This window comes from Cynocephalus volans, chromosome 6 (genome assembly GCF_027409185.1).
Source record: "Cynocephalus volans isolate mCynVol1 chromosome 6, mCynVol1.pri, whole genome shotgun sequence".
Classification (NCBI taxonomy): Eukaryota; Metazoa; Chordata; class Mammalia; order Dermoptera; family Cynocephalidae; genus Cynocephalus; species Cynocephalus volans.
The window spans coordinates 118,926,909-119,215,266 of record NC_084465.1 but is presented as its reverse complement, the minus strand read 5'-3'; the positions used below and the strand labels follow the sequence as shown (position 1 = coordinate 119,215,266).

The window sequence follows — 288,358 nt, the reverse complement described above, 5'->3', positions numbered from 1 at the left end:
TGTCAGGAGCCAACATGTGGTCTCTGGAAAGCTGGCTTTAATTAGATCAAAGGGCCTCTGGCATTCAGATGTCCAGGTTATCTTATCTGGTTTTTTCAGAGTCGGTAAGTCAGTGTCTGAAACATGTCTTGCCGCCACCTCCTTACCCACGTCCCCACCGTCTTGATCGAGGTCATCCTTACCACTCTGACGGCCCCTGACTGGTCTCTATGCTCTGCTCTCATGGGTCCCCACCACAGCTGAGGCCCCCCTCCCACCCATTTCTCCACACAGCAGCCAGAGTGATATTGGAAAAAATGCAGATCAGATTATAGTAAAACTTTTTAATGGCTTTCCATCAATGTTAGAATAAAATCCAAACCTCTTATGGCAGGTGGTCTATGAGGCCCCATGTCATCTGTCCCTTACCCACCTCTCCCACCTCATCATAGGGCCTGGCCCACTGGTACCAGCCACACAGGTTTCCTTCACACTTTTCAAATACACTGAAAGCCTTCCTACCTCAGGACTTCATACATGCTGTTCCCTCTGGGACAAGGCTTGCATGAGTTTCCTCTTGCTGCTGTGCCAAATTACAGTGGTCCCCCTTATCCATGGTCTTGCTTTCTGCAGTTTCAGTTGTGGTCAACCACGGCTTGAAAATAGGTTAGCACAGTACATTTACAATAAGATATTTGAGAGAGAGAGAGAGAGAGAGAGAGAGAGAGAGAGAGCGCACATTCATGTAACTTTTATTACAGTTATTGTTATAATCATTCTATTTTATTTTCATTGTTGTTAATCTCTTGCAGTCCCTAATTTATAAATTAAACTTTATTATAAGTATGTGTGTATAGGAAAAAACATAGTATATATAGGGATTGGTGCTATCTGCGGTTCCAGAAATCCACTGGGGGTCTTGGAATGTATCCCCTGTGGATAAGGGGGGACCACTGTACCACAGACTTAGTGATTTAAACAATACAGATTTTTCTTTTCCATTCTAGAAGTCAGAAGTCCAAGATGGGTCAAACTGGGCTAAACTCAATGGGGCGTTCCTTCTGGAGGTATAGGGGAGGATCCATCCCCTTGCCTTTTCCAGAAGTAGAGCCACCTGTGCGCCTTGGCTTGTGGCTTTGTCACCCCAGCCTCTGCCTTGATTGTCACATCTCCTCTGCCCCTCCTGCCTCCCTTTTTCCTTTATTGAGGAAACTTGTAACTACAGTGCAGCAACCTGAATACTCCAGGGAAATCACTCCCCCACCCCATGATCCTTAACCACATCTGCAAAGTCCCTTCTGCCATGTGAGGTGACACATTCACAGGTTCTGGGGATTAGAATGTAGACTTCTTTGAAGGGTCAGTATTCTGCCCACCATGCTGCTCTTTCTGAAGTGGCAATTTCTTTCCATCTTCTGGCCTAGATTTAAATGTACCTCCTCAGAGAGAGCTTTCTACCAACCCCATTTACACAGGCTTCCTCTGATTTTCTCTTTCACAGCACCCTGCTGCTTTTCTTTATGGCAAATTACTTGATGAATATGCCCGTACTATTTAAGCCTCTTTAATTGGGTAGCCTGTCCCCTAATGTTGAAGGCATCCCTGTTGCATAGACCTTAACAGCTTGCATGTCATCCCTCTAAGATCCTCTAGCCAGATGGGCCTCCAGCTCCCCACCGTAAGCCTGGTCCTGCCCTGCCCTGGCTCAGGGATATCTTGAGAAGGAGCAGGTTGGGATGATCTTGGCTTAGCCCCAAGTCAGTCTTGCCACCAGGCTCCCATGTCCAGTTTGGTTGGAATGCCAGCAGCACAGACTTCTGGCCCCTTCCCAGTGGGACACTGGGTCTTGGGGGTGAAGCTTCAGGCATAGAAGGGTGTAGCTTGTAGGCATGCACCTTCCCCACCAGTTATAGTTACTTGCAGGACCTTCTCCTTGTTTGAACCAGCAAATAATCTGTCTGGTTGGAGTGCTTGCATGCACTAAAATTTATGATATTAATCACAGCTCAGCAAGAACTTTTTACAGCAGAAGGCTCTTTCTTTTAGATTGTGCTCCCCAGAAACAGACCCTGATATGAGGACTTGTGCAAAAAGGATTTATTAGGAGGGGTTCTCAGAAACACTGGTAGGGGAGTGGGGAAGTGGATGGAGAATGGAAGAAGCCACATGTGGGATCAAGCAAGGTCCCGTGGAGGGTCAGTGTGGCTCAGTCCTGCAGGGGAGCTCTGGGGGCAGTGTGGGTTGCTCCTCACAGTTGCCCCTCAAGATAAGAGAGCTGGCATAATTATAAGCCTGCACCTGTCATTCATTGGTTAAGGGCTGCCCTCCAAGTGGAATGTAAATTCCCAAGCACTTCAGTCTCTTGGCACACACAGGCAAAGCGAGAGCAGTCCTCTTGATGTTGGAGGTAGGGTCCGGGGGGCCAGACAGCCAGCCTCAACCCACCCAGTCTTCTTACCAGGTTCTTGACTCTTCCACAGGAAAGAATTCAAGGCAGAATCACAGTAGAAAGTGAGAACAAGTTTAATAAAACAGACAAGAAATACAGGTTCTACAGAGAGAGTGTGGCATGCTCGAGACTGAGCAGGGCCCACACCAAGTTTAACACAAAAGTAAGTTCCGTACAGGCATCAAGTCTAACACAAAAGCCAGAAAAACAAACTTAAAGTTCAGTACAAAATGCAGGCTGGCTCAAGAGAATGAGCACCTGCTTGCTGAAATTAAGTTAGATACAAAGTAAATTATACACTCCTCAGCCAGCAGGTGCAGGTTGCCACCAGGAAAGTGAACAGCAATGACCCTGCCTTTGCCTGGGATTCGGCTTTTATAGTTTTTCTATTTAGCGAATATTCAATTAAGGGGGTGGTTCCCAGTCGTATACACCAAAATGTTCTGTGCTCTCTAACGAGCGTGCCCAGCCACTGGATTGCATAAGCAAGCCCCACCGTGGTCTCATTTTCCCAGTGTTGGTGCTAAGAATAGGTCTAACTAGCAACAATAGCTTTCCTCCAGGAGAGAGCTCAGAAGAGGGGGCCTGAGACCACAGGGAGTGGCTGGAAACCCCAAGGCCTGTCCTGAAACCCGAGCCCAGGGAGACTGGGCACATCCTGTATCATTCGCCCTTCAGAGATTCCATTCCCTTAATATTAAGGGAGTCTGAAGGACAAAGGTCCGTCTTCGGTAGCTGCTTCAGGCTGACTGGGACTGTAAGCCCTGCCTATCTGGGAATAGAAATCTCTGAATTCCTGATCTAGGGGCCTCAGCTCAGTTTCAGGCAGTTGGGTCGGTGCAGGGTAGAATCTGTGTTTACATGAAATTGTTGAAGTCTAGAAAAGACAAATTTAACAAGAAGGTTAAAGATACAGGGACCAAAAATCAAAAGCAAAGGAAAGATGGCTAGTGGTCAAGAGAAAAATCAAGAGAAAAATCAAGTGACTGAGGGTAGGTAATTCTTCACAGGTGCACAAATGCTTTGAGAGTTTGGATTATAGAACTCGTGTAACCAGGTGGCTTGTTCATATGTCCTTTTTACGTCTTCTATTTGGCTCAAAATGTTTATGCATGTGCAACAAGTCTTATTTATCACAGCACATACTCCCCCTTGCTCAGCTAGAAGATAATCTAGGGCTAAGCAGTTGTCCAGGACAATACCAGCTGAAGAGTCCAGGAATGCCTGTAGGTTTTGTATGGCATCCCCAGTCATCTGAGCCAAATCTGCTACTGTGTTAGTTAGATTCTTTAGAGTGGCTTCATGATAAGCAAATCCTGCCCAGGGAGGGGCTAATCCAATAACTGCCCCAATACCTGCCAATATTAGGCCTATGGCCCATTTCTGTCTGTGGGGGTCATGATGGATCTTGTTATAGATAATACACCATCTGGGGCCACTGTGCATTGTCCTGTGAACACTACATTATCTATACATGGGTGAGCCCTTGCTTTAAGGTGTGAAGAAAACCTTCCTTCTGGGTATATGGCATTGGGGGCCAATTTGCTGGTGGTCTGTTCAAGGGGTTAGCACACAAGAAGACATATCCCAATGGAGCACAAGCTCTTTGGGGGGAAGCAGTGCTTAATTCTTTTGTTATTTGTAATACCCAGTTAGGGGAGTTGGAAATGTTACAGTTTAGGGAACGTAGCCCTCCTGATTGGGGAATTGTGTTCTTGACCCTCTTATTCCATGTGGCATCATTAAATGCTGCCTTGGGAATGGCGAAACTGACTTTCCATAAACCTAATGGCAAGTCATATCTTTCCCAAAGACTACATACACTTTTGGTACTGGGGTCTCCATTGTCATTGGTGCTTTTAACAGGGCACCAATGAATGTTGTTTGGAGTACAAGGACCTGAGAAGGACATTGGATATATCTCTGAGGCGGTCTAGGTCACGGGTCTTCCACAAAGGAGGCAGGCAGCACCAAGAGTGGTGCAAGTTAGTCTTAGTTTTACCTTTATAGATGTAATATTGTGGAGGGGTGACAGGTTTATGCATGTCATAAGTTTGCTATTTGTAAGGACAGCAGAAAAAGTTTAGTCAGGATCACTCGCCTCACACCTTTACAAATGGGCAAGATTCAGCACATTCAGAAGAAACAAGTTATAAAAGTAGTGTAACTGTGCATGTATGCCCATTTACTGATTTGGCATGATTCTTGTAATTATGTAATGCTTTGCTTTTGGCTGCTATTGTGTACTAAGAATATATAAAGGTAACTGCTCTGAACCGTTGGTCGGCAGAGCATGGAGGGTCAGTGGAGTAGAGGGAGAGCTCATGTCTGAGGATAAAAGCATGTCTGTGAAGCTCATATCTGAAGAATAAAATATGTCTACCTTGCATAAAGCTGCCAGAATCTTCTTTCAGTTACCTGAGTCATGATCTGCATAGGAAGGGGCAGAGAGATCTGAGATTCCTGCCTGACAGTATTATCCAGAGGTACCTCAATAGTTGGCAGGGCAGGTTCCCAATTCGGAAATGTGATATTAAGATCCCCCCATGAGGGAATGCTCTTATTGTGTTTGATTGGTCATGTGGATTGTAGTGACATACCCAGCAATCAGAAAGAGTTTCCCCTTTAGCTATAATGAAAGACATGTTGATGATGGCATTATTTTCCCATTCTGTATGAACCATTGTGAGTGACAGACAGAGGACAGCTATGGGACTGATGTTCATTTTCATTAATATGGCTAAAATCTTTAGACCCATCATGGACAAAATAAATCTTTATCAAGAGGTGGGGTCTGGCAAAATAGCAAAATGAAAATACAATGGTTAGTACCACTAGGAAAATCACTAATCCTAGGATTATCCACCATCACTTACCTGGTTGTGAGTTGTTTTCTTAGGATATTTTCCCTTCCGAATAGACATTTGAGATCTTCCACAGGTTCCACACAATTGGGTAAAGCTGTCATCAGCGCCTCCTGGGGGTTTTGAGAGCAAGAGGAGAGTGGTAAGAGATGAGCCCATGGCTTGCTGAGTGATGCTTCTTTCCTGCTTGCTGCCTGACTTCTTTCTGATCCTGTTTAATGTCTTTCAGACCCAGATCTGTGAGCCATTCTACATGATGTTCCCTGGTCGCAAAGGAGAAATGGGAACACAGAGAGGATGTTAGGTGGGAGAGTCTATTTTCAACTGTTCATCTTTTCCCCACTGAAGCTTATAGCTGAAATTAATACATAAATTTACAGCTGCAAGTCAGTTGTGATAAATAATCCCAGAAGTGTTCCGATTATTTACATTTTTATGGAATCTTGCCCGAGCAAACCCAGAGAGCTCACTAGGCACTTGAAGAATTATGTCTTGTTCAAAACCAATTTAATAGCAATGGAAAATAAAGCCATCTGTGGGAACTTGTAGAGCAGAGTAGTAATTCTCTGCCAGATGAGCGAAATACAAAAAAGTACCACATCTACCCAAGCACACCAAGCACTCACACAGTTCAAGGCAAGGTAACAACCGCAGCTTCAATGAACCGTCTGAGGCTATCAGGTCGTGGAGTGTCTTTTGCTTACACGTCAGGCAGATGAAGATTCTGGTCACGTAGTGATGTGAGAAGTCCCGTGTGATCGTCCTGTGCACAGTGGGGCTGACTGGTGATAAGTTGTGTGAAGGGAAGAAAGATTGCTTAGTGGAGGGGTCAAGCGCATGGGTTTGGGTGTTTGCATGTGTTCTGCCACTTAGTAGCCATGTGACATTGGCCATGTCATTGTTTCTTATTTTCCTAATGTGTAAAGAGGGATAATACATGTTTTTATTTTTTTCTCCCCCAGCCTGGCATCCTTCCCTGCACCTCACAGCATCCAGATTTTCTCTTCTTTGTCGTGGCTTATCATTTATTTTTTTAACATCCTTATTGAGGTATGATTTATGCACATCAAAATTCACCCATTTTAGATGCACAGTTCAATGAGTTTTAGAAAATTCATGTAATTGTGTGATTGTCCCCACCATCCAGTTCTAGAGCACTGTCGTCACCCCAAAGTTTCCTTGTTCCCATTTACAGTCAGTCCCTGCTCCAGCCCAGCTCCAGGCAACCACCACTGTGTTTTTCATCTTGACAGTTTGTCTTTTCCAGAAATTTCATGTCAATAGAATCCTACAATATGTAGTCTTCACTTAGCATAATGTTTTTGAGATTCATCTATATTGTTTCAAGTATAAATAGTGTGCTCCTTTTTATTGCTTTATGTACATGCCACATTTTGTTTATCCATTCACCAGTTGATAAATTTGGATGCATTTGAACTTGGATTGTCCACTTTTTGGCTGTTATAGATAATGCTGCTATGAGCAATTGCATAGATGTCTCTGTGTTGATATATATTTGCATTTGTCTCGTACAGATACTTTTGAGTGGAAGTGCTGGGTAATATGGTAAATAGGAAACTGCCTAACTGTTTTCCAAAGTGGCTGTACCACATTACATCCCCATCATCAGAACAGGAGGATTACAGTTACTCTGTATCCTTACTAACACTTGTCTTTTTTTATTTAACCATTCTAATAGATGTGTAGTGGCATTTCACTGTAGCTTAAATTCCCATTTCCATAATCGCTACTGGTGTTGAACATATCTTCCTTGATGAGATGTCTATTCAAATGTTTTACTTAAAAAAAAATCTATTTAAAAAAGTTGGGTTGTTTGTTTTCTTATTATTGAGTCATAAGCATTCATTATGCTCAATACAAATTCTTAATGTGTTTTGCAAATATTTTCTTCCAGTATGTGGCTTTTCATTTTTCTTAGTGGTGTCTTTTTTTTTTTTTTTGACCAGTAAGGGGGTCACAACCCTTGGCACGGTGTTGTTAGCACCAGGCTCAGCTAGTGAGTGCACCAGCCACCCCTATATAGGATCCGAACCCGCGGCCTCGGCACTACCAGTGCCACACTCTCCTGAGTGAGCCACGGGGCGGGCCCTAGTGGTGTCTTTTAAAGAGCAAAAGTTTTAGTCTTTTTTTTCTTTTTGGTGGCTGGCCAGTAGAGGGATTGAACCCTTGACCTTGGTGTTATCAACACAATGCTCTAACCAACTGAGCTAACTGGACATCCCAAAAGTTTTAAATTTTGATGAAGTCCAACTTGTCATTTTTTTGGATTATACCTTTTAGTATAATTTCTAAGAAATGTTTGATTAGCCTAAGGTCATAAAAGTTTTCTGCCATGTTTTCTCCTAGGAGTTTTATAGTTTTAGCTCTTATATTTAGGTTTATGATCCATTTTGAGTTAATTTATGTGTGTGTTGTAAGGTAAGAGTCTAAGTTCATTTTTTAACATATGGATATCTAACTGTTCTAGCACCATTATTTGAAAGATTGTCCTTTCCTCCTTGAATTATGTTGGCCTCTTGTTGAAAGTCATTTGATTGTTTATAAGTGGGCTTATTTCTAGGATCTCTTAGTTGATGCAGGTTTATGGGACAGTAATTGGAGAACTAATCTGGGGTAATGTTATGCTTTCTATCTAGGATTTGAATCCCAAGCGCAGAGAAAGACAAAGTCATTGATAATGGATGGAGTTAGATTTAGTTAATTCATTCTCATTCCACAGAACCATAAATAATAACAGCTAACACCCACATAGCTCTTACTAAATGCCCAACACTATGGTAAACAAGTTAATTATATTAACTCATTTAGTACATCAAAACATGCAGACATATACCATTATTATCACCATTTCTCAGTTGGGAAAACCAAGGCACGCAGAGCCTAAGTAACTTGCCCAACCTCAAAGCTAGTAAGTAGCAGGGCCAGGATTTGAACCCAGGCAGCTGGTTCCAGAGCCCTTACTTTCAAACATCAGGCCATCCTATCTTGGTTATGCTTTCCCTTTCCTAGACTCTGGAGATGCCTTAGTTTCTGCCTGCTCTCAGGCCTGGCTTTAGTACAGAGCTCACCTTAGAGGGTCTGGTCCCCATTTCCTTCCAGAAAATTCCCTGTGGCTTGAGTTACCCAAAGTCAGCTCCTGTTTCTTGCAACCAAATTTCTCTGAGAAGGCCAATTCGCAAGGTCACCACGAGGACTTAAGGACAGTGATACGTGTCAACCACTAAGCACAGTACCTAAGTACCTAGAGCACAGAACATCAACAAATGTTAGAGATGATGAGGAGGAGGTGATGATGGTGATGGAGATGATGATGACTTACCCCGCCCTAAGCCTAGGGATCCAATGCCAGGGTGCAGAGAGAGGATATCTTATTTGCACGTGCCCTTATCAGAGGGTCCATTGGCTATATTAGTTATCTATTGGTGCACAACAAATTACCTGAAATTTATCAGCTTAACAAAACAAACATTTATCTCAGTGTCTGTGGGTCAGAAATCTGGGTGTAGCTCAGGTGGGTGCTTCTGGCTCAGGGTCTCAAGAGCCTGCAGTTAAGCTGGTGGCTGGGACTGTGGTCTCACCTGTGGGCTAGACTGGGAGGTAGGGGGATCCACTTTAAACTCACTTAGGCGGTTGTTGGTAAGCCTCAGTCCCATGCCACATGGGCTTCTCTGCAGAATGCCACATGACACGGCCATTGGTTTTCCCCAGGGTGAGCGATCCAAGAGAGAGTAAGAGGGAGTCCTGAGATGCAAGCCATGGTCTTTCTATAACCTGATCTCAGAAGTGACATCACATCACTCTGCCATTCTATTTGTTAGAAGTGAATTAGTAAGTCCTGCCCATAATCAAGGGAAGGGGCCTACAAAAGGGCATAAATACTGGAGGAGGGCTTTACTGGGGGATCCCTTAGAGGCTATAAACCACAGTGATAGTTTTGTGGGTGGGAACCAGAGTTACACGAGCATGTGCCACCCAAGGTAGCCAGGAGAACAAAGAGCTTGAGAGTGAATTTGAGTAGAATTCCTTAGAGATATGTCTACTCTTCTTAAGCCTGTAGAATTTCTTAGGGCCTTCCCAGAAGTTATCTTATCTGAGATGAATTAAAATCAGTTTCAGGGTTTTCCGTGGGGGACAGAATAAACTGAACTGGAACCAGTGCTCTTCCATTTACCTTGTCATTAATCATTTATTGAGCATCTGATATGTGTTAGGCACCCTGCCAGAGACCTCAAAGTAAGTAAGACGTATATTCTGACTGAAGAAGCTCAAAATTCCAATACAGGAGAGAGACACAGGATCAAATAATTGCAGTGTTAGTACTATGTGCAAGGCATGGTCATGGCACAGAGAAGGAGCTATCCAATTCTGCTGTGGAAGTTCAACGAAAGCTTCAGAGCAGGTGCTGAGGCTGCTTCTGGAAGGATGAACAGTTCACCAGAAGTGAGACGGGTAAAGGCTTGAGAGGGGGAGGGCATGAGAGGTGGAGATTATAAGTACAAAGGCCTGGCATGTTTAGGGAATGATGAAGAGTTTATTAGGGTTGAACTGGGACAGGGAGTTACTCAAGGGGCTTACATCCTGGGGTAACATCATCAGATGTACCTTTAAAAACAAATTTCGATTTCAATAGCGTGTTAGTTTGCTAAGGTTGCTGTAATAAAATACCAAAGACTGGGTAGCTTAAAGAACAGAAATTTACTTCTCACTGTTCTGGAGGCTGCAAGTTCAAGATCGATGAGCTGACAAGTCTGGTTTCCATTGAGACCTCTCTCCTTGGCTTGCAGATGGCACCTTCCTGCCGTGTCCTCACACAGCCTTTTCTCTGTGCGTGGGCACCCTGGTGTCTCTTTCTCTTTTTATAAGGACACAAGTCATTTTGAATTAGGGCCTCATCTTTATGATCTCATTTAACCTTAGTTACCCCTTTAAAGGCTCCAGGCCCTATCTCCAAATAAGTCACATTGGGGGTTATAGCTTCAACATATGAATTTGCGGGGGGCATAATTTAGTCCATAATAAATAGCTACCATTTTACAGAATATTTATTATCTCCTGGGTCCTGTGCTGAGTAATTCCCATGACGTCTTTCATTTCATCCTTATACTAGACTGTGTAACCTTGGACAACTAACAACTTCTCTGTGCCTCAGTTTTCTCATCTGCAAAATGAGGATTATAATAGTACCTGTTATTAGTATAGTGTAAATAGTGCTAATAGTATAGTGTTGTTACAAGTATTAAAAGAATTGGGCCCAGTGTGCACGGAGCAGGGGGAAGTCCAGCAGGGGAGGTGGAAGCTCCACAGAGACCACACACCACAGAGACCACACACCCTGCGGTGCCAGGGCTGCACAATCTGGCAGGTAGGCCTCACTGCTGCCACCCATCTCCATCCCCAGCCTGGCCCAGTGCACATGGAGCAGGGAGAAGTCTAGCAGGGGAGGTGGAAGCTCTGCAGAGACCACATGCTCTGTGGTGCCGCCACGTGACCCAGCAGCCCAGCCCAGTGCATGCGGAGCAGGGAGAAGTCCAGCAGGGGAGGCAGAAGCTCCACAGAGACCACACACCCTGCAGTGCCTCTGCTGCGTGATCCAGCAGGTAGGCCTCACTGCCACCACCCGTCTCCATCCCCAGCCTGGCCCAGTGTGCATGGAGCAGGGAGACGTCCAGCAGGGGAGGCGGAAGCTCTGCAGAGACCACATGCCCTGTGGTGCTGCCATGCGACCCAGCAGCCCAGCTGAGTGCATGCTGACCAGAGAGGTAGCTCCCCAGAGAGGCCCAAGACCCGAGGCAACCACACATGCAAGGCACTAGTGGACAAACTGAGCAGACACTGAGGTAGCCATACCAAATTGGCAACCCCAGCGACATCCTAGACAGACAATAGTGTCAAACCTGTGGACTGTGAAACCCCCTGCCACAATGACTAAACATCAAAGGAAAGATACCAGAAATATGAAAAACCAAGAAAGTACACTACCAAAGGGTAATAACTCTCAAGCTTTAGATCCTGTAGAAAAAGAAGCCCTTGAAATGTCTGACAAGGAATTTTGAGTGATAATTCTAAAGAAACTGAATGAGATACAAGAAAACTCAGCTAGACAACATGATGAAATGAGGAAAAGTATACAGGATCTGAAAGAAGAAATGTACAAGGAAATCAATGCCCTGAAAAAGCATGTAGCAGAGCTTGTCAAACTGAAGAATTCATTCAACAAAATAAAAAACACAACAGAGAGTTTAACTAACAGGCTTGCAGAAGTAGAAGAGAGAACTTCTAACCTTGAAGATGGGCTATTTGAGATAACAGAGGCAGACAAAAAAAAAAAAAAAAAAAAGAAAAAGAATTAAAGGCATTGAAGAAAATCTGAGAGAGATATCAGACAACCTTAAGTGCTCAAATATCCGAGTCATGGGTATTCCCGAAGGGGAGGAAAAAGGAGATTGCATTGAAAACATATTCAACAAGATAGTGGCAGAAAACTTCCCAGTTATTGGAAAAGACACAGATCTTCAGATTCAGGGAGCTCAAAGATCCCCAAACGTATTCGACCCAAAAAGGTCTTCTGCAAGACATGTACTGCAAAAGCAGTACTAAGAGGGAAATTTATTGCATTAAATGCTTACTTCAGAAGAATGGAAAGATGGCAAGTGAACAACCTTAGAGAACTTCTTCACCTTAAAGAACTAGAAAAACAAGAACAATCCAAACCCAAAGTTAGAAGATGGAAAGAAATCATTAAGATCAGAGCAGAACTTAATGAAATTGAAACCCAAAAAACAATACAAAAGATCAATGAATCAAAAAGTTGGTTTTTTGAAAAGATAAATAAAATTGACAAACCATTAGCATGGCTAACTAAAAAAAGGAGAGAGAAGATCCAAATAATAAAAATTAGAAATGAAAAAGGTGATATTACAACAGATACATCTGAAATACAAGGAATCATTTGAGACTACTATAAACAACTATATGCCAACAAATTTGAAAATCTGGAGGAAATGGATAAGTTTCTGGACACACACAAGCTACCAAAACAGAGCCAAGAAGATGTAGAAAATCTGAACAGACCAATAACAATAAAGGAGATTGAAGCTGTTATCAGAAGGCTCTCAACAAAAGCCCAGGACCAGATGGATTCACAGCAGAATTCTACCAAACATTCAAAGAGGAATTGACACCAATTCTTTACAAACTATTCCAAAAGATCGAAACAGACGCAAATCTCCCGAACTCATTCTATGAAGCAAACATCACCTTGATACCAAAACCAGGTAAAGATACACCTAAAAAAGTAAACTACTGGCCAATATCCTTGATCAATATAGACGCAAAAATCCTCAATAAAGTACTAGCTAACAGAATACAGCAACACATACATAAAATTATTCACCACGATCAAGTGGGATTCATCCCAGGGATGCAAGGTTGGTTCAACATATGCAAATCAATAAATGTGATACACCATATTAATAAAAATCAAGCACAAGGACCATACGATCATCTTTATAGATGCTGAAAAAGCATTTGATAAAATTCAACACTTGTTCATGATAAAGACTCTCTACAAGTTAGGTATAGACGGAAAGTATCTCAACATAATTAAAGCCATATATGCCAAACCCACTGCCAATATCATCCTGAATGGGGAAAAGCTGAAAGCTTTTCCTTTAAGAACAGGAACTAGACAAGGATGCCCACTCTCACCACTCCTATTCAACATAGTGTTGGAAGTACTAGCCAGAGCAATCAGAGAAGAGAAGGAAATAAAGAGCATCCAGATTGGAAAAGATGAAGTCAAACTGTCCCTGTTTGCAGATGACATAATCCTATATATCGAATAGCCTAAATCCTCTCCAAAAAAAAAAAAAAAAAAAAAAAAAAAACCTCTAGGAGTTGATAAATGATTTCAGCAAAGAAGCAGGATACAAAATCAACACACAAAAATCAGTAGCATTTCTATTCTCCAATAGTGAACAAGCAGAAAGAGAAATCAAGAAAGCTTGCCCATTTACAATAGCCACCAAAAAAATAAAATACTTAGGAATTGAGTTAACCAAGGAGGTGAAAAATCTCTATAATGAGAACTACAAACCACTGCTGAGAGAAATTAGAGAGGATACAAGAAGATGGAAAGATATCCCATGCTCTTGGATTGGAAGAATCAACATAGTGAAAATGTCCATACTACCCAAAGTGATCTACAAATTCAATGCAATCCCCATCAAAGTTCCAAAGACATTTTTCTCAGAAATGGAAAGAACTATCCCGACATTTATATGGAATAATAAAAGACCACATATAGCCAAAGCAATGCTGAGCAAAAAAAAAATAAAGCTGGAGGCATAACACTACCTGACTTTAAACTATACTACAAAGCTATAATAACCAAAACAGCATGGTACTGGTATAAAAACAGACACACAGATGAATGGAATAGAATAGAGAAACCAGAAATCAACCCACACACCTACAGCCATCTGATCTTTGACAAAGGCACCAAGCCTATACACCAGGAAAGAGACTGTCTCTTCAGCAAATGGTGCTGGGAGAACTGGATATCAATATGCAGGAGAATGAAACTAGACCCATACCTTTCACCATATACTAAAGTCAACTCAAAACGGATTAAAGAATTAAATATACACACTTAAATAATAAAACTCCTTAAAGAAAACATAGGAGAAACACTTCAGGAAGTAGGACTGGACACAGACTTCATGAATATGACCCCAAAAGCACAGGCAACAAAAGGAAAAATAAGCAAATGGGATTATATCAAACCAAAAAGCTTCTGCACAGCAAAAGAAACAATTAACAGAGTTAAAAGACAACCAACAGAGTGGGAGAAAATATTTGCAAAATATACATCTGACAAAGCATTAATATGCAGAATATACAAGGAACTGAAACAACTTTACAAGAAAAAAACAAACAACCCAATTAGAAAATGGGCAAAAGAGCTAAGTAGGCATTTCTCTAAGGAAGATATATGAATGGCCAACAGACATATGAAAAAAAGATCAACATCACTCAGCATCCGGGAAATGCAAATCAAAACTACACTGAAATACCATCTCACCCCAGTTAGGATGGCTAAAATCCAAAAGACTGTGAACAATAAATGCTGGCGAGGTTGCGGAGAAAAAGGAACTCTCATACACTGTTGGTGGGACTGCAAAATGGTGCAGCCTCTATGGAAAATTGTATGGAGGTTCCTCAAACAATTGCAGATAGATCTACCATATGACCCAGCTATCCCACTGCTGGGAATATACCCAGAGGAATGGAAATCATCAAGTCGAAGGTATACCTGTTCCCCAATGTTCATCGCAGCACTCTTTACAATAGCCAAGAGTTGGAACCAGCCCCAATGTCCATCATGAGATGAATGGATACAGAAACTGTGGTACATCTACACAATGGAATACCACTCTGCTATAAAAAAGAATGAAATACTGCCATTTGCAACAACATGGATGGACCTCGAGAGAATTATATTAAGTGAAACAAGTCAGGCACAGAAAGAGAAATACCACATGTTCTCACTTATTGGTGGGAGCTAAAAATAAATAAATAGATACACAAAAAACCCGGGGGGCGGAGGGAAGAAGACACAATTACAATTCCTTGAAGTTGATACGACAAGCAAACAGAAAGGACATTGTTGGGTGGGAGGAGGGAGAGGGAGGAGGTAGGGAGGTTTCGGTAATGGGCCACAATAATCAACCACATTGTATATTGACAAAATAAAATAAAATTTGTAAGAAAAAAAAGTATTAAATGAATTGATATGAGCAAAGCACTTAGAAGAGTATCTGGTACAGAATGTTAAATAAATGAACCTTCCAAGCCACTGCTGGAAGCCCCCTGGTCTCCCCTGTGGGAATGAGGGGGGTGCCACAGGCCTCAATCCCACCCTTCCTCCTTCTTCCTTCTTCCTTCCCATTTCCTTCCCCTTTCTGCTCTTGCTCTCCCTCCAGTTGCTTTGCAACAACATCATAGGATGTAAAACAAACAAACAAACAAACAAACAAACAAATCTTTACTACAATGTAGGTAGAATCACATCCTCAGGTGGGAAAACCAAGACCAGGAGGAGTAAGCACCTTGGCCGAGGTCAACTGGCAGGAACACTTTTGAATTCCGTGGTGTGGTAACCATAACACTATTATCCTGGATCTCCGAAATGGGCTCAGGAGCTGGTCCTAGAGTTGGGGTAGATTCTGGTGTGTGTCTCCAGGGAAGGAAAGCCTGACCAATCTTACACTTGAGGAGCAGGGCTTATCAAAAAGCAGTCACCGACAGCCTGGCAAGGCTGTCCAGCACCAGGACTCACACTCTGATCTGCCACAAGCCACTACCTTGAATGATCAGTCGGGGATTTTTCAGGTGAGGAAGTAGGAACAGAGTACAGAGGTATGTGTCGTGCATTTGGAGAAAGAGCAGGAATTCTATGGGGCTACAGCAGAGGGTGCCCGGTGAGGAAGAGAGGCAGTGGGAGGCTGGGGCCTGGGGCTGAGCTATAGTTTTACAAGTTGGGACTTGTAAGTCCTGTCTGCCCTTTGTGTTGTGGGTCACAGGGATGTACTGGAGAATTTTAAGCAGTATCACCTCATCAGTATCAAGCCACAAGAATGGATTGCGGCCAACTTAAGAACAAATCAGTTAAAATAGAAACAAAAGCCACTTACTTGCACGTTTGAAAAGGCTGCACGAAAGATCTAGGCAACGGGAACTAAATGAAAACCCTTCAAGACACCTTTACTACTTTTTCCTCTATCCAGGGTAGGAGCGTATAGGGGTCTGGGGAAGATGCACCCAGACTTGTTCCTGGGAGAGCTAATCCAATTGGCCTAGCCTGGGTCACATGACCACTCCTAGGCAGGCAGAGCCCCTTGATTGACAGTCCCCCCAAATTGTTTCTGGTGGGGAAGGGGGGGTCTCCCAGAGTAACAGTGGGTGCTGTTACCTGATGAAGAGAATTGTTTAAAACCTAAGAGGAGAAGCTGGAAGTAGACTACTGGTAACAGCCCTGAGAAGCAAACCTGGAAAGGGTGTTTTTGTTCATTTTTCACCAGCAGACTCTGCAGTTCCATGTGCAGTGCAGCTGTGCTTACAATCTGCCTCATGTGTCACTTCAGGTTGTGATTTTAGGGAATGAATACAGGTCTTTTTCAATAGTTAAAAAACATCTAGCGGCAGGAATTAGATACATTTCTGTCGATACAGAAACAGAGTGTGTCTTGTGAAGAGATCTATTTACATTACTGATTTTTTTTAGAATTCTTGAGTAATATACTGTATTCACATAGTTAAAAATCCAAAATGTGAAAGTCTCATTCTTATCCCTCCCCACTCCCAGGCCTATAGGTAAGCACTTATGAAGGGTTTTCAAAAAGTTCATGAAAAGATTTATATTATCTTTTTTTTTTTTTTTTAAGTTTTATTTTGTCGATATACATTGTGGCTGATTATTGCTCCCCATCACCAAAACCTCCCTCCCTTCTCCCTCCCCCCCGCCCCCCCAACAATGTCCTTTCTGTTTGCTTGTCGTATCAACTTCAAGTAGTTGTGGTTGTTATATCTTCTTCCCCACCCCCCGTTTTTTTTTGTGTGTGTGTGTGTGTGTGCGTGTGTGTGTGTGTGTGTGTGTGTGAGTGTGTGTGTGTGAATTTATATATTAATTTTTAGCTCCCACCAATAAGTGAGAACATGTGGTATTTCTCTTTCTGTGCTTGACTTGTTTCACTTAGTATAATTCTCTCAAGGTCTAATCCCATGTTTCCATGGTTTTTTTTGAAGTACCCTTGTATTAGTTTCTTGCATACCATTCTTTTTTTTTTTATTGTTATAAGTACACATGAATATGTATATGAAGGATTTGTCCTGAATTTCTTTTCTGGATGGTGTCAGGGACCCTGAGAAGACATGGAAGAAATTGGAGGTCTATTTTATCTGCCCAGTGCCAGTTCTGGGAGTCTGACCTTAGGTCTTTTGTGGGGGCTTGGGCCCCCCCCCCGAGTCCTCAGCCCTCTGCTTTATTTCCCAGGGTAGGTCCAAAGCTTCCAGGCCTGGGAATAAGTACTCATTTCAATGGAATACTCCAGCTCATTGAGACTGGGGGATCCAGAAGTTCAGCTTAGTTTTCAGATTCCTACTAAGTCCTCTAGGGCAGGGGTCAGCCAACTACACCCAGAGGGCTAAGTCCTGTTCACTGCTTGTTTTTTAAAATAAAGTTTTATTGGAACACAGCCACAGCCATCTGTTTACATACTGTCTGTGCGTGGCTGCTTTTGCTTTTCAGCAGCAGAGTTGAGTAATTGAGACAGAAATGGTGTGGCTTTCAAAGCCTAAAGTATTTTCTATCTGGCCCTTTACAGAAGTTTGCCAGACCCTGCTCTAGGAGCTGGAAAGGAAACGAGGAACTTGCCCTGGAAGTGTTTCCCAGTGATTAGAGAAACCTTTAGCAGCCCAAAGTGAGGAGGTCAGCACTGCAGAGTAGCTCAGTCAAGAACTCTAACACCCCTTCCACCTCCTTTCCCTCATCCTGTACCCACTCCACATTCAACTCAGCACCAGTGCCTGTTGATTTTTCCTCCAAAAGTATTAATCAGTTCTGCCCCCTTCTTTCCATCTCTGGCACATCACTGCCTCCTCTCTTGCCTGGACCATGCAGTCACCTCCTCCACTGTCTTCTTCCCGCTCTCACAGCAAAGTTGTTGCAAACCATTCTCCACTGCACAGCCAAAGGGATCTTTGCAAAGTGCAGGTCTACAAATCCTTCAGTGGCTTCCTATTGCTTTTGGAATAGTGACCTAAAGCCACGGTCTGGCCTCTGCCTGCCTCTCCGAGCCTTCTCAAGCTGTGCTTACCGCCACTTCTCTTTCCACAGCAGCCACACTGGTGTGGCTGGGCTCCCTCCAGTACGGGGCTTTTGCACATACTATTTCCTCTCTCCAAATGCTCCCCACGGTCCTGCTTTCCAGTGAACTCCTCATAACTTCAGGCATTATCTTGACCATCACTTCCTTGGGGAAATCTCTCTCGACCTCTCTCACTAGGTAAGTGCCCTCATTACAGGCTGCTGCAGCCTTGTGTCCCCACCCCCCAGCATCTTGTCTTGTCGCAGTCACAATTCTACATTTGTTAGTGGTATTTTTTTTTGTTGTCTGCTTTCTCCATAAGAGCAGGAACCCGTAGCTGGCGTTGCTGACCTTGTTGTCTCCAATGTCTAGCATTGTGGTTGGCACATAGTAGACTCTCAATAAGTATTTATCAAATAGATAAAGAATGAATCTTACTCCATTTCAGCCACCTCTGGCTGATGGGGAAGATTCTGCTCTGCAGCTTGCTGAGGTTTTAGGTGCCAGAATCTCAACTTTATCCCTCAAGAACTGTGCTTAACAGAGCGAGTTGGCAGAGCCAACCTAGGCTGGTGCTGACGAAATGCCACTTTGAGATGGCAGCTGCTGAATTCCTTCCAGTCAGTGTCTCCAGCCCCAGACAGGGTGTGCATGACATGCCTTTCTGCAGACTGTGTTGCAGAGATCAGTCACGCCAAGAGGGATGATGCTTGTCGCATGTGTTCTTCCAGCTGCTCTGTGCCTGGTCTCCCCACAACCCAGCTAGTGAAGATGCTAATGAGGACAGGCAGACAGGTGTCTTGGTGCTGCTGCCCCTCCCCCATCCGTTAAGTATTCCATGGGATCCAGACATAAAATTTTATTTGTTTTTCTGGACCTAGGTTGCCCCTTGACATAGCTGGTGATTGCTTTTTTAAAACCACGAAGGGAAACTAGGTTCTTTCATCCACTGATAAGGTGTCAGGTGACAGAGAGATCAGCATCCCAACACATAAATCTGCAACTAATCCTTGAGAATCAATATTTTTCATTAAGAACCTGTGAGAGTTGGGCCATTATGGGGAAAATCTGTTTAGGTTGACACCTTGATGAAGTTATTCAGTTCAGGGGCTTAACTCATTGCAAGGTAATAAAGAGCACAGAGCAATCTCAGGGCTGGTTAGGGGAGAAAACGATGGGAGTATTGAGCTTCAGTTCAGTGAAAAATGACCTCCTGATTTATTGGGGAAAGATAGGGTGCTGGCCTCTTGGGCAGGCTGGGCAGACACCATCAGCATGGCCACCTCTCATTCTCACTGCCTATCATCACTCTGCAGTCATCGCTATTGATAGGCTGTCTGGCAGTAAAAAAGTAGCAGGGAAATATTTTAGGGGTCTTAGGATATTTACAACATTCTCTGACTCCCCACCCTCATAATACCCTTTCACGTTGTGGACTTTCTCCTGCATGAGGGCATTGAAGTATTCTGAGCAGTTTAACAATGAGATTGAATTTACTTCTATAAAATTGCCTTTATGACCCATTAGATCTGGAAGGACACAGTCCATTATTAGTAAGCACCAGGCTTATTTGGAGCCAATCATGGATGCAGTCAAAACCCTTAGGATGGCGTCAAGTATTTCCTTGTGGGTCCCACTTGTCCGTAGAGAGTCACTTTGAATGGGCTCTCGGAAGTACATTTTCTTGGTCTCTTGCCCTCTTCTTTTTTTGAAAAAATTTTGTCCAGGGTCCTGGATCTATCTTTCTTTGGTTCCCTGTAATCAAGCCAGATGACACCCGTTTCTGATTGTGTTCTGGGAACCCCATGGTGGATTCTTACATTCTCTAGCTGGATCATCTACAAGATAAACACATCTGTATCGTATGAATATTGACCCTCTCTCATTGCATAACTCCTATGCATTTATAAGTGCCGTCAGCTTCGTTGTATGAATATTTTTCTTTGGTACCTTTTTGTAAGGTCAAAAAAGTGCCAGCATTGCAGTGTTTTAGATTTGATGAAATATGGTGTCCTTTCTGATTTAATGCAGCTGAAAGGTGTCCTCTCTGAGTGAGGTCAAGGAAGTATGAAAGAGATGAAGGGTACAGAGAACCCCGTTCTACTGAAAGGTCACACTGGCAGCTGGATGGGATGTGTCTGGGGAAGGGGAAAGAGAGGTGAGGGGTCCAGGAGAGGGTCTGAATTAAGGCAATTGCAGCAGGGATAGTAAGAAGAGGGTAGATTTAAGAAATAGTAAAGAAGTCGAAAGAAGAGGAGTTGCTGACAATTTGGATTTGGGATCCATTCTTGTGTTGGAATGCTCACTCGCTCCTCATCGCCTGGGAAGAGTGGGAGGAAGGAGAAGATAAAAAGAACCGAGAAGGGAATTCAGATGAATATTGAGAACAAAGGGACGGGTAGAGGAGACTGAGGTGCAGTCAGAGAGCAGAGGAAAACTGGAAGGGAGTGGAGTTTGGGGAGCCAAGGGTGGAGAAAGAGGGAAGGGTCAACCGTGCCAGCATCCTCAGAAGTCAAGGAAGGTCACTACTCAAAATGCCCATTCGGCTTGGCAAGTGAGGTGTCACCTATGATCATTCTCAGAATAGTTATCGGTGCAAAGCTGGGAGCCAGAGAGCAGTGGATGGAAGAGGCATGGAAGTCGACTCTTAGGGTTTCTCCCATACGGTGCTCACAGGCCCTCACAGAGTGCGATGTGCATGGTGCCCCCTGGAGGTCCTGGAGGGAAGTGCAACCTCTGAGAGTAGACTTTAGGCTTGGCTACCAAGAGGGAGGGATGGTCACTAGAGGGGAATATCCCTTTTATTACTTTAAGTTTGGGGAAACTTGAGCTATGGCTTTGGCACTGAGGGCAAGGTGGTGGTGAAGAAGCATCCGTTAATATTGAAAACAAAGAGGGCAGAAAATAAACGAAGGGGTGAGATCTAGAGAAGAGTTGGAGACCCCAGCCTTGTGCAGGAGGCACCTCTCTTCCTTTGAGGCAGGACAGAAGGAGGTAAATCTCCACCCTTCCCTAGTTCTTCAGTGGAGGCAGGTGCCTGACACAGCATGCCACTGGAATTCTGTGAGAGCCAGCCTAGGGTGGCAGTCCTGGGCTCAGTGTTTTTCTAGGTCACAGTCTGGCTTGCTTACATGAGCTGTCAGCCCAGCTTTCATCTCTTAGTCATTCATTGATTCATTCGTGTGTTCATTCAAAGCATTCATTGAGCACCTACTGTGTTTCAGATACTGTACTAGACACAGGTGCGTGCAAAGTTGAACACACCGATTCCTGTCTGCACGATTACAGCACCGTGTGACAGGAGCTTTTATATGAATAACTGCCAAGCCCCTGGCTCAGTCTTGGAGTAAGAAAGCTTCACGGAACTAAAAGGGAACATGAAGTTTCATGAAGCCAAGTATAGAAGGAAGAGTATTCTGGGAGGAGGACACTCCAGCGAAAGGCTCGAGGGGTAGAGAGAGTACAGCAAATTAGAGAAATGGAACACGGCTCAGGAGGCTGGATTGTGGAGTTAGAGGAGGCCACGGCGAGAGATGAGACTGGGGCAGAGCTTCTTAGTCTTGGGAGTTGTGATATTTGGGGCTGGATCATTCTTCATTGTGGATGGCTGACCTGCACACTGCGGGATGCTTAGCAGTGTCCCTGGCCTCTACCCACTAGATACCAGTAGTACTCACCCTCTTATTGTGACAACCAAAAGTGTCTTCAGGCATTTCCAAATGTCCCTGGGGGGACAAAATTGCCACTGGATGAGAACCCCTGGATTAGGAAAATCAAGCAGGGATCCTTTCATAAAGGATCCTGTAAATCGTGGTAAGGAGTTGGGCTTTTCCTGGAGACGGTGGGCAGCCATTAACAAGTTTTAATCATGGGGCGAGGGAGGGTTTAATCATGGGGTGACCAGAGCTGTGGTTTAGAAAGATCACCTTGGCTGCAGTGGTGCTGACGCAGAGTCGAGACTGGGGACAGGACGACCACTTTAGAGGCTGTTGCCGTGATCCTGGTGAGAGAGAACGGTGGTGTGGGCCAGCGGGACAGAGGAATCAGAGGGGAGTGATGGGGTTGGACTCTCATTCTTGTTCTGGTGGCGTGGTTGGACGTTTTGTGTGCTTCACTGATCTTATCCTGCCTTACCCCCCACCCTGGTTCTAGATGTTTCCTGAGTTTAAGACAGTGGTTCTCAGACTTTGGTGTGGAATTACCCAGAGTGCTAACTATGAGTGACCCAGGCTCATTGACACAGGAAAGGACCTGGACCTTGGCATTCTTCCCGACTTCCCCAGCTGATTCTGGTACCCACCAGAATTTGCAAACCGCTAGCTTAGGATATTCATAAGAGGTGTTCTTTTGGCCCCAGGTGCGGTTGTATATCTAAATGCAGAGGGGCTGTTGATAGGGGCACCAAAGCAACAATGACAATAAACAACAACAGCAGTGATAACAGCAGTAGTAATGACTGCCATTTACAGGGGAGGCTACAACGTGCCAGGCATCACACTAAGAGCGTCATATGCATCGTGTCATTAAATCTCCACACTAAACTGGGACGTAACTCCTAACTTTATCCACATGTTAGTGATAAAAAAATGGAGATGCACAGAGGTTAAGTAACTTGCCCGGTTTCACACAGCTAATAAAAGGTGGGGTTAGGAGCTCAGATCTGCCTGACTTGGACACAAGGTCCTAATTACCACACTGGCACAACATCCTTTTCCACTTCATCCCAGCATCTATCCCCAGTGGCCTGAGACAAAGAATTTGAGGGTTTTTGTCTAGTCCCTGGGTATATCAGTTAGGATCTTTGGGAGTGACAGAATCCCCAAATAAAAGTAGTTTATGCAAGATGAAAGTTTATTTTATTCCTTTGGAAAAGAAGTCCAGAGGTACATAGTTCAGAGCTGGTGGTCAGCCTTTCTGTCTTGCTCTGCCATTCTTGGTGGATGACTGCTACCTCATAACCCAAGACGGCAGCTCAGACTGAGTCCTCACATTCGTGGTCCAGCCAACAGAAGGGAGGAAAGGACAGAGAAGGTGCTACCTTTCCTTGAAGTCACACACGACACGTTGCTCACATCTTGTTAGCCAGATATTAGTTGCATGGTGATACCCAGTAGCAAGAGAAACAGAGAAATGTACACCACCCCCAGGTGGTCATGTGCCCAACTACAGATGAGCGTTCTGTTTCTCAGGTAGATGGGGAAGGTAAGGTTGGGGGCAACTCGTGGACTCTCCCACTGGAATACTTGTAAGGATCTGGGCTAGGTAAGTTTTTTTGGAGGGTGGCCATGAAATTTATCATCTCAAGTGGTGCATTTTGGGGAAGCAAAAGGAAGCAGTAAAAATATTGAATAGGTATGAACTGATTTAGAGCAGGCACGGGACAGTGCTGGGATGTAAGATCACACTAATTAGAGGAATCTGCCTCCTGCATCAGAAACAAGATTGGGTCAAGGTCTTTCTTATTATAAACCCAACAAAGCCCCAACTCCATCCCAGTAGAATGTACATGTCCACCCTTCTTCTGGCCTCAGCAGCATTGACTGACTTATTTATTATGTGGCATCTGTTTAACCCATTCCTCAGTTAATTTCCCCACAGCCCTCTGAGGTCTGTGAGGCAGGTATCATTAATCACCCCCACTTTACAGTGAGTCCATTGAGGCTTGGAGTGGCTAGAAAATTAATGGCAGAACCTGGATAGGTATCTGGTGAGCACTGAACACCACCCTTATGATCACTCTATTACACTTCATCTTTATCTCAGGCCATTCACTTCCCTGCCTGATCCACTATCCTGCTGCCTGTCTTTGGGTTTTCCATCTCTGGTTCCATATGCTGGGGTGCCTCATCATTTGGGCAACCCATTTGGACCTTCCAGTTGATGTCCCTTAGTTACTCAAATCTCTGCTTGGCTCCACATCTTCTCCTTTCCTATTTCACCTGCAGCTCTGCACGCCATCTTGTTGTTCATTCATTGGTAGCTCCATGGCCTTGGGCCCATCATGGACCTCACACCAACCAGACCATCTCTGTGGTTTTGCCCATCATGAGGAGGGATGAAATGAGACTCAAAAGATGGAAGATACAAATGTAGAGAAGTTTGCTGGTGCAGTGGTGGGAACTTTAAGCTCTTCCTACTGTTGGCCACAATTTTGCAGGAGGAGGATGTGAGGTCTTAGTAACTGGGCTTGGAAGTGGGCTTGGAGGAGCTGACCAGGGACACTTAAAAGGATGGCTAGCAGGATGACAGCTCTTAGAGTTGGAGGGCTCGTGTGTAGAGTTGCATTGGTCCATGGCATGGTGTAATTCCTGCCGTGTGGGCTCAGCCTCCCCTGGGATGGGAAAGGGAAGGCATGATTGATGGGAGGCTTGGTTTATATCAGCACTGTGTTATTCTGCCATATGTTATAGTTAGTAATTTACATGTTGCTTTCCCCAACTAGTCTGTTGATTGATTCTTGTATCCCCACAGTCAGACACAGAGCCTGGCACCTGGGAAGGTGCTTAACAGACATGAGAGGTGGATGAATGTTTCCCTTCAGCTCTGAACCCTGATGGTTTTATCTTTGTCCAGTGTATCTCTGTCCTTTAAATGCTGGGCATTCCTTTCATGATTCATCATCCACCCTCCTCCCCACAAATACTCACTTTAAACCATCTGTATTTATTAATAGCCATTAATTCATTTCATCATTTAAAAGTTAGTCAATCATCCAATAAAACAACCAATCACAACATGAAATAGCAATAGCATAAAAACAGCATTTGCTTCCTTCCTTAACTAGTTCATTGGGATTTTTGTCAGCTGGTGGTGGTGTTTTTGTAGCTAAACGTCCAGGTTTCATTAAGTATTTGCGATCCATTGGAATTAGCTTGTGGATTCTCTTCTCTCTTCCTGAAGATGGCAGCATGGAGCAGTGGTTAAATCCAGGGACTTTGGAATCAGATTTTCTGGGCTCAGATCCTGTCACAGCCACCTACTAGTTGAACAACCTTGGGCAAGTTACTTAACCTCGGTTTCCCCATCTATAAAATGGGGAGAATGATATATACCCATCTCATAGGGTTGTTATAGGGTCTCTCACAAAGAGCCTAGAATATAATTTGTACTTCCTAATTTTTTCCATCACCTGGGTGGGGTGGAAAACCTCTGCTCTTCACAGGGACTTGAATCCTATGCTCTGACAATGCAGTGACTTCTCCATAGGCTGCTCGAAGCTCCTGGCCACCCAACCCTCTGTGGGGAGGTGGGGGTTTTGCTTTTTAACTTTGCTTCCCCAGAGGCAGCAGCATTTCTGAGTGAAAATACATGCCTGCCCGCTGCTCGCTGGTTCTGTATGTATTGATTAGCGTCACAGGGGTGGGACTGGGGGAACTGCTCTAGAAACACTCACTTTGATTCCTCAAATAAATCCCCCCTGGGTCCTAGTAGGAAACTAATTGGGAGTTGATTCTGATGAATAAATGTGCTGCCACCGCCTGAGGAATTGACCACGCCGGCAGATGGCTGCAGCATGAGGCACACTCTGTCGTGGCCTGCTAAGGGGCCCATCAATAATAGATCAGCTCCGGCCCTGGGAGAGGGAAGCGTTTCTGCTGCAGGTATGAATTATGGATGCCGTTTAGGGTAATGCGGATCTATCTCAAAGGTTCCGCTCAGTTTATGTGCTAGTAAAAGCCGGCAATTTGCTTGTGTTCCAGCTATAATTTGCGCTACATTAAGGGACCCTCCTTTCCATAATGGATGTGCGGCTGAATGCAGGAGCAGTCGGGCCTCGAGGGCAAGGCCTGCCGGCCAGACAAAGACACTGACAGGTGTGGTCCTCTGCAGCAGACACAGGATGCAGGTGGATGCCGTGGGCTCGTTCTCAAGGTCCTGGGAAGAAACCGCAGTAAAACCCAAAGCTCTCTGTGACTCCCTCATCAGATGCAGTCGATGCACGTCCTGAGAGAAGCGCACACACACACACACAAACAACCTACGGAATGACAGTCTGGACAGAAAGACAGAGCAGCCTTGCGAGAAAAGCCCTAGATGAAGTGGTTAAAAGCATAGATTCTGGAGCCAGATTGTCTAGGTGTGAATTCTGGCTTTGCCATTTCCTAGCTGTGTGACCTTCTGCAAAAAACTCAGCCTCTCTGTGCCTCAGTTTTCTCCTCCATAAAATGGCAATAATAATATTGCCATATTATTATTAATATTGCCAATAATATTGCCAATAATAATAGTGATGTGCTGGAGCCAGAATAAGTGCGTGAAAGCCAACTGTTCATCCGAAATTTTGTGAGCTAGTTGTTAAATACAGCCTTTATTAATAATTAAATTTTATAAACTTGCAATTAAAACCAAAGGTAATAAATTCTCAAGACTCATCAATTCCTAATTATTTTACTCCATTTTACTATTGTCTCTGCTCTTGAGGCTATTTGTGTCTATTGTATCTTCGTGGTGGCAATGATATAGGACGTGCATCTTCCCAGTGATGTGTGATGCGCATGCCTTCCCAACTCCGAGATCAATGCCGTCACATCGACAGCCTGCAATTGTCCATAGTGAAAGTATTTACACCAGGGATACTGGCAAATGCTACAAATCAGGGCTTTCCTTCTGAGAGATGGTTGTTAAACTTTTAAGAGCACACCACTAGTACTGACCTAATAAAGTTGTTTGGAGAATTGAATAATTAATATGTTTATAAATTGCTCGGAACAGGGCCTGGCACATAGTAAACACCATATAAAAATTTGCTGTTATTTTAATAGATTTTTACAAATTTTTCTAGCACAGATCAAATGGTCGCTGTGTTTGAGCAGAGCCCTCTAAGGAAGCACAATCTTTCTTTCCTTCTCAGCCCTGTGATCCAACAGCCTAGAGAAAGACCTACTGAATCTCTCCTTGGGTCGAGGACAGACTAAAATTGGGGGGAAAAATTAGGTTTAGACTTGTATGTTCTCCTTAGCTTTTCAAAGTACTTTCCTTTAGGGTGGGCAAATATACAGTACTAGTAGGCTGACTTTGGTGAGAAATTGGATTCTGGCTCTACTACTAATTCAAACAAATTATTTCATCTCTTCAAGCTTTTACTTCCTCAGTTGTAAAAAGAGGGCAGTAACAGTTGCCTCATGGATTTGGGTTGTAAAGATGATATGAGAACCAGTATAAACCCTGGAATCTGATTGCCTAGGTTCAAATCCTACCTCTAGCACTTGCTGGCCCTAAGACCTTAGAAAAGACCCTTAATTTCTACAAGCCTTGTTTTCCTCATCTGCAGAATTGGGGTAATACCTCTATTTCTTGTTTGTTGTGAGATGTTGTGGGATAATGTACTTAAGAAGATTAGCACTTTACCTGGATATAGCCGGTTCTTAATAAATATTAACAGTGATCGTAGCTATTACCTGGCTGTGATGCCTCTCACCACCCCTGACAACCCGGGTGGTTTAGGCTGATCTAGACGGCTTGCTGAGGAAGGTTTACCTTCCTTCTTACCTCTTGCACGTGTCTTCCTCCTAAAACTGCGCCTGCCCCAGCTGAAGGGGCACCCATGCTGAGGATGAGTGCTCTTGGATAGAGTGCAATCTAGCAGTGCACCCCTGCTCAAACCTGCAAACAAACCACCCAGAGCTGTTGTTGTGAGGATTGAATGATAGTGTAGGTGCTGCAGGGCAATTCATTAGAAATTTAATATGGCGGGATGGCCTTTGAAGGAATGAATTGTGTCGTATTTTTTCAGCTGGAAGTTCATCAGAAAAGGATGAGATGTTCTTTTTCTTCGCTTGCCCAGGAGGATAAACGGGTCTTTGTGTCCTTAAGATTGGACTTTGTACTTGCTTGGAGGAAAGAGTGAGATTTTTCTTTAGACTGTTAGATCTCAGGAGTCAAATGTTAAAGTTGATAACTTCTTGATAACCCTGTTCTCTTGGGGGCGGGGTGGGGCTTGAACTGGATTATGTTTAGTTTAGACAAAGAAATATGATTTGACTTTCACTTTTTAATTTGAGAGCAATTCATATTTGTGACTCGTCTGATGTGCTGAGCTCATCATAGAGTCTCAATAAAGAGTGTCCCATTCATGCTTCTCTTTATACTTTGTCACATTTAACCACAAATCTGAGCCCCACAGCAGTTTAGATGTTGAGACCTACGGCTCTAGAGCCAGGTAGACCTGAGTTCAAATCCTCAGCGCACCACTTACTTGGCTGTGTGAACCTGGGGTAAACTCCTTATTCTCCACGAACCTCAGTTATATCATCTATCGAATGGGGATTAAAAATTAGTGCTGTGTGGGAAGGTGAAATGACTCTTACCCTAGTGCCTCACGCATAATAAGTACTGAGTACATGGTGGCATTCATTGTTGCACGTTCTATGAATCAAATAGGACAAAATAAATGCTGTTAAACAAAGGAAGAAACGAAGGCACAGAGAGGCCAGATGTCACCTCTGAGGTCAGGAAAGGACTCATAAACCCTGCACTTGGCCCTCTTGCTCTCTAAGTCGGGAACACTTTGTTCCTAGAGCCTCTCTGAGCCAGGATTCCACCAACCCGAATGTCCCATGTTTCCGAAAGCTTTTCAAAGCTATAAATATAGATGAAGATTTCTGAGAAATTTGCTGTATCAGGGTTTTTGCCTAAGCAGACAACTCTGTTGGTTTTGGCTCCCTTTCCTGATCGCCTTGTTCCATGAATCCTTTGTTTCAGTTCACTCTGTGGTTCCTACTTGAATCTTCCAGAACCACTTTAAGCTTAAGGAGGGTAGGATGCCAAGCCCTGGAAAACACAGACAGTAAAAAGCCCAGGTCTAATTTAGTCAGAATCACCAATGAATCTGTTGGGGCTGTTGTTTTTAAATTTTAAGTGGTATGTTTGCTTATTTAGTTATTTTTAGAGTCAGTTTTCTGATTATAAAAGCATCATGTGGCAATTACAGAAAATGTGAGAGTCAAAGATCCCATACTTTTTTTTTTTTTTTTGGATTTCAAGTAGTTTAGTAAAAAACCAATTCCCTAAATCCTATCGCATTTTGAAAACAACACCTTGCAGACTTTATAGCTTTTCCAATTAATCACTAAATCAATTAACCAGAAAAATCTTCATTGAGTGCCTTTTCTGTGCTAAGGCGGGTCCTGGGATTGTGATGAGATAAGAAAACAAAAAGCTCTAAATGTCGCACAGTCACAGAGGGGAGACCAATCAAACGGCAGTGCAATTAGTGATCAAGCATTTGGTCTTCAAGGGGCGACGGGGGTTGGGACAGGCAATAAATGTGGTATGAACAGGGACAAAAATGAGCCCCAAGGTGACAGAAAACACTTGTTGGTAAAAATCCAGTGGGGAAATGTCCTGTTTCTTAGAACACAAGTGAAGGAGAGGTGACCATATCCATCCACCCATCCACCCACCCATCTATCCATCCAGTTAAACATTTTTATAATACTTAAAAAAAGCCAGCCTTTTGAGGTATAATTGACATATAAAAAACTGTGCATAGATAAGGTGTGCAAGTTGATAAGTTTTGACCTATGTCTGCTCTGGTGAAACCATCACCACAATCAAGGTGATAGACATGTCCATCACCCTCAAAAGTTTCCTTGAGCGCATTTGCTAACTCTTCTCACCCTCCTGCCCAGACAACCACCGAACTGCCTTCTGTCAGTACATATCAGTTTACATTTCCTACAATTTCATAAAAATGGAATAATATCATATGCATTATTTTGTTTGGTCTGGTTTCCTTCGCTCAGCATAATTATTTTCAGATTTAACCACACTGCAGCAAGAATCTTTCTTTCTTACTGCTTATTTCTTATTCCGTTGTATGGATACAGCACAGTTTGTTTAATTCACTGGTTGATGGACTCTCGGGTCGTTTACAGGTTTTGGCTACAAAAAATAAAGTTGTTATGAGCACTCATGTACAAATCCTTGTGTGGACATATGTTTTCATTCGTTCTTGGGTAAATACCTAGGCATATTTAAGTATAGAGCATATATAGGTATGGTTCATATAGTAGGGATATGTTTAACTTTTTAGGAAACTGAGAAACTGTTTTTCCAAAGTGATTGCACCATTTTACGTTCCCACCAGCAGTATATGAGAGTTCTGTTTTTTCCACACAATGGCCAACAGTTGGTATGGTCAGTCATTTTATAAGTATGGTAACGATATGTGATTTTAACTTCCATTTCTCTAGAGACTAATGATTGAGTCGTTTCTTATGTGCTCACCTCCTTTCTTTATGTCCACCTTGGTGAAGTGTCTGTTCAAATATTTTGACCATTTTTTTTAATTGGCTTATTTGGTTTTTTATTATTGAGTTTTGAGAGTTCTTTATGTATTTGGCATGTAAGTCCTTTATTAGCTATACTATTTATCAGGTATGTGATTCTCTCAGTCTGTCGCTTGTCTTATATTCTCCTAACAGTGTCTCTTGAATAGCAGAAGTTTCAAAATTTGAAGAAGTCCAGTTTATCAGTTTGTTTCTTTCTGAATCGTGCTTTTGATGACGAATCTAAAAAATCTTTGCCTACCTCAAGGTTACGAAGATATTGTCCTATGTCCTAAATGTTTTACAATTTTAGGTTTTATATGTAGATCTATAATTATTTTGAGTTAATTTTTACATATGATGTGAGGTATGGATAGAAGTTCATTTTTCTTTTTGCATATGTGTATCTATAGTTTCAGTACCATTTTTTGAAGAAACTATCTTTTCTTCACTAAATTACCTTTGCATTTTTGTTAAAAATCAATTGTTTATATATGCGTGTATCTATTTATATACTCTCTATTCTGTTTCATTGATCTATTTGTCTTTATGCCACTGTCTTGATTACACTGTCTTGATTACTATAGCTTTATAATAAATAAGTCTTGAAATCAGGTACTGTTGGTATTACAACTTTGTTCTTTTTTTTTTTTTTCAAATGTGTCTTGGCTATTTTAGAATCAGTTTGTCAATTTCTACCAAAAAAAAAAAAAAAAAACCCTCATGGGAATTTCTACTTGGATTGCATTGAATCTACAGATCATGTTGGGAGAATTTACCTTATCTTAACAATACTGAGTTTTAATGAACTGAAGAACATAGTATGTCTCTTCATTTATTTAGGTCTTCTTTAACTTCTCTTGCCAGTATTTTGTAATTTTTTTTAAAAGACATATTTTTATTTTTTTTATTTTAAATTTTTTATTGTGGTAAAATATTGATAATACAAGCATGCTATTTTAAGAACTTCAAGCATACAATTTAATGGGATTATTTACATTCACAATGCTTTATGATCACCACCTCTATTTCCAAAACTTTTCCGTCATCCTAAACATAGACTTTATACCTATTAAGCAATAATTTCTCATTATTCCTTCCCCTTAGTTTCTGTAAACCTCTAAATCTACTTCTGGCTCTGAAATTATATTCATTCTGTATATATTTATGGAGTACAATGTGATATTTGGGTACATTTATACAGTGTGCAATGATTATATTAGGGTATTTAGCATATCCATCACCTCAAACATTTGTCACTTTTAAGTTTTTCACATTTTTTGTTGTCAGATTTACCTCTAAGTATTTAATATTTTAATGTTATTGTGAGTGGTATTGTTTTATTAATTTCAATTGCTGATTGTTCATTGTTGTTATATAGACATCTAATTGATTTTTATGTACTGAGACTGTATACTACAACCTTGCTAAACTCATTTATTGGTACTAGTAGCTTTTTGTTGATTCCATCAGATATTCTACATAGACCACCATGTCATCTGTGAGTGAAAAGAGTTTCACTTCTTTCTTTCCTATCTGAATGCTGCTTTTCTTGCACTATTATGAAATTTCTTTTCTTGCACTATTATGCTGGTTAGAGCCTTTAGTAGAATGTTGAATAGAAGCGGAGAGCAGACACCCTGGGCTTGCTCCTTATCCTCAGAGGGAAGCATTTATTTTTTCTTCATGATGTTCACTGTAGGTTATTTGTAGATTGCTCTTTATCAGGTTAAGGAAGTTTGCTTCTAGTCCTACGTTACTAAGAGTTTTTCTTAGGAATGAATGTTGTTGGATTTTTGCAAATGAGGTTCTTTTTTTTTCATCTATTGAGGTGACCTTATGTTTTTTCTTTTTTAGTTTGTTGATATGGTGAACTACTTGATTTATTTTTGAATGTCAAACCAACCTTGCATTCCCAGGATAAGCTCTACTGGCCGTAATGTATGAGAGTATTTCACAGTTACTGGAAAAATAGAATTGAAAGATAATACAAATTCTTCCATGAACTTTTTGAAGTACCCTCCTATTATCCTTTTTATATATTGTTGGATTCAATGTGCTGATATTTTGTTTAGCAATTTTGCATGTATAATCATGAAGGATATTGGTCTGCCGTTTTCTTGTAATATCTTTGTCTGATTTTGGTAGCAGTGGTAATGTTGGTCTTGTAGAATTAGCTGGGAAGTATCATTTCCTTTTTTTATTTACTGGGAGACTTTATACAGAATTGATATTATTTCTTCCTTACATGTTTAGCAGAATTAACCCATAAAACCATCTCTGCATCCGGTTTTTTTCAAGCAGTATAGCTCTCTAGATTCAGGAGTCTGAATGCCTTGATTTGAATCCCAGTTTTCAAACTTACCAAATGTGAGCTTGGGTAAGTCTCCAAACATCCACCTGCAAAACTGAGGAATAACAATGCAATGGGGCCTTCATCGTAAGATTGTTGTGAGGATTAAATAAGATGATGTACATATTCAATAAATTTTACTTATTTTTATTATTCTTGTGAGCCTGTGTCTCCTGGACAAGACTAGGCTAGAAAGTAGGATAGAAAAGGACCTAGAGAGGGTATAGACTGTTTTTCTTTCCAGATATGGTCTCACCCAAGCCTTCTTCTTCCTTTCCCCTAAGGTTATTAGAGACAAAAAACTGGTCCCACCACTTAATCTCTGACCAAATTAATTAACTCCTCCTAGCCTTGTTTTCCTCATCCACAAAAAAGAGATATTAATAATAGCAAATATTTGTTGGCTACTTACTGTATGCCAAACGCTGTCCTGAGCACTTCCACGTATTCGCCCACTTAATCCTTATGATATTTTGTAAGCTGGGTGTGATTTTACTGGTGGGAAACTGAAGCAGAGGGAGGTTAGTATCTTGCTCAAAGTTGCACAACTAATAAGCAGCAGCACTGGGCTAGGAACCCAGGCAGTCTGGCTCCAGAGCCCACTTTCTTACCTCCTACCCTATACGTGACTTGTACTTTTTTGTTTGGTGGTCTTGTGTGTGTGTTGAAGATTGAATGAGATAACCTGGGGCATATGGAAGATGTCAATAAGTGTCACTTTACTTTTACAAGTTCTGCAAAACTCTGGAAGGAATAACACACTGATTATTTTATTTTCTCTCAAGTCCCATCCTCAGGCCAGCTCAAATCCAGGGCTGACTAATGAGAGGAGGCTTGTTTCAGCAGCAAGGACAAGCTCAATGCCAGAAAAGCTCTGACTCTCAGAGGTAGAGGGCAATGCGAGGGTCCCCAACCCCCTTGCTACTCAAAGAGGGGTCTTTGGACCGGCAGCACCAGTTTCATCTGGGAGCTTGTTAGAAATGCACAATCTCAGGCTTCAGTATGACCTACTGAATCATAATTTGTGTTTTAATAAGACCCAGGTGATTCCTGAGCACATTAAAGTGTAAGAATCAGTGCCCTAAATCGATACTTTTTCTGCTTGATCCTTCCAAGTGGTCACTTAGTTGTTAGGTGATGGGGGTTACCAAACCACAAGTATGTCCCCTCACAGATGTGATGTTTTTGCCGAGTACACATTTGTCTTCCCTGTGCAGGAGATGCAAAATCAAATGCCTTCAGTGGACCAGCTGGGAATTCTGGTGAACTGGAGTGTACATGCTCTATTGAAAGGAGACACCACACTCCAGCCAGTTGTTAAAAGGGAACACAGTCCCAGTGTCCATATCCTCTGATATTTTAATCAAAGCTGGAAATCTGGATATTCCTCTGAAATCTCTTATTTGCTAAATGTTAACAACTAGTTCAAACTGGTAGAACAACTTCGAAGGCCAAATAAGCATGTGTGCAGGCCATGTTCCCCAGGGGATGCCAATTTGTACCCCCTGACCTAAAATGACTTTAAAATAGCGCCACTTCTCTCAAATAAATCAAATAGGTGTTGTACACGATGGTCTTTCAAACATTTCAAGGTTTTTGAAAAGCACACAAGACTCTCCATTACTTGGTTGTCTCTAATGTCAGTCACGCTGAACCACAAGTATATAAGTGCTGTTCATCATCTGTGCTTTGCCACATGTCTGTCCTCTCTGCTTTAACTATTGGCTCCCTGCCTTGTCCACTGGTTAACTTTGACTCGTCACCTCCTCTGTGAATGTTTTCTGCTTCCCCTCAATTAGAGCCGACCACTGGGCAGCTGCCCACATGTTCTCCCCTCCCCCTAGTCCTGTTCTGTTGGAGTCATTTGCTAATATCTTTGTTTCCCCTATGAATGCCCAGATGTCAGGGACTGAGTCTTATTTAGTTCTGCATTCCAGAACTAAATTGGAATTGAGAAAGTGTCAGCACAGAGAAGATGCCTGTACTAGTTAGCTATTGCAGCATAACCCCAAAACTTAGCAGCTTAACACAATGAACATTTATAATCTCATAGATTCTGTGGGTTTGGAATCTGGGCATGGCTTAGCTGGGTGTCTCTGGCTGGGTCTGGAGCTCACAGACCCCTAGTGCATTGTCCAGACTGGGTCACAAACCCTTCACACGCAGGTCTATGAGCTAGGTAACAGGAAAAAGGTCCTTGGAGCCGTGGTTGAAGAAAGAATAGTTTTTATTTCTAGACGCAAGCTCTGCTGACCAGCCATTCAGAGCCTCTGCCTCACACACACTCAAGAACACAAGAATAGCAACAAGGTAAAAATACACAGGCACGCATGTGCACTAGCTCCACCCTCACACAACTGTTTATAAAGAATATGCTGTACCACCCCCAACCAGACCTGAGGCAAGGGCGCCTGACTAAACTACTCTATTTTCCCCACACTCTGGCTCAAAGTTCCCCACAAGGTTGCAGTTGAGTATAGAGACACAGCCTTAGGTCTGTGGTCTCATGTAAAGGCTCAACTGGGGAGAATCTGCTTCTGAGCTCTCTCATGTGGTTGTTGGCAGGATTCAGTTATTTGTGAGCTCTTCTAACAGGTCTCTGTTCTTTGCTGACTGTTGACCAGAGGACTTCCTCAGTTCTTTGATACTTGGGTCTCTCCTGGAAAGCTCACAACACAGAGTGAGCAAGTGAGGGTGCTCCAGATGGAAGACACAGTCTCTTTTAACCTAATCCCAGAAGTGACATCTCATCACCTCCACTGCCTTCTGTTTGCTAGAAGCCAGGCACTAAGCACAGCCCACACTCAAGGGGAGGGAATTACTGAAGGGTGTGACTACCTGGAGGCAGGGATTATTGGGGCCATCTTAGAGGCTGCCCACCATGATGCTCTGCTTGCAGTGTGTGCCGTGGTTACGTGCTCAGCCTTGGGATTAAGACTGCCCAGGTTCAAATCCCAGTCCTGTCACTTACTCTGTGAGAGTTTATTTAACTGTAATGAGCATCAAAGAGGCATCCTGACCCATAGAATTGAGATGGGGACTGTGTTTAACCTAGGGCCTGCCAGGCTCTAAAAAGGTTAGCTATAATTAATGTTGTAAGAAATTAATATTGAATGTACCATAGGTGCATAGGTAAGAGGTTAACCATAGAAGAAACAGAATAAAAAACAGAAAGAGGGAAAATGGCTGTTGAGATGCCCACGTCCCTCTCGCTCAAGCTCCTCATTCCTAGACCTTTTTCCTTCCCTTCCCACACATTGGTGTGATCTTTCCCTAGTACGACTCCAGCAACTCTGCCGCATCCTGCACCTCTAGTGTGTATCCTTTTCCCACACCACATTGTGTTAACCCTTGCTGTTCTTCAACCCAGGATTCTCCCAGCAGTCCATTTGTTTCACCCTCAACCCCGTTGCTCAATAGTTGAATGTTGTTGGGAAGACTGGTCTGTAGGATGGCTGAGTTCATTACAAGGTCACCTCAGCCTCCTTCAACGGACCCCTTACTGCTTCCTGGTCATTTTTTAAAGCTGTGGGAAGTTGTCTATTTAAATACACATAAGCAGCTCTCTCCCTGCCTTTTTCTCCTGCTTCCTGCTCTTCCTCAGCAGATGGGCTCATTATCTATTTTATTGAAATAACAATAATACTCCAAAACTTATTGACTCTTTACTATATATTCTAAGCCCTTTAAATGGATTACCTCAATTGTCACGATAACTCCTATGAAATTGGTGCTGATATTATCCTTATTATACATACAAGGGAAGTTAGGTTCAGAGATATGAAATAATTGACAAATGTCCAACAGTGGAGCTGGGATTTGAATCCATGTTAGCGTGTCCCCCAAGTTTAAGCTCATCTTCACTTTTACTGAAAAGTAGTGTAGATTCTTTAGTTCACCTTCTCCCTGTTTCTGCTTAACCAGAGGCTGCACGATGCCTCTGCTCAACCCCAACGCTTCGCCAAACTTGTTTCTCCCAAAGACTCGGAGGCCCTGTCACTGAATACTCCTCTTACTTGACCCTTCTTTGGCTTTCCAGACTGCTGGCCTGTAATCCTCTTTGGAACTCTTCCCTGGTGTATGTGGCTCTGCTTGCGCCTGGCTCTCCCACAACTGCTCAAGCTTCTTACTGACTTGTCGTTTTCTTTCCATACCTTAAATGTCAGTGTTTTCTAAGGTTCTGTTGTAGCCGTCCTAGCAGGCACCACATTCTCCCTTGGTGAGCTCATCTTCTCTCTCTGCTCCAACCATCATTGCTCCATGAATGATCTCTGTTATTTTTTAGTCCCCACTTTTGTTTGAAGCTTCTTATCTGTATTTCCAAACACCTGGATGTTCTGGAGGTACTTCAAAATCAACTTGACTAAACTCAGTGTCATCTTTCCCAACATACTCCCTTCGAAGACTCATGTTCCTTTGTTTAGTAGTAAAACCATCTACCCAGTCTGCTAACAGCTAACAGATTCTGTTCATTTCTCCAAAATAGTACTAACAATTATTCCTCTGGAAAGAGCCCTGTCCCAGCTCAGTTTGCCGTTGCTGTTTGACTGAACCATTGAAAGATTTCACAAGGTTCTCCCTGCCTTTAATATCTCTATTGCTACCCATCTCCATGGAAGTAGACCTATTTATGTTATTTTCCAGCTTGAATTTTCCCACTGTATTCTTGATAACTACCAGAATAGCATTCCATGACCTTCTCAATTGCCCAAACTGACTTTTCTAATTTATTTATTAAAAGTAATATGTGATAATTACTATATAGAGAAAAGCTCTTGATTTTTGTAGCTGTATTTTACAACCATACAACACCTGAAATTTTTCCTTTAATTGGTTGATATAATGGATCACAGTGATACATATTGTGATGTTAAGCCATTCTTGTGTTCCTAATACAGATGAACTATTCTTTTGGTGAACTGATGAATTTAATTTTCTAATTATTCGTTTAAAATTATGTATCTGTATTCATAAGTAAATTTGCATGTTGCTTTTTTTGTGTGTTTTCTTTATCAGGCTTAAATAATAAGGTGATTCTAATTTTGTAAAAGTAATAATATCAAACATGTATGCATGTGGGCCTTAATATGTACCAGACACTGTCCTAAGCAGTTTATCTGCATAAACTTACTTAATCTTCATGACAATCTGTATGAAGTAGGTTTTAACCCATCATTTAACAAAGAAGAGAGTTAAGAAAGAGAAAATGAGTAACTTGCCCAAGGACACTTAGCTAGTGTCTCAGCCACGACTCAAGCAAAGCAGAGTGGTTCCGGGAGCTTTGTGCACAAGAGCTTTGCTAACTTTTTGAAGTCATAGTCAACTTGGAAAGCTCCCTCTTTTTCTATGGCCTAAGATCATTTAAATAATATAGGAATTATTTGGGCATTTTTAAGGTTTGATAAACTGAGATGTAAACCTATGTAAGTATGGTGATTTTGTTACCAAACTCAGGTCCAGCTGCCCACCCCCTTGAGAAGAAAGAAAAAAAAAAAAACCTCAGAAGTCAAATGGTTGGTGTTAGAAAGGCAGATGTATTCAGCTGAAGGAGATGGTAGGCTATCCCATCGCAAAGACTTAGGTGTACTGAGGGGTACTTAAAGGGGTGGTTTGAGGGAATGGAACGTGGGAGGTGAAAAGCAGGAGAGAAGGAAATGTGAGCTACGAGGGGCCTGCGTCTGTGAGTCAGGTTCAAGGTCTCACCAAGGCCTCGTCTGGTTTCTGTTCTCATCTTCGTTATCTCAGGACCCTGCAAGATTTTGATTTGTTCTGGAATAGAATCAACTCCTCTGCAAAGTCTTTTACATAGTCTCACTTTGCAGAGCTCTGGTTGACTTGGCTGGTACCCAAGGTCAGCTTCCAGTCATTTGGCCTTAATCACTTCTCAAAACTCTGTAAGTCTCAAAGAAAGAACTGTTAGATTTGCAAAGTACTGATTAGTCTCTCAGCATTGTTTTCCTATTTAGCAAGCAAGATAAGAAAGTCAGGGGATGGGAAGAAAGAGTGGAGACAAAAAAAAATGTCCTTTTAAAAATTTGCATATAGCCCATTCGGTTTTAGGTCCCAACAGGGCTTTAGTTGTGCTCACTTCAAAATGAATCTTGGCCTTTCCAATCTTTTATAGCTATTGATCTGTTCAGGTTTCATTCTTTGGTCAATTTCTTAAGTTTTTATTTTGTTAGACATTCTTCCATTTCCTTTAGATTTTTAAATTTGTTGCCAAAGACTTGCACATATTTGAAGATACTAACCCATTTTAGCTGATATTCATTGCTAACGTGAAATCTGATGACAATCGTAGTTTTATCCACTGTCCCCTCCGCCCTGTGCTAGTTTCCTATTGCTGCTGTAGCAAATTACCACACAGTTAGTGGCTTAAAACAACACAAATTTATTATCTTATATTTCTGCAGAAGTCTGAAAGGGGTCTCACTGGGCTGAAATCAAGATGTTGGTAGGGCTGTGTTCTTTCTAGGTGCTTTAAGGAGAAGCTATTTCTTTGCCTTGTACAGCCCAGAAACTGAGATTTATAGACAGGTGTCATCCTCTCCCACTTAATCTCCATTTGTTTCTGGGTCCTCAAATGATACAAACTGGGTCCTTTGTCCAGGAGCTGTGCAGTTCTTTGCTTAAATAACTATCCCATTAATCACATGACCTATTTCCAACAAACACCAGATAATTATATATATATATAATTTTATTTTTAATTTATTATTTTTTTCTTAATTTTATTTTGTCGATATACAATGTGGTTGATTATTGTGGCCCTTTGAATCTTCTCTCTTCTTTTTTTTTTAGCCATGCTAATGGTTTGTCAATTTTATTTATCTTTTCAAAAAACCAACTTTTTGATTCATTGATCTTTTGTATTGTTTTTTGGTTTTCAATTTCATTCGGTTCTGCTCTGATCTTAATGATTTCTTTCTGTCTGCTAACTTCAGGTTTGGATTGTTCTTGTTTTTCTAGTTCTTTAAGGTGAAGTGTTAGGTTGTTCACTTTCCATCTTTCCATTCTTCTGAGGTGAGCATTTAATTCAATAAATTTCCCCCTTAATACTGTTTTTGCAGTATCCCACAGGTTTTGGTATGATGTATCATTATTTTCATTAGTTTCAAGAAATTTTTTGATTTCCTGCTTGATTTCTTCTTGGACCCATATGTCATTAAGTAGAATGCTGTTTCATTTCCATGTGTTTGTATAGTTTCCAGAGTTTCATTTGTTATTAATTTCTAGTTTTAATCCATTATGGTCTGAGAAAATACATGGGATAATTCCAATTTTTTTGAATTTATTGAGACTTGATTTGTGACCTAATATGTGATCTATCCTGGAGAATGATCCATGTGCTAATGAGAAGAATGAATATTCTGAGGTTGTTGGGTGGAATGTTCTATAGATATCTGCCAATTCCAATTGGTCTAGAGTCTTGTTTAGATCTTATGTTTCTCTACTGATTCTTTGCCTAGATGATCTGTCTAATATTGACAGTGGGGTGTTCAGGTCCCCTGCTATTATGGTATTAGTGTCTATTTCCTTCTTTAGGTCTAATAGAGTTTGTTTTATAAATCTGGCTGCTCTGACATTGGGTGCGTACATATTTATGATTGTTATGTCTTCTTGATGCATCAGTCCTTTTATCATTAAGTAGTGTCCTTCATTGTCTCTTTTTATGGTTTTTAGTTTAAAGTCTATTTTGTCAGATATAAGAATAGCTACTCCAGCTCGTTTTTCTTTTCTGTTTGCATGGTAAATCTTTTTCCATCCTTTCACTCTTAGTCTGTGTGAATCTTTATGGGTGAGGTGGGTCTCTTGTAGGCAGCATATAGTTGGGTCCTGCTTTTTGATCCAGTCAGCCAATCTGTGTCATTTGATTGGGGAATTTAAGCCTTTTACATTAAGAGTTGTTATTGAAAGGTGTTGATTTATTCCTAGCATTTTATTGATTGTTGTTTGGTTGTCTTAGGTGTCTTTTGTTCCTTGCTTTCTGATTTACTGTTTGGTTTCTGTGTTTGTTGGTTCCTTATGTTGTAGATAGCCTTTTTGTTTGTTTTCTCTTCATGAGTGCCATTTTTATTATACTAGTGGGTTTTGATTTTTCTTGGGTTTTTATGGCAGTGGTAGTTATTTTTCAGGAACCAAACCCAGTACTCCCTTGAGAATTTCTTGTAAGGGTGGTCATGTGGTGGTGAACTCCCGCAGTTTTTGTTTGTCTGAGAAATACACTATTTGCCCTTCATTTTGGAAGGATAGCCTTGCAGGGTAGAGTATTCTTGGCTGACAATCTCTGTTTTTTAGTATTTTGAATATATCATCTCATTCCTTTCTGGCTTTTAGGGTTTGTGATGAAAAGTCTGATGTTAGCCTGATTGGGGCTCCCTTATAGGTGATTTGATGCTTCTCTCTTGCAGCTTTTAAGATTCTCTCTTTGTCTTTGAGTTTTGCCAATTTGACTATAACGTGTCTTGGAGAAGACCTTTTTGGGTTGAATATGTTTGGAGATCGTTGAGCTTCCTGAATCTGAAGATCTGTGATTTTTCCTATACCTGGGAAGTTTTCTGCCACTATTTTGGTGAATATGTTTTCAATGCAATCTCCTTTTTCCTCCCCTTCTGGAATACCCATGACTCGGATATTTGAGCGCTTAAGGTTGTCTGATATCTCTCTCAGATTTTCTTCAACGCCTTTGATTCTTTTTTCTTTTTTTGGTCTGCTTGTGTTATTTCAAACAGCCCATCTTCAAGTTCAGAGGTTCTCTCTTCAACTTTGACAAGCCTGCTGGTTAAACTCTCTGTTGTGTTTTTTATTTCGCTGAATAACTTCTTCAGTTCAGCAAGTTCTGCTACATTTTTTTTTTCAGGGCATTGATTTCCTTGTATATTTCCTCTTTCAGGTCCTGTATACTTTCGCTCGTTTCATCATGAAGTCTAGCTGAGTTTTCTTGTATCTCATTCAGTTTCCTTAGAATTATGACTCGAAATTCCTTGTCAGTCAATTCAAGGGCTTCTTGTTCTATAGGATCTAGAGCTTGAGATTTATTATCTTTTGGTGGGGTACTTTCTTGACTTTTCGTATTTCTGGTATCTTTTCTTTGATGTTTATTCATTGTGGCAGGGGGTTTCACAGTCCACAGGTTTGACACTATTGACTGACTAAGATGTTGCTGTGGTTGCCAATTTGGTATGGCTACCTCAGTGACTACTCAGTTGGCCACTAGTGCCTTGCGTGTGTGGTTGCCTTGGGTCTTGGGCCTCTCCATGGAGCCACCTCTCTGGTCAGCTTGGACTCTGCCGGACTGCTGGGTGACGGGGTGGTACTGCAGGATGTCGCTCCTGCCACTGCCATTTCCCCCACTGCTGCTGCTGCTGCCGCTCACACCGCTGCCGCTGGCTCTGCTGCCACTGGCTCCGCTGCCACTGCTTCCCCCACTCCCGCCACTGGTGCCGCTACCACTGGTGCCGCTTCCCCTGCTGCTGCCGCTGGCACCGCTACCGCCAGTGCCACTTACGCTGCTGCCGCTGCTGCAGCTGCCGCCGGCTCCTCCGCTGCTGCCACCCGCTCCTCCGCTGCTGCCGCTGCTGCCGGTTCCTCCGCTCCTGCCCGTATTATATCCCAGCACCACCTGATGATGGGGCAGCGGAGGAAGTGCTAGTTCAAGGGCAGGCAGGCAGTAGGAACCGCAACAGAGATCCAAGGCTTCCAGCAGGTAGCTGGGCAGGCACCAGAATGGAAGGAATGGACTTTTCCCTAGAGCTCCTGGAGGAAGTGTATCTTGCCAACACTTTGATTTCAGACTCTTGTCTTCAGAACAAGAAAGTTGTATGTAGGTTCTTTTGAAGTAGGAAGAGATGTGAAGGCAGGGAGAACAAATACGAAAGACTGCAGTCATCCAGGAACTCCATGTGGATAAGTCTAAGACTGTCCCTCACAAATGCTAATGTGCTCATGCTAAATGAGTTCACTTTGGCAATTTTGGGAGGGAGTGTTATGAACACCTCTTTTCCTTTTCCATTGGCCACCCGCTCCTCTTCTGGGTCAAAACCTAGATAATTATAAATAAAAGATTCTCCCAAATCACAGATTCTTGTTTATAATGAACATCAATCTCTTGTGCTCAGATTCAGTAAAAAGTAAAAATTTTTAAAAAATCCATAGGTATAGATTCTTGTTAGCTTTTCTTTCCTATGGTTTTAATAACTATTGTCCAAATGCCAATAATGAAGGTATAAACCCCTCCCAGTACCAAAAGACCAGTCTCTTTTGTCTCAGAATCCAGTTTCTCCCTGGTGGGATTTCTCTCTACCAAAGTCTAAAGGTAACTGTCCTTTTCTCTTTTAAATATTTCTGACTTGGGAAACTGGTAGGTAGAGTACCTGCTGGCAGCCAGCACACACGAAAGCATTTCTTTATTCTTCATGCATTTGAAACAGTAACAACCACCATAAACCATTATGAGTGCCCACTGTGTTCCCCGTGCTGGGGTTACAGAGATGACTGAACCCAGGGCTCTTGCTGTGCCTGTAATCATGCACGACCTTCTCCTCCCACTTTCTCTCTCCTACCTCCTTCCTCTTGGGTTATGCTGGCCTTCGAGTTCCACCAAGCACCCAGATCCTTTCTACTGAAGGCCTTTGCATGAAAAGGTTCTCTTTGCTTGGAAATCCCTTTCCTTTCTCCTGTCCAATCCAGGTCTCTTCCTTAAAAAAGCCTTCTCTGAGCCTGCTGTGGGTTAAGTGTGTGCCCCCAAAGTTCATGTATTAGAAACTTGACCCCCTATTGCAATAATGTTAAGAGGGTGGTAAATCCTATTATGGTGTTTGAAAGGCGGGGCCTTTAAGAGGTGATTAGATTGTGATTAGATTCACAAGGGCTGTGCTCTCGTGAATGGATTGATCCATTTATGGAGTAATGGTCGTGGTTCTGATGGTTTTATAAGGAGGGCAAGTGAGAAGGTCAGCTCTCTCTTGCTCATGTCATTCTTCACCCTGTGACACCCTGTGTTGCCACCCAGAAGAACACCCTCACCAGATGTGCCTCCTGGATCTTGAACCTCTCAGCTTCCAAAACTGTAAGAAATAAATTTCATTTCTTTATAAATTACGCAGTTTCAGGTATTCTGTTAAAAGCAACAGAAATGGACTATTGCAAGGGCCCATGCACTTTTCTCTCTTGGTACTCTGTACTTCTTCCCAGCATGTAGTGCAAATGTAATTAAGAATGTAGGTAACTATGGTTTATAGTCTGTCTCCTCCTGAACCTAAGTTCCATGTGAGCAGAGCCCATTTTGTCTTTTTTGCTATAGTATCCCCAGTGCTTGGTACAGGGTATACCATTGGTGCTCAATAAATACTTGGCAGGAAAGGAATGAGATCATGTTCCTTACTCTTGGGTGTTCACAATCCTGTGAGTTTGCTAGTCCCCATCTGAGTGTCCATGGATACTTTACCTCCCTCTCTGTGCTTTGGTTTTCTCTTCTGTGAAGTATGGAAAAATAGTACTTGTCACGGAATTGTGAGAATTCAGTGAATAATACATGTAAGGCTCTTTGAAAGTGTCTCGTGCATATAGTAAGTGCAATGCTTACTAAATCTTAGCAATGCTGATGGTTCTGGTACGTGCACAATGTTCAGTGGAAGCTTTGAGGAAAAAGCAAACTGAGTCAACTTCGAGCTGGGTCTGGAAGGATTGATTAACAAGTAAGTAATGTTGGTGGGACAACACTGAACTGGGTGGTCAAGGGAAGACCACCCTGAGGAGGAGACATGCGGGATGAGATTTGGATGGCAAGAAGAAAAGAGCCATAGGAAGATCTTGGGAAAGAGCCTTCCAGACACAGGGAACGGGAGCTGCAGAGTCTTAAGGAGGAACCAAGCCTGCTTTGCTCAAGAAATGGCAAGGAGGCCAGTGCAGCTGGTGCAGAGGGGAAGGGTGGTAGGAGAGGAAGTCATATCATGCAGGGTCCTTTAAGTCATGGCAAAGGGTTTGGATCTTATATGGAGGTGTTAAGGGTTGTAAGAAAGGACATGATAGGATCTGATTTTAAAAGTGTAACTCTGACCACGTGCATGGAGATTTTGCTGTAAGGACAGGATTGGAGCTGTGAACAGAATATGCCAGACAGAGAAGGGCATTTCATGGGGAGGAAACAGCATAGTCGAAGGCCCAGAGTTGGGAATGAACGTAGCTTGTTTTAGGGAACACAGAAATTTCAGGGTGGAAGGAATGTTAGTGTGCTTGGAGGAAGATGCATCTGCAAATGTGATTTGGTCCCAGATTTTGATAGGCCTTAAGGACATTCCAAGGTGTCTGGACTTTATCATGGAAAAAAGAGGAAGATTCTGGAAAGTTGTCTAGGAAGGGGATTGATACAGAGCATCAATTACTCAAGGTCCAAACAGAAAAACAAAAACCTTTCTAGGTATTTCAAACAGAGGTAATTTAACAGAGGGAATTAGCTACACAGGGAAAAGAACAGCTGAGACACCAACCAGGGGATGGTGAAGCAGCTCATAGATTATCAACAGCAGGAAGCCAGTACCACTCTGTGTTGGGAGGACAATGGGGGAGGAAATGGTGTTACCAGAATCCAGAAGCTGGGGCTCTCCAGTGGGAATTAGATCCATGGGGGGAGGGTGTGTGTGTTTCTGTGCAGCTAAACTCGAGCTGTGAGAGAGATGCAGTGGTTACAAGTCACTGCCTGAGGTCAAGGCTGTAGGAGAAATGCCCTGACCTCTCCCCATCTTGCCCTGCTCTCTCTCTAGTGCCTCGCACTGGCCACAGCTGGGCAGAAGGGAGCTAGCAGGAAGCCCGAGAAACACAGCTGGCCAGAGAAGCATGAGGATGGGTCTGTGAGCTGATGAGATGTGACCCGCACATTGGACCAGGTCTGTTTTCTAAGGAGACTGGAGTAGCAGCTGTGTTGGAGAAGGGTTTGCTGGTATCAGGGAGATAAATTGAGTTTACCACAGGATTCCAAAGGATCCATGATGAGAATCTGAACTCGGGCAAAGGCAGTGGAGATGGATAGGAGGGGTGGGTTCCAAAGACATGCCTGAGTCTAGGCAGCCCCCTGAACAAAGGGAGTGAGAGGGCGGAGGACAAGTGGATGGCAGGTGTTCAGTGTGGGCAGCTGTGCAGAATCCAGGCGGAGAGGGGAGGAGTGATGGTAGAAAATGCTCTTTCTTTTTTAATTTTATTAAATTTTTTCATTGTACATGTTATGGGTACAGTTTGTTGTTTCAGTACATGTATATATTGTATAATGATCAAATTAGGAGAGTTAGCCTATCTATTACCTAAACATTCATCATTTCTTTGTGGTTATAACACTTAAGATAATGTTAACATAATATTGAAAGAGGGAGGTGATGTAAAGGTGGAAATAACAGAGTATTTGAAGTCAGATAGACTTGAACTCAAATATGGTCACTTTCCTTGACATCTTGGTAACCTGGAACAAGTTAACTTTAACTCTCTGAGCCTTAGTTTATTTGTTGGTAAAGTGGGCACAAAACCCCTCACTGGGTTTTGGGAGGATTAAGCAAGGTTACCTATGTACACTGTCTAGCTTGGTGCATGATGCATAGTAGGTGGACAGTAGCGGTTAGATTTCCTTTCCTGGGGAATCTCCTGTTCCAGTGGAATAAGGGGAACATGGCATACAATTCTGGCTCACTGGGGACTTGTCTGTCCCACTCTTGACCTTCCAATTTTGACCTTGGTTCCTCATCATCCAGGGAGTTGGGACAGATCTCCACGGCTCCGGCTGTGCAAGCTCAGTAGCCCAGGATTTCATATTCCCAACTTTCCATGCTGTCAAAGGAGCCATAATGTCCACCTCCAAAGCAGGCTGAGTACTGGGGACCAGGTTGAGAACACGTGTTTTTGGGGGACAGCATTTGTCCTTTGAGGGCGTGGATTTGAAATCACAAGAGCATTCTGATTCTACTTAAGGCAAAGGAAGAAGGCTTTGGGACAGGATCAGCAATGGGAAAATGGCTGTAAGAGTTTTAAGCATCTTAGAGATGGGTGCTCTATTCATAAAATGTCATATTATTACTCTGTTAGTTTGGGCATGGATGAATGAATCAAATTGCTTTTATCTTCATTTATTTGCTCATCAAAAAAATTATTGAGTACCGATTATGCGCCATGCATAGCAAAAGGGGCTGCAGACACAGCTGCAAACAGACATCCTCCTGGATCTCATATTCTAGTTGGGGCAGCAATTAACAAGCAAACAAATAAACACATAGGGCAATTTATCTTGATGACAAGTGTTATGCAGAAAGACATAAGCAGGGAAAGTGAGCTCCAGAGAGCTGTCAAGGTGGCCTTTCTGAGAAGGTAAAATTTAAGCTGAGAACTGACGAGTGAAAAGAATTTTGCATAAAGTTAGGGGAAGAGCATTCCAGATGGAAGGAACAGCGAGTGCAAAGTCTCAAGGCAGAGTGATGGGGGTCCATCTGATGAAAGGAGAGTTCGTAGGGGCCAGATCTTGTACAGTCTCCTGAAGAGAGTTTCCCTTTTATCTCAGGTGTGTCCCTAGCCATTGGAATGCTTTAAGCATGGGAGGGACTGTCTCCGTTGAGACTTCATTTACATTTCAAAAATGACAAGAAAGCTTTAAAAGCTATTTTCCCTTCTGATTTAGGAGAATTAATTAGTTGACATCTGCATGACACTTGAAAATCTTGGTGGAACAGGATCATATTATTACTATTTCCCCATTGCGGCTTTCTAAACGGAGGTCTGAGTACCTGAGGTTCTCACCCCAAGGAGGCTGAGTGAGAAATGGTCCGCAGTCCCCGCTGAAGAAAACGTTTCTTTCTCCTGCCCTGCTGGGAAATCTCACTTCCATTTTTATAAGGCCAAAGAGGAACTTAGAAACAGGGCCAGCTCTAACTCTGTAATTAATTTCAAAGAAAGTCTTTTGCCTTCACTGCCTATAAAAAGATTAAAAAATAACTTTTGTTTAGGTAATACCTTTCTCTAGTGAGCTCACTCAACTTGACAGCAAAGAATTTGATGTTCTCACCCTGCTGCGAAGTCAGCAAGAAACCCACTACCTTTCTATTTTTACTTTCACGACATTTGAGAAATTACACCAAAGGTCTCCCAGCAACCGAGGGGAATCCAGCTGTCAGAAGCTCCACCTTCTCTCCGTCCCACTTCCTTAGCCTCGACTCCACTTCCTTCCTTTTGAGAATTTGGATTTTTGCTGATGATTTTCATCCAGTTAATCTCTCTCCCTGCTTTTTCCCAGGTAACCACTAATGTCGAGTGTGCCCTTGCCTGAAGACCACACACTTACATGCATCATCTCATTTAATTGAAAATTTGTGGAGGTAGGTCCTGATACCACTGATGTCACAGATGAGGGAACTGAGGCTCACAGGAGCCAAGTAACGTCCTGAACTCACGTTGTTTGTCAGAGGCAGGGTTGGGGCTTGAACCCAGGCAATTTGACGCCAGAGTGTACACGCTGAAACATTACCATCTACTGCCTTCTTTGAATCAAAACCCTATGAGCAACTTGGATGTCTTTGCAGATTCTTTGTGCAGTTCCACATTCAAGGCACCAAAGGCACACTCTTTATTATTTATTTGTATTTTGGGTGGCAATACCGTTTTTCTTTTTTTATGTGAAGTGGTGGAGGTGGGAGGTGGGTGGATACAAAGTGGTGAGAAATGCCTTGTATGGATCGTCTGCTAAACCTTGTGAAGTCGAAGCTATGTCTCAGTGCCAGATAACTGTGCCTGCTGACTTAATGGCTCTGAAAGATGACAAGGCTTAAAAAATCGACTGTCACTGCAGAACTTGGAACAGATTGAAATAGAGTGCTTGAGTCATCTGTTAAAGATGCCACTCTGGGCCCCTGTCAGGCAATGCCCAGTTAGCGCCAGGAATGCATTAAAGAAAAATAATGTTACTTCAATTCTGATGCCCAAGGTCCCCTGTCCCTTGTGAGGGGACTGTGGGACAGACACTGCTGCTTGGTAAATACCCCGCTTCTGGTGGCTGCTTGCCAGCTGAAGGGTATAGCTGAGTTAAAGAAAAGGCCTCCAGTTCAGCAGTTAGTAAATAGGTTCCCAGTAGAGCTCATGGCAAGGGCTAGGAGACACATACTGAATTGTCTGCAATGCCCTGTGATGCTCTGCTTCAAATAACCCTATAAACCTTGGCATGTCTTATAGCCAGGTGCCAAGAGATGTGTTTCCAGTGCATGGATGGACATCTGGACACACACCCACCCATGCTCAGTCTCCTGCCAGAATACCTCCAACCCAAACTTCACACCAAGACTTGTTTGGAACTTATTAAGAGCATGGGGTTTAGAATCAGAGCAACTCTAAATAGAAAGTCCCCACCATGCCAAATGTGTATAAGACAAATCCATGTAGACTGAAGAATGCCTGACTGCAACCAGTCAGGATGTCCATGAAGACAGTGTAGCTGACAGAATATTTGGGTTTCTTAAGAACCATCATGTAAAAAATTCCTTGAACTATTTAAGTCAAGTGAACAGATACGATGGGGGGGGGGGTAGGGGGTGGAGAGGAACGGATAAAGGGGCATGAAAATCAAGTACAATGTATTTTCAGAAGTAAAATAAAAATAAAAAATAAAAAATAAAGAACCATCATGTAAGGGGCGCAATGTGCATCTTGTTTAGCGAGATGCAGGAGGGCCTTTGGAAGGTAGAGGAGCGTTTACAGATTGATGGACGTGGGGTTGGAGGACAAGTGTACTGAGACTGATGATGGAGGGCACCAACTGTATTTGAATCCAGTTCCATTAATAACCGGCTGCATGACCTGGGACAAGTTACTTAACCTCTCTGTGCCTCAGTTTCTCTAACTTTAAGATGTCGAGATTAATATTAGTATATAACTTTGGGTTGTCATGCAGATTAGATCATTTAGAAGTGCGAGTGTCTGGCACTGTGTCAGTGCTCAGTGAATTTTAGCTAAAAAAGAAAACCAATAAAAAGGGATCCAGGATCTTATTTATTTATTTATTTTTTTGTCTTTTTCATGACCGGTACTCAGCCAGTGAGTGCACCGGCCATTCCGCTGCACTCCCCGTGCCGCACTCTCCCAAGTGCGCCACGGGCTCGGCCCTTATTTTTCAACCTGGGAAGATGGAGAGAATCAGCTCAAGCAGAGGCTGCTGGATGAAATGGAACAGGAAATCCCATGAGCTCTTGTGGCCTGGGGAGATGGGTAACTGTGTTTACACCAAGTATCACGAACCATCATGACTACCCTGATGCATTAATGTACTGATCAGGAGGAAAATCTATAATATTGAAAGAGGGAAATATATTAAGGAAAATAACGTGTATGTAAAAAGTATTTGATTTATATAGGGTTTGTAAAGGTCTGATAATTTGGTTATGACACTTCAGGAATGCTCTGCATGTTATGTGGGTAGAAATGGAAGTGTACTAAGTCAGTAGGTTCCAGAAGACAAGTCTTGATTGCAAAGATAGTTGAAGACTCATATGAGATGAAGAGGAAGCTCTGGAGAGTTTTTTCTCTGTAATCATAAGAGCAAGGTGTACCAAGAACATAGCTGGAGTGCACCCATGTGGAACAGAAGGCCCAGGTCAGATGAAATCTTGTGGCCACCACTCATGTAGGCCTGCATTACAGGGCCTCTGGTTCCCATTAATGACATTACACTGAGACATGCCATAACCAATGAAGAAAATGTTAACTAGGGGTAGAAAAAAATGTGGACTTGACTGCTCTACCTTTAGAGAGGGTCTGGTGTGAAATTTGGGGGGTGGGGTTTACATAGAAAACAGAGTGAGATCACACACTGCAGGCTAGTGCCATGAGTAGCAGGAATATTGTGAGTCTGTGCGTGGGAGAATGTCCTGGGCACAACACAGGAGCATCCTTTCTCTGGCTGTTGTGATTAAAACTGGCCTATAAAGACCTGAAGGCAGTGAAAGCACGTCTCTACTTCTATTTGCTGGTGGTCATCATTGTAAATTTGGAAAACTCTGAAGAAAGCCCGATGGGTGTCAACAGTCATGTCCAATGGGGGAAGCTCATTTTAGTCCAGATCACAATTGAGGAATGTCTCATCCTACCCAGATCTGTGAACACTGCTTCTGTATGACAAAATAGGAGTTGACCAGAGCACTTAACCTACAGACTAGGGAGTGCTGTGACAAAGCTGGTAGAGTCATTTGCAGACTAAAGGATAAAGCAGGCAGTAGCATTCTGTAGAATGTCTTGGCTTACTGGTGTCAGGTTTTGAACCCAACAGTATAATAATTAGGGGGGATATAAATGGAAAACACAAACACACACATATATATACACACAGATACTCACACATATAAGTATATAATTAGATATGTTGATAATACACTTTAGTATCAAAGTATACGGTCATGTGCTGCATGATGACATTTTGGTCAATGACAAACTGCATATATGATGGTGGTCCCATAAGATTGTATGAAAAATTCCTGTTGCCTCGTGGTGTTGTAGCTGACATAATATCGTAGCACAATTACTTTATTTTTTATAAGTTTAGTGCAGCCTCAGTGTACAGTGTTCATAAGGTCTACAGTGTGTAGAGCAATGTCCCAGGCCTTCACATTCACTCACCACTCACTCACTGACTCACCCAGAGCAACTTCCAGTCCTGCAAGCTCCATTCATGGAAAGTGCCCTATATGGGCATGCCATTTCTTATCCATTATACCATATTTTTTACTGCATCTTTTCTATGTATAGATACATTTACAAACACAGACACTTACCATGGTGTTACAATTGCCTATAGTATTCAGTACAGTAAGATGCTATACAGGTTTGTAGCCTAGGATCTAAACCATAAGCCTAAGTGTGTAGTAAGCTATACTATCTAGGTTTGTGAAAGTAGATTCTACGATGTTTGCACAATGACAAAATCGCCTAATTGATTCATTTCTCAGAATGTATCCCATCCCCATCATTAACGTGTGACTGTATGACTGTACAGATGTATGACTGTACAGATGTATGACTGTATTTACTACTTTGGTGAAGCTTCTGGAATCCTGTTGGAGAAAGGTAAAGCCTCTTTCAATACCATTAATAAAGACTTGGTACTTAATCAGATCTTTAAGCAAGCACATGGGCAGAAAATGGTAATTTGCTGCAAATAGCAATGAGGCCTGAATTAAAAACAATGGCACTCACCTTAAACAGTGAAACTGAGCATGAAGCAGTCTTGGATAGTGCAGCAAAGAGAATACAGACTGGATCTTGATAAGAACAATAGTAGATTACTGTTGAGTGCCATGCACTGTATGAACCTTTACGTGTATAAATCCATATAACTACCCAGTGACATGGGTATTGTCCCCAGCGTATCGGTGAGGGAACAGAGATGTAATACCTGACAAGCAGGAGAGCCAGAATTGAAAGTAGGCCTGGGGACTGAGTGCACCGTCTTAGCTTGTACTATTTCTTTTATGGAAACTGAAATCAGAACTGCAGGCATAAATCACTCATCCTTTGTTGTTTTTAGTTATCCATTTGGAGTGAAATGTATATAGCTCTCATTCCTTGGTGGGGACTATATAATTCTCAATAAATCTTTTTGTGGTCTTTGTAAAGTCTGGAGCTGAAAAATCCCTCCAAGTATAGTAATCGGGGGGAAAGCTTGGCAGGGTGAACTCTATTCTCCTCTCGCAGCGAAAATCCCGTTGCCCAGGCCATATATGTAAACAGTGTACTCCACAGATCCATCGAGAGGTCTCATGCATATCAGATTAATACAACCAAAGCTGGACTGACACTTTTTCTGAGTTGTCGTCTTCAGCTGGTGGCATCACCCTCCTTCTGGTCACCCAAGCTATGAACCTGAGGTCTTCCATGTCTTCCTTCTTTTTCAGCCCTCTTGCCCCATGTCCAGTTGGCCGAGTCATCAGGTGCTGTTTCTGAAACAACATTTGAGCGTGGCCGAGCCTCCCTCCCTGCTGCTATCACCCAGTAGAGCCTGCGGTCCAGGCCCTCGCAGACTCTTCCACAACTATTGCAACAGACTTTCTAACTGGTGACCCTGCTTGTCTTTTGTCATCTTTCTTGTTTTTAATGTTTCCCTTCTTTTTCTTTTTAATTTTATTTTTTTTCCTCAATAAACTGATTTCTGTTACCTTTTGAAAATATTTGGGAGGCACGCATCTTGATTTTAATTCTGTTAGTAGCCACCTTAAAGATTTTTTAAAGGAAATTCTTAAATCTATATTAAATGAACAAAATCAATTTCAGAACTGCAACTGGGGTGCTCCTTCCTGTGGAGGATGGTGAATTTCGTTTTGATACTTTTCCATTCCCCAGTCTTTGTGAATTTAACCCCATCACTTTTAGAATTAAAAAACAAACAAACAAACAAAACCTCTTAGGAGAGCAACCTCGTATCCATACTAAAACAATATTTTACAGTTATTATCTCTATTCTGTTTAGCTGGCTTCAGTATTTACACCATGTTCTTGTTAACCAGTGTCTCCTCATCCTTGAGTATTTATCTTGGGCTGTTATTTCATTTTTGTGGTGTGGGTCTTCACATGTTTTATTCAGGATGGGTCTTTGCATGTTTGAGAAAATCTTTCTGGTGACTTCTTCCCAAATGACAACTTGGCTGGATATAGAACGCTTTGGTCATGACTCTTTACTTTAGAGCTTTGTAAATGATGCTTCATGATTATTTTACCACTCGGTATTATAGAGTAGAAGTCTAAAGTCAACGTAATATTCCCCCCCTAATACTTGCAGGAATTAATTTCCCCCCCAGATTTGTATGCATGGATCTCACTTGCTTACACAAAGGTCCAGTCTTCATTTTCAAACTATCTTAATTTAGATCCAAAATCTTTCTTCTCTTATTTGATAGTGTTCGCTCATTTTGAGATTTCTATGACTCGTTTTTGTATTCGCTCATGATTTTTATTATTTTACCCTCTTCCCTGAGTTTGGTGGGAGAGAGGAGTGAGTTTTCTCAAGTCTATGTTCCGTGTCACTGATTCTATCTGTGTCTCCTGTGTGCTACCTCCAGTGTGGCTTCTAATCTGATGATTGCACTTTTCATCTTTTGATAATCCTTCCTGATCTGTGATTAATTTCTCATTATGACTACATGTTCTGGTTTCATACACTAAAAAGACTTACTGGATTTTGTTGAGATTACTGACCAGATATTTAAAAGTTGCTTTTCTCCTTCCCTTCCACCCTCTTGCCTCCATCCTTCCCTTCTTCACCATCATCATCTTCTTCTTCTTCTTCTTTCTTTTTTTTTTTTGGCAGTAAATTAATTTCCCTTGACTGTATAGAAAGGTTCCCTTCCTTTGAATTGCAGAAGATTTTTGTGCACCTCATACTGCTTCTCATATTTGCCTAGTTTTTCATGAGAGGGACCTTCAGGTCCACACTTAAGGAGAAAGGAGAAACAAAACCAGAAGGTGACCAGGCAGCTTGTGCATGTGTGCGTGTGTGTGGTGGGTGGCGGTGGAGGGGACAGAGAAGCCGGGAGAGGAGCCTTAAGGATTATGAAAGGAACAGAGTCTTTGGAGGGCATCTGTGGGGGGTTTTGTCACAGACACTAGAAGCAAAACCCAGGGTCTCTCTATGACCACCCAGGACCCAGAGATGTCATCTGTATAACACGGGGTACGAGGGAAGACAGAGATTTTTCCAACAATGTAAAAAGATGTCACTAAACATGGATCTGCAAAGGAGAGGTTTTACTCTGTCAATCACCAGTTGAGAGTTGTTTTGGCCAAGAAGCCCTGAGTTTGGGTTTTACAATCCACCATCCCATCCCTGCCTCAACTAGGGGAGATGCATTCTAAGCTAATCCTCAGCCCTCTAATCATACGTCAAAAATATGTTCGATGACACTGTTGTAAGTGCTGGGGCTGTAATGGTGAGTCATTGATCTCATAGCTATTACAACCTATAGGGTAGTAGTCAGATATTAGTCCAGTAATCGTACTAATAAATGCAAATAAAGGCAAATTGCAAACTGAGAGTGTGTAACTGGGAGTAGGCAGAGAGTTCAGGGTGTGCTTCCCAGAGGAAGTGACATTTGAGCTGTGATCTGAGGATGAGCAGGTATTAAGTGAGCTGCAGTGGGTGGGGGCGGGAGAGCGCGGCAGGCGGAGGGAGTGTGCATGCAAAGGCTTTGGTGGAGGAAGCTTGAGCTGTTTGAGGAATCTCAATACACACCACTCCTGTGGTTGAAGTACAGGTGCCAGGGCGGGGTGGTGCACATAGGGAGTAGGCTCATAGTTAAGGGCCTGGACTTCCTCTTGGGGGCAAGCGGGGGCCCTGGAAGGGTTTCTTTGAAGGGTGGAGCTGGAGGGGGTGATGACTCTTTCAGGTTCTGCCTTTTGGAAACATTAACTCTAGAAGCAGAGAATCTCCTGGCTGGGGGAGCAGGTACTGAGCCAGGTGAGACGAGGAGAAGATTAGGAAAAGTCCCCAGGACATGAGAGTGAGGCCAGCTGTGCCCACTGTTGACGGGAGTGGTGGTACTTTTTTTTTCCTTTGTGAAAACCAGCTACATATATGGGGTGGTTTGTCCGAGTGTGTGGGGGGATGGATTAGGGAACTGGTTACTTATTTGGGCTTGCTGGTCTGTCCCTTGTTCATAGGGTGTGGGAAGATGATATTCCCTGGCTGAATCCACAGCGTTGAGTCCTTGGGGTTGGTCACGGCCCAAGGAAGCCTGTCTCACAGCCTCTTCCAGTGCCTCTAGAGGCCTCCAGTAAGGGGACAGGAGCCCATCATCTCATCCTGCCCTTGTCTGGAGACCAAACCCCTCTGACCTAGGGGGCACCTCCAGGGGTGAAGGTGAGGGGTGGTTCTACCAGGTTCTCCTCATCTTGTCTCCAAAACACCACCTCTCCCAGAGGGTAGTAGCATATCAGACTTCAAACAACTCCTTTAATCTGGTTCTGTCCACGCTGCCCAGGGCAGAAATTCCTTGAAGCTCCTGACATGTCAGATGTGCTCTATCTATGTCTTCTATTAGCTACTGGTGAGTGGAGGAGCTAGAAAGCTCTGCTTACACATCAAGGATTACAAACACAAAAACCTCTCTCTTGAAACATACCTCTAAATAGTCCTTCCTGAAAGACAAGCCAGTTTACACTGCTCAGAACAACAAATAAGAGTCCCTGCTCTGTTCCTTTGCTGGTTTTTTTTGAATGACTGCTACTTTTTGGGATGAACATGCTGTATTTTGTTTCTTGGATTTGTACTTGAGTGAGCTTGCTTATGTCTGTTCTGGTCACAAAGAGTTAATTTAAAATGTCCTGGTCCCCTCTGCAGAGGAGCCCTGCCTTTGAGATATGACTAATTACCCTGGCTCTGGGAGATCTCTGAGGTCATTTCGAGGTAGATCAGAGATGACTTTTGGAAGTGTGTTCATCACTGGGTGGCTTCTGCAGGAGAAGTGAGGGAGGGGCCTGTGCTTCCTCAGGACAAATTGGATGTTGGTGTGCAGTGAGAAAAATGGCTCTCAGAATCTGTTCTGGTGTAGTTTTTATTTTTATTTTTTTGTTTTATAACCAAGACTTGGTGTCACTAGAAAATTCAATAAATTAATGGACTCTGAAAAATCAATAAAATAATTAGGAGGTCATTTCTGGGTGAAAAGAATTTTTTTAAAAATTGAAGTTAATGTGACTGACTACGGGAGTTAGGCAGGTGACAGAGTGAGGCCAGCCAGGTCAGGGGGGTGGTAGTCAGAGGTGGGGAAGAAGATGAAAATCTGGATAGTTACGTGAAACTCGTTGGCAGCTAAATTCAAAACACTATGTAGGTCAAATAAGTCACAGGTGTCATAGCCCATCAGTTGGCAGCATTGGCCTGGATGGTGAGGTGAAGAAATTATTTTATCTCAGTGTCTTACATCTACTTGAGATCCTCACCAAAAGAGGGGAAATTAAATATTGGGCCTCTCAACTTCAGGGTTTTGTTTCTCTTTCCTCATTGGGAGACCAGTATTTTCAAAACTGTGCTCCTAAAGGACTCTACGAGCAAAGCGGGGAAATATTGTCTATGTCCAGCCCATCAACCCAGCAGAGAATGCGCATCAGGGAAGCCACCGAGTGAGCCATCAAGGCCGATGGCCGGTTGTGGCCTACACACCTTCTCAGCCGCACGTGGCGTCTAGTGGAGGCTGCTATGTAAGGTTGCGCAGGTTGTGTACTATTCAACTGCAGAGGCTCTAGTTTATATTATAGACTATGTGAACAGAACCCCCTGGGGTTGTGCAGTGGAATTACACAAACCCTGTCAGAGACCAGATGTCCTATAGTCAGGAATGGACAGTGACGTGCACGTTTGGATGTGTGCCTAGTGTATCTGAAGATATTCAGACTTAACTTTTCCACTCAACTGTGAGCTTGAGAAGAGGAAATTTGCCTTATCATCCTTCTATTTCCAGTCATCAGCATGGTGTTTGCTACACCGTAGACCACAATATTTTTTTCTCTGCATGAAACATTCAGCGAGCAACTGAAAGTATGCTTTTGGAGTTAGGGAGAAAAGTTAGATTTGGAGGTAGAGATTTGGAGTCATCAGTGACGTCTTGAGGTCGCTGGAGTAACTGGGATTGCTGAGAGACAGTGGGAGACAGGAACCTGGGCTGACAGAGAAAGAGAGAAGGAATTCACAAAGGAGCTTGAGGGGGAAGGGTCCGAGGTGTAGAATCAGGAGAGATGTTGTCACAAAGGCAAGGACTTACCAGTGCATCCCCATTGTCAGCACGTGATAAACATTCCTAGTAAACACCTGCTAAATAAATAAATGAGCAAAGTAGTGTGTAGTGAGCCGTGTCAAGTTCTGCAGAGAATTCGTGGAGAATGAAGATGAAAGTGAGGTCGCTGGGTTGAAGAGAGGCAATTATAGAGCTGTTGGTGAGTCTGCAAGAGCAGTAGCAGTCTCAAGAGAGTCGTGGGGCAGAAATATGACTTGAATGGGTAAAAAGAATTAGCTTAGCTGTGTCTTTTCCAGAGAGCTGTCCATGACTGCTCCTGTCCCCCACCACTCCCGAAAGAGTTGAGGCACCTCTATGCCCTGCTGTAACACCCTGTATTCAGCATCTCAGGAAATACTTATTACTCATGTGATGTGTGCCTGCTTATCTCGTAGCCTCCATGAGTCTGTAAACTATGTGAATGTTGAGACTGTAACGTGATTACTTTCACATCGGCCCTCATGTTGCACAGTGGTTTAAGTAGTGATGTAAAGTAGGGTGTTCATAAAATTTTTTTGAATAATGGTCACTAAGGAAATAGGGTAAACTAACTGGCATACCGTGCAACAAATGTAGGATTAAAAAACACACAAATCTGTATAAATGTATAGTGGAGAGAGAAATTGATTATTCTTGGGAGGGGCATTATTAAGGTTTCAAAAGGAGATTCACAGAGAACCTCATCATTAGGCAGGGCTGAGGGAATAAGGTATCTATGTTGAACTTCTTAAAGTGCCACTTAAAAAAGAAGGTCATTTTCTTTTACCTTTTTCAGGCCTACGACCTAGGAAGAGTAGCTTTCTTGAGATAAGCAAGAACAATGAGGAAGGTTTGGTAAGTCTGACCCTCAATAAAATAAAAACGGAGGGCGGAAACCCAGCGGGGTGTCCAGTGTCCCATAGAAACATTTATTGAACATGGAAAAATGTTCAAAATATATTGCTAAATGAAAAGCAGGCTACAAAATATCATATACCATGTTTATTTCTAAGAAAAAAATATTTTTCTTTTAGTTCCTAAAAAAATATGAGTTATTCTTAGAATAAACAGATGTGTGGAAAATATAAGCTTGCAAGGGCGTCCATGGAAATGTTTACCTGGTTACGGTGACTTTTCGTGCTTTGTGCTTTTCTTTCTTTTGGGGAGTTCTGTGTTAAGAAGGATTACTTGAGGAACAAAAACCACAATAAATCTAATGCAATATGAACATTCTCAATGTGGAGTCTTTGAGTAACGTGCTTAATAACATGGAAAATGATGATGATATTTGCTAAGTGACAAAAGTAGATTGCAAAACTTGTCGTGTGTGGAGCGATGCCATGTTTATAGCAGTTTATGGGTCTGCACATCTGTGCACAGAAAAGATTGTGGTAATCTCTACTGGGTGAGCCTAGGGGTGATTTTTATATTCTTATTTTCTTTTTTTTTCTATTGTAACAACTATAGTCAATGTTGTAATAAAACTTTTTAAATTAATGAAAATTTCTGCTATAATATGTACATGTTACCGTGTAGTTAAAATGATTAATAAACATGAATGCCCATAAGTATGTCAGAAAAAGCATACAAATGAGGAAACATGTCTGCAGACATTTGGTAAGATTTTGCAACTTTAACACTTCATGTTTGTTATCTTTTTCATTTCCTGATTATTCCTGACCATTTTATGTGTTAACTATAATAAAGCTCTAGAAAATATGGAGACGAGAGCATGCTTCTTTGATCATGTCATTGCCCTGCATCAAATCCCTCCATAGCTCCCTATTGCTATTGAATGAAGTCCAAACTCTCTAAGCAGATTCACAAGGCCTTTGATGACTCAGCTTTATCTGCCTCTCTGTCACCTCCTGTCCCCTGTCCCCTTGTCCCTGTGCCACTCTGGTCATACGCCCACTCTCTCCAGCCATCCTGGACTTCTGCACATGCCGTACACTTCTGGTACGTCCTCCTTCCTCCTTCCTGCACTTGCCTCATGATCTCCTACACAAAGTTGAGGTACCCACTAAAATGTCAGTTCCTTTCAACTCTCTGCTACCCCATTTAGTCATTATTATTTACATATTCTCTCAGCATGTTGTACGTCTTCTATGAAAGTACCCAAGTCTCTGCTGTCATGTCTTGTTTAGCTGTGTATTTTACCCATTAGATTGTGTTTTTGGCATCTTGCTTGCTTGGGATTCCAAATGATTAGCACAATGTCTGCAAAGCCATAGGTGATCTGCAGAGATTTGTGGAGTGAATGAATGAGTGCATACCTTCAGGGCAGCCCACAAAGGGAGAGTGTGAGGTTCCCACTCATCAGGCAGCCTTCAAGGATGGAGTGGTTGGAGACAGTTATAAAGGTCCCAAGGGCCTGATAGAAGAAAAGCTCAGGGAACCAGCCTGGGCTGGGGATAGTGGCAGTAGGCTTAGTCGTAGAAAGGCAGATCCCCGACATGGTGATGTTTTTGTTAGGACTTGAGTGAAGAGATCACCTGGCAGAGGATCCTGCATAGGCAAAGGCCTAGAGGTTGAGAAGTGCTTGCTGTCCAGCATGACAGGGCCCAGACTGGCCAGGAGTGAAAGGAGGAGGGCGGACGGGGGAAGTGACAGAGAAAAAAGATTGTAGGTACATATTGCAAAAGTTATTTAGCCACACACTTAGGATTTTAGGCAACACAGAACCATCCAAGATTGGTTTTCTTTTGAATGGATATTTAACAAGCAGCCTAATAATTGGAAATAATGCCAATTAACTCTCTGTCATCATCTCCATGTAACATCTATAAATTCAACACAGAGACATGCCATGATCTATATCAAAGAAAACCCAAAACATGCAAACAGCTTATTTGATCTGAAATACTAAGCCCTTTTAGTCAACAAATGTTACAGGAAACAAGCTTACAAACGACATTTACAGGCAGTGTCATTTGGGAGCTAAACCATTTCTGTTTTGCTAAAGCTCTTTAAAAAATTTATAGTGAGATCAACATTATAATGCAAATAAAGGGAGTTAAAAAAAAAAACCTGAACAAATAAAGAAATGTAAGCACTAGTTGAACACAGGAAGATACAGTGAGCCTTTGCAGGAGAATTGCTTGCTGGAGTGGAAGAACCTCTTAAAAATTTTTTAATGGAAGTAATACATGTTCATTGTAAAAAAAAAAAAAAGGAAATATAGAAACAAAAAAAGACATAAAGAAAGAAAACAGACAGTGCAAAATTTTAAATTATTTCTTGTAGTAATTACCTCCATGTCTGTACGTAGTATGCAAATACTGTTATTTCTTGATTTATCAACTGTGGGCATTATATATTGGTGGCCAGCTGTGTTGGATGAGGATTTAACTGATTTCTTACTGCATCCCTTTTCTCTCCCTCATCTTCCTGCTATGATTGTCTTATTATATGTACTTATTTTTGCAATTTTCAGAACAAATTTAGGCCAGAATTTAAAATTTGAGGCTCTTTTGGAGAAGGAGGGCAGGGGGCCATAGGATGAATGAATGGCAGGTGAGGAAGGACAAAGACTTGGGGACATCCTTCATGCTTCTCTTTCTCTTACAGCCCATGTCCAAAGCACTGGAAGATTCTCTTGGCTCTGCCTTCAAATATGTCCAGAATTAGGCCTTGTTGCTTCCATTCTGGTCTGAGCCCTGTGTTTTCCTGGCTGGACTATTACAATTGCCTTCTGATGGGTCTCCCTGTTTCTGCTCTTGCCTTTCTGCAAAAGGAGACATTTAAAATGTAAGTCACAGCAGATCACGTCTCTTTTCAGGACCCTACCATATCTCCCCATTCCATTCAGAGTCAAAGACAACTCTCTGCCACCACGTCTGGACCACAGCCACCACCCAGATTTCACCTCCAGTGCTCTCCCCCTTTCCCTCTCTGTTCTACACTAACCTGGATGTTCCTTGACCAATTCAAGCACACTCCCATCTCAGGGCCTGTGTGCATCGATCTGTCTGTCTGGAATGTCCTTCCTCCAGCAGTCTGCATGGCTCATTCCCATTCCTGAGCTGGAGGAAGTGGAAGTAAACAAAGGAAATGGCAGAAGAAGACCACTGTCTCAAGAAGCTCAGCAGTGGGGGGAGGAGGAGAAATGGGCACTTAGGAAGAATCAGGACCAAAGGAGGCTTCTAACAATATGATGGTGCCAGGCATGATTTTTGGCTAAAGTAGATGAAGCTATTGGAAAGGGAGAGTCTATAAATTAAGAAAGAGAGAAAATTAATGTGGAGAAAATGCCCTTAAGTGGGGAGAGGGCAAAGATCAAAAGCATGAGTGGATGAAATGAAATTAATTAACAAGTCATGTCTAGGAGCCATAATTTTATTTATGAAAATCCAAGGGGACTGGAGCTAACTTAGGGGTGCAGAGGAGATGATCTTGTGGGCTTGAAGCAAATCAGGTGCTGAGGGGAACAAGAGAGAGAGATGACCAGGGTTTCCCTGAATATTGGGGGACCAAGCAAAGCTAGAGACCTCAAATTTGAAGTCTCCCCATGTACATCCTTGAAAGATTTATTTTTTTCCTCTTGCAATGCTCGGCAGTCCTTTTATTATAGTAATAATAATAACAATAATAATAACAACTGACATTTAGTAGAGGATTATCATTTTCCCCATTTTGCAAATGAGGAAACTGAGGTACAGAGAGATTACACAGTCAGCTAATAGTCAGTATTAGGCAAGGTTCTCCAGAAAAACAACAGAACTAAGAGGATATTCATTCATCCACTCATTTATTAATTATAATGAATTGGCTCACATAATTATGGAGGCTGACAAGTCCCAAGATCTGCTGTCAGCAACCTGGAGACCCAGAGAGCTGACAGGGTAGTTAGTCTGATACTGGCAAGCTTGGGAACCAGAAAGAGCAGATGCTTCAACGTGAGTCTAAAGACAGGAAAGAACCAATGACCCTGCTCAAAGGCTGTAAAGCAGAAGGAATTTTCTCTTACTTGTGGGAGGGTCAGCCTGTTTGTTTTATGCAGGCCTTCAACTGATTGGATGTGACCTATCCACAGTAGGGAGGGCAATCGACTTTACCCAATCTGCCTATTCAAATGCTTAACTTATCAGGAACACCCTCACAGGCCCAGTGTGTGGAGCAGCTAAGAGCCCACACAACTGTGTTTTCCCAGAAGGGAAGTACATGTGGAGTCACCCCTTACCCCCTTGGTTCTGGGCTGCTGCTGGATGTTGCCATTTGGGTTTGGAGTCAGGGATGTTCAGAGTCCCACTGACCCAGCAGCTCCACACACCCTGGAAGAGAGTGCAGTGGGGAGTGCTCTGGCTGTGTGGATACATTCCCTCCTTCCCCCGGGAGCTCAGATCCCTGTCTGACTCAACACCCTGCCCCCACCTCAGTGGACAGTAAGCAAGGTCTGCATCACTCCTTTGTGCCATGTGCCTGGATCCACACTCTCTGATCCCAGGAGCTCAGAGGCCTGTCTGATGCTGTGAGCCTGCCAATACCAGTAGAGAATATGCCAGGGGTATGTAAGCTGCCTAGATCCATGCCACCTTCCCCAAAAGCCCAGTGTCCCCTTGACACAGTGGCTCACTCTTACCAGAGGAGAAGGAGCAGGGAGCAAGCCAGCTCTTACTACCCAGAACCAAACCTAGGAAGCCCAACATGACTATCAATATAAAACACTTCTACAGGTAAGAGTCACACCCCAAGAAACATTCCAAAAATTAAAAGAAGCAACTACACCACCAAATGCCCAGACATCAATGCGGAGATACGAGAAGCATGAAAAAACAGGGAAACATGACTTCCTCAAAGAAGACTACAGTTCTCCAATACCAGACCCCAAATAAAAGGAAACTGGTGAATCACCTTAAGAGAAATCCCAAATCGCGATATTAAGGAAACTCAACATGATGGATGAAAAAACTGACAGAAATCACAATGAAGTAAAAAAAAATTTTTTTAAATGAAAGAAAAAAGAAAAGAAAAAAATCCAGGACATGTATGAGAAATTCAGCAAAGAGATAGAAACGATAAAAAAGAACTAAGCAGAAATCCTGGAACTGAAGAACTCATTCAATGAAATAAAAAAATACATTTGAGAGCATAACATTTCTGAACTAGAAGACAGATTTTTGAATTAACACAGTTGGACCAATACAAAAAGAAAAGAAAAAAAAAATTTTTTTAATGAAGAAAGCCTATGAGATCTTTCTGATAACCTTAAGCATACAAACATCCATATTATAGGTGTACAGGAAGGGGAAGAGAAAGAAAAAAGCATTAAAACCTATTTAATGAAATAGCCAAAAACTCCCCAAGTATTGAGAAAGATATGGTCTCACAGATTCAGGAAGCTCAAAGATCCCCAGACAGATTCAACCTAAAAAGGACTTCCCCAAGACACGTTATAGTCAAATTGTCAAAAGTCAAAGACAAAGAAAAACAGCAAGAGAAAAGTGTCATATCACCTGTAGTGGAATACCCATCAAGCTAACAGCAGACTTCTCAACAGAAACCCTACAGGCCAGGAGAGAGTGGAATGATATTTTCATAGTGCTAACAGAAAAATCCTGCTAACCAAGACTACTATATCCAGCAAAGCTTTCCTTCAGAAATGAAGGAGAAATAGTATCTTTCCCAGACAAACCAAAACTGTGGGACTTCACCACCACAAGACCAGTCCTTCAACAAATCCTCAAGGTACTCCTACATCTTGAATCCAAAGAGAGAGATATGTCACCATAAATACCCAAGAAAGAATAAAAACTGGTAGTAGAACAGATACACAAAAGACAAAAAGAAAATGTATCTTATCACTCCAAAAAAAGCCCCCCAAAAACAAAAAACACCAAACAGCAAAGACAAATAATAAAAGGGCAAGAAAAGAACAAAAGGAATGCAAAACAACCATAAAAAATTTAACGAAATGACAGGAACAAAGCGATACCTTTCCAAAACAACCCTGAATGCACATGGACTAAATTCCCCACTTAAAAGATATAGACTGGATGAATGGATTGAAAAACTAGACACAACTGTATGCTGCCTGCAAGAAACTCATTTAACCAATAAAAACACACATAGATTAATAGTGAAGGGATGGAAAAGACACTCCAGGCAAACGGAAACCCCAAATGAACAGGAGTTGCCATACTTATATCAGATAAAATAGACTATCAAACCAAGAACTACAAAAAGAGACAAAGAAGAACATTATATAATAATAAAAAAGATCAATGCAGAAAGAAGATGTAACAATTATGAATAAATAAATAAATAAATATATGCACCCAACGTTGGAGCTCCTAGATATATAAAGCAATGGTTATTGGATCTAAAGGAAGAGACAGAGACAGAAAGGGACTACAGCAAGGAAAGGACAGCTAAGTACAGAAGAGGACATCAGTGAGAGAATATGGGAGGGCAGTGGGAGCCTGGTGAGGACCCCATGGGGCATGAAAATGAAGCAGGGAGGTGTAGAGGAGAAAGTCACTGGCTTCAGCTGCTGCCACATCTCCCAAACCAGGATCATCCAAGAGGAATTCTCTCTTGCAGTGGAAAGAATATGCATGGCTATGAGCACTTCCCAGCAGTCACTCTCCTCCTGCTTCTGACCCGGCCCACCCCACCACCTCTACAGTTGCCTACCACTGTGTAGTCCCAGAGCTGTGGCCCTTCTCCCCACACAGGAGTTCATCCTGCACAGTGCACCCCACTGTATGGCTCATGTTTCCTGCGTGGTGCTGGGTGCCTGTGTGGTGCCAGCCTTCCAGCTGCCCATGTGACCACAACTACACGACCACCAGGGCAACCCCACCCACATGCCTGGGTCTAGCCTTCCAGCTGCCCAGGAGGTCCCACCCATTAACATGGACCCAGCTATCTAGCTGCCCCTACAGCCCCAACCTCCCAGCTGCCCATGTGGTTCCACCTACGCATGTGACCCCAACTGACTATCCAGCCATGTGGCCCCACCTGCCCACAAGGGCCCAGCCATCAAGCCACCTGCATGGTTCCAGATGCCCTAGCCACCCACGTTGCCCCAGACATTCAGTCACTCACATGATCCCAGCTGCCACAGCCACCCATTTAGCCCACTTGCACATGCAGGCCCAGCTATCCAGCCACCTGTGCAGCCCTAGCTGCCCTGTCTGCCCACACGGCCTCCACTGACCTGTGTGGGCCCAGCTGCATGCATAGCCCAGCTACAGATGTAGCTGCTATCATCCCCTGGAAATACTGAGTCTACCAAGAACTACTGAGTCTACCTAGAACAACTGAGTGTACCTGTAACTACTGAAACTACTGAGTCTGCCTGGGACCAAAACTAAAACACTCCACCCAATGGGCAATATATAACAAATCTATGGGAGGAAGTCTTTCTCCTCAAAAGCCACCCAGAGTAATAGAAGAAGCAACCACCAGATGACTAGGCATCAACATAAGGATACTAGAAATATGAAAAAACAAGAAAGTATGACACCATCAAAGGAACAATATAATTATCAAATACCAGACCCCAAACAACAGGAAACCTTGATATGTCTGAAAGGGAATTCTGAGTAACAATCTTAAAGAAACTCAGTGTGACACAAAAAGACTCAGTTAGATAACACAATGAAATGAGAAAATCAATACAGGACTTGAAGGAGGAAAATTAAAAGGAGATTAATACTGTAAAAGAGAATGTAGCAGAACTCCTGAAACTGAAAGACTTATTCAATGTTATAAAAACTGCAATTGAGAGTGTAAGTAGCAGGCTAGAGCAAGTGGAAGAAAGAATTTCTGAACTTGAAGATGGTCTGTTCTAAATAACACAAGCAGAGGGAAAAAAAAGAAAGAAAGAAAGATAAAACAATTTAAAAAATGAAAATCTAAGAGAGCTAGCAGACGACCTTAAGCACACAAACATGCAAATCATGGGTGTTCCAAAAAGGGAGGAGAAAAGAAAAAGCAATGAAAATATATTCAATGAAACAATAGTGGAAAACTTCCCAAGTATTGGTAGAGATACAAACTTTCAGATTCAAGAGGCTCAAAGATCCACAAACAGATTCAATCCAAAAAGATCCTCTCTGAGACACATTGTAGTCAGACTGTCAAAAGTCAAAGGCAAAGAGAGAATCCTAAGAACAGCAAGAGAAAAGCATCAAGTCACCTATAAGGGAGTCCCCAGCAGACTAACAGCAGACTTCTCTGCAGAAACCCTACAGGCCAGAAGAGAATGGGATGATATATTCAAAGAACTAAAAGAAAAAAACTGCCAGCCAAGAATATTATACCCGACAAGGCTGTCCTTCAGAAATGAAGGGGAAATAGTATATTTCCCACACAAACCAAAGCTATGTGAATTCATCACCATACAACCAACTCTACAAGAAATCCTTAAGGGATTCATGTGCCTAGAACCCAAAAAACGATAATCACCACCATGAATACACAAGAAAGAACAAATACCACTGGTAGAGCAGATATGCAAACAAGAAAGAGAAAGAAACTCTACCATAGCACCTCCAAAAACCAACAAACACCAAAGACAAACAATAAAAGGAAAAGAAAGGAACAAAAGATATTTTAAATCAACCATAAGAAAAGGAATTAAATGTCAGGAGTAAAACAATACCTCTCAGTAATAACCCTAAATGTAAATGGATTAAATTTCCCATTCAAAACACACAGACTGGCTGATTGAATTAAAAACTTGGACCCAACTATATGCTGTCTACAAGAGACTCACTTCACCTGTAAAGATACACACAGACTAATAATGAAGGGATGGAAAAAGATATACCATGCCAATGGAAATCAAAAACAAGCAGGAGCAGCTATTTTTCTTATATCAGATAAAACAGACTTTAAATCAAAAACCATAAAAAGAGACAAAGAAGGCCATTATATAATGATAAAGGGATTTATCCAGCAAGAAGACATAACAATCATAAATATATATGCAACCAACACTGGAACATCCAGATATATAAAGTAAACACTAGTAGACCTAAAGAAAGAGATAGACCCAAATTCATTAATGGTGGGGGACCTGAATGCCCTTCTCTCAGCATTGGGCAGGTCATCTAGGCAACAAATCAACAGAGAAACACAGGATTTAAACTATGCTTTAGACCAATTGGACTTGGCAGATATCTACAGAACATTTCATCCAACAACCACAGAATATGTGTTCTTCTCATCAGCACATGGAACATTTTCCAGGATAGACCACATGTTAGTTCACAAATAAAGTCTCAACAAATTTTAAAAACTCGAAATCATTTCAAGTATCTTTTCAGGCCATAAGATCAAAACTAGAAATCAGTAACAAGTGAAACTCTGGAAACTATACAAATATGTGGAAATTAGACAACGTGCTCCTGAATGTTCTATGGGTCCAAGAAGAAATTAAACAGGAAATCAAAAAATTGCTGGAAACTAATGAAAATAAAGACACTTCATACCAAAACATGTGGGATACAGAAAAAGCAGTACTAACAGGGAAGTTTATTGTAACATATGCTTACACCAAAAGCATAGAAAGATTTCAAATAAGCAACCTAATGCCACACCTCAAAGAACTAGAAATACAAGAATTATCCAATCCCAAAATTAGTAGACAGAAAGAAATAATTAAGATCAGAGCAGAACTAAATGAAATAGAGACTCCTAAAATGATACAAAAGATCAATGAAACAAAAAGTTTTTTTTTCTGTTTTTGTTTTCTTTTTCTTTTTTTAAAGATGATCGGTAAGGAGATCTTAACCCTTGACTTGGTGTTGTTAGCACCACGCTCTCCTAAGTGAGCTAACCGGCCATCCCTATATAGGGATCCGAACCCATGGCTGTGGTGTTATCAGCACCACACTCTCCCAAGTGAGCCATGGGCTGGCCCCAAAAGTTTGTTTTTTGAAAATATAAACAAAATAGAAAAACCATTAGGTAGACTAACTAAAAAAAGAAGAGAGGAGAATAACGAGAATCAGAAATGAAAAAGGAGAAATTACAACCAATATCACAGATTTACAAAGAATCATTAGAGATTATTATAAACAAATATATGTGAACAAATTTGAAAACCTGGAGGAAATGGACAAATTTCTGGATGCATACAAACTATCATGATTGAACCAAGAAAATATAGAAAACCTGAACAGACCAATAACAAACAATGAGATTGAAGCAGTAATCAGCAGTCTCCTAACAAAGAAAAGCCCAGGACTGGATGGCTTTACTGCTAAATTCTACCATGCCTTTAAAGAGGAATTAATACCAATTCTCTTCAAACTATTCCAAAAAATTGGAACACAGACCATCTTCCCAAATGTATTCTATGAAGCCAGCATCACCCTGATACCAAAACCAGATAAAGATGCACCAAGAAAGAAAACTACAAGCCAATAACCTTGATGAATATAGATGAAAAAGTCCTCAATAAAGTATTAACAAACAAAATACAGCAACACATCAGAAAAAATTATACACCACAATCAAGTGTGATTCATCTCAGGGAGACAAGGATGGTTCAACAAATGTAAGTCAATAAATGTGATACACCACATCAACAAAATCAAGAACAAAAACCACACGATTATCTCAATAGACACAGAAAAAGCATTTGACAAAATTCAACATCACTTCATGATAAAGGCTCTCAGCAAATTAAGTATAGAAGGAAAGTATGTCAACACAATAAAAACCATATACAACAAACTCATTGCCAATATCATCCTGAATGGGGAAAAGCTGAAAGCTTTCCCCTTTAGAATGGGAGCAAGACAAAGATGCCCACTCTCACCACTCCTATTTAATATAGTACTGGAAGTACTAGCCAGAGCAATCAGGCAAGAGAAAGAAATGAAGGGTATCCAAATTGAAAAAGATGAAGTTAATTGTTCCTGTTTGCAGATGACATGATCCTATATAGAGAGAAACCTAAAGACTCTACAAAAAAAACAAAAAAACAAATTAAAAAAACCCCTTAGATCTGAGAAACAATTTCAGCAAAGTTTCAGAATACAAAATCAACACGCAGAAATCAGTAGCATTTTTATACTCCAGCAATGAGCTAGTAGAAAAAGAAATTAAGAAAGCTATACCATTTACAATAGTCACCAAAAAATAAAATACCTGGAATCAACTTAACCAAGGAACTGAAAGATCTCTACAATGAGAACTACAAATCACTGCTGAAAGAAATTACAGAGGACACAAAAAGATGGAAAGACATTCATGCCATGCTCTTGGACTGGAAGAATTAACATTGTGAAAATGTCCATACTACCCAAATCAATCTATAGATTCAATGCAATCACCATCAAACTATCAATGGCATTCTTCACAGAAACAGAAAAAAATATCCTAACATTTATATGGAACAACAAAAGACCCCAAATAGCCAGAGCAATCTTGAGCAAATAATAATAATAATAATAATAATAATAATAATAATAATAAAGCCAGAGGCACTACACTACCTGAATTCAGATTATACTACAAACCTATAGCAATGAAAATATCCTGATACTGGCATAAAAACAGACACTCGGACCAATGGAACAAAACAGAGAACCCAGAAATCAACCCATGCACTTAAAGCCAACTGATTTTCCACAAGGGCACCAAGAACATACATTGGAGAAGGGACAGCCTCTTCAGTAAATGGTGCTGGGAAAACTGGATATCCATGTATAGAAGATTGAAACTAGACATGTACATCTCACCATATACCAAAATCAACTCAAAATGGATTAAAGATTTAAATATGAGACCTGAAACTATAAATCCCCTGGAAGAAAACATAGGGGAAACACTTCAGGATGTAGGACTTGGTGAATACTTTATGAATAAGACCTCAGGAACACAAGCAACAAAAGAAAAAATAAACAAATGTGATTATATCAAACCAAAAAGCTTCTGCACAGCAAAGGAAACAATCAACAGAGTGAAAAGACAACCTACAGAATGGGAGAATATTCGCAAACTATACATCCAACAAGGGATTAATATCCAGAATATACAAGGAACTCAAACAACTTAGTAAAAAAACCCAGAAAATCTGAATAAAAAAACAGGCAAAGGTGCTGAATAGATGTTTCTCAAAAGAAGACACAACAAGTATATAAAATAATGTTCAACATCACTGATCATCAGAGAAATGCAAATGGAAACCTCTTTGAGACATGATCTCACCCCAGTTAGACTAGCTATTATAAAAAAGACAGAGAATAACAAATGCTGGTGAGTATGTGGAGAAAGGGGAACTCTTCTACACTGTTGGTGGGACTGTAAATTAGCACAGCCACTATGGAACAGAGTATAGTGGTTTCTCAAGCAACTACAGGTAGAACTACTATACGGTCCAGTAATCCCATTGCTGGGCATATACCCAAAGAAATGGAAATCATCACATCGAAAGGATACCTGCACACCCATGTTCATTGCAGCTCTATTTACAATAGCCGAGATATGGAACCAACTTAAATGCCCATCATCAGAAGACTGGATAGGTAAAATGTGGTATTATATACACGATAGAATACCAGGCAGCCATAAAAAAGAATGAAATTCTGCCATTCACAGCAGCATGGATGAGTTTGGAGAAAACTATGGTAAGTGAAACAAGCCAGACACAGAAAGAAAAATACCACGTGTCATCACTCATATATGGGAGCTAAAAAATAAAAAGAAAGTAAGAAAGAATCACAATAATACATTGAACTTTCACCGGAGAGAACTGAATGGTGGTTACTAGAGGTGGGAAAGGGGGAGTGGGGAGTTAGCAAGAAATTGGTTAATGGACAGAAGGAATGATTACATGTTGTAATGATGAACAAGCTAATGATCCTGATTTGATCATTACACACTGTACATGGGTACTGATAGTCAACTCTGTACCCCACAGATATGTATAATCAATTATATTTCAATAAAAAAAGAGATACACCCTCACAAGACACACTCAGAATAATGTTTGAGCAAATGTTTGGGCACCCTGTGACCTAGTCAAGTTGACACATGAAATAAACCATCACATTGGTGGATCTGAATTCAAATCCAGACAATCTCTACCCATCCCGGGGTCTCTTTGGAATCCAAGTTTGAAAATTTGCTGAGTAGTGAATAATAGGCTGAGATATTGTGGAGTGGTTGAAGTGATGCCTTAAAGGAAGTGTAAGCTGGGAAATACTAGTACTGATGGTATTATTAATAATAATTATTGTTTTTAGAGATGAAGCCATGATAGAGGTTTGGGAGTGGGAGGTATTGGAAGTCTCCAGGGGGCTTATAAAACGGCTGAAACAAGAGCACCGTAAGGTGTATTAGTTAATTATTAGTCTGATAGGGTAAGCTACTGCAACAAAGGGACCAGATTATACAGAGGCTTAAACGGAATAGAAGTAGTGTATTCCTGTGCTTTTTGGGATCCACACCTGAGCTGTCCAACATAGTAGCCCCATGTGGCTACTGGACACTTGAAATGTGGCTGGTGAAACTAAGGAAGTGAATTTTGTATTTAATTTCAATTAGTTTATATTTAAATAAAAAACCCTAACTCTATTGAGTTGTTGTAAAACTTTTTTTAAGTGTGTTTGAACAACTTGGATATATTAAATATTTTTTCAAGGGTAAATTTTATGAAATCGAAATACGAAATATGAAATATGAAATATTTCTGATGAAAATTTAGCATCTTGACTGAGATGTGCTGTATGTGTAAAATACCTACTGAATTTTGAAGACTGGGAATGGAAGAAAAGAATGTAAGATATCTCATTAATAGTTTTCTATATTGGTTACATGTTGAAATGATAACCTTTTGGATATATTGAGTTAAATAAAATATTATTAAAGCTAAATTCCACCTCTTTCATTTTACTTTTAAAAAATATGGCTAGTAGGTAGTTCACGATTACATTATGTGCTCACATTATATTTCTACTGGATAGCGCTGGTCTAGACTACTGGAAAATGTATGTATGACTTACGCTCATATCCCATGGAGCAGCAATTAGTCATAAGTTGACACCTACCTGCAAAGGATGCTGGGAAATGTAAATGTAGTCTCTTGCTAAGCAGCTATGTATCTGAGAGGCAGAGATCTAGCAGTGGTGGACAGCTAGGAGCCTCTGCCTTGGAAAGACCAGAAATTGTGATCAGAAATGGCACAGGGATAACAAGGTTAAGGATGTGACGGGGTGTGAATAAAATATAATCCAGAGGAGGAGGTTAAGAAATTGTGAATAATCATCTCAGCATTATATGCAAGATACTGATCTTCTGGTTTACTCTAGCAAAAAGACACACGCACAATTCTTTTTAATAACTATATTGACACTATTGCTAAGTTGCACCTTAAATTCTGACAAGAGCATTAGCATTTTATGCGTCATCTTATGATCCTTATGAGATCCAGCACTCAGCACGATGCCTGGCTTATTGTAGGTCGTCAACAAACATTTGTTGAACAAATACATGAATAAATTTGGCTATTTAGATAAAGATAAAAGTAGAGGAGTTAGGATACATAATTCATTTATGCAACAATATTTAAGCACTTATTGTTCTAGGCATGGGGATATAGCAGACAAAAAATTCTGTCCTCTGGAGAAGCAGGGCTTAGAATAAACAAACAAGCATACAAATACATGTTATGATGTCAGTTCACAATACATACTATGAATAAAAAGAAAAGGAATGGAGAGATTTAGAGCGATGGTGTGACCACATATCAGATTGAGTGCTCAGGGAAGGCTTCTTTGAGGAGGTGTCTGTCCAGAAACCTGAGGGTAGTGAATAGGGTAGACCTGGGAATGTCTGGAAGAAGAGCGTGATGGGCAGAAGGAGCAGCGAGTGGAAAGTCCCTGAGACCAGAATGTGCTGGTGTTGCTGGAGTAACAGCGAAAAGAGTGGGTGGAAGGGACGGTAACACGAGATAAAGTCAGAACAGGGAACGACCCCTTAGATTTCATTAGATTTTGTCCTCAGTGGGAGGGAGACCACCAGAAGGCTGTCCTTCTTTGAAGTTGTTTAAAATTGTTACTGCACCTGTTGTAAATGATTTCCCGCCATGGGAGGCCAGGAGGTGTGCACCACCTTGTGAATAAGGGACCAGGTGGGGCAAAGGGCAAGCTTTCTCCGACTGTTGCTAAGGAGCTTTCAGAAACTAGTTTACTTAGCTGTGTTGAGCATTCCCTTACTTTCTCTTTGGCTGGCTGAAGAGGGAGCAAAGTGCTGTTTTGGGCTTCTTTCCAGTGTACTCTGTCCTTTATCACAAACATCCTGCTGCCCTTTGACAGCATTCCTGGGTAATGGAAGCTTTTTGTTTTGTTATATTTTAATCTGCTTAGTGCATGGGGGTTTGTCTATCTGGCCCCACAAATCACTGGTTATCATCACAGTCAATGGTCTGTGTCCAGCCAATTTCACAGACAAACACTTCTTTCCTGGTCATAGTTCCTGATGTGGGGAAGTCTGATTTACAAAGTCAATAAAAATGTATTCAGGGAATTACTGAGCCCTGCTGGCTTAATATACGAGATTAAAATCTCCAAGTTTAGGACAACAAGAAGTCATTTAACACGCGTAAGGTGGCAAGTTGGTTACAGAAATGTCAGCTGGTCAGGGTCAGACACCACCAGATGGGGATTTATTGGAAGACAAAAAGTCTACTTGATTAATTACTTTCAGTGCCTTTCCCAGTGTGACCTGGGGAATAGATATCATAGTACATTATTGATGACTTTGGAGAACAGACAATTTTTCGTAGTAGAAGATCATCTAGACTAAAAAAAGTAGGGAATTTTAAAAGGAAGTTTTTTGACTAAAAGTTTTCCTCATTGTCCAATTAATAAGTGTTCATTTTACATGATGTAGTTTGGCTTACTTGGAAAGTGGTCTCTAAGGCAGGGATTTGCATGCAATTTATTGGGGAGTGAGCTCAGAATCTCACTCATCAGGAGTAAGGAAAGTTGGACCAGCAGAGGGAGAAATTGGTCTCTGACATAGTTCCAACAAAGGCCTCAGCTGACCTTGTGGGAGCTCTGGAGCCAAGGTTAGGGAAAGGGACCAGTCACTGGATGCAGATGTTCCCAGGAAGGCTGTGTGACCCTGGGTGAGCCCACTTTCAGCTGAGGACAGTTCCTGGAACGTATCTCATCTGAGAGGTGTCAACAGCTGGTATAGTGCCTCCTTGGAGCAGGGAGCAGGGATCTGGAAGGCACACCACAGCATTCACTACAATAGACACTTTAGAAAACAGATGCAAAAGGAAGTAAATAAAAATTACCCCATGTCTCATCAACTTGAGAAAAGGATTGTTAACTTTTTGGTGTGTGTCTTCTCAATCTTTCATGTGATATGTATATAGATGAATATATAGATATCTAGATCTAGATATAGATAGATACACATAAATAGACATATGTATGTATATAAAACGCTTATTGTGTGTGTATACATATAGACTCACATATACACACATATATCCATGTGCAAAAATGAACCATATTATTTTATGTCTTTTGTCTTAATGTAGCATAAATATTTTCTCTATGTTAATATGGATTAAAATAGACACATCTAGCTCTTGACCCAGCAATTTCACAGCAAAGACTTTTTACTAAGGGAATAATCTGAGATGTATACACAAGATGCTTACTGCTGCACTACTTATAACAGCTGAAAAAATCTGGAAAAACCAAATGTCTAACAATAAGGGTCTGAGAAAATATATTGTGAGGTATCACCACCATAGCCATTGTAATTCAGAAGTCTATTTTAATGATGTGAAATCATGCCCAATATATGGTTAAATATTTTTTTTAAAAAGAGATGCAAAAAAAAATTAAATAAATAAAAAATAAAAATAAATAAAAAGAGATGCAAAACATTAGCATTTTGTGGGAAAAAAAGCATGTGTAAATTTCTTAAAAAATAGACTACCCACCAAAATGATTATATCTGGAATCAAAACTGCCTTTTCTTCTCTTTTTGAAAAAAATTGGTTTTGCATTCTCTTTTTCTCAGATGTATTATTTTATAATTAGAAAAATATTATTTAAAATATTTTTGGTTCATCCTCAAATGTTTTTAACACTACTTTAAAAGTTAAAACAGTAATTAATGCATATGGCAAAATAGTCAATAAAACAAAATGGTATACAATGAAAAGTTTTCTCTCTCCTATTCCCATTCCAGAAAATTCCCTCTTCTCCAGTTCTCTTCCTGATAGGCAACCCCTTAAGCAGTTTCTCATACATCCTTGTAGAATGTTCTACATAATATGCACACACATGAGAGCATATCCTTTACACTATCCAACATCCTCCAACTTAATATATCTTGGAGAACTTTCTAAATCACAACTTATAGATCAACTTCATTCTTTTAATGTCTATATAGTGTTTTATTATATGACCATATCATACTTATGGATAGCTTTTTATTCTTGCAGACACTGTTGTAATGACCATTATATTTTACAATCTTTTTTATTTTTTAATTTATCAATATACAATGTAGTTGATGTTCATGTCCTTTTGCCAATTCCTCCTTTTCTCCCCTCCCTCTCTCTTCCTCACACCTCCCTCAACATCATATCTGTTCACGTATCTTAACAAGTTCAAGAAATTATTGTGATTGTTGTGTCTTCTTTTCTCCCCCCTGTTTATTTCTTTGTATATATATTTATTTATTTTTATTAGCTCCCACATATAAGTGAGAACATGCGGTATTTTTCTGTGCCTGGCTTAGTGCACTTAATGTAATTTTCTCTAAGTCCATCCATGTTGTTGCGAATGGTAGTATTTCATTCTTTTTTACAGCAGAGTAGTATTCCATTGTGGAAATATACCTCATTTTCCTTATCCACTCATCTGATGATGGGCATTTAGGCTGGTTCCAACTCTTGGCTATTGTAAATAGTGCTACATTAACATGAGAATACAGGTATCCCTTTGATATGATGATTTCCACTGGATGTTTGTTGGATATGTGTCTAGAAGTAGAACTGCTGAATTAATGGTTAAGTGTATTTTAAATTTTGATAGGTATTTTCAAACTTCTCTCAAAGAGACTACATCCTCACCAGGAATGTGTGTATCTATGGCCCCACTCCCTTGAAACATCTTGTTCTATCAAAGTCTTCATTTACCCGCCAGTCTGGTGGGTAAAATGTGCAGCTCATTGATGTTTTAGATTGCATATCTTTAAAAAATATTGGTCTTGAGGGGAAGGACAATGAGGAAGTAAGGTTGGCAGAGATTTTATATTTTAACTTCCTTCTCTTTCTCCCTTCTGTTCTCCCACATCCCTCTCTTCTTTCTTTTCTTCCTTTGAATGTGAGATGAGCGTGACTATAGAGGCTAAAGGGAAAGAGGCAAGGAAGAAGTCAAGTTAGAAAATAATGAAGAGAGAAGCCCTCCAGATGGGGGCAGTGTCAGGCTGGATCACAGACCCCTCTGCCCCATCCTGTGCAGGTTGTAAGTCCGGTAGCTGAAAAAAGATTCTGGCAGCTGATAACAGGATAGACGCGCCTTATTTTGTCACGAGCTTTGCTAGCCAGTGCTTCAGAGCCACTGCCTTTTATAGTGAAAGTACACAACAATGGCGATGAGCCAAGGAGTATATGGGCACACATGTGCAGTTACAACACTCTAATATAACTTGTTTACAATGGATGTGCTGAATCATACCCAGCTGGATATGAGGTGAGGGGGCCTGTATTAGTCCATTTGTGTTGCTATAACAGAAATACATGAGACTGGGTAATTTATAAGGAACAGAGGTTTATTTAGCTTACAATTCTGGGACAGCTGCGTCTGGCGCGGGCCTCAGGCTGCTTCTACTCATGGCGGAAAGCAGCAGGCAGCCGGCGGGTACAAGCAGATCACATGGCGAGAGGAAGCAAGAGAGAGAGAGAGAGAGAGGAGGTGCCCAGGTCTTTTAAACAAGCAGTTCTCGTGGGAACCAATAGAGCGAGAACTCACTCATTAATCCCCCCACTTAGGGAGAGCATTAATCCATTCATGAGGGATCCACCCCCATCACTCGATCCGTTTCCAACACTGCCACATCAGGGATCAAAAACTCCATCAGGGCCTGACTATACTGGCTCCACTTTCCTCACAGGCAGGAGGGAATGGAATTCTCTCTTACTTCTTAAGCTAGCTCATTTATCCAGCAAATACTTCTGGCACATCTACTGTGATATTTGGGTTTATCATTTGCTCTCATCCACCTTCCTCTGTGGGAATATGGGGGTGTACTTGCCCTCCCCATTGATGTCAGGCTTGACCAAGTGACCTGTTGACACTGGAGGAGAAGGTCTGGGGAAGTTGGACAGCCAACCTCAACCCACTCCATCCTCTACCAGATTTTTGACTGCACCACAGGAAAGAATTCAAGAGCAGAGTCACAGTAGAAAGTGAAACAGGTTTAGTGTAAATAATAAGAAATACAGACTTCAAGGAAAAATGCAGCCTAGCGCTAGACACTGAGCAGTGGCTGTACCAAGTTTAATAGGAAAGTAAGAAATATGCACTTTACAAAGTGCAGGCTGGCTCCAGAGTGAACAGCAGCCTGCTAAAGGCAAGTTTAACACAAAAAACTAAAGTATACACACCTCAGAGGCAAAGTGTGGGCTGGCTCCAGAGAGAGTGAGCAGCAGCCCCACCCTCTTCCTGGATTCTACTTTATAGTTTGATTATGTATCCATATTCATGCTGTCTAATGAATATTCACCTAAGGGGTGGTTCTCAGTTATATAACCAGTTATGTAAGATAGCCTTGCACATGCTCAGTGGGTCTCTTTGGAACACGCTTATTGGTGAAATTCCACTGAATACACTTAAAATATGCTAGGTGCTCTCATAGGATAGAGTGAAGTGAAGGTCAAGTGAAGGTCCTTCATAGGATAAACTCCTTTCTACTGAGCATGCTCAGTCACTGGAATTACATAAATCTGCCTTCTGCAGTCTCAATCTCCACGTGTTGGTGCTGAAAATAGGTGCAAGAAGCAGCAGTAGCTCAGGACTCAGAGGAGTGGCTTGAGTCCTAGGGGAACGGTTTGAGACCAGGAGAGTGGCCTGAAACCCGAACCCAGGGAAACTGAGCACCTCCTACCTCATTGCCACTGGAATAGTAGCAGATTAGATGTGAGCAGAGGCTTTTTACTTGACTGTGTCACTTGACTTGATTCCATTTGACTTGTGTCCATTGATTTCCCATGAGAAGAACTTTCCCCCATGTGGCTGCTGCCCCTTTCTCCTGGACCCCAGAACAAATACAGTTGGCTAGATCTGAGCTCACTCACAGCCTAGAGCCAAGCTCAGCTGACCTGCAGCTGGAAGCAGGGCTTCCTAGGTAAGCCACAGCCTGAATTCCCATTGCCCTGCAGATTCATGAGCTTGAGGATAAATATTCCTTGAGTAAATCACTGAGTTTCAGGGTGATTGGTTACACAGCATGATGATTGTGGCAACAACTGACACACCCACTCTCTGCATGGGGTTCTTCTAGAATATTCCAGTAAACCCAAAATTTTTTAAAAAATTCTGATTTCACTGAGTTCATGTTCTAGTAGAAGGAGATAGACACTAAAAAGATGTGTCAGTGTCATGGTGATAAGTGTCTCCCCTCTCTGCATAACCTGTTCATTTTCCATGGCTTCTTGAGGCAGTCTCTCAGAGCATTGTTGGCCTGTCCCTGCTCTGGCCTCCAGGCTGGAGACATACAGCTCCTGAGTCTTCCCCCATTGTCCCCTGGGTCTCCCCTCCTTGTGCTCCCTGCTGTTCTTCTGCCAGTTTCTTCCTGGTGACATAGGACAAGGGCTGATGTAAATAATAGCTATCATCAATTGAGCATCAAGGTCTATGTGCCTGGCACTGGGATGAGCATTTTACATGTATGAACTTGCATGAACTTTATGAGGTAGGTCTATTATTATACCCATTTTACAGATGAGGATAGTGAGAACCACAGAGAAGAGAAGGAATCAGAATTTGAATCATGAGTCCTTGATATCTTAACTGGGACCCTATAAATATGTGTCAACAGATAAATAATCTTTCTTTTTAAAAGTTGGGAATCTTGGCTTTTGGCGTAAATATTCCCAGGATCACTGATTTTTCACTCATTGGCTGTTTTTGCATCCGTGAAACTGATAATCAATTGAATTATTAAGCATATGTTAGTGGAACGTACTCTGCTCCAGGAACTTTCTAGGCATTGGAAACACAAAGATCAGGATGGACCCGGTTTCCTAGCGAGTTTAGAAGCTCGCAAACAAATGACCACAATAGGCTGCAGACTGGATTATAGAAAAAATATAATAGTAATAATAACAGCACAGCAGGCAACATTTACTGAGCACTAACAACACGCTAGGCATTGTGTTAAGTACTTTATGGGCATGGCCTTGTGACATCCTCATAAGAATCACAAGAAAACTAAGGCTTAGAGAAGGACGGTCCCCTGCCCAAGCTAGTGCTGTCAGATGAAATGTAGGACACCCACGAAAATTTAAATTTCAGATAAACATGTCCCTTACTTATATGAAAAATCTATTCATTGTTTATCTGAAATTCAGATTTAACTGTGTATTCTGTATTTGTATTTTCAAAGTCTGGCAACCCAAGCCCAAGGTCACCTTTGGACCCAAATCTGTCTGACTCTCGAGATGAGGCTTGCCCTCACCACCATGTACCGTAACTGAAACACTCACAAGATCATCCAGCAGCACACTTGCAAATGCCCGTTGGAGCCAGATAACCTTCATTCAGACCTTACTGGCCTTTTAGGGCCAAGGTACCAGAACGGTAGAGGCCCTCAGAGAAGTTAGGGGGTATGTGTATGTCTCTGTGTGTGTGTGTGCATGTAGAGATGGAGACTGGAAGGAAAGGGGAATCTTTGCCCTCCAGGTGCTGAGAAGACAGCAGCTAAGCAGAGAAATGAGTGGCTCATATCTGGGCTGCTCCTTCCGGAGGGAAATCAATGATTTAGTTAAAGCCTCACATGCCCCGTGCTGCGGATTGGGGCCATCCCGGTGGAGCTGCTCTGCAGAGCCTTTTTATAAACCGGCATCAATTTACACTCCAAATGAAGTTCTAATAAACTGCTGCTGCAGCCCTGCCAGGAGAAGGCCGGGTAAACACTTGCTTTTAATAAAATGCGTGCGTGCTCGTCTCAGCAGGGCTGAAGCTGTTGTGTGAGAGCGTCCTGGCTTCTCTGCCTGGACCCAGGGGACCGGGGGAGGGGTCCCCACACAGCCCATTTGTGGAAGGGTTTGTCTGCTATTATTCATGCAGGACTGTGCTCCTGCTCTTTAGATTCCCGAGGTGGGAGGAGCCTTAGATGTCAGCCAGGACAATCCCACACTGGATGCTGGAATTTCTAGTGTTTCCCAACAATGCACCCCTGATTCTTCACTGCTGTGCACAGTGCAGCATGACTGTTAGGAACTCTGGCCTGGAGTCAGGAGTTTGGGTTCACAACCTGATACTCTCTCTTCCTAGCTGTGTGACCTTGGGTATGTTTTCTTAACATCTCTGTGCTTCATTTTATCATTTACAAAATGTGGATAATAATAGCACCTACCATTTAAAGCTGTTCACAGTATAGCATACAGTAAGTACTTAATGACAACCATTATTGTGATTTTATTAAGATGGCTTTATATGTAGTGACTGTAAAGTTCTTAGCACATAAATGCTCAGTAAATGCTATATTTATACTATATTATTATATTTAGTATGAGTATAAGAATTAATAATCTATATCAGAAAGATCTTTATAACTTTGAGACAAAGTTACATTGCTGTAAATTGTACCCATTGCCTTAACTTCATCCTCTTGAAGCTAACCAGAATACATTTAATCCCAACAGCCCTTAGATATTTGTCCCACTCCCAATCTTGCCCTGAGTTTTGTTTCTTTCAGGCAAAAGTACACCTTCAGCTATTGATCCAAAGGCATTCTGGTTCTTTTCCTATGAAGTCTTATGCTTAAAGTGAGGCATGTAACACTTATCTTCTGGGAGGGAGTGAGTGAGTGTGTATTAAGTCTCCTAGCATGTTTGCAGCATAGAGCAGGGGCTCTTCCCTGCTCTCTCCCACATGGAGCAGAGTGCCACTGCCCCACTTCCCGGGAGCAGCCTAGCTAGTAGTTATGAGTGTGGGCTCTGGAGTCAGTTTGCCTGGCTTCAAAACTGGCATCATCAAAGCTGTGTGACCTTAGGCAAGTTACTTAACCTCTCTGCTTCACTTGCTTCCCCTGTACCAGGGGAATGATAACACCTCGTGCTTGTGTTGACTGGCTGAGATGACACAGGTGTCCCACCTAGCACACAGTACCCAATCCTGGTGAGCCGCACAGAACTAAAGGCAGCACTCAGGAAGAGAGCACTGCTCCTGAGCCCTTTCTCTAGCCCAGCTTCGGCCCGCCATCCTTGGCCATCTCTTCCCTTTGGCAGCTCACTCAGAGCTTACTATCTTTTCCACGAAAGCTACCACTAAGTGTCAACACTCTCATCTTGTCCTCTACCAGCTCCTTTGGACTCAACTACAGGTCTTCGCATTAATCCATATTTAATTCCATCTTGCTAGCTTTGTGCCATGACTCTAATTGTTCAGGAATCTTTTGGATGCTCAGTCCATCGTCCAGCACTGGTCAGCACTCTAGTGTCCTGGCTCCTGGACAAAGTGGGTGTCATAAAACCTGGAGGAAGAGCCAGAGCTCGTAGTGGACTTCTGTTGCTTCTGCTTGCCCAGAATTCGTGCCTCATTTTTTGGTAACTGCACTTCAGTGTTCCTTTAGGGAACCTCATTCTGCCGTGGTGTGTGGTTTTGGTGGGGCTGTCAACCAAGTTGCTAGAGGGAGGTACAGGTCCCAAATCCGGCCAATACGATTTTTCACTCTGGGATTTAACTGTTGAGAAGAATGACAGAAGGGACTCCCCTCACCCCAAGGGGGAAAAATAGAGTGAAAAGAAAAAGTGTTAGAGCTGGTTCATTCTGAGAACAGCTACTTGTCCACTGGTTCCTATTCTGTGGATCCTTAGTGCTGCCTTTCCTGTCCTGTCTGGGGCCTGGTTCTTCACCATCACCTCTGATGTCACATAGTTATTCACTGCCACAAGAATGCTATCTAACAAAGCATCATACAGTTTAGTGACTTAAAAACTCTAAGCATTTTTTTAGCTCAAGAATCTGTGGATCACCAAGTGGGTTTTCTGGTCTCGGTTAGGTTCACTTGTGAGTCTGTGGTTAGTTGAAGGTCAGCTAAGCAACTCTATTGGCCTTGGCTGGACTCTCACATGTGTGGGGTATCAGCTAGGAATTGAGTCATCTGGGGTGACTTGGCTGTGCTTAACATGCCAGGGTCTGTTCTCAAGATAAAGGTAGAGAAATGAGAGAAAGGATGGACAGTGCCAGTGCTTTTTCAAGTCCTCACTTGAGTCCAAACTGCCAACATTCCACTGGCCAAAGCAAGTGGGGGGAGCTACACACTGATATTATGGAGACAGTGGATACAGGGAGGGGTGAAAAATTGAAGATATGGTTGGATCAGCTATCTGCCATGAGCTAGTTCAAAACCTCCTGATAAATTAATTTTACCCCAGGATTGGTTTCTGTTGCTTGCAAATGAAGAACTCTCACCAATGCAGAGCTGGAAGGTAGGATGGACTCCTATCCACATCCAAGTCTTGGACACCAAGAGAATGCTCCAAAATGGAAGCCATGGTTGGCAGGGCCAAGGTTGGCTGGAAGCGAAGGGATACAAGGACAAAGAAATGCCCCTTGGACTTATGAGCAAGTGGGCTATCTCTCACTGTCGTGAGAACTGCTTCTGTGGAGAACTGGGAGCAGAAGCCAGATTAGCATGGACGACAGGCAAGGGCGTGAAGCCTACGAGTGTGGACACTTCTCTGAAGAATCTTTAGTGACATAAAGCCTGGAGGACAAGGTGGGTTTGGGAAGGGGAGAAATGTGTGAAAGGAGCCAGTAGAGCAGAGAATCTAATTCCAAGCAACTGAACTAAGGATGGACTAGCTCAGCTGTCCTTGGAGCAGGTCCTTTCCTCTCCTCAAGTCTGGGAATTGTGCCTGTTGCTTCTGCTGTTGATCTTTGCTTTCCTGCATCAGCATCTAGCAGCTTGCATGAGACCCCAGCATGCACATAGCCTGTTTTTACCACAAATCCCCCTGGCTCTGTCTTATTGCACCATGTGGACATTTTCCCATCCACTCCCTCAGTGTTCTCCAGGACACTGGCAAGAGCCCTGGGGGGTGGGGTCTGGGATGCTAAAGGACTGCTGGTGGGGAACCCTCCTCACTTCTACTCTGGAGGGAGCTATTCAACTTTCCCAGCTTGACACCACCCCCCGTCCATCCAGTTAGGACAACAGTCAATGACACCCCAGTTACATGGAAGTCCTGGTAAATCCAGAAAATCAGAAAAGGAAAACTTATCTCTTATGTAACTAAATTACATCTGGGGAGCAGCCCCTCTGGAGCATGAAGTGGGATGGAAGCCAGTTCCAGAGAAAAGAGTTAGGGGAGGGAAGACATCTTAATTTGAGTCCTCTTCGAGGGCTGAAGTCAACTCATGGAACGAGTGCCGACTGATCCAGCTCCATCAGGTACTTGCTGTGTGACCTTTCACAGGTAAGTTCACAGAATTGTAAGGATTGACTAAAATTCCATTTGTAAAGTATTTGTAAAGCACGACGCTTGCCTAGTAAATTCCCCTCTCTTTTTTTTTTTATCCACTGTGCAGTTATTAAATGACTATCTCTCTACTCCAAACCCAACCTTCTAAATTCAGCTTTATGACGCTGGGACGGGGCTCTGTCAACCACATTCCTGCTTTGCCCACTGCTCCCTGTCATGCTCTGTCCATAGGGGCGCTAGGAGACCGTGAGGCTGGAGGAGGAAGGTGAGACATCCCCTTCCGTAAGGATCTCTTTAACGTGCTTCTTTATCCCAGATCCAATCTGTAGTTTTTCCTAAACTCAAAAAACCAGTCTCATCAGAGACTCCAACATCAGCATCAGCTGGCTGATACCCCCAGCCCCCTCCTCAGAGGTTTGGCTCCTAAACCCAAAGAACCCCTGCTCTGAGTGTCTGAGTTTCAATAATTCCAGCCTCTTCCCTTCTCACCCCAACCCTAGTGGCAGCAACTGCTTCCTGTAGGGAATACCTCTGTGATATCTTGGAATTTTATTTTTCCTCTTTCAACTACTTAGTTATCAACTTTATACCTTGTTAAAAATTTCTTATACTAAATTTCCCTTGTTCCAATAACACCTGCCTCCTGAATGGACCCCGACTGATAAGCCCCCTTTCTTTCTCACAGAACCTCATACAAAGTGCTACTATGATATCTATCCCATTTTCCTGAGTAGTTTCTACCCTCTCATTCCCGTTAATATGTTTTTTTCCCCATTGTAGTAATCACTCTATTGGGTTGTGTCAGAATCTGCTGGGACCTTTGTTAAAACATTTTGGGGTCCCCCACCTCTAGTCTAGTCTGGAATCTGAGGTGAGGATGTGGAATCTGTATTTTTTGTAAGTGCTTCAGGAGCTTTGATGGATAGTTGGGTTTGGGAAATCACTTTCCTGCAGTCAGGGACCAGGTTTCTCCATCCTTGCTCCCGGGACCCTGGCACTGTACACACCACAACGTGAAAGCTTTTGAATGAGTGGATAAATGTTATATTTGCACTATTCTGCAGCCATTTCCTCTCCATGAAAGTGAGGACCCCAGAGAGCTACAGGCGATTTTTTTTCCATTGGTGAAAGCATGTATAATTGTAGTCAGTAGAAGAGAAGGTTCACCCGTTCCTGCGTGCTTCTAAGGTAGGATATTGGACTAGAAGATCCAAGCATGAGTTTATTAAAAATAAAGCTGGCAAACAGTTTTGGAAAGTGTCCTGTAAAATAACAGGTCATTGTTTTCAGGAAGTACTGAGAACTTAAATGATGGGCTAAGCTAAACTTCTGCTGAGCTCATCGATGTGAACAAGATGGAAAAGCTGGTGGGAAAAGGCCTGTTTTTTTCCTGCTTTGGAGTTTTACTTTACCTGAGGTAGAGAAATCAGGCAAAAGTAGGTTACTAGTCCTTTTATCAGTAAAACCTTGGAGACAGCTGCTAGAAAGCTCACTGTATTGGGGTTGGGAAGGGGAAGATGGATTTCTTATTAGTCTACCTCTCACAAAAGGGAGAAAAGCCATGAGAAGTTAAGTATTAACGAGTATGTAATATTTATCCCTAAGTTAAATAGATGATGCTTATCCAACATTTTCCCAACTATATTAAATTAATCTGTAGGAAAAATGGCTGTTAGTTTATGGATCATTGGAGTGGCTCTTGACCATAGAACCCTTTACCTCCAGATGTCTCCAGGTAAAGCCCGGTCAATTCCAGAATGTAAAGCCCCAGGAATAATTATGCTAGTTATAGGTACGTAGACAATAGAGGGGCAGAAATTCTCAGTTGACATTAGCTAGAAAGTTTCTACTTAGCAACCTTGATGGGAGGGGGGACACGTATTACAGTACCTCTGTACCATTGGAGCATTGACCCAGCTAGGAAGAGTCCTGATGTAGTGTGTAAATGTAGGAGTTCAGAGCTGGACCTCCTAACATTAACTGGGATTCCTTTGGCCAGCCCCATTCTCAAATGTTTTTTTTCTTTACTGTCAAAGAAGAATCTTGGCAGGGAATTCGTTTTCTAAAATCTAGTCCTTTGCAGATAAACTTGACATATTAAGGTCTGTTTGTAAAACCTTGTCCACTGTATACATTAAGACAGAGGCTTCTTGGCCACTGGGAGGTAACATCTAGAAAGTTACAGTGTCTGGGAGGAGGTTTAGGATTAGGAGCTGTCATTGCTGCCTGAGGGACACCACAGGAGTTGGGAAAGGCTCATTCTTCTGAATTAAGCTAATCCCCCATGGCCAGCAAGGTCTTTGGGTGAGAGTGTGCTGGCTTTTTGGACTGGCTACCTTCATAAAGAGAAAGTTCAATGTGAAAACAAGGAAAAGGAATATATGGTGTGCTCGAGGCAGAAGAAATAAATGGTAAGAAACAGCCTCAGTGGCCAAGCCTTTGGCAGAGGGGAAATTTGGACGGCATCATAATGGTGAAACAAAGAAAGTAGGGAATATGATCAGTTAGGGGAAAGACAGTTGGGCAGACTACACAGGTGGATGAAGGATGGTTTAATTGGATAGCACATCATTAAGCTGTGAAGTTGGCACAAAGGCCTAAGTCCAATTGGAAATCGTTTAGCTTATGATGTAAGGACTCATGTCTGCCTCAAATGATAGTCTCGTCCCCTTTGGGAGCAGTGTGAAAAAATGTGGGTAGAGCTGGTATCTCACAGGGGCCTAATAACCCGCTCTTGTGCCCAGAAGATGAAGTTGCTGATGACTGATTTTAGTCATGCAGTTTTCCTAAACTTGATAATAAGAATGTGCTTGTATTTCGGTCTTTCTGGGAGATGCATGTTGGGAGGCAGGGGAGAGCATTTTAGTTGCAGAAGCGATTGAACTGGGCATTGCTGGGCATTTAATTAGAACAAATAAAGCGATTATGTATGATGCAAACAAAACAAAACAAAAGACTGAGCAGTGTAGGAATATGACACCAGGGGTTTCCAAACCTGTGCCTGTGTGAATTGCTTTCCCTGACTGGCTTTTGAGCAACTGTCTGCAAATTCGATCCTTCGGATCTCTCCAATGTCCTGACTACACAGATCAAACCTACACAACACGGTGTTTGTTTCTACCAGCTCACAGAATCCAGGTACCAAACTGTAGGAGTAGTTGCTATGGTACTTTATAAGGAACATAGATCAATGTAAGAAAACCAAATTACCTGGGGTAGTGAGTGATAAGAAAATAATAAGGTTGTTCTTGTAATGGGGTATTTTTACTAGCTGATGCTAGTAAAGAAAACACTCAGTCTCCTCTTAACCACCCCCTCTCGCCACTCTGTCTCCATCTGTCTATGTCCATTCACATCCACAGAAGCTCGTTTTTAAACTGGAGGAGGTGACATAAGTTTTATGGGGAAAGAAGCCAGAGAAAGCAAGAGGATGGGAGGAATAGAAGTTCCTCATTCCAAAATTAAGGGTTGGGTTTGAGATGTGACGAGCTGTGGAAATGAAATAGGTCTGGGATGGGGCCTCAGGTTCTGCATTTCCAAGTGCCCAGATGATGCCACCCTTCTGGTTCTAGCAAGGACCCAGAGCATACTTCTTTTTCTAATAAAAATTTTTTGATCATACACTGCAATAGGCGTACATTTATTTATTTCTAATTTGTGCAAATTAATACTTATGTATATTATAAAGCATACAAAAATAGGAAAAAAATAAAACAAGATAAAACTAAGTAGACATAGAAATCTAATAGAAATCTACAAATTTTCTGCCTGAATCTCAGTGGATGGTCTTGTCCCTCCCAAGGGTGTGCATACCACTTTGGGGACCATGGCTCCAGAGGGGAGGTGCACAAACCTGCTGTCGAGAGCCCCCACATTTTTTGGCTTCCGTCCTTGCCAAGGATTAGATGTCTGAAACCTCTATGTTTTCCCTGATATCCCCGTAGCTTTCCAATAATTTCCCTAGTGTGCTTTCTGTTACTTGCATCCAAAGGAACTGCAATGGGCTGAATGCTCGTGTCCCCTTCCTCCAAGTTCGTATGTTGAAATCCTAACCTCTAATGTGATGGTATTTGGAGATGAGGCCTTTGGGAAGTAATTAGATGACAGGGATTAGGTCACTGGAGCCCTCATGAGTGGGATTAGTGCCTTATAGATGAGACATGAGAACTAGCTAGCTGTCTTTCTGACATGTGAAGACACGAGAAGACGGTCACCTGCAAGTCAGGAAGAGGGCCCTCACCAGACACTGGAACTGCCGGCACCTTGATCTTGGCTTCCCAGCCTCCAGAACTGTGAGAAATAAATGTTTGTTGTTTAAAGCCACCCAGCCTGTGTTAATTTGTTATAGTAACCTGAACAAAGACAAAAAAGTTGATTAATAAATGGGCAACTGGAGTCATACAGACAGAAATAAAAATCCGAGTGACAGGCAGGGAAGAGTGCAAGAGAATGCCCAGGGTCAGGTCCGGGAAAAGAGGTGGGGCTGTACATGGGAAATTGAGCCATGGAGCAAGACGGGCTGTCGAGCATGGAGTTGGCCAGGACAGCGGGTTTAGCTCCAGGGCCCTGGATGATGCACGGATGCCAGAGGCCTGTCTTTATGCCTCGTGTAGCTTGAAACAATGAGCAGCAGCAGCAGCCAGCCAAGGAATCTGCCTCTCTTCTGCAGGAAACCAGTTAGAGATAACCCCAGGCTAGCCCGCCTCTCCTTCCCCTCACAGTCAGGGAGGAGATGTAGGAAGACCCACACTCTAATAGAATCCTCCGAAATGATGTCTGGTAAGAAGGTAAATCAATTTGGTACTAATCCCAAAAGATTAGACTGGTATAAAAGAAAATTTGAAATGTAAAAGGTGAACAAACATAAGAAGAGATGCTCAAATTCATTAATAATAAGAGAAAATTAAAATAATAATAAGATATCATTCTACACCTGTAGACTGGAAAAGTTAGAGAGCTGGATAATGCTAAATTCTGGAGGGGAAGGGTGGTTCTAGGAGCCTTCTGTCCTGCTGCAGGAAGTGGGGACGGGGGCAGCCATTCCGCGGAGCACTCTGGCAATTCCATGTCGAATAGAATATTCACACCCTCTGAACCAGCAAGCCTGCTCCCAAAGAAGGGACATGGATGAGAACGAATTGTGGTGGCAGTCTTGGTGTCTGTCTGTCCCTGGGAGGATGGGAGGTAAAGTCTGGAGGACCACACAGCAGGTGAGCTAGTTGCAAAGAAAGCTATGTGACTGGATCTTAAAAACACAGTGCTGCATCGTCTATGGTGTGGGGACGGGAGTGGGATTAAAAGGAGATCATCCAATGGAAGAAGGGAGGGGACTTACACAGATCAGTGATGATACTACAGGTTGAAAGTTTTTTTTAAAAGACAAGAAAAAAGAAATTCTGCTAGCTAGCTAAGGTTTCTTTATTGTGCTTCTTCCACAGAGTAATGGTGGGGTTCAATAATCTGACTGTCAGTTCACAGTAAACCGAGCGAGTAACATGGTGGGTGGGGGGGTCTTCCCCAAAGGGATTTCTTTGCCCCGCACTTTCACCACACACGCACACACACACACACACACACACACTCACACACACGCACACACGCACGCACGGGTCATTCCCCTCTATTTCTGGAATGCTGTTGCATCCTCATGTCCCATCTCTTTGTGATAATACACGGTGTGGACTTGTCTTCCTGGGAGAGAATATTAATTTGTTAGTCAACTAAACCAGCAGCCCACTGGATAATGTAACTATCAGTTCTCAGGGTCTATCCCAGACCTGTTCCATCAGTATCTTTCAGAGTTGAGGGCTGTGAATCCAAAATTTATCAGTCTACGTGGCAAAATTGGTATTTTAGCACCCCAGGTGATTCTGATTATCTGACAGGTCTGGAAACCAAAGGAGTAGCCAGCAGTTCTCAACATGGGCAGCAAGGTACCATCAGTTGGAGAGCTAAAACACCAACCAATCAACCTATCAACTAACCACACAACCAATCAACCAGCCAATCAATCAACCAAACTACCAACTAAACAACCAAGCAACCAACAACAAAAACTGATGCCTGGACTTTTTCCCAGACAAATAAATTAGAATCTTAATAAGTGGAGCTCCAGGTTTTAAAAACATCTTTCTAGGGAATTCCACTGTGCAGCCAGCATTGAGAACCATTGTCTCTGGGACATATTTCCAAAACCTCTCTCCTGAGGTGAACCATGTGGGGTGCTTGTTAAACACACAGCTTCCCAGGACCCTCCCCTGGAGATTCTGGTACCCATGCATCTGGTTTGAACCCAGGAATTTGTATTTTTAAGCAGTATAAGGATTGACCTTGCCTACAATAGTGGGATAAAAATAATCCTTTTTTCCCCAAAAAGGAAAGAAGTCCCCTCCATATCCCTTCCCTTTCTCCCTGTTTAGAACTCTGGGCAACATTCCTCACTTGGAAGAAACAGGCACATTTTTAGACACACTTTTTGTAGTCCATTTACCAATGTCCATCACTGAGTACTAAGATACCTTAGTCTTCTGAGATGTGTTTCTTCATGCAGCTATAGCTTTGTCCTTTGTTCCTAGTGGCTCTCCTCTATGTTTGTCTCCTACGCCAGGGCTTTCCCTGGAGCTGCTGAGGTATGGATTCTTTGTCTGTAGATCCACTAGGTGTGGAGATTAGGAAAGCAACATAACACAAAGTAACTCTGGCCATTTACAAGGGGGATCACAGGATGCTTTTTGTCTAACGCTCTTGGCTTAAGTCAAGTCTTCCCTGAGACCATCAGGTGAGGTCTTGGGATTGAATCCGTTCTCATCAAACTTATCATCATATCTAGAGGTCTCCATTTTCTCTTTGAACCAGAGACTCTATTTTAAGTTTTGTTTGGGGTCATTCTCAATAATGCTTGACTTTATCTGAATTGAGTTTTTTCAATATATGATGGTACTTCAAAAAGCTTGTGGAAAAATGGAATTAAAAGATAATACAAATCTTTCCACAAACTTTTTGAAGTACCCTCATAGATGATAGATAAAGTGTTATTCCCCTCTCCCAAATGGGAAAGGGACATCAACAGTCAAGTTACAGGAGAAAAAAATACAAGTGACCAATGAAGAAGTAATAATAATAAGTGCAAATAAAACAACAATTACATAGGGGTTTTTCACTTGGTTTGGCAAAGACTACAGAATAGTAATAGTACACATTGCTGATGAGTTTGTCATGAAACAGGCATTCCAATTGGTGGGAAATGTAAATTGGTCTAACAACTTCAGAGGAAAATCTGGCAGTAGCCATCAAAATTTAAAACATGCATGTCATTGAGAAAACAATTCCAGCTTATTAATTGACTGCATAGAGCTATTCACAAAAGTATGCAGGGGCAGATAGAAGATAGATAGATAGTTTATGGCAGCAGTTTTCATAATAGTGAAACACTGGGAAACACCTTAAATGTCCACCAATAGGGAGCAGTTAAATGATCTATGATACATCCAGATACTCTGCAACTGTTAAGAATGAGGTGAATCTGTATGCACCAACGTGGAGAGATCACCGAATCATTAACTAAAGAAGGCAAAGCTCATATTAATTAAGTAATGAGGAATGCCCAGCTTGCTTATAACCTTTTGTAAGCCTTTATTCTGAGGTGATAAAAAAAATAAAGAGAGAAAAGCAAAGTCTTGACGCTCGCTCCCATCACTTATGAGCTGTGGAATTTTGGTCAAGTGATATTAAGGTGATATAAAGAAAAGTTCGTATATAAAGGAAGAATAGATCAGTTCCTTATCAATCTTACCTATCCTCTATAACTGTGATTAGCTTTTCTAGAAATTGGCCCAGCCTTTTTCCTTGGAGTCTGTGTTTCAAGGAGGCTACAGACCAGGGCTGTGGGAATGAAAAAGTGGGGGCGAGGCGTATAGATGGACTCATTCTAAGACCCATTTAGCCCTCCTTAACCTGATTGATTGATTTTCTATCATTCTGAGCTTTCATTTGAAGCTTTTAAGACAGAGATTTATCTAAAGCTGTATTTCAAGGCCCCAAATTCAAATGTTTACTTGAGTTTGAGAGGTAACAAAAATGAGTGAAGGAGGCAGGGGATTCAATATTAAAAGTATGAATAGTCTATTTCTACAAAGAAACTTGCTCATGCCCTGCCCCCTGCTTGCCCCAGTCTAGTTTTTATTTTCCCATTTTTTTCTAGACATAGAAATAGAAAATGTTTCATTTTCCTCTTAGCTCTCAGGAAAAACAACACAAATACAATGATAAATGGCAAGTGAAGTGAAATCTCTATATCGAGGAGACTATAGGGAGTGGTGGAGACTGTGGTGAACAGGAAGCTCTGTGTTCTGGCTAAGAGCAGGCTGCTGACACTCAACTCTAGGCAGTTAATGCCATGCAGAACCATAGGCCTAGTTTCACCCGCAATTCTAACATCTCAAGAGAAGCCAGAAATTTGGTCTTTATGTGAAATATGTTGATCTTTTTAGTGATGGCAATTATTCTTACGTATATAAGAGAATATGAGGCCCAACATGACAGGCTCAAGAAGACACATCTGTTGGCCAGATGTGGCCTGAGGGACTGAGTTTGCAACCTTGATTTCAGTTTCTTCAAAGAGTATAAGAAAAGAGAGGAGAGGGAATTGATTAGTCAGGTTCCACTCAGAAAACAGATGGCACATCCAAGTTAGTATAATTTGAGAAGGATGTATTAAGAAAGAAACTGATCACAAAAGTGTGGGTAGGGTGATGGGGAACCTGAAAAATAGTCCAAGACCTGGCACTGGCGGTGGTGAAGTTGTCACCACCCACACCACAAAGGGACGGGAGGGGGAAGACTGAGTTATGTAGAGCAAGGCTTTTTGAGAAGTAGCGTGACCTTCTGTTGAGGGACATGCCACCCCAAGATTACCTCTCAGAGAGGAAACCAGAGGAATAAATGTCCTGATCTCCTTCCCTCCTGCTCCTGGTGCCTCCCATTGGCGAAACCCACCTGGAAGCAAGAGAACATGGAAACCCGTGGACATAATGCATGCAGCTCAGCCCCTGGCTCAGAGCATACGGTGGAGGGAGGTAGAGAGATCGGAGGGAAAAATGGAGACATCTGGCATAGGGAATGGAAGCAACACATGTTTGGGATTTCCAAGAGTTCTCTGGGGTCAGGTCCAAACTCTCAGAGTTGCTTCCCAAACACAGTCAACTCACCATCCCCTCCCACATTTTAATTAAGAAAGAGGAGAGCCTGGGAAGAAGGGATCATTGAGGGATCCCAGAGAACTGGCTGGGGTGGGACTGTTCAGTCTGGTAGGGAGACTTCATCCTTTGCTAAAGGGAAAGAGAAGTGGGAGTGCATGAGGCTTGTTGGAAGTTGCACAGAACAGGAATCTGAATCTGCTTTGTCCCTTATGTATCCCAAGCAAATCAAGCAGTGACTACATACAGTAGATGCTCAGTAATGAAAATAAGCATCCTAGGTGCCTCTAATGCAGTTAGTTCTCATCATATCATATTTACTTGTAGAATGAATGGGATGTTCGGGTGAAGTGTGGCAGTGTGATTATATCCTCAACGTAGAACCACCCTGCTGTGTTTCTCAGCACCTATACCACTCAGGACTGTTGAAATGTCCTGATCTTTTTAGGAACTTTTCTTGGGGAAACCCCAATATCAGAAGGGTCTCTATGGGGAAGCCACATCCCAATGTCCCTCTGGGATTTCCTGGCTCAGGGAACAAAACCCAAAGCCTCTTCCCCAGCTGCCTCCTTCTCACCAGCTGGAAATACCTCTGGGAACAAGAGGCTTGTGTCTCTGCATATTTCTCACTTGGCAAATCAACAAGCAGTTGGATTAGAGGATTAGGCATTAAATGAATGGCGAATGGCTTCTGTGAGATGTTGCACAGAGGACATGAAGCAGGTGGCGGGGCACATGCTGAGCTGCAGAGTTTACTAAGGCAGGCCTCAGGTCTTCTTCCTGGAGAAACGTCTAGAAGGAGAAGGAGACAGATTCATGCTTGCTTCTTTAAGACCCTTACCTTAACCCTTGCACTATGGATTGCTGAATTAAAACAAATCACCACAAGCTTGTTTTCATTCAGTCAACCAATATCTGTTAAACTTATAGCATGTGCCAAGCTTGTTCCAGGTGCTGAAGACAAAGCAATGACTAACACAGGCATTCTTCCTACCCTCACCTGTGCTTACAGTTGAGTGCATACATCAGAATCACATGGAACTTGTTATAATGCAGATTCTGGGGCCTCATGCTTAGGTTTTCCAATGTATTAGGTCTGGTGTGCAGACCAACAATCTGCCTTTTAAAAACAAGCATCCTGGGATTCTAATGTAGTTAGTCCCAGCCATATCTTGAGAACCAAGTGGTCTACCAGGAATCTTACACATTGAGAACGAGTTCCCAGGTCAGATAATTACTACCTGCTCCCCCAAACTGGAGTTCTGCTTTATCTTAGAGATTTAAGGAGAAAAGAAGAAACATCTCACATGGTTAAAATTACTCTTAAAAATCACTTGGGAAGGCACCATGTTGGAGGTTGTTATATCATCTTTTAACAAGACCAGCCCAGCAAGTTTTTCTCCACTAGGGGAAGAAATCTGTTTCTTTAGTTGGACACCAAATGAATGGCTGGCTTAGAGGTCCTGCTGCTTAAAAAGTTAATAAGGCTGAAAAAAAAGTACCAATCTTTAAATGCTCTACACGGCGTGGTATTCTCTTTATAAGACGCACACAGGAATAGCAGATTCAAGGCCCTATTTCAGGCTCACTCTGGGTGTGCACGTATTAAATGGAGTAGCAGGCAGAATTGCCTGTACTATTTAAGTTCTTATTTCTTTTTCTTAATTTTTCCCCTCAAAACCCAAATGGTTTGATTTGTAGAAATTAAATGTGCACGTGGTACAATGCCACAGTCCTAGACAGACCATGGAAGCTGTCTGCCTTTGCATTTTTCCCATTTGGGGAAGGCTCAGTGTGCCTCCAAGCTCACCACTCCCTTTGGAGGAATTCTTTATAATTATGTCCCTATGCTCTGCACCATGTGAGCCACAGGTTATCGTATCCAGGTCATGCGCTGCATAACCTTCGAGGGTGCTGTTCACACAGACTGTAGTGTGAATGGTGCCCTGGGAACTATGCCACATACAACCTGCACAACTTACATGATGGCGCTAATCGTACCCAAAGACAGTTAGGTGACCTTGAGAATCTGCTCCAGACCTTTGATTGGCTGGGTGGGAAGTAAACTTACTTTATTGCTTTTGAATAATACAGCAGTGAAAACCTAGACAAATGAAACACCCAAGAGAAGCTAAGTATCTGTATTTCCAATTACACTGAACATGCATTCTTCACCCACCTAAGAGCCAATTTGTATTATTCTGAGTTTCACTGAAATTGGTCCAAGCCTCTGGGGCACTTCTTGCCTAGTTTCACTTGTTACCCTGGGATAATTGGTTTAAAACTGATTACTGGGTCACTAATTATGGGGCCTATTGACAGTGTATTTCAGCTTAGGGAAGCAATTAAAAAGTTCACCCTAATTAATCAGGGGTAATTAACAGGTCTTACATTTTGTCAAGAGATTAATTATCAAGAAATCCAGAACAAATCAATGTGCATTCCAGCAGGGTGAGAGAGACTTAGTCATTGGAGCTGGAGGTTAGTTGGACTCTTCATTCATTTATTTGATAAATGTTTACTGAGCACCTACATGGTACCAAACACAGAGCCCAGGGACTCCAGTGGCTTTGCTTATGTGTCTTCCCATTGGACAGGGAGTGGCGGGGCATGTGATCAGGCATTTTTTCAAATGATTACAGAGAGGTTTTCTGAAGGCATAGAAATAATATCCCTAGCTAGTTGTTTTGAAGACTTATTATATACTATGGGCAGGACTAAGAGTTTACGTGTGTTATTCTATTAAATCTTTACAGTGACCCTATTTTGTAGATACTATTGGTTATCTCCATTAAACAGGTAAGGAAACTGGGGCCCAGATGGGTTAAGAAACTTGCCTGAGAACACACAGCTACAAAGTAGTAGGGCTGGATTTTGAATCCAAGGAGAGTGTAACTATGCCTTGTTGCACCTGTTGAGGCACCAGGGTTCTGAGCAAGGATCAGGTTAATTGAAATCTTTTCCCGAGGGTAGTTAGTAAGAAGGCAGCACAATGAAATGAAACTTAAGAGCACTGGAGCTAGACTGCCTGGGCCAGATCCTGGTACCACTGACTACCCGTATGGTCCTGGGCAAGTTTACCCTGCCTCTCTGTGACTCCACTTTCCTCTTCTGTAAAATGGGCCTGTAATAGTACCAACCTTACCACACTATTTTAAGATGATGCATATAAGCCTTTCAAATAGTTCCTGGCACATGGTAACTGCTTAGTAAGCATTAGCTATCAGCACTATTACTGTCTTCTTGCTAAACCAGGAAGTTACTGTCTTACCTCTTTTCTAGCAGCATGCATTATTCTGCCATACACATCCTAACTGGGGTTTTAGAAATGAATCTCTATTTATTTTGGAGCCCTAACCCCCAATGTGATGGTATTAGGAGATAGGGCCTCTGGGAGGAAATTAGGTATAGACGAGTTCATGAGGGTGGAACCCTCATGACGGGATTAGTGTCCTTATAAAAAGAGACATCAGAATTCTCTCTCTCTCTCTCTCTCTCTCTCTCTCTCTCTCTCTCTCTCTCTCTCTCTCTCTATCTTTTACCATGCTAGCACCCTGATCTTGGTCCTCCAGCCTCCAGAACTGTGAGAAATAAAATTTTGTGGTTTAAGCCACCCAGTCTATGGTATTTTATTACCGTAGCCTGAACTAATACACAGGATTTGCTAATTTTCCAGAACTGATTGCTTGGGGCCACTTTGGTGGTTAAGTGCCCTGTACTAAGTGTCAGTTCCATCTCGGTAGTACACAAATGCTGTTGCCTACAAGACAGCTTTGATAACAGCGAGGATGGCAGCTCCAAGGAATGATGGGCCCATAAATTCTATGGCTGCATCTTTTCTGGGGCTGAAAAGTCTTAGATCAGAAACTCAGAGGTGGAGGCAATGGACTCTGCCCAATGTAATGCTTTGGTGATCTCCAGGGACCTAGAGGGGAGAGAAATATTGATGCCAAGATAGAATCTGGGAGGAAATGTGGGCTGCAAATAGGACCCAGATGTCCCTGTGCTAATCTCAGCCACCCGCCTTTGACTATAAAAATAAGAGTGCATTTCCTTTTATGTCCAACTGACAGCCACAGGAAGCAGTATAAGGAATGGTGGTTAGGATTGTGGCAGCTGGAGTCACATGGCTTGAGTTCAACTCCCCTGACACTGACTACCTGCGTGACTTTGGGTAGATTACTTAACCTCCATGACTTAGCTGCCTCCTCTACCAAATGGAGATAACAATAGGTTGGTTGCCAAGAGGATTCAATGACGTTGAGTATGTAAAGTGAACAGCTCAGTGCCCGGCACATAATGAGCACCCCCAGATGGTCTCTATTGTTATGTAACAGTTCCAAGCACCACTTGCCAAGATGAGAAAGTCCCGTTAGTTTGTTCTTAGAGTTACTTTCCCAAAATATTCCCAAAGACTGCTCTTCTCCACCGTATGTATCGTGGAATAGTCAGAAAAATTCTTATAAACAGAGGAAGTCAATAAACTTGGACAGACTGAATTCTGTAGTTTTGAACTGTTTGCCTTTGATCTTGTAAGGGGACAATCCCACATCTTTCTCTTACTACTCTGTGTAAGTGTTTTGTATGAAAATGGTTACTATATTGAATTAAGGCATTGTTATAGGGTTGAGCTTTGTTGGAAGACAAAACTCCTCCCTTTATGTAGGAGCAGGGGTCAAGTGACAGGGTTATTTTCAGGGGCTGTGCTCCCAGGAAAGAGGTAGGTCTTGCAGGCCACAAGGAACTGGAGTTGAGCTCGAAGGATCATTCAGGGTTGGGCTCAGGCTCTCTTGTTATGCACAAGGAGGATGTCTAGCAAGGAGAAGCTAGGTGAGGGAGGGGGCCTACTGAAAGGAGAGTCTAAGTTGCACCAGCTTCGGGTCTGAAGCATTATGTCAAGACGGTGTGTGAAATGGTACAAAGTTTGAGAATCTGGAAGCCAGCCAACTGTGGCAGAATGATAAATTCTGCTTGGTTAGCCAGAGCACTTTCCGATTTTCTTTGTTTTCTCTGCGTTTGCTTCTCTTTAATTTTCTCTTAGCATTTAGTAATGTGAATATCCCAGCTAGTTTATCTCTGCTGCTGGGGTGGGATGGTTATATTCATGTTGGAGCAAAGCTTTAAAGAGGAGCATGATTATTTTGAAATTAGATGTGAAGTTCATTAATTCTTAGTTTCATCCCTCCCTCCCTCCCTCCATCCATCCCTCCACCTATTCATCCATCCAACACATGGATATCCAACACATTTATTTAGCACCTGCTGTGTGCCAGGCACTCTTCTAGGCATTGAGGATACAGCAATGAACAAGATGGTGGAGACTTGCCTTCAAGGAGCTTACTTTCTAATGGCAAAAGATAAATTATAAACAAACAAAACATATAGTACATCAGGTGGTGATAAGTGCTTTGGAAACTATAAATCAAGGAAGGGAAATAGGGAGTACCAAGGAGTGAGCAGTTAGAGAATTTGAAAGGCAAAACCAGGGCCATAGGTTCCAGCAGTACTTCCCCATCAACAGAATTTTCCCTCATTTTTTTTTTATTGTAGTGAAACATATATAACATAAGGATTGCCGTTTTAAGCATTTATTTTTTAAATTTTATATTTTCATTGTGCATATTTATAGGGCACAGTTTATTGTTTCAATAATGCATATATTGTATAATGATCTAATCAGAATAGTTAGCATATCTATCACCTAAACATTTATCATTTCTTTGTGGTTATAACTTTTGAGATCCTCTTCTCTGACTGTCTGGAAATATACAATACAATAGTGTTAGGTATTGTCACCCTAGGGCACCAGGACTTATTCTTCTTACCTAACTGTAACTTTGTAACTTTGTACCAGTCTACCAACCATTCCCCGTGCTCCTCTGGAAACCACTATTCTACTCTCTATTTCTCTCTTTTAAATTTATTTTTCTTAATTGACCCATGATAATTGTATATATTTATGGAGTACAATATGTTATTTGCGTTCATTCATGCTGTGTGCGATAGTCATATCAGGGCATTTAAAGCATTTTAAAATATACAATTGCATGGAATTAATTACATTCACGATGCTGTGCAACCAAAACTTTTTTGTCATCCTGAACATAAACTCTGTACTCATTAAGCACTAACTTCTCATTATTCCTTCCCCTTGCCCCATTTCTGGTAACCTCGATTCTACTTCTGACTCTGAAATGTTTTTCTTTTCAGTTTACTTCTTCTCAGTGGACCCGTAGGAAAATGTGGTATTACCTTAGTGATTTCCCAAGACTTACGACATTGTATAAACAGAGGCAGCTCAACTGCAGGCAAGTGTCCACTCATGGAGTCGTGCAGCGTATGCATGTGCACTCAAAGAGAGCATCTGTTATTTTTGCCTGTTCAGCATCATTTCTAATTCCTGTAACTACGCACTGCTTTTCCCTTGGGGAGCTACCCTTTTCCTTTTCTCATGTCCCTTGGTTTAGATGGGGCTGATCTCCCTTCCAAACTCCACATGAACACGTGACCCAGGCTTGGCCGATCAGTATATTCATTTTTCCTGGTCACATAGCTTGGTTCAGGCATAAGCACCTGACCATGTAAAATGAGATCATGCCCTGGGCTTTGCCGAGTGCCATTGGGGAGGAGGCTCCTTCTTTGATGGCTATAAGGTTGTTACAATGTAATGAGATATAATTTAAAAGTCTACAACACCAGTGACCACATTTGCCACCTGGGGAAGAGTCTACCTGAGAATGAAGCCAACATGGCGGGGGAGACCTGAGAGATGGGGAAAGATTAAATCCTGGGTCTAGCTGAGCCTGATCCACTCATCCCCAGATCATCAGCTTTGTGAGCTAATAATTGTTTTAAAAAAACTTAAGTCATTTTGATTTGGGATTCTCTCACATGTAACCCAAGAATCCTGATTAATAGGGTGCTCAGTGAATATTTACGGAATGAATAACATCAGAACTTTGCTGGAAGGAATCTTAAGAAATCTGAATCCCCCTTGCTTTGTTTTTCCCATTGAGAAGTTCAATGTAACCCCTAAAGTGACATTGACTTGCTCTCCGTATTTACCTTTGTAGCTTTAAAAAGGAATTTTATTTATGTTCAGAGTCATGAAGCATAGGAAGTAAGACGTGCCTTCTAAGTATGTTTAGATGTGATTCAAAAGTAATACATGCTTAATATAGTGAATACAGAAAAGCACAAAGAAAATAAAAATTATGTATCTAATCACCCAAAATAAATAACTTGGCATACCAATTTTTCTTTACATTAATGTTTTTAAAATGAAATTTGAATTATACTCAAATGATCCTTAAGTTTGTATTTATTTTCACTCAAAAAATATTTTGACTATTCCCTATACCAGCGATTATTCTTCTATAACAATGTATTTGACCACAGTCTGGAAAGAATTTAAAGTTCCAGAAAAGTACAAAGAACAACATGATAGACACCTATACTTCCACCCTGTACAGTTAACAACTATTAATATTTTGTTACATTTTCTCTTAGTCATTATTTTAAAGAAAAAATATTGCATAGGTAGCCAAATCCTCCCAACAGTGAGTCCTTACTTATTTTTCATCATTGCAAAAGGCTTTTGAAGAATATCATTACTGAACCTGTAACTTTGTATACATGCATCATTCCCTCAGGATAGAGTCTTAGAAACAGTGGAACTGCCGGATCAATGGATCAATTTATACTCCTGCCTGCAGAAAATGATAATGCCCTTGTTCCTACATCCTAGCCAACATAGGATTATTTTAATTACCATTTTAAAAAACAATTTTATTGGAGAAAGGTGTCATTTTATTATTGTCTTAATTTGTATTTCTTTGATTCTTAATGGTGTGAAATATACATTAATGTGTGCTGGGCAATTTGCAATTTTTCTTTTGTAAATTACATCATGTCTTGTATGTTTCTCTGTTGGGATATTCATTTTGACTTGAAGGAACTGTTTCTATATTACGGGTATCATCATCTAGAGCAAATACATTTGCTGTGCACCAAATGCCCTTCAATTTTATTGATGATGGTTTTTGACATAGATACATTTTTACTTTTTTTTTTTTGTATTCAAATTAGTCAAATTTATGGCTTCTGCTTTTGGTGTCATGCTTAGAAAACCTTTTTCCTTCCCAGATTCTAAAACTATTCACCCAAAATGTTTTCAAGTGACTTTGGTTTTATTTTTATATAAAATGTTAAAAATCCCCTAGAATTAACGGTGGGAGGTAGGGTTCTTACAATTTTTTCCTAAATGAGTATCATGTTGACTCCACACCATGTATTAAATAATCCCACCAACTGAAAATGCCAGTTTTATCATACACAGTTGCTCTTCGACTTACAATGGAGTTATGTCCTGATAAACCCATCATAAACTGAAAATATCCTGTTGAAAATCCATGTAAAACACCTAATCTACTGAACATCATAGCTTAGCCTAGCCTACCTTCAACATGCCCAGAACACCTACTTAGCCTACAGTTGGGCAAAATAATCCAACACGAAGCCAATTTTATCATAACATGTTGAGGATCTCATGTAATTTATTGAATATTATAAAACAGAATGGTTGTATGGGTTCTTGAAGTCAAAGCGTTGTAAATCGGGGACCGTCTGTACTACATTGGCTTTCGTATATTTATATCAATTTCTGGAAATTTTATTCTGTTCCATCACTGCACTGTTTTAATTATTGTGTCTTTATAATATAGTTTCATATCTATTCTAACGAGTCTCCCTTCTTACGAATTTTGGCTATTGTGTTTCTGTTTCTCTAAATTAGATTTTTAACCAGGAATGAACATGAGAACAACCTGTGGAGGTTTTTCACTAACCTTCCCAGGGCTCATATTCTAGGAAATTGATTCAGTGGGCCTGGTGTGGAGGCTGGGCATCTTCCAAAAATTAAATAATACATGCATACACATGTATGCATTATACATAAGGGCTCCCTAGTTCATGGGGAGCTCTCCCAGATTAAGAACCACAACTCCAGCTCCAAAAGATTTTTACAATTTCAGAAACCTATGTCAGGGGTCCCCTCTTCTACTTCTAGCCTGTTTCCAAGTGCAAGATGCTCTCTTGGGACCACCTCGGGTGCTCTTAAATAATTGGTCTGGGGGATTTAGCTCAGGCTTTAGGATGGTTGGAAACTTCCTCAGGTAATTCAAATGTGCTGTCAGTATTGGTAATCATTGGTTTAGAAACTCCTTAGTTCTGACCACAAAATCTCCACCATATTGCTCACATAGAATTCTGTGAGTTAGTAGGGATTTAAATCCTGGGTATATATTAGAATCATCTGTGGAACTTAAAAAACAGACTGAGGTGAATGTCTTTGTTAAGTATTGGCCATCAGCACTAAGAAAAGTAAGTACAATACAGGTGATTCTGATGCAGAGCTAAATACTCATTCTTCAGGTAATTGTCCTTTTTTAATGACCAATCTTTTTTTTAATGACCTCACTTTTCAAGTGAGGGCCACCTGTTTAAACACACGTCTATAGACTGAATTTTTACTGACCTGGGTATATCATCATCAGTGGTTCTCAAACATGACCATGTGTCAGACCCCATGGAGAACTTGCTGGGCCCCATCCCCCGAGTTTTTGATTCAGTTGATATGGACCTGAGAGTTTGCATTTTAACAGGTTCCTGAGTGATGGTGATACTGCTGGTCCAGGGACCACATTTTGAGAACCACTGAGCTGTCACATTTATACAAATATTAGACTTGTTCTATGATGGAGAGGCTACTCCATTGCAACGAGCTTACACATGCTCTCCAAGCTGTGAGCTGTAGACCCCTGAGAAGTGATGGCAAAGGGTACACCAAGACCTGTGTTCACCTATCATTGCTAAGAATAAATGCTAAAGCATTTTCGTAAACCCCTGTGATCTTTAGTCTGACTTTATTTAGGTAACTTCTTACATATCCTCCCACTTCCAATCTTGTCTTCATTACTGTGGGTGTGTAACTCCTGACGCATGACTGCAGTGGCTGTGGCGACAAATGTCAGATGACATTACACTCTGCATAGCATGAGTGACAAAGTGTTCACTGACAGGTAAGACCTCATGATGATTGTCTGGGGAAGAGCACATCTCTCCGAATGGGACGAGGCCCTTAGATGGCCAGAAGACCACCTCCCTCCAACTCATTGGAAGCGTCATTTTCCAGCCCACTGTCCACAGTGGAGCCAGTTGAACTTTTTAAAATGCAGCTCTGATCATGATGTTCCCTTGCATAAACTCTTCAATGGCTCCCCATGGCTCTAAAGATAAAATCCAAAATTCTTAACTTGGTGTTGCAGGTTGGGTTCTCCAGAAAGCAGATGGGGTTTACCATGAAACATGTTTATTAAGGGGTGTCCTTGTGATAAACACCTGTGGAAGTGGGGTATGAAAACATGGATGGGCAGAAAGAGTTGAGCCATGCTTTGAGCCCAATGACAGCCTCAGCTTATCCCTTGGGGAGCTCTGGAGTTAGACTGGTCCATCATAGTTGTCCTGAGCTGAGTCAAGGTGGCCAAGCCTTTATACCCCAAATTGGGTATGAGCTACCTAGTGAAGGGTGTGACACTGGGCAAGGCAGCTGGCCATAGGCGAGGCAATACTTGGCGGGCCTATCAGCTAAAGGTTGGCCACCACAACACACCTCGCATCTGGGGTAACAAGTCCTTTCCTGAAAGGGAGTCACAGTGTTCCCTACATATGACCACAACATTCTTTGCAAGCTGTTGCCTACCTAAAAAGTCTCACTTTTTTTGTTATTTTCTCCCTTTTTGTCTACTCTTCAGGCATGTTGCTTTTTCCTTCAGTCTCTCAAATTCACCATGCAACTTTCTGCCCCAGGACCTTTGCACATGCTAACACCTCCACCTGGAATGTTCTCCTCTGCATTCCTGACCACCTTACCTCCCATCCAGACATTCCCACTCATTCATCAGGTCTCTTCAGGTCTCTGCTCAAGTGTTGCTTTCTCTGGGGAAGTTTCCTGGCCCTCCACCTAGGTTAGACTGCCTGGTCTATACTTTCAAAGCTTAGGCACTCATCAGGCTTGGAGACAGGAAATGAGGGGCTCATGCAGGGCTGCCTCTTTTTCTGGGGGTTCCATGTGGAAAGAGATAAACATGATGAGCTGGCAAGATGGAGTAGAGTTGGGTTCTTTGTAGTGTGCTGATTTCCCTTAAAATTTAGCCCAGACTTTTTGAAAATTCTGCTGTTTTCCTTATATTATGTTGGAGCTGGAGCTTAAAAGGAGAAGCAGCAATCAGGAGCAAAATCAGAGCGAGGGGCCTCAGAGGGAAAGTGAAATTTAGGAAGATAAATTCAAGGGCCCTTGATCAGACATCCCTTTCCACCAGGGATCCTTCTTATATTAAATTGCAGAAATTCATTTTCATGTTATTGAATAATAACAATATAACAACAGCAGTCAAGCTACCCTTTACTGAGCATTTACTAAGTAACACTATGCTACGTGTTTTTGTTTGCCTTATCTCACTAATCCTCATATCAGCGCTCAGAGGAGGGAACTATCATCTCTCTCTGTTTAAGAGATGTGCGGAGGTTAAAGAATTTGCCCAGGATCACACTTGTACTTAGTGGCAGAGCTGGGATTGGAAGCAGAATCATCTGATGGGCAGAACTACCCGACCAACACAGCATGCACCTGGCCTCTTTGATGTTGGTGCCTACCTGAACCTTCCCAAGGGGTTGGAGCCTCGGGCCCAAGTCCCTGGTCCTCATCAGCTCCCAGAGACCCGGCCTCTGCTGCTGGTTCTGTGTCCCCAACCCCCCTCCTGGCTTTCCCCTCCTGCCACCCTGGCTGCTCAAGTCCCAGCATGCCTCAGGCAGCAGCCGGCCTGAGTTATGACATAACTTGCCTGAAAACTCCCTTGTAAAGGGAAAGGGGCCAACCCAATGTGAGTTATTCTTATTGTGAACTCCCCAAAGCCAGGGACCTTGTATGATTTATCTCGGTATAACCGACAGCACTGAGAACAGGGCCTGGCACACAGCACACAATAAATGTTTATGGAATTGACTGGAGTTTCCAGAGAGCAGAGGACCAGACACACACATATACACACACATGTATACACACACCATACCTACACATCCTTCACACACATGCACACACCCTCTTTACACACCAAGACACACTGCACACACATGCACACGCACACAACAATTTTATGTGCTCTGTGGGTGTGAGCTTGCATTTGGGATCTTTCTCTTCCTGTGACATGTTATACGTATAACCCCATCACTCATTTTAATTATATTATTGGAGGCTCTATGTGGCCTTTGGCTATTTTTGAGGCCAAATTGGAAAATTTTAAAATAACCATCTTTCTTACCCGAGAAACTTTTAACAGCAATTGCCCTGGGGTGAGGAATTGGGGTACAGGGTGAGGGTGGGGGACTTACTTTTCATGGTCTTCCCCTCTGTTCTGTTTGAATTTTTTTTTAACCATGTGCATGTATTATTTTTTCAAAAACTAAAAGGAGAAACGTTCAGGAAAGGAAAGAAAATAGCCACCTTGCTTCCAAAACAACCGCTGACTTACATAACAGCTTTTATAACTGGGTTAGTTAGCGATTAAAGTTGAAGTCTGTTCTGGATGGGTTCACAGACCCCTGGGGACACATCACCACCACGTCTAGGGGGAAGGCACACTGCTGATGGCCCTCTGGGGCCTGGGCTCAGGCCATTCTCCTGGATGAGCCCAGAGGGTTGTTTCTTCTCGCAGGAGCCCTTGTGTGCTGACCTCAGAACACTCATGTACTCACTCTCTTTGCTGGGTCAGTGACAGATCTGCAAGGATTAGGCGAGGTAAGCTCTGAAATCTACTCAGTAAGATGAAAATCTGTCCCTTCATTCTCAGGCTCAAGTGAAAGTGATTAAATCCGAGGAGTCGGGCTCAGGGGGCAGGGGCGTAGCTGGAGCCTTTGAGTTCTAAGTCCTGTTGCATCCTTTCCTGTGATTTTAGAATCATTGGCATCTGGTCCCCAGACTCTGTGGCAGCTGTTTGGGGCCTCAGAGTCAAACACAGGGAAGATTGAGGCCTCCAAGGTGGACTAGGTACTTAAACCAGCTAATGAGAGAGCTGGGGCTTTCTTCTGAGTCCAACATATTCCTGGAGGGATTAATTTTTATCAAATGACTTCTTAATGAGAGTCTGCTTACCCCCAAATTTGGAGACTTTAAAGCTCCTGAAATTTAAAACTAATCAGCAGGCTGGTCTGCTTTGAATGTGAGGAGTTCACACAATTAGAAGCTCAAAAGAGAAGAGAACAGGTTAGTAACGGCCAGCAGCTAGCAGAGTGGAAAACATTAGCTTGAAATTCAGCAAATGGCCTTGCTCTGTATCCCGGGGGTGTGGGGGCTGGATCTGGCTTGCAGATGTGTTTTGTTTAGCCAGCAAATAATTTTAAATCTTGAGAAATTTCATACTAATGTGGTTTAGGGGCTTTCCTTGTTAAATAAAAAATCCTGAAACAGGCCTGCATTCCTGCACGGGCAACCGTCTCCTTGAGCTGCCTGGCAGCTTCTCCTCTGCGGTGGGCTGTGTGTGGTTTGCCATAGTCCCCACCTTTCCCTTAACAGGAAAGCTGTTCATATTATGTTGCCTGCCTGGCCCTTTGGGTATTGGAGTCTGACTTTCCCGCCCCAAATAAACCATACTTACGCTTAGAAGAACCCACGGGATGAACCATTTTGCAAACTTGGGGCTCATTTGACAGATGGGCAAAGCCCAGACGACTCCACTGGCCTGTCTGGGGAATTCCTTCACCCAACTCACAGCTCTGTTCTGATTTGGCTTCCCTATGACTCAGCTTCAGTGGACGAATGTTTCTCGTGCCCTGTGGTGGAAAAACTCTAAGATTGTCCCAAATTATCTTTATCCCCTGGTATTCACACCCTTGAGAATGGGCAGGACCTGTGACTTACTTCTAACCCATATAACATGGCAAAGGTGGCAAGATGTCACTCTCTTGATTCTATTATGTAGGACTGTACTGTCTGTCTTCCAGCAGACTGTCTCTCTTGCTGGCTCCGATGAAGCTCATGGTCATGCTGGGGAGGCCCATGTGCAAGGATATTAGAGAGGCTGCTGGCCAACAAAAGCTGGGAACTGATGGTGGCTTCTGGCCAATAAACAGCAAGAAACTGAGGCCCTCAGTCCAACATCCCACAAGGACCTGAATCCTGCCAACAATCTCACAAGCGTGGAAGCCTGTTCTTCCCCAGGCAAGCCTTTGGAAGAGATCACAGCCCAGGCTGACATCTTGATTGCAGCCTGTGAGACACAGAAGCAGAAGACCCATGCTCGGACTCTCGACCCACAGAAATGGTGAGAGAAAGAATGTGACTTGTTTTCAGCTGCTAAGTTGGTGGCAATATTGTTACATAGCACTAGATAACTTACACATGCTCCTTTTGGGTTTGGAGTTTCGACAACTACGTTCTTTCTGTTTGATCCTATCTCTGTCTCTGGTATTTTACTCATTGTTTAGAATTGCTAATGGCTACTATTAATTCTCCGGAATCTGGATCACTTGCCAGGATAGACTTTTTGGGGGGGTGGGGAAGGGGAGAACATGGCCACACTCAGTTCACACCTCTTTTATGTCATTAACCAAATGTTTCTTAGGATAAAAAGGTAGGAGAGTAGGGACTCTGTCTTGTTCATCTTGACATCACTGGTGCTGGATATTGAGTACCTGCTCCGTGAATAGTTGTCGAATGAATGAATAAACATAGTTGAATGGTTCAAGTATGCATGGCAGCTACTATTTTCCTCCAGTTTCATTCTTAACAACTGGATCATCTTCTGTTGTTGATGGTACCATAAGTTGATTAGTATAGATGACTAGTTTCCTTATGGCATTTATCTTATTTCCAGATTTTTTACTAATATAACCAATGCTTTAATTTAGCATTCTAATAGCCAAATGTTTGTGCCTATTTATGATTATTGATGGGCCAAAACATATGCACCATATTACGGTTTGTCATATTTTTACCCTCTTAATAATGTAGGATAATAAGAATGCCAACTTTCTTGCACACTTGCCAATAGTAGATAGTATTTTTTGACGAATCTTTGCCAATTTAATAGCTGGGAGTGCTATCTTGTTTGTATTTGCTAATGAATGAAGTAGAATTTTTTTTATAAGCTTCTTGTATTTCTTTTGTTAATTTATATTTCATGTCCATTGATCAGTTTTCTATTGGGATGGTTGATCTTTAACTTATTGACTTGTAAGAGCTCTATCTATGAGCTCTTAATAATATTATTGATATTATATATTATAATATATAACATTTTATCGTTTTAAAAAATGTTTCAAAATACATTAAGAAGTTTTTATTTGATAAAATTTATAGTATTTTATTTTATATTTTCTGACTTTGTTATCACACTTAGAAAGTCCTTCTCCACCTTCGACATGATGTATTTATTCTCCAATCTTCTTCTTAAGGGAGTGGTTGATCTTCAGAGGACTTTTATTAAATCTGGAAGCTGATACACAGACTTCCTCGGTAGTAGTAATGTTTTAATCACTCATAATTGAAATCTAGTCATCTAGAATCAGACTTGGTCCTTCAGCAGATTCACACTGGTAGATTTTTAACAAACCCCATTTTCTCTACCCAAGACTTCAGCGGCTCTGCATGTCACTGCACATCTCACTTTTTGCTTCTTTGTTCTCCCTCTTCCAATGGTGAAAGCCACTTCATATCTTGAGCTAAACCCTAGGAATAGAAAGGTTCCCTGGGAGACAGACTCAGTCATGGGTATTGGGAGCCAGAATACTTCATCTGACAACAGGTGGTAGACTGGACAAGGAACCAGTGTCGAGAGTCCTATAGGAAATGGGAGTGTCCTTACAGGTGATCAGAAATAGAAAATGGGATCAGGCATTGACTGAGTTTCAACTCAGTGCTGGGTACTCTATTATAGTCTTAATATTCAGTATATAATCTAATCCTCTTAATAGCTCCATGGCATAGACATTATTATCCACATTTTGAAAGTGAGGGACCTAAGACTCAGAACCTTGATTCGGGTTTGTCTGACTTAGAAGTCTGTGCTCTGTCCATCACCCTATGCTACTGCTTCGTGTTTCTCCACATGAATACAGGTGACATTCAGGGATGCAGGCAGTGACAGGAGCAGGATGGCTAGGCTGTGGGGCTAGGTTTCTGAGCTGCCGTGTGAGTACTGATTGCCTATAGAGATGGACTTACAGATGAGAAACTTGTGTGAGCCTCATGAACTTGGCCTCTGGCAGAGATGTACAGTCAGCTCCCTGGCCTGTAACTGCCCATTGGGATACTTATTAGAGCTTTCTGACACCCCGCATTTTCTTATGTAGGGATGGGATCGTCCTGTGTTAACTTACACTTCTTATAGCAAGTTTGCTTTTACTGTCCTGCTTTATTATCTGTAGGATTTATGTAATTCGTCTCATTCTTTGGGCAAGATCCTTACAGGAACCCAATGTTCTCCTTAGTGTTGGGTGTTGGAAGTGCTCTGGCACTTTTCTGGTGCTTATGAGCAGGTATTTCACATCCCACGATCATAGAGGGTTAAGTTCACCAGATGGAATCACTCATAGCAAACGTCCCCCAAATCATATTTTATTAATTTATTCCACAAATATTTATTAAGCACTTTCTATGTGCCTGGCAACAGTCTAGATGCTTTTAATATATCAAGTGAACCAAGCTCAGAAAGAACCTGGCTTCAAGGAGCTTACATTCTGGCAGAGCAGGGGAAAAACAATAAACACAATAACTAAGCAAACTATATAGTACACCACGAGTTGACAAGCACTATTGAATTAAGAAGTGGAGCACAGTAATTGCTGGAGGTGGGCACGGTATGAAATAGGGTGGTCAATGTAGGCATCATTGAGGAGATGACTGTCGAGCAGATTCTTGAAGGAGATGTGGGAGTTAAAGAAACAGATACTTTTGGAAAAAGCATTTCAAGCAAGAATGAATGCCATGAGATTGGAGTGAGCCTGGAGTGTCTGAGAGAGGCAAGGAGGCGTGTGTCTGGAGGAAAGGGAGGGGGAAGAGCACAAGTCAGAAGAGCTGAAATTAGAGAGATTATGGGGCGGGAAGAGCACGCAGACCTGGTAGACCGTGGTAAGGACTCTGGCTTTTCCTTTGAATGAAATGAAGACCCACTGTAGGGCTATGAGTAGAGGGGTGACACGATCTGATACATCTTTTAGTAGGATCTGATGGCTGCTGTGCTGAGAATAGATTGTAGTTTAAGAAAGAAAATAGGCAGTAAAGCCAGTGAGGAATCCCATGGAAAAATCCTGAGATGATGGTGGCTCAGGGTGAGAGGAATGAAAGTGGTGAAAGCAGGTGGGCTCTGGATATATTTGGAAGGGACAGCCAATGGGACTTGCAGCAGCCAGTTTTAATTCAGTAGTACTTATCACCTCCTGATGTACTGTTTAATTTGCTTATTTATTGTGTTCGGGGTTAGCTGTGAGGTATGAAAGAATGAGAGCAGTCAAGGTGGACGTGAACAAGTCAAAGGAGAGAGTTGCCTTTCACTGAGATGGAGAGGCTGTGGAGGGAGCTGGTTTTCAGGGGAAGAGAAGCAGCTCCATTTCAGACATCTGAAGGCTCATTTTTCATGCCCGTCATAATATCCCTTAGTCAGAGAATGGGCCTTGAGGTGATGGGAGTTGAGATGATGCAAAAAGGAGCTGGGGAAATGTGCAAAGAAAGGCTCTCCCCATATGATGCTTCTCTGGAAGTCCTTTATGAGGAAGTTGTGGAGTCCCCTCTTGTGGGGGAGACACCTAGTGCCCACCCTTACCTGGTCCTCTTCTCCTGGGCACACTGGGGGAGGACGCAGCCTGACTCCACCAACTTGGGCAAGGCTATGGGGTGAGTTCTCAACAACAGGCTAGAATGGAAGTGACACGTATTACCTCTGGGGCAAAGCGTTTAATTATCATAATGACCCTATCCTTCTCTATTCCCCTGCTGTGGTGACCAAGGAGGCCTTGTGTTCCCGATGGTCCAGCAACAAGATATCAGAGCCTCCATCATCCTGGGTCCTTGTGTGACACTATGGAGCAGAGCCCCCCACTGACCTTGCTAAATGGGTCCTGTTGAGGAGGAAATAAACCTTGTTGGGTTAAGCCACTGAGATTCCAGGGTTAATGTGTTTCCACAGCATAACCTATCTTTACTAAAGCACCCTTAAAGACAGAGGCAAATGACATCTTATCTATTTCCCTTTTCATCGCTTATCCTTTTAACTACTCAGCTATAAAAACGAATGAAATACTGCCATTTGCAACAACATGGATGGACCTTGAGAGAATTATATTAAGTGAAACAAGTCAGGCACAGAAAGAGAAATACCACATGTTCTCACTTATTGGTGGGAGCTAAAAATTAATATATAAATTCATACACACACACACACACACACACACACACACACAAAAAAAAAAAAACTGGGGGGGGGGAGGAGATATATCAACCACAATTACTTGAAGTTGATACGACAAGCAAACAGAGGGGACATTGTTGGGGGGGAGGGGGGAGGGAGGAGGGAGGGAGGTTTTGGTGATGGGGAGCAATAATCAGCCACAATGTATATCGACAAAAGAAAATTAAAAAAAAAAAAAAAAAAGAAATACGAAAGCTGTTAACACTCTTCCAACGCTCCTGGTAATACATCAGTACATCAGAACTCCCACCCATCTTTAGAGACTCAGCTCTGTGAAGCCTCCTCCACCCCCACCCCGAGCAGAGTGAGAAGGTTCCTCCTTTTTGTTCCCATGACGCTCGTTCGTGTCATTCTCACCATTCCTCTATCAGAGCACTTACCACATTGTATGGAAATGATTTGTGTATGCCTGTCTCTCCCACTAGAATGTGAATGTCAGCAGCCCCCTCTATTTCCCTCTTAAGGATCAGTGGAAATACGCGAAAGGCAGGAAAAATACGGATAAAAGGCAGCTGCATCGAATGTCTCCCCCACTTTTATCTGGCAGTGTTTTGTTGAGGTTCTTTCGATTGCAGGTGACAAAAAACCTAATCTTGCTAGTTTAAGTGGGAAAAAAAGGAAATTTATTGGAAGGATATAAGGATATAGGAGTTTTTGGAAACCAAGGGGAAGGTGAACAATTAACTCAAGGAATGGCAGGAGCCAGGGCAGTCCTGCAGTTTCAGTGACAGACTTTGTCAGCCTTTACTCTGCCCTGGCCTCACACATCTCCCAACGCCCAGACTCTGGGTCCATCAGTTAAATTTTTTAAGATAGAGAATCCGATTGGCTCAGTTGGGTGGAGCGTCTGCTTCTGACCCAATCAACGATGGCCAGGGGAAGTGTCTTGTGGTAGAAATGCAGACCCATGGGTTTCAGTATATGGGCAATTCTCAGAGATAAGAGTCTGGCAGATCCTCTAATAGATGCTTGTGTCAGAAAATAACTTGTCTAGCCTTCAGGAAACACATCAACTTGCCTCACAGCTCTGTAGACTTTCTCCTGACTTGACACTTTCCTGATGAATTCCAACTGAGTGCCATTCCTGGAGCCTGCCATCATGTCCAAAATCACCCTGGACGTCTGCAGAAACTCCTGGACACACAACCTCTTTCCGATACACCCCAGAAGTCTGGGTAGTCTTATTTGCTTTTATCTGGCTAGTCTATTGCTCCCCATTGCTTTTCTTCTTGATGATTCTCAAGACACCAGGCTCTACTCACGGGCTTTATCAGCCTCATCTGAGGCCAATCACTCAGTCAAGCTTGACTCTTAGTTAGAAACTGACAATGAGTTTTCCCAATTAGGTCCGTAGAAAATGTCAATTGAACTAAACTGAAATGAATTATTAAAAGCTAGATTTTGTCTTCTTCTGGAATGGAAAACCAGTAGCAAACTGGAGACCTGCAGGGAAGAGGATGTACAGTATCAATTTTGGAAACAGATCACCCCCCAGTCCTGATCATTTGTTCCCGTGTATTCATTTACTCATTCATTCAGTAAACATTTCTGGGCATCCATTAAGCACATTCTTAGGTTTGGAGATATTAATATGAAAAAGATCTTGTTTTGCCATTAACTCGTCTAGTTGGGAGGACTCAGACATTTAGATTCTGGGTGATAAAACAGGCGATGAATTCTCATTAAATATGTGGGTTATAGAGACACCTCGATGTGAATCCTGCCTCCATCACTTTCTAGATGCATGACCTTGAACAAGTTATTTGATGTTTCTGAATTGTAGCTGCCTTATTGCAAAGGAAGGCAAGAATAATGTCAGCTTTGCAGTGTCATTGTGAGTTATAGATATAATATATAAAGTATCTGGCATATAATAGATCACCAACAAATGGTAACTATTAATATCATTATAAACTCCATTTTTTTACATAATTATGATTTTTTTTTTTTTTTTTTTTTTTTTTTTTTACTGGGTGACAAAGTGTTTAATTTGAGCTCAGGTTTCTCTGCGGCACGTTTTAAAACTCCCTCTCGCCCACCTAGCCCTCATTGCTTCGTCTCCCTTCTGGATCTGTTTTCCCTCCACTCTTCAGTTCTCCCTCATATACTTAGCTGACTTTTTCCAGTAAGGACTTCAGCGTCTGCCAAGTTGCCCCTGGAACGTGCCAGTTTCAGCCTCTCTTCTCCTCCTTTCTTTTTTTTTATTTTTTTTTATTTTTATTTTTTTAATTTTATTTTGTCGATATACATTGTAGCTGATTATTGCTCCCCATCACCAAAACCTCCCTCCCTTCTCCCTCCCCCCCTCCCCCCCAACAATGTCCTTTCTGTTTGCTTGTTGTATCAACTTCAAATAATTGTGGTTGTTATATCTTCTTCCCCCCCCCCCCCCCCGGTTTGTGTGTGTGTGTGTGAATTTATATATTAATTTTTAGCTCCCTCCAATAAGTGAGAACATGTGGAATTTCTCTTTCTGTGCCTGACTTCTTTCACTTAATATAATTCTCTCAAGGTCCATCCATGTTGTTGCAAATGGCAGTATTTCATTCGTTTTTATAGCTGAGTAGTATTCCATTGTGTAGATGTACCACATTTTCCGTATCCACTCATCTGATGATGGGCATTTGGGCTGGTTCCAACTCTTGGCTATTGTAAAGAGTGCTGCGATGAACATTGGGGAACAGGTATACCTTCGACTTGATGATTTCCATTCCTCTGGGTATATTCCCAACAGTGGGATGGCTGGGTCGTATGGTAGATCTATTTGCAATTGTTTAAGGAACCTCCATACCATTTTCCATAGAGGCTGCACCATTTTGCAGTCCCACCAACAATGTATGAGAGTTCCTTTTTCTCCGCAGCCTCGCCAGCATTTATCGTTCATAGTCTTTTGGATTTTAGCCATCCTAACTGGGGTTAGATGGTATCTCAATGTGGTTTTGATTTGCATTTCCCGGATGCTGAGTGATGTTGAGCATTTTTTCATATGTCTGTTGGCCATTTGGATATCTTCCTTAGAGAAATGCCTACTTAGCTCTTTTGTCCATTTTTTAATTGGGTTGCTTGTTTTCTTCTTGTAAAGTTGTTTGAGTTCCTTATATATTCTGGATATTAATCCTTTGTCAGATGTATATTTTGTAAATATTTTCTCCCACTCTGTTGGTTGTCTTTTAACTCTTTTAATTGTTTCTTTTGCTGTGCAGAAGCTTTTTAGTTTGATATAATCCCATTTGTTTATTTTTCCTTTGGTTGCCCGTGCTTTTGGGGTCGTATTCATGAAGTCTGTGCCCAGTCCTATTTCCTGAAGTGTTTCTCCTATGTTTTCTTTAAGAAGTTTTATTGTCTCAGGGTGTATATTTAAATCCTTAATCCATTTTGAGTTGATTTTAGTATACGGTGAGAGGTATGGATCTAGTTTCATTCTCCTGCATATCGATATCCAGTTATCCCAGCACCACTTGCTGAAGAGGCAGTCCCTTCCCCAGTGAATAGGCTTGGTGCCTTTGTCAAAGATCAGATGGAAGTAAGTCTGTGGGTTGATTTCTGGATTCTCTATTCTATTCCATTGGTCAGTGTGTCTGTTTTTATGCCAGTACCATACTGTTTTGGTTATTATAGCTTTGTAGTATAGCTTAAAGTCAGGTAGTGTTATGCCTCCAGCTTTATTTTTTTTGCTGAGCATTGCTTTGGCTATTCGTGGTCTTTTATTGTTCCATATAAATGTCTGAATAGTTTTTTCCATTTCTGAGAAAAATGTCTTTGGAATTTTGATGGGGATTGCATTGAATTTGTATATCACTTTGGGTAGTATGGACATTTTCACTATGTTGATTCTTCCAATCCAAGAGCATGGAATATCTTTCCATCTTCTTGTATCCTCTCTAATTTCTCTCAGCAGTGGTTTGTAGTTCTCATTATAGAGATTTTTCACCTCCTTGGTTAACTCAATTCCTAAGTATTTTATTTTTTTGGTGGCTATTGTAAATGGGCAAGCTTTCTTGATTTCTCCTTCTGCATGTTCACTATTGGAGAAAAGAAATGCTACTGATTTTTGTGTGTTGATTTTGTATCCTGCTACTGTGCTGAAATCATTTATCAATTCCAACAGTTTTTTTGTAGAGGTTTTAGGCTGTTCGATATATAGGATCATGTCATCTGCAAACAGGGACAGTTTGACTTCATCTTTTCCAATCTGGATGCCCTTTATTTCCTTCTCTTCTCTGATTGCTCTGGCTAGTACTTCCAACACTATGTTGAATAGGAGTGGTGAGAGTGAGCATCCTTGTCTAGTGCCTGTTCTTAAAGGAAAAGCTTTCAGCTTTTCCCCATTCAGGATGATATTGGCAGTGGGTTTGTCATATATGGCTTTAATTATGTTGAGATACTTTCCCTCTATACCTAACTTATAGAGGGTCTTTGTCATGAATGAGTGCTGAACTTTATCAAATGCTTTTTCAGCATCTATAGAGATGATCATATGGTCCTTGTGTTTGAGTTTATTAATATGGTGTATCACATTTATTGATTTGCGTATGTTGAACCAACCTTGCATCCCTGGGATGAATCCCACTTGATCGTGATGAATAATTTTTCGTATGTGTTGCTGTATTCTGTTTGCTAGTATTTTAGTGAGGATTTTTGCATCTATATTCATCAAGGATATCGGCCTGTAGTTTTCTTTTTTGGTTATATCTTTACCTGGTTTTGGTATCAGGATGATGTTTGCTTCATAGAATGAGTTTGGGAGATTTGCGTCCGTTTCAATCTTTTGGAATAGTTTGTAAAGAATCGGTGTCAATTCCTCTTTGAATGTTTGGTAAAATTCTGCTGTGAATCCATCTGGTCCTGGGCTTTTCTTTGTTGGGAGCCTTCTGATAACAGCTTCAATCTCCTTTATTGTTATTGGTCTGTTCAAATTTTCTACGTCTTCACGGTTCAGTTTTGGGAGCTTGTGTGTGTCCAGAAATTTATCCATTTCCTCCAGATTTTCAAATTTGTTGGTGTATAGTTGTTTATAGTAGTCTCGAATGATTCCTTGTATTTCAGATGAATCAGTTGTAATATCGCCTTTTTCATTTCTAATTTTTGTTATTTGAGTCTTCTCTCTTCTTTTTTTTGTTAGCCATGCTAATGGTTTGTCAATTTTATTTATCTTTTCAAAAAACCAACTTTTTGATTCGTTGATCTTTTGAATTGTTTTTTGGTTTTCAATTTCATTCAGTTCTGCTCTGATCTTAATGATTTCTTTCCGTCTGCTAACTTTAGGATTGGATTGTTCTTGTTTTTCTAGTTCTTTAAGGTGAAGTGTTAGGTTGTTCACTTGCCATCTTTCCATTCTTCTGAAGTGAGCATTTAATGCAATAAATTTTCCCCTCAATACTGCTTTTGCAGTATCCCACAGGTTTTGGTATGATGTATCATTGTTTTCATTAGTTTCAATAAACTTTTTGATTTCCTGCTTGATTTCTTCTTGGACCCATATGTCATTAAGTAGAATGCTGTTTAATTTCCATGTGTTTGTATAGTTTCCAGAGTTTTGTTTGTTATTAATTTCTAGCTTTAATCCATTGTGGTCTGAGAAGATACATGGGATAATTCCAATTTTTTTTTTTTTTTGAATTTAATTATGATTTTTGCATAATTTCCAAGATGCATAACAGTGTCTGGCAGATAGTAGGTCCTCAATAAATCAGTTTTGAATGAATGAATGAATGAATGAATGAATGATCAGTTCTTGGACACTTACCTCATGTTGGCATCCATATGAGTGTCTGTGAAATAACTTAATTTAGAGAAAGACAGCAGAGCATAGAAATTAAGTCCTTTGTCTCTGGTGTCAGAAATATTTTTGGCCTGAAGCAGAACCTCAGAAGGAGCTTCTTATGCAAGTAATCAGACTATTCTTTGGAGAAACAGTGAGGAAGGCAGGATAAAGCAAAGTGAGAAGCTAGATCAAGATGTGGTGGTTACTGGTGCCTCAGTCCGGCCTCAGTCCAATCCCATAGGGAGCTCCAGAGTGTGGATTGCACCAGAGTCACTACTGTCTTGGAGAAAGGGTGCTGGCTTTGGCATACCACATTGGTCAGCTATTGGCTGCAGGTGGCCCAGGGGAGGCAATTTGTAATCTCTCAAGTGTCTCCAGGCAGGGCGGTTCCCATTGACAGAATGCCTGGACGAAGCCATAGCTGTCAACACTGGGAACAACACCGGGAACCGGGTGTTGTAAAGGGAACCTGGGTGGGGAACCAGGAGAATCTACTATAGGCTTGCTTACAAGTACTATCATTAAAAATGACACCTCCCTACAATTTCTCACACTCACAGGAACTGAGGGATTGAGAACTTAAATAACTCATCCAAGGTTATCTAGCCCTAAGTAGAAAGTGAATCTCAACAATGACTCATGTGTTCATAAAAAATAACTACCAGTTATTGATTAATTAAATTATCACATCCTAGGTCATGAAATAAATGCTTTACATGTGCTGTCTCATTTACTGCTCATAACACACTTACAGGGTGGGTAATCTTATCTCCTAATTAAAATGTGGAAACAAATGCAAAGAGGGGTTACATAACTGGCCCCAAATCACACTCCTAGCAGGAGCCTGGCCAGGATTTGAAATCGGGTATATAGACTCCAAAACCAAAGAATCTCAATCACAACTCGAGGAAAACATTGTGACATATTCACTTTTATATCCCTTTCCACAAATGCCCTTTTCCCTTTCCCCATTTACTTCCTTTCACACAAGCGGGGAGTGGTCTCTGGGACCTTTCCTCACGGGACATCTGTAGTAGAGTAGAAATCAGAAAAGAGAGTTTCCTTTTGGGCTTTTTCCATCAAAGCTTAATCTTTTAGGGTAAAGGGATCTAAGAACACAGACAAAGTTTGTTGGCTTGAAGAAATGGGGAGATTCCATTTCTACCTCTGGGATTAAGGTCTTCTAGACTAGAGGAGGAGGGGAAGGATGAGCAGTGCAGAACAGAAGAGAGAGAAAAGGGAGAGGGAGAGAGAGAAAGATGGAGAGAGACAGAGAGACAGACAGAGACAGAGACAGAAAGAGATAGTGAGAGGGAAAGAAAAGCAAAGGCAGAGAGAGACAGACGGACACAGAGAGAGAGAGCCAGCACTTTGGATCCCTGAGCAGCAAAGACCGAACCCTCCCTTCCTAGCAGCACTGCTGAGAGAGATCACAAACCCTCAGAAAAGAAAGGCTGTGTGGTGCTTTCAGGCAGATGGGACCACAGGAAGGCTCACAAAAGATTCTCACTCTCCAAGCATTACAAAGAAACACAGAGAAGGAATGGATGAGGAGAAGCCACGCAGACAGAGACAATGGCTGCCTCTGTGGCAACCTGAGTAGATGAGTGACTGGGAACCAAACAGCCACTGTTTGGATACAAATGACATCGATGTGACATGACCCTAGGAAGAACCAAAGTAAACTTTCTCTACAGATCAGAGGGATAGAGAGCATGCACTCAAATAATTAAATCGAGACGAAAAAAAGAAAAGTAAAGAATTTTTGTTGCACACCTGATTCTGAAGTTCGAAATGTCTACCTATGACAAATGCAAAAAGGATTGGCCTTGGGAATGTGGTGATAGTGCCCTGGGAGATGGTGAGTGGAGAGAACTTTCTTGTACGACGGTCAGGGTTGCTGATCACTGGAAGGCAGACCTGGACCTATTTGGGTTGCTCTACTCTCTGTCTCTACCAAGATGACGGGAGGTATTGAACATCGGGATCTAGATAATCCCAGATAGGGCTACTGTCTCAGTGAAAGATGGACTAGAAAAAATGTCCTCATCAGTCCAGGGAAGCAAATTGGGGAATCCGTCACTAACCAAGGCTCTGGGTTGGAAAATTACAAAACAACTCATCCATGAGAAACCAAATAGCCAAGTCTGCACCACATGCTAATATTGAAAATCAAATTTATTCTATTGTTAAGTGCAGTCATATCTAAACTGATCAATTAATATTGTAAAGTTGTTATAGACTGGCAAACCCCTCAATGTTCCCTGCAGACATAAATGCAAAACCACTTGGTGATAACATTACCATAATGCTAGGCTCCATGGGACTCCCATGGCATAAACAATCCTTACTAGGATTTAACAATCATTCAAAAACTACGAATCATAAAAAGAAATTATCAGTCATGAGGAAGAGTCAGCAGACACCACAAACAGTAAAATTAGCAATCCCAGGAACATCAGGTAACAGAGCAACAATCTGAATGAGACTCCAAGATAAGCATGTTTAAAATTTTTAAAGAGAGAAAAGAAAAAAATAGAAATTATCCTGAAAGAACAGGATAATATGAAAATAATAACAAGTAGATTTGAAAGAGAAATAGAATGTCAGCCAATAAAAAAAATGTAGTCACGGAAAATAAGACCTCAATAAATGTTAGCAGATTAAACACGGCTAAAAAAAGAATTGAAGTATAAGATGGAGCTGAGAATATTGCGCAGAATAAAGGTCACAGAGAAGAAGAGGTAGACAAGATAAACAACAGATAGAAAGAGCAGAATGACAGAAAAGTCCTAGAGGGAAAGAATAGAGAGAATGAGAAATAGGCAATATTCAGTGAAAATTTCCAGAACTCAGGAAGCACACTGAGTTCTGAACAGGATAAATAAAAATAAACCCACATCTGGATACATCAAGGTAAAACAAAAATAATAAAGACACAGAAAATCTTAAATGCCACCAGAGATAAAAGACAATGAAATTACCTACAAAAGAAAGATAGATTGATAGCCACAATAGAAGCTCAGAACAATGGAGTAGTCCCTTCAAAGTCCTGAAAAAGAGTACTGCCATTCCAAAATCCTATACCCAGTTTAAATATCAGGAATAAAGGTAATAAAAAGACATCTCTAGACAGAAAAGATGGAGAGGGTTTAATAATCCCACAGATGTATTTCAGTAAAGGGATATTGAACACAGAATGAAGAAGTAGGGAGCCAGGAGCGTTATTGAGCAAACAAACTGGTGACATGTGTGGGTAACTCTCAGGAAGCATTTCTCTCAGAAAATAACTAATATTGGGGGAGGGGATAAAAGCAAGGTGGAAATAAAATAACCAGACAGCAAAAATAAATCAGATGGGAAGAAAGCGATGAGAGTTAAAACTCTCTAAGTCCATGTGTTGTTCAGGAGATGAGTAGAAATAGTGATTAACTACAGAGATGAAGTTTGCATATTAAAAACTTCAGGGAACTACTACAAGAATAGAAATGGAAATGGAATGCATTGTTTCCATAAAAGTAAGGAGAAAAGAATACCTAATTAATCCAATAAAAGTAGGAAACATAACCATGTAATATAAAATAAAAATTGCAAAAGAAGATAACCAAATAAATTCAAATATGCTAATAATCACAATAAATGTAAATGATTCATTGACATCAATTAATAAACAGGGATTCTTGAACTGGATTAAAAATCTGAATGTATCTATCTGCTATTTATTAGGAACATATCTAAAAAGTAAACTTTGAGGGCCGAGCCCGTGGCGCACTCAGGAGAGTGCAGCGCTGGGAGCGCAGTGACGCTCCTGCCGCGGGTTCGGATCCTGTATAGGAATGGCCGGTGCACTCACTGGCTGAGTACCGGTCACAGAAAGGACAAAAAAAAAAAAAAAAAAGTCAACTTTGAAAGTAATGAAATGGAAGAAGATATCCCAGGCAAATGCTAACCAAAAGAAGGCTGATGTGCTGATATCACATCAGATAGAATATTATTTAAGCCAGCAGAGCATAATTAGGGATTAAAAATGATCATTCTATAATTATTAAAGGGAAAATCCACCAGGTATGCTCAACTAACAGCACAGCCTCAAAGCATATAAAGCAGATGACAGAATTACAGGAAGAATCTGACAAATATACAGTTATAGAGAGAGATTTTAATAAATATTTCTCAGAAACTGATGAATCAAGGAAATGAAAAATAAGTAAGGATATTGAGGTTCTGAAGATCACAGTTAATAAGCTTTGTCTAATGCACATGTTGAGGTTATAAACCTCCAAATTACAATATATTATCGTCTCAAGAAATACCAAACTCGATATCGTGTAGACCACTTCCTCAGCTATGCAATAACATTTGAAAAGAAGGTCAGAAAGGCAGGCAAACCCTCTCCCCACTACATCTGGAAACGTTAACACTTTTAAACAACTAATGTGCCAAAGAAATTTAATGGAAGTTAGAAAACATTTAGACACAAACAACAACAAAAAAACTACCTATTAAAACATGTGGATGCTGATTCTCAACATTCATGTGGAAAGGTTAAGGGTCAAGTTTGGTAGACATGGGGAAATGCAAATTGAAGTAGCAATGAGATTCTTTTACACCTATCAGTATGGCAAAAATTTTGAAATTCTGACAATAACAAGCATTGGTAGGGATGTGAGAAAAGAGAAACCCCCAGCACTGCTGATGGTAGGTTAACCAGTAGAGCAGTTCTGAAGAGTAGCCTGTCAGCATCCAGAGAGACACAGCACACATGCCCTTCCAGTCAGCAAGTGACCTCTAGGCATAGACCCTGGACTGGCCACCCCTCTTTAGTGGCTGTGAAACCAGAAGGGTCCTAAGCATCATTACGAGTACAAGAAGAGGGGCATGCCAGTCAAGATGACAGAATAGATGGTCCCCAGCATCAGTCTCTCCCACAAATCAACCAATTTACAACAATTAAAAAGCAACGACAGCCAAGATGGGGCTGCAAGAGCTCACGGGAAGAGGAGGAGAGACCTGCAGAGTGCATGAAGGCAGGAGAAGCCACAATGAGAGAAAGAAAGGATCTCTCTGACCATTTCAAGCCCTGGCCTCTTCAAGGCTGGCCTGGTGAGTGTGCAGAGCAGGAGCTGGCAAAAGCTGCAGCTGTGCCTGTCCTGTGAAGTTGCTTGGAGGCTGCAGGGGAGAAAAAGATCTTGGTGGCCCTCAGGCCAGCAAGACCACTAACAGGGTTCCCATGGACCCACACAGGAGCGAGAAGCCACAGACAACAGAAAAAAGGAGCCACTCAGAGGCCGGTGAGTCATCTCGAGAGACCAACGCACAGCGCATCCCATGGGAAGTGCTTGGAGTGTGGGCGGTGGGGGAGACAGGCCACTGGGGGAACATCGGGGCACAACATGGACAGCTGATCTGCCCCCCAATCAGCACAGGCCCACTCAGTGGAGACTGGTCAGGAATACAGATCTGCAGGGGGTACAGTTTGCTGAAAAGACTCAGGCCCAGACAAGAGTTTCCACACAATCCAGGTGTACCGGACCTCATGAGACCCAGAAGTACAAACAAGGTCATAATTAAAACCTGAGCTGCACAAAAAGCCTTCCTCAGGGATTCAGCAGCAATGAAGCAATTTAGCTCAACCACAGAGCTCAAGTGCTGGTCCCCACAGGAAGTTCCCCCATTTTAGAAGTAAGCAAAGAACAACAAATTAGTTTCAGTGCAGAATTTAAGTGGTAGGAACAGCAAATAATCCAACACAGAACTGAAAGAGAAAACAAAATACCCATAGACCAGAGACAAAGTTTGATATTAACTAGTAAAGTCTCACATCACCAAAGAACACCTATAAAACCTAGAGGGACTGGGAGTCCCCTGGGCTCCCAAGCAAGGGAAGTGGGAGGGATGGGGGCATCAACCATGCCCCCCAATAACTGCAACCAGCCCAGCAATGACCACCGAGCCACCGCAGGAAGCACCCTGGGCTCCTGAGCTGGGGCAGTGGGGTGCCACAGGCCTCAACCACACCCCGCTCCTTCCTCCTTCTCCCACCCTATTTCCTTCTCCCTTTCCCTTCCCCCCTACCCCAACTGCTCCACAACATCTTAGAATGTAAAAAAATAATATAAGTAAATAAATAAACATAATTTTTAAAAAGTACAAAAAGAAAAATATCAAAGTACATTACACATGGAAAGATTAGGTATTTGTTTTGTAAAAATTGAGTGTGGGGGTTTGTGTGTGTGTGTTGGTGGTGACATAAACGTATTCTTTCTGGGGGATGTAGTTAAAAAAAAGAATTTGATAGAAACTGCCCTAAAGAAACTCTCACATGTATACCCAAACCCCAGAGGTAAGGGTATTCATTGCATTGTCGTTTGTAACAGCGAAAACTGAAAAGTCTAAATGTCTATTCACAGCATAATGGAAAAAAAGAAAAGTTGTATTTATCCACTCAGTGGAATGCTATCCCACAGTTAAAATAACCTAGATCTGCATGTATCCACTTTGAGAAATCTCAAAATCATAATGTCGAAGATATGGATAGCATGTAGCATTTCTCTAAAATTTAAAAATACTGAAACATTCATGGGTAAAAACCACATCAACTTCAGGGTTGTGTTTACATCTGAGGAGGAAGGTCAGGAGGAGACTGGGAGGGAAGGTGTGCCTGGGTGGGGGGCGAGGTGTGTGAATGTTTTGCTTTACCTGTAACATTCTATATGTAAATAAATCAGAAGCAAATATGGGAAAATGTGAACACCTGTGCAATTTGCATATTGGGTACATAGATCGCTGTTATCTTATTTACCATATATTTGAAATTGTTGATAAATAAAAAATTAAAAATTTGAATGATCACAGGAAAAATACCTTTAGAGCATCTCCTACTCAGCAGAGGCTCCTGTACCGCGTGGCCAGCTGAATAGCCGTCGGCACGTACTTGGCCGTTTGGGGATGTTTGCTGGCATTTAAGCTTGAGGCCAGGGAGAGAGAATGTAAATTTATATCACACACTCCGACGAGATCAATAGGGGCGATTTCCTGATTCAAACCCGTAGGTGTGCACAGAGCCATCTAGGTCTGCAGGGTACTATGCACAGAGCGGGGAGCTCAGGGGGCGATTAAGGGCCTGAATTATTCAGTGTCTGCCTCATGTCCCTGTCACTTTGGTCTTCAGCTGGGGCGTGGTGGAGAAGCGTGAACCTGGCTGCCGGACTGGCCTCAGCTCAGAGGCTCTGACAATAAAGACCCGTGATGAATGATAATTGCATTTTCTCTACATCCGTATATGGAAATCTGTTTATAGATTTGGATTACAAATTCTGGAAGGTTTATATGTCTAATGATTTTTCACCGACCTTAAAGGGCACTGTACTATTTCAACCATGACGTTGCCTGAATTCTAGGCATTGTTGATTTCACTCTGATTTTGCCCTGTGGGATTAAGTTTTGTGATTAAGGAAAACTTGAAATGCCACATCTTCTACCCTCAAGTGCTTCGTGTGATTCAGAAAACAGGCGGGAGAGGGAAAAGGCAGGCATTTGGGAAAGACTTCAGTGAACGATTATTTTTCTTCCCTAGGCTTATAGGAATCCAGTAATTCCAAACTTCATAACTGAAATCCCTGTCGGGTAGAGACAGTGGTCCGTTGGGTCTCATCTGTGCTTCTGCAAGAATGAAGCAACTGGCCATGAAGTTCAGTTTTAACAGGATTAAAAAACAGAGCAGCAGGCGGATGGCTACAAAATCAAAAGGTGCTGAGTGACATACACATTAGAAAAAGAAAATTGAATTAGCAATGACATTTTTGGCCTGAGGCTTTTTTTTTTTTTTTTTTTTTTGGACCTTGGTAATAAAGACAAACTTTGATCTATTCTACTGAAAACCTGACAAAACATCAAGGCCAGAATATTGCCTCTAATCTTATTAGTTATTTCCAGACTGCATCCCTTTGGCTCCTCACTTCCTTGAGGATGGGGCTGTGTATATCTCTGAATGGACATTTCATGCTTCTGTTCGGACAACCCCAGAAGCGAAGTCATGCCGGGCACTCCTAAAGGGTCCCATGGCCATCGTGGGAGGCAGCCACTTGACTGGTCGTGGGCCTGTTTGATTCAGGAGATTTAATGCTCTTTGTCAGTGTGGACAAGCCATAACCGGTGGAAGGGAATTACAAAAGAGGCAAGGGGGGCGGCAGTCCAGTGAATATAGAATTAAGAAAGACATCACAAGCAGAAATTTTCCTGTTCTTAAAGACTTCATTATTTTCTCAGGAAAAAAAAAATTAATGAAAGGGAACCTGCCATTAACACAATCTAGAAATGTCTTTTACATTTTAAAGATAAAGAAATTATGCAGCAAGCGTTCAAGCAAGAAAATAGTTATCGCCCAAAGCAAACACAGTCACAAAAGGAAAATAACATAAAAAATATATTTAAAAAAGGATCCGGTAGGCTCAGACCTTTCCACTTCAGCAACAAATGCCATAGTAGACTTGAGTGGTGCCTATACAAGGTTGAGAAGAGATTGTAACTCAGTGTACATTCAAGTTGGTATCTGTGTATGAGGAAAATAGAAAAGTCAGAGATCCTGGCAGAGGAAATGGGATGCAAAGATCCTTAAGTAAAAAGACCTTGGCATGTAGATCCTTGAAGCCTCTTACTACGAGAGTCAGGGTTTAAGCAAAGGAGTGATGTGATTCAATGGATGTTTAAAAAAATATTAATGTAGCACACTGGCTGAAGTACAAGCTAGAAGGCAAAGAGTGGGAGTGGGATATGAATGAGCAAGTTTTTGCATATACCTGATAAGACGTGATGAAGGTCTGGACAGGTGCAATGATAGAGGTGGGAAAAAGAGACATGGATTTGAGATCTCTTTTATCGGAAGATGACATAACAGGACTTGCTGATAAATTGCATTGGGGAAGGGGTAGGAAAGGGGAGGATACAAAGAAGGCTTTGGGCTTACGGTTTGAGCACTGGGAAGAAAGTTGCAATTTACTAAAAGGAGAAAGACTGGTGGAGGCACAAATAAAGGGCTGAAGATCAGTGAACTGGTTTTGAACCTGTTAAGTTTGAGAGACTGAAAGTTCCAAATGATGAGTCCCAGAAAGCAATTGGATATGCAAGTCTGGAGTCATGAAAGATGCTCTTAGCTTCGCACTTCTCTGTGCATCCACTACTGACCCCTCGTCCCGCACCATTTGCCCAAACCTTTCCATTGATGCTCTGGAACTCCTATACTGTTATCAGTAAATGCCCCTGTATCTTCAACCTTTTCCACCCCTGACCCCTCTTCCTCCTCCACCAGTCATCCTCATTCCAACAGACAGCATGTCCACACTGAACTCTTCAGCTCCAGCTCCCCCAACCCACCCATTCACTTCCTCCACAATCTTTCCCATTTCAAGTCATGGCACCTCCCCACCTTTCAACTGTTAAAGGTCAAAGCCTTGAAGTTATCACTCACTCCTCTTTTGCTCCAACACCCGACTCTCCGGGAAATCCAGCGACTTTCCATGACTCAGAGTAAAAACTAAAGATCTTGCAGTAACCCAGACCCTCTGATCTCATCTCTTGCTATCCTCTCCCTCACTCACCTGGTTCCAAACCCATTGCCCTCCTTGCTGTTCCTCAAAGACTCCAAGCATACTTCCACTTCAGGGCCTTTGCACTGGCTCTTTCTTCAGTCTGAAACACTTTCTTCCATGAATCCATGAGTCTCCTTTATTTTTTTTCATGTCCTTCAAATATCACCCCATTAGTGAGGCATGCCCTGTTTCAATATAAAGCAACATCCTTCCCCTTCTTATCACCATCTGGCACACTTTCTATATTTATTTGTTTAATTGTTTGTCTCTCCTACTAGAATGCAAGTCCCATGAGACCATCATCTTTGTGCTGTTTACCAATGGATTCCACAGTCTAGGACAGTGGCCCTCCCATGGTAGATGCCCAGTCGATATTGTTGCTGTATGTTGGTGGTGGTGACTAGGAGTAAAACAGTCTGGAATTTAGTCTCAATTATAACTTCATGTTACCTCCCTGAGATTCATCTTTCTTAGCTGTGAGGTGGTGACATTACTATCTGCCCTGCCTAGCTCATGGAGTAGCTATGAAGATAAAATGAGTTATTGCACCCTACAGCTTACCCGTCAGACAGAAGGATTTTGACATTTTCATAGGCCGTGGTCCCATGCCAAAAATGCAAAGCAGAATATGTGGAACTCAGTAAAGGGGTGTTTGATAATTTGCTATATGGGGGAAAGAAGAGGGGGGAACTAGCGTGTTCTCACAGGGAGTTCTTCGGCAAGTTTTGATCTCAAAATGATCAGTACATAAAAGATGGGACAAGGGGCACAAAACCAAAGATGAATACAGAAAAGTACTAAGCTTCAACAAGAATGGTTTCAGGGAGGCTATGACCAAAAAAAAAAAAAAGAGCTAAGTCTTGCAAAAATGTTAAGGAAGAGAAAATTGATTTGGGGGCACATTTGAAGCAAGAAGATAAATGACAGGATCGTGACAAGAGATGACAGATTAAAAGCAGAGTTTGGATTTTAGTTTGTTTCCAACAAAGAAAATGGTCTTCAGGTTTGAAAATAAGAGATCCTTAAAAATGAAATTTAAAGAGCAAGAGAGTTATGAAAAGAGATAGAATTCTGCTTCATTAAATGAGGTTGAGCCCCCAGACCCAACGTTAACTGTCATCCCAACCCCTACTTCACTTCCTGGGTCTTCTTTTTCTCCCCCAAGATTGGCACCCAGGTTACCCATCTAGTTCTGGTGTATTTCACCTAGTTTTCAGCTAAGTCTGATAAAAGAGATGATTAAGGAGCCACATCAGGTGGGATTTGTTAGAAAGAATAACTCTTCTGTAGAGAAGTCTCTCCTTACCCATTATCAGACTAGAAGGGGCATGAGTGGGTGAGCCCATGTGTGCTTGGTTGTGTGTGTGTCTCTGTGTGTGTGTGTGTGCACAATGGTATTTCTTTAAAAGGGAGGTCAAGAGGGTGTCTTCTGATAACAGTGAAGTCGGCTTTACTGTTACCAAGCGTCTCCTTCAACCGAGGTAGGAGAGTTTGGGGAGAGTAAGGACTATTGCTACCTTGCTGCTAAGTACAACATAAATATATTTTTGGATTTTCCAGTTTCCTATGAAATACTCCAGAACAGCTGATAAGACATTGCCTTCTCTTCCGGGAGCCCCACAAAACATTCCTGAGATGTAAAAAATCCTCGGAAGTTTGTTGGAGAGATACCCCAAATAACAATTGCTGATCTTATTCTCCAAAGTGAGGTCCCTGCATAACTGTGGTTGGATAGCAGTATTGATCATCTTAGATCATAGTTCTGACCTGACACAATATAGCAAATTTAGCCTTTATCAGGATGCCTAACATTATAATCCTGCATCAAGATCTCCAAATGCCCCCTTCCCCCATTCTTTAGATGGCCACTAGTGGAAAACATTTTTCAAAATTTGATTGCTGCTTGAATGTGATTCCCTGGGACTTAGGAATGGCTCACACCCATGTTAACACGCTTTAATCCACTTACAAATTCTTTCTTCTAGAACCCGCTTCTCCTTTCCCCCACTGATCTGATCTTAGCCTGCTCTTCTTAACCTCTCTTTTTCGTAGACCAAACTCATAGTTTACCCGTTGTCTCCCTGATACACTAACCTTGACTGTTGTACTTGGGACTGGCCGCTGGGTTTCCATGTGATCATCTGATTGTTGGGATCCAACTCTGTCCCCCAAGGTGAACCCATTTTCTCAGTTTATAAAAATGGGCTCCTACTCTGATTTCCATTCTTTGTTCTTATTGCAAATTATTTATGCTTCCCATCTCCCTTTGGGACTATCATCCTCTCTCCAGCCAGGGGCTGGGCACTGCCTTTCTGTCTGCTGAGGCTTCTGAGCACTGTCCCTCAGGAGTCTCTGCCCTGCCTTAAGTTGTCACCCTTCACAGCAGTCATTGTACCAAACACCACTTGCTTAAACCATGGCCACAGAGGGTTGTGGCCCTGTGAAACCATACCTTGCTGATTAACCCTGAGAGGTTCAATCAGCACGCCTTTTTCCTTCTAGAAAGAGAATCTAGTCTAGATTATGGTTTGTCTGCCCTACCTATTCAATTTTGCTGTGAATTCTCTGTCCTTCCTGACTCACCTTGAAGTATGATAGTTCTAAAATATATGAAAATGGGAATCCCAAACAACTGCCAGTAGCCATTTGACTTCTCGAGGGGAAGATACTGAGTCTCCGTCATCTTTGTAAACTGGGACAGTGAGCAGCCCCAATGCCTTTGGAAAGAAAACCCATGAATCTAGAAAAAGATGCTAATCTCTATTTCCCAAAATGGCAAACTCCAAGGAGCTAAAGAGAGTTAAGTGGTAAAACCCTAAATGAATCCTTGAATTTTTGCTTTGTGAGCACATGGGAGGCATGGACACCACGTAAGACAAATGAAATTGATCTGATTTCCTGACTCGGAGGGCATTAGTCTCAGGGATATGGCATAGAAGTTGCATATCTCAATTTTTTAAACTATACAATGTATCTTTTTATTGTGATAACATATACATAACATGGAATTTACCATTTTAACATTTCAGTGGCACTAGCTATAATAACGTTGTTGTACGACCACAGCCACCATCCGTCTCCAGAACTTTTTCATCCACCGAAACTGACACTCAACCCAGTAACTCTTCATTCTCTCCTCCCGGCCCCTGGCAAACCCCATTCTACTTTCTGCCCCTGAATTTGACTACTCTAGGAACCTCACATAAGGGGAATCATGCAATATTTTCCTTTGTGACTGGTTTATTTCACTTAGCATAATTTCCTCAAGGTTCACCCATGTTGTAGCATGTGTCTCAATTTCTTTCCTCTTTAAGGCTGAATAATAATGTATCTCAATTTTAACAAGAGAAATTCTCTCCTGCTATCTTGTGGATGAACTGTAGGAGATGGACCGAGGGATGGGATACCAAAACATCATTTGTGAAATCTGTCTCAGGAAGTTCCATAATACTGTTGTCCAGACTCTACCCTGGACAACATTTCTAAAAATGACTTAAGGACACAGGACATAGGAGGGCTGTCAAGCTAATAACTTGTGAATGACACAAAATTGGGCATAATAGCTCTTCTGTTGAATGATGAATATGGATTAAAAATATGCAGTGTACTAAAATGATGTACTGAAACCAAGGAGATGAAATTATATAGCAATAAATGTAAAATACTAAAATTAGGATAAAGTGCACACATACACACACACACAACTGCAGAATCACAGGATGAAGTAAAACTGTCTAAGAACAGCACAACCAAGAGTTGTGGGTTTTAATTGACCACAAGTTCAGTCCAAATCAACAGTGGGATGTGGTTGCCAAAAAAAAAGCAACTAATGTGATCCAGAGATGCATTAATAGAAGCACAATGTTCAGAGCAAGGCAGGAAATAGCTCCTCTGCAGGTCTCGATGGTTAGGCCACACCTGGAATGTTATGTTCGACTCGGTGCTGCAGTTTATGAGGGATATCAGAAAACAGAAGGGCATTTGGCAGAGGGTGAATGGTCCGGAAAACATGCCGTATGAGAAGCAGGAAGCAAATGGAAAAAGTTAGCAGATGGGAGAGAGGACTTTGCAGGGGCAACACAGAAGATGATTTTAAAATTTGTATGGCATTAGAAAATGGAACTATAACTCATAGATGGAAATTACAGGAAGAGTAATCTCTACTTAGCAAAATAAGCAACTTCTTATTGTTGTACCTATCAAACAATAGAAGGGGCTGCTTCAAGAGTGAGCTATTCATTGCTGGAGGCAGTTGGAATTGTTATAAGACAGTGGTTCTCAGGGCAATTTTGTCCCCCCATCCCCCCACCGGTACATCTGCCAATGTTTGCAGACAAGGGGGAGAAGAGGGTGCTACTGGTTTCTAGAGGGTGGAGGCCAGGGATGCTGCAAACATCCTACAATGCACAGGACAGACCCCAGAACAAAGAATTATCCAGCTCAAAATGTCAATAGTGCTGAGTGTGAGACACCTGCTGTAGAAGGAATTCCTATGCTAAAATGCTTTAGAGCAGAGCACCAAGTCAGCTGGATCTAGCCTGCAGAGGTTTTCCTTTTTATATCTCTTGCCAACATTAAGAATCCTGAGATTTCCTGTAAAGACAGGGACTTCCATCCTCTCTTTTAAAAAAAATCCCTGTTTGGCTATACTGAGCTCATCCACATGGCAACAATTGCCTGGATCCGAGTAGCTGATGTCCCTTTCGGATGAATCAAGAGCTATTTCATCACAGTCCTTACCTAGTACCTGTTTAACTCTGCAGGCATTTGAATTTGTGACCCCGTGTGCCTCTAATCCAATGGTTCTCAACTTTGCCTGTGTATTTGAAATACCTAGGGAGCTTTTAAAAATCCCAGCACTAAGGCTGCACCCAAGACGAATGACATCAGACTCTCTGTGGGTGGGATTCAGGCATAAGAGTTGTTTATAATTCTCTAAAATAGTTCCAAGGTGCAGTCGAAGCTAAGGACGACAGTGGTAGATAATGGAACTACAACCTGCAGGAAGAAATCTAAGGTAAGCACACTCACGCGCAGTAGACGGAGCTTTCTAATAGTTAGAGAATTTAAACAACTGAATTGGCTGCTTTGGAAGTGAGCTCCAAAAGAAATCCTGACTTTGGAACATCTGAAAGGGAGGGAGGCTGGACCAAAGCAGAGGTTCATTACCCTGAATGTGGATGAGAGTCACAGGGAGTGTCCCAAGGATAAAGGTCCAGGTCCCATCTCGGAAGATTATAATCCAGTAAAGCCAGGTGGAGGCTGAGCGGGTGTAAGTTGAAGAATGTCCCCAGATGGTGCCGATATGTGCTCTTAGAGAAGAACCGCTCAGCGAGACAAATGACCCCTGCAAGCCTCCAACCTCGACCTTGGCAATGACTCCAGTTCTTAAAAAAAAAAATCTATGTAAATCTTCAAATACACACTAAAATAGAAACATAAATAATGTGACCACCACAGGCTGGGAAGTATTTTAACACACACAAAGAGGAGGTTAAACTTGAAGCTGATTTAGCCTAACATTGCTTCCTAAAGGATTCAAGGTTTTCTAGGTTCCAGCTCTTTTTCTGACATATTTGACATGTGATGTTTGTTTAAGGAACCTCTCAAAAAGCAGCTTATGTACTTGTGTGAGAGTTCTTAGCTTCAGGCAACAGATACTGAAGCTGCGTGCTTTAAGCTAAAAACAATTCTATTAAATGGATATTGGGAGCGTGTAAGAAGGTTTTTAAATATGCCTGCCTTAATTAAGTATGATACATTGATGCAATGACTTATACAGCCATGAGCAACTATCAAGCAGATTAAAATTTATTAGTGTGCAAAGATATCTACAATATATGGCTTTGTGAGAAATTAGGTTATACGACAGGATGTAAGATATGATACAATTTATTTTTATAATAACATACATTTATATTAATAGTTACGTACAAAATCTGGAAAAAAATCTGAACCTCAACCTAAAGCTCACATCTTATTAAAAATTAACTCAAAATGTATCATGGCCTTAAATATAAAATGTAAACCTAAAAAACTTTTAGAAAAAAATAAGAGAAAAATCTTAAAGATCTGAGTTCTTAGACTTAACACCAAAATCATAACCTGTAAAATGGAAAAGACTGATAAATTAGACCTCCTTAAAATGAAAAACTTTGGCTATGCAAAAGCCCCTATGAAAAGAATGAGAAGACAAGTTGTACACTAAGAGAACCACTTGCAAACCACACATCCAACATAGGTCTAGTAGCTAGAATGTATAAAGAACTCTCAGTACTCAATAGTAAAATAACATATAGATTAGAAGGTGGGCAAAAAACATGGAGAGACATTTCACCAAAAAGGGCATGCATTTGGAAAATATGCACATGAAAACATGTTCAACATCATTAGCCATCAGGAAAACATGTTAAAACCACAATAAGGTATCACTCCACACCTAAATGAATGGCTAAAATAAAAAAATCTTGTGTCTACACAGAAACCTGTACACAAACGTTCATAGCAGCTTTACATGAAATAGACAAAACCCGGAAAAAAACTAAATGTCTTTCAGTGGGTGCATGATTAAAGAAACTGTGATGTACCCACACCATGGAATACTGCTCAGCAACGAACAGGATGAACTGTTGATACATGTAACAACTTGGGTGGATCTCCAAGGAATTATGCTGAGTGAAAAAAGCCAATTCCAAAAATTATATAACATATGACTCCATTTTTGTAAAATTTGTGAAAAGATAAAATTGTACAAATGGAGAACAGGTTAGTGGTTAGGGATGGGGGTGGGGTGGGAGAGAAGTAGGTGAGATTATGAAAGGGTGCAGGGGAGTCCTTGTGATGACAGAACTGTTCTGTATCTCGACTGTGGTGGTGGATACACGGACATATGATACCACCGTACAGAACTAAATACACACACACACACACACAAATGAGTATGAGTGAAATGGGGGAATCTGAAGATCAGTGGATTATATTAATGTCAATGTCCTGGTTGTGATATAGCATAGTAGTTCTGTGAGATGTCACCATTGGGGGAAACCAGGTAAAGGATACATGGGCTCTCTCTGTTTATTTTTTACAACTGCGTGCAAATCTACAAATCTCTCAAAATAATAAGTTTAATTTTAAAAAATGCGTTGGCATGTAAAGATGTCCACAATATAGGTTTTGTGAGAAAATTAGGTTGCAAAACAAAATATGAGATGTGACATGATTTATTCTCATAAGGGTGTATATTTATATTAATAGTTATGTATAAAATCTGGAAGGTTATATGCCAAAGTAATAACAGTGAATTATTCTGGGTGGAGGAATTATGGGTAACTTTAATTACTCTTTCCTTTATTTCTGTGTGGGTCTATTTTTTCTACTGGACACATGGATTAGTGGGGAGAAAATAAGTAAACATTTTTCAAAAGAGAATGAAAGGCTGTTGGGTAGTTCATAGAACTGCTGAGATGTCTGGAGAAAGGGAGAAGTGGGAAAGAGCCACGAGGAGCTGAGCAGCAGGAGGGTAGGTTTTTCCAGCCACCGAGACTCATAATGCAGGGAATTTCATAAACACGGGAAAGATGCTCAAAGCTGGGCAGCCTAGAAGAACAAACATCCACTGTGGTGCTTAGGCACTTAGATGTTATCCATTGCCGGCTCAGAGAGCCACAGACGATGGTGATGATGAGAATGACGATGATGATTGTGGGGGCTAACTTTTACTGAGCATCCGCCTGTCAGGCACTATGCAAGTCTCTCTACATACATTGTCTCACTAAATCCTCGTGACAACTCTAAGATGTAGTCCTTTTTGTTATTGCCACCTCCAACGGAGTTGAGATCCTAAGAAGTCACTTGGGTAGCAAGTAGCAAAGACAGGCTTTGAACTCAAGTCTGCCTGGCTCCAGAATCTACCAGCTTTACCACTACACTGGTCCTCTAGAAAGTGGGCTGGTAGAGATTATTTTGAACCTAAAAATCAAAAGGTGTGTTAGCAGCTATCTGCCTTGACTGTAGGGAACCTGACTAATACTCCCTACGAATGTTAGATCCTGAGTCAGGATACGCATTAGGGTGAGTTCGTGGTATGGTGTGACCCCTAGGGCAGGCTTTCAAGCTGAGTTCTGTGATATTTTACCCATGTTGGCCTGACCTCCTTTAACCAGCCTTCCTTAGGACCAAGGGTTCACAGAGGTCAAAGTTGTAGAGATGGGACTGTAGGACTGAGGAATCCCAGTAGAGATGGAAAACAGACGGTGAGTGACTGGAAGGTGAAGGCTGTGTCACTGTGGTGGTGGCAAGCAGTTATGCATCCTCTTGCTTCTTTTCCCTCTTCTCCCCCTCTCTGCACCCCAAGTGTGGCTGAGGGTGGGATGTTTTTAGGGATTATCAATAAAGAAAAGAAATTTCAGTTTTGCAGGGAGGTCGTAAGAGGTGGGAAGACCTTTAACGGCTGAAGTGTTTTGGAGTTTAGTTTGGGGGCTTTTGAACTGGGGGGTGGTAATCCAGGTGCTTCTGGGCATCCAGAGGATGCTCAAGGCTAGCTCCTGGTAAAGAATTTCCCGAACTTATCTGCCCATCAGAATCATCTGGTGCACTCTTTAGAAACACATCTTCTGAGCTGTGATCCAGGCCTACCAAATTAGAATCTCTCGGGAAGATTAATTGGCCAATAGATGGTTGGACGGGTTTAAAGGAAAAAAGATCCAACATTATATTTAAGCTTAATTCTGGGTTCAGATAAAATAGGAAAAGAGGCAGATAGAAGCTCTCATTAGAAACAAAAGGAAGCACTGGGCTAGAGCAATGTTTCTCCAAGTGTGAGGTGTTTATGAGCAACCAAGATAATACCAGGTGTCACACAGCCATCAGCTCACAAAGAAAGTGATTCTTTTACAGGCATCTTTCAGTCCTTCTGATTACATCAAGAAGTATCAGTCTGGGGCTAAAATGTCTTTAGCACCTCCCTTGCTTATTCTCCTTTTAAACAAAGATGGAGTAAATCTCAAACTCATCTTCCAGCAGGCAACAGTGTCTAAAGAATGTAATAGCACTGTTGTGTCTTTGTTGGCTATGTTTTTAAGGTTACCTTCAATTTTTGGAAATGAGACTTTTTTTGAGTAATGATTAGGGGCTCACTTTCTAAAAATAATACATGCAAGTATTTAAGTATAAAGTGTGAGATTATATAGATAAATGTTACAGAAATAATCATATTATTGGTACGTGGGTAGAGCAGAAATCATGAAGATATAATGTGAATGACTGAGGTTTGGAGAAAACTGCCTTCGAATATTCCCTGCAACCTGTTTTCTTTCTTTCGGGAATCTGAGTGTGGTGGAAAGGAAACAGAAAATTAAAGACCCCAATAAATGCTATTCATATCTTTCCCCTTCTCTTTTATTCTTTCATCTTTTACACAAAAAGAGGATTCTAGACGTTAATACCTCAACTTCTTTAGTATGTTAACAAATTATCTGAAATCAGCTGTAGTCTTCGCAGCTCACAACATCATCAGACAGGGGCTGGGGAAGTTGGGAGGCAGAGATAGGGCAATTGGAGGGATTAGGGAAGAGAGGCAGTCATTGATGAAAATAAAGCAGCGTTTTCAAGGTCTGCAGCTAAGCCTCAAGCCATCACTGTGTGAGCAAGGAAGTACTAGAAAGTTGTCTGTGTGAAATGGAGTGTAAACTGCAAGCATGTTATTGTGCAGGAGAAGGGAATGGAGACTGAGGGGTAGAAATAGAATGCGCGGACAGAAGGAGGGACCCACTTAGGAAGCATTAGTCCCCCTGCACGTGGGAGACCGTAGGAGTTTGGCTGTCCTTATTTATACAACACCAGATAACACTGCAGCTCACACTCCTGTGCTTCCTACTGCATCTCCATCAACAGATGGAGATAATAAAGAGGCTAAAAATGGAAACATGAACTGGTGTGTAGCTTTGCTGTGTCAGTTTGTCACAGAACAGTCAAGAATCCCTCGCCGGTGAGTGCACTTGTCAAGGTCACCCATGACCACTTTGGTATTAAATTGAATAGACACCCAGCTGGCCGGGCTCTGGCACGTCCAGGAGGCCAGTCTCTTGGAGCATGAGTTTGGCTGCTGGCCATTTATGATCAGTCAGATTCAAACAATGGCATGGCTTCCCTGGGGTTCCTTAGGGGCTGTTAGTTCCAGCTTTGGTCAATAGCCTATGTAATTAATCAACTTAAAGGGAGCACTGGTTAGCAATGGTTCTTGACCCTGGCTGCACATTAGAATCACCTAGGGAGCTTTAAAAGAAATACCAAATGCCTGGGTTTCACCTAGGACCAATTGAATCAGAATCTTGGGAGGAGGAGGGAGCCTGAGATATCAGCGTTTTTTTAAAGCTCCCCAGGTGATTCTAATGTGTAGCCAGGGCTGAGAACCACAAGTCTAGATCATTAAGGGGACAAGTTCAGACACACATGCCTAATGCCAGTGTTGTTCCTTCTTTAATCCGTGATCTCCTGACTCTTCCCACTAATTTTGAATTGGTACAGGGGCTTGGCATTGAGAGAGCAAGGGACCATAATTTATTTCAGCAAGAACCAGCTGATACAGCTTTTATACTGCTTCCAGTTATATATATATAATACACACACACATATATATATACACATATATATATGTGTATATATATATATGTATATACATATATATGTATATAACGTGATGACACACACCTTAGGCACAAAACCTTGTAGGTATCAAGAAGCTATTTTCTTTTTTTAAAAAATTTTATTTTGTCGATATACATTGTGGTTGATTATTGTTGCCCCTTACCAAAACCTCCCTCCCTCCTCCCTCTCCTCCCTCCCCCCCAACAATGTCCTTTCTGTTTGCTTGTCGTATCAACTTCAAGTAATTGTGGTTGTTAAACTTTCTTCCCCACCCCGGTTTTTTTTTTTGTGTGTGTGTGTGTGTGTGTGTGAATTTATATATTAATTTTTAGCTCCCACCAATAAGTGAGAACATGTGGTATTTCTCTTTCTGTGCCTGACTCGTTTCACTTAATATAATTATCTCAAGGTCCATCCATGTTGTTGCAAATGGCAGTATTTCATTCGTTTTTATAGCAGAGTGGTATTCCATTGTGTAGATGTACCACATTTTCCATATCCACTCATCCGATGATGGACATTTGGGCTGGTTCCAACTCTTGGCTATTGTAAAGAGTGCTGCAATGAACATTGGGGAACAGGTATACCTTCGACTTGATGATTTCCATTCCTCTGGGTATATTCCCAGCAGTGGGATAGCTGGGTCATATGGTAGATCTATCTGCAATTGTTTGAGGAACCTCCATACCATTTTCCATAGAGGCTGCACCATTTTGCAGTCCCACCAACAATGTATGAGAGTTCCTTTTTCTCCGCAACCTCGCCAGCATTTATTGTTCAGAGTCTTTTGGATTTTAGCCATCGTAATTGGGGTGAGATGGTATCTCAGTGTGGTTTTGATTTGCATTTCCCGGATGCTGAGTGATGTTGAGCATTTTTTCATATGTCTGTTGGCCATTTGTATATCTTCCTTAGAGAAATGCCTACTTAGCTCTTTTGCCCACTTTTTAATTGGGTTGCTTGTTTTTTTCTTGTAAACTTGTTTGAGTTCCTTATGTATTCTGGATATTAATCCTTTGTCAGATGTATATTTTGCAAATATTTTCTCCCACTCTGTTGGTTGTCTTTTAACTCTGTTAATTGTTTCTTTTGCTGTGCAGAAGCTTTTTAGTTTGATATAATCCCATTTGTTTATTTTTCCTTTGGTTGTCTGTGCTTTTGGGGTCGTATTCATAAAGTCTGTGTCCAGTCCTATTTCCTGAAGTGTTTCTCCTATGTTTTCTTTAAGAAGCTTTATTGTTTCAGGGTGTATATTTAAATCCTTAATCCATTTTGAGTTGATTTTAGTATATGGTGAGAGGTATGGGTCTAGTTTCATTCTCCTGCATATGGATATCCAGTTATCCCAGCACCATTTGCTGAAGAGGCAGTCCCTTCCCCAGTGAATAGGCTTGGTGCCTTTGTCAAAGATCAGCTGGCAGTAAGTGTGTGGGTTGATTTCTGGATTCTCTATTCTATTCCATTGGTCAGTGTGTCTGTTTTTATGCCAGTACCATACTGTTTTGGTTATTATAGCTTTGTAGTATAGCTTAAAGTCAGGTAGTGTTATGCCTCCAGCTTTATTTTTTTTGCTCAGCATTGCTTTGGCTATGTGTGGTCTTTTATTATTCCACATAAATGTCTGGATAGTTTTTTCCATTTCTGAGAAAAATGTCTTTGGAATTTTGATGGGGATTGCATTGAATTTGTATATCACTTTGGGTAGTATGGACATTTTCACTATGTTGATTCTTCTAATCCAAGAGCATAGGATATCTTTCCATCTTCTTGCATCCTCTCTAATTTCTCTCAGCAGTGGTTTGTAGTTCTCGTTATAGAGATTTTTTACCTCCTTGGTTAACTCAATTCCTAAGTATTTTATTTTTTTGGTGGCTATTGTAAATGGGCAGGCTTTCTTGATTTCTTGTTCTGCATGTTCACTATTGGAGAAAAGAAATGCTACTGATTTTTGTGTGTTGATTTTGTATCCTGCTACTATGCTGAAATCATTTATCAATTCCAACAGTTTTTTTGTAGAGGTTTTAGGCTGTTCGATATATAGGATCATGTCATCTGCAAACAGGGACAGTTTGACTTCATCTTTTCCAATGTGGATGCCCTTTATTTCCTTCTCTTCTCTGATTGCTCTGGCTAGTACTTCCAACACTATGTTGAATAGGAGTGGTGAGAGTGGGCATCCTTGTCTAGTTCCTGTTCTTAAAGGAAAAGCTTTCAGCTTTTCCCCATTCAGGATGATATTGGCAGTGGGTTTGTCATATATGGCTTTAATTATGTTGAGATACTCTCCCTCTATACCTAACTTATAAAGGGTCTTTGTCATGAATGAGTGCTGAACTTTATCAAATGCTTTTTCAGCATCTATAGAGATGATCATATGGTCCTTGTGTTTGAGTTTATTAATATGGTGTATCACATTTATTGATTTGCGTATGTTGAACCAACCTTGCATCACTGAGATGAATCCCACTTGATCGTGGTGAATAATTTTACATATGTGTTGCTATATTCTGTTTGCTAGTATTTTAGTGAGGATTTTTGCATCTATATTCATCAAGGATATCGGCCTGTAGTTTTCTTTTTTGGTTATATCTTTACGTGGTTTTGGTATCAGGATGATGTTGGCTTCATAAAATGAGTTTGGGAGATTTGCGTCCATTTCAATCTTTTGGAATAGTTTGTAAAGAATCGGTGCCAATTCCTGTTTGAAAGTTTGGTAAAATTCTGCTGTGAATCCATCTGGTCCTGGGCTTTTCTTTGTTGGGAGCCTTCTGATAACAGCTTCAATCTCCTTTATTGTTATTGGTCTGTTCAAATTTTCTACGTCTTCACGGTTCAGTTTTGGGAGCTTGTGTGTGTCCAGAAATTTATCCATTTCCTCCAGATTTTCAAATTTGTTGGCATATAGTTGTTTATAGTAGTCTCGAATGATTCCTTGTATTTCAGATGAATCAGTTGTAATATCGCCTTTTTCATTTCTAATTTTTGTTATTTGAGTCTTCTCTTTTCTTTTTTTTTGTTAGCCATGCTAATGGTTTGTCAATTTTATTTATCTTTTCAAAAAACCAACTTTTTGATTCATTGATCTTTTGAATTGTTTTTTGGTTTTCAATTTCATTCAGTTCTGCTCTGATCTTAATGATTTCTTTCCGTCTGCTAACTTGAGGTTTGGATTGTTCTTGTTTTTCTAGCTCTTTAAGGTGAAGTGTTAGGTTGTTCACTTGCCATCTTTCCATTCTTCTGAAGTGAGCGTTTAATGCAATAAATTTCCCCCTCAATACTGCTTTTGCAGTATCCCACAGGTTTTGGTATGATGTATCATTGTTTTCATTAGTTTCATTAAATCTTTTGATTTCCTGCTTGATTTCTTCTTGGACCCATATGTCATTAAGTAGAATGCTGTTTAATTTCCATGTGTTTGTATAGCTTCCAGAGTTTCGCTTGTTATTAATTTCTAGTTTTAATCCATTGTGGTCTGAGAAGATACATGGGATAATTCCAATTTTTTTGAATTTATTGAGACTTGCTTTGTGACCTAATATGTGATCTCTCCAGGAGAATGATCCATGTGCTGATGAGAAGAATGAATATTCTGAGGTTTTTGGTTGGAATGTTTTGTAGATATCTGCCAATTCCAATTGGTCTAGAGTCTTGTTTAGATCTTGTGTTTCTCTACTGATTCTTTGCCTAGATGATCTGTCTAATATTGACAGTGGGGTGTTCACATCCCTTGCTATTATGGTATTAGTGTCTATTTCCTTCTTTAGTTCTAATAGAGTTTGTTTTATAAATCGGGCTGCTCCGACATTGGGTGCGTACATATTTATGATTGTTATGTCTTCTTGATGCATCAGTCCTTTTATCATTAAGTAGTGTCCCTCATTGTCTCTTTTTATGGTTTTTAGTTTGAAGTCTATTTTTTTTTTAAATTTTATTTTGTCAATATACATTGTGGCTGATTATTGCTCCCCATCACCAAAACCTCCCTCCCTTCTCCCTCCCCCACTCCCCCCCAACAATGTCCTTTCTCTTTGCTTGTCGTATCAACTTCAAATAATTGTGGTTGTTATATCTTCTTCCCCCACCCCCCGGTTTGTGTGTGTGTGTGTGTGTGTGTGTGTGTGTGAATTTATATATTAATTTTTAGCTCCCACCAATAAGTGAGAACATGTGGTATTTCTCTTTCTGTGCCTGACTCGTTTCACTTAATATAATTATCTCAAGGTCCATCCATGTTGTTGCAAATGGCAGTATTTCATTCGTTTTTATAGCTGAGTAGTATTCCATTGTGTAGATGTACCACATTTTCCGTATCCACTCATTTGATGATGGACATTTGGGCTGGTTCGAACTCTTGGCTATTGTAAAGAGTGCTGCGATAAACATTGGGAAACAGGTATACCTTCGACTTGATGATTTCCATTCCTCTGGGTATATTCCCAACAGTGGGATAGCTGGGTCGTATGGTAGATCTATCTGCAATTGTTTGAGGAACCTCCATACCATTTTCCATAGAGGCTGCACCATTTTGCAGTCCCACCAACAATGTATGAGAGTTCCTTTTTCTCCGCAGTCTCGCCAGCATTTATCGTTCAGAGTCTTTTGGATTTTAGCCATCCTAACTGGGGTTAGATGGTATCTCAATGTGGTTTTGATTTGCATTTCCTGGATGCTGAGTGATGTTGAGCATTTTTTCATATGTCTGTTGGCCGTTTGTATATCTTCCTTAGAGAAATGCCTACTTAGCTCTTTTGCCCATTTTTTAATCGGGTTGCTTGTTTTCTTCTTGTAAAGTTGTTTGAGTTCCTTATATATTCTGGATATTAATCCTTTGTCAGATGTATATTTTGCAAATATTTTCTCCCACTCTGTTGGTTGTCTTTTAACTCTTTTAATTGTTTCTTTTGCTGTGCAGAAGCTTTTTAGTTTGATATAATCCCATTTGTTTATTTTTCCTTTGGTTGCCCGTGCTTTTGGGGTCGTATTCATGAAGTCTGTGCCCAGTCCTATTTCCTGAAGTGTTTCTCCTATGTTTTCTTTAAGAAGTTTTATTGTTTCAGGGTGTATATTTAAATCCTTAATCCATTTTGAGTTGATTTTAGTATACGGCGAGAGGTATGGATCTAGTTTCATTCTCCTGCATATGGATATCCAGTTATCCCAGCACCATTTGCTGAAGAGGCAGTCCCTTCGCCAGTGAATAGGCTTGGTGCCTTTGTCAAAGATCAGCTGGCAGTAAGTGTGTGGGTTGATTTCTGGATTCTCTATTCTATTCCATTGGCCAGTGTGTCTGTTTTTATGCCAGTACCATACTGTTTTGGTTATTATAGCTTTGTAGTATAGCTTAAAGTCAGGTAGTGTTATGCCTCCAGCTTTATTTTTTTTGCTCAGCATTGCTTTGGCTATGCGTGGTCTTTTATTGTTTCATATAAATGTCTGGATAGTTTTTTCCATTTCTGAGAAAAATGTCTTTGGAATTTTGATGGGGATTGCATTGAATTTGTATATCACTTTGGGTAGTATGGACATTTTCACTATGTTGATTTGTCCAATCCAAGAGCATGGGATATCTTTCCATCTTCTTGTATCCTCTCTAATTTCTCTCAGCAGTGGTTTGTAGTTCTCATTATAGAGATTTTTCACCTCCTTGGTTAACTCAATTCCTAAGTATTTTATTTTTTTGGTGGCTATTGTAAATGGGCAGGCTTTCTTGATTTCTCTTTCTGCATGTTCACTATTGGAGAAAAGAAATGCTACTGATTTTTGTGTGTTGATTTTGTATCCTGCTACTGTGCTGAAATCATTTATCAATTCCAAGAGTTTTTTTGTAGAGGTTTTAGGCTGTTCGATATATAGGATCATGTCATCTGCAAACAGGGACAGTTTGACTTCATCTTTTCCAATGTGGATGCCCTTTATTTCCTTCCCTTCTCTGATTGCTCTGGCTAGTACTTCCAACACTATGTTGAATAGGAGTGGTGAGAGTGGGCATCCTTGTCTAGTTCCTGTTCTTAAAGGAAAAGCTTTCAGCTTTTCCCCATTCAGGATGATATTGGCTGTGGGTTTGGCATATATGGCTTTAATTATGTTGAGATACTTTCCCTCTATACCTAACTTATAGAGGGTCTTTGTCATGAATGCGTGCTGAACTTTATCAAATGCTTTTTCAGCATCTATAGAGATGATCATATGGTCCTTGTGTTTGAGTGTATTAATATGGTGTATCACATTTATTGATTTGCGTATGTTGAACCAACCTTGCATCCCTGGGATGAATCCCCCTTGATCGTGATGAATAATTTTACGTATGTGTTGCTGTATTCTGTTTGCTAGTATTTTAGTGAGGATTTTTGCATCTATATTCATCAAGGATATCGGCCTGTAATTTTCTTTTTTGGTTATATCTTTACCTGGTTTTGGTATCAGGATGATGTTTGCTTCATAGAATGAGTTTGGGTGATTTGCGTCCGTTTCAATCTTTTGGAATAGTTTGTAAAGAATTGGTGTCAATTCCTCTTTGAATGTTTGGTAAAATTCTGCTGTGAATCCATCTGGTCCTGGGCTTTTCTTTGTTGGGAGCCTTCTGATAACAGCGTCAATCTCCTTTATTGTTATTGGTTTGTTCAGATCCTCTACATCCTCATGGCTCAGTCTTGGGAGCTTGTGTGTGTCCAGAAATTTATCCATTTCCTCCAGATTTTCAAATTTGTTGGCGTATAGTTATTTATAGTAGTCTCGAATGATTCCTTGTATTTCAGATGAATCAGTTGTAATATCGCCTTTTTCATTTCTAATTTTTGTTATTTGAGTCTTCTCTCTTCTTTTTTTTGTTAGCCATGCTAATGGTTTGTCAATTTTATTTATCTTTTCAAAAAACCAACTTTTTGATTCGTTGATCTTTTGAATTGTTTTTTGGTTTTCAATTTCATTCAGTTCTGCTCTGATCTTAATGATTTCTTTCCGTCTGCTAACTTTAGGTTTGGATTGTTCTTGTTTTTCTAGTTCTTTAAGGTGAAGTGTTAGGTTGTTCACTTGCCATCTTTCTATTCTTCTGAAGTGAGCATTTAATGCAATAAATTTTCCCCTCAATACTGCTTTTGCAGTATCCCACAGGTTTTGGTATGATGTATCATTGTTTTCATTAGTTTCATTAAATCTTTTGATTTCCTGCTTGATTTCTTCTTGGACCCATATGTCATTAAGTAGAATGCTGTTTAATTTCCATGTGTTTGTATAGTTTCCAGAGTTTCGTTTGTTATTAATTTCTAGTTTTAATCCATTGTGGTCTGAGAAGATACATGGGATAATTCCAATTTTTTTGAATTTATTGAGACTTGATTTGTGACCTAATATGTGATGTATCCTGGAGAATGATCCATGTGCTGCTGAGAAGAATGAATATTCTGAGGTTTTTGGGTGAAATGTTCTGTAGATATCTGCCAATTCCAATTGGTCTAGAGTCTTGTTTAGATCTTGTGTTTCTCTACTGATTCTTTGCCTAGATGATCTGTCTAATATTGACAGTGGGGTGTTCACATCCCCTGCTATTATGGTATTAGTGTCTATTTCCTTCTTTAGGTCTAATAGAGTTTGTTTTATAAATCTGGCTGCTCCAACATTGGGTGCGTACATATTTATGATTGTTATGTCTTCTTGATGGATCAGTCCTTTTATCATTAAGTAGTGTCCCTCATTGTCTCTTTTTATGGTTTTTAGTTTAGAGTCTATTTTGTCAGATATAAGAATAGCTATTCCAGCTCGTTTTTCTCTTCTGTTTGCATGGTAAATCTTTTTCCATCCTTTCACTCTTAGTCTATGTGAATCTTTATGGGTGAGGTGAGTCTCTTGTAGGCAGCATATAGTTGGGTCCTCCTTTTTGATCCAGCCAGCCAGTCTGTGTCTTTTGATCGGGGAATTTAAGCCTTTTACATTAAGAGTTGTTATTGAAAGGTGTTGATGTATTCCTAGCATTTTATTGGTTGTTTGGTTGTCTTAGGTGTCTTTTGTTCCTTGCTTTCTGATTTACTGTTTGGTTTCTGTGTTTGTTGGTTCCTTAGGTTGTAGATAGCGTTTTTTTGTTTGTTTTCTCTTCATGAATGCTATTTTTATTATACTAGTGGGTTTTGATTTTTCTTGGGTTTTTATGGCAGTGGTAGCTATTTTTCAGGAACCAAACCCAGTACTCCCTTGAGGATTTCTTGTAAGGGTGGTCGTGTGGTAGTGAACTCCACACGGGGGGTCATCTGCCCTGTGAGCAGCACTGGGCCGGGGGTCACTCACGGGGCTGTCCCGGGTCGGGCAGCTTCTTCTCTGCCTCTGCGTCATCGCCATCCCCGTTCTCAGCTGCTGCTGCCTCGGGCTGCTCACTCGGTCCCGCGGCGTGGCCTGGGTGCTCCCAGGAATCTTCTTTTATGCCGTCCTGAACCCTTGAATCCTGAATAGGGCAGCTGGCCACCTTCAGCGCATCCCTGGCCTCCAGGATCCTGGCAGCGTCAAGGCAGACCCGGTGCATGTTCCCTGTTTAGAGACTCGCTTTTGCAGCTAAGAAACAGTTCTTTTCCTGCTCCATACTTCAAAGCTGTTGACTGTAAATGAGGCAGCCTCTCCTGCCAAGGGCAAAGTGGCGGTCAGCCCCCACAACCAGCCACCAGCAGCGGTCCTCCCTTAAGAGACGGCAAGAGAAAGGTCCACAAGTTTCCCAGCTGCCTAAGGCCCAGTGGCCGCCTTTTCCACCTCAGCTACTCCACGCCAACCGCCGCAGCCACTGCCATCTTAGGATCCGCTCAAGAATCTATTTTCTTGGGATCAATCTCTACCCTGGGTAAAAGGTATGAATACTTTCCAAAGTCCATAATACACATTGCCAAACTGTGTCCTTTTCCCATAAATTTGACAGCCTGGAGCTTACCATTTTAGAAACATTGGCCAACTTGACAGGTAATAATTCCTGTGTAACATTAGTTTATTTTGTTCTTCTTTAATGTTCAAGTTTTCCATGTGTATATAAGTCATTTCTTCTTTTCTGAAATGGCTCCTTGTGTGTTTTGACTATTTTTCCATTGTGGCGCTCATATAAATTTTTTTTCAGTTTTAATTGTAATTATACATACTTATGATATACAATCCAATGTTTTCATACATATATATGTTGTATAATAATTGGCATTAAACTTTGTCATATAGATAGCCAATATTTTTCTTGGTGTTATTTGCTTTTAATTTTATTTGAGATTTTTATATTTTAGATATGCAGGTGTAAAATGTTTATGTAGCCAAAATTTACCAGTCTTATTTTTTATGGTATCTTCCACTACTTTTATATTTAACAAGTTAGTCATTATCTCAAAATGTTCTTGTAATTATTTCATGGCTTAATTTCTAACATTAAATGCTTCTATTCACCTGGAATTTGTTCTGGCAAACAAATTGCCTCAACTCCAACACTGAGGTGCCTACTCCATCATGTGCTGGACATGCAGGCCTGTGTGTCGTCTTTCTCTTTTGCTCCTTTGTTCAGTCTGTCTGTTCTTTCTTGGGTTAATATCACACTGTCTTAATTACTGTATCTTTATAATTTACTTTAAGATCTGGCAAAAGGCATGCTATCATTATTTTCATTTTCAGAAGTATTTTGTCTATTCCTCTTTCTTGAATTCAAGAAATTCTTCTTATTTGAATATTATTTTCAAAAAATATAAAAATATTACAAAATTAATGCATGTTAAAACAATCCTGTTTGTAAATATTGACAAATAGATCTATGGAATGGAAGAGAGAGTCCAGAAATGAGAAATGTAGCATTTTAAATCAGTGAGAAAAGAGAGGATTATTCAGTAATTGATTTGGGGCAATTGCTTATCCAATTGGAAAAAAAAAATTTAGAGCACTATCTCAGTTTATATACAAAAATAAACTCCTGGAAAATTGTCACAGTCTGTGAACAGTCAATTTACAGACAAAAAATTTTGAATGGCCAAGAAACAAAAAAAGTTCACTCTCAATGATACAGAAATGCAAATAAAAACAATTAGATATCAGTTTTCTCTCATACGATAGGCAAAATTTTTCTAAAATATAATTTCTTAATGTGTGCACTTGATAAGGTTTGGGGAAATTATCGGGGGCGGGGTGTAGATTAGTATAGCCACTTTGGAAGTGAATTTGAGACAATCTATTAAAATTTAAAACGTGCACACCCTGTGGCCCAGTGAAGTTACTTTAGAGACATACTACCATGTGTACACAGTGAACAAATATAAGCAAGCCTTTACCAAGTGCTAAAATATTGAAATACTTCTCTTTTGGTTGGGATATGGCCCCAACCTCAAGTCCTGAAAGTGCCCTTTACCCTCACTGTTCTGGCCACTTTGCTCTCTTCATCTCAGACCCATACTCCCTGTGATCCAGCAACTATAGAGTTAATGACTGGCACAGAGGGAGCTCTGGAACCCTCCTCCAGTCCTAGGGCCAGGATCTGTTCTAATTGTCTGGGGATATTTTGACTGATCCCTATATTAAAAGATGTTCATTAAAGCACTGTTGTAAGAAAAACAGAGTGTAAACAACTTGAGGCAGAAACTGCTAACTGCCTACTTCCTATCCACTTCCTCTTTCAAAACAACAGAACTAATTAGCACAGTCATTATGGAAAACAGTATGGAGGTGCCTACAAAGGTTAAAAATAGAACTACATGTGATCCAGCAATTTCACTACTGGATATATATCCAAATGAAATGAAACCAGTATGTTGAAGAGGTATCTGCACTCCCATGTTCATTGCAGTGTAATCCACAATAGCCTAGACATGGAATCAATCTAAGTGTCCAACAGATGAATGGATCAAGAAAATGTGGTGTGTACACAGTAGAATATTATTCAGCCACAAAAAAAAGAAGGAAATCCTGTCATTTATATCAACGTGTATGAACCTGGACAGCATTTTGTTAAGTGAAATAAACCAAGCACAGGAAGACAAATAACACATGCTCTAACTTAAAGTTGATCTCATAGATGTAGAGAGTAGAATGGTGGTTACCAGAGGCTGGGAAGAGTAGTGGGGAGAGAGGGCTGGGGACATGTTGGTCCAAGAACATGATTACAACTAGATAGGAGAAATAAGCTCAAGAGATCTATTGTACAGCATGGTGACTATAGTTAATGATGACATATTGTCTTTTTGAAAAATGTAAGCAGAGCGGATGTTAAGTGTTTGCTCCACAAAAATGATAACTATGGGAGGTAATGTATTTGTTAATTAGCTAGATTTAACCATTCCACAATATATATATACTTCAAAGCATCCTGCTGTACACAATAAGTACACACAATTTTGTGTCAATTAAAAAAAATTTAAACATAAAAATAATAATTAAGGAAACCACAAAACCACAGAACCGATTAACATTATTGTTCATTAGAAGAGGACGTGTCCCAGCTTTCTGTGTGAAAAGTGATTAAATTCTAGCCAGGGAAAGTTGAGCAGACATTAATGTAGGCTTCTGGGGAATCGAATCTTCTCAAGACGGAGGAGGATCACCTTTCTTCCCTTCCTCCACGCTGTCACCAGGACTGGGGATGTGATTGTAGGAACTTCAGCACGGGACACGTCCAGCGTTGCAGAGAGGTAGAAGCAGCTCGAGTGCCTCATAACTGCATGGGGCTGCCATACAGACCCAGACCGCCTCCTTCCAGACTTCCTTTAAATGAGACAAATACATTTGTATCCTGTTCAAACTGGGTTTCTCAGTTATATGCAACCAAATTTAATCCTAATGTACACAAAGCTAAATGCTCTTAAACAGTGAAGTGGCTAAATAAACCATATTATATAAATAAACTGGAGACAACTTGAGGTATCATACGTATGATAAAAATACTTTGAAGAGACTGAATTGAGTCTACAGGCATTAACATGTTGAGTAAAAAAAGCGAGTTGCAGACTATCATGATCACGTATGCACACTCTTCCTGAAACCCCCAACAAAGTATGCTGTTTTCTTTTCTATGTTTCCATACATGAAAGCATAAGGAAAAGATTGAAAGTATACTACCTAAACTGTGATAATGTTAGTAGCTTTTGGGGAGAGGAAGAGAACACAAAAAGTGCTGGTGTGGTCAAAGGGCACCTTATCTTTGGCTGCACTGTTCTACATTTTTACAAAAGGAATGATTCATGTATTACTTGTATAGTACAAATTAATTAGGTTTCCCACCTACCCACCAGCTGACCTTCTTAAACTGTTTACTTGCCTGCTGCTTGCTGCCTGCAGGGTCCACATCTGAAAACTGCCAGGGCTGAAGACTCAGACCCGGAGGAGCAGCCTCTTTGGCACAGAGATATTAGCCCGAGAGTCACCAACTGTATGCTTTTTGTTGGAGAAGTTCAAGGTTCTTTTGGAACCCTTCTGTCACAGATTGTGTTTCTCACAATACCACTGTGTCTACAGGAATGAAATAAAGGTATTAATCTCCAAGGACATAGAAGGTGACAGGACACAACAGCAAATGTGAGGTTACAGTAAAAAAAAAAAAAATTGGAAGCAGTACCTGACACAGAAGAGCCAGGAAAGGTACAACAGAATGCCTAAAGTAGGAAATACTGCTTCAGAGAATCCTCAAAAGGCTCAGCACTTGCAGTCATTGGGTACCATGGAAAGCAGAAAGGAAGCACGAGTCTGAACATCTGGATCCCCAGGTATCCCTTGCCATGCACACAACCAGGAAAAAGGGCTGCCCACTCTCTAGTCACTTATTCTATAGGAAAATTGATTTAGATGAGCTTCGAATCGGGAGACCTCAAAGAGAGTGGTGGGAAGTGGCACAGTGTTAGTATTAGAAAGGAGAATTAGGTTAAAATCGTCCTTTCATGTAGTATTTATTCATGGGTCCCATGCCAGAGCCTTCTGGTTATTTCTTATTTTTGAATGGGGCCGGTTCTAAATCTGCTAGTTTCTTGAGAATAGTGTGGGGCAAGGTGGAGGGGAGTGACTTGGGCAGTTGGCAGTGTAATTTTGGTTTATTGTCTCAGAAAAATTCTTACCAGGTTGACAAGTCTTTAACCCCAGGGGTGTTATGAGTGATAGTAAAATTCACAGAGGGCTTTGAACAGAAGAATTCTTCTTGTTGTTGAGACTGGACTTTAGGAAAACCTGTTAGAAGGCTGTATTAGTTGGTGTCTGCTCAGGAAAACAGAACTACTGTAGGTATTTCAAACAGAAAGAATTTAATACAGGGAATTGGTTCCAAAGTGATGGAAGGGCTCAAGGAGAAAAAAGGGAAGGATGAAGTTACTTAAAAACTGATAGCTGCAGAAACCACCAATAGGCTTTAGGAGGAAAAGGGAGAAAGATGTTAACAGAGCCCATGGCTGCTACATCACTGCGGTTGCTGAGCATCGGCTACTATTACTGCTGCCTTAGGAACCATGGCCACATTCACCTTGCAGGAAGCCAGAAGATCACACTCACTAACACTGCATGATCCTGGAGGACCCAAAATTATATGAAAGGTAGAGAGTCTGTTATACCTGTTAGAGCCAGAGTCTATGAATTCTGCACTGCTGAGGGTATAGGCTTCAATTTATTAATTTTTAATATTCATCCACCATGCTACATGAAAAGGAAATTAGAAGTCTGCACTTCACCACCACTGTTGTTGCTGCTAATACTATGGGGGACACCTCTAGACGCAAAACGTGGTTTCTCCCTTCCAACTGTTTTCCATCTCCTGCCAGGCCTCCCGTTAAGAGGTTAGGTTGAATCTTACTGGAAACCACCTGGCAAGGGATTCCGGGAAATGTAGTTTTCAGACTTCAAGCATCTTGCAATCCAAAGGAGAGCATGGAAGAGTGGGAATAGAACTGAGACAAAAGAAATTAGCTCCTGCAGAAATTTAGATGAGAAAGTAGGTGACTTGGACTAGTCTGATAGCAATGGAGGTGGTGAAAGCCAGTCAAATTCAGGATATATTTTGAGGGGAGAATCAACAGAATTTTCTCAGAGATCAGCTGTGGAGTATGAGAAAAAAAGAGTTAAGGCTAATTCTAGACTCTTCTAGCCTTGAGGAAACAGAAGACTAAATTGCCATTTATTTAGATGATGATAAAAGCAGGTTTTGGAGAACTAGTATGAATTCAGTTTGGGACATGCTTAGTTTTAGATGTCTGTAAGACATCCAAGTAGAGACATTGAGTAGACAGTTCAGGGGAAATGAGAATTTGAGGTCAGCAGTATATATGTGGTATATCAACGTAGGTAGAAAAGAGAGGGTGCCCAAGGGCTGATCCCTGGGATACTCCAAGTTAGAGGTCAGGGAGGTGAAAAGAAACCATTGAAGGAGGCATAGAAGGAGAAGCAGAGAGATGATAGAAACACTGAAAGAACGTGGCATCTGGAATCCTGGTGAGTAAAGCATTTCAAGAAGAAAAGTGTGCCAACTGTGTCAATTGCTGCTTCTAGGTAGGAACAACAAGAATCAAAAGTCAGCTTGAGTTTAGCAGCATGGAAGTCATTGGTGACCTTGAGAAGAATAGGTGTAGAAGAAAAGTGGGAGCGAAAGCCTGATTAGAATGGGTTCAAGGGCAAATGGGAAGAGTTGGTGAGTAGAGATCACTCTTCAGAGGTATTGATCTGTAAAGAAAAGAATATAAATGGAGCTCTAGTTGGAAGGAGAGGTGAGTTCAAGACAGGGTAGTTTCTTTTCGTTTTTGAGATGGAAGAAATAACAACATACTTGTATGCTGATGGGAATGAGTCAGTGGAAAGGGGGAAATTGATGTAGGAAAGAAAGGGAAGAATGCTGGAGCCATGTCCCTGGGAAGACAAGAGTGGATTGGATATGCACACAAGTGGAAGGGCTGGTTTTATCTAAAACAAGACAAAGTGATATTAACAGGAGAGCTGGTAAAATATATGGACATAGGTGAAGGTAGGTGAGTAGAGGTGGTGGTAAAATTTCTCTTCTGATTGCTTCTATTTTACAGTGAGGTAAGAGGCAGGGTCATCAGCTGGTGGGAATAGTGGTGTTAGAAGTTTGAGAAGAGGAGGGAAGATACTAAATAGTTATAGAGGAGAACTTGAGAATGAGGGACTAGGAAAAGTAGTGTGCTTGGCAGGAAGTGTTAAGGGTCCACTTGAGAATAGAAATGATGAATTTTAAGTGATGCTAGTCATCATGCTTATACATTCACTGTGTTAAGTTGTGTGGGTACAAAAATTGAGTGGGAAGAAAGTTGATTGCAACCAGGAAATACAGCACAGTGAGAGAAGGTCAAGGGAGTGGATGATATAAGCAAAAAACTGGTTATCATGTTTATCTATGAAATTTAGACTAATAAAGAGGGAAGAGAGGACATGAAGGAAGTGATCAATAAACAAAGAATTCAGTCCTTTAAGATAAGTTGTACCAGGTCCTCGTGGCTAAAAGTGTTGTCCTGCAGGCAAAGGGTGTTTGAGAGTATTATTTATCTGTTTGTCCAGTAAGCACTTATTGAGCACCTGCCATGAGCTATGTCCAGAGAGGATATTTAGTTACTTTCCTAGAAACATTTAAAGTATCAGGGAGATATGTTGGATTCAAATCAGGAGGGGTTTTAAGCGATTATTAAGAACAGAGGTTGATTTTATTTTGTTGCCAATAAAATTTTCAAGTTTGTTGAAAGATGCATATCTAGTTGAAAAGTACATCTCTGTATCAATCAAAATGGCTTAAGCCAAAAAGATAGTTTATTGACAGATGTAATTGAAAAGTTCTCAGCATAATAATGGCTAATGTTTCTTGAGGACTTACTAGCCAGGCTCTGCTCTAAGTGCATTGCATTTATTATCTTGTTTAACTTAGTAGAAAAGTCAGGATTTGAACCCAGACAGTTTCCTTCCAGGGACTTCACCCCTAATCACTATGTTTTGCTGCCTCTTAAAGGTATAGCTGCAGGCAAAGCTGGATCCAGGAATTCAAGCGTTATTGTCATAACTCAGTCTTTTACTTTCACTTTGCTTAACTTCTGTATTGAATTAATTCACATGCAGGTTAGCATTTCTCCATTCACGGTAGCTGTAGGTTTACACCAACCTTCTATCTAACATTTCCAGTAGAATGTTATTTTCTCTTTCTGAAAGTACTGGAACTATTACATAAGTCTGTATTTAACCATATACAGTAGATTCATAGTATTGTGAAGTAAAAAAGCACTTTACAAAACAGTAGATACAGCCCGATCCATAAGCAACCAAACAAATATTTTTATAATTAGAAGGATATAAATAAAATGTTAACAATAGTTATTTCTGGGTGTTATGATTCGGGGGGGCTTTTTTCCCCCTTTTTTCCTCTCAGTATTTTCATTTGTTTCTACACTGAGGATATATTATCTGTATAATAAAAATGTTAAAGGGAAAAAATCAGTACAAATCAACAAATACTCGTATATGTCCTATATTGTTTTCTGTAGCTAGATACTCTTCCATTCACCCCATCCTATACCACTAAGGTCTGTATTTCAGGAAATTGATGAAATGGGGATAACAACACACTAGGCAATGCATCTAAATTCTTAGCCCAGTAATGTCATTCATATCTGCTTGCATTTGGTTAAAAAAAAATACTGAGTCAGCTCTGTCATATTATTGGGCAAGTGAACAGGCTTGGTATCTTCCCTGACATTACAAATAATCTACTTTGAATACATTTTGAAAGGAAATATTAGTTTTTCCTTGGAAGCCCCAACAGGAGTAATATTTAATGATGCATCAAAGAAGAAAAAAGGTGATAGAAAAACCAAGGCAGTCCCAAAGTGAATGTGCAATCCAAATTCCACATACCAGGCTGAGTTGGAACTGGCTGTTTAGTCCCTGTCCCCAAGGAGTTTACAGTGGCATGAGGAAGGCAAGATTGCAAGATCAGGTGAGATGAGATAGCATGGGTTAAATAATGCAGGATGGAAAGTGGGGGTGCTAAACAGTCTGAACTGAGGGAAGACTGTGTGGTGGGTAAAGCTCATCCTGGATCTCCCCATGCATGCTGTTTTGCACTTGTTTCCTTGTTCCCCAGGCTGCAGCTGTGAAAATGTGGAAAATTCAACCTGCTCAAGACCATTTCCTTATTTATAAAAGAGGATAGTGATAATGCCTACCTTATTGATTTATTGAGAGAGTTAAATTAGGTAATGCATCTAAATGCTTAGCCCAGTCCCTGGTGCAGAGTAAATGCTCAATAAATGGTGCCTATTATAATAATAATTACTATTATTGCCAATAACAGAAGAAACCAGTATGGAGAATGACAAAGAGCTTGCAATCTTACTTGAAATCAACCATGCTCCCTAGACTTCCAGATTTGGCTCCTTTCTGGATACTGATAGGCACTATCCAGAGGCCCCTTGAGGCCCTCTGATTTTATCAACAGAGTGAAGTAGACTAAAATCTTCTCTCATCTTTATTCCCGACCTCTTTCTTAAATGTAGTATATTCATTCATGCCCTCTTGGCTCAGCTGTGAACTTTGCACTTTACAGGACTGCAGACCGTGTAACTCCATTTCACTTCCCTTCACCTCATAGAAATCACCCTCTTTTTGAACATTTTCTCAAATTTTATAAAACTCTGCTCTACGGAAAAGATTTAAAACTTACACAGAATTAAAACTGAATAATAGGCTTGACTGGTTCCAAAGACTTAAATGGAGAACAAATTTCCCTGTTTTATAATTTCAAATTCAAGGTCTTAAATGCAGGGCATTAGAATGGAAGGAAGATTCAAGATAATGCTGATGCAAAAGAGAAACAGAAATTCAGAAAAAGAAAGGGGAGAGGAAGGATCACGATGTGTTCTGTGGTTGCTATTTTATTTATGAGCCCATTTCTCAGCTTTCTTAATTCTGTGAGCACCCTCAATGTTCTTTTCACGTGTAAGCTATCCCAAGTTCCTCTTCTTGCTTACATTAGCCAAAGTCAGTTTCCATTGCTCGTAACTCAGTAACCCTTATTGGTTCATAAAGAGAAAATGACAGTTAAGTGTGAGGACAAAAATAAATAAGATACAAAGAGAAGTAAAGAAAAGGAAGAAAGTAGAGTAGCTGGATCCTATGACTGTCTCAAATTTGGAAGCGTTCCAGTCCTGGTCTGTGCTTATCCTTAAAAACAAGCCCCCACCCCACCTCTAATGTTTTGTATTGAATGGTCATTATTCCTTGCAATTGAAGTAGCAACTGTTTTTGTTTTTGTATTAGGACACTTTCGATTGCAAATGACAGAAAGATAACCAATCAGTTGGAGGAAAAAGTCCAGGGACCTTGGCTAGATTCAGAGGCTCAAAAGATATCATCCACAGTTTGAAACTCCATCTTTTGGACCTGCTTTCCTCTTCACTGGCTTTATTCTGAGTCTCCCCTCTTGATGGCAGAGATGACCACTGGAAGCCTCAGGATTACTTTAGACTAGTTCATCATCTCAGGAGAAAAAGAATTTCTTTTATCCAACAGTTTCAGTAAAAGTTCTGTGGTATTCTCACTGCAAAGATTTGAGTTGCTTTTTGTCACTGATATATGATTAGAAAATGATGGCATTGGGCTTGGTTATATGTTTGTCTGTGAACTAGGCTCAGCCCACACAACCACTTAGGAAAAGAATGAGGGAAAACTGTTTCTCCAAGGATGGTAGAGGTTACTGGTTGTCCTCCATAATTGTTCTTCAGTTCTTCCTTGGTAACAAAACCCCCAAGTTTTAGCCAGGCACATAACCACCAAAATCAAGACTACACTCTGAAGGATCTCTTGAAGCTAGAAAGCCATGTGACAACATTCTGACTGATGGAATATGGGTGGAAATAATGCCGGCAGCTTCCAAGAAATGTCCTTAAAGCAACATGGCATGTGTTTCTCTGTCTTTTTCTTCCTTGCTGCTGGCCAGAATGTGAACATGATGGCTGGAGATGAATAAGGCATCTTGGACTACATGGTGACTTTAGAATGGAGGAAACATGGTGGAGCAACAAGACAGAAGAGTCTGGCTCCCTGACATCATGGAGCTTCCACACCAGCTCTGAGTCATCTTCATCTGGACTTCCATGTGATAGAAAAATAAACACATGTTTTGCTTAAGTGAGTGTTAACTGACGGACCACACAACTCAACATAATCCTACCTGCTACTCCCAAAGGAGAATCATGGTGCTACTGTGAAAAGATAGGGATGGGATGATGGACGGGCACATCCACTCCCTGCCTCACTCCTTGAAAATTTCTATCCAAGTCACGGTTATTACTCTGGTTGACAATTAGAAGAGAAAAACCTGTCTGGCTCTGATGTGTCTGACTACCCGGGAATTTCAGTGTTTATGCATTTAAAGATTAAAAATAATTTAAAAATTGAGTCAAGCACACAGTTATGAGAAATAGCTGTATCCATGTTTTTGGTTTTTTCCTAAGGAAAAAAAAAGAGCTTGTCAGAGTGGATTACTGCACATTTAACCTTGTAATTTTAACAATGGAGTGCAGAAATAGCAGTCTCATTGTGTGAAAAAATGTTGAAAGTATATATTAGAACTCTTTTCAACACATTCGTTTTGACATTTTTATTAACAATTTGAGTGAAGAGTTAATTAAATTGTGATCAAATGTGGAGATGACGTGATACAAAGAGAGTGGCTCATGCTTTGGATAATAGAATCATAGAATTATGCATCAGAACCCCAAGAGGCTTTTGAGGTTAATCATAACTCCCCATTTTATAGCTGAGAAAATTTAGGCCCAGAGAGGGCAATCCACTTGCCCAAAGTACACCTGGAATCAAGGGTAAATCTGGGATACAATCTTTCTACTTTTTTTTTTGAATAAATGAAAGCTACATCATGACTTGAGATTCAAGTAGACATTTGAAAAAAAACCAGAGCAGTGCACTGATGAGACAAGATGAAATTTAATCAGGTCAAATGTGTCATAAACGTTGGGTCCATAAAAGTCCACTGTACAAGCACAGTAAGGGGTAGATGGGCCTTAATCAGCAGCACTTGTAAGAAACATTTAGACATGTTACTTGGCTGCAAGCTTGAGATGTCAGCAGTGTGATGTAACTACAAGTAAAAGACACTTGAGTCTTTGGTGGCTTTACTAGAAATAGAGCTTACAGAAGGGAGGTAAGAGTCCTGTTGAACTTTTCAATCTATACCTGGAATTCCTCATTCAGTGCCAGGTTCCAGATTTTAGAAGAGACATAGACTAAATAATTCACATCTGGGAGAGGAGCCTAGGATGGAATTATGTAAATGATGGTCAAAGGAAGTTAGGGAGTGGCAAGAGCACTGCAATTAAGAGCTTGAAGTTTGGAGTCAGACTGCCTGGGTTTAATCTCAGCTCTGCCAATTGCTGAGTATGTGTTTGTTAAACCTTCTTTTCACTTTCTGTAAATTAGGAATTATAATTATACCTGTCTCCAAAGATAAATGAGGTAATACATGTCAAGTAGTTAACACAATACTGGCACAAAACAAGCACTCAGTAAATGTTAGTTACTGTTAGAATTATGAAAGCAAGGTGATGTGGGAATAATGGTAACACTCCTGTAGGCTGTGGTGAATAGCAAATGGGTCGACACACGCCAAGTGCTCGGCACAAATTTGGCAGCTATTTTATTATCTGAAGTAGAGGGATTGGTCTAAGGTTTCTAGGGATGGGCTTGGTTTGGGGACAAAATGTTTCCTGATTTGTGCTAAGGTCCACAGAGGCTTATTATCAGATTATGCCCTGAAGAAAGAAGTCAGTCATGTCCCGGATGGGGGCAGGGATGACGGTGATCATGCAGACGTCTTATGGGGGTACTCACTTTGTGAACACCTGGGCATAGTGACTTGGCATTGTTGCAGAGGGGCAACTCAGCTGTGTTCTTGGTCATGGCCATTTTAGGCCTGTTGATGCAGGGTTCTGATCCAAGGTACTAGTGTTGTCCCTTAGGGTAGTACTGGGTATTGTCACTCAAGCCTGTTCTGGGCTTGGTCACTGAGAACTGTACCATGGGCAGTCACTTAATAATCATTCGAAGTGGGACAGCTCCTGGATAAGTCTTCCCTGTCCACTGTTTCCTCCTCCTAGTCCACTGCGTGAAGCAGTCCGCGGCACCCTGGCCCTTAGGGACGCGGTGGTACCTTGGACAGCTCCCCCCCCCCCCCCCGCCCCCGGATCAGTCCACCGCTAGGGGGAGGCCGCTAAGAGAGGAACCCGCCTGGCGCGGAGCCGGCTGCTCCCGGGCTCACACTCTGGCTGGGCACAGGGAGAGGTGGAGTGACAACGGGGTGGGGGCGCGCGCATCCCGGGTGAGAGACAGAGCGAGCCGCCGGAGTGTGAGTCAGCGCGCGGGGGGCGAAGGCGCTCGATGAACAGTCACGGAATCTCACTCACGCTCGGCTCCTCCCCTCTACTCGTCTACAGCGTGTGTCCCAGTCCCGGTCGTGTGTGCGCACCCGGCACGATGTCTGATTCCGAGCTGTGTGTGTCCGTTTGGCCAGATGGCGGGAGAGGGGGGAGTGTCCCTGTTGGTGCTTCTATGCCCAGGTCAGGGCATTTCTCCTCCTCACCTCCGTGCGTGCCGTAGGGGTGTGTGCGGGCTGGGGTGTGCTCCTGTGAATGTGCGTGCGTGTGTGGGCCAGTGGGGTGGGACCGCGCATCAGGGCAGGGCGCTTGCAAATGCGCCCGGGTCTATGTGTGGTCTGGATGTTGGCGCGATCTCGACCAGGGTTTCTACCCCTGGGTGTCGAGAGGCCAGCGTGGTGAGGATGTCCCCTCCCGGCGGAGCACACGCCTCGACACCCTCCCCTCATCGCTCCAAGCTGGCCAGGGCTCCCTAGGGAGCGGTCTGCGTGGAGAGGGCCTGGGGTGGTGAGTGCCTGGGAGGGGTAAGAAGGGGGCGCGCAGAGGGCGGGCCAGGTCCCCCGGCGCGGCGCGGGCTCGGGGGACCCGCGCGGCTGACGTCAGGCGACTCCTTAAATAGCGCCGGCAGCGCGCTCCGCTCGGCACTTCCCGAGGAGCCGGAGCGCGGCGGCGCCAGCGCCCCCGTCCGGTCCGCCCGCCAGCCAGCGCCGCCGCGGCCGAGAACCGGGCATGGGGCTTCGGGCGCTGGGCGCGCTCCGAACCCGGCGCGCGTAAGAGCCGAGGGGCGCCAAGAGCCTCCCTGCTGCCCCACGCCGCATCGCCTAGGACGGAGAGATGTTGGGAACGCAGCCGCTTGTTCCCGGAGGAGCCACCGCCCCCGGGGTCCCCGGGCAGGGTGCGCGCCCCGGCCAGCAGCGCCCGGAGAAGACGGCGCCCCCTACGTGCGACCAGCGTGGCCGGGGCAGCGCCGCGCAAGCCCTCTAGGCGACCGCAGGGCCACAGCACCTCCGCCGCCGGTGCCCCTGGGAAACCATGACCCCCGGCGCGGGCCCATGGAGCCATGGCCTATAGGGTCCTGGGCCGCGCGGGGCCACCTCAGCCGCGGAGGGCGCGCAGGCTGCTCTTCGCCTTCACGCTGTCGCTCTCCTGCACTTACCTGTGTTACAGCTTCCTGTGCTGCTGCGACGACCTCGGTCGGAGTCGCCTCCTTGGCGCCCCTCGCTGCCTCCGCGGCCCCAGCGCGGGCGGCCAGAAACTTCTGCAGAAGTCCCGCCCCTGCGATCCCCCCGGGCCGACGCCCAGCGAGCCCAGCGCGCCCGCCACCGCCGCGCCCGCTCCTCGCCTGGCCGGTGCCAACCACTCCGGCTCACCGAAGCCGGGCACCAAGCGGCTGCCCCAAGCCCTCATCGTGGGCGTGAAGAAGGGAGGCACCCGCGCCGTGCTGGAGTTTATCCGCGTGCACCCGGACGTGCGGGCCTTGGGCACGGAGCCCCACTTCTTCGACAGGAACTACGGCCGCGGGCTGGACTGGTACAGGTAAGCAGGGGAAGCCCGCTCCGTACGCCGGCTCTCCCCGGGGCTCCATCCCCAGCTGCATCTCCTGCATTTTCTCTGATCCCTGAACTCAGCTCATTGTGTGGGTTCAGGCTGACACGGGGTGCGTGGGGGGGAAGGGAGGGGGACTCCAGCAGAAGGATTTACCCAGAACTTCCAGTGATTATCTCTAGATGGGCACGCGGTCTCTTGAACTGCAAAGGGCGTTCCCTGTTGTCACTGGAGTCTCTGTAAGGGAAGGGAGACCTCCAGTTAAACCTAAATGCAGACTGGAGGGCTGGCTCCGTATCCAGCCTTTAGGAAGGAGCAGGGTGCCCAAGGAAGGAACAGGCCAGGACATGCACTGCCTGAACACAGCCCTTTCCTGGCCCTTGGTAGGTCCTTCCTGGTCTCTTGCACCTGAAGGACCCTGGAAAGGGAAAGTCAGGACAGAGCCCGCTGGGAGCTGGGCTGTGCTGGAGAGAGGTCCTCATAGTTCAGGCCGAATGAGATGTCATCCCCCGAAGTCGTGTCATTCCTAGCCCCAGGTATTTGCTGCGACCCCAGTCGCTCTGACCCTGGATCGGTGGTGTTGGAGTAGGGGAAAGAACCCTGAATTCAAGTCTTGGCTCCACGGCTAGCTTGTGCAAGCTCCTCAAACTCTCCCAGCCTCTATTACCTCATCCATCACAGTGGGCAGGAAAACAGTCCTTGCCCCGAATGCCTCCTAAGGCTTTTCTTTCTTTCTTTCTTTTTTGGTGGCTGGCTGGTTTGGGGATCCGAACCCTTGACCTTGGTGTTATCAACACCACGCTCTAACCAACTGAGCTAACCCACAAGTACTCCAAGTTTCTTCTAAAGTGCTTTAAAGGTGTCAAAAAAGACACTTCACATTGGGTCATGCTTCTAAACCAGTGGCCAAGGTACAGGATTTGGAATACTGGTGGGCACCTCAAGTGAAGGCTGGCCAGTGTCCTGGGGGAAGCCAGTCATATGTAGACTTTCACTCCCCCTCTGCACTGCTGGGGCTGAGATACCCAGGCTGGTGGTGTCTGGGGATAGACTGAAGCTTCTGTAAGGTGGAAGCCTACTCTCTTTGATGCCTGTCTGCCTCCCAACCCCTGTAAGGTGCTGAAGTGTAGGATCGACCTACGTTGTGGGCCAAATCAGGGTGTCCCTGGGGTGGTGTAATGTATGGCCTCCCCATAACACACGAGTCACAGAATTCTCCCAATTCACCTGACCCCTTGAAGACTTTCTAGAAGCATCTGCATAGTAATGGAGTTGGGGAGGGGTAACTTGGTAGCTGACACAGTAGCTGAGGCTAATTCTTTTATTTTTATAAAACTAAACCCTTTAGGCAGTAGAGGTCATAAGCATATTGTTTTAAATAGAGGTCATAAGCATATTGGATTATGGACAAGGGGTGGGGCATGCACTGTCCTCAGGAGGTGAACATGTGGCCTGTCTCCAGTGGAGCCCAGCAGGGGACAGTTGGCCTGTGGGTGGCCCCGGCCCCTTTATGTCTGGTTAATGGAGTAGGGTGGCATAGAGTGGCAGGTCTGGCTCTATGCCAGTGCTGATGGCACACTGTGCTTTCCAAGCTGTGACCCACAGGCGTCCCATCTAGGTGTATGAGGCCACTGTCTGAGCCAGACCCCAGGGTGGGGGAGGTGTTTGCATTGAACAGCAGAGCCCTGTTAGGTGGTCAGCCGTGGCCGTAGTCCAGGGCACGCCAGGGTTTCCTTGGTGGAAAATCCAAAGATCATTATGAAACCCTTCACCAGTATGAAGTGCCTTTTAAGTACAAAATAGCAAAATTGTGAACATCTGGCTTTTAGATAATGTGCCTTCCAAAAAGCACCTGCATTCTGAGCCCAGACTCTCCTCCCTCCAGCACCAAACAGCACACCTCAAGCTTCTTTCTGAAGCCCATGTCATTCAGGGATGGCTGCTTTTTATTTTTAACCTTGGCATGTGTGATTCTAAGCCAGCTTAGCTGTGAACCTTAGAGATGGGAGCCGTGCCTTTTTTTTTTTTTTTTTTTTTTTTTTTAGCACATTTGGATTCTGCTAAAATTCTCAGCTGAGTCTTGGTAGGTTTTATTTAACATCGAGAACACTGACAGCTCCACTTCTCTCTCTATCACCCCCCATATACATACTGCTTTTTTCCCCTTTTATATTTCTAAGAGAAGGATTAGCCTTGGTCTGGTCATAACTGGCCCATCTCCATCATTGCCCAGGAAGGCTTGGAAGCCTAGAGTGTCAGGAAGGGGCGGTGTGGATTGTGTTTCTTCCAGTTGAAATCCACACCCAGAGTCAAGGGTCTAGGTTGTGGATTGTCGTCTCTGCACAAGGCAATACTCCCCATTTAGATGCTGTTTCCATAATCTCCAGGACGTTTTTCTGTATGTGCTTTATGCTTTGTTATCACTCAAGTAATATAATTGCAGAAATGATGGGAATTTCTGGGATTCTTTAAAACCCATGTTCTCACTTTCTTCCTGAAGTCCATGAGTTAGGTACATGGGTGACAGGATGCTCTCTCTGCCCACTGCCCTTATCATTTCACAGCTTGCCCTCATAAAGCCAGTGTTCACTGGCCAAAGAACCCTGGTACCCATTGCAGTGGACTGTGTTTTCCAAAGGTGGAGTTGCAGACTTGCAGGCAGCGGACCTTACTATGATGTGTGCACATTGAAGCCCCTGATGATAACTCCCTGGGCCAGGAGGCCCAAATCCAGATGGACAACAGAAAGATAAAAAACTTTACCCTCAACCAAAGGAGGGATTTCTGTGGGTAAATGGAGATAAAACTGAAAGCAGAGTGATCTAGCCAGAAAGACCAGGAGACAGAGCCATCACCTTCCTTGCCTGCAGCCTGAGCCCCTTTTTGGGGACCAGCCCAGTTCAGGCCACCCTCAGAGAGCCCAGCCCTCTGCAGTGGGATCCCTCCTACTTGGTATCTTTCTGTGGTCCCATCTCTGATGCTTACTTCACCTACGCATCTGGCCCGCCTTTTCCTCTTCAAGTTTCTTCCCCAAGGTAGCAGCTGAGCCTGCATGGTAGTGTCTGCTAGCTGCTTGGTCAGGCTGATGAGAGAAACAGAAGAGCACTTGCTGTCGGAAGACCAGAGATAGTCACAGAGATGCTGTGCGACTCGGAGAAAGGTGACCTTCTTGAGTCTCAGCTGCCTCATTATAGAATGAGACCTGCAGTAAACTACCCTAGGCGTGTGTTTTGAGGAATGAATGAAACACTGTATATGAAAGTGCCCTGAAAAAGTATGTAAGACAGTAATGTTAATACTGTTACAACTATTACTATTACTACTTCACTACCTACCAACATTAATACTATTAGTGTTAAAACTGTTAGATTTTGTCCTTGCTGCTGTTTCCAAATGAGACTGAGGAATCAATCGTTAGAAAAATAGTTTCGTGCTTTCCTTTTCCTTCTCCCACCCTCCCTCCCTCTCTTCCTCTCCCCCACTCACTTCCTCCCTCCATCCCTGCTTTCCTTTCTTCCTTCCTTTTGCATTGATAAAAAGTCACATCACATTTCTGGGTGTCAGTTTGCTCACCTTAATAATAAGAATGATGCCTGACTTGCTTTACAGTCTTGTGAAAATCAGGTAGGACAATTTATGTGAAAATGTTTCTCAAAATCTAAGACTATATTTAGGATGCTATTGTTTTATCAAAGTTTGGATGTGAGACAGACTTTGTTATCTTTATATTTTATAAAGAGATATAAGGTGGGCTGTGTCCAGTAGTTTTTAGGGTCACAGGGGAAGCGGAGTTTTGTCTAAAGTGTCTTCAATTTTGCTAGTTTTGGGATGGGGGTGGGGAGGAAGTGAATCTTTTCTAAATGTATCGAAATGCCAACAAAAGTAAGTTAATACACGATAATTGACTCTGTGCTCCAGTGTCCAAATTTTGATAGATGAGCCTGTTCTAAAAATTTTAGACTTCACAACTCTGGTTATTTATTTGTTCAGCATCAATGGTGTTCTTGGGACTGTGTAAGAGAGAAAAGAAAACCCAGTACTTGCCCCAGAGGCTGCTGTCTAAGCAATAAAAAGAATAAAAAGCACAAAATAAGATCTATTACATTATCCAGCTCATTTAAATCAAAAAATCATATTCTAATAGCAAAGCCAAACTCTGGAAAGGCAAACTTTAGGAAGAAATAAAACCAAAGGCAGAAGGTAAGGGTACTTCTGCATGAAGCAGTTAATGCAAAAGGCTTTGCCATCTTTGAACAAACTAATCAAGCTATGAAACAGACAGACCTGTGCTCATTGGCTGTGCACAGATGTGGGTGTGTGCACCACACACAGGGGCACACGCACGCACAATTACAGTGTCTATGCAGACTTGTGCCTTTATAAGGAGTTTTCCTGCCTTGGTCCAGGAGAATGTCATGCACTCTGATTGAACGAAACCACTGGGCCCATAAATCTTCCATCCATCTTGTAGCACTCTGTCAGCCTTGCAGCACACTGGAGATATAATAGTTCCAGCACAGGTACAGTTCTTGTCAGGCACCGAAGAACGTTCAGAATTGACCAGCAGAACTGTCATCCCTCAAGGAAGCTTTTCGAAGAGCTGATTTCCCTTCCCCCTGGAGCTTGGACAGTGGGAGAGCTAGGACTGAAGAACGGGCTTGCCGCCAAATCTTTGGCATGTGGATATTTTAGATGGAGAAAACTCCTGACATTCACAGTGTTTTTAGGTGGCACACATGAAGGCTCTTTTGTATGTTAAAAATGTACAAATATCACTTATCAGAGAGTCTAAGATGCAAGTTTGTTTGTTCACATTTTAACAACTCTGAAATTAGAGTGTATCTTACCATTGATGGTGTCTTGTATTCAATGAGATATAATGCTTCTGTATTGGCTGGAAACTTCCTCCCCTAACATGTGCTCTGCAGTGGAGACCTGGCTTTCCCAGCCCATCCTGAGATCCACTGGACCTGACACAGAGCCAGTGACTACATGGTGAATGCCTGCCATGGCAGGGAGCCTCCCAGAATCTTTGCCTCTGTGGCCAGCAGGAATTTCTGCTGATTAGTCAGGGAGCCGTACCCATTTGAGATTTTTCAATGTTACCCATGCCATCTCCCTGAAAGCATTTATCCTAAAATTAGGGAAGGTGTGAGGCTGATACCAGGAGACCAGAAGATGCTGTGGTGGGTGTGTTCTTCATGGGCTGCTGTAAAGAGGCACTCGCTGAAGCTCCCCCATATTTGAAGATGCATCCCAGAGTCCCTAACAGTTTTGGGTCAGAGTCAATGCCCAACAGGTGCTACTATGTATGTGTTTGGTTACGTTCCGTGAATCTGGTGCAAAGGACTATAGAATGACTTTCTTCCATTTGGTGAGACCTCCTGTGAATCATTCCTGAATGACTGAACAACAGAGTGGGTGGGGAAGGGGGCAGAACACACAGCTCCCTATTGATCGGGATCTGTTGGAGGACTCGGAAGGGAAGCCGGCTCTGTGTGTGAGGGCTCAGCAGCAGGGGGGTGGGGACTGATAAGCACATGGGCTGTGAGTCAGGCTGGAGGGGTCTGAAAGGTCACACAGCCAACTTCAACCTGTGGGACTCACTCTCTCTTCTAGAGCTAACTCTGGGGTGGATTAATCCATTTATACACCAAATGCCTATCATTTGCCAGTCTGGATGCCAGGCTGCTGCAGGCCAGCCCTGTTGCCACTTTGTTCTAATGGGCTGCATGGATGAGCTGAAGTGCTCTGTAGTCCATGGGCAGCTTGGCAAGGTGGGTAAAAGCCACCAGTGAGTGGAAATAACTTAGCATCTCAGAGGTAACTGCTGCCTGTCATGCAGCACAGCTGGGCTGTTGGTCCAGTGCTGCACTCCCAGGGGCTTTCTCAGCAGGATAATGGGATAGGGCGAGGGGCAGGGAGCTATGACTGAGTATGTTCTTCCAGGGGACACGGGCCAGAAGTGCTGGTTGGGTGATCTGGGGCTTGAGCATCACGTGGACTTCTTCGGCACAAGTCAGTTGGTTGTGTCTTCCCAAGCATTTCGAATCAAGGGGAGCTGACAGTGGTTTCACCTCAGAGCCCATGGCCACCGGCTCCCATGAGCGCTCCCCAAATAAGAAAACTAGGGGTGTCTGCTCTGGATACAGGCCCAGGAACCTCTTACTGCTGTCTTCCAAGCAGTAGCTTAGTTCCCACATGTTTGGGGGGCAGCGTTTTCCAGACTTCAGACATTCTTATACCACCTTTGTGATAGTTGCTGGAGCCTGGCACGAGCTCTATTATTTTCTTAATACTTTTGCTTAACTCATTTAAAAATTATAAATTTTCCTAAAGAACAGGGTTTATTTTTCCTTCAGTTTGTATATTTTAGAATAGATAATATATTCAAGTGACAAGGATCATACAGCGACAATTAGTCCCCTCCTTTCTACCCCATCTTTTAGCTATGAAGTTCCCCTTCTCAGGGGCAACCACAGGTACCCATTTTGTGTATCCACCTAAAGATATGGTATGCATTTGTAAACCTGACACTATGCAAATATAGTTATAAAAATTTTTAAGTCAACTTTATTTTAAAATCACCTTAAATGAAAAACCAATATCACTTTCCGTAACTAGAAAGTAATCATAAAATTAAACAGATTGAAAACAAAACAGTATTATTGAATTTTTGCTAGACAGTATGGCTGGAAAGTTCCAAGCCTGCAGCATTATCTATCTTTGTTTAAAAGGGTATATTAGGGGACACGACTATGACCAATTAAAGAAATATTAATTTCAATGTGAGACTTTTCTTCTCAGTGTAATCAGAAGGGATGAAAGTCAAGTGGAAATGATAATAAATTTTCTCTGTCTGTGATTTGGAACTTACCGAGATGGGATATACAAGCAACATCATAGAAAACACTGCTAGAGTTTGCTGAAAATTTAGCTTAAGTAAATCCAATGATGTTTCCAGCTTTACAGATTCTTTTGATGTGTTAATGATTGGGAGAGACAAACCTAAGGAAATTTCAGAACGAATATGAGCATTAAAAGAACTGTTTTAACTTGCAGTATTTACAAGGGAGTCTAGCTTTCAGAATAACTAGCTTTCCTGAATAAAGTGTACAGAGGGTATTTAAAGGAAAAAAAGAAACCCATGAGGTTACTATGGGTGTCTTCACTATTCTGACTGGTAGAAAATCAGCAGTCTCCCCATGATTATCATCTGTACATAGGTTGTTACGTATCTGCAGGCGTCAGTGTCATAAAAATCAGAGATAAAAGTTGTTTTTACTAGGGAGTCAGCAACTTATGGGAAAAAAGCTCAAGCCTATATATATATATATATATATATATTTTTTTTTTTTTTTGAGGCTCATGTGAGACAGGATTTTTAAAAAAATCTCAGGATGCAAAGTACTTTTCTTCCATTCTGTGAAACACAATGTGAAGCTTAAACATAGGGCAGGGTAGGGGCTCAGTTTTGCCTTCTCAGACAGTTTAATCTCATTGACTAAATAAAGAGCAGAAGACAATGCAGCTTCTTTGTATACTTTTTTAGCTGTGTAGAAGGAGCTTCGCTGAGGACAGTTGTCCCTGGGACTTCCTGTACATTAACAGAGGCAACTTAGAGGGTGAGCAGGGCTCCCCAACCTTGCCTTCCACTGGGCAGATAGTTGTCAACACTGATAGTGGTTTCCTGCCAGCTCCAGCTCCCCCCCTAGCCTTGGTGCTCGCTGCTGGGTGGAGGAACCCCAGATCTACCCTGAGGCTGGTGGAGAGGTGGGCAGGCTTTGAAGCAGAGCCTTATGGTGGAGCAGGACTCTTTAGGGAGCGATGGAAAGATGGATCTCATCAGAGGAAGAGAGAGCAGCCCAGATTCAAAAAGCATGGATGGGGTAAACTCAAAAAAGAGATAAAGAGACAGAAACTACTAGAAGAGGCAGTGTCAGCACAGCAATTTAAAAGCTTAGACTCTGGAATCAGAAGGAATGTTTTGGGCTCTCAGCTTTACCACCTGCCAGGTGTGTGACCACCCATCAGGCTTCTCTGTGCCTCAGTTTCCCCATCTGCACACTGGGACTAATATTGATTACTAGGGAGGGTTGCTGTGAGGATTCAATGAGCAATTATAGTTAAAAGTGCTCAGAACATTTCTGGCACATGGAAGACATCCAACAAGTGTTAGTTGCCATCACTGGCCATTGATCCCTTCATCAAACCTTGATTGAGCTCAGTGCTGAAGACACAGAGATGAATAGAACATACATCCTTGCCTCTGGGGTCTTCACAGTTTGGTGGGGTTATGAAATATTCATGGAAAATTTATACACAAGTTACATGGAGATAAGTACCATAGCAGAGGTACAAGAAGAGATACCATGCAAGATACAAGAAGGTACCACAACAGAGATACAAGAGATGCTATGCAAGATACAAGAAGGTGCCGTAACAGAGATACAAGAAGAACAATAGTAGCATGGAAAGGAGATAAAATCCAACTGGGGGAATTTCGGAAGGCTTCCTGGAAGTGGTGGTATGTTGAGTCTCAACAGGTAGAGAGGATTTCCTGAGACAGAGATGTTGGGCAGGGGGCTGTTGAAAGGGGTGGACCTATAGGGATACTCTTTCTAAAGACATTCTTTCCTTGACTTTACCTCTGATTACAGTCAAATCACAAAGTTGTTTCAGATCACGTTAGTTCTGCACACATTTACTGGCCAGCTACTGTGTGCCAGGCACCATGCTAAGCCCTGGAAAAATGAACATGAGAGAGAGAATTAATCTCTCCTTAAAAGAGTTGAAAGGTCAGAGAAGTCCAGTAGTGAGACTTGCTGAGAGAGAGAAAGGTCCCAGCATTTGTGGGGTCACAGAGGAGGGGCCCCTGCCCAGGGTGTTTACTATTTCCCCTGCCTGGATCACTCCTGCCCCAGAGCCTTTCAGCTCTGGCTGCTTCTCGCCATGCAGGTTTCCAGCTCCACTGTCACTTCCTCTGAGGCCGTCCTCGGACACCTGGGCTAAGCTGGCTGACCTTCTTTACCATCATGTTGCATCCCTCATCACCGCCTTGGTTTATCTACATCACACTTCTCATTGCAATCTGAAATTATCTTGTTCATTTTTATTTTTACTTACTGTCTTTGCCACGAGACTGAAAACACCGCAGGAAAACTCCCTGAAAACACTCTCTTCTTACTGTCTGTCTTGTGTGTGGCTGTATCCCTGGAGCTCAGAATGGGGCCTGACACACAGTAGGCGCTCAGTACATACTGTGGCAGGAATATACTTAGGTATGAGGGATGACCAGGATTTCCTGAGTCTGTTCCAAGGCCGCAAACTGGTCCCACCCCTTTGTTGGGGTTGACACACCTGGTTCTGACTAGGTGAGAGAATGCAGAATATGGACACTGGTGACTTGGTCATCACATCAACAGATATTTATTGAGCACCTACTGTTTACCAGGCACTGTTGTACTCACTGGGGAGAGAGCAGTGAAACAGACAGACAGAAATCCCTGCCCTTGTGGTGTTCACTCTCTATAAAGTGGGAAGGGGGTGGTCACTAAACAAATGCGTAAGACATATCTATGTCAGATGGTGGTAAGTGCTATGGAGAAAACGTAGGGAAGGAGGATAGAGAGTAATAGGTGGGGGGATTTGCAATTTTAATTAAGGTGCTTAGGGAAGACCTCACTGAGAAGGTATCTGAGCAAAGATCTGAAGGACGTAAAGGTTCAAAGCTGCTGTGACCTGGGGAAGAACGCTCCAGCAGAGGGGAGATGAATGCAGAGGCTCTGAGCACAGCAATGTAGCTAGCTGGTGGGGTTGAGCTCACCAGGAGGAGAGGAATGGGAAATAAAGTCAGAGAGCAACAGGGTCCAGATCGTGCAGGGCCTTATCGGCCTTTGCAAGAATGTTGGCTACTACTCTGAGCAAATGGGTAGATATTGGATGGTGTGGAGTTAAGGAGTCGTATTATCTGACTCATATTTTGAAAGGACTCTTGGGCTGCTACACAGGGAGCAGGGATGTAGCGGGGAGAGGGGTTGAGGCTGTTGCAATGGTGGTTGCAGTGGTGGGGGTAGGTGGGCAGGTGCTGCATGCAGTGTGAAGGTACACTGCAGGATTTGCTGATGGAGTCAAGGAAGATGGCGATGGTTGTTGCTGCTGCTGCTGATAACATCCATTAAGGACCTGCTATCTGTCAGTGCCTTGCAAGTGCCAGACTGGAGTTTGAACCTAATATACTTCCCAATACAGCCCCTCACTTGACTGGTCAAGGTCTATCTATAGGAATCCCCAAACTAAACAAAGGAAAAAAATGATATGTTCTACTGTAGCTTAGAGTCTCTACTCCCAAATAGGTAAGCGATGGCAAGTCCCCTTTTCTAGGGTCTTTGAGGCTCTTTTTACAAAGGCAGAGTGCTTACGTAACCTCTTGAGATTCTTTGAAGGTTGAAATTTCACTTTGCTCCAGCCCAGAAAAGCCCCATGTCACTCAGCATGTGCCTATCGGTATCTAACTTTCGTTCCAGCCTCATCCACACGCGTGGTGAGGTAGCCGCCATGATGACATTGCCAGATTTAGGGGGCTTGTGCGAGTGGTTTCCTTGAAACAGAACTGAATACTGTAATGCCTTCTTGCAACATAATCGGATCTGAATCTCCCCAACTTTCCCAAAGCTGCTGAAGCATGGGGAAATGTTCTCTGCTTTGGCAACCCCTTTGCCATGTGTTTCTGCTTTGATGGTTTTAATGAAGATATGAAATCATCTAACAGCTTTCATTTCACTCAGGCGAGATGGCTTAAAGTGGAGGTAGCATTTCCCAGGATCAATCCCCATTTTCAGAAGTGGTTGGTTAAACTCTCTGAAGTTTATGGCCACTTCTAGCTGAAACAGTGTGGGATTTGAATTATTAATTCCGTGAAAAATGAGTTAAGTCATTGTAAAGCTCTGTGGTGATATAATCTTTACATGAGGCCCCCTCTCTCCTGTTTTCTCCAGCATGCACATGTCCGTTAACCAGAAATTCTTAGGTAACTTGGCCAAATCTCTGTCTGTCAGTCATTTCGCAGGGAGGAAAGAACTCGACTTAATTCAATGTTCTTTCTTTCCAAGGACAAACAGGAGGAAGTAGGCATAAGTGACTCTGGGAGGTGCTTATGTCACAGCCATTTCCAGGAACTCAATTTTGGGCATCATTCAAATGACAACTGTGCAAACAAGGTCACTGGTAAAACATGAACCTCTGAGTACCTCTCCTTTTCCAGGTGGCTGATGTCAAGGGAAGTGTGTAGACAGATGGAGAGCTCTGTGCTGTTCTGCATATGGCATTGTGGGCTGGGGGCAGTGGCCGAGCTACAGAGAGCTTCTGTCCCACGGAGAAGCAGCTTGGAGCAGTGGCAGTGTAAAAACTCAATATCATTAGGGACTCTGTGGGCATGTAAATGAGTGAATGAAGTTGGCTGTGGGATAGTAAGAATAGATGGGGACGTGTCCCATTTAAGTAAGTCCCATTTAGAGAGGGTGTTTGTCCCATTTATAGAGGGACAACAGCTAGTCAAACCCGTTTTTTGGTCATCCTGTATTGCCAGATATTCCGGTTTTGTTTTTTCCAGAAAAAGCTTGGAATATAGCATTTTTTAAAAAAGTGAACTCAATTTATAATTGTCTTACTGATTCACAACTTTTACAGAACACTTGAGGGCCAAACAACATGTGTGTGGGCTGGGTGTTACCTGTCATCCACCCTTTTATGACATTGAGAGGTGGGCCTTAGAAATGGGCTTCTAATCCTGCTTCTGCCATTTATTAGCTGTGGAGTAAACTGCTTCATCTTTCTAAACATTCGTTTCTTCTATGAGGTGAAGATATAAAAGTGCTCCTACCCGACAGGTTGTGTAGTGATTCAACGTATTAAGGAAGGGTTAGAGTTTGCTATCACTCTTAAGGGTCCCCCTTCCCAGATTGTGTTTGGAGGAGGTGACCATCGCTAAGCTGATGACCACTCCTGGAAGACAGGAGACACATTCGCTATCATAAACGGACCTTTCACAGTGTGAGGAAAGTTGGTGTCTCATCAGGTGGGCCAATGAGGAGGAGAATGTGGAGCCGGGATGACCCATGGCTGGAGAAACCCAGTTAGTTGTAGAACTGGCCCCCAGGGAGGGAGCCAGGCATCTCCACTCTTCCTCATTGTCATTCTTGTCCATGCCCAAGGAATCCCTGCAGGTTTGGGGTTTGTGACGCAGCCATTACTCCAAGCTGCTTCTCCATGGGACAGAAGCTCTCTGCAACTCGATCACTGCCCCCAGCTCACAATGCCACATTCAGAACAGCTCAGAGCCTCTCTGTCCTTCTCCATACTTCTCTTGGCACTGGACACCTGGATAGGGTAGACGTGCTCAGAGGTTCATGTTTTAGAATGGCTTTTCTTGCACAGAAGGTGAATACCTCTGATTCTGTTTTTTTGGTGTAGATGGAGGTCCAACCTGGAGAGTGGGATCTTGCTATCCAGGACAGAATAAGGGATGACCAGGGGTGGACCGTAAAGATCAGTCTGGATGAGTTTCTGTTCAGTCTTGGTCAGTAGTTGGCACCTGTAGAATGGACAGAGGAACACTGGGATGGTGGGCAGAGGAAGCTGAAGACAGAGCAGAGAAGGTGACCACCCCTCGGGAGAAGGGCCTGTCAAGGTGGCCTCAGAGATGACACAATCTCCTTTAAAGCCAAGAAAAGATTTGACACAAAGGGAGATTGGTTGGAGTTGGTTGCATATTCAGTTTTGAGAGGTTGGCTGCATGAACCATCGGTGGAAGAGCTGGGAGATCATCCAGGCTTTGTCTTGCCTCTGGGGCAATCTGTCTACAAGCCTCCCCAATCATGGGGCCATCAGAGTTCTTTCTAAAATTTAACATATTTTTTCCCAACCTTCAGTCATTTGTGTGTCATCTTTACAATTTGTTTTTGGACATATCTGCAAATATTTTCATTTCCTTTACGTTGTTTATGTTACTTTATGTTACTTTACTGAAGTCCACTCATAACTTTTACTCAAATGCATTTACTTAAAAGTGAAACTTTGTATCACCATCCTAAAGGAGACTCCTCATCTCTTGCCAGAAATAGAAAGTAGTCATAAAAACAAACGCAGCGAAAACCAAACAATGCAGTTCAATTCCAGCCGGATACTGTCGCCTGCTCCACGTTCTGCCTGAGGCAGCCTCTTCCTTTGTTAAAGAGGGAAATCAAAAACTATTAGAGAGGTGTTAACAACATTCTAGTACCTAATTAAGACTTTTTCCATGATGTAATCAGAAGCCTTGAATAGAATGAAAAAGGAAAGATGATTATTTTCTAAGGATGTGATGAGGTGGCATTTAAAGTCATGTCATGTACCATATACATGTGCTTGAACTGCTAGTGGTACACATCCCACACTTGGGGAATCGCTGACCTATCCACCTAGATCTCTCTTGCTTATATGTCACTGTATTATTTTATCATATTTGGTTGTCATGGTCCATCAACAGCTTGGGAGGGACTGGCTGACATTACAAAGTCTGGGTGGTTTAAAAAGCTGTGATTCCAATTTAAATTGTAAATTGATGGGGCATCATGGGAAAATGAATGCAGACGTGAAGAACTGGAGGAAAAGATCCAGCTCTGCAGTATTTTTAGATCTTTTTGCCTGGATCGGTTTTGCATACTTTGTATCTGGACTGTAGGTTTGATAAGTTCCAATTTCTACTCCAATATATTTCCTGAGGGCAAACCCAAAGTTTCTTTCCAATTGCAATTTAAGTTTACCAAGGTAAAACCTTAATTTACTGTTCCTTAAAAATGCTGTGACCAGGATGAATCTCAGAGGCATTATTCTGAGTGAAAGAAAGGTTACCTACTGACCTACTGTATGTGTCCATTTATATGATACTCTCAAACAGACAGAACCAAAATAATGCAGAGCAAGTCAGTAGTTGCCACGGCTTAGGGTAGGGGTGGGGGGGTTGCGGTGGGGGTGGTGAGGTGACTATAAAGAGGCAGACAAGGGAGGGTTTTTGGGTATTCTGTAGGGACACCCAAAGGGAACTGTTCTGCATTCTGATTGTGGTGGTGATCTCTTGAATCTATACACATGTTAAAATTAATAGAGTGGAATACCAATAAAATGTCTAATTTACAGTGTAATATATTTAAAGATAAAATTTAAAAAATATAACTTTATTTTTAAAACCTCCATGATCATAGAACTCAGCAACTGATGGGCATCCTACGCCCCTCAATAGAGTGTGATTCCTAATTATCAAAGAGACCCAGACCTCAAATGTCTGGACTTCACATGCTTTCCAAACTTCCATCCTTACCACGAGTTAGAATCAAAGATGTGGCAGCATTTAAATCTTCCCCATCCCACACTCACATGTCTGGGTGAGGCTGGGGTCTGGAGCAAAGGCAGGGAGGAATCCATTGTGGTCCGAGGCCAGGGTGGATGTCCAGCCAGGCCTCTACCAAAAGGTATGAGGCCAGGACCATGGGTGGCAGCAGTGGGAAATGTGTCTCATGATCAGAGTGACTCTTTGTAACAAGATCTGGCTGAGGTCCTGAGGAGAGTTAGAGGGATACAGGATGGGGAAAGATGGATCACAAGTCACAGCGGAAGGAGTATCCAAGGATTTCCCCCAAACAGAGCAATGCACAATCTACTGACTGCACCTATGACCTTCTGACCACCAGACAGCCTGAGGACTGAGCTAGAAGGATCTCTCTGCTCACCCCACCCTCCACCCTGAGCCAGCCCAGCAGGGACAAAAACCTCCCTAATGCACCCTCTCTAGCCAGAGCACCCCAAGAGCTGGGGAAGAGTATGCACCCCAGACTGGAGATGCCCACCATTTCCTACTCCCAGAACTTTGCAGAGAGCCCACACCCTCCAGAGCCCCATGTGCTGCGAGACATCACTCCACAGCCACTGCTAAAGATGGGCCACCAATCCTGTTCTCTCATCCTGTGGTGTCTGGAATTGGACACGGAGACCACGTGCACAGCACAGTTCATGGAAGCCTGTCTGTATCACTTGTACTTTACATCCACAAAGCACCCCTGCATCCTTTCAAAAACCCCATTTTTCACTTAGGTTAGTTTGAATGGGTTTCTTTTCCTTAGGTGACACCTAAGACACTATGTGGGTGGTTGTCACTCCCTTCACTTGGGTGGTTCTGCTGAAGCCTGGACTGGAGGTGAGAATGTGGGTGCTGCCAGCCTGTGGATGATAATTAAATTTATGGAAGTGACTGTAATAACCCAGGAGCATGTATAGCTGGAGGAGGTCACAAGGTGGAGTGTGACCAGGAGGTAAGTTAACAAAGTGCTGAGGAGGGGCAGAGAATAGTGTAGCTTCACAAACCACAGTGGTGCAGAGGGTAGGTACACCACACAAGTTCAAGGTGTCTGTCCCTCCAACATCTCCTACTCTGTCCCAGCACCTGAGGGAGAAACATTTTACATTTCATAACTTTACCATTTTTTCTATGTTGTTGATCTATTTGGACTCTTCTAGGGACAGCTTTGGTTATTTATACATACCTATGTCAAAAATAATGGCGATCACACTACATACTGAGACATCTGAGATCTGGTTGCTGTCATGATTGTCACCAACATATACATACTTTTACCTTTTCTGATTATAGGAATAATTCATCTCTAGGTAAATGAAGGCAAGCAAGCAAATAAAGGTACATACACATGGTGGAATTCAGCACAGCAGATAAAGGAAGAAAAATGTGTGCTTATATGGAAAGTTCTCAAGATATATTGCTCTGTTAAAAAATAGCAAAGTGAAAAACATGTATTATCTTTTGTATAAAGGCGGGGAATGTATGTACTCAAATTTTTTATTTATGCATAAATAAATTCTGAAAGTTTACACAAGAAACTAATAACAGCAGTTTATTAGGAGTAAAATTGGGTGGATGGGGAATAGGAATTGGAGAGAAACTTTTCACTAGATATATATATATATATATATATATCTTATATTTTTTGAGCTGTGTGAATATATTCTTTGAAAAATTAAAATGGAAGTTATGCATTGTGGAAAAATTAGGAAACTGATTTTAAAAGTCATCCCAAATTGCACTCACATTTGTAACCACTGTTAGAATTATTGCTGTTTACCATTCCAGACACATCACGTGTGTATTTTGTATACCATTTTATACTGGCATATATATCAGTTTGTATAGTACATATCATATGCTTTATATGCCATTTTATAACTTGCAATTTCTTTTAACAGTATAACATGGCTATCTTCTCATGCAATAAATCCGGATTTATAGCATCACTTTAAATGTTTATGTAGTGTTTAGTTGTATATACCATTACTTATTTAAGCAAGTCACCTACGGATGGACATTTAGATTGCCCCCACATTTTATTATTTAAAAATAAAAGGACAGCAAGCAAACATTTTGTCTCACTTTTTTCCTCAATAAATCTCTTTCAGAGGAATTTTTTGGTTTGAGAATAAGCACACTAAAAAAGAAGTATCAATTTTTGATAAAAAATTGCCAGGTTTTCCCCATCCCTATGACAATATGGCTGAGGCATTTATACTTCACTAGCAGAGCCTGAAAGAGCTTTTTCCACACCCTTGTCAACACCGACCCTTAACAACCTATTTGATCTTTGCCAATCTAATGCATAAAAACTATCTACTTTTTTAAAAATTTGGATCATTCTTTATGCTTTCTTTATATTTTTGTTATTCTAACCATAATAAGAACATTTGATGTACAAAGGATGGCCACACACAAGGATTTAAGACTCTTCAGGGGACATAACACATCAGCAAGACTATTATGATGGCTATAAGAAGGATAATACCAAGAAACAGAGGCACCTTTGTTAACAGAAGTCTCCACAGACCAAACTGATCAGAATCAAAGAATTCAAAGTTAGACAATAAAGATAGTTCAACAGTATTTGAGTCCAATTGGTCAGTCTTTGTTTGGGCCACGATAGCAATTAAGGACCATAGTTCATGGTAAAATGGCTTGACTATCTCCTTTTAATTTGAAAAAAATTTGATAGCTATTTAAAAATGTTTATTGCCCATTTGCATTTATTCTCTGAAATTTTTGGTTAGTTGTTTCCTTTTGGAGAGAATGCTTAATGATCAATGATGCTTATACCAGGTTGACGTTATCTTCAGTGTCTTATTATTTCAATTGTATCTAGTGAGTTGGATTTGGCTGAATTTTATGATTTTTTCCAGTCTGATAATCTTCATCTTTCAATAAGAAAGTTAAAATTTTTATGTGTGTTCTGATTACCAATGTATTTGGACCTTTTTTCCTATCACTTATTTTGTTCATTTTCATGGCTGCTTTTCTCCTCCTCTCCTGATTCTCCACCATCAGAGTGATGAAGCTTTCTTTATTCCCCCTTTTCTTCCCTCTGCTGGGGTGAAAGTTATATTAGCTATTTTTGTGCTTTTAATAAGTACCCTTATATCTGACCATACAAAGACTAATATCAATTGCAGTGACTCCAAACTTCCCTTCGCCCCAATGTTGTCCATGTATATTGCTGCCCAGTATTTTACTTTGCTTTGTTATTGTGATTTTAAAGTTTATCAAAATAATATATATACATAGCATATACATAATATATATACACGTAAATAATGTCATAAGGCTTATCACAAAACAGCAGCCCACTACCTGACTTCCCTGCATCCCGATTCCTGCTTAATGGAAGCAACCAATTTTTGATTCTTTTGGCTCTCTCTACTTCTGTGTTCCTCCATATTACTAAATGACATGTTTATATTGCTATGTCTTATAAATCATAAAAGGATAACCTTGGGAGTTAAAATTGCACCTGTCAGTTACTCAGGTAAAAGAAGAATTTCAGAATCGCAGTTGTACAATACACAGAAGATAAGGATAATGCGTACAATCCATATTGAAACTAGTCAGATGTAAGCAAAGCTACCCTCAGCGGCAACGTAACTTCTTTATTAAATGAAGAAAATGAATTGGCTGAGGATTCAACCCCCAAAGTTAGAGGAACAGTAAAACAAGCACAGGGAAATAAGGAAGTAATTTGGGAAGATGAAAACAGAAGTTAATGAATGGAGGAAAAAAACACTGACTTTTAAAAAAATGAATCCAATAACCAGTTCTTTGAAGAATTGATGAAATAGACAATCATCTATGGTATCTAATCAAGGAAAAAAGATAACAAAAATAGACAAAATTAGGAATGAGAAAGAAGATATAACTGCAAGACTTTAAAAAATCAGCAAATGGCCCAAGCATCTTTATGATATTGAAAAAGAATTAGATAAAATTCTCTTAGCACGATTTGAAAAATAATTTTCCAGCTGTTAGAGACATAGCTTCCTGAGCTGATGTGGGTACCACTTCCTCCAAACTCTGCTGATAAATCACGTAAGTGCTAAAGTGTAGATCGCAGATAGAACAGCTAGATAAAGTGTAACAGATAAAAACAGAAACCTTAGCTGAGAACCAGAGGAAGGGAAGTCCCCAGTGGCCACGGAGGAGTGGTGAGTGGCAGTGGCTGTTGCTGCAGATTTTACTTCTATGTGATTATTATTAAACCATCTCATACAATGTATCTTCTATTTTAAATGCTACCTTGATGTTGCACTTAAGTGTCATAACCATATCAACCACATAAGTCTTGGATTACTGGTTCTGGATACTCACCTTCTTTTCTCCATTAAATCATGTGTCTTTAGTTGCTTGTTTTTATTTACCTCCCAACCATTTGATAAACTTTTATGAATAACTTTTTTTTTAAGTTAGTGTTTTAACCTGAGCACTTTTGCAGGTTTAAGAATATCTTCCTGCTTTTCTTACACATGGGCAATAATTTGGATGAATTGAAATTTTTAGGATGAAACTTAAAAAAATTTTTTTAATTGACACATTGTAATCATACATACTTGTGGAGTACAGTCTGATGTTTTGATGCATATACGTGTATAATAATCGGGTTGGTGTAGTTAATATAACCATCACCTCATGCAGTTATCATTTCTTTGTTGTGAAAACATTCAAAAGCCTCTCCTCTAGCTGTTATATAATATATGTATTAGTCTGTTTTTGTTGCTTATACCAAAATACATGGAACTGGGTAATTCATAAGAAAACGAAATTCATTGCTTACAGTTTCTGAGGCTGGGAAGTCCAAAGTCCATCTGGTGGTGGCAACAGTGACCCAGGGGTCTCACATTGCAAGGTGGTGGAAGCAGAGAGAGCACAGAGAGAGAGACAGACTCTCTTCTCTCTTCTTTTAAAACCCTCAGAACCACACCCCTGACCACCATTTTTAATCCATTCACTGTAGCATGGTCTTACAATCTAATCACCTCTTCAAGGCTCCACCTTTCAATTACCATGATAGGAATTCCCACCCTCTTAACAGTCACAGTGGGGGCTAAGTTTCTAATACATAAAACTTGGGGGACACAATTCAAGCTTCAATGAGTTTGGGGGGGATATAACTAAATCCACTACAATATATAAAACTTAACTGTTACCATAGTTACCCTTCTGTGCCATAGGACACAAGTTTTTTAAAAGCACCTTTGAAAACATAGTTTTATTGTTTTAGAGCATCTGTGTGTGGCAGAGAAGAAGGTTGTCAGCTGGATTCATTTTTTTCCTTTGTAGGCATACTGTTTTGTTTTGTTTTGTTTTCCCTGCCTGGATGCATATATGACTTTCTCTATTATATAAATTAAAACCAAGGACTCTGGAGCCAAACTGCCCTGGCTTCAACTCCCAGCTCCTATACCTTCTAGCTGTGTCCTCCTGGAACACTCAAATGCTCTGCACCTCACTCTCCCATGTGTGAAGCAGAGGTGATGACCATACTGGCCATCACAATGGAGTGACATGAGTTAACACATGCAAAGTGCTTAGAAGAAGGTGTAGCCGATAGCAAGGACTACAACATTTAGATCTTATCTTGCTACTAATTTTATTTGTTCCTATAAGTAGTCAGGAGCTTCATCTCCTACAAGGGGATATTCCAGAGGCTCTTCTATAATCCTGGGCAGTAACTGTATTATCTGCCAGATTGGCTCCATTTTTCCTTTTGAAGCACCTTTTAGATGAGTGTCTCTCTTTACTTGGCACAACCATCCATCCCAAGAATCCTTTGGGGACAAGTACTTTGTGGGATCTTTGCTCTTTGTGACCTCTGGTATGTGGGGAAACCCCTAGAACATTAGCAAGATTGAGATTTATGCCCCTCCCCCACCTCTCCCGCCAGCTGTCTGAAAGCTAGCCCCTCCTCCACTCCCTCTCTTTTGAACTCAGGAGTCCTTACTAGATCCTGCTGAAGTCTTTCACATATATCTAGACAAGCAGTTCCATTTCATGCTTGAGAATCGCAGGTTGGTTGGGTCTTCCCTCAGTCTGGTCTCATCTTTATTATATCTTGTAAAAAATCCTTGAAATTCCTGGCACTCAAGTTCCACGTGTCCCCAGTTCCCAGTGATGACACAGATTTCTCCTACTTTTGTCATTACCAAAAGGGACCAGGGAGGTTCAGTGGAGGAAGTTGAAGGTGCAAGGAGCCCTTTAACCGAAACCAGCTTTATCATCACCTTTTGCCTCCTGGAACTACCAGATCTAGGCCTCTTGCTCATGGACAGCCTCTCTTCTCTTTCCGTTACACTGTTGGGCCTTCGGTGCTCTCTCTCTCTCTCTCTCTCTCCAGGGAAGGGTGTGCTCTTTGGAGAGGATTAGGAGTTGGTCTCTTCTATCCAGAGACCCCAAGATCATAACCTCCCCAGCATAACACACAGCTGGGCCTTATCTGGGTTGCATGGGATATTGACACATTTGATTTTCCAGAAAACAGAGCTGGAGACAAGAACATGAGTGCAGGTAGTCTGTTTAGGAGCTGATTCCTGAAACCGGGAATGATGGAATAGGGAGAGGGAAGAGGGAAGTCAAGAAGGGATAGCTGGTAGCCACTGTGGGGACCCAACACTGCTGGGGAATCAAAGAAATTCTAAAGAATTATGTAGACAGTGCCTCAGAAGTGTCCCTTCAAAGGACCCGTTGGTGGAGAATTTCTCTAGGGGACATTTCCTTCCCTGTGCTTCTAACCTACCCTGTGTAAGGGGAGAGCTGTCCCACTCTTTGGATGAAGCCCTGGGGCAGAGTCAAAGAGACTCAACAGGTACTTAAGGAGGGGTGCAGCTGGGATTCACAGGAGCTGTCCACCGCAGCTGCAGCTGAATCCCAACGGGGGTTGAATTGGGAGTGAAATGGGACAGAATGTATCTGCTACATGATATACCTGAGCTCTCTTGCTCATGAGCTCAAAAAGAAGTCTAGCTCTCTCTCCAGCTGCTTTCTCTTCCAGAGTCCTTTCTCTGGGAGCAGATATGGAGAACTCCCAAGGACCAGGAACTAAGCTTCCCACCAGGGATCTGATTTGCTGCTCTGTACTGCTAACTCAGCAATGACCTTTAAGTCTCCCAGATTTTCAAATTGAACTTCATCTGGACCGAGCAGCCACAAGACTAGGTTCTTAGACCCATCTTGGTCTCTTGGCTAAAAAGTACCTATCGGGCCTTAGTTTGCTCTGAATCCTGCAGACCAGGCCTTCTCCTCAGGGTGGGGTGCCTGGAGGTACAGTGCCATAGCAGGCAGCCATTTCTGGGACTCTGCCACCCACCATTTCCAGTTAGTGCTGCCTTGGGTGGGTGGATGATAGACGAGCTTTAGTAGACTGATGACACTAGCCTGGATCTCCCAAGGGAGCTGAGTGATGCTCACAGGTCCAGCACCATGAGGGAAGGAAAGCTTTGTCCAACAGTGGTGTCTAAAGAGCTTTGGTCTTAAGTCGAGAAAGTCCCGTTCTTGTTCTAGCAAGTTCATCAACTTGCCTTTGACCTTGGGTCAATGACTTGTGTGCTATTGGTGCTGGTTTGTTTATTTGTAGAATTAAAGGGTTGGACTGGATTTGCGTATGCTGGGTGGAGAACACGTCATAAACCGGGTGGTTTTAGGTGATACCTGAGGCAATTTGTGACAATACACACTCATGTTACATACCCAGATACATGGTGAAAATGTTGTTTCCTTTCGATTTCCATTCCCTTTTTCGATTGAGTGAAGGAGAATGTCTCAGTTTGGTGTGAATAGGTCTTTAACACCTCTAATACCTGTATAGCACACTAGTTAGAATTTAATCTTTAAAATTTTTCTCTGTGTTTACCTACTTTTTGGGACAAAGATTCTGGTTTTCCATTTATGCATCTAACAAAGTTTTAGAAAAAAATCAAACTAAAAAATAGATTTACATAGCAAAACAAACAAACAAACAAACAAACAAAAACCCGAGGGGACTTCAAATAAAAATATAAAGTAAGCAATGGTGCAAGAATATGGCAAGAATTGTGCGGTTGTGTGTGGATGACTGAATTTGAAGAAAATGGATTTAAAGATCCTTTGTTTAGCTCTAGAATGTCTTTGAGCAAAAATCTGTGCAATTGGGGTTAAGGGTGCAATATTTCATTTCATTGCACCCTTAACCCCAGGATTTTGAAGGATTCCTTTTGGACTCCTTTAGAATGTGTTTATAAGTGACCCACTGAGCACCACCCTTCAGATGAAGCACGTCCACCATGTTGCATTAAAGAGGCTTTTCTGACAGTTGGTGGAGGCCTTTCTCCTACAGCAGCTGCAGAATGAGTCCATAAAAATCATAAACGACAGATTGCCTGTTTGGCTGCTTTGACGTCCCGGTTTAATCTAGGTGTGTCATAGCTGAATAGTTTGGACCAGAGTCCTGGCTGGGGAGAAAATCGTTATGAAAAGCTATCGATTAGGTGTCCACAGCTGCTGAAGCTCAGCCGTGGAAGCTCCTGGAGCTGTGTTTATGAAAGGTCAGGGGTCATGGAGAAGGGCGAGAATGTGGAGGCGTGAGAAGACAATTTGTTTAAGGGACAATGGTGTGTGAAGGCAGGCAGCCACTGGAAAGTCGTTCTTCCTCATGTGGGTAGTCGGGTGGGTTGTGGGGGGTCTGCGAGGTTGTGACTTACTGCCTCTTGCAGCCTGGGGAAGAGTTCAAGGGATGCTGTTTCTTCCTGGGAGATCTTGCCTTGGGTCTCATTCCTTTCCTTTCCAACACACAGTCCCAGCACTGTCCAGCCCAGCACAGTGCTACCCTTCACCACCCTGCCACGAACACCCAACCCCACACTTCACTGCAGAGCTTGGCCTGCACAACACGAGCTGACACTTTTCCCCATCTGGGAACTGTGCAAAACTGTGATTAACATGTTGCATTCCTGCATTGCCCTTGGCCACCCTGGATGACACACTTCCTCACTGCACTGAGCATCCTTAAACACCTGTGTTTTACAAGAAATGAAGCATAGCCTTGTTCATGCCTGTGTCTCCTGTGCCTAGAGAAGTGCCTGGCACATAATTAGATTGATAAATATTTGTTGAATGAGTGCACGAGGGTTTGCACCACATGGACAGGGCAGGACTCAGTACAGCTCCCAGGCACCCACTGAAAGCACATTGGACTTTTGACTTGCAGCTGCCAACACATGAAAGAATAAAAAACTGCTCGGGAAACCTGGAAAGAGCTCCTGACAAGAACAAAGGTTATGTAGCGAAGGAGGAGTATAACAATGTTCCTTCTTGCCTATAGCTTTAGAATAGTTGTAATTTTGAATCGTCTGTCAATCATGTTTGATAAATTAAATCATACCTTAGAGCAGCATTTCTCAACATTGTTTTCTTCTTGGCACAAAAGCTGCTGTATAGGTAACATCTGTGAGTTATACTAAATTTTCTTTCCTGGGTAGCAGTAACTTTACTGTTTCTCTTCAATTCAAGGAAGCATGTTGTAATGCTTTATTATTATTATTATTATTATTTTAGATGAAACAGTTTTTCCCTCTCTCACCCAAAGATATGTCCTCCACCTGCTACTCTTGCTAGTTAGAATTTTCCTAGATGCTTCTTGCCCTGATTTTGTTCATAGATTTCTCTGAGAATATAATGAAAGCCCCCCCCATCAAATTTATAAATACATATGGAACACTTCGCAGAGAATTCATCTTATTGCAGTGGAAGTCAATTACCTTCAAATCCATGCAATATGAGTGTAATCTTTACAAAGAGATATCTATGCCTTTTCATCTCAGCTTTTTAATGTAAAAGTAAATGGTCATTTTCTGGAAAAAAATATAAACCCAAAGTTGTGCAAAATAGGACAAGAAGTAGCTTTTAACTTGAAAGGAAATTGTAATGATAATGCTGCCAATGTTTTCCTCGCACAAGACGCTGAAATTGTGATATAGCTCACAGGCCATCTTCGACATGAAATTGATTCTGACTTTTGGTTTGGATGACAAAGGGCAGCTGACTTACAAACGTAGGTAGAAGCAGATAGAATCAGAGGATTCTATAGTTTGCTTTGCTCTATGAGGGTAGCCTCAGGTCAAAGAGGACAAGATTTCTCCAAGACTCCTTCAGTTGAGTTCATGACACATCATTTCCTTTGTACTTGTGTCAAGAGGTCACCTCTAGCCCAGCCTGCATATTCTTTGCTTGGCAAACCAACTTCATTGTTTCAAGGATGTCTTCTGCTTTTGCAATTTAACAAAAGGAGCTCACAAAATAGGAATTCTTTGATGGTGTCAGGGTGCACAGAAGAGGTGAAAACGAGCTGCTGGCTGCACTGGGAGGTAGCAGCAATTTTATCCAGCTGCATGCTAGAGAGAATGGTGCAGTTACCATTTTCTCCGTGACCTGCCTCACACTGTTTGGAGAAACGCCAGTGCTTCTGGAGCAAATGATGACGTTCTACAGAGGCACAACTTGAATTTCTTCCTCTGCCATAAGCCACAACAGCCTTGCTGACTTCTCTCCTTCAACTACTTTGCAACTTGTCTGTTCTGCTTATATTCTTTAGTAGTTATCCTTACAATGTTAACTTAACAGTCTAGAATTTATCAATATTTTACCTTATTCCGAATTACACATGTACAAGAATCTTAGCACATTAATTCCTCTCTCCACTCTCACCCACCATGAGATTGTCTAATATTTTAGTCACACCTTGTTTGCACCAACCCAAATCATACTATCATCATTACTTCCTCTTAAAAAAACAGTAAACCTGTACGTAGATTTGTCCAGAAGTTTCCCTAATTCCTTTGCTCTCCATCGCTTCTTTCACCCACTTCCTCCTTCTGAGGTCAGTCGCCTCTAGTAGTTTTTTCACTGGCAAATTCTTTCCATGTTTTTTTTTTAATGAAAATGTCTCTATTTTGCCTTCACTTTCAGTTGATAGTTTAGCTAAGTACAGAATTCTATGTTGGCAGTTATTCTCCCTCAGATTCTGGAAGATGTAATTCCAGTGTCTTCCGAACTTTTCTTATTGTTGTTGAGAAACCTTCTCTGAATCTGGACATTCTGGCTCTCTGGTTGCCTTTTACTATATCTTTGCTGATCTTTAATTTCAGTATATCTAAACATGGATTTGTCTTATTTATTTTTCATTTTTCAAGATTACAATATATTGTTATTAACTATAGTCACCGTGTTGTACAATAGATCTCTTGAACTTATTTCTCCTATCCAACTAAAATTTTCCCTCTTTTGATTAACATCTCCTCAACTTCCCCCCACCTCCACCACCCCGGCCTCCAGTAACCACCATTCCACTTATTTATTTTTTGATCAGAACACATTTTGCTTCCACATTCTGAAAATGAATGCCTTTTATCATTTCTGAAAAATTCTCAGTCACCATCCACTTGAATATTTTCTTTTCTATTTTCTCTGCTTACTCCTTCTAGAACCTCTTGTTAGATACATATTGCACCTTCTTTTTTTTTTTTTTTTTTTTTTTTTGTCGTTTTTTCGTGACCGGCACTCAGCCAGTGAGTGCACTGGTCATTCCTATATAGGATCCGAACCCGCGGCGGGAGCGTCGCTGCGCTCCCAGCGCAGCACGCTACCGAGTGCGCCACGGGCTTGGCCTCATATTGCACCTTCTAATGTATTTCTTCCATCTTGCATCTCCTAATATTCCCCCCTGTTTTCCTTCCTATAGTCTCTCTGTGCTTAACTACAGGAAATTTCCTCTCTATTTATTCATTTGTTTGAGTGTATGCATATTTAACAAGAAAAAGGCTCAATTTGAAAAGGCTAGAACTTTTGTCAAAACTTGGATTTGCCTGTGTTTCTCTTGTAATTTGCTACTTTTTCATTAGTGTTTCCATTTCTTTTAATCTCTTCAAATATGTTAAACTCATTTTATAGTTTCTTTTAAATTGCTTTATTGTCTCAAGTTTTTTGGGAAGACCCACTTCCTTCTTGTCATGTTTTGTCACTCTCTGTTATGATAGATCATTTTCTGGCGTGTTTTGTAATTTTTAAATTTTGAGCTCATCTTAGCTGGAGTTGTTTTTGCCATGTGAGTGCCATGTGTCCTACTGAGTGGTTTTGCATTTGCTTCTGCCACAATGGCACAAATTTTGTACAAATTTTGTACAAATTTCTTGCCTTGAGGTTTCTACACCAAACTCAGGGTCTCAACTTCTCAACACTTAGTTTTTCTTCCCAGAGCCCTACCTAAAAACAAAGTTCCTTACAGTTCCCCCAGCCTAGTAGGAAGAGTTTCTCTTCCCCAAAATGTCAACACTTATAAGATTCCCAGCTCTATGCAGGGTCTCAGTTCCAGGTAAGCCACCTCACATGAACTCAGTGTCACACCTTCAGTCCTTCTGGGGACATGACAACTCTATCCACTCAGGCCTATATATGGTCAATTTCTATAGCACCATTCCTGCTGTTAATGTTCTCATCATTTCTGGCATTCAGGTATTTCCCTTTCTTTTCTGTGAATTCATCTATGTATTTGTTATTGTAATATTTTATCTGTCCTCTCTATTGATAGGAAAACCTATGTTAGCTCAGGCTGCTTTGCTACGGGGCCTCATGATGTGTCCTTAATCATGGCAACATATGTTCAGCAACATGATAAGTAATTTAGTAGGACACTGAAGATAAGGCTTCTGTGTTAAAGCAAATCCAATTTTTGGTAAAGTTACAAATGAATGTCATTTCAGGATGGACAGACATGAGTTCACCCTTCAGATTGGTTGCTGCATTGGCCAAGAGACCCTATCAACACTCGATAGTATTATCGGCTCTGGTCAGTTGTATCCCCAATACCTCTCATTACAAACCCTTTCTGTCCTCCTACCTTTAATGCCTCCCTTGTTATATTCTTGGTCTTACTTTGTGCCCTCATGTAAGCTTAGTGAGAGCCTGGGCCAAGTCATATACTTGTTTCATATCACCCATGGTGCCCAGCACATAGTAGGAAGTTTAAAAATCCATATGTGTTCTATGAATTCATTTGTAATCAGAAATATTAAAATTAACACAATGTGAGATGTCATTTTACACCTATTGGACAAGCAAAAATTAGAAAAATGCCACATGTTGGAGTGATGAGAGAGTCGAAGAAATCTCATGCACTACTGATGGGAAGGTGGACTAGGGAAATTCTGAAGAGCAATCCAACATTACTATCAAATTAAACATATCAAGCATCAAAGTGGAAAATCCTGGGCATATAACCCAAAGACATTCTCATGAAGTTCCATAAAAATACATGTACAAGGAAAGTAAGTGCAGTGTAGTCATGGTGGTGGGGAGTTGGAGAAAATCTCAAAGTCCATCCCTGGCAAAGTAGGTGGGTGAAGGTGGGAATACATAGCATGGAGTTCTCTGCAACACTTAGAATCAGCAGATTAGATTAACACACAACAACACACATGGACTGTAAAAACATAGTGCCGTATGAAAAAACGTAAATAAGGAAGTGAGATATTTAGCACAATACTATTTATGTAAATTTTTAAAAACCCACATGCAAAAAATATACATTTTGCAAGAGCAAACTCAAGCCCAAAGGTACACATTAAATATATAAGAATGGATTGCCTATGGGAGAGGGGAATGAGGATAAAAATGAATGCATTAATTAATAAATACATAAGAAAGAGGCTGTGCACAGACCAGCAATGATGATAAACCATAGAGTTAGGTTATGATTAACTCTCAACATCTGATGTTAATAAAATAATAATACAAAAGATGATTAGTGATGTAGAGCATTTCTTCATATACCTGTGGGCCATTTGTATGTCTTCTTTTGAGAAATGTTTATTCAGATTATTTGCCCATTTTTTAATCAGATTTTTTTTTTTTTTTTTTTTTTTTGCTGTTGAGTTGTTTGAGTCTCTTCTGTGTTCTGGATATTAGTCTCTTGTTGGATGTATTGTTTGCAAATATTTTCTCCCATTCTCTTCACTCTATTGATCATTTCCTTTGCTGTGCAGAAAGTTTGGGAAATGAAAACCAAAGCCACAATGTGATATCATCTCACCACAGCTAAAATGGCTACTACCAAAAAGACAAAGAATAGCAAATGTGGGCAAAGATGCAGAGAAAAGGGAACTCAGACACTGTTGGTGGGAGTGTAAATTAGTGTAGCCACTATGGAAAACAGTATGGAGGTGCCTCAGACAATTACAGATAGAAATACAATATGATCCAGCAGTCCCACTAGTGGGTATATATATATCCAAAGGAAAGGTAATCAGTATGTTGAAGAGACATCTGTACTCCCACCACTCCTGTGTTTATTGCAGCACTGTTCACAATAGCCAAGATATGGAATCAACCTAAGTGTCCATCAGAGGATGAATGGATAAAGAAAATGTGATATATATGCACAACGGAATATTATTCAGCCGTAAAACAGAGTGAAATACTGTCATTTGCAGCAACATGGATGAGCCTAGAGGACATTATGTTATGTAAAATAAGCCAGGCATAGAAAGACAAATACTATGTGATCTCCCTCATATGTGGGAGCTTAAAAAGTTGACTTCATAGCAGGATATAATAGTGGTTTTCAGAGGCTTGGTGGCTGGTGGATAGGGAGAGGGTGGTTAATGGGTACAAAATTAGTTAGAGAGGAGGAATAAGTTATAGTGTTCTATAGCACATTAAGTGACTACAGTTAATAATGTATTGTATATTTCAAAATAGCTAGAATAGAGGATTTTAAATATTCCCAACACAAAGAAATGATAAATGTTTGAGGTGATGGATATGCCAATTGCCCTCTTTTGATCATTAGACGTTGTATACATGTACTGAAATATCACATGTACCCCATAAATATGTATAATTATTATGTGTCAATTAAAAAAAAAAAAAGAGTTCTGGTCAAGATGGCGGAATAGATGGTCCCCAGCATCACTCTCTCCCACAAATCAATAAATTTACAACTATAAAAATGTAACATCAGCCAAGCTGGGGCCACTGGAGCTCAGGGGAAGAGGAGGAGAGACCTACAGAGTTCATAAAGGCAGGAGAAACTATGATGAGAGAAAGAAAAAACTGCTCTGAGCATTTTGGGCCGCGACTGCTTTAAGGCTCCAGCTGCTGAGTACATGGAGCAGGAGCCGGCAGAAGCCGCAGCTGTGCCCTTCAGATGGAGTTGCTTGGAGGCAGCAGGGGAGAAGAGGGCCTTGGTGGCCCCGAGGACAGCAAGACCTCTAATAAGGTTCCCGTGGACCCATGCAGGAGCAAGGAGCCAGAACAACTGTAAAAGGGGAGCCATTCAGAGGCCGGTGAGTCATTGCAAGGGACCAGCACAGGACCTGTCCCATGGGAAGTGTTTGGAGCACAGGCGGTGGGGGAGACGGGCCTACCAGGGGAACACTGGGACACAGCAAAGACAGCCGATCTGCCCCCCAATCAGCGCAGGACCACTCAGAGGAGACTGGTTGGGAATACAGAATTGCATGGGGTGCAGGCTGATGAAAAAACTCAGGCCCAGATCAGAATTTCCACATAACTCAGGTTCATGGAGTCTCTGAAGAGCCAGAAGTACCTACAAAGTCAACCATTAAACTTTGAGCTGCACAAAAAGCCTTCCCTAGGGAAACAGCAGCAAAGCAGCAATTTAGCTCAACCACACAGCTCAAGTACTGGTTCCCACAGGAAGTCCCCCCGTTTAAAGAAGTAAGCAAAGGACAAAAAATTGGTTCTGGCCCAGGCACACCACCAGCACCTTGGGGCCTGCCAGGGGACATGAGGCATGCACCAGGGACTGGACCTCACTCCCAGATCCAGGCATACTGCCAGCACCTCGGGACCCACCCAGGGACCCAAAGCATGGAGAAGGGGACCAGACCTCCTCTCCCAAAGCAAGGCACACTGTGCCAGCACCTCGGGACCCGCCCAGGGATCCGAGTCATGGAGAAGTGGACAAGACCCCTCTCCCACAATCAGGCACACCATGCCAGAGCCTTGGGGCCCACCCAGGGACCTAAGGCATGGATAAGGGGACCAGACGCCCCTCCTACAACTGGGCACACTGTGCCAGTACCTCGGGGCCCACCCACAGACCAGAGGCATGGAGAAGGGGACCAGACTCCCCTTCCACAGCCAGGCACACTGCGCCAGAGCCTCAGGGCATGCCCGGGAAGCTGAGGTATGGAGCCAGGGACTGGACCCCCCCTCCCAGAACCAGGCACACTGAGCCAGCACATTGGGGCCCCTCCTGGGACCCTGAGGCATGGAGAAGGGACCGGACACCCTTCCCACAACCAGGCATGCCATGCCAGTGCCTCAGGGCCCACCCAGGGGCCTGGAGTATGGAGCTGGAGACCAGACACCTCTCCCATGGCCAGGCACACTGCACCAGTGCCTTGGGGCATGCCTGCGGACGCGAGGCATGGAGAGGGGGACTGGGCCCTCCTCTGACAACCTGATACACTGCACCAGCACCTCAGGGCCAGCCCAAGGACCCAAGGCATGCAGTGGGGACCAGACACTCCCCACAACCAGGCACACTGCCAGTGCCAAGGAGCATGCCAAAAACATCACCTCCATGTAGGTGGCCCACCACAGCCAGCACCATTACCATGGCTGCTGCAAAAGTGGCTAGATGCCACAACCACCACACCGATGGTCCGCCAGCCACTGGAGTGCATTGACACAAGGAGAGTCACCAGCAGAGATAAAGAAAAGAAGAGGATGTCTCTCTCCACAAAGCCCATTTCAGAGTGACAGAAGAAGCATCTGCTCTAGGATAATATTGGGGGACCTGATCACACCTTCCAGTGTTGGACAGATCATCTGGCAACAAATCAACAGAATAACCGTTATTCTTTCAGGAGAGAAGAAATCTAAGGGTAATTAGAGGGGGGGGAAGAGGGGGATGGGGAGAGATTGGACGAGGGGCATAAAGAATAATTATGATTTGTAACAATATATATGCTAGTAATATTGATTTGATAAACATATCTCAATGTTGAACCCCAAAAATATGTATAATCAATTTTGATTCAATAAAAAAATTTTTTTAAATAATAAAAAAGAAAGAAGAAAATAACATTTGTTGATTTGAGAGTTTCGTTTTCTCCTTGAATTCTTGTCTGATCTTGCAAATTTGTGACTTTTCTGTCATCCTGTAATTCTTATTTTAATGTGTGTCCTCTCTCTCCACTTCCCTGGAAAGCTCTTCCATTGCAGGAACTGTATCTTATTCATTGTTACATGTCAGCAGCGAGGTGTAGCTGAAAGAGCATCGATTTGGGGCTTATTCCCCTTATTAACTATTTGACCTTCCCCTTATTAACTATTTGACCTTGGGCAGGCCACTTTATCTTCTGAACCCCGGTTTTCTCACTTGGAAAACAAGGGCAAGAAGACCTCTGAGGGATGTTACAAGAATCAAATGAGGAGATAAGAAGCATTTCCAGTCCAGTGCCTTTAGCAGGTACTCAGTAAATGCTAACACATTATAGATGTTCTATCAAGATGTTTTGATCAAAAATTAACCGATGTTCATCATAGACTGGAGCAAAAGATGGTGGCTTTAGCTCTGGCTAAAAAAGAACTTCCACACAGCGTTTTTAAAAAGCAGCAGGATTGCTTCAGAGTGTAGTTGGGAAATATTCTCCTTTGGAATACTTTAGAAAGAAATTCTCTGCTTTCACACGCGCCTGCACCATCCCACTCCCCAGCTCTGTTTCTCTGCATTCAGTCTTGAGGACTCTCTGACTTCTCACTCACCTTCCTCCCTGCTGGTCTCATGGAGAAGTACGCTATGTATTCCAGCTGATTTCTCCCTCCCTTTTGTTCTTGGCTGTCTGTTAGAGAGACCATAACTTAACATGAGGCTGTATGATTATCCCCAGGCCTGCTACCGAGGGAAGAAACCCTGACACTGTACCATGGACTGTGGTGATTTTCCGAGGCCTTTAGATTGATTGCATTCATCTTAGCAGCAGGTTATACACGCTATAAAATTATCCAGCTGCTTTCTAAAATCTTGCATTCAACCTGAGAGTCTTTAAAAGCTTTCACATTTAGAACATTTTGAAATCCAGCAGATTTAGACAAAGCAACTGACTCACCATCCATTAGGCGGGTGTTTTTACTTCTCTGTGCCTTTTTCTTCTCATCTAGGAAATGGGAATGATCTTCAGCATGGCATGTTTATTCACTGAGTGGGATGCGAAGCGTGTCATATGCCCTAAATGGCAGGTGTAACAGATGTAGCCCCACTCTTGGGCGGGGATGGCTTTACGCCCCTCTACAGGAAGACACCTGGGTTGTCTCACCACTGCCAGCCAACAGCAGCTAGTACACCACTGTCTCTTTAAAATAAGCCAGGCCACCCATGACTAACAGTATAAATTAGGGGGAAATAAACATTTTACTAAAATGTTTGCAGTACTGAAAGGTTACGGCGGCTCATCTTCTATATGGCTTAACAACTATTCTGCTGTCTAGTTCTTGCTCTAACTCTATTCAGACAGGCAGAATGAGCCAGGTTGTGCCGCAGTAACAACCTAACCTATCAATGGTTAGCACAGCAAAGGTTTATTCCTTGCTCATGTGACATGTCTTGCATGTATCAGCAGGGAACCTGTGCTCACTGTGGTCACTCAGGGACCCGTTTATAGAGGCTTCATCTTGACATGGGCTTCCAAGGTCACAATAGAAGAGGAACAGGAATGTGGTCAATAGTGCACTGGCTGTTAACATTTCTGTCTGGAGGCAGCTTCAGGAAAGGCTTGTTCAGGGCACCAACAATGTCATTATGCTCCATGGTTCAGATCTGCTTCTTCTGGCCTATCTCCATTCTCAGATTCTGCTTGATAACTTCACAGCACCCAATTTAGCAAAAGAGTCAGAGTTCCTTCCAATAGTTCCCACACAAATCCTGGGATTCCCTCTCCCATTGCCCTGGATAGGGTAACATAGCCATCCTGAAGCCATAACTGTGCCCAGGGAAATACGATGCATTATTAGCTTGGTCATCCCCATTCTGGGGGCTGCATATGGAAGTAGGATTACTACCATACAATAGAATACAGAATGCCCCGTTAAATTTGAATTTCAGAGGAACAACAATTTTTTTTAGTATAAGTAAGTCCCAAATACTGCATGGGACATGCTTACACTAAAAAATTATTAATTGTTTATCTGAAATTCAAATGTAACTGAGTAGTCTGTATTTTTATTTGCTAAAATTGGCAACCCTATATGGGAGTCCCTTCCTAAACCACATGTGGAAAAAGCGTGGTTCTTCCAAATCAAAATTGGGATGCTGTGTTATCAGAATGAAGGACAACGTCTACTGAGTGGCATAAACACAATTGTTCACTCTAGTAACTTTGCTAGGGTTGAATGGACGTGATACGCCCCCCCCCCCAGGTATATATGTGTGATATAGCCTTAAAAATATTACCTTACAATGACATGACACTGTTCTCGTTATCTATTGCTATGTAACAAAGAACCCCTAAGTTTAGTTACTTAAACCAAGAATTTAATGTCTCTTATGGTGCCATGGGGTGCCTGGGCTTGGCTGAGTTCTTGCTTGGCTTCTGTCAGACAGTTGCAGTCATATGTCGGCTGAGGCTGTAATCATCTGAAGTCTCTACTGGGATGCATATCCACATGGCTGGCAGTTGATGCAGGCTGTCAGCTGTGAGCTCAGTGGTGGCCATCAACCCAAGTGACTGCACAGGGTTTCTCCATATGGCTTGGGCTTCTTGCAGCATGGCAGCTGGGTCTGAGAAGAGTATCTTGAGAGCAAGTGCTCCAAGAGGTCCAGGACACTGCAGGACTTCCTATGACTTAGTCTCAGAAGTCCCAGAACACCACTGTTGCTTCACTAGTCAAGCAAGTCACTGAGGCCAGCCTAGATTCAAGGGAAGGGGGATGAGACCCCATCTCTTCTGTGAGGAGTGGCATGTGTGTACAGGGAGAGAAGGAAATGATGGGGCCATGTGGATTCTATCAACCACTTCAGCTCTGATGGGTAGACACTGATTTAGCCTCATGTTATAAAAGAGTGGAGTCAGGGACTTGCCCAAAATCAAACAGCTAGTAAGTGGCAAAGCAAGTAGAACTTGGGTCTTCTGATTCCAAGTTTATGTTATTTTTTCTCCATTGCAGCCCAGTGCTCTCCTCTTTGGAGTGGTATAGCTACTGTACATGGGTTTAAGAATAAAGATGAACATACATCCTCCTGGAGGATGAAGCTCTCATATATATTCTCCTGATTCATGGGAGTTTCCCACCCCCTTCTTGTTGTATTATATTTTCTGGGTCTCCTCTAGGACAATTTAAGAACTTCTTAGGCTAACATAATTTTAAACCAGTTATGGTGTTGATGGCTGTGACAGTTTGGATTATTCTTCCATAAATACTCACTCCCATCTCCCCTCTGTTGCTCCATTGGGGCATAGTATTCTTCCTCACTCCATCAGTGTTGGGCTTGGCCATGTGACATGCTTTGCCCAAGAGGATGTCAGCTGATGTAACACAACCAAAGGTTTGAAATGTGCTTGTGTAATTGGACTTGCTGTCTTGTGCTTCTGCAAACGCCCATGAGAAGAACAAGCCCCAAATAGCCAACAGGTTCAGAAAGGTTGGGAGACAGACACATGGAGCAGACCTGGACCCAACTTGAAGCTGAGACCCAAGCCCAGGTGAGCCTCACTCGAGCTCAGCCTCAACTGGTGGTTCTCAACCAAAAGTGATTTTGCCTATCAAAGAACATTTGGCAATGACTAGAGACTTTTTTCTTTTGGTTGGTGCTATGGGCATCTAGCGGGTAGAAGTCAGGGATATGGCTAAACACCCTACAGTGCACAGGACAGCTCCTGTAACAAATAATTACCTGGCCCCAAAAGTCAATAGTGCCAAGGTTGAGAAACCCTGGTCTAGATTAGCAAACCTCCAGCCTTATGACCAAAAATAAGTGATTGCAATTTGAAACCTCTGAGTTTGGTGGTGGTGGTGGTGGGGTTTAATGCAGCATGGTTGTGGTAATACATGGCAGATATAATGGCAAACGTGAGAACCATGTTATAAGGCAAACTCAATAAATGGTTGCACCCAGCTAAACGTTGCAATCTCCTTGCTGGCTCTGGTCCCCAGTCATTTCCTCTGGCAAAGGGCAGCCCTGCAGATCAGCACAGATTCTTACTAGTTCTTAGTCCTCCTGGGAGAAGAAGGCATCACTTTAAACCCTAAAGATTCCTCCCTGAAGGTTCATGTGGTCCTCTTTCTTGCCTTCTGAAGCCTTTAATGACTCTCTACCTCAAAAGGCCTGCCCCTTCCCCTCTCTGTCACATTCAATTTGTCTGAAGAATTTCTCCAGCCTATTATTAATGTTAGTTTTCTGCGGAAAAGCTCGGCCTCTTCTCTCATCATTCCAGGCTAGACTCTTCAGCCCTGAGGACCACAGGCAACTCGTGTTCCTTAAGGAAACTAAGCTCATTCTGCACTTTTCCAGAAAAGATGAAAAAGTGCTCCTTTTGGTCCTTCATAAGTTCCCCACATCCCTTAGGATCGTTTTACATAGTCTTGGTTCCTAAACTAGGAAAAGAATCAGGTTCTAACTAATCTACACAAAATAAGTAATAGAAACATTTTTTATCTACTGAACATACAATTCCATTTTACATCAGTTTTCCTCTTTCACCCGCTTTGGAAGAATTTTTTTAAATTGAGGTTTAATTTTGCATATAGTAAAATGCACAAATCTGAAGGATATGGCTTGATAAATTTTTGCATCTGTATACACCAGGTCAAGTCTAGAACATTCTATTACTTCAGAAAGCCCCCTTATGCCCCTTTCCAGGCAATCACTACCTCCCCAAAGGTAACCCCTATTCTGCCTTGTCACCAGAGATTAACTTTTACTGTTCTCAAACTTCATGTAGGTGGAATCGCACAGTGTATCTTACACGATGCATTCATTTGTGTCTGGCTTCCTTCAGTCAACATAATGTTTCGGAATTCATCCATATTATTGGGTGTATCAATTAGCGGATTCTAAATGGCTTCTTCCATGGAGAAGAGGAAGGATTTGGTAAAAATTTCTATCACTGCTGTTTTAGAATTCCATGAAGGGCTAAAAGAGAGAATTTGGGACTTTGGGAAAAGATGGGCACTTTAACACGGGCATCTAAGTCTTCCCCCTCCACCTGCCCTCACACCCATGACAGTGATCAACACTGGCAGGAAGAAGGTATGCACTGGTTGTTAGATGCTACGAATGGCTTCACCTGTATGGTAGAAGCTTCAAGGAGTTTCCACTAGAGCAGCACAGGTGAGATGAGACTGGTCTGAAGGTGCCTTTGAAAGCAGCCTCACTCTCCACATCCTGAGAGGAGGGGAGATGGCTGTGGGACAGGCAGAGATACCTAGAGCAGAAGCCAGCATGGCGGTTGGGCTTCCTCCAAGACTGGAAGGGCTGTCATGAGCACAGCAGCTCCATGGAAAGCGTCTCCCCAGCACTGGCAGCCGAAACAAATCAAAATCCACTGAGACGGAAGATCCTCTGAGGCTGGTTGTCTGGTCAGGCAAGAAGCCTGGCATCCTTCGTGGTCTAAGCAGGTGGATTCTTCTTGAGTCAGTGCTGGTGATTTAACTTTTCCTAGAAAAGCGTCCATTTCATCCAGCTCTTCAGTTTCTAAGCGTGGACCCACACGGTCTCACAGTTGTGTTTTGAACCAGCTGATGGTTGGCTGGAGTATCATCTCAATAGTGCAGAATGTGGGTATTGATCTTTCTGAGCCCTTGAATATCTGAGAATATTCTCGTTGCCACATATGGAGGATCAGCAATGTGGGGTGTGTGGAGAGACCTGGGGTTGCAAGATTCCAGAACCTCAAAACTCAGCATTGGGTGTCTGATGACGTCAGAGGTGAAGTCTGAGGCCGGGCTGACTTCTTCCTTTACAGGTAACCTTTTCCCCTGAGTACTTACAGAGTTCTTTTCCTTGATGTTAGAACTTTACCAGGATACATATCTAGGTTTTTAATCTTTTTTAAATGAATTTTTCCCTGATATGATTAGTACTCTTTTGAAACACAGATTTGAGTTTTTCTTTAACTCAGGAACATTTTTCTTCTCATATTAAATATTACTTCTGTTGCATGTATCTTGATATCTTGATCACAGGTATACATTTGCTTTCTTTTAAAAATTTTCAATTATACATATTTATGGGATACAGAGTTGACTCAGTATTTGTGTACAGTATGTGATGATCAAATCGATATTATTAGTATGTTCATCAATACAAATCGTAAATACTCTGTGTCCCTTACCCAGTTACTCCCTAAACCCTGCCCACTTCCCACCTGTAACAACTATAGGTGCTCATTTTCTGTGTGCTGAATCACATTGCCTGTCTTCAGTATCTCCTGTCTCTCACCATTTCACGTCTATCCTTTTCCTCTGAATCCTGAGGAACTTTTCACAAGCTTGTCCACGTCAGCACTGATTTGCATTGTTAATTTAGCTGTTACTGTATCGAACGTATTTTTAAATGGTTTAATTTCTTTCTGCCTCCAAACCACAGTGCTTTTCATTTTTTTCTCCTCAATCTCATCTAGGTTTTTGTTTCATGGAGTCTGTACTTAAAAAAATTTTTTTTATTCAATTGACAAAGCAAATGTCATTGGAATTTACTTCTATTTCCCATAGTAAGTTATTTTCAAAAGCACATTTTTCCTCTGCACATTTTATGACACAGACATTTTTCATAGGCTTCCCATTTTTTTTCCTTTTTATTGTTTTTAATTGATTAGAGTTCTATCCAGGTCTGGCATTTCCTTCCAAGTAGAGGGCAGTGAATTCTTCTAGTAATTTCCCCCCACACGGACCTTGAGCTGGAGGAGTTTACAATTTCAGAGAGTGAGCATCCCGGGGGACACAGAGGAAGGTGAGGCCACAGAGGATCTCAGCCCTGGACTGTGACTTCTCCACATTCGACCAGGCCACCATGGCAGGTTTTAAACAGCCCAAGTGTCCACACTCTGTCTAGAAGCTTCCTATCATGTCCATGTGAGGCCCTGCTGCCTTGGGAAATCTCCCTTTCCCAGCTACCACTGCCAGGACTCTGCTGCTTTCTGAGCATCTGAAAGGCTCCCCTGTCACCACCCAGCTCTTGAACTCCAGTCTCTTGCAGAAGCACTTGTTTTCAGTCTCCAATCTTCTCCCACCTCTAAGCCTTCCCCTCAAAATTTATGAAACACCCATAGAATCCTTGTGTGTACAAGTGACATAAAACCAAACCAGGCTGGCTTAAGCAAAAAGGAAATGTATTTTGTCTCCTGCAAAAGTGCAGGGGTGGTCTGGCTTCTAGGGTATCATTTCTCTCTCTCTCTCTCTCTCTCACACACACACACACACACACACACACGCAGGCTTCATGACTTTATTCTGAGACTCCTTATGGTAGCATGATGCCTGCTATAGCTTCAGCCCTCATATCCTCACAGTTCCAAGAACAACAGAAAAAGCATTTTCTTTTCTCCCAGCATTCCCCCAAAAGACTAGTTGTGACTCATTGACTCTAATTGGGTCATATGCTCATCTTTGAGCCACTCATCACATCTAGGGGGCAGCATAGTCTGCCTGGTTTAGGCATGAGTCATATGCTCACTTCCTAAACAGGGATTTGGATCTGCCCTACCCAAATTCTAAAAAGAAATGTTAGGGTACTATTACTATATGGATGAATGGATAGTAAGTGGCATAAATAGAGGTACATTATAGAAGACTTCTCCACTTAATTTTGCAAAAGCACTCTGCTTCCTAAGCACAGTAAGTTGTGAATTGACCCAATAGGGCTGCCATGTAAGATTGGGCAGGTTGTACACTGCACAACTGTGCACATCTAAGGGGGTCCAAGTCAAGCATAAACACTACGTATTTGCATGACTTTTACAATTTTCTAACAGGTATAAGTAATGTTTTGAGGAAGGGGTGGCTGCTGCTAATTTTATAAAAGTGCTGTATAGACTGGTGATGAGTGGCAGTCCTCACGAGATGTCTTTACTCAATATTTCTTTCTGCAAGCTGCACTTCCTTTCCCTGAGATACCAGTTCTGATGAAGTTTCTTTAGGTTATTTTTGCATATTTAAGTTTGTAAGTCTTCAATCTTCTGTCTTTTCCCAGACATAGAAATCCCATTGCTAATACCGGATTGTTTTCTTGTGCTCCCACGCTTACCCCCAAAACACATACCTCCACTAAGAAACCCAGCTCTCCCCATCCTTCACCTTTTTGGCTTTGAGCATTTCTGATGGGAAACAGTGGTGGGCAGTCCATTCTGGGGTAGGTGGGTTAGACTCTGGAAGAGCAGGAGAGGCCCCTCTCTGCCTCTTTTGATAGCTGATGTATCATCAAGTTGGCCGTGACCTCAAAGCACCCAGGGAACAGCACTTTGCCAGCAGGAGTCCTGGCTAGGAGACACCTGGGTTGTAGTCCTGATTTTTCTCTTCCTTGGGTGTGTCATGTCACTTCTCTGGGTCTTTTTCTGGGGGAGCAGAGCTGGGTCATTACTGAAGGCTATTCCACTCTCAGATCTGATGCCTGTGGGTGTCACCCTATGGTAAGAACAAAAATGTTCTCAATGGATGCTACGTAATCTCAGCAACAACCCTTTATTCAATGCTGTATATAATATATATGAAGCACTGTACTAGGTGTTTTATATACACTATACCATTTAATCCTTACGACAACTCCACAGATATATATTACTATGACCCTTGTTTTGTAAATGAGGATAGTGAGGCTCAAAGAAGCTAAAAGACAACTTGGTTAAAAAAAAGTTAGGTGTCATCCCCGTGACTTTATACTCATATGTGATTTCCTGGTGCCTCTACAGTGATGAAAATAATATTATTTATTCCCACAGTTATAATTTTTTACACGAAATATGAACTCTATTTCACAAGACTCTTCTTGCATCTTTCCACACATTTATTATCCTACCATCATCTTCTTTCTTCCAACTAGAGGCCTTTGGATGATTTCCTTTCAAGAAAGCTCCTCCTTGTTCTTTCCACCATAGCCTCTTGATGAGTATTTGAGATGATTTTAAAGCATAAACAGTGGAAAATGCATTAATATCATTTCCTTTCAAGCCTCATTTCAAAATGAAAGGGAAATATGTTTGGGGAAAAATTCACTTACAAGTTTGGCCAAATGCCCAAACTCTGAAAAGAACCTGAAAAACAGAACAAAGTTTAACTCCTTCTAAATAAAACCCCCATGTCTCTGATTCTGTGCTGAGGAAAGCTCTTACAGTGACCCGTTTGCTAATGATAGCCCGGACATCAGTAATGGAATGTGAAAGACAATCTTCTAATCAATTTTTTTTTCTGCTGGTTTAGATTAAAGCACAGAAAATGCTCAAATGCTCCATCTGCTTCCTCTAAGATTTCTGGTAGGCTGGAGCCCAATTATGGCTGCCTTATCCATTTTTAATAATCTACTTATGATCATGCAAACACAGGGTGTGATTATACCCACATCAGCTTCTGTTTCAGAGCTTCCATTTCCATCCATAATTAATAAGCCACTCAGTGCATCAGAGGGGAGCTGAAGGAGAGATGTGAAGGATTCTTAAGCAGCGTAGCTTTTCCAGTTGGTGTTCATTCATTCATTTTACAAACCTTTACTGATGTCTACAGTGTTCTAGGTGCCATCCTAGACACCAAGGGTAAAAAAAATAAAATAAAATAAATTACACACACTTTTGCCTCTTTAAGAGCTCTCAGTCTATTGAGGGAGATACATAATCACGTATGTTTGCAGTGTGGATTGTGCTTGGTTTTTTTTTTTTGTTGTTGTTGTTGTCATTTTGAGGGGGTTGGTAGCTGGCTGGTATGGGGATCCAAACCCCTTAACTTGTTATAATATCACTCTCCAACCAGCTGAGCTAACCAGCCAGCCCTGTGCTTGTTATTTAACCAGAAAACTCAGCTGCTGAAACAACCAAGATGATGTTTTATTTTCCCAAATGATGACATGCAGGATAATTAGATCACTATATTATTACAAATATAATTCGAATTAGAACTAATTTCTTTTGTTTGAGAGTAAGTGAGCTATTCTGGGGAGGGAGTCAATTTAGGAAGGAGGGTAGAGCAGAAAGAGCTAAACTTAAAGTCTGACAGTCTGGATTCAGTCCCTGCTTTGTGACCTTAGACAAGTCCCTTCATGTCAGTCTGTTTCTACATTGTAAAATGCAGAAAATGGTTCTTTCACTGGGCTTTTCTGGGATAATGTGCATGAATTCACTGTATAGATTGCAAAGTAATATATCAGTATAATAAAGAAAACTCAAAGTCTTTCTGATCAATAATATGATAAAACCACCTTGTTCTTATTTTTCTGATTCTGTCTGCCTGCCCAATTTTCCCAGCCAAATGTTACCCATGTTCTGGAAAGACCAAAGCCTTCGTGTTAGAGACTAGCATGAAGTATTTTGCAGTACTCGTGGTACAGGTTATTGTTCTTATTTTCAAATAATGCAAACTGCCTTTAATAATTCTTAGTGCAAAGGGAATACTTTGGGAAAGATATTGGGGGCTCACAAATTTGCAGAAGGCTAGATAACTGAATTTAGTACATGCTCTGTTATTATTTGCTGAAAACATAATTGAATCAATAATTTACTACTTATTCTCATTTTCAGTGTTGCAGCTGCCAGACTTCCTTACATCTTTTATGGGAATTGCATTAAGAATCCACCATGCCCATCCTCCTGTCTCAAAGTCTTCCTCGCTGGGCCAGAATGATTCTCTCCTGCAAGAGTTGGTTCTCTAGCCTGTCTTAGAGGAAGTTCCCACCTCTACCTTCAAAATTCCCACTGCTAGACTTGATGGAAAACTCTAGCAATCTATAACCCATGGTTGATAGCTGAATGAAAGCTACAAATGTTAATCTCCAGCAGTAACTGAGCAATGTCAAATGAGAGTGTAGGCAACAAATGTCATATTTCCGAGGTGGGAGATGGTCACTTTGGTCTGGCTGGTCTGAGAGGGTTTCTTGGGGGAGATGGTGCTTGAATTGAGGCCTGATGGAGGTAGGATTTGGGCAGGTGGTGACTGAGTGGCAAAGGGGTGGATGCAGAACAGGAGATTTCTGGTTATGTGCATCTCAGCTCCCCAGTTTGATGTCCAGCCCCACTGCTCTTCCTCAAACACATCATGCACACTTGCCTCAAAGCCTTTGCACCTGCCCTTCTCACTGGGATTCCCTCCCCCTGATAACTGCATGGCTTGCTCCCCTATTTCACTCAGATCTCTGCTTAAATGTCAGTGAGACTCTCCCAAACAACTTTATTTAAAATTACACATCTTCTCCCCACCTCCCATCCACAAATCTCCCCCTTGACTTCTGTGCTTTATTTTTCTTCATAGCAATGATTATGTTTTACTATATAATTTACTTTGGGGGGGTCTGTCTCCCCCCTCTAGGCAGGAATTGCCATTGATTTTGTTTGCTGCTGCTATCTCCAGCACCTAGAACCATACTGGGTAACTGTAGGCTCCCCATAAATATTTTGGGAAGGAATCATCACATATTCTACACAAATAAAGATAGTCAACACTGTGTCCCCAAAATATGTATAATTAATTATGCTTCAATTAAAAAAAGAAATTTTTACAAAGAAGATATATAATTTGCCAATAAGTACATAAAATAGGTTCAATATCATTAGCTATTAGGAAAACACAAGTCAAAAAAATAGCTGTAACAAAGATACGATAAGAAGTGTAGGTAAAGATGTGGAGAATGTGGAACTCATAGATTGCAGCCACTTTGAAAAACAACTTGGCCATTCCTCAAAATACTGTACATAAAATCATATGACCCAGCCCTCCTGAGCCAGGTTGGTGGGGGGCCGAGGGCCTCAGACATGCCCCCCTGACACCCATAAACAGTCCAGCAACAACCACTGAGCTGCCACAGGAAGTGCCCTGGGCTCCTGAGCTGGGGCAGTGGGGGGCAAGGGCTTCAGCCACAGCCACCTGACATCTGTATTCAGCTCAGTGATGACCAAGCCACCACTGGAAGACCCTTGGCCTCCCCTACAGGAATGAGGGGGTGCCACAGGCCTCAACCCCATCCCTCCTCCTTCCTCCTCCTCCCACTGTATTTCCATTCCCTTCCCCTCTACCCCTCCCCCCAACTGCTCCACAACATCGTAGAATGTAAAAAAATAATAATATTAATAAATAAATCAACTTAAAAGAAAAATCATATGACCCATTAATTTCACTTTTAGGTATGTACCCAAAAGAAATGAAAATCTTTGGCCATGGGGGGGGGAACCTAGTATGTGAATGCTCATTGCAGCACTATTTATTATAGCTCAAAGTGGTTGTGACCCAAATATCCATCACCTAGTAAAAGGAAAAACATGTGGTATATCCAAACAACAGAATACTGTCCCTCTGAGTGAAGTAATGATGCCTGCTATATCAGAAAAGAAGCTCAAAAACATTAAGCTAAATGAAAGAAAGCAGACCCAAAATAACAAAAAATTTATGATTCTGCTTGTAATAAATTTTTACAAAGGGCTTATCTATAAAGACAGAAAGTAGATTAATGATCGTCTAGTTCTGGGGTGGTAAAGGGAGGTGAATGCAAATGAGAAGTGATGGAAATATTCCCAGGTCAGATTGTGCTTGTGGTTATTGCCTAACTATGCAGATGTGCTCAACGAGCTTGGAATCGAAACACATAATTATTATGCTTTCTAAATTATATCCAAATAGAGTCACTCGAAAACAAACAAACAAACAAACACAAATAAATAAATAAATGCTCGTGGAAGGCACGAATGAAACAGCCATAGTCTTATACATATAACTTGCTTTTATGGACATAAAAGCAGAAGTCTACAGTCGTCATAACACATAAGATCTGGGCGGCCACGGTTAGAGGTTTACATTTTATTGTTATGTTTCATTGACCCACAACCCCGAGAAGGGAGGCTCCCTCTCCAACTCTGATTAAAGCAATAATCAGCCACAATGTATATCGACAAAATAAAATTAAAAAAAAAATGCTATGACTTGTTTTGTGGCCAAAAATAAATAAATAAATAAAAGAAAAAAAATTATATTCCTTTTATATGTATATTTAAAAAACTATGTTTATATATATCATATGTAAATATGTCACATGATAGAATACATAGTATATTTAATATATTGAAATACTTAACATGTATTTTTATATTTAATGTATAATATATTGTATATATCACAGTCTTGCTGTATAACTTGCTCTCCTGGCCTCCAGAACTGCAGCCCACTGTGGGGGTTCCTCAAGGACTCTAGACCTGTGGACTTATCTTCTCACACTTTGCTGTTTGTGGCCTACGGGCAGCTGCCCCAGCTGTATCTGAACCAGGGTTGAGCCCAGTTGGAGGCTGGTGCAGACTGCGTAGACACCCTGTACCTGTTGGAGAGGTGGTCCTTGCTTCTCAGAGGCCTGGAGGACTGGGGTGTGCCCTGGGATGGCTGTGAGTAGGAAGGTGACAGAGAGCTGGAGGGGCCGCAGTCCCCAGGATCAGCCCTAGTCCTCGTCTCTTCAGCAGACATCTGAGCCTCTATCTGAATACAAACGGATATACGGAGATATTGGCAGTCAGAGACTTTTGGAGCACAGTGACTAAAAGGAATATAATTTTTAATCCAGGGTTACAGAGGAAGTCTCCTTCTAGGAGTTGTGGTTCAATGAAACATAACAATAAAATGTGAACCTCTAACTGTGGCCACCCAGATCTCATGTGTTATGGCCACTGTAGACTGCTATGACCTTGTCTCCTGCTTCCCCCTTGCTCACCAACCTTCAGCCATGGAGTCCTCTCTGTTTCTTGAACCTGCCAAACTACTTTCTCACCTTGGGGCCTTTGCACTGGTCTCCTGGAGTGCTGGGCTCCCCGGTCTTGGCTTCCCCTCATCATTCAAATCTGAGTCCAGTATATCCCATTGGAGAGACCTTTCCTGTCTAAAATCACTGCCCGTATCATAGGAAAAAGTAAATTCATTTGTTAAATTTTCACAGCTTGTCTCTCCAGCCCCACTTTGGGAATGTGAGTTCTGTGAGAATGTGGGCCTTTTCTCTGGTTCATTTACCACTGTAGACTTAATGCTGAATGTGATGCCCTGCGCTTAGTAAGTGCCCAATAAATATTTGTTGATAGAATCAATAAATGCACCAACAGGCCAATTAGGCATTTCTGTTTTGGGATCTACAGGCAACTTTGTGGGTGTGTGTCTCATTCACGAGGCAGGCTTCTCCTCAGTTTTTCTGAAGAAAGTCAGCAGCAAAGGTTGCAGACTGGTAGACCGTGGGCTAGATGGAGCCTGTGGATTTGTTGCAGTCGTTTGATTGGCCTCCCACCATGTTTTAAAGGCAAACTAACCAGGCACCTGTTACACCTGCAGTCCCAGCCATTCAGCATCAATCGTCTCATTCCATTCCCATCTCATTCACTTCTGTTACCTGCTGGCTCCTGCAGCATTTGGGCTTACCCACCTTGGGCTATTGGATCATTTGGACTCAGAACAAATGATCTGTGACTTCTGTGGCTTCTACTGCTGTCCCACAGATCAGAGTCAATTCTCAGGAACCTGACTGGGGACCCCAGTCTTCTCACCTGGGACTCAGTCCCATATCCATGACATTCACAGACTCGCAGTGGGTAGGCTGTCATCTTTCCAGGGAAGTTGAGCAAGATTGACAACCAGGAGGGAAGAGAGATGGGGGGAGAATAACGATTTGGCACATTTCCTATGGTGGCACAGGAGGCAGCCTATGACAGCAGGACCCAGTTCTGGTTTGTCCACTGTTAGTATCCTCAGCATCTAGCACAACCTGGAATGCTATGAATACTAAGGAAAATCTCCCCAACTTGAGGTCCTTAACTTAATCACATCTGCAAAGATGGCTTTTCTAAATGAGGTCACATTTGCAGGTTCCATGGGTGTGTTAGTCTGTTTCTGTTGCTTATAACAAAATATATGGATGTGGTAAGAAAATTCTGTAAGAAAATGAAATCGATTGTTTACAGTTTCAGAGGCTGGGAAGTCCACAGTGCAGGGAACACATCTGGTGAGCACCCAGACGTGTCAGTCTTGGTGATGGCAACAGTGACCCAGGGGTCTCACATGGCAGAAAATGGCAGAGCAGAGAGCGATAGTTCCTCATTCACTTCCCTTTGAAAGCCCCCAGAATCACGCCCCTGACCACCATTATTAATCCATTCGCCATGGCATGGTCCTCAGAATCTAATCACCTCTTCAAGGCCCCACCTTTCATTTACCATAATAGGATTTCGCACCCTCTTAACACTGTCACAGTGTGAATCAAGTTTTGGGGGGATACTCAGTCCAAGGCAATGGGTTAGGACCTGATATCTTTGGGGGCCATTATTCAGCTGACTACATACTGTCTTCCCAGTTGTGCCAGGCTGCCAGTGAGGGCCTTCTCTGAGATCTTCTGGGATTCCTGGTAGTCCCGTCAGAGCCCCCAAATGAACAGAAGTCATCACATGTGTTTGAGAATGATATGCCTTCTGAATCTTGCCCTCTGAGACATCATACCAACAGATGTCATTGCTGATTTGTCCCCACCTTGGGGCAGTAAGCTGTTCTTATTCTCGTGGATGTGCTCATCAAAATCTCCCCTAACTTAAGCCTTCTTCCTCTGGGAGGCCCTCAAAAATCTCTGCCCTCCCAGGCCAGGACCCATATAAAGGACCTGTCTTTTGGATGTCCTTAATATCATCAGCTCCTGCCACAGCACCTCTGATCCAGCAAGCCTCCTTTGCCCATAAGACTCACACACAGGGAGAGCCTTGAAGTGCCAGTAATGACACAGACATTTTGGTTCTTTTAGCATAATCCACAGTTCTCCAGGCCATCCAAGAAGCTCAATGACGAATACCCACCACTCTCTTCCTCTACCCTCTGTAGCTCCCAAAACTCAGAGCTCCATGATTCCTTCCTATGTTGAGTTTGGCACAGCTCCTTACTCTGTCTGAAAGCCCCTAGCCTGGAGTTCATGTGACCAGGGTAACCTGAAATGTAGAGGACGAACACTCTCTTAGTCACTAGGGTGGAAATTGAAGTCTCAATGTAACATATAAACTTAAAAATATAGAGGGACTGGTAGTCATCCAATCCACACTGTCCCTTCAGTAGATGCCATACCGACATGTTCACATGGAATTTCTCCTATTTCTGGAGGTGGTGACGTGACGGATGCCTGCCCCTCAGTGACTGTCTTAACCAAGTATTGTCTGGTTGCAAATAACAGGAGGCAATTTATCGTAAAGTTACAAGGATTCTTCATGGAACCAAGTGTAGGAAATGCAACAGGACCCCATGAAAAATTGGAACTGGGAACTAAGACAGTAATTATCTGTTTGAACAAGTGGCAAACATTAACTGGCATCTCTGATTCTCAATTCCAAGTTCCCAGGAGAGATCGTTTGACAGGCGTAGCTTGAGCCACATGTCTGTAGCTGGTCTGGTCCAGATCAAGAGAGGCAGGTCATTCAGTACAAATGGGCTACAGGGGTCCACTCCTGTGCGTGAAGGGGCTACTTGCAGAAAGGGAGACGGAGATTGAGCAGACAGCCCAGGATGTGTCTGTCCTAGGGACTGAGTACATGCAAATCACACATTTACTACTCTCCTGGGAGCACGGCCCTCCTGACACTGTAATTAACAAATAAATCCAAGTGTTGTAGTTTTAAAAAGACAAAGTAGACAGATTTTGGCTAGGTAAATCAAGAAAAAAAACCAACAGAAAACTCAAATGTGTAATATTAGAAAGATAAAATGAAGATCTAAAAAAATTATATTACATTTATTAAAAGATAAAACTTTATTTAAGAATATGGTTTTCTAGAAAAATATAACTCAATAAAAAGTAGAAAAACCGTACATATTTCAACAACCAGGAGAGTATTTTTAAATGATGTCCCAACAAAATTGCTAGACCAGAAAGATTTTGTGTATGAGTTCAATCAAGTCTTCAAGAAACTAGGCTATTTATGCTGTTTCAGTTATATATAAAAAAAATTCTTTCCTATTTATTTTACTAGAAAATAACTGGATTGCCCTGATAGCAAACTCTGAATACAGATGTAGAAAACCTGAGTAATATAGAAGAAAATAGTATTCAGTTAAATTAGCAAAGAGAAATCTGCATCTTAGAGAACTTAGGGGAATAGTTGGAATGTACTGCAGCCAAGTAGGATTTCTTCCAAGAATGCCAAGAATTTTTTGTTACAAAGATGCCTAATAATACAATTAAAACACTACAGTAGTTCAGATCCCCATACCAGCCAGCCACCAAAAGCAAAGCAAAACAAAACAAAACAAAACAAAACAAAAAACAGAAAAACACTATAGTGGGTGAAAAGAGAGAAAAGAGGGGAAAAATGCACAATCAATTGATTTATTTTTAAGTATGTGTTGATGGAAGTCAATGGTTGTTTCTGAAAACAGAATACTAAATTAGGACTAGAGGATAATCTTTCATGTGATTAGGAATATTCACCTGACTAGCTTCTTACATTATGCTTAAGGCAGTATTTAAAGCCTAGAACATGACTGTAATTATTTAGTATTGTTAGTATAGCTAATACAACAAGACAAGAAAAAAAGAAAAGAGACACAAATCCTGAAGAGAAGTCATATTTTTTCATAATGAGCAGATGATGGTATTGTCTACCTACAAAACCAAAGAAAATTATCTGGAAACCTGTTAGAACTAATGAGAGAGTTTTGGCAGAAGAGAGAATACACACACACACACACACACACACACACACGCACACACACACAATCAGTTTGACAGTATTATGTGTGTGTGTGTCAGGGGCAGGAAAAAAAATTTACAGCAGAGACAAAAAATGTCAGATATTTAAGTAAATGTGCTCGAAGAACTTGTATGAAGAAAACCATAAAATACTAGATAATATAAACAGACAGCCTGGTAAGTGGAGGGGGTGACATGTACCTGGATATCAATTCTCAAATTAGTCTATTCCTTCCATTCGATTAAATGGAAATTCCAATTTAAAAAAAAAACTTTGACTTTTAAAGTTCATCTAGAGATTGATGAAAACACTGGAGAAAATTTCAAACACAGAGAGTATAATTATTATGAAAATATAATATATTTTTATAATAATTAAAAGTATAATACTGCTATAAGAAAGTGAAATAGAAGGAAAAGTTGTGAAAAAAATCTGGATTTAATATATAACAAGGTGGCATTTGAGTCCGTGGGATTTATTCAACAAATAGAGTTGAGACAAGTGCCATTTGGAAAATAATTATTTTCTCACATATACCAAAATAAGTTTCAAAATGATTACAGATATACATGTTCAATACAAAACCGTGTCATAGTTGCAGAATGGTGAAAATTTTCTAAGCATGGTATCCAAGACAGAAAACATAGAGGAAAAGATTGAGGAATTGGACTATATAAAAATGTAAAATACTTTTACATTTAAAAAATTATGAAGGCAAAGCAGACAGTAAAATGGGTAATGAGATATGCAATACATAAATTCAATGTTTAGAGATCCTTAACCTGTAAAGATTTAATAGATATAAATAAGAAAGAGATAAACACCCTTATAGTAAATTGGGCAATGAGCACGAACAAGCAGACATTCAAATGGACAGTCAAGAAAGGGGAAAATAATGCTCAACTCAGTAGTCAGGAAAGGAAAAGAAGTAAAATAATGACAGCATTTCTTTTGCCTATGAGGTTGGAAAATACGACAAAGATTCTCTTGCAGTACTATTATGAGTGTCAATTGGTTTAGCTGTTCTGGAGGGAAATTTGGCTGTTTGTTGCAAAAGCCTTAGACTCAGTCACACCCAGAATCTGGTTTTAGAAAATAATTTCAAGGGAATAAAGGGTATATGCATATTTAACCTCAAGCATGTTTAATATAGCTTTGTTTGAATATTAAACAATGCAAACGCATATCTGATATGGAAGATTGATTTGAATACTATACAACTGTTTAAAAAGATGAAGTAAATGGATATAAACTATCAAGATGGAATATTGTCTATTGTGTAGGATCAAGGTTTGAAAGGTTATAGAACAACACGTTTGTTTCATGTGGTTCTGTTTATTTATTTAAAAATACTATATATGCACAAAGGTGGAAACATTAGAAGTCTGGAAGGATACACAACACAGTGTTACTAATGTTTATCTCTGCATGATAGGATTGCACCAAATCTACATTTTTTCCTTCCTATCCAATGTGTTATTTCCATGTAAATCAGCCTGAGAATGCAAAGTCAGGAAATATTTTAAAGTCAGTGGCAGTTAAGTTTCAGATCCATTTCGGAGCCTGTGCACTACCCAGGACTGTTGTGAATCTGAAGATGAATTCACCCACAACTCTGCTCCATCTTCAGATTCCGGGCATTGACTTTTTTCTTTTTGGAGTTAATTTTGCTGCTGCAGCATTCTAAAGTCCCCTGAGCTGGGGGTGCCTGTGTAACTACCAATCCTTTGTGTCCTTTGCCAGATTTATTCAGTTTGTCTAGTGCTTTTCCTAATTGAATAAAACCCATAATTTCATTTTTAAAATACATGTACCCATTAGTGTCAGTAATTAGACATTAACAAGTATGAAGATGGTCCATTAATGAAACAGCAGTTTTAGGAGGCTTCACTGGTGGTAGAGTCTATAGGGGAATCACTTAGAAAAGCTGTCCCTTGTGGGTTTGTGATAGACCTGTTTATGAGCATCTGAGCAGCAGTGGGACCTACAATGAAATTAGCATTTTCCTAACAGGTATTAAAAGGCAAGAACTGCAAATACGATTTATGTTGTTGGAAGAACAGCCCAGCAGCCCAGTGAAGCTGGAGGAGGTCTCTGTAAAACTAGCCCTTAGAGACAAAGCTAATTCTGACTCTGTTTTCTGATACGGGCTTCCCTCATCTGGCCTGCTGTACAAATCTTTGAGCAGAAGATCTTCCATCATGTTCCAGAGGCAGTATGGTGTCATGGTTAATGGCATGGCTTTAGCATCAGACAGCCATGGATTCAAAACCAGCTTTGCCACTTTCTAGTTCTGTAGTCTTAGGCAAGTTACTGCAAATTATATAGCCAGCGCAAGACTCTGTTTACTGATTCAAGATTATAGAGTGGTCCTGAAGTAAAATCCCCAAATCTTCAAGCTCCTTTTAATGTAGGCCAGGAGAGCAAAAGAAGTTCTTTACGTCACCTGTGGCATAGCCCAGGTTGAAGGCAAAACCTCAGTTTCCATCTTACTTAAGTCACAGACGCCTTGGGAAAATTGGATAAGAATAGCTAACGTATATCAAACACTTAATATGAAGTGTTATGCAAACATAGCCTTAAATTCTCACATTAAACTTAAAAGGTAAATACAGTTACAAATATCTCAGAATTTACAGGTGAGGAACCTGAGACTTAGAGAAATGTCTAAAAGCTTGTCTAGAGTTATAGAGAAAATGGCCAATGTGGAATTTGAACTCCATAGTGAACAACTCAGAACCCATGCGATATACCGCCCTACGCTGACCTGCTCACATATAGACCATATGCAAAACAGAGTTTTGCGGACAATTTCAATTTCAAGGGATCCATAGACCCTGATAGAGTTTGGATATGTTGTCTCCAACAAAGCTCATATTGACATCTGATCCTCAGTGTGGCAGTGTTGGAAGCTGTTTGAGTCATGGGGGCAGATCCCTCATGAATGAATTAGTGCTCTCCCTGCAGGGTGGGGGTCATGAGTGAGTTCTCGTTTTTAGTTCCCCTGAGAGTTGCTTATAGGACCCTGGCACTCCTCTCTCTCTCTCTTGCTTCCTCTTGCCAAGTGATCTGTTGTCCCCACTGGCTGCCTGCTGCTTTCTGCCATGAGTAGAAGCAGCCTGAGGCCCGAGCAAGATGCACCTGTCCCAGAATCATGAGCCAAATAAACCTATTTTCTTTATGAACGACCCAGTTTCAGGTATTCTATTATAGCAAAACAGAAAGATTCTAATACAGACCCCCTGAGGATCTGTATTAGCCCACCCAGGAATGCCCCATAAGCTGTGGGGGCAAGAATAACTGAGGATTCGGAGATTTGGATGTATCCAGAATCTGACCAATTCTCACCCACTTTCAGTCAAATCACCATCATCTTTTTCATGGATGACGGTCAACAGCATCCTGATTCTTGCTTCTGCCTTACCTCCCTTCCACCTGTCCCTGCAGAGCAGCCCATGAGAGCTACTGAAACCTATGTCCTCTGCTTCTCGTTTCACTCAGTGTGCATCCAAGTCCTTCTACAGCCTCAGAGCTTCCATGCCCCCTGCCCCCTGCTACTGGCCTCCTCACCATCCCTCGAGTGTACCAGGCACAATCCCAATTGTGCACGTGTGATTCCACCACCTGGGACATGTGCTCCGAGAGCCACGTGCTGCTCCCTCACTTCCTTTGAGTCTTTACTCAAACACTCCCTTCTGAATGAAGCCTTCCCTGCAAAATTTTAACCTCCCTGGCCCTTCGTCACTCCTTTCCTTGCTTTATTTTTCTGTTGAAGACTTAGAACCATCTAACAAACTGTTACTACGTTTATTCATTTTATTTATCGTTCCTCTCCCCACAACCACACAACTTCCAAAAAGGCAGAGATTTTTGTCTCTTCTGTTCAGTCTATTTCAGGGCTCTGGAATAGTACGTAGCACATAGTAGATGCTCAATAAATACTTGAGGAATAAATGAACCTGGTCCCATGCCCTTCTATCCATGTGGTTCAGGGATTTGGGAGGCAGCATCCCTGGGAAGCTAGCAAGACTCCTACACTGAGAGCAGCAGCTAGCAGAAACACCTTGTGGGCTAGATTGGCTCAGACTCTAATGTTGACAGGGACAAGGATTCATTTCCAGGGCCAGGGAAGACTCACCTGGGAGGTGCGAACAGTCCTGGAATAGCCCCGTGGGGAAGTGACCAGGCATACAAACATTTCTTTGGGTGCCAGTCTAACGATTACAGATTGTGCCTGTGCTTCTGCAGACAGTCTGTTTACTGTTGATGGAAATGAGATCTGTATACTTTAGTTGCCCAAAGAGCCAGTAGCGCAGCAGACATTCTGAGATAAAAATTTCAGAACTTGGCTTATAAATCTGCTCTCTACACAGAAGTGGGACAATCTTGTGATTTGTCAACTGAGCATTAGGATGTCAAATGGCAGCCCTAGAGATAAACTCAAGTAAAAGACTATTTAATAATCTACCCTTCACTTCTCATATCGACCCTAAAGATGATTATTCCAGACTTATTTTCCAGGAGATAAGTTCCCCCTTAAACACATTCTGATTTTTATTGTCATTTGCCCTGAGTTTTATCTCCTATAACAAATACAGCAAATGCTGCTCTAGGGCGATATTTGGCCCAGAGAAGTTTCGTTTGGCTCACATGGTATTTTGAGAATTTTTTTTTTATTGGGCCAACATAAAAATCAAAACATACCAAAAAATTATATTTCTGGCTTATCTTGAAAAATGAGAAATTGGGGAACACTAGACCCATATTCTTGCTTGCCAACAATCAGCTGAAAATAAGTGGTTTCCTCTTTAGATGGGGCAGGCACCCTAGGGGTCCCCACCAGCCCCACTCAGCCTGCAGCACTCGTCTGTTACCTGCCTGACCCATCTAAGTATCTGAACCAGCAATCCTGGCATCTCCCGCTGGGTGGCTGGCTGCACTGTGGAGGATTCTGGACCCCAGAATTCAGGATTCTCCCAAACTTCATCCCGAAGAACCCAAAACATGGAGTTATTAGGCAATATGCTTCCCTGCCTAGGGCCCTCATGTTGGTTTATAAGAGGCAAAATAAGAAGGAGCTATTTACATAATGACTTCCAGACTTTCAGCCGCTAATACTGAGCTCTCTGGATGAAAGTGTGGCTCTTGAGTCAGAAGGTCTAGTGTCAAATCCTAGCTCAATCATCAGCAGTTGCGAGACCATGAATAAGTTTCTTAACCTTTCCATGCCTCAGTTTCCTCATCTGTAAAGTGATAATAACGATAGTTTCTACCCTACTGGGTTAGAGCTGAGGATTAAATTTTGCATGTAAAGTACCTGGCATGTAGGTAGTGGTCAGCAAGTGTTTGCTGAAACCCAGATCTTGTAGTGTCAAGAAACAGTTGAACTTTGAGCCAGCAAAGAGAAATTCAAAGCCGGGCTTCCCCGCTTCTGGGAAAAACACCACCACTTATCTGAGCCTTGGCGTCAGCAGGTGTGGAAGCAAAATCTATTTCATAGGTTATTAAATGGGACTGACGGAGACAAATGAAACCAAGAATTTTTAAAACGCTAAGTTCAAAGCCTGGAACATAATGGACATTTAAATGTTCACTAAATTTTATTTCACTTTAATGGCAAGTTTCTTGGATCATTTTCTCTTGACCTCTCCCTATATTCAACTAAAACTGTGAGGTGACAAATAAGTTAGTGTGGAAGAGAAAGAGCACTGGGAGATGCCTTTTTGTCCTCATACAGGTAGTTTTGGGTACATAGTCATCCTCTTTGTTCTATAAACTTTACAAATGACCGTTCTGGGATGTTCTGGACAGATATCCCGGTCTATCTGGGTCAAGCCTCATCTACTGTGGCAATCTCTGACAACACAAAATCCACATATTTCAATTTGATTTTGCTGTGTAACAAACCACCCCAAAACTTACTGGCTTAAAGCAACAGCCACTTATTGAGCCTAACAAGTCTGCAGGTTGGCAATTTGGCCTGAGTTCACCCAGGCAGTTGTTCGGGTCTGGGCCAGGTTTAGCTGAGCTTGGCTGGGTTGATTCATGCATCTGTAGCCAACTAGTGGGTCACCTGGGGCTGGCCGATGTATGGTGGCTCAGTCCCCAATGCTTGAGATGATGGGGCCCCCATCCCTTCCTGGTCTCCCATTCTCCAGCTGGCTTGCCCGAGTGTGCTCAATGGTGGCCACAGGGTTCCAGCAGCAGCACGAGGAAAGGTCTCGATGCACAAGAGCTTTCCAAGTGTCTTCAAGTGTCACATTTGCTACTGTCCTATTAGCCATGGCAGTCACTACCAAAGGGGGTCAATACAGGAAGCGGAGTTACTATAGTCATTTTTGTAAACAGTGGACCTCATCATGACCATAAGCTTAGCTAGAAAACTGATTCATCAACTTGTAGTGAGTAGAAAATCCCAAAGGTGAGTATTCCTCCCCACGTTCCATCTGTAAGTTCTTGGACTTGGGGGAATTTGTTCCTTGGCAACTGCACCAACTGGGCTTCCAGCGTGGTCTGTAATCCTCCAGCCTGGTTCCCAGCAATCGTCATTTGAGTCTCGTAATGCATGCTTCCCTGTGTGGCCTGGCTTGACCCAAGTAGCCAGGCAATAAGTCTGTGTTTCTTAAATGCCAAGTTCTGCCAGGGCCATATGCTGTCTGGGAAGAGGCATTATTCACTGTGAGCATCATTGCTGAAAACTGGCAGAGGCATCTGCTAGGGCTGGAACCTGTCACAGTCAAGACGAGTTCTGGGACCTGGTGTACCCTCAGGCCCCAGGAAGCTGAACCAGCTGAACCAGACACAAATTTCCTGGTTCTCCTCAGATTTCTGGGTCCTATGTTCCTAGGCAACTAGTAAAAAAAGGAGGCTAATGTTCTGAGTCTTCGAGATCCTCAGAAAAGACCCACCAGGATTTAAACCCCAAGAACTTGCCAGAATCTGGACAATCTGGGACCTGCCTGATCCGTCTCCCCTGTGGGCCCCATCACCCTGTCTGGCTCCCAGGGCCAGGCTGGGGCAGCTTGTGGGACTCTCACCTGGAGCCTGAAGTGTGTGGAGCATGAGAGTCAGTATCAAATCACATACCAGAAAGGGTGCAAAAACATGCCCTAACGGGGCAATCTTTACAGCAGCCAACACTCACAGAGCATTTACTACATATGCCAGGCACCATGCTGGGCACTTAATTCTGCAAGGTTGCTATTAGTACTATTGCTATTTTTAAGAAAGGGAAACTGAGACACAAGGAGATAAAGTCACTTGTGCTGGTCTGCTCAGCCAGGGTAAGTGGAGGGGACGGTGATCAGGCCCTCATCTGCTCTGTCTAACCCTACGACCTACGCCCTTCATGCCTACACCAGGATGTGGAGGATGTAAGGATGAGGTGGCCATGAGAGGCTGGGGGGAAAGACGAAAGCAGAAGGGTGGGGAAGGGGAGAAGTGAACCCAGAAAGCGTAGACTCTTGCTGTGGTGGGATTCTTACATGAATTAGATCCCTGTGAAGGGGCTGAGACTCTGGATTTTCAGTGTGAGTTTTTAGGTGAGTCTTAGAGAGGGAAAAATACAGCCTCTGTGGAGCACTTGGCCTCTCCAACAGCATCCCCCGGTAGAGTCCTGACTACAGAGTAACCTTGGGGATAACTCAAGCCCATGTCCCCTGCCTGAGCTAGTGACTTCTGGTCTCCATAGACTTCTGAGACTTTACACCCATTTGAAAGTTGGGGCAGGAAGGAGGGAAGTACAGGATTTCTCACTTCTTCCTTTCCTTCCCAAGTTCAGAACCAACGGAGTCAAGAATCAGACGAATGGTGATTAGAACATCAGCTCTGTCCCTGATGAAGGTGGATGTGACTTCAGTTCTGTAGTCAAAAGAGCCTGCTGAGTTAGACTCACCTACCTGGTCAGCAGCATAGCCGGGTGGCAGCAAGTGTCCCCCACAGAGCCCACCCCTCTGCACTGATGGCACAGAGAAGTGGGAAATATGTTTGCTTGAGAATAGCTGGTCTTAGCAGGGTTGAGAGGGAGGGCTGCTGACCACGGTTGGTGACTTCTCCTAAATTTGCCAACCAGTGAAGACAACATGAGGTTTAACTGAAGGGGAGGGAGGGAGACCAGGAGTATTATTCTAGCTGAAGTCTTCCCATATGGTGATAAGCAGTCAGGGAAATGGAACTTCCTTCTGACACACCAGGTTTGTCAAGTGACAGTGTGTAGAGGAGGGTGCATGTTCTTTTGTGCTGGCCCAAGAGATTCTCACTTGGACAGAGGAGAGGATCTGAAAATCCAAGAGGGTTTTAGGTTCATGACTAACCTCAAGGAGGATGCATATCAGTGTCAGCTTGGATTTCATCTCAGACTTACCCCTAACCCCAAAGTACCAGGCAATTGAGCCATCCTACAAAGTGTTTGTAAGATAATGTTTCGCTCAGTATTCATTTAGCATCTGATTTGTGCCAAGCCCTGTGCTGGGCATGGTAGATAAGAAGAGAAAGAAGGCAGTGTCTGACCACAAGGAATTGCTCGTCTGAATATGTAAGACTGTGCTGTGCAATTAGTGTAGCAATACAGGCAGGAGAGAGAAGCTAAAGATGAACTCTTTCTTTCAAAGAGGGCTAGCAAGGGCTTCTCAGAGGAAGTGATGTTGACCCTGACTTCTCAAGTGTGAGCAGGAGTTCACCCAGAAGATGATGCATGACGGTGCATTCTGGGCAGTTCTGTGAAAATACACACAGTGCTGGGGGGCAGATCTGAAGTATTCCTGTACTTCCACAGTCAAGAGCGAGCAAAGGAATGTGTCTAAGATCCCAGCAAGTACCAGATCTGGAAAGGTCCAAGTGCACCATTTAAGGATATTTAGAATTTGTTGTATACATGACAATTTCTTAAACTTCTGTCATTTACATAGCCTCTTTATAATTTTCTTCATATTGGGTACTTAAGTTTTTTACTTAAATTTTTTTAGATAGTAAACTTTTTATCACGGCAGTAAATAGAAAACTGATATCATTTGTCAAAGAAATAAGTACAATAAAACTAAAATGATGTTACTCGATTCTGATTAGACACTGTTGCCTGCTGAAGGCTTGAAGACCTGCCCTCTTTTGTTAAAAATGGAGATTAACACGTGTTAGACACACTAACACTAAACTGCTACTCTGTCCTTGACTAAGCTGGAGATGTTGGGAATGGATTCAGTGCTAGGTTCTGTGATTCAGTGTTTCTTCATGCTAGGCCCAAATCATCCCACCCTGTAAGCTATGGGAAACCGCGGAAGTATATGAAGCCTGGGCGTCACATGTTCCAAACAAATAAACAAGTAAATTACAGAGAAAAATAACAAGAATCGAGAAGAGGAGTGCTGGGGAGGGATTGTGCTTTTGAATAGGGCAGTCAGGGAAGCCTTCCCTGAAAGGGCAACATTTGAGCACAGACTTGAAGGAGGTGAGGGGGAGCCATGTGGACACCTGAGGGGAGAGCTTCCATGCAGAGAGAAAGGCAGGTTCAAAGGCCCTGTGTGACACATGCCTGGCATGTTCAACTGAAAAATAGCCAGTGAGGCTGGAGTGGATGGAGTAAGGGGAGGGGGGAGATGGTTGGAGATTGTGTTAGTTTGTTTCTGTTGCTTGTAACGAAATATTTGGAACTGGGTACTTTGTAAGAAAACAAGATTTATTGCTTACAGTTTTGGAGGTTGGGAAGTCCAAAGTCCAGAGAACACATCTGGTGAGGGTCTTCTTTGACAGTAACGCAGGGGTCTCACATGGCAGAATGGTGGAGCACAGAGAGAAAGACTCCCACGTGCTCTCCTTTTAAAGCCCTCAGAACCACTCCCGTGACCACCACTATTTATCCATTCATTGGGGCAGTGTCCTCGGAACCAAATCACCTCTTCAAGGCTCCACCTTTCAACTACCATGATAGGATTTCCCACCCTCTTAACAGTCACAGTGGGGATCAAGCTTCTGATACATACAACTTGGGGAACACAATTCAATCCACATCAGAGATAGAATCAGATAAGTAATGGGAAGGGGCAGATAGTCTCCTGGCATTTGCCCAAAGCCCTGTGTACACTTTCCTGCAACAATCTTAGGGGGATAAAAGTGGAAAAGTCACTCAGCCATTTTGTCTTCTCTTTTCACGAGGTGAGCACCCACCTTCATAAGTCAGTGCCAGGACCATCTAAGCAGACTGTCTAGGCTCTGGCTGTAAACTCAACATCAATGCTGTGTCACTGCCAACCCAGCATCTCTGTCTAGACAGCCTCAAGCATGGGCTCTGTTTTCTGAGCAAATGACCAGTTTGACTGATTATTCCTTTGGATTGTGACAGAATCTACCAGGTGTTTTGGTGTCTTATAGAGCATTTCCAGAGCCTTCACATACCTAGTGTCCTGCAGGCAGGACTGCTGATGTTGTGAGCTTTCCTGTCTTCAGGACTTTACTGAGCTCTCCAGGGGAAGGTAATTGAGTCCTCTGTGGACTGTGTTCTGGCCAAATGTACTGCGTGTCCTGCACCATGCCTTCGTAAGGATGAGAGCAGATGGTGGGGGGGGGGGTTGAACACCCTCTGCTGAGTTGGCTGCCCAGTTGGGAATCCACCCCAGGGTCCTGACATTGAGTACACATGACCCAGATGAGCTGGCCCCGTTTTATGTGAGATTGGCTGTGTCTGAGGTGTGGCAAGGGAAGGAGAGGAACCCAGAACTAACAAGCTGAGCTTGTGGCAGCATTAATGTGCCACACGCCCAGCAGGCACTGCCATCCATCAGTCTGTCAGCCTCTCTGGGGGCTGCTGGAGTGTAAATTAATCTGGAGGTAGCAGCTCCACTGCCAATTGCTTCCTCCAAATATGTTTGCATCTGAAATCTTTCCCTGGGCTCCCAGAGAGGATAAGGCAGTCACTTCCACCTTCTGTCATCAAAGCATGGGGATTTTCCATGGCCACAAACTCAACATAGGACTCAGGGGCCATTGGCCTGGGAGGGAGACCATGATTGCCAACGATGGACTGGGTCAGTCATGATGAGAAAGAACAAGGAGCCTCTGCAGATCCACAAAGCTTAATAAGGCATTGAGCCCAGCCCCTGGGACTATTTAAGGACATCCTGCTAACTTAGGTATTACAGAGTAATCAAATGGCATGAGGGGAGGCTCAAATTTGCTAAGTCTCTGTATTAGTCAGTTTCTGTTGCTTATAACAAAATACCTGAAACTGGGTAACTTATAAAGAAATAAAATTTATTCTTTACAGTTTCAGAGGCTGGGAACTCCAAAGTCCAGGGATCACATCTGGTGAGGGCCCTGGTGTGACCCTATAGCAACGCAGAGTATCACATGGCTGGAATGGTTGACTAAGAGAGAGCTAAGCTTCTCAGTCACTCTCCTTATAAAGCCATCAGAACCACGCCCATTACTCCATGAATGGATCAACCCATTCACAAGGGCACAGTCCTACAATCTAACCACCTCTTCAAGGCCTCACATTTCAATTACCATAATATGATTTCCCACCCTCTTAACAGTTGGAGTAAGAACTAAGCTTCAGTGAGCTTTGGGGGCACATTCAATCCACAGCAGTCTCCTATCTTGATTTGTCTTATTGCCAATAAAGGCATGGAAAGAACTTTGATGTCACAAAGTATAGACAACATCTGTGGGTTCTGCCTGCCCAGCATCCATTCTCCTCATTGGCTGGTACCAGACCTTGATTTTTCTCTGGGGAACCTCTTTTGTGCTATGTGGTCCTGGTTAAGGACTGTGCTCCTCCCACTGAGATGGGCACATGACCCAGGCTGGCCAATCAGGGAACCCCAAGACCTGTGGCCATTGTGGCTTGTTCAGAGATGACATGTGACTCAAACTGAGTCAATCCAAACTACCCTAAGACTTGAAATATGGACTCTGGTAGAAATAAATCTCTTTTTCTTTGGGATCTCAAGCTGTTAGGATTATGTGATCCAGGTGCCAGTGGACATCTTTGCCAGTCATGTGGAGGGAATGGTCTACAAAGTGAAGACAATACACAGAGGACAGCAGCACTAAGAAATAGAGGCAGAGAGCCCCAAAGACACTTTGTGACCCCTTAGGTCCATACAGGCCTGAGACTAGATGAACCAGTGGATTTCCAAAGTATATGTGGCAATAAAGTCTCTTGTTGTTTAAGCTACTTTGAGCTCAGTTTCCATGGCTTACAATCCAAGGACAGACCCAGCTCAAATCCTAGCCCTACTGTCTTCTAATTCTATGATCTTGGGAAAGAACCTACCTTGTCTAAAGTCACTTTCCTTATCTGAAAAATAAAAATAATAGAATAACATCTTGTACGGCTGTTGGGGGTATTAAGCAAGAACACCTGTGAATGTTCCTGACTGTTTCTTAACATGAACAGGTACTCAGTGAAATGCTTGTTCCCTTCCTTCCCTGATGCAGAGGGAGACCTGAGAGGACACTTTGCTCCATGATGGGTGGTGCAGACACTGGCCCTATCAGGAGGACATTGGGTAGAGACCACATATATACAGCAAGCTCCCAGGCTGCTCTCAGGTCTTGTTTCCTGCACCATCTCTCTTTGATTTTTTCTGTTTCCCTATATCCTCTCAGTCACCAGACCCCTCCTTGCTCTAAAGAGGGTAGCAGAATGCGTGTCCCATCATTTTGGAATGGTAAGAGTCAAGGAAAACCCAGTTGAGAGAAAGTAGAATTTGCAGGAAGCAGACAGGGCTCTACATAGAGACAGGTGACTTCCGTGACAGAATCCTACCTTCCCAGCAAGATGAGGACAGAAAGGTTTCCAGTGGCCTTGGGAAGCTGGAGAAGACACTCCATAGTATCCCAAAAACTTATGCCAAAGATTCTTAGCTTAATGTAATTGTTTGCTTGTGAGGACAAGAACTGGAGTCCTTTGTTTGCTGCTCTTCTCCCAGCATCTTACCAAGTGCCCGACATTTCATAGGTCTTAAAAAGCACCGGGACAAGAAAGAAAACGACAGTGACCTAGGCACACAAGCTACAAGCCAGCAGCCAGTAGAATGAACATCAGGAAACACATTTTATTTGGTCCTTATCACAATTTTTCTTTGTAGCTGTTGATGTTGCTTAAAAACATTTGCCTGGACCCAAGAGCTGCTGGGCTCATGTACCCCAAGGCACCCATACCAGCAGAGGTAGGTGCCACTGTGGGACTCCAGCCCAGGCCAGTGTGCACTGCCCAGAGAGGCCCTAAAGCCACCAGGCCCACAGGGCCCTGAGCCACCTGCATTGGAACAGGTAGGTGCCGCTATGGGAATCCCAGCCCAGGCCAGTCCCCACAGCCCAGAGAGGTCTGAGCCTCTGGCTCACAGGCACCAAGGCAGCGATGCCAAATTGGCAGTCCCTGCAGGATCCTAGCCAGACATTAGGGTTGAATGAGTGGACCGTGATATCCCCTGCCACAATGACTAAATACCAAAAGAAAGATACCAGAAGTATGAAAAATCAAGAAGTACACCACCACCAAAGGGTAATAATAACTCTCAAGCTCTAGATCCTACAGAACAGGAAGTCCTTGAAATGACTGACAAGGAATTCTAGCAACAATTCTAAGGAAACTAAATGAGATTCAAGAAAACTCAGTTAGACAACACAATGAAATGAGAAAAAGTATACAGGACCTGAAAGAAGAAATGTACAAAGAAATCAATGTCCTGAAAAAGAATGTAGCAGAGCTTGTGGAGCTGAAGAATTCATTCAAAAAAATAAAAAATATAACAGAGAGTTTAATCAGCAGGGTAGAACAAGCAGAAGAGAAAATTTCTGACCTTGAAGATGGGCTGTTTGAAATAACACAGGCAGACAAAAAAAAAAAAAAAAAAGAATTTAAAACACTGAAGAGACGGTTTCAAGATGGCGGCGGCTGCGGCGGCTGGCGCGGAGTAGCTGAGGTGGAAAAGGTGGCCACTGGGCCTCAGGCAGCCGGGAAACTTGTGGACCTTCCTCTGGCCATCTCTTAAGGGAGGACTGCTGCTGCTGGCCGGTCGTGGGGGCTCAACGCCACTTTGCCCCCGGCAGGAGAGGCTGCCTCATTTACAGGCAACAGCTTTGAAGTGTGGAGCAGGAAAAGAACTGATTCTTAGCTGCAAAAGCGAGTCTTGAAACAGGGAACACGGCGCCAGGGCTGCTGTGGATGCAGCCAGGATCCCGGGGGCTGGGGCCGCACTGAAGGCGGCCAGCTGCCCTATTCAGGATTCGAGGTTTCAGGCCGGCAGTAAAGAAGATTCCTGGGAGCGCCCGAGCAGCGCCACGACTGAACAGCCCGAGGCGGCAGCGCCGAGAACAGGGAAGGCAACAAACCAGAGACAGAGCGAGCGCCCGACCTGGCACAGCACTGTGAGTGATCCCTGGCACAGCTCTGTTCGGGGGGTGGATGCCCATGCGGCTCCTGCCTGCACCACCAGGCCACTCAGTGCCCCAGTGCTGCCTCCATTTTCCCAGGTGCGGGCAGCTCCGCCCTGCTCGGCCATCACTGAGCCCATTTGCTTGGCCTGGCGCGGGGCTTTCCGGACCCTGCGGCCGGCCTCCTCTCCCACTCCCTCCGCGGTCCTCTGGTGGGGCTGGGGGTGTGGGGCGTCCCGACCAGTGTTGGGAGGGCTAGGAAGTACGGGCGGGCCGACTGTCACTCCACCACACCCTGGACTCCGGCCCCGGTAAACTTCCTGTTACTGGGAGGCAGATAACATCTCTGCGACCACCAGTTTGGAAAAAAGCCTAACGAATTTCTGGTTGGGAATAGTGTGGTAGGAGAGTTCCCAGGTCCGCTTGAACCTGCCGGAGAGCAGGCTGCAGGCGGGCACTAGACTCGGTTTATACCGGGGGGATACAAAGGTGAACAAGACCCGAGAAAGACCTACACAGTGCTACAAAGGCACCCAGAGAGACCGGTCGTCTGTGCCTAGCAGAAACCTGGTAGACTTCCTGGGCGAGGCGGTGCTGAGCAGGGTCTTGAAGGCCCAGCTGATAGACGAGGGGTGCAGAAGACACTCCCCAGCCCAGCACAGTGTGCACAGAGGGGGGAGACGTGCGGCCAGGGAGGCGGAGACTCGACAGAAACCACACACCCGGTGGGGTCGCCACTGCACGATCTAACAGCCTGGGCCAGAGCACACGGAACGGGGAGAAGTCCTGTACAGGAAGTGAAAGCTCAACAGAGATCACACACCCTGTGGTACGTGATCCACCAGCCCAGCAGAGTACAAGCTGACCAGAAAGGTGGATCCCCGGAGAAGCCCAAGACCTGAGGCAACCACACACACAAGACACTAGAGGCCAACTGAGCAGTCACGGCGGGAGCCATACCAAATTGGCAACCACAGCAACATCCTAGTTAGTCATTAGTCTCAAACCGGTGGACTGTGAAACCCCCTGCCACAATGAATAAACACCAAAAAAAAGACACCAGAAATACAAAAAATCAAGAAAGTACACCACCAAAAGTTAATAAATCTCATACTCTAGATCCTATAGAACAAGAAGCCCTTGAAATAACTGACAAGGAATTTCGAGTGATAATTCTAAGGAAACTGAATGAGATACAAGAAAACTCAGCTAGACATCATGATGAAATGAGGAAAAGTATACAGGATCTGAAAGAGGAAATATACAAGGAAATCAATGTCCTGAAAAAAAAATGTAGCAGAACTTGCTGAACTGAAGAAGTTATTCAGCGAAATAAAAAACACAACGGAGAGTTTAACCAGCAGGCTTGTCGAAGTTGAAGAGAGAACCTCTGAACTTGAAGATGGGCTGTTTGAAATAACACAAGCAGACAAAAAGAAAGAAAAAAGAATCAAGGACATGGAAGAAAATCTGAGAGAGATATCAGACAACCTCAAGCGCTCAAATATCTGAGTCATGGGTATTCCAGAAGGGGAGGAAAATGGAGATTCCATTGAAAACATATTCAACAAAATAGTGGCAGAAAACTTCCCAGGTATAGGAAAAATCACAGATCTTCAGATCCAGGAAGCTCAACGATCTCCAAACGTATTCAACCCAAAAAGGCCTTCTCCAAGACATGTCATAGTCAAATTGGCAAAACTCAGAGACAAAGAGAGAATCTTAAAAGCTGCAAGAGAGAAGCGTCAAATCACCTATAAGGGAGCCCCAATCAGGTTAACATCAGACTTCTCATCACAAACCCTAAAAGCTAGAAAGGAATGGGATGATATTTTCAAAATACTAAAAGACAAAGATTGCCAGCCAAGAATACTCTACCCTGCAAGGCTATCCTTCCGAAATGAGGGGCAAATAGTATATTTCTCAGACAAACAAAAACTGCGGGAGTTCACTACCACAAGACCACCCTTACAAGAAATCCTCAAGGGAGTACTGGGTTTGGTTCCTGAAAAATAACTACCACTGCCATAAAAACCTAAGAAAAATCTAAACCCGCTAGTACAATAAAAATGGCATTCATGAAGAGAAAACAAGCTAACAAAAACACTATCTACAACCTAAGGAACCAACAAACAAAGAAACCAAACAGTAAATCAGAAAGCAAGGAACAAAGACACCTAAGACAACCAAACAACCAATAAAATGCTAGGAATAAATCAACACCTTTCAATAACAACTCTTAATGTTAAAGGCTTAAATTCCCCAATTAAAAGACACAGACTGGCTGACTGGATCAAAAAGCAGGACCCAACTATATGCTGCCTACAAGAGACCCACCTCACCCATAAAGATTCACACAGACTAAGAGTGAAAGGATGGAAAAAGATTTACCATGCAAACAGAAAAGAAAAACGAGCTGGAGTGGCTATTCTTATATCTGACAAAATAGACTTTAAACTAAAAACCATAAAAAGAGACAATGAGGGACACTACTTAATGATAAAAGGACTGATCCATCAAGAAGACATAACAATCATAAATATGTACGCACCCAATGTTGCAGCAGCCAGATTTATAAAACAAACTCTATTAGACCTAAAGAAGGAAATAGACACTAATACCATAATAGCAGGGGACCTGAACACTCCACTGTCAATATTAGACAGATCATCTAGGCAAAGAATCAGTAGAGAAACACAAGATCTAAACAAGACTCTAGACCAATTGGAATTGGCAGATATCTACAGAACATTCCACCCAACAACCTCAGAATATTCATTCTTCTCATCAGCACATGGATCATTCTCCAAGATAGATCACATATTAGGTCACAAATCAAGTCTCAATAAATTCAAAAAAATTGGAATTATCCCATGTATCTTCTCAGACCACAATGGATTAAAACTAGAAATTAATAACAAACAAAACTCTGGAAACTATACAAACACATGGAAATTAAACAGCATTCTACTTAATGACATATGGGTCCAAGAAGAAATCAAGCAGGAAATCAAAAAGTTTATTGAAACTAATGAAAACAATGATACATCATACCAAAACCTGTGGGATACTGCAAAAGCAGTATTGAGGGGAAAATTTATTGCATTAAATGCTCACTTCAGAAGAATGGAAAGATGGCAAGTGAACAACCTAACACTTCACCTTAAAGAACTAGAAAAACAAGAACAATCCAATCCTAAAGTTAGCAGACGGAAAGAAATCATTAAGATCAGAGCAGAACTGAATGAAATTGAAAACCAAAAAACAATTCAAAAGATCAACGAATCAAAAAGTTGGTTTTTTGAAAAGATAAATAAAATTGACAAACCATTAGCATGGCTAACAAAAAAAAGAAGAGAGAAGACTCAAATAACAAAAATTAGAAATGAAAAAGGCGATATTACAACTGATTCATCTGAAATACAAGGAATCATTCGAGACTACTATAAACAACTATACACCAACAAATTTGAAAACCTGGAGGAAATGGATAAATTTCTGGACACACACAAGCTCCCAAAACTGAACCGTGAAGACGTAGAAAATTTGAACAGACCAATAACAGTAAAGGAGATTGAAGCTGTTATCAGAAGGCTCCCAACAAAGAAAAGCCCAGGACCAGATGGATTCACAGCAGAATTTTACCAAACATTCAAAGAGGAATTGACACCGATTCTTTACAAACTATTCCAAAAGATTGAAACGGACGCAAATCTCCCAAACTCATTCTATGAAGCAAACATCATCCTGATACCAAAACCAGGTAAAGATATAACCAAAAAAGAAAACTACAGGCCGATATCCTTGATGAATATAGATGCAAAAATCCTCACTAAAATACTAGCAAACAGAATACAGCAACACATATGAAAAATTATTCATCACGATCAAGTGGGATTCATCCCAGGGATGCAAGGTTGGTTCAACATACGCAAATCAATAAATGTGATACACCATATTAATAAACTCAAACACAAGGACCATATGATCATCTCTATAGATGCTGAAAAAGCATTTGATAAAGTTCAGCACTCATTTATGACAAAGACCCTCTATAAGTTAGGTATAGAGGGAAAGTATCTCAACATAATTAAAGCCATATATGACAAACCCACTGCCAATATCATCCTGAATGGGGAAAAGCTGAAAGCTTTTCCTTTAAGAACAGGCACTAGACAAGGATGCCCACTCTCACCACTCCTATTCAACATAGTGTTGGAAGTACTAGCCAGAGCAATCAGAGAAGAGAAGGAAATAAAGGGCATTCAGATTGGAAAAGATGAAGTCAAACTGTCCCTGTTTGCAGATGACATGATCCTATATATCGAACAGCCTAAAACCTCTACAAAAAAACTGTTGGAATTGATAAATGATTTCAGCACAGTAGCAGGATACAAAATCAACACACAAAAATCAGTAGCATTTCTTTTCTCCAATAGTGAACATGCAGAAGGAGAAATCAAGAAAGCCTGCCCATTTACAATAGCCACCAAAAAAATAAAATACTTAGGAATTGAGTTAACCAAGGAGGTGAAAAATCTCTATAATGAGAACTACAAACCACTGCTGAGAGAAATTAGAGAGGATACAAGAAGATGGAAAGATATTCCATGCTCTTGGATTGGAAGAATCAACATAGTGAAAATGTCCATACTACCCAAAGTGATATACAAATTCAATGCAATCCCCATCAAAATTCCAAAGACATTTTTCTCAGAAATGGAAAAAACTATTCAGACATTTATATGGAACAATAAAAGACCACGAATAGCCAAAGCAATGCTCAGCAAAAAAAATAAAGCTGGAGGCATAACACTACCTGACTTTAAGCTATACTACAAAGCTATAATAACCAAAACAGTATGGTACTGGCATAAAAACAGACACACTGACCAATGGAATAGAATAGAGAATCCAGAAATCAACCCACACACTTACTGCCATCTGATCTTTGACAAAGGCACCAAGCCTATTCACTGGGGAAGGGACTGCCTCTTCAGCAAGTGGTGTTGGGATAACTGGATATCGATATGCAGGAGAATGAAACTAGATCCATACCTCTCACCGTATACTAAAATCAACTCAAAATGGATTAAGGATTTAAATATACACCCTGAGACAATAAAACTTCTTAAAGAAAACATAGGGGAAACACTTCAGGAAATAGGACTGGGCACAGACTTCATGAATACGACCCCAAAAGCACGGGCCACCAAAGGAAAAATAAACAAATGGGATTATATCAAACTAAAAAGCTTCTGCACAGCAAAAGAAACAATTAAAAGAGTTAAAAGACAACCAACAGAGTGGGAGAAAATATTTGCAAAATATACATCTGACAAAGGATTAATATCCAGAATATATAAGGAACTCAAACAACTTTACAAGAAGAAAACAAGCAACCCAATTAATAAATGGGCAAAAGAGCTAAGTAGGCATTTCTCTAAGGAAGATATCCAAATGGCCAACAGACATATGAAAAAATGCTCAACATCACTCAGCATCCGGGAAATGCAAATCAAAACCACATTGAGATACCATCTAACCCCAGTTAGGATGGCTAAAATCCAAAAGACTATGAACGATAAATGCTGGCGAGGCTGCGGAGAAAAAGGAACTCTCATACATTGTTGGTGGGACTGCAAAATGGTGCAGCCTCTATGGAAAATGGTATGGAGGTTCCTCAAACAATTGCAGATAGATCTACCATACGACCCAGCCATCCCACTGTTGGGAATATACCCAGAGGAATGGAAATCATCAAGTCGAAGGTATACCTGTTCCCCAATGTTCATCGCAGCACTCTTTACAATAGCCAAGAGTTGGAACCAGCCCAAATGCCCATCATCAGATGAGTGGATACGGAAAATGTGGTACATCTACACAATGGAATACTACTCAGCTATAAAAACGAATGAAATACTGCCTTTTGCAACAACATGGATGGACCTTGAGAGAATTATATTAAGTGAAACAAGTCAGGCACAGAAAGAGAAATACCACATGTTCTCACTTATTGGAGGGAGCTAAACATTAATATATAAATTCACACACACACATACACACACACACACACAAATCGGGGGGGGAGGGAAGAAGATATAACAACCACAATTATTTGAAGTTGATACAACAAGCAAACAGAAAGGACATTGTTGGGGGGGAGGGGGGGAGGGAGAAGGGAGGGAGGTTTTGGTGATGGGGAGCATTAATCAGCTACAATGTATATCGACAAAATAAAATTTAAAAAAAAAAAAAAAAAAAAAACACTGAAGAAAATCTAAGAGAGATAACAGACAACCTTAAGCACTCAAATATCTGAATCATGGGTATTCCAGGAGGGGAGGAAAAAGGAAATGGCATTGAAAACACATTCAATGAAATAATGGCAGAAAACTTCCCAGGTATAGGGAAAGACACAGATCTTCAGATTCAGGAGGCTCAAAGATCCCCAAACAAATTCAACCCAAAAAGGTCTTCTCCAAGACAGGTTATAGTCAAATTGGCAAAACTCAAAGACAAAGACAGAATCTTAAAAGCTTCAAGAGAGAAGTGTCAAGTCACCTGTAAGGGAGCCCCAATCAGACTAACATCAGAGTTTTCATCACAAACCCTAAAAGCCAGAAAAGAATGGGATGATATATTCAAAATACTAAAAGACAAAGATTGCCAGCCAAGAATACTTTACCCAGCAAAGCTATCCTTCCGAAATGAAGGACAAATAGTATATTTCTCAGACAAACAAAAGCTATGGGAGTTCGCTATCACACGACCAGCCTTACAAGAAATTCTCAAGAGTACTCGGTTTGGTACCTGAAAAACAACCACCACTGCCATAAATACTCAAGAAAAAACAATACCCACTAGTAAAATAAAAATGCTAACAATAAAGAGAAAAAAAAGTTTATCTACCACCCCAAGAAACCAACAAATACAGAAGACAAACAGTAAATCAGAAAGAAAAGAACAAAAGATACTTAAGACATCCAAATGAAAATCAGTAAAATGCTAGGAGTAAACCAACACCTTTCAATAACAACTCTTAATGTAAAAGGATTAAATTCCCCACTCAAAAGACACAGACTGACTGACTGGGTTATAAAGGTGGACTCAACTATATGCTGCCTTCAAGAGACTTACCTCACCTGTAAAGACACAGATAGACTAAGAGTGAAAGGATTGAAAAAGATATACCATGTAAATAGAAATGAAAAACGAGCTGGAGTAGCTATTCTTATATCAGACAAAATAGACTTTAAACCAAAAACCATAAAAAGAGATAAAGAAGGCCACTATATAATGATAAAAGGATTTATCCATCAAGAAGACATAACAATCATAAATATATACGTACCCAATGTCAGAGGAGCCAGACTTAGAAAGCAAACACTATTAGACCTAAAGAATGAGACAGACAGTAATACCATGATAGCAGAGGACCTGAACACCCCACTCTCAATATTGGACAGATCATCTAGGCAAAGAGTCAGCAGAGAAACACAAGATCTAAACAACACATTAGACAGTTAGAATTGGCAGATATCTATAGAACATTCTATCCAAAACCCTCAGAACATTCATTCTTCTCATCAGCACATGGAACATTGTCCAGGATAGATCACATGTTAGGTCACAAATCAAGTCTCAACAAATTCAAAAAAATTGGAATTGTTCCATGTATTTTTTCATATCACGATGGATTAAATTATAAATCAATAACAAATGAAGCTCTGTAAACTATACAAACACACGGAAATTAAACAGTATTCTACTTAATGACATATGGGTCTGATAAGAAATTAAACAGGAAATCAAAAAATTTATTGAAACTAATGAAAATAATGATACATCACACCAAAACTTATGGGATACTGGGAAATTTATTTGGAATAAATACCAATGTACCCCAAAGAGGAAATTTATTGCATTAAATCCTTACTTCAGAAGAATAGGAAGATGACAAGTAAACAACCTAACACTTCATCTTAAAGAACTAGAAAAACAAGAACAATCCAAACCCAAAGTTAGCAGACGGAAAGAAATCATTAAGATCAGAGCAGAACTTAACAAATTAGAAACCCAAAAAATGACACAAAAGATCAATGAATCAAAAAGTTGGTTTTTTTGAAAAGAGAAATAAAATTGACAAAATGCTAGCAAGGCTAACTAAAAAAAGAAGAGAGAAGACCCAAATAATAAAAACTAGAAATGAAAAAGGTGATATTATAATTGATACCTCAGAAATACAAGAAATCATTAGATGCTACTCTAAACAACTATACACCAACAAATGTGAAAATCTGGAGGAAATAGATAAATTTCTGGACACACATGAACTACCAAAACTGAGCCAAGAAGATGTAGAAAATCTGAACAGACCAATAACAATAAAAGAGATTGATGCTGTTATCAGAAGGCTCCCAACAAAGAAAAGCCCAGGACCAGATGGGTTCACTGCATAAAGGTTTGCATTCTACCAAACCTTCAAAGAGGAATTGATATCAATTCTCTACAAACTATTCCAAAAGATTGAAACAGAGGCAATTCTCCAAAATTCATTCTATGAAGAAAACATCACCCAGATACCAAAACCAGACTAAGATTCAACAAAAAAAGAAAACTACAGGCCAACATCCTTGATAAATATAGATGCAAAAATCCTCAATAAAATACTAGCTAACAGAATACAGCAACACATACACAAAATTATACACCACGATCAAGTGGGATTCATCCCAGGGATGCAAGGTTGGCTCAACATATGTAAATCAATAAATGTGATACACCACATCAATAAAATCAAAGACAAAGACCATATGATCATCTCTATAGATGCTGAAAAAGCATTTGACAAAATTCAACATTCGTTCATGATAAAGACTCTCTACAAGTTAGGTATAGACAGAAAGTATCTCAACATAATTAAAGCTGTATACGATAAGCCCACTGTCAATATCATCCTGAATCCTTAAGAATAGGAACTAGACAAGGATGCCCACTCTCACCACTCCTATTCAACATAGTGTTAGAAGTACTAGCCAGAGCAATCAGAGAAGAGAAGGCAATAAAGGGCATCCAGATTGGAAAAGATGAAGTCAAACTGTCCCATGCAGATGACATGATCCTATATACTGAAAAGCCTAAAGCCTCTACAAAAAAACTCTTAGAGTGGATAAATGATTTCAGCAAAGTTGGAGAATACAAAACCAACACACAAAAATCAGTAGCATTTCTATTCTCCAACAGTGAACATGCAGAAAAAGAAATCAAGAAAGCTAGCCCATTCACAATAGCCACCAAAAAATAAAATACTTAGGAATAAAGTTAAGCAAGGATGTGAAAAATCTCTACAATGAGAAATACAAACCACTTTCGAGAGAAATTAAAGAGGACACAAGAAGATGGAAAGATATCCCATGCTCTTGGATTGGAAGAATTAACATTGTGAAAATGTCCATACTACCCAAAATGATCTACACATTCAATGCAATCCCCATCAAAATTCCAATAACATTTTTCTCAGAAATGGAAAAAACTATCCTAACATTTATATAGAATAACAAAAGACCACAAATAGCCAAAGCAATTCTGAGCAAAAAACAAATAAATAAAAATAAAGATGGAGGCATAACACTACCTGACTTTAAACTATACTACAAAGCTATAATAACCAAAGCAGCATTGTACTGGCATAAAAACAGACACATGGATCAATGAAATAGAACAGAGAATCCAGAAATCAACCCACACACCTACAGCTATCTGATCTTTGACAAAGGCACCAAGTCTACACACTGGGGAAGAGACTGCCTCTTCAGCAAATGGTGCTGGGAAAACTGGATATCCATATGCAGGGGAATGAAACTGGACCCATACCTCATACCAAAATCAACTCAAAATGGATTAAAGAATTAAATATACACCCCAAAACAATAAAACTACTTAAAGAAAACATAGGAGAAACACCCCAGGAAGTAGGAGTGGGTACAGACTTCATGAATATGACCCCAAAAGCACAGGAAACCAAAGGAAAAAGAAACAAATAGGATTATATCAAACTAAAAAGCTTCTACACAGCAAAAGAAACAATAGAGTTAAAAGAAAACCAACAAAGTGGGAGGGAATATTTGCAAAATATACATCTGACAAAGGTTTAATATCCAGAATATAAAAGGAACTCAAACAACTTTACAGCAAAAAAAACAAGTAACTCAATTAAAAAATGGACAAAGGAGCTGAATAAGCATTTCTCAAAGGAAGAGATATGAATGGCCAACAGACACATGAAAAAATGCTCAACATCACTCAGCATTTGGTAAATGCAAATCATAACCACACCGAGATACCATCTCACTCCAGTTAGGATGGCAAATATTCCAAAGACTGAGAATGATAAATGCTGGCGCGTTTGCAGAGAAAAAGGAACCCTCCTACACTGTTGGTGGGACTTCAAAATGGTACAGCCTTTATGGAAAATGGTTTGGAGGTTCCTCAAACAATTACAGATGTATCTACCATACGACCCAGCTATCCACTGCTGGGAATTTACCCAGAGGAATGGAAATCATCAAGTCGAAGGTATACCTGTTCTCCAATGTTCATCGCAGCACTCTTTACAATAGCTAAGAGTTGGAACCAGCCCAAATGTCCATCATCAGATGAGTGGATATGGAAAATGTGGTATATCTACACAATGGAATACTACTCTGCTATAAAAAAGAATGAAATACTACCATTTGCAGCAACATGGATGGACTTGGAAAAAATATATATTAAGTGAAATGTCAGGCACAGAAAGAGAAATACCACATGTTCTCACTTATTTGTGGGAGCTAAAAATAAATATATAAATACAAAAACAAAGGGGGGGGCAGGGAAGAAGACACAACAATCACAATTCCTTGAACTTGTTAAGACAAGTGAACACATGTGATGTTGATGGGTGGGAGGGGGAGAGGGAGGGGGGAGGGTGGAATTGGTAAAGGGACATGAAAATCAACTACATTGTATACTGATAATATAAAACCAAATAAAATAAAATAAAAAACATTTGCTCAAATTTTATAACCGAGAAATTTCACATGAAAATCTTTATTTCTGCCTTCACATTAAAAAAAAAAAAGCATACGTAGGATTTCCAAGTCTTGGGGATTAGCAAAGGGAGGTGAACTTAACTGCATTAAGATTTCCAGACCATAGCAACGTTCCTGCTATCCATATGCTCCATTTGGGGAAAATTCAGAACACTTTATAGTGTTTGCAGAATATTATAAATGCAAACAGATGCCAATTCCTAAGCACACTGACCATTCGTGCCTCTGAGGATGAAAGAAAATGATAGCAAAGAAGCTCAGGGAGTTTCCCAGCAGCTGGGCTGTGTCAGACACCTCCTACCCAGAACTACAGCCCAGCAGCTCAGTCTGAGGTTTGACACCCTTTAAGAGAAAGCCAGACAGACTGGAGAAGCCAGAATGGCAAGAAAACTAAAATAAACTGGCCCAATGAGCAAGAGTTAAAGGAATAGGAGCTGTTTTGCAAGGACAAGAGAGTTATCTCAGATAGAAGCATTCGAAAAGCTGTTACAACGGAAGAGAAATTAGGTCTGTGCTGTGCATGATGGATGGCAAGTTCAGGGGATCACAATTAGCACTATCCCAGAAATGAGGTGAGCTGTCTTGGGAAGTCACTATAGCAGGTGGGATAACAACATAACTCATTTTTTGTTTGGTGGGGGGCGGAGTTTGGCTTGAGAATAAAATGATGTTTGAACCACATACTTCCCTTCTGTTGAGACTTAGGGTCAGCAATTAATCACACACCTCCTTGTGTCCTGGTTCTAAACTAAATTTAAAAAATAGATGCAGCTGGAAATTTAAAGACAATTTCTACTTGTATTCCTGGTCAAGCTAGATCAAAGAATGCATTTTGAACCCAAGGCCAAAATTAAGCAGTCTATAGCTACCCATCACCTCTTCACCTTGGCTGTGGGACTTGCCTACAGGAAAAGCTGGGACACACAGCCAGCCAGCCACAGGGGGAATCTGGACATGCTTCACTCTCTTTTGGGCTCGGTAGAGAAAAGTCAGAGAGGTGGCTTGCAGACCCGCCTCTAGAAACCAGGACAGGTGAGTCCTGCCCAAGGTGAGGTAAGGGCTCCATTTCTAGGCAAGTCACAGAGACGAGGAAAAGGGAAATGCACAGGGTCAAGAAAGAAGCAGAGCTGTACTTGGTCCAAATTCCACCATATAAATGTTAATTATGACATCTAACACTTATGGAGAGCTTATTATGTGTCAGGGACCATTTAAGGGTGTTACATGATCTCATTGTATCATCTCATTTAATCCTTGCAACAACAGTATGAAGTATTACTATTTTTGTCTTTGTTTTATAGGTAAGAAACCTGAGGAACAGAGAGGGTAAATAATTTGCCTAAGAACACACTAGTGAGAGGTTAGGCTGAGCTTCAAACTCAGGTTCATCTGACTCCAAATCAGAGCTCCTGCCAAGACAGAAGAAAAAGCAGAAGCTTCACTTATAATAGTTTTCCAAGAGGGTGCACATGTTGTAAGGACTCTCCATAGCCCCTTGTCCTGGGACTCCGTAAAAGAAGGAGCTTCATAGCCTATCTTCTCCCTGAGCCCTGGGGATAGGTCCCACAATATCACATTCCAGTGCCAGTGCTGTGGAAGTCCACAGGCTCCTAGGCTCAAAACTCTGCTCTGCCACTTTTGAGCTGGATAACCTTGGGTAACTTTCCTAACCTCAGTTTTCCCATCTGCAAAATGAAAAAACATATCTGCTGTCAGCTGTTTCCTCTGTGAAGAGTTGGGCAGGCTCCGATCCCATCTAGACATCTAACTTGGCTGTCACTCCTTTTTCTAGAAAGGTCTTCAGCCATAAATCACTGCATTTTTCACTCTTATATGATGTATCGCTACCACCCCAGCTCCCTGTTTTTGCCTCTTTAACTTATGGGGCTATAAGAGATGACTTGGAAGAGAAAAGCCTTCCCCATTCTTTCCCCCCTAAACCTCCAATACAGGAAAATCCCCCAGATGCCAATCCAGTCTGTAGTTCCTGGAGATGGAATTGAGAGAAACAAAGAACATTTGAATTTGGGGAGGTTGCCCTCAAATCTCCCTCCCTGCTAGAGTAGCCTCTCTGTATGTCGCTGTGGATTCCATTTTATCCTAGACTTTTACCAGGTCCTCTACTGGGGATAAAGTGGGAACTCTTCCCTAGAGGAACACCAAGTGGAAGATCTGGCACACAGTCACCTGGTCAACCCACTGAGATCGCTGGTTGCAAAAAGGCTGGAAGTCAGAGATATGGATGTCATCTGGCCCAATGCAGTTTTCTCAGCCTCTCTCCAGGGTCGGACTATCAGAAATCAGCCTTTCTCTCTCAGCTCATGCACAGGGGTGCAGGCTCCCTCACCCCGAGAGTGAAATCTAAATGCACATCACTTACAGAGGATGCAGTTAATACATGGATTATCTTCTAAGCAAAGTAGCCCTAGAGGCTCGTTTGCTTCTCTCTCAAAACCCTCTTCAGGCAGCCACGGATTCCACTTTATAGCTCAAGTTAGCTGTACAATTAAACCCAAAGCAGCCCGTTTATGTATATGAGATGCCAAGTTTCCCTGAAAAACATAGCAAAGTAACAGATGCTTTAGAGCAATAAACAAATTGAAATATAGCTTTTTGTTTCTCTCTCTGATTCTAATAGGCAGAAAACCTTTCTTGGGAAGTATGACTTGGGGATGGGGTGCTATAAGATGAGGTTGTATTCACATCACTCCATTGGACAAGGGGCCTGCATGATCCACTTTTGAAGATCTGCACTTGATCCAAACCCTAGTGAATGGGACCCCTTTTATGAAGCCCAGGGATCCTGCCAGCCTCATGAAGAATAGAAAAAGGCACCACTTCCCGGGAAGCCCAGCTGCAGGGGTGACAGCTTACCAAACTACATTGAGACTTGATTCTACCCCATTTCTCCCTTAGCTGGGCCCCCTTGGGCAGGAAACAACTTGCACAAGTTTAAGGAGTGGGCCTGATGCAGATACGTTTACACCAGCCAGAAAGTGACAAACTCAAGAACCCAAGATGGAAGATTTGCTCCACTTTCCTTTGCCGCTTCTTTCCTCATATTTTAAAAGTGTTACTGCAGCATTGATTCCACTTTTGAGTTATGAGTCGCAATTCATCAGTCACTGCATTTCTGAGTGATGTTTTGTGTTTCCCTGGTGAACTGCCACTCCCATTCCCCAATGGTCATTTCAAACCCTTCATTCCACTTTATGTCTCCAGCTCTGCCCTTATCAGCTCTTTAGCAGGTGACCTTGATTTCACAAATCCTTCTGTTTTAGTCCATTCAGACTGCTATAACAAAATACATAAACTTGGTGGCTTATAAACAGCAGAAATTTAGTTCTCACAGTTCTGGAGGCTGAGAAATCCAAGATCAAGGCCTCAGCAGATTCAGAGTCTGGATAGGACCTGTTTCCTCGTTTGTAGATGGCTGTCTTCTCACTGTGCCCTCACGTGGCTGAAGAGATAAAGGACCTCTCTGAGATCTCTTACAAAGACACTAATCCCACGAGCCCTCATGACATAATCACCTCCCAAAGGCCCCACCTTCAAGTACCTTCAAGCCAAAATTCTGGTAACTTCATACCCCTGGAGACAGCGCTCAACCAATAATGAAGACTTGGTGGATAAATACTCCTGCTTTTTGTCCTTCAATGGGGACCACTCTAGGTTGTATTCCACAGTCCTGTGGGATTGAGCTGCAGTTGCCCACAGTGGTAACTGGCTTCATAACTCACACACCTTTTACTGGCTTCCTTTCTGTTCCCACTCTCTGGTGTTTCCTAAGATCACCTTCCAAATAAATTTCTCGCATTCAAATCCTTCTCCTCAGGTGAAGAAGGTGGTGGGGAGACTGAATATAGATACTACCTAAACCCATTGCTAGCCCTCTTTCTCTCACTTAAGACAGATTAACCAATCTGTGCTCTTACGCCCACTCCTTGCTAAGGCTGTGTGATCTCATAAATACCTGGACTACTTTTCAAAAGCTTCTTTGTCTTGTCTACAGCATTGGATACCACTAACCATTTGCTCCTTCTGGAAACTGTATGATCCCTTGGTTTTTACTTCATCACAGTATTAGTTCAGATGTAGATTTAACCCAATTAACACTGGCTTAATCAAGGTACTCCTGCACTCTCTAGTGTTCACTTCACCTGCTCTTGTTGCACCTTGAGTGCATTTCCACCCTTAGCATTTCTCGTTGCTTTGTAGCCATTTGTCTCTTTAGCTAGATTATGAGCTCCTTAATTAAAAGAAAAAATGCTCTCAGCACCAAGGACAGTGCACAACAGACAAGTTAACTTCTCAATCAATGTTGAATGAACTAGTTGGCAGCACTGTACAATAGCCATGGCATTGGAAAACCAAGATCAACCCATCTTCCTTCATGCTATAGCCACACACGGATGTGTCTACCTAAAAATGTACATGCAAAAACTTGGACACACACAAGCACAGATACATACATGCATTTCCTGAAAACAGACAAAGGAGTGAGCATTGAAAACAACAAAAGCTTCTGAGTCAAAACTTTCGGTGGTAAATTTACAATCAGAATCCAACTTAGCTGCAATAAGTAGAGAGGGAGGGTGTGTAGGGTGTCATTCCATTGTTCATGTGCAGGGCACTGTGCTAACACTTTATATGCATTTTATTTAATCCTCGCAAGAGTCCCAGAAGAAATATATTACTTTCTCCATTTTATATGCGTGGAAACTGAAATTCAAAGAGTTTGAGTGATTTGCTCGGTGTGCCCCAATTTATAAGTGAGGAGACTAGATCACAGCTCAGACTCATGTTTTCCACTACACTAATGTAGTTTCCAGTGGGGTTAAGCTTTACACATTCAACAGGTTTTTACTACAACTAGGAGGTGGGATGAGACCTGAGACTTTGAGAATTGCCTATAACTTTTTGGGAAATAGTGGACTTTTGACAAAATCATTTCTTTAAAAATAAAATAAAAATAAAACAATAAATTGCTGCCTTTGGAGCAATGAATGTTCTTAGGATTGACTTCTAGAAATAGTAGTTAAATAGTGATACCCTTTTCTATTTCAAGATTCTTGATAGAATAAGGAAAAATCTATGTATCCTCCGTGACAATCTTGTACAATCAGAAAAAAACTGATTGTGAAAAAAATCTCTCCTTTGACCTCTGCTGATCAGAGAATTACTTTTCACAGAAGTGCTTAGAGTTATATCCTAATTAGTTACATTTTTATGATAGTGTACACCTTGAAAAAAACGTGGACATATGAGAGATTTTATTTGATAAGCACAATAATAACGAGACTTTGGGGGCTTTCTGAAGGAATTTTCTTCTTAAAGCAGCATTGCTTTTTTTTTTTTTTTTTCTTTGAAACCATTGAAATGTTTTTGACCATAATAGAATCATACTTTTAAACTGTTTTCCTTACATTTTCCTTTCAGGGATATCTAATAAGCAAGTTATTTATAAGCTTAACACTGAGAACAATGTGAATATTCTTTGCAACAGTGTTTTTTTTTTTTTTTCTGGTTGTTAAAGGGCTCATTAAAGAGATCTCAGCTACTTTACATCTTTCTGCAATAGGTGAGCTCCTCTGACTGCCTTCACAAGAACATTTTCACTCCTTTTAGATCCTCTAATGCAAAAGCACATATATCTTTGTCTGTTAACGTTTTTGATCCCTTACCAAGCACTAGACACTATACGTAGTAAGTTTTCTCATTTAATTCTCATCCATTCTCACATTTAGTTATTAAAATAATCCTATGGGGTAGGCACTACAATTGGCCCATTGAACAGATGAGACAACTAAGGCTTAAAGATGTTAAACAACTTACCCATAATGTCTCAGTTAGGAAGTGAGCAAGAAGATTAGAAGCCATGTCAGACAGACTCCAGAGTCTGTAAGTTTAACAGCTAAGCTATTGTGCCGTAATTTTAAAGCACTACCAACTGAGAAATGCCTTCAGTGGGTTAAGCAAAAGTTAGACTTAACTGTCCCACTCCCCAGGCATTTGGCATCTTGCTGGAGGCACTAGTAGGTGGAAGAAATCACCTGTGTTTAACAGAAAAAGGCCAGGGTTTGCTGACATGTTTAGTTAATCCACATAGAGATTGCTGATGAGGACTCTGGTTAATTAGTTGTAGAATTTTTAAAAACGAACAGATGTGCCATAGTGAAATGCATTTCACTTCCCAAACCCTGGGGAAAGCGTTGGGTATGTTCTGCGGCTGTGTGTAGTTACATGTCTTGATTGAACATTCAGCAGCATGTTTTGCAAAATTCAGGTATCTTGGCTTTGTTCCAATATGGATAATTACATTCTGCTTCAGTTCTTTGTACAGTCTCAGGCAGGTACAAGGTTAACAATGATAACTACAGCTAACAATTGCCTACTATGCTCCATGCATCAGCTCAAATCCTTTCCACAGTTCTACAGAGCAAGTTTTATTTTTATCCCCTTTAATGGGGAAACTGAGGCTCAGAATGAGGTTAAGTGACTTGCCTGAGGCTACACAGTAGTAAGCAGCAAAACAGGGACTCAAACTTCCCACTTCTACACTCTGCACTTGAAAAAAATGCACGTGACAAAAAAAGTTAAAGGCTACGAAAAGGACATAATTTGTATTTCAAAGAATTAAAATGACAAAGGATTAATTTTTAAATTTAATTTAATTTAAAAATTAAAATTACAAAGGATTTAATTTGTTTTTCTTTGATATCTATTGGATTTGAATACTTGGCCAATTTTATATCTTCTTTCAGGAATTATGTCTTGTAATAAAAAACGAGTATCCTTCCAGCCTTTAGCCCTCCAGTTTCCCCTCCCAGAAGCTCACCCTAATATGTTCTTACGAATTGCCCAATTTATTCTATGCATCTACACCTGATTTTCTCTTTGAAGTTCTGTCGTAAGTTGTTTGGCTGAAATGGACCATAGCTCTGTACTGAAGTTTCCTATTTAGAATTTATAAGTGCATTGGGAGCGAAGGTTTGGTATGAATATCAAAGAACAGGCTGTTCTACACATCTCTTAGGAAAAGTTATCAAGAACAGCAAGTGATATATTTTTATATATAGTTGAGAGAGCCGGAGAATACCAGAATATCATGGAGTAAATGATGTTCCTTATTTTGATATTCGAGTACACACACACACAGAACTGTTACCATGTGGACAAAGTACTTTCTAACTTCTTTTTGTTAACCTACCAATTCAACATCAGCATTTTCCTATGTCTCAAACATTTTCTAAAACGTTATCTATAATCACAGCATAGGATTTCATTAAATGAATGTACTATCATTTAGTCACTATTAGTATTGTATACATTTAGATTATTTCTATATTTTACCACTTTAAATAAATAGTACTGTGTTGAGCGTCCTTCTAATATACATCTTTTTGAAAATATCTTAATATTTTGACAGATAAATTCTAGAGGGTGCCTTCCATAAAATTCAAACTTACAGCATTGTATGAGAGTGCATATTTCTATATACAGTGGACAATGCTAAGTAATTTTTAACATTGTAATAGGTCAAAATGTTATTTTGTTTGGATTTAATTTGTATTTCTTTGATATCTAATGAATTTGCATATTTTGCCAATTTTATATCTTCTTTCAAGAATGTGTCTTTTCCTCAGTTTCCTATTAGGAGGTTTTTCTTGTTGATCTATAAAAACTCTATGTAATAAAGGTATTAAATATTTGTCTATTATATATGGAACACAGTTTGTCTTTTGTATTTTCTTTCTTTTGGTGTTGATTTTTATTTTGTCTTCCAAAACTTTAAAATTTTTACGTGGTCACATTTAAAGTCTTTTTCTTTCTTTTCTTCCTATGATATCATGGTTAAAAAGCCTTCCCAACTCTCAAGAATACTCATGTATATATATTTACTGATCTTTTAATTTTATGCATTTTTTAACATTGAATTATTTAATTCATCTTGAATTAATATTGGGGTAGAGTGTGAATGAAGAAATCTGACTTCATTTTTTCCCAAATGATTAGCTAACTGTCCCAATAAAGTTCCAATAATCCATAATTTCCCAACTGATTTGAAATGCCACCTTTATTATGTCTTTTTTTTCACATTGCTGTGCTTATCTCTGATTTTTTATTCTGTTCTATTAATCTACATGCCTGTTCCTGAGCCAGCACCACACTGTTTTAATCACTACAGCTTTATAAAATGTATTAATATGGGACGTTGCAATTTCCCTCCCATGACTCTTTCTTTTAACAAAATGCATTGGCTCTATTCATTAATTAACTAATCCAATAGACACCTTATCATTACTATGCCAAATTCAATTTTTTAAATCCTTTTGGGATTTGGATTGGAATTACACTTGATTTATAGGCCAATTTGAGAAGAATTGATATCAATTTTTCATCTCTGCATTGTTAAAGTTTTAATTGAGTTGTCTATAAATTATAGAACAATATTAAATATTAATTGTGTTAGAAGGCATCTTTAGACAAAGACTTTAGTGAGACTCATAGCCTGGAGGTTATGAGAACAGACACTCACATTTATATCCTGGCTTCGCTACTTAGTACCCTGGGTCATTGGGCAGGTTATTTGCCTAATTCTCTTAAGTGAATAAAAAGGTTAATAATAAGGTTATAAAGTTAATAGTAATACCTACCTGGTGATACTGCAACAAGGCTTAAATAAGATCATGCATGTGGAAGCACTGAGAGCTGTGTCTGCCCCAAGGCTCTCCATAAATGTTAGCTATTGTTATTTCATCCTTCAATCCGCTAGTGCCTGTGAGGTTGAGATGCATGTTCTGTTTCATGTTCGAGGTGCAAACATCCTGCTTCCTTAAGGTTATCTATTTATTTATTTATTTTTAAATTAGTAATCGATGTTGAATTTCCTAAGTGCTTTTTCAGAATCTGTCGAGACGATTGTTTTTTCTTTGGACCTACGTCAGTGCTGAATGATAACTCCATATTAGATGGAATGATACTGATCTCAGTGAGACCTGGCAGCTTTTCTTTTAATAAATTGTGCTTTGGAAGACAGGACTCACCACGTTGATTGGTCAGTTTCTCTCAACCCCACCAGAGAACCAGGTGCTTCCAACTCCTGAGCTTTCAGGGCTTTCTGCTCGTTAATGACACCACCCTCTCCCTCAGCCACTAGAGTTCCAGCTTTCTCCGCTCTTTTAAGTCCCCTATTCCTCGTGAATCAGACTCCCTTCTTCCCAAAATATGTCTATATTTGCTGTCTATATTTTCTCTGATGTTTTGAGTTTGATACTTTTTATCCCTGTATTATCAATTTAGTGGAGGTCTGAGAGAGAGTGGATCAAACCACTGGGTTTGATTCACCATGTTATACACAAGTTCTAACTATGAATCGGACCCTTTATCAATATTAAATAACTCATTTTGTCTCTTGGAATGTCTTTTGCCTTGGATTCTATGTTTCCTGCAATTAATATCCTGACTCCAGCTTTCTTTAGGATGACATTTTCCTGATGGATCTTAACCCCTTCATTTTCACATAAAATGTTTCTGTCCATGTGTTCTGGGGTGGTCTTGAGAACACAAATATGACTAGGTTTGCTCTTAGCATAAGAAATCCTCATTGTTGTCATTTCAAAAATTATAGTGTTTGGCCTGTTTCCAATAACATTTAATATTAATACAATCCATCTTCTATACTTCTGTCATCTTACTCCAAATTTTTGGCTTGTTTTCTTGTTCTCTTTTGTTACATGACCTGCATTTTCTTTGCTTTTATATTTTCCAGTATTTTGGAAGGTATGCATATGTCCCATTTTTAATTATTCACTTTACATTTTTCTGACAGAATAAATGAGTAGATGGTATCTTTTAGTAAAGAGTCTTATGTACTTTCATTCTGCCCCTTCCCTCACTTTCTCTCTGTTGCCAATTTTTCAGTCTTTGTTAATTTAATCTGGGAGTTTGATTTGATTTATCAAATTATTAATTTTTATGTCTTTTTTAAAAGAATAATCGTGACATTAGAAGCTAAATGTATTACTTACTGGGGTTCAGTGCTTTGCTTACCCCCAATCGTTGTCCTTCTACACACGACCGCCACATTCTTGAACTCCCCACGCCATCACTCAGGTGGTTTTGTTTTCAAGGGACATTTTGGAGATCAAGATGTGACATTCTCCAAGCTGTTGTGTCTTTGGCTGCTTTTCTTTTGTCCTTACAAGCAAGTTGGCCAACTAAGGATTAGGAGTCATGATTTTTTTTCCTGCAAAACTCTGTAGATAATAATCTGTGGGTTTTTTTGTTTAATGCACTAAAACGTCTTACCTATAATTTAAAATGTTTGCCCTGATGCAATTATACATAGATGGATAATAGATGGAAGGGTGGATGGATGGATATATAGACTCCTGGATGTGGGTTTTATTTTATTAGGACTAAGTTGGCCTTTCGATCTATACCCATAACAATTTTATATCTCTGGAAATGTCTCTTTAATGAAATCTTTGCCTATAGTTCTGTTCGATTTGTTTTGGGTTTCTTCTTCAATAACAACAGCAAACTATGTTTTGCCTGTACTCTTCTCTTTCATGCCATGTTCGCTCTCATCAGTTCAATCCTTGTGGACCTTTACTTTATAAGCCTAAGGTCAGGCTCAAGTTCGTTCTGATTTTCATTTTCTATGTCACTCATTCTTCTCTTTACTGCTGTCAGTGTAGTGGGCTCATGCATTTTTAGATTTTTTACAGTGCTGTCTTACCTCATCCACACCTCAGTTTTTCTTATCCTATTGTCTTTTTTCATGTCACCCTACTGTCTCTCACTTCTTGACCGTCTGCTCAAATGTCCCCTCCAGGTTTCCTCTGACCACTCCATTCCCTCGTTATACTTGCTCTCCCTCTTTTTCTCCATCACAAGGTGTAATTAAGTATTTTTCATTTGTCCATTGTCTCCTCCACCAAACCAGAGGCTCCAAGAGGGCAAGTACTACATCTGTTTAGAGCCATGACCTCAGTGCTTAGCAAAATGGTTGGCAAAAAGTAGGTGCTTAATAAATGTTTCTTGAATGAGTATATGTCCACATTACTCTGGTTTGGATTCCCTTTGGCTGCACCAATATTGTTTTGAGCCAGAGGTTCCCAAAATTTAGCCATTGAAGGACTACCTTTTCACCATATTTGTATACCATTTGTACTATTATTTACCCAATATTTGTCTTCACAGTTATTCACATTTTCTAACTTCACTATGCATTTAAGCCTCAACCTAAGCAACAAAATCTGCTAAATAAAGGTGATGTCCTACTTCCAATTTTCTGAGATATATTAAACACATAACTATAAAAAAATTTTAAATTTATCCATGAATCACTTGTGCACCACAGGTGATATTCCTTTCTAAAGATCTCAGGCTGCTGCATTTTCTCAAGGAGCCCATGTCTTCTTGATTTAGGCTTTGATTCCTTCCCATCTTATTCATTCAAGAAGCAAAATATTTGGTGGGTATGAGTCATTCTCTTTTGCCTGCCTATGATGGGATGGCATGGTGACAAGGACTGAAGATATCACACCAGCAAGGCAAACACTGTCCTTTCCTGATGGAGTTCACTGACTAATGGAAGGGATCGGGGAGGCAAATAGATAAACAGACAGATATGCAAGACAATTGCAGACTGCCTAGAGCTATGAGGAAATAAACCGTGGGATTTAGAGAGTGACATTTGTATGTGGTGACATTCAAGCTGAGGCCTGAAGATGAGAAGGACTGAGCCATGAGAGAAGCCAGGGTAAGTGTGCCAGGCAGAAAGAACAGCAAAGTCCTGGAGACAGGAAAGTAAGGGACTGGGGGATTGGAGAATGTCTGCTAGTTTATCATGCTGGGTTTCCCAAATGCCTCCCAGAACTGAAATACAGAACTGGACCATTCTACAGCAAAGCCTAGACAAGAATACAGATTTGTACAATTTAGGCAGGTCTTGGACCCAGCAGAAGTACTGGTGACCCAATAACCACCCATGAGGGTTTGAGCACATCTGAAGCCTGGATGGTATTTGAGCACTGACTTCACAGTGCCATGTCCAGCAGCATAGCCCACTTCTCTACTTGCTCCCTGCATAGCCAGAAAGCCAACCTCTGCTAACCCTTTGCAACCATGGAGATTATTCTTGTACAGCTACAACTTCCAGAAACAAAGTGGAAAGGACTCATATCACTGGTTAATTTCTCCCAGGGAGGCAACAGGTAACTGCAAAGGGACTGACAGGTGTGCACTGCAACAGCTGCAGTTGGATCACCTGCCACTAGGGGACAGTCTTATGCTGCAGGAAGGTGCAGGCTTGTGGAACTCATCCCTGCAAAACCATGAATACCCCTGGGGACTCCTGAATGTGAGGTTGTAAAGCTTGGTGTTAAAAAATAGAATAAACTCACTGACTCATCTGATCATCAGCAAGAGAGTTTGCAGATGCCTGGGAAGCATTCAGAACTGGTGGGGGATGACCTGTCCTTAGAGTGGACAAGGGCACAGATGGTACGGGAGGAGAGGAGCTCTGTGGACAATGCAGTCAGGGGACACTGGTAGGTGGAGGAGGAGGTGTTCAGACCAGCAAAACTGCCGTCAGAAGGCCACAGAGTTGACCAACTCCATCCTCATCCTAGTGATGGTCGGTGTATAAAACTTATGTGGTTGGTAGCAGGATAGTCAGCGTGTTCCATTCTAATGGCTCCATATTCTCTATGGAGTCTGATGCAAACTCATCTGCTGAGAGTGCTTGGTCATTTACCGAGAAAGGTCTGAAATAGTCGTGCCGAGTAGGAGCGCCAGTTGGCCAGAGGAGCATGGTGGTGTTGCCAGCCATGTGCTCAAGGCTGCCTTTGTGCTGGCAATCAGGTATCTGTAGCAGAACCAATCTGCCAATTTGTGGAGTTCTCCAGCAGCACTCTTCCTCTCTGAGTGCAGTTTTAGAGAAAGGGCATCAGGTTCTCCCGGTTCCCGGTGCTACTCAAGAAGCTTCTAGTACAGGTCCCTGGTCTTTTTAGGGCCTCCTGCAGGTTCTTAGGATTTCTATATGGAGGATGGGTAGGATTGGCCCCATCAAAGGGAGGGTAGAAAGCTTGTCTTGAATTTGCTGTGCGTGCTGTTTCACTGCATGCATTCCCTCTGACTGACTCATGGAGACCATAGGGGAATAAAGATCCCCTTGGCCAACACTTGGTACTATCACTACCCCAGGTACCATCTTGTTTCCTGGATGCTGAGTGTCGCACACCAGCAAGCTGGCTCAGAATGGAAGTAGAGCTTACCTAGAGAAAGGTGCTGAGCTGCTCCCCGCAGCTCTCACCCTGAGTGAGGCGAGCTGTGATGGACCCTGAGCTGGGACAGATGTCAGAGAGAGTAAAAGGTTACCAACTGGATTTGGTTCTGGATCCGATGTGAGTGTAGCTGGGGCAACTGGGGGATGGCAGGGCCACTGATTGAGACATGACGAGATAAATGGTAAGTTGAGGAAAAATAACTGAAATATATATGAAGAAGGATTGGTAAGAAGAGTAAAAGGAGATCAAGAGAGTGTATTCCCAAAGCCAAGAAACAAGTTCCAAGACGTGGAAAGTGGGCAAATGCCTTAAATGCCACAGATAATGACACAAGACCAGAGCCATGGGTGGAGCTGGCATGTAGGGCTGTGCTCACAGGAGCCACTTCAGAGCGTGATGCGGGGTGGGGGGCATGGTGCGTGCACCAGGCTGGGGATGGACGTGAGGTGAGGCAGTGGAGCCACGGAGCTTTATTTTAATACCTTTGGCTGGGAAGAAAAGGAGTAGGGTGGAGGGATAAATGATTAGCTTTTTGAAAATGAAAAAGCTTGAACTAAAGGGGAGGAAATCAAGTAGAAAAAAAGGAACCCACTGCTGGGCAGGTTCAGTGCTTTGTGGTTTACATGGGCCCTGCACATATTTACCCAGCTTAGACCTCACAACAGCTTGGCGAAGTCAGCATCATCATCACCCCCATGTCGCAGGTGAGGAAACTCATACAAAAGTCACACGACTCAAATTCAAGTTTTCTGAATTCAAATCAGCCACAATTCTCACCCAACATCCATGAAGTGCTTCCATTTAATGCAATAAACATTCATTGAATGTGTAATTTGTGCCAGTATTGCCGGGACTGCCTTACAAACTTGCTACTCAAAGTGTGGTCCAAGGACCAGCAGGTGAGCCTCACCTTGGGGCCTGTTAGAAATGCAGACTCTCAGGCCCCCTCCCTAGACCTACAGAATCTGCATTTCAGCAAGACCCCCAGGTGATTCAAATTCACATTGAAGTGTGAAATGCAATGACTTGAGGGACCCACTCCCCAAAAAAGTGAGAATAGTAGGGGAAGAAGCTGAGCCCAGACTGAGAAAGGAGAGATGGCTGGAGTCACCCCCAGACAGTGTCCCCATGGTCAGCTGCAGATGAGCCTGAGAAACTGAGGTCCAGTTGCCTGGAAACTTAGCAAAAAAAAAAATTCATTCAACACCTACGATCATCCTTCTTCCTTTCCAAGCAAGCTTCTCGAGCAAGGAGCTGTACATTCTCAGCCTCCCAGGCCCTCAGCCACTCCAGACAAGTTTCCTCCCCCTCACTCCATGATAGAGGCTCTCTTCTTCCTAAATAATATCAGTGGGGACTTTTTAAAATAGCTTTTTGTTAGTTCATTTTTTAAACAACAAAGAGTAATTTCCCATGACAAAGAGAAAAGAAACCCCAATGACTGCAAAAAGCTAAAGATGAAAATAATGTCTCATTCTACCTTCCATTCCGTCCCAGATCCCCAAGGTCATTCTCCGAAAATAATCACTGTTAGCAATTTATTTAGCATGTATTCTTTTAGAAAAGTTTTGTGCATATACACACTATAATATGTGTGCATATTTTGTATATAAATAGGGACATATTAAACTTACTGTTCTGCTATCTCCTTTGTTACATAATAATATATCTTGGACTCCTTTCTGTGTCAATATTTACAGACCTGTCTCGTTTTTTAAGAGCCATGTCATAATCTATTGTATGGCCTCATTGTATTTTATTGAACCAGCCTCCTACTAATGGACACGTGGGCTGTTTCTGGTCATTTTCTATCACAGTGTTTCAATAGTTCAGTTAATGCTAGATGCTGTAACAAACAACCCCAAGAAAAAGTTTATTTTTTTACAATAGTCCAAAAGGGTTGTTTCCTAGTGGTAGGTGGTCTTCCATACCCCTTTTGGATGTGCCCCGTTCTAGGGCCACAGAGTTCTCTAAACTTGGCTAGAGGACCAGAAAAGACAGCCAAGAGGACACACCTGCTTTGCTACTACTTTGGCCTAGAGTAAGCCCAGTGCACGTCTGCTCACTGTCCCTGTCAAGAACCAGCTGTGCCCTGACCTGCATGCAGGGCATGCTGGGAGATGTGGTCCTTGGCTGGCAGCCACCCTCTGGGGATGACACTACACTATGGAGGCAGGAGCACGTGTCTGTGGGGCATGCCTCCCCATCACTACCACAAATGCTGCAGTGACCGTCCTGCACATAGGTCTTTACACATTTGTGCCAATAAATTTACAGAAGTGGAACTGCTGGGTTAAAGGGTATGTGCATTTTACATTTTGATAGATAATATCTTGTTGCCTTCCTAAAGACTGTATCAATTTACACTCCTGTCAATATTAGGGGAGTATTAGTTCTTCACACTCTTGTCAACAATAACGGTTATGATTTTTAAAAAATACTTTTTCCAGCCTTATAGGTCATTATAGGAATAATATTATCTCGCCGTGGTTTTAATTTGCATTTCTTTAATTTTGAGAGATACTAAGTATCTTTTCATATGTTTATTTCCCATTCGTAGCTCTTTTTTCATTAACTCTTTTCTCGTGCTCTGTGTTCGTTTCTTCTACCGGCTGATTCTCCTTTGTTTATTGATTTACAAGAAGTCTAAAAAATATATAAAAATATGAAAAAATACATGAAACCATCCTTTTTGTATCTTTACATGCTGCTAACTTTTTTTTCCAATTAGCCATTTTCTTTTTATTTTATTGATGGTATTTTTCCATTCCAGAGACTTATATTTTTATATAGTCTAACTTTTCAATCATTTCCTTCGTGATTTTTGTCGCATGCCTAGAAAGGCTGTCCTCGTGCCAAGATAAATTTTTGTATTCTCACGTTTTCTTCTAGTGTTAAAGTCACAGTTAAATCCAGATTCTGCAACTGACTCTGTTGCTTTGGTGATTTTCTTTAGCTGTGTCCTAGTTTCCTCAGCTCTAAAACAGGAATAGTGAGAGTGCCTACTTGTGGGGTTATTGTGAAGATTGGTTGAGATGATTTATCACAGAGCTTAGAACAGCATCTGACCCACAGTCGCTGCACAGGGAAGGTTGGCCGTCGTATTATGTCCAGGGCATCAGTGGCCATAGCATGGCTGATGTCTGCTACATGCCCATTTCTTATGGTTAGTGAGTGGCAGGACTCAAACTCAGGTCTCTCTGATTCCCAGTCCCATTCTCATAATGAGCCATTAAAGTAGCCCACTGTCCTCTATATGGATGTATCATGCAACGATACATCCCTTTGTAGTCTCCACTTGCCATACCCCAGGACTCAGGACAAATTCCACAATGCACAAGGCAGGGGTAAAAGAATAGGCTTTACTGGGGACACTTGCAAGACAAGGGTCACAAGCGAAGGGTTACTGTCTTCTTACCATTACACTGAGAGGCCTGCCAAGGCCTGGACCGACTGTGGGTTTATGGTCCAGGGAAGGGACTCTGCCTCCACACCTCCATCAACTTCTCTTCTTGTGGGGCGGGGATGACAGCAGCCTTGTCAAATGACTAGTTGATGGAGTTTAGGCACCAGCTGTTTTCAGGAGGTATCTGGGAACGTCAGCCACCCAGCACCTGGGAACCTTGAGGGCCTATGGGAAACTGGGTTTAGGCATAGGCCTTCCTTCCTTTCCTTCTTGTGAGAAGCCAAGTTCAGGTGCAGCCCCTCACACTGGGAAAAGGGGACCTCACTCCCTTCATCCCAGTTGTCCCACAAAGCTGTAGGCTCCTGGAGGAAAGAGACTACATTTCACTTGTCTTTGTGTCCCTGGCATGTAGTAAATGCTCAGTGAATGCTTACCTAATGTATTAACATGAATGCATACCAGACACAGGACTGGGCATGTTGATGTGAAGACATGACAGTCATGATCCCCGCCGTTGGGGACCTTACATGCTAGAGGGATGATAGACTCAGATAATGTGTCAAAAATGGGTATGTCTATAGTGGGTACCATAGAATCACAAGAGTTAAAAAATGCCTGTCTCTTCCGGGAACGGGGAAATAATAAGGCACAGTCAGGGAAGGCTTCATTGTGGAGGTGATGATAAGCTGAGAGATGAAGTTTCGACAGACAGATTAAGAAGGTTGTCATTCAAAGGACACAGCATGTTAAAGGTCCTTTAGCATGAAAAATGCAGTCTATGGGGGAGTACAGACTAGACTTTGGATAGTCCGGTCTGTCTGGAGCCCAGGAGGGGCTGTGGGCAGGATCAGAAAGAGCCACCAAAATCCTGTTAAGGACTTTATCCTGTGAGCATTGAGGAGTGATGTACAGAGGTTAAGCTGTGACTTAGTGTTTTGCTCCTGGGTCACATCAGTGTAAGGATTTGGGGCTGTGGACTTGGAAGGAACTTGTCCCATGATATGAGAGGAGACTCACGTCCATGCTCCAAACAAGGATAAACAGCCACAGGTGCCATGCTTGTCGCTTGGCTCAGAACATGGGGATTAGCAGTTTTCATTTGAAGAACCAGTTTCTTGCAATAAGGCCTTTCCCCTCCTCTTTCGCTGCTAATTATCCCTCCAGAGATTGCAATGACTTTCAAGAAGGCTGGTTGCCCAGTTAGGAGCTAATAAATCACCAAAGTCCCCCAGGCAGCCAGGACTTCCAGAACACATACACAGAGTGTACAAATTTAGCAGAAAATAAAATCTTCTAGAGAATCTTTTCAGTAGTAGTCACATTGTGCCAGCTCTGTGAGTTTCCAGGGACGGCCTGCTCAGACAGGCTTCCTTCCACGTGCTGACACATCCTGACATCCCATGTGTGGACAGTGGGGCCAGGAGAGCTGTCTCTGCTCAATTGGGCAGCCCAAGGTGGGTCAAAAATATAATTTGCACGGAACCGCAGAATAAGAGAGTATTTGGACTTTTTTTTTCTTTTTTTGTAGGGTAGGGCTGCAGGAAGTCTGTAATTTTTCCCTTAGGGAGAAGCAGAGTGCAGATTTTGGAGGTATGGGGAAGAGGGTTGCATCTCCACTAGTGCAGATTCTGCCTCATTGTTCCCAGATTAAAGCCTTGTCTTCATTTTTTTCCCCTTCAACAAATATTTTCTCTTTTTGGGGGGGGGAGGGAGGACTATGATGGATTAGAAAAAAATTTTTAAGACAGATTTATTGAGGTATAATTTACATACAGCAAAACTTAATTTTAAATGTACAGTTTCATGAGTTTCTTTTTTTCATTATTTTATCATGCACAATGTAAACATTTTTGGGGGCCCCTTACCAATTTCTCCTTAACACTCCCTGCTCCCCTTTCCCTCTGGTATCCTCCAACAAATATTTTCTGAACCCCTACTGAGTGCCAGCTCTTTTCTAGATGCAGAGAATTCAGCAGAGAATAAGACAGACAGCAGCCCAACTCCTGGGATTTGTAATCTACAGGGTGAGGGAGGTGGGCAGAGACAGTATACACAGTATATTAGATAGTAACGGGCGTAGTCAAGGAAACCTTTTATTAAGGCTTCTCTAATCATGAGAATCACAGGTGAAGCTTATTTAAAATGTTGATTTGTGGACTGCACTCCAAGCCTACTGAAATCAGAATGTACAGGGCAGGGGGCTGGGAATTTTTTCTCTAAAACACTCCCTAACTGATACTCATGGGCTAGAGGATGTGTGGATAAAGGAAGGCACAGTTAACATCAGTGGTACTTAGCCCTGTGACCCACTGGAATCATCTGGGGAGCTTTACAATTGCAGATACCTGGGCCCCACACCCAGAGTTTCTGATTTAATTAGCCTGGCATGGGACCCAGGCATTTGCATTGCTCCCAAATCCCCTCAAGTGGCCCCAGGGAGCAGCTTGACTTCACCACCCGCTCCCGACCCAGCCACACTGCAGAGTTTTGGCCTAGGGACACTGTGCAGATGGCAAAACAGCAACGGCGTGAGATGTGCTCCTCTAAATCTCATTTTACCTTCCTACATTTGGAGGTTTTGAATGAAGCAGAGTTTGAACTCCCCTCAGCCTGTGAGCCAGGGCACCTGTGGTCACAACGGAGTCTAAAAACAACACAAGAGCTACCTCCAGGACTAGCTGCCAAAACCTTCCTCTACCCCAGGCCAGAATGCTAAAGAAGGACTGGGCTTTATAAATCAACACTGACAACTCCTGAGGACTCAAGGGCCACTTCTCTTCAGGTACCTACCCCTGACACTGGATCTCCAATCCATTTACTGAACACTTATGGTGTGTTGGGTATTGTGCTATGAAGGTAAAAATGAATAAGAAACATGTCCAGGTCATGGATGATCTGTTGATATAACTGCATCCATAACTAGTCATCACCACACAACAGGATGATGGTGCTAGCAGGTGGATAGACAAAGTGCCATGAGACCATAAGGAAGGGTTCAAAGAGGGTGCGACCTTTGGTTTGAACTTGGAAACAGCAGCCGACATTCACCAGGATAAGAGAGATAAGAAACACTATCTAGACTCTAAAAAAAATAATAAAACACTCAGTAAGTGCAAAACACACACGAAGGGACAGGGTCCTGTGTGGGGAATAGATCTTGTGTTCAGTATGGCATGAGCATCAGGTTACCAGGAAGTGGCAGGAGATGAATTCTAGAAAGGTACACAGGTCTCTTGAGTACCACACTGAGGAATGAGGGCTTTATTCAAAGGAATCATTGATGGTTGACATGATTGGATTTTCTCTAGAAGGTTTAGAATCCATGATTGGATTCCTTGGTGGACACAGAATGCAGAATGGACTGAAAGGGGAAAGAGAGTAGAAGCATGGAGGCCAGAGAGAAATCCATGGTCCGAGGGAGAGATGACAGGGGCCTGAGGGTGTGCGGGTGGGCCAGAGAGGAGGGGAGACTGGAGGAGCGGTGGGTAGGTGAAACTTACAAGAACAAAAGACATTAGGTGTGAGGAGGAGTCGAGAATAATTCTGAAGTTTTTCTGCTTTCAAGGTGATATTTGCAAAAACAGGCAAAAGAGAGAAGTAAGTTTGGGGAGGAAAAGGGTGAGTTGCATGGTTGAGGTGAGGTGTCCAGTCCAGAGAGAGGTGGACACTCCAGCTCAGAGCAGAGGAAAGCAGGTGGGAGCTGCAACATCTCTCGGGTGATGGTTGAAGGCTGGGGAAGGAATGAGGTCATCCAGGAGAATCGTGTAGAGGGAGAGAAGTGGGAGATAGAACATTGGGAGGATCCAGAATGCTCTGGAGAGAGTTGGGAATTTGAAAAGACGATTGGGGCTTCAAAGCATAACAGGATTAAACAGGTTGTTGGCTTCATTTAAACCTCACAAATATTGATGGAGAGCTTATTTGTGGCAGACTCTGGAAATATAGCTGCAAATAAGATACACCTGGCCCTGCCCTCATGGAGTTTATAATTGAGAGGGACAAATGTAGCTTCCACAGGAATGAAAGACACCATATTGTAAAAGATAGGTTAGAGTTCATGGGTTGCAAGCAACAGAAACCAATTCTGACTAACTTGAGGTAGTAGTAATTTATTGGAAGGATGTGTAGTAACTCACAGAATCCAGCAGAAAGTGGAATAACCAGATCTCAGAAAGGGCAAGAATCAGGGAAGCTGTAGGGATTTAGTAACAGAAAATGATGTGTCTCTTCCATGTTCCTATGTCTGGTTGGAAGAGCTCCATTTTAGTCTTTATGACACATTTTTGTCTTATGACACAACTGGCACTTACTGGTTTAGCTTCTGTCATGCACCCACCCCTAGGTCCACTGAGATTTTGTCCAAAGCAGGATTGGTAATTCCTCAAAGAAAAACCTGGGGGCTCTTACCACATGTAGGGAAAATTGTTGCTGAGCAAGTTAAAATAACAGATGGCAGGTAATGAGTGTTAGGCTATTCTTTCAGTAATTCTTGCAGAGCTACATAGAAAAGAAAGGAGACAGAAGCTTAGGAGGGTTCCAGGGTGAGAGAAAAGTTCAGCTGTTTGTTAAGCAGCTGGAAACAAGTAAGCAAAGTTTAACAGTGACATAAGGAGGAAAGATGAACCTCAAAGCTAAGTCTAATCCCCTTCCCCCCAACGCGCCCTCAGTGTGTACAGAGCATGGTGGTGCACATACATCTCCATGTGTTTTATCATCACACAGGCCTCCAGTACTCTATTCCAGTGACCTAAGGAGAAATAAATATGTGAGGGTGTTTATCGGTGGGACAGAGAAAATTTGAATTACACAGCAGCCCTCTGACTCGTGGCATGACTACAGTGATGTTGCTTACAGTCTGGTTCTTATATCTTCCTTAGAATTTGTCATTTGGTTTTGCAATGGATATGCCAATAGGATGTGGAAGGGTAGAACTTCACTTTAGAGCACAGATGAAGGAATGATGTGATACTCTGAAGATCACTGGAACTGGTCAGAATTTTATAAATTGGAACAAAGAGAGATATTAATTGGTGCTCCTAGCAAAATTTCAGAGCTCCAAGTCAAATAAGGCTGGAAAATGCTGCACACTCAATTTCTTTCTTGCATCTTCTCTAGCGTATCAGTGGCTATTGCAAAGACATCTGTTTAAGGGCTTGTCAGGTCAACTTCTTTGTGTCAGGGAAGACCTTTATGTCAAAACCCCCACAGAGTTTGGAAAGTCCTTAAACAGAGTTTAAATGCACTGTCACGTTTATGTAATTTCATCTATTCTTGTCATAAAGGCCAACACCTAATTACAATGTGTGCCAAGGTCATAATATAATATAGCCAGATTTCTAAGAAAACCTAGCCAAAGAATTCTATTCGAGTGAACTTGTGTGCTCATAATGATTTCCTATTTTTTTAAACATGGGCCTACTCAATAATATTAAAACTTTCAACCCACAAGGGTCCATATAGACCTCGGGCCTGGAAGCAAAATATCACTTGTATCAGCCTAGTTGCACAGCAAATTTGAAGCTCCAAGGATTAGTAGGTGGGTATGCAGGGAAGGCATAGTGGAGGGGACCTGAGCATAGGTGGACAGTGAGCCCCTGCATACCTTGTTTTCTGAGAGGAGGAGGGGTTCAGGATCTGTGCAAATAAGTCAGTTTCAAGACAGAGGAGAGGACAGCTTATCCTTTCTAGTGTAGTAGGACAGCAGGTGTTTATTAAGGGTGCATGACATGAGTAGGGTTGGGAGCTTATGGTGAGACTTTGGAACATTTACTATGAAGAATGATGGGGGAGGGGCTGTGAAGACAAATATTATTGCGCAGCACTGGGGGGTTCAGCTAAAGCTGGAATATATAAGTATATAAAGGATCCACGTGTAAGGGTCAGCAATTTTCTCCATTGCTGTTTGGTGGGACAAAATGAGAAAGGGACAGAATGAGAAAGGATGACAGGCTGGAATGATGCATTATTAGAGACCAGGAGAGAAGGAGGACGAAGAAATTGATGATGGTGATGGTGATTCTACTGAAATGTTTGCCCGTTGGGTCCAGGAAAGAAAGTGAAATCAAGAGGATCACAGATGAGTTTAAAGATAGATATAAGTCTGAGACCGTGGTAGAGGTAGGAAGAAACAAGGGTGTAATCTGTAGTGTTTTTTAGGGCTGCCATAACAAATTACCACCAACTGGTGGCTTAAAACAGCGGAAACGTATCTTTCACCATTCTGAAGGCCAGAAGTCTAAAACCAAATTGTTAGCAGGGTTGGTTCCTTCTGGATTCTCTGAGGAAGAATCTGCTCTGTGCCTCCCTCCTAGCTTCTGGTGGCTGCTGGTAGCAATCCTTGGTGTTGCTGGCTTGTAGATATATTACTCCACACTCCACTTTTGTCTTCTGGTCACCTGATTCCCTGTGTGTCTCTTCTCCCCTTCCCTTCTCTTATAAGGACTCTCATCACTGGATTTAAGGCCCACCCTAATCCATGAAAATCTCTCTAGGTCCTTAACTTAATTACTGCAAAGACCATTAATAATCTGCAAAGACCATTTTCCAAATAAGGCCACATTCATAGGTTCTGAGTGGACATGTCTTTTAGAGGGTGATCATTCAACCCACTACCTCGTCCTAGAGTGAAATTTCAGAATTAGTGATTTCAGAGTGTGGGCAGTTTCTGTGACAAGACCCAAGGTATGGCCAGGACGAAGAGCTGCTACAAGGGAAGAGAAAATGAACAGACTTGGAGAAACAGAGGTTGAAGAACTACGAGGCCAGGTGATCAGACAGAGACGACGATAGGATCTGGGAGGCAGACTACTACGAACCATGCGTCTATATTCCAAAGGAATTCGAGGATAAAAGCTTTGGGGGTTGGTCCATCATAGTGTCAGGATTGGGGGAAGGAGGATTGGAGAAGAGTGTTTCATCTTTCTTCACGTTGGAATCATCTGAGGAACTTTAACAAAGTACCCACCCCTGAATATTTTGAATTAATTGGTTGAGAACAGAGCCCAGCCATCCTTATTTTAAAAAAGAAAGAGAAAACTCCTCAGGTAGTTCAGATATGGAGCCTAAACTACAAAAAACCAGTTTAAGGGTAAGATATGACTTTCATCAAGAAGCAGCAATTGGGGTGCTCACCTCTGTCAAGGCCTGAAAGAGACACACCTGGGAAGGGGACTTCAGAGCCACCTGCCACCATCCCCTAAAGCCTCAAGCACAGCCAGGAAATTAAAAAACAAGGGAGAGGGGGTTACATGGCCTGGCTTCTGACTGAGGTCCCAGCCACCCTGCACTTCTGTGTTTCTTCAAGCCTACACAAAGGATGTAGTTCAGATGTTTTTCAGCAGGAGAAGACGTCAGAACTCATTTCTAAAACAGTTGCTATTCCTGCAAAACAAGGGGTTTTTTTCCCCCAAAAAAGATTGTCTTAATATATTTGGAGAAATAGCTTTTGCCAGAATGATATTCAGTGGCTTACTTTGTATTTTTTGAATATGTAATAAATGCATTAAAAATTTCAGGCAGTGTAAAATATTATACAATGAAAACTAATTCCCAATTATCTCTGATCTCCTAGTTCTGCGCCCACCTCAAGTTCCCTCTCTGGAAGCAACTTCTTTTTACCGTTTTCTGTGTGTCCTTCCCAAAATACACAACTGTATCTTGCCTTTTTTAAAAAAATTTAACACTATGTGATAGAAATCATTCCATATTAATGCATGCAGGCGCATTTAACTCTATTAATCGGTAGTCCACAGTTTATTTAACCCATATGATGGGTGTTTAGATTGTTTCCAGTCTTAAAGCAAGTCTGTTAAAGACTTTCTGGGAGCTGGGTGGGGCCGCCAGTAAGGGGATCCCAACCCTTGGCCTTGGTGTTATAACCTGGTGCTCTGACCAACTGAGCTAACTGGCCAGCCCTCCTGTTAAAGATTTTTTTAAAAAATCAACAAGTTAAAGTGGGTTCCTCACCAGGTGAGAGCCTCCACTGTGACACAGGAGAAGGGAGACACTCACAGGTCACTGGGTGGGATGTCAGTGTGCCTGGTGCCTGGGCCCCCCAGGGAACCCCGTCTGACCATGTGTTGCTTCTGTCCCCCAGGAGCCTGATGCCCAGGACTCTTGAGACTCAGATCACGTTGGAGAAGACGCCCAGCTATTTCGTCACTCAAGAGGCCCCTCGACGGATCTTCAGCATGTCCCGAGACACCAAGCTGATCGTGGTCGTGCGGAACCCGGTGACCCGCGCCATCTCCGACTACACCCAGACGCTCTCCAAGAAGCCAGACATCCCCACCTTCGAGGGGCTGTCCTTCCGCAACCGCAGCCTGGGCCTGGTGGACGTGTCGTGGAATGCCATCCGCATCGGCATGTACGCGCTGCACCTGGAGAGCTGGCTGCGGTACTTCCCACTGGCCCAGATCCACTTTGTCAGCGGCGAGCGGCTCATCACTGACCCAGCCGGCGAGATGGGGCGCGTGCAGGACTTCCTGGGCATCAAGAGATTCATCACGGACAAGCACTTCTACTTCAACAAGACCAAAGGGTTCCCTTGCTTGAGAAAAACACAGTCGAGCCTCCTGCCTCGGTGTCTGGGCAAATCGAAAGGGAGAACTCATGTACAGATCGATCCTGAAGTGATAGACCAGCTCCGGGAATTTTATAGACCGTATAATATTAAATTTTATGAAACTGTTGGGCAGGATTTCAGGTGGGAATAAGCCACTGAGACACAAGGGCTCTCTCTCTGCTCCTCTTCCATGACGTTTACTCTTAGAGCCTCTTGCCCCAACAAACCTAGGCTGCAGTCCCCTTTTCCATCTTGGGTCCCATCATTGTGGAACCAGAAAGCCCAGCTAAGGCCAAGAGACGAGAGGGTTCCTGCCACTAGCTCTCACCAGTCTGTCCACACAAAGTTGATCTGCCTGTGGCATGTCCACTCAATTCCAGAATCATTCTCCCTCCTGCCCATAAGAGGCCCTGGGGAAGTGCTTTAACAATTGTGGACCTTCCAATGACGATAGACAGTATCAGTGGTGATGGTTCTGTTGCTAGGAACACAGCAGTCTGTCCCCGTCACTGTCCACCCGGGAGAGGGCTTGTTAATTCCAAATGGCATGTACCTTTCTCTTCTCAGCTTAATTTCCCTGAGTGTCCCTGGGTGGTGGGACGGGAGACCATTCTCAGTTGTCCCCAGACCTTAGCAGTTCATCGAGAGATTGCCAAGCCGGAAGCACTCTCCGCCACTCCCAGGAGATAGACCCTTTGAGGACGAGATAAATCAGTGGTTTCAATGCCTGTGGTCTCAACTGTGCTTGAAGGATACTGTTTTTGAAAACCACTTTGTGACTCTCCCTGCTCCCCTCGACAAAAGCACGCAATTCCGCTGTTACGGGTACTTTGCTCACACGAGCTTTCATGTTCAGCATGCGACAGAATCATGCTTGTCCATGTGAAATAAATATGGCTCTCTTGTGTCCTTAACGCTGAGCTTTTCCCTGTAAGCCAGGCCTGCAGCACGGTTCATTCATTCAGCTCCTCCCAGTGCAAGATGGGGGCTGGTGCCTGGGGGTGGTCTGGGAGGGCAGTGAGGAGGGGTGCATGGGGGGAGGGGCAAAGGGAGGGCAGAGACTGCACGGGGGAGGGGCAAAGGGTGGGCAGTGGGGCAAAGGATTCTTGCCGGCAGAGGCTGGGGCAGAAGATCATGTGGAGATCTGTGGGGACAGTCTCTTTCTGAAACATGAGTCTGACGGTGTCAGTTCTCTGCCTAGAAGCTTTAGAGTGGAAGTGCCAGACTGAAGGTCCCAGGACTGATGGGACATCAGATAGATTTTTGGTTGGCCAGCATGATGTTTTGAAATAATTGCCCAAAGTTAAAAACTGGGAGGCTTCATATGAAAATGTGGAGATCCAGCTCCTTATTTTTTAAAAAATGGAAACTTGGCTACACAGAGCCTGCACCCCAGCAATGGCAACAATTGGCTGCTGCCTTTAAATGAGGTCTACACTCCCCAGTTTTCCAACTCCTCCTAACCCCTCACTGATTGACATCATCTGCCTGGTACTGGTAGGCATTTGGGTTCCCAACTCTGTCTTGAATGTGTCCCATAACCTCAGGATAAAGTCTACATCCCGCAGCATGGAGCCCAAGATGACCCCAGCTTACAGTTTCTGGCCCACCTTCTGCTTCTCCCTCATTCTCTGCTCCAACCATGCAAAACTATGTGCCTTTTCTTGACCCTTTCAAGTCTCTGTGCCTTTGCCGTGTCCTGTGCCTTGAATGCTTCCCCTGCATGTCTCCAGCAGGTGGAAACCCATGCTCCCAGTAAGACTTCAGTCAAGTATTGCTTGCTTGATGTTTGGAAAGCCTTCCCCAACTAAGCTACCTGCTTGCTCCTCTGTGTTCACTTCGTAGTTTGCACGTAATTCAATTACAGCTTTTCTCACACTAGATTATAATTATTTGTGTAAACGTGTCTCTACCACAGACCATGAAATCCTTGAGGATCAAGACTGTATCTTGCTAATGTGTTGTAGGCACACAACAAATGTGTGATGGGCGAATGTCTGGGTGGGTGGATGGATGTTGGAGGCCTGGAGGCATGGACAAGTATGTCCCAAGGAACTTCATTCCTGGGACATGCTTCCCAGATAGCTCTGTAGTATTCACAGATGGCTGGGAAGTGTTGCTGGACATCCAGGGTCCTCTTTGCCTTTGCTTTCTCAGGCAGTGGTAGAAGGTGACTGAAAGGGTCTCACTTATGAGGGTAGAGGACACAAAAGTCTAAGACGTTAGTTCTATGTCTTGGTCCATCTTCCTGACACAAGTGTCTTATGGGGCATTGGATGACTGGATCCATGGTACCAAGAAGTCAGTTCTGTGCATCTCCCCTCTGTGCTTCCCTGTGGGTGTGGAGAAGTGAAGTGGAGGGGCAGTGAAGCCCTGGTGACCAGAGAAGGATGGATTGTATGTCGACATTAGTGAACTGCCATTTTACATTCCCCATTCAAAAGTACCTGGTGTCCTATGATCCTGAGCCACATGGTGGCCAAAGCTGTATCCAAAAAGAGACAGAATTACATTGGGACACAAAGGAAACACTGAAGAACGAGTTGGTCAAATGGGCTCATTTATCCTGATTGGGAAGAGTCCAGTCAGAACTGATGACAATTCTGAATTTTGTGTGCCTAAATGCAGCTATATTCCTTAGCATTACAAACATTCTCAGATTGCCTGCACTACATAGCCTCCAAATATTAATGAATAGGTATGAGTCTGTTTTAATTAGCATATCAATCATTAGATGCAAATGAAAGATGCTAACAAACCTTAAAATTCTGAGATTAAATGAGTAAAATCTAGAGTACATGAATCTACTCAGCAAACTCTGATTGTTAACCCAGTGCAAATGTACCCTTTCACCCGGGTTGCCCCTGGGCAAACTGGCACAAGTTCCAAATTAATACGGTTTATGTAGATGAATTTTGACTATTCAATCTGAGCTAAAAAGGCCCTTCAGGGGTGTGTGTTTGTGTGTGTGTGTGTGTGTGTGTGTGTGTGTTTAGTTAGGTTGCTTAAACAAAATCCCCAAATGGTAGTGCCTTAAAAGATGGAAGTGTCCTTCTCTCTCTCTAACAGCCCAGAGTGTATGACAGTGCCGTGACACCAGGGACTTGGGGTCTCTCATCCTAGTGCTCAAGGTTCAAGGTGTCTCACCCATGTCTGCATTCCACTCAGCGGCAAGAGAGCATAGAAATAAATGAAGCCCACCTAAAAGAGAATGGAGGCTGTTAATTCAGAGCTTGCCATGGCAAGGTGTCACGTTTGGCAGAGACTCAAGGGCTGGCAGAGGAGTGGGAAAGCTTTACACTGGAAATAAGGGGAGGTATGTCTTGATTGGCGGTTGTTGGCCTGGGGAAGCTGGAGGCGGCTGACTAGAAGTGGGGCATCTTACGTGATTGGTTTGGAGGCATATTTGGCTTTCTCTAGTTGCCTCTTAGTTGGAGGTGGGGACAAAAACAGGGAAGCTGGTGGTTATTGACCAAGTCCTGACTGTTCTGGGCCAGTTGCTGCAGAGGTTGTGGTTTGGCTACCAGGGTTGTCTGGTGAAGAGGTTGTGGGCCATAGTTCTATTGCCATATGGTCTGGTCATCACCCATTAGTACATTCAATCTCACAGGAGCAAAATGGGGCACAGGAAGAGCATGCCTCTTCCAATAGAGGTTGCAACGTCATTTCTACTCACAGCTTCCTCTTATTGTGAATGGTGCCCCCTGTGGTTGTGCAAAGGTAAATGTCCCAATTTAATGATGTTCACTCACATCCTCTTGGGTAGAACTCAGTCACTTGGTCACACGTGGATGTGAGGGAAGCTGGGGAATGTAATCTTTAATTTGGGTAGTACTGTGCTCACCTAAAAATAGGATATTCTCCTAGAGAAGAAGGGGAGAAGAGATATTGGGGGACTCCTACCTGTCTTGGTCACAGAAACTTATCCACACAGCAAAGCTTCCAGGTGTGCCTGGTTCTCTTTGTGACTCTGTGAGTGTCAACAAGTGAGTTTGCTTCTCCATACATATTGGAATGTGTCTACACCTGTGTGAGTCCCTGCTTTCTTTCCCCACCTCTGTCTAAAGACAATAGGTATAGAGGCAAGCACAACTTTGGGAGCCCAATAGGTCTGAATTTGACTCTTATCTCTGCTGTTTCCTAGCTGTATGGCCTTGGGAAAATTACTGAACTTCTCTGAACCAATTTTATTATCAATAAATTGAGATATAAATAGTTCCCATGGCAAAGGGGTTATTGTGATGATTAAGTGAGAAAACACTTGCCTGACACATAGTAGGTGCTCAGTTTGTATTCCCTTTATTCTCACTTATTTGGTTCCTGGTGGCAGAATCCTCCACAGGAGGATTAATCAGCTGCAGCTCTAACAGAATTAAGTTGATAGTAGTTTCCTCCATCCTGTCTCTTCCAATGTGCCTTGGAATTGTCGCTCTCACAAGCCAGGATCAAGGAGCTCAGTCTAAACTCTAGGATCCAGAGTCTCTGGCCAGATAAACCCAGTACCCATTGCCATAGGGTAAGGTGAACATTCTCTCTGGATTTCCAAGGATAGACCCAGCTTATACCCGTTGTCCTGGAGTAATTGTCAACATCGCCCCTTCCACACTCAACAGTGCCCCAGTTTGGATGGTAAATGCCTAGGTGTTCTTATTGCCCCATGCAAATGTGTCCATATGTTCTGCTCATGATGGCCTAGACTTCTCCTGGGTTGCCTTTCTTTGGTTCTGACCATTTGTCGTGCCTGTCACTCTGACCTTACCCTGAACTTCAACACCAGATCATTCCTTCTAAAGGCCAGATCCTCAAGATACCATGGCCAGCTCCTTCTCATCATCCACTTCTCAGCTCACATATCTACCTAGAGTTGCCCTGCCTCTCCCTCAGTCATTTTCAATATTGTAATTCTGTTTTCTTTCCATTATAGCACTTACCACTATCTGACATTATATACAGTCTACTTGTTAGATGTCTGTCTCCTCCAGAGATCTTTAAACTCCATGACAGCAGGGACCATATCCATCTTCTTCATCACAGTGCCCAACATACAATAGGTACTTAATAGTTATTTGAGTAAATGAATGAACTACTGGGGCTCTCTACCCTGAATGCTAGTCTTTTTGATTCTTGCTTAACCCCAAGAATAGACCCTGTTGCTAGGCTCTATCTTCTGCCTGGGATCTCTTGGTTCTCTTGGATCTTTATTGCCATCACTAGCCTTTGTAAGAGTTAGAAAAAGGCACTACCTCTTGGCAGATAAATGAGAAAAATGTGCCCCTTTAAGGTGAATACAGCCTTTCAAGTCCCCACCAACCCCCAGACCACCAGCTGACATCTTTGTGCATAGTCATGCATTGCAGCCCTGGCTGCCACTCCTTCCCATACACTGGGATTCCCTGTCCCTGAATGCTCTTGAAGTTAGGACTGAGATGCTCCTGCCTTCAGACTTCTACTTTTCTTTCTCTTTTTCTAACTCCCTAGCCTGTCTTTGAGGAGCTCCTCCAACTCTACTGGTGTTGGGATGCTCAGTGATTCCCCACACTTCACATTCAATCTTTCTGGTACGTGCATATGTGTATCTCTGACAATGCATACTTGTGTGTGGGTTGTGTCTTCTTGTATGTGTGTGTCTATCTCTTTACTATATTGTCAAGACACTCATTAACACTCAAAACTGTTCCACAAACATTTACTAAAAGTTTGCAAAAGGAGAGTATGGAGGTAATGATATTTATGGAGTGATTTCTGTATGCCAGCCACTGTGCTTTTCATATCTTATCTTACAACAGCTCCATGAAGCAAGTGCTATTCCAACATGCAGCAAACACAAGGCAGTTGGGTGTAATGGTTAAGAACACGGGCTGCCTGAGTTCTAATCCTAGCTCTCTACTGTTGTACTCTGGGACCTTAAGCAAACTTTTTAAAGCTTTCTGTATCTCAGTTTTCCCATCTATGAAATGGGAGTACTAATAATTATACCAACGTCACAGTGGTTTCATGAAGATTAGACAAATTAATTCATATGAAGTGCTTGGAATCACACTCAAAAGCAATAGTTGATATTGGTATTAGCCCCAATTTGAGGTGAGAAAACTAACACTGAAAAAAGAGTGAAGAAAATTTCTCAAGTTCACACAGGTGGTAGAGCCAGGCACTACTCTCAAGGCCACACTCTCGATGGCTACAGTATGGACACTGTCCTGGAGACAGCTAGTGAAGGGCAATGACTGAAGCTTGTGCAGGAATCAAAGGCAGCACGAAGGAGGAAAATAGGACAGAATCCATGGAATGCTTGTTACAAATCTCACCACCTCTTGGATGAAATTCAGCTTGGTTATTAGACACCACAGCTGCAGTGACGTTACATCTCCTGTGAACCAGAAGAACATCATGTGGTCTGTTCCTCAAACTTGGTGGAGAATCTATTAGATGAAATATAAAAAATGAGTTCTCAGCAGAGTTTCATTCATTCAGTCTGTGCTTACTGAACACTTAGGTGTCCTGGCCGGACAGTGAGGACACACAGTTGTGATAGTCTTCATTCCTGCCCCCACCATTGAGCTCCCCAGCTAATGAGGATGATAGTCGCATAAACAAATAGTTCCTGTAATAAACTGAACCTACATAATGAGAGGCACAGGGAAGAAAGTAGGGACCTCCCTGGAGGAAGTTGGGACAGAAGAAGGTGACAGTGGAGCCGTGCCTTAAAGGATGAGGAGAAATCTTCGCTATTTGAAGAGGAGTGTCATATGACAGACTGCAAAGCCTGCTGGCATGATTTTCTTTGATGAAGGCAATTGGGACCAACAATTAAGGGCATTGGGCTAAATTCCAGTCATGGGATTTGACCCTCTGCCCATCTACACCACACCTCAGTCCAGGGGCTAATCTTAGTTCTTCCATAGATTCAAGGTGCATCTCACACCTGCCTACCTGCTGGAGGCAGAAATACAGATCCTGTCTTTTCCCAGGATAAGATGGGCTGCTGTTTGACTTAGTCTCCTTCCTGGGCAGACATGCAATCTCCTCACCCTCTTATCCCACCTCCCAGTGTTTAGCACAAGAGATCTGAAGAAACAATTCAGGCTGATAAATAGGTGCCCCAGTGGGGATCCTCACACTTTGACAATGAACGTGGCCCTTGGTTTTCTGATAAATATGGAAAACATGTTGCTTTTATCACTTGAAGTGGGGGAAGCAAGCATAAATACTTCAGCTCCCCAAACAAACTTATAACACGTTTTATTACATTTTTCTAGTGTGTTCCTGTTTTTTACTGACAACAGTGGCTTAAACAAATTAGAAATTTATTCTCTCAAATTAAAGCCCTTTGTAGTTAAAACAGTCCAGAATTGGTACAGCAGCTCCATTATGTTATCAGGGACTTAGGCTCCTTCTTTCTGCCACACCATTCTTATCCATGACCTCCATCTTCATGGTCCAAGATGACTACTGAGGCTGAAACCACAACATCTATGTTGCAGTCAGAAAGAAAAGAGAAAGAAGCCAAAACAAACAAACAAACAAAAAAACCCCACTCTTCCTAACTAAGTCAACATCTTTTGAGAATATTGCCCAGAAATCCTACCCAGTAACTTGCACTTCCATCTTTTGGTCCACCTCTAGCTGCAAAGCAGACCAGAAAATGTAGTCTCTTAGCTAAACACATTGCCTCCCTGACAACCCAATACCTTGATGTTAAGGAAGAGAGAGAGAGAATGGATATTAAGAGAATGGATATTAAGAAGGCAGTTAACAGTCTCTGTTACAATGAAACTCCAACATATAGAAAAAAGCTGTTTCAGCTTCTCAACATTTTCCAACCAGCCCTCATAATGGCTCCAGCACCTCCCACACTTGAGACCCCCAATTTGTCTCCTTGTCCCTTCCACCTGACTTCTCAAGGCACATGCCCCCAGCACCACCTTCTTCCTGCCTTCAATCCCCACTTAGTAAACTAGCTCTCTGAGAGAGTGGCAGAGGAAGGGGAGGTATGATTAGTAGCATCTGCCAGTTTCCCTGGTGTAAATATGCCCACCATGGTCAATTTTAAGCTACCAAAGTGGCACTACTGAATGCAGAGTTAGGAAGAGAAATGCAGTCAGCACTCAAAAGACAGAACTAGCCACGTCTGGCATATCACTGCATAATCCCTCCTCTCACTGCTTCCCTAACCAGGAAGCACCTGAGAGAATACATCAGGGGCCCTGGAGTTTTCCTATGCACTTGTGTGCCTGGTGCCTGATTTAACCTGAGCTCTGGGCACTGGACCAAACACATTTTCATCACCTCTAACACAAGTCAGATTGCATTTCATCTGATGATGCAACAGAGTCACCTCATAAAGCACTGAATTCACCTAACTTCAATTCTACTCTGTTGGAGAGAGAAAAAGAGCGATAATTTAAACAGCATAAACAACTTTATCTTCCATTTTGCTCCACAAACATATACTACAGAATAACCACAAGAAAGGAGGTATGGATCTTTCATCCCCTCAATCCCTGCATGCCCTTCACAGTGGGGGCATTTTGCCTCACTAATTGTGATTCTAATTTTGATTATTACTTATTTTTTATACTCCATGGTACCACTTACTTTGTCAGACACTCAATTGAGTAAACAGAAATCTGTAGCAATGATGGAAGGTGCTGTGGTTTGAATGCTCATCCTCTTCAAATTTCATGTTGAAACTTAATCCCCAATGCAACAGTGTCGAGGGGTGGAGCCTTTAGGAGGTGGTTAGGGCTTAAGGGCTCTCACCTCAGGGATGGAAATGGCACCTGTATAAAAGGGCTTGAGGGAAGACTTCACCCCCCTTTGCCCTTCTGTCTCTTCTGCCATGTGAGGACGCAGCATTCAAGGAGCCATTGTGGAAACAGAGACTAGGCTCTACCAGACACTGAACATGCCACAGCCTTGATCTTGGATTTCCCAGCCCCCAGAACTGTGAGAAATAAATTTCTATTGTTCATAAATGACCCATTTCATGGTATCTACTTATAGCAGCATGAAGGGACTAAGAGAGAAGGTAAAACTGGCAGTGCTGGATGGAGGGACTTCTCAAGGTGATTTTGCACATGTGCCTTTGCCTTCTGACCTGATGACTAGGACCCGCTCTCTGCGTGCACTGCAACTCCACCTTATTCACCCCCCATCACACCCACTCAGACTGTAGGAGAAGGGACCAGACCGTGAATAAAAGGTGGCAAAAGAAAAGCAGGGGAGGAGGGAAGGGCTTCCAGCAACTTCTTAGTCCTTACCTCAGCCTTCCTCCTGCTTGCTGCTGAGGGGACGTGATTGTGCCCCTTTCTCACTCGACAGAGTGTTTGACAGATATACACCCAGGGGGCATGTGTGTGACTGACATTTATTTTACTCCCGTGTGCCTCGAAGATCTAGAGATGAGTCTGAGTGACTGACACATGTCTGGTGGATCCATGCCTGACCGGAACATGATTGACTACACATGACTAATTGGATCAGGGCTGACTGACACCTGGTTTATGGACATGGCCTGCCCCAGCACAGTCAGTCGGGAGCTTGTCTGAGGATCGTGGGTCTGACTGACGTGTGCTCAACCTTGCAGGGGGGGGGGGCTGGTATCTTGCCACCTGTCGATGGGCCTGCTGCTCTGCCCTCAGGCTTCTAGGAGGGGGCTCTGTTTCTCTCTAGGCCTAGAGGGAAGGATGGATTTATAGCTTGACTATAGCTGTGACTCAGCTCCTGCTCCAATTTTCCTTCTAGACTGGGTGTTTGGCTGAATCAGAGACCAGCATGTGCCGTGTAATGGCCCTGGTCCTAATGGGGCTCAGTTCTAGGCTCTTCACAGTGGCTTGAAAGGCATCTCATGCCACCTTCAGAGTCCTGAACCCTCTTTCCGGAGGCTGCAGCCATTCATAGCCCTTGCGCAGAGGCATAACAAGGCGAATGGAGCTGCTACAGGGACCAACACAAAATTCCAGACAAAAAGTTAAATAATCAAGAGGAAGGTGGAGTCATATCAAGAAATATTATAATCAGGCTGGCAGGTTATCTCACTTGATTAGAGTGTGGTGCTGATAACACCAAGGTCAAGTGTTCAGATCCCCTTACCAGCCAGCCACCAAAAAAAAAAAAAAAATTATGATCAGAAAATGTCTATGATGATCAAGCTCAAATGCAGCTTTCAGTTTCCTCATAGTCAAGGCAAAGAGAAAAATTGATGGGTAATGTGCCTCATATGATCTAACAATCTGATCTCAAAGGAGAGAAAATCAATTTCCTGAGGGAGATCTTTATAAGAGATGCTGGTCAACATAATGTATCCTCAAAGGTTACTCTTACAGGAAATCCTGGGATAATCCACATATTAGTATTTTCTATATAAAATAATAAGTATGAATTAGTAAGAGCATGAAATAAAGGTTCTACTAAGGTGATTCTACAGGGGGTGAAGGTGATGTATTGAATTGTATGAATTATGGGTGGTCCGGGTTGATAGAGGGATGAAGTCTGCAGAATTCTGAGAGGTGAGTAATGATTATCTCATCCCTCCTAGGACCTCAGCCATCTGATTTTGGCACTAGCTTAGACAAACAATTCACCACTAATGTCACTGGTGAGCATATGAAAGACAAATATTCTATGACTTTTTGTGAAAAAAATACCTATCTTATAAAGAAATTGGGCAAATAGCCAACCAAAATTATAATTTATAATGAAAACAACTAAAAGCTTGATGTTCTAAAAAGAGGAGGCTCACTGGTGTAACTACCGACAGAGCCAAAAGTTTGCCTCCCAGAATGGTTCTTCGTTAATTAAAAAGTTCAACAAATGCTCCCTTGAATCTCCAAAATACCATCATGGCTCTAGCCTTGATGATTCTGGGGTTACCAAGTTTCCATTTTCACCTGGTAGCATAAGTACCTGCCCCAGCTAAGGTGATTTGCCATTTTTCCAGTGATATTTTTTTAAATGCTTTGCCAACTTGAGTTTATGATGTCGTGCCACATGAAATTGCCAATACTTAGCTGTTTTGACTTACAAAACTGGCAATCTCATATGGTTCAATGTAACATAAACTTTTAGGAATTTAGATGAAATAGGTATCTAGATGTAATGTCTAATGTATTTTAATTCCTTGGATGTATTTAAAATCACATCATCTGGACAAATATTTGAATTTAAAATACTGCTCTTTCTCCTTCTCATATCTTATGAAATAGTATTATTTCAATTCTCATTTGTCTCTGGCATCAGGACCTTGTTCTGTGTTGTCTAACAGTTATCCACCACGGCTGTCTAGGGACCCCCACTTTCCAACCCTGTATATGGTGGCATCAGGAGAGTTTTCTCCAGTCCCCTGTGCCTATTCCCAGGGCGTTGGGCTGTTAACCTTTCTGGTCTCTGGTAGGAAAGGGCTGTAGTCATGACCCCAGCAATGCAGTCCCTTTGCATCTTGCTTGTTAAGAGGACTTTCCTACAGCTTGTTTGCAGCCAACATTTTCACTTTGAGTTCACATCACCAAGAACGAAAACAAAATTTGCATCCAATTTCTTTGCCTTCTCAGTTACCAAGTCCATCCGGTGACCTATATAAACATCCCAAATTAGCACTGAGTCAGCTCATTTGAGGCTGTACAAACAGTACTTCATGGTTCAAAAGGAAATAATTTAGAGAATGTCTTTAAATATAGAGACTTTATAAGGATTCAAACGTAAGATAACTCCATCTTTTTCTGAGGGATTTTTTGTGGGGTGAGCTATCACCACTTATATGAGCATATTTGGAGACCACTTTCAATTTTGAGTACAAATGTATAGCATTTGACCTTTTGGGAAAAATTGGCAGCAAAATGGTCTCCTGATAACAGAGTGAATAAACCTTTGGGGTAGAATAATTTAATGTTTCCCATTTGGATGCCAAGATTTTTCTGCCAGATACAGGTTTTCTTTTTGGCATAATTCACATTGAACTAATTCCACCTGGCACCATTTACCCAATAGGTTTGGCTATTTCATGCTGCTTCCTGCAACCTGTGAATATAACCTTGACATGGAATGGATAAAAGGACACTGGTCTCCCTCTTTGCTAGGACAGCAAGATATGTTTCTAGTTCGTCTACAAACTGCACCAAATTGTTGAAGGACATAGTCTCATTTTATGCTATTTTTAAAAATGGAGTTTGTTATCCTACCCACTCGAATTCTCACAGTGAATTTAGAAAAATGAGAGAGAGAGACAGAAAGAGAGAATTAAAAGCCTTGAATCAATACTATTAAGATCATATGACTTGACCCATAAATGATTTATATATGTGAAATCAAAGCCAATACTGTGTCGAGAGTCTTAGATTATTTGTCCTAACCACTCTCAACTGAGTGAAACCGGATCAAACCATGATCAATGGTCAAAGAACCGAATGAAAGCCTCCTGTCCCTTGTGGAGAACATTCAGGCAAGAGACCCTGATCCTCAGTTTGTGAAGATGAAATGTGGCCTTGAGATTTCAGGGAATGTTAATGGGGCCAGTGTTTCCCAAACTTTAGACATTTGAGCATTATCTTTATAATTTTGCCACATCCACACATACTGCCTATGCTATTAGGACCGAAATCTTTTTATTTATTTATTTATTTATTTATTTATTTTTAAGTTTTATTTTGTCGATATACATTGTGGCTGATTATTGCTCCCCATCACCAAAACTGCCCTCCCTTCTCCCTCCCCCCTCCCCCCCAATAATGTCCTTTCTGTTTGCTTGTCGTATCAACTTCAAGTAGTTGTGGTTGTTATATCTTCTTCCCCCCCCCCCGGTTTGTGTGTGTGTGTGTGTGTGTGTGTGTGTGAATATAGATCTACCATACGACCCAGCTATCCCACTGTTGGGAATATACCCAGAGGAATGGAAATCATCAAGTCGAAGGTATACCTGTTCCCCAATGTTCATCGCAGCACTCTTTACAATAGCCAAGAGTTGGAACCAGCCCAAATGTCCATCATCAGATGAGTGGATACGGAAAATGTGGTACATCTACACAATGGAATACTACTCAGCTATAAAAACGAATGAAATACTGCCATTTGCAACTACATGGATGGACCTTGAGAGAATTATATTAAGTGAAACAAGTCAGGCACAGAAAGAGAAATACCACATGTTCTCACTTATTGGTGGGAAATCTTTTTATTTAAATCACATCCTTTTAATTTACTTCAGTTTGTCTTAAAAAGAAAGCCTTATGTTTCTATCATAAATGGAAAATCGGTTCTACTAATTAATTAAAATAGAAAAGCGTAACTATTGCTTTAAGGGAATGTTTTCCCCCCAAATATCTGGTTTCCAAGAAAAAGGATTTTCAGAAAACACTCCTAGACTCTTGCCTACCCTTTCTGCTCTTCACGGAATTTACCTGGTTGGTGGGCACAGTCATTGGGCCACATTTCCTGACTGGGTAGAAGTAATTTATCAAAAACCCTAGTTTTTGTCTCTTTCTTCTTCTCTTTCTGCCTAGACTAAAATCTGGGTAAATGGATCTGCTCCCAAGACTCACACTTTTCCTTGTTGGGGGGGGACTACCCAGTGTCCCAGCTGGTGGACAAGATGGCGAGGGTGGACTCTAACAAAATCAGATCCCAGCCTAGCCTTTATCATAATAAGAATGTTATTGTAATCTCCCATCTGCCTTATGCTTTTATCTTTTTTCTCAATTGGTTCAGTATTCAGATGAAAAAAAATTAGGATTGCACCTTAATGGGCCCCTCAAATCCCAACAAATACTGAGAAATTGTTTAAATGATCGATGTGCTACTTAAAATCCTCTCCCATACCAACAATGAGATATTCAGCCCACTTTGTGATACGCTGAATATAGATAATTATTTGGGAAGTTATAGAAATTTATCCTTTTTTCTCTAGCTAGAATAGATGACACTTTGAGTTTACCTTGATGGACTCTATTCAAAGAGTTAATTACAATAATTTGTAATAATTGGGACACTGAAAACTGAGAGCAAAACCTAAAGCATTTAATGGCCAAATGTTTTTTCCAGAAACAGGGTGATATTCAAAATACTTAAAAACCAGTGCAATACTGGCTCTGACCAATGAGACTAGATTCCAGCCATACACAACCTGGCAGTCTCCTTCAGCTTGGAGTAATGCAAAGTCCTGGAAGTCCTTGCCACCCAAAGTGTGTTCTGCAGGCCACCATCATCAGGGTCACATGGGGCTTGTTGAAACGCAGAATACCAAACCTCACTCCAGAGCTGCTGGTCAGAATCTGCATTTTGAGAAGGTCCACAGGTGACTCATACACATATTATCCTGTAGAAGCACTGAGCATTTCTTAAAAAGCTGCCAGGGGATACTACTCTGCAGACCCCACTTTGAGTAGCAAGGTTCTCAGATGTCTGTAAGGCATGCAGTGGACGTCACTAGACTCTGGAAGTTGGGGAAAGATTTCCAGGCATTGTATCCCCAAACTTTCCTCCCAAGGTTGATGGCAATAGCAGTACTGCCCCAAAGTCTGATTTGGTCCCCCCAACAGCCAGATACCCACTCTCCCATTGGCAGTGTTAGTTGCCTATTTCACTGTTTAAAAATGAGCTATTTCCAAGGAAGGACTTTAGAGAGCCCCTGAGTTAACTTTCTTTGAGTGTTGAAGTCTTTGACTGCAAAAGGAATAGATGACCTAAGGAAAAAAAAATTCCAACAGGTAGGGCAAGTGTGTTTTTAAAATGTGTTTAAACACGTGTTGGACTTTTATGGCAGGTATGCGAATGTCTGTTACATTGTTTTCTATATGTTTAAAATTTTGAAATTGAAAGATTTAAAAAAAGCTATTTGGTAAAAGTTATAGATACCCAATTAAGATAAGAAAAACTACGAATAAAAGAATAAAAATCATCCATAATTCTACTACCCAGATAGACTTTGGATATTATTCTTTCAGTCCTTTTAGTTAAAAAAAATTTTTTTTAAGGTGTGTTTTTATTATAATTTATGCTCATGCTTTTAATTCCTCTGCTTCATAAATTCCAATTGAAATGGTCACAGAAATAGAAATTTTAAAAGGGTGGGTAGGGGGAGACCTTCATCAGTACTTGGGGATGAGGAGGCTAGCCAGCAACAAGCCAGGGCTGAATGAGGGGGTTCCACAAAGAACCCCCCCCATACTCACAGTGATAGAACAGGGCAGGACACAGGACATGAGACGTGGTGGCATTAGCACTGGCCGGTGGAGCTGTTGGCCCTGGCAATTTCTCCAGACATCATGCCAAGCAAAGCCGAGGCATTTCTGCAGCGAGCTCCTAATGAGGGCACTTAGAGGAGAGAGCAGCACCCCACTAATTTCTGCTGCCAGAATAAACTCAGAAAGGAAACTGCTTTGCCCAGCAGGAAACTTCTCTTCTGCAATGCTGACTCCCTGGAAACTCACTTCCTGCTCATGGCAGGCAACCAAAACCCCAAGCCTGCAAAAGAAAGCAACAAAAGTACAAGCTTTCCCACCTCCCTTAATCTGAGGCAAAAAGATTGAACAAGGACCCACATGGTCTCTGAGAGAATCCATTTTTTAAAAACCTGGGAATGGACAAGAAGATCTCCCTCTGTAAAGATGTGCAAGGAAAGAAAAATTATAGGGAAAAAGAAAAACACGAAGAGAAGATTCAGGAGTTTAAAAAGAGATTTGCTAAAAGTTTCTTCTTAGATGTAAGCCAAGGAAAGTGAAAAAAACTTCTTATAATTATTCCTAGTTCATATTTTCTTGACATTTGAAAAGGCATTTGCATTTATAACAAGAAAATGGTTAAGAAATATTGTTTTCAGCCAAAAGAAGATGTAGGTTAGGTTAAAACAAACAAACAAACAAAAAACCAGGCTTTAGATTTAGATAACCCGGGTTCAAATTTTGCTATTTTTTAGCTGTATGAGTTTGATCATGTAAACCTCTCTATGCCTCCGTTTCCTCATCTGTGAAAAGCTATCACTCATAGTGATAGCTCCAACCTTACCGAATTTAGGGGATATTATATGTAATGGTATATATCAAGTGTTTGGCAGAGCAGTCAATAATGTTATATACTCTTTTTGCCGTTAAAAAAAATTTACCAACTTCTAACATGCAATGGACAACTTTTGTTTTCTAGTGGGTGAATCCAGCCTAAAACCTCTATTCCTTCCCAAAAGGCCACTGAAATGATAGAAACTGAAAACCTCTAGTTACTCTGGAAAAGAGAGAAAGATACTACCATTAAATGGGAAGCCCTGGGAATTCTTGGAAGCCAGGGCGCAGACACACTCAGACTGGCAGAAAACTCCATCAGGGCTGAGCTGTCCCCCACGGAGGCATGGAGAGAGAGGAGGTGCCAGCTCAGGGGCTCATGAAAAATGGAACAAGCTCTTTAAACAAATTTTTAAGTGTTTCCTTGGACCCATGGTGTGTATTGATTTTTCCTTCAGCTGTGCAAGTGGTCGGCAGGTGCTACACAATGTGTGTGTGTGTGGTGTGCGCGTGCGCATGTGTGCACATGTGTGTTCATGCATGTGTGTGTTGGAGTGTCTATGTGAGAATCTATGAGCCGCTAAGAGTGTGGCCTTTGAGGGACTGTGTATTTAGAAAATGTCTGTAGTATATTTGTCATTGTCCTTTCCTATCCAGATCTGTCTGTGGCTATTTGTGAAAGGCGGTTTGCCGGCAGGCAGGGTGGGAAGGTGGTGAAGAGACCAGATCAGAGTCAGGTTGCCTGAGTTTAAATCGAGACTCTGCCCTTTACTAGCTCTGTGACTGTAGGCAGGTGATGTATAACATCTCTGTGTCTTGGTTCCTTGTTCGTAAAATGGGACTAATGGTATGGCCATCCCAGAAGGTGATAGGAGAACTACAGGAAAATCACAGCTTTTGCAAGGCACACAGAAAGCACTCAGAAAGTGTGAGCAATGAATCAGATCTGTGACAATGTGCACGTGTGTGTAGGTGTATGTATGCACCTGCCCATATACCAGGTCCTCATTACGGACAGCCATGCAGATTCCTGTCTATGGAAGGCGACTGAGGGGAAATTTGAGGAGCAGTAGAGAAAAAAGCCCTCCCTCCATCAAACACAAAGGAAGCCGTAATTCATGGCGGAACATGCAGTCCAGACTCCTGGGCAGCTGTCTTCATTCCTCCAGGGTCTGTACATCTTCCCCGGAGCGAGAGGACTCAAAGAGATATTGTTGCTCATTAAGAATTTCCATAATCCTCAGTATCAGCTACTAAGCCAGCAGCCTACTCCACATAAGCAATAATAATTTATAGTTGCAGTTAATGGGCTGTTTTATAGGAACCCACAATTATAATTGGATGTCAAGTGCTGTGAATCTCAGCGGATGGAGAGCGACAACCAGTGGGGCCTGGTGTTTAATTTTTTAATGTGATTATTAAATTTCTCATCTCCTTACTCCTGTGTCTTCTCTCAGTGTGGGTTCCAGCTGTGGCCCCACTCTCTGATACTGCTGCATCCTCTGGCCCATTCTTGAAATTTACTTCTGTGAACCTGTTTCTGGCCCTATGAGATTTTTAGTGGGCATGGGTGGATAGCCACCTGCTGGCCTGAACCCTGCAAAAACAGGGCAGCTACCAACTTTTATGACTGGGAACGCTCCCCACCCATCCCCCAAAACACCCCATCCAAGAAAGCATTTCAGGTTTGTTCAGCTTGCTTTGCAGATACTGAACCCCACAGCACATGGCCTGCAGGCCCCCAGCCCATTCAGAAGGTGAGCATAGAGAGTACCCGGTTCCTTCCACCCAGTGGCCACGAGCTCTTAGAAAGCTTGCAATCAGAATCTGTCCTTAGAGTTCTTCCAGATTCTAGGACATAAGATTCACACAGAATTCACCAATAGCAAGTGTTAAGGAAGCGGTAGAGATGTTTGGGGGAGTGGCAAATAGATTAAGGAACCATGCAAAGCATGCTTTCATATTTTCCTGAGTGAGGAGGAAGTATGGCCTTCCTCCGAGGGGGCTGAGGAGCATGTCCCAGGTGATGAGATGTTAGGGGCTGATGAGCAAGAAAAGGAAGGGCAATCAAAGAGAGGCTGGCCAGGATGTTACTACCTGGTGGTGGCCCTGAGCCCACCAGCCTTATCCAACTCAGATCTCAGCTCAGCCAAGCCCCCAGTGTCCAAAGCCAAGTGCAGAGACAAATGGAGTACAAAACTTAGTCCCAAGCCTAGCCAAAACCAAAGCTAGGTGAAGACCCAATGCTTCCCAGGACAATTCAGACACAAGCCAAAGTCTAGCCCTCAAATAACCCTAGAGCCCTCTCCATGACCCATCCTAGAAAACAGCCAAGCCCAGAACCCAGTGGAACAGTAGCCCTGAATTCAGTCTGGCCTAACACCCATAACCGGAGCCCAAATCTCAAGCCCACTGCAGGATGAGGAATACTGAGGGGAGTCAAAGTCATTAAGTAATTGATAACTATTGCCCATTAATCATAACCTGAATCCAGAACCCTCTGACCCAGCATTTCCTTCTTGGGAAGGAATGGTGCTTTGAATAGTCCTGCCTCACAACACCTGAAATATCTTATTTTCACTTCCAATTCTCTTGGGACAGAGACTGTCTTCCATTCAACTAGAAATCCCAAGCCAAGCAAAATAGATGCCTGCTCAATGATGAGATGGAAAACATGGAGTTGATTAAGAAGAAGGTGGTCTTTGGAGTCCATCAGACCTGGAGGAGAATTCTTACTCTGCCATTTCTTATTTGTGTGACCTTGAGCGTGTCCCTCCCCATCCCTCAGCTGTGAAATGGTGTCCATGGGGGTAGCTGTAAGGAAAAAATGGAACAGTGAATCTAAACTACCTGGCACAGAATGTTGGTTTCCTTTTTCGTTCTCCAAGGCCACTGTCTCTAAAGATGGTTTTAGATAATTCTATTTTTTCCATCACTGAGTGCAGAATTCTCAGAGGGTTTCAAATTCCTAGAGTCCTTGTGACCCACCAGAAAGGATTCTGAGAAGGAAAGGATTGTGCCCATTTTTGGTGATCAATCTACTATTCCTTTTTTTGTCCTCTGTAAGTCTCTCTGGTTTTGAGAAGGTAGATAAGGGGCAAGACAGAATGATATGCTTGGGCCGGAGACTGAACATTTTTGTTCTAACCCTGCATGTATTACTCAGCCTTTCCAAGCCTCGATTTCCTCGCCTATAAAGGGATGTCAATAGCAAGAACTGCTGACCCCCTTTCCTATTCCCATTATTCCTTTGGGGCATGCCCCATCCTCAGGTGTTAGTAAAGGCAGGAAGAAAACTCTATGCAGCAGATTGTCAAAGTCACTGTCTGGTGGTGGCCCTTTACCCGCCTTCCCTACAGAGGCAAGGACTGACTCTGCAGTTCATTTCAGCTCTCAGGCCAGGCACCCCACTGTCCAAAGCCAACTGCAAAGCCCCAGAGCACCAGGAAGCTAGTATTTCAGCATTTCCCAGGAAAACATTTCTCCAGGCAGCTTTGCCAGTGGTGGAGAGGGAAAGTCCATGTTGGTGAGCAAGCTCATGATTCATTACCCATTCTATTTTTTACCGAAGTCTGTGGGAGAAACCAAAGGTACACATTATGCCTGGTTCTCTCAAGGTGACTTTTATACGTAACACAAATGTTTTCCCTCCTGCCCTCAAATAATGTCTATCTTTCCCCAGTGTGGTGATAACTAGGCCACACATAGCTCTTTCCCTAATTACTGTTTATTTCATTTGCATTTTCTCATTATAATGTTATTATCCTAAAGTGAGGGTCCTATTCCCCGGGGCAACCACAAGTGGTGCCTGTGCGGATTCAGTCATTACTAAGACCTAAACCCTGTGGGGCTAGAATCCACACGTGGGGTCAAAGAACAAAAAACATGCCTCAGTTCTGCCCGCCCTGTTTCCTTATTTTGTCTTTCTGCAGATCAGCCTTAGCTGACTTCCACGACCTCTCCCGAATGTGCTTACACCATCACTTTCCTTCAGCTCTCCGGACACAACACCTCATGTCCCCTATAAGTGACTCCCCTCCGATCAATACTACCCACTCCATCCTACCTCGAGGGGTCAGAATGAGGTTAAACGGATAATGTGTTTAAGTTGTCAGCACAGTGCTCAGCACATGACAAGCAACTCAATAAAGATTAACTACCAGTATTACTATAGTATCAATACTCTGTCAGTATTAGTCCTCACCATCCCCACTGGAGTCTTTACATTTGTTGTTATTTCTGTACCTTTCCTCTTCTTTTCAGGACAAAAAGCCTCCTCTCACCCCTGGTTCTTTAATCCTCTCCTCTCACTAGCCACCCCTTACCTCTGACTGGGTAAACCCAGGTCTAGGAACTGTTATTGTCCCAGCTGGCAAAGAAGCTTCTGGGCCAAGTCCAGAAAGGAAGAGAAGAGTTACCTCACCCCACGTTCTCTCTATGGATTCCTGACCCAGGCAGAGGCCAGCTCCACAGGGAACAGGTGTTCTCAGGGAGGTGCCTATGGGTTTCCCTGCAGAGCAAAGATGAGGGGACCAGCAGCTGGCAGGAAATGAATATGACACAAATGCTCTGCTGGAAGAGCTATAAATAGGCAAAGTCAATGGAGTAGAAGGAAAGCATTTAACAGCTGAGTGTTCTTTGCAACAGCAGACTCACACCTCAGCTTATCAGACATTATTTACACAGAAGAAGGTGAGATGGTGTTTATGGCGTCATTAGGCGTGGATTACTTCCTTAACCACAAGCATAGAAGCCCAGAGAAAGCAATTCCTCTAGAACTCCTCAAGGACACCCTGGACACCAAGTACAGACAATCAGAAACTACCACCACAGCCATCTATCATTTCCTCACACACTCAGCCCACCAGGAATAAACATAGAGTGGATGTGAATTTCTGTCCCAGAAGTCAGGGGTGCAAGAATGGTCATACCTCCTTATTTAAAAAAAAAAAAAAAACTGCTGAATTTCCCATTCTGAACATTACAGCATGAGCGGAAATGTCCACCTCGGTTTCTTAGGGTGTCCCTCTGCTCAACCCAGGCTGCACTGTCAAGGATCTGGGGTCTTATGTAGCACCAAGGCATGGAGCATGGGATCTCTGATGTCAGTCACCCCTGAGAGTTCATCTGTCCATGTGGCACCTTTTGCCCTGAATTCTCTCTGCTTCTTCCTCCCACCCCAGGCTGGGGACCCAGGTCCCTGTGGTCTATGTCCATGCACACACCACATGCCCATCTCTCCCTAGGGTCTTTCTGCCCCCTCACTGCTCCAGAGATCCACCGGCCTCACTCCCCTACCCCAGCCCAAAGGATATCTCCTTTTCTCTCTCTCCCTCCTGAGTCTTTAAGCCACTCTGCCTCCTCCTAAAAATATGTTTCAGTTTTAAGCATACCCTCAACATGTTGAAGTTTTCAGCAACAAAGACAGAAATCTCAGGGGAAGCACCTGCCTTCAGCCCTGACACATTCCTCCCCTGAGGCAATCCAACACCAGCTGGCCACCTGCCTGCATGGGAGGAAGGAAAAGAGAGAAAACACAAATTAATGTCCCACAATAGTATCCAGGCAGCAGCACTTAAGAAATTCTGACCACCTGTTATATCTACCCAGACAGTCTACCTGTTATGTCTACCCAAACAGTCTCTCCTTTCAGAAACACATCTAAGACTAGACATTCAGAGTGTCTGGGGTCTGTTTGGACAAAGCCTTGAAGATAGTCACTTGCGCACCAGCTCCTTGCCGGATCAGCTGGTTTGTGCTGACGGGTGTGACTTGGTCCCAGGACGAGGTACATGGATGAGTCTTTGGAAGCTCAGGATAGAGCTGGGCAGGATCCCTCATGGGCCAGCTTTGTCCAGCAGTTTGCTTCTCACATCCTTTTCTCTGGGACTTGAGGAACCCCTCTCAAGAATAAAATCACCATGTTGCATGTACTGAAACACAACCGTGACATAAGCCAACCTGGGCTTGCATTCAGTCACTCAACAAAATTAGTGGTTGCTGGTCTGTGTCCAACTCTGGGGAAGCTCCAAATGGTAATTGATTTTTTTCATTCACTTAATTGACACTTCCTGAATGCTAATTCTGTGACAGGCACTGTTTGGGGCAGGAGTGAATGAGATATACAAGGTGTCTTGTGGAAATAACATTTTGCGGGGGAAGACCTAAGATAAACAAATAAAGAAGCAAATAAACTGATAGCAGAAAGAAAATAAAGCAGAGTAGGGGAGTGGAGAATGACGGGAGTCCCTATTTTACACAGGCTGATCAGTCTCTCTGATGAGGTGTCTTTAAGTAGAGATAAAGATCACAAGAAGACGGAGGAGCAGAGGGGACAGCATTCCGAGCAGAGAGCGTAGCAAGTGGGATCATGCTGGGGGAATAACTAAATAACTGAACATCTGAGGAGCAGAAAGAAAGCCCGCGTGGCTGAGCATAAGTCCTGAGGACAAGAGGGCAGGAGATGAAGTCAAGGAGACATGAAAAGGCTGGAACCTCAGAGCCTGTGGTCATAGCAGGAATTCTGACTCTATTCTAAGTGCCATGAGAAACCACAAGAGAGTTTTAATCAGGAGAGTAACATGATTCGCTTTAAAAGATCTCTCAAGCTCAGGTGTGCAGAATGGATCGTGGAGGGAGAGATGAGCGTGGGCTGAGGCCAGGTAGGAGGCTGTGCAGTAGTCCGGGCAGGGAACCGTGGTGGCGTGGACCAGCATGTGGGCAGCAGAATCAGAGAGAAGTGGATACGCTCAGAGTGTATTTTGGAGGTGAGGACAGCAGGTCGTGCTGAAGCACAGGATGTTGGGATGAGAGAAAGAAAGGAACCAAGCATGATTAAGGCATGTCCTTATTCTAGAGAATTCACAGTAGATCACAAAAGACCCCTTCCCACCCCTATGCAAAGTAGAAATCCAGGTCCGGTCTGTCTCGTACTCACTCATGTATCAGCCCCTAGTCTTTGCTCTAGCAAACTTTTGTAAAATAATTTGTTCCTATCAAATGCCAAGGACCAATTCCTTATTACCTGACCTTGGAACTTTGAATGTTCACACTCCCTAGTTGCCTGCTCAGGATGATGTAGAGCATAGATTTCTAAGCAGATGGTCTGGGCTGGGAAAGATTCCTACTAAACTGGAATCTTACCTAGTGTGAGTAAAAATAGTCTCAGTGGTAGAAGCGATGGTGGCTGGATTTCAACTCCAACCTCCCAGTGACACCAGCCTCTGCTCAAATTCTGCCCAGTGATGGGAAACTCATGACCTTCAAGACAGCTTCTATCATTTTGACTACTAGCTTGATTTTTCTAATAAAACTGTTCTTTGAACCATGCATCTCCTGCTTGAATTTATTTTCCTTCAGGGTGAAAGGCATTGGAAGAAGATCAGAAATTGAGGCCTTGAGAAGAACCAGAGATTATTCCCTGGCCAGATGTCATTCATTCTCTCTCAGTTTTGCTTCATTTACTAGATGATCCTTGTCAAAGGGACTCCTTTTTAAGGGAGGGTTCAAATGAGCATTTACCCACATCGTTATGACAGGGTATATTAGTCAGCAGAGGCCAGTTGCTGTAACAATCAATCCCAACATCCTAGTAACTTAAGAGTAACACTATATCTTGCTTATATCACTGTCTGTGGCTAGGCAAAGATGGCCACAAATTCCTTTTAGCCATTCCCCTAGTTTAGTGGTGGGGTCTTCTTTCCCTCCCCTTGAATCTGGGTTAGCCCCTGTTTGACCAATGGAATTTGGTAGAAACGACATTGTGCCAGTTCTAGGCCTTTAAGAATCCAGACAGCGTCTGCTTGCACACTTGGGCGGGGGGTGCCCACCACCATGCATAAGTCAGATTACCCTGAAATTGTCATACTGTGAGGAAGCCCAAGCTAGTCATGAGGAGAGGTCATACACAGAGGAAAGAAAGAGAGGTGCTGGCTAGCACCCAGCCACTTCAGCTATCTCAGCCCAAACATCACACATGTGAAGGAAGAAGCCTTCTGGGACATTCTGTTCCCATCTCTCTATTAAGCTCAAACTTCAAGTAATCCCCCAGGCCATGTCTCTTGGCCATCACCTAGTTGAGATCGCTCCAGTTTCTGTGAGGAGGAATCCAGACTACAGAGGCCTCATGGGAACAGCTTGGATGCCTTTAGTGTCCTAAAGATGGCATTTCCAGGTACGTGGGTATGTGTGTGCAATGTTAACATGTGCACATCAGGCTGGCTGGTTAGCTCAGTTGGTTAGAGTGCAGCCTTGTTACACCAAGGTCACAGGTTCACATCTCCAAACCAGCCAGCCACCAAAAACAAACAAGCAAACAAACAAACAAATATGTGCACATTCTTGCCCACTAACCTGTCACCTAGACCTGTTGGCAGGGGCCCTAACAGAACCTGTTTCTGATTTGGGTTATAGCACCCCAGAGCCAGGATGTCCAGAGATCAGAGATGACCCAATCAAAGGCCAGTAAGACCCCAGGAAAACATTGTATACAAGCCTGTTGTGTTTTTTTCAAAATCACTCAATTTAATTTTTATGCCTGGTCTTATTCAAAATTTCTTCTTATAGAGACTTTGGTTGCTTTTCCAGCCAGATTATTTACCAGCCATGGATAATTCACTTCCCAATTAATCTCTGTTGCTTATGTCAACAACTCCTGCCGTTCAGTTACTGAGTTCTACTGGATGCCTCGTAGTGACTAGCTGCAGAGTGTACTGTTAAGATCCAAACTCTGAGGGCCAAATTGCCTATGTTTGAATTCAGGCTGTGCCACCTACTAGCTGTGAGACCTTGGGCAAGTCTCTTGTCCTCTTTGGTTCTCAATTTCTTCATCTGGAAATGTGCATAAGACTCATACCTCACGTAAGACTATCTACCTCATAGAGTTATTGTGAGGATTAAATGACCTAATATATGTGAAGCGCTTAGCATGTCTGGCACAAGTATTAACTACTACTGACGTAACATGAACAGCAGGGATAAGGGAGCTGCTGAGCTCTGATTGGTTGAACTCACTTGAAATCTGACTGGTCCCCATATCAATAAATGATGGTGGTTGTTGTCTTAGATTAGGTTCCCCAGAAGCAGGCCTCAAAATAAAGATTCACCTGAAAGTAATTTATTAGATGTGCTCTCAGGAAAAGCCTTTGGGGGGGGCAGGTAGAAAAGTGGGACTAGAAGGGAAGCGGGTGAATCCAGGGTGTAGCATCAAGCAGAGTGGTTTCTGTTTATGCAGCAGAACCTAATCCTACAAAACAGTGAAGCGCGTTCACAACCCTGTGGCTGCGGTCGTTAATATCTTAACATTAGTTATTGCTAACTTCATTGAGCAAATGCCATGTGTTAGGCACTGTGCCAAGTACTTTACATACATTATCTCATCTAATTTTCAAAACCTGCTGAGTTATTACATCATAATGGGTCCTAACAGGTAAATGCTATATCTTTGTTTGTTTTATGAAAATATCCGATGATGTCTAGTGCATTAGAGTCTGCAGATGAAATGTTCCCAGATACATTATCTTCCTCTAAATAATGGCTGCGAAGATACACACATTTATTTATGAATATATTGGCCACACAGGCTTCTCTAGTGCAGTGAAAGCTGGAGCATGCTCTGCAATGACTTCAGAGTCTTCATTCTTGAGTGAGGATAAAAAGGCTAATTTTGATGTAGCTTGAAGCCCTTGATCTGGCAAGGCCAAGGCCAGTGATGGCCTGTAGGTTCCATCCTGTGTGCCAACTCTGACCAGCCAGCGTTTGCAGCGCTATGTTGAGGCTAACTGGGCTTAGCAGGAAACCTGGCTGCCATTCATTGTCATGTCTGCATGGCTGTAGGACTGGCAGCGTAGTGTATGTGCCCATCCTGCAACAGCACCAACTTGAGGAAGCTATTTTATAAGTCCATTTCACAGATGAGGAAACTGAGGTCCCACAGTCACAGTTAGTAAGAGGCAAAGCTTGAACCACACCTGAGCGTGTTGGTGCAAGGCTGATGCTGGCAACCACTATCTTATTAGGACACCAGCCCCTGCCTGGACTGTAGGCAGAAAGGGGGAAACGAGAGGGCTTCTGGCTGGGGTCACAGCCCCCTTTCAGCTCCAGGATCCAAGTTCCATTGCTGTCAACCCACCCCCAAAACCCATACCCAAGAGTTACTGGGACCCAGGAAGCGCGGGCAGAGTCCTGCTCCCTTCCCCAGCCTCCCATGGGACAGGGAAGCCTCGGCATGGCCCGGCTTCAGCCCTGCCTGCCCTGTGCAGAGCACTGGGGTGCCTAGGCCTGGCCCCCTCGCGTCGCACCGGCCCCAGCACTCCCCGCAGCCGCCTCTGCCAGGAGACAGCGACACCACCAGCGCAAGGTCACCGGGAGGAGCCCGGCCGGCCGTCCGCTGGCGCTTTTCACACCGCAGTAAAAACCACTTAAAGGGCGCTGTGTGAGCCGCAGCGCCGCTTCCATCAGAGCAGGAGGGAATCCTCTCGAGTCTCCAACTGGGCTCGCACCCCAGAAACTTTGCACAGGCATCACGCATGGGCTTCACAGCAGCAAGACTGCCCTTCCCACCCCGGCAGCCCATTCAACTACCGCCACCTATGCGTAGAGCTGGTCATCGCTTCTTTTGGGCCTCCGTCAAGCTCATTCATTTATGCATTCATTTGGCGTGTCATGCTACAGATATTTATTGAACTCCGCTTTGTGCCAGGAGCACAGAACTGGGCTGGCCGCTGGAGACGCAGGATGCATACAGTCTAGTGGAGGACACAGACATTTCAACAGGCAATTTTAATACAGGATAAACAGATTGTGAAAAGGGAGGGAGGGAAGGAGGGCTGCCTGGAGGAGGGGCCCTCTAACTTAAGGTCTGAAGGATACGTAGAAATTAGCCGGGCAAAGAAGGGTCAAGAGATGTGTTTCAGGCAGAGGGAACAGCACGGATGAAGACCCAGGGATGAGCACAGGTTCTTGGTCATCTTTTAGGAGAGGAGCCCAGACGAGTTCCATAAGACTGAGCATAGAGTGAGGCCCGTGGGTGGCTTCCATGTCTTCTGTCATCCTGCCACCTCCATTCTTTGAGATGGACTCGAGATTGTCTCAGCCTTGTGCAAAGTGTCATGCAACCATAGCTTTGAGGCACATGCCCTGCCTTCTGCTCAGGAAAGTCTCAGCCCCCTCTGGAGAGAGGAAGTGCAGTGAGATGTGGCCAGCCAGGGAGCTGAGCCAGCTTGCAACAGGCCTTGCCAGCCAGGTCAGCTCGTTTGGCCTTTCTCAAGCAAGTGGCAAATGACAAGTCACTAAACAGATTAGTGGTAGGAGACCTGACTAGATCCTCCTTCCCACACAGTCCCTCTGGCTGTCTTTAGGTTCCTAGGAATCCTGGGGTGACAACTGCGTGCTTCTCAGATTAGAAATCAGACAGGAAAGGAGAGGATGTTTCTGCCCAACTTCATCCCATTGGTCTATCGCCCCCACGGTCCCTCTGGAGCAGGACCAGAGGGACAGGATCAGGTCAGAGCTGCCCTGACGTTGCCACCCTTTCCCCAACTGCTTCAAGCTGCCTCC

The 288,358-nt window shown here is 42.3% G+C and overlaps 1 protein-coding gene across 1 annotated transcript; it reads left to right on the top strand.

Moving 5' to 3' along the window:
* Positions 1-160,317: 160,317 nt before the first annotated feature.
* On the top strand, positions 160,318-260,970 carry HS3ST2 (heparan sulfate-glucosamine 3-sulfotransferase 2). The gene is made up of 2 exons (XM_063101211.1): positions 160,318-160,793; positions 260,352-260,970. Exons 1-2 carry the CDS (start codon positions 160,318-160,320, stop codon positions 260,968-260,970), a joined length of 1,095 nt encoding a protein of 364 aa, XP_062957281.1.
* The last annotated feature ends 27,388 nt before the right edge of the window (positions 260,971-288,358 follow it).

Coding starts and splice junctions, on each gene's coding strand:
- HS3ST2 (XM_063101211.1), top strand. CDS start 160,318: ATGGCCTATAGGGTCCTGGGCCGCGCGGGGCCACCTCAGCCGCGGAGG. Junction 160,794..260,351: donor CGCGGGCTGGACTGGTACAG/GTAAGCAGGGGA, acceptor TCTGTCCCCCAG/GAGCCTGATGCCCAGGACTC.